The sequence below is a fragment of the Camelus bactrianus genome, chromosome 5 (genome assembly GCF_048773025.1).
Source record: "Camelus bactrianus isolate YW-2024 breed Bactrian camel chromosome 5, ASM4877302v1, whole genome shotgun sequence".
In the NCBI taxonomy this organism is placed as follows: Eukaryota; Metazoa; Chordata; class Mammalia; order Artiodactyla; family Camelidae; genus Camelus; species Camelus bactrianus.
Genome location: NC_133543.1, coordinates 66,636,495 through 66,914,955, shown reverse-complemented (window position 1 = coordinate 66,914,955; position 278,461 = coordinate 66,636,495). Strand labels below are relative to the sequence as shown.

Sequence of the window (278,461 nt, the reverse complement as noted above, 5' to 3'; positions counted from 1 at the left end):
AGTATCCACCAACTGTACATGCTAGAAAACTGAATTATCCTTGGTGGACATTCTCCTTCACGTCTTCAAATCTAGTCCATCACTAAATTTTGGTCATGTTTCTAAAATCCCAGAACCCATTTACTTTTTTTGATGTCCACTGCAATCTAGTTAGTCAAAGCCACCATCATATCTTGCCTAGACAACCACAGATAAGATTAACTGGTTTCTTTGCTTGTATTCTTCCCTGTCTCCAAATACCTATCCAGAAGGTACCAAAGTGCCTCTTCCAAGACTGATATTGGAATCCAAGTTCACAATCCAGGCATATTGTGGTGAGCCAGATGTTAAAGGTGAGCTAGTAAATCTAAACTCGGCACTCCAGCAGGAGGAATTTGATGGAAAGCTAGAATCTACATGAGAAGCTGAAAGTAGTTATGGGGAACTGGTTATTGTAAGGACGTGTGGGTTTGAATAAATTCCCAAGACAGAATTGGCCACTTGTCACTTACTTCCAAGAATGTCTGAATGAGTCCTCACGTGAAGGTGTATCTGAACCCACGAGAATGCTAAAGGAAACGATGTAGTGAGAGATGAGAACAAGGACAGAATCTGGAGGGACACCTATATTAAGGGGATAGGAAGAGAAACCAGAAAGCTTAGTTGGCAGTGAGGGAAATAGGAGAGCCAAGAAAGTAGTGTGTGTGTATTTTATTTATTTTTATTTAAAAACTAGATTATTTCTGATAGATTCTAAAAAAGCCCAGCTAATAGAATTCTAGATTTAAAAACTATACTTGGGTAAAGCTGATATTTGTGTACATAACAGGAAGAGGAAGGGCTATCAGAATCAGGGGCAAGGGTATTATTAAAGAACCAAGTAACAATAATGCAGTCATGAGGTGATTTTGCACCAAACAACATGGTGAACTATATGTAAATATTACTATATTTGGTATATACATATGTAACATTGAAGATCTTAGAAACAGAACTCTCAGGCATGTTACCCAATGAACTTGTTTTTCTGAAGGATAAACATATGTTCCTTTAATGAATCAATTTATTTTGATTACTTTCCTAACACCTATAAAATTAAACAATATAGAAAATAAAAAGTAGCAAGTAAAAATCATCTAGAATTCCTCCTACAGAGCCATACTGTTAACACTTGGGTGAACATTCTTCTAGAAACATATAGTCCTTCTCTCTCTCTCTCCACACACACACACACACACACACACACTCTTACATATATCTTAGGGGTCAGCAAGCTAAGGTGATTGTCTGTTTCCATAAATAAAGATTTATTGGGGGGAGGGTATAGCTCAAAGTGGTAGAGCACATGCTTAGCATGCATGAGGTCCTGGATTCAATCTCCAGTACCTCCTCCAAAAAAAAGTAAATAAATAAATAAACCTAATTACCCTCAAAAATCTAAAAAAAAAAAAGGTTTATTGGAACATAGCCTCGCTCACTTGTCTACACATTGTCCATGGCTACTTCTGTATTACAATAGGAGAGTTGAATAGTATGACAGGGACTCTACGACCCACAAAACTTGAAATATTTACTACCTCGCCTTTTACAGAAGTTTGCCAACCTTGATATGAAGAATCATATCATACATGTTCTATTATAATCTGCTTTTTCATTCAACAATATAACATATAATATTTTTACAGATCAATATAGGTCTCTATACTTCAGTAAAAAGAAGGAAAAAACTATATATAGTTTGTAAAAAAAAACAGATCATCACTTTAATGGCTGCATGGAATTCTGTTGTATAAAGGAGCCATTGTTTATTTAATAAACTTCTACTGATGGATAGAGTTCTAACTCCTATATTATAATCAATGCTGCCACAAACATCCTAACATAGACATCTTACTACACTCAATTACTTTCTTAAGATAAATTCTTAGAACATGGGGTCCAAAGTTACACATATTATACATTTGATATATATTTATAACCTGCTTTCCAGAATGAAATAATTTTCATTCTTATCAATAAATAATGAAAGTGTACATTTTTTCTATTCTATCAATCCTGAGGATAAACAAGCATTTTTAATCTTGGTAAAAAAAAAAGATCTATCAGTTGTTTCCATTTGTACTGTTTGATTCTTATGAGGTAAAGTATCTTTTATGATTATTGGTCACTTATGCTTCTTTCCTTGTGAATTAATGGACTGCATTACTTTATATTTACATAAAAATGTACTTCATGTACTTTTCCAATCTTTCTGTTGGAGCATTTCTTTCTTTTCTCTTTTATTTTTATTGAAGCATAGTTGACTTACAATATTATGTAAGTTACAGGTGTACAACATAGTGATTCACTATTTTTAAAGGTTATACTCCATTTATATTGGCTGTATTCCCTGTGTTGTACAATATATCCCTGTAGCTTATTTGTTTTATACATAGTAGTTTGTACCTCTTAATTCCCTATCCCTATCTTGCCTCTTGCTCCTTCCCTCTCCCCACTGGTAACCACTAGTTTGTTCTCTGTATCTGTGAGTCTGATTTTCTTTTATTATATATACTAGTTTGTTTTATTATTTTTAGATTTCACTTACAATTAATATTACACAGTATTTGTTTTTCTCTGTCTCACTTATTTCATTAAGCACAATACCATCTAAGTCCATCTATGTTGTTCCAAATGGCAAAATTTTTATTCTTTTTTATGGCTGAGTAGTATTACACACACACACACACACACACACACACATATATATATATATGTATGTGCATATATATATATATGTATCTATATTACATCTTTTTTATCCATTCGACTGTTGATGGAGACTTAAGCTGTTTCCACATCTTGACTATTGTAAATAATGTGCTGTGAACATTGGGGTGCATATATCTCTTGAATTAATGTTTCTTTTTTCTTCTTCAGATATATACCCAGGAGTGGAATGCTGGATCATATGGTAGTTCTATTTCTAGTTCTCTGAGACACCACCACACTGTTCTCCACTGTGGCTGCACCAATTTACATTCCTACTAACAGTGTATGAGGGTTCCCTTTTCTCTATATCTTCACCAACATTTGTTACCTGTGGTCTTTTTGATGACAGCCTCCTGAAAGGTATGAGGTGATATTGTGGCTTTGATTTGCATTTCTCTGATGATTAGCAGTGTTGAACATCTTTTCATGTGCCTAATGACCATCTGTATTTCTTCTTTGGAAGAATGTCTATGCAAGTCTTCAGCCCATTTTTAATTGAGTTTTTAATGTTAAGTTGTATGAGTTGTTTATATATTTTGGATATTAACTCCTTCTTAGTCATATCATTTGCAAATACTTTCTCCCATTCTGTAGGTTGTCTTTTCTTTTGTTGATGGTTTCCTTCGCTGTGCAAAAGCCTTTAAGTTTAATTAGGTCCCATTTGTTTATTTTTGCCTTTGTATCTTTTGCCTTAGAAGACAGATCCAGAAAAATATTGCTACAATTTATGTCAAAGAGTATTCTGCCTATGTTTTCCTCTAGGAGTTTTATGGTTACTAGTCTTACATTTAAGTCTTTAATCTATTTTGTTTTTATTTTGTATATGGTGTTAAGAAAATGTTCTAGTTTCATTCTTTTGCACATAGCTGTCCAATTTTCCCAGCACCACTTATTGAAAAGACTGTCTTTTCTCCATTGCACATTCTTGCCTCCTTTGTCATAGATTAACTGACCATAAGTGCATGGGTTTATTTCTCGGCTCTCTATCATATTCCATTGACTTATGTGTCTGTTTTTGTGCTAGTACCATACTGTTTTGCTTACTGTAGCTTTGTAGTAAAGTCTGAAGTCAGGGAGAAGGTTCTGTTCTTCTTTCTCAAGATTCCTTTAGCTACTCAGAATCTTTCATGTTTCCATACAAATTTTAAAATTATTTGTTCTAGATCTGTGAAAAATGCCACTGGTATTGTGATAGGGATTGCACTGAATCAGTAGATTGCCTTGAGTAATACGGTCATTTTAACAATATTAATTCTTCATGAACACAGTATATCTTTATAACTGTTTGTGCCATCTTCAATTTCTTTCATCAGTGTCTTACAGTTTTCTGAGTATAGGTCCTTTATCACCTTAGGTAGATTTATTCCTAGGTATTTTACTCTTTTTGGTGTGACTGTAAATGGGATTGTTTCCTTAATTTCTCTTTCTGATAATAGTTCAAAGTTAGTGTATAAAAATTCAACAGATTTCTGTATATTAACTTTGTATCCTGCAACTTAACCAAATTCATTAATGAGCTCGAGTAGTTTTCTGGCGGTGTCTATAGAATTTTCTACAGATACATATTCTCTTAATTTTTAGAACCACCTTTGCAACATCTAGCATGTATATTAATGGCAGATTTCTTCAAGAAAATTGAAAACATATTTATAAAAATATTATAATAATTTTAGTAAAATTTATTGCATAATGAGTTTAGCAAAATCATATATATATACACATATGTATTCATATTTAAATTGATGAGTATATATATGCTTAAAATATCAGAAAATAAATTGATGAGATGATTTTTTTTTACAAAATTGAAGTATAGTTGATTTACAATGTTGTGTTAGTTTCAGGTGTACAGCAAAGTGATTCAGTTTTATATATCAAGAAATATATATTCTTTTTCTGATTGTTTTCCATTATAGGTTAGTACAAGATATTGAATATACTTTCTTGTGCTATACAGTAGGTCCTTGTTGTTTATCTATTTTATACATAGTAGTGCGTATATATTAACCTCAAACTCTTAATTTATCCTTTGGAGCATTTTTTTGCCATTTTTTTCTTTGTCTTTTTTTTTTATGTGTAGGATTATATATTTATTTTTTTATTGAAGTATAGTCAGTTTACAATGTGTCAATTTCTGGTGTACAGTACAGTACTTCAGTCATATAGGAACATAACATATATTCGTTTTCATATTCTTTTTCACCATGAGTTACTACAAGATATTGAATATAGTTCTGTGTGCTATACAGTATAAACTTGTTGTTTATCTGTTTCACATATATCAGTTAGTATCTGCAAATCTCAGACTCCCAATTTATCCCTTCCCACGTCCTTTCCCTGAGTAACCGTAAGTTTGTTTTCTATGTCTGTGAGTCTGTTTCTGTTGTATAAATAAGTTTGTCTCTTTTTTTTAGATTCCACACATGAGTGATATCATATGGTATTTTTCTTTCTCTTTCTGTCTTACTTCACTAAGAATGACATTCTCCAGGTCCATTCATGTTGGTGCAAACGGCATTATTTTATTATTTTTTATGGCTGGGTAGTATTCCACTGTATAAATATACCACAGCTTCTTTATCCAGTCATCTGCCGATGGACATTTAGGTTGTTTCCATGTCTTGGCTATTGTAAATAGTGCTGCTATGAACATTGGAGTACATGTGTCTTTCTGAATTAAGGTTCCCTCTGGATATATGCCCCGGAGTGGGATTACTGGATCATAGTAAGTCTATATTTCGTTTTCTGAGGACTCTCCTTGGAGCATTTCTTAAACTGATTTATAAGTGTGTCATATGTTAAATAATTTAACACATATCTAGTGAAGATTAAAGACATAGGGGATATGGCTATATTTCATATAAAGAAGAAAATAGGAAATAGGTATGGTTCCTGACTTCACAGTCACAATCTAGTAAAGAAAGGAGTTATCACTTTGTCTGATATATAAAATACAAAGACCTTCCTAAAATTCAGTGAATTGTTTCATAAACTTCTAGAAAGAAAAACATCCTGAACAAGTCAAATCAATTCATTTGAAAATTGATCTAATCATGGGAAACAAGGCTTGTCTCTAAAACCTATACATTCATTAAGAATCCCACTGATCAAGTTCTTAAAGTTCCTAGAATGTTAATTCTTTTTAATTAATGTCAACTTTTTTTGTGACCAGAATAATCATTTTTTTCATTTTTCTAATTCTTATATACCCCAAACAATACAGAAAAATATAAAGGAGAAAGTAAAAAACAAAACAAAACAAAAAAACACTTAAAACCCTCCACACAAAAGTGCTTTTATGTTTCTTTTCGCTTCTCCTCACTAATTATTGTACATATTTGAAGCATATGACAGGGAATGAGGATAATCAAAAAACAAAGCCAAGAAAGGGAAATTAAAGGAAACCAGAAAATAAGGCAAATCTGTGCAGCAAGCAGTAGAATACAACACAACCACCACCCTCTGCTCTTGAGATTTCTTCTTGGGTTATAAAAAACAGGCAATTAAGAATTGAACTTCATACACAAAACTATATTTTGAAATTCTACAGTGCCTGGTCTGATTACTTTCTATAACTTGGCAAAATAAAACAAATAAAAAAGCATCCTTCACATTTAAATTCATGGATTCTGAACAAATATTGTTATACATGAAAGAATTTAAAGACACCCTAAATACTCTTTCATTACATGTTAAAAAACCTAACCACAGGCTATCATCTATGTGTAGTTCTTGCAAAATGTACAAGGGAAATTGATAATCAAACACCACTGATAACAGATATTTATATCAAATTCACATAACTATTCCTAATTATAAATACAGATATACATTCCAGGATTATCCACAAGCATGTACTCCTATTAATACTTATTGCACTTACATATGCACATTGAAAGGAGATCTGCCCTTTCACCTTTTATGTACTACTCAGAAATATTAGAGTATCACCAGCTGCCATAAAGGTCACACTGAATTTTGGGTGCTAATTGTGGTAGACTTATGTACATCACTTTATTTAAAAATAAGGGTGTCATTTTAAATCTTCATTCTAATTGAATTCCTACTTAAATGTAAACTAAAACAAAATTTAGGAAGAGGCCATGTTTATACATACTCTTCTCTCTGTGCAAAATGTGATTGGTATATACAGCATGTGAAACCTGATAGAGAAATTAGTTAGTTGAAACCTCAAGTCAAGTTAGATCTCCAGTAAATAGCACCACATGATTCCCACTGACTCTATTAAGAGTAGAGCATTGTGCATGCATGTCCCAGGCTTGGATTTGGAACATAATGTAGCATGTGGGGTGAGGGCAAGGGTTAGGGGGCAAGAAATATTACTCTTTTAACAAATGGTGTTGAGTATAAAGTTAATGCTAAGGTACATAATTTTTCCAAGGGCCAGTTTAAGTCCTTATATCTTAGTACATGCAATAAAGTTGTTTCCAAATTCTCATCATGGAATTTTGGACCTGGGTTACAGTGAAGTTCATAATTGAAGAATATATAAAGGACTTAAGGAAATGAATGTGTTTTACTGAAAAAAAGGAATTTATCATATTTTTAGAAATTAAGCACTTCAACATGAAAAAATTCATTTTTATAGCTACATTACTAACTGCCCCCAAATGCCATTTGCTTTCATATCTTGATGCCATGGCTCCCTTCAAGTGAACTTCCTCCAATCTTCTCTTAGTTTCAAAAGCCTTTTCAATGCCTAAAATATAAACCATTTCTGCCAAGAAGCCATCACCTTTCTGTCCCACAAGCTGAATTTATTGAATTTATTCCTTCCTCTGCCTTCTTTCAGTACTTTCCTTGTAATTTCTATTCACCAACTACTACACTATGTCTCAAGGCATAGTAAGTTGTTTACACTTCAGCCTCTCTTGTTAGCTTGACTTGCAAGTAGTAGATTGTAACCTAACCTACTTGAAAGCAAGAAATGGTTTTATTAATCGAGGACTTCTGTGAAGTGCTAGCACACTAGATGACCAAAATATTCATCCAATTTAATTCACTAAGCCTTTTCTAAGAACCTGCTGTGTGTGTGCAAGACAGCATGCCAGGGTGCCAGGAACTTTTCACTGACGCCCAGCTTCTACACATTCTTACTTCTACATTCTCCCTTGAACCACTGGGACCAGTAGTTTGAAAACAACATTTTCCAAAGTCCCTTGCCAAATAAGTTCTGGTTAAATTCTGCCATTTAAAGGCGTTCACATAAGAGCAAAAGGCAGGAATTAGACAGAAGCCATTCCTTTTGTTTGTTTATTTCTGGCAGCTGCAAAGCTCAAGTTTTAGAAGGTCATTAGGAGTGTGGGGTCCCAGGCTCTGCTTAATACAATCCTTCCTCTGTGCTCCTCTCACCCTTCTAACCACTCTCCTATATTAAACTCTTCTATGTTAAAATACCTAACTTGTTTTACTAACTGAACTTTAACTAATATAGCTGGATACTGGGGATACAAAGATTACACAGCTAAACAGAGTAGATGACAAACCTTTTCTATATGAGCAACTCAGTTAATATTTTAGGTCTTCTGAGCTACATACTGTTTCTGTCATATTCTCTCTCTCTTTCTACACAACTCTTTAAAAAAGTAAAGTCAATTAAAAAAATAAGTTTTTCTATAAAGAAAAGTTGTAAAGCCATTCTTAGTTCCAAGATGTAAAAAAACGAAGGTGGAGAAGGATTGTGGGATTTGGCCTGCTGAATATAACTCGTGACCAAAGTTTGCTAACTGCAATGCAATGTAGGAAGTAACAGAGAAAAGATAATGCTAACTCTGCCTAAAATAACATATTGTATTGGCAGAAGAGTTGAAGATGGGTGAATTTTCAAAAATGGGTAGTTTTCAATAGGCTAGTAAGGCATTCCAGAAAAAAAGGATGCTCAAAGTCATCAAGACACGAGAGATTAGAGACTGCCTTGCTTAGGACAAATATAAATGGCTCAGAACAAATGACATACACAATGGTATGAATGAATTTTAAATACATTATGCTAAGTGAAAGAAGCCAGACTCAAAAGGCTTTATATAATGTATAACTCCATTCATATGACACTCTGGAAAAGGCAAAGCTGTTTGGACAAAACTGGATCAGAGATCACCAAGGGTTAGAGATAGGGAAAGGGATGGGGCTAACTACAAACGGAGAGCATGAAGTAGTTTGTGATGGTGATGAAACTTTTCTGTGTCTTAAATACTGCTGTAGCTAAATAATTGCACACATCAAAAGTTATAGAAATCTACATCAAAAGAGTAAATATAATTTACTATTCAAATGTTTTAAAATTGTATTAAAATAATGTTTATTGTCGACACATGATACAAGGAGATGTAAAGTGGGAAGAGGAGATGAGGAACCTAAGGTAACTATGGGCCAGATTCTGAAGTACCTTGTGTGCCCTGCTAAAGATTTCAAACCTTATTTGGTACCTAATAGTGCATGACTGAAAATTCATATTTGCAAGTAGCCTAACTACTTCTAGAAAGAATCACTCTAGCATTAACTTAGAGTATTAATGAAAAAGAGATGAGACTGAAAGCAGGGAGATTAAATTTGAGGTTGACACCCTGAATGGATATTTAAGAGATAAAACTGATAGATCTTAGTGATCAGCTGGATGTGAGAGCTAAAATGGAAAGAGGTGTCTAAAAAGAATATACCTCCACCATGGGCACCTGAATAGAGAGTGATGCCAAAAGTGGAGATTAGAAATACAGAAACAGGAGCAGGTTTCATATCTATGGTAATAAATTCTATTTATGAGATGTAATATAAGCAGTGAGTACAGAACCAAGAGAATATACCTAATAGAAGATGAGAAATAGGAAGACTGAGCAAGAGACCTAAATTTGAGACACCAGTGTGCAGAGAGTAGCTGACATACTGGAGATGGATAAAAGAGAGTCCAGAATAAAATCTGAGGGAATTTCAACATTTCAAGAAAAGGCAGAAGATGGAGATTAGAAGAAGGCATAAAAGAGGTTATAAAGAGAACTAAGGGAGTAATATAAATAGAGGAGAGACATTTCAAGACAGAAGAAATGGTGGCTAGGGAAGATGGTAGTGGAAACCTGAATCACAAAACCTTCCTTTGTTAAAAACACAATAAAATGAACAACAGCAATAGTAAAACAAGCTAAAAATTAAATAACAAAAATAACAAGCAAGTCAGAAAAATACATACCATTTTGAATGTATTTAAGAATGACCCACAATCTCGTACTATAAAAATGAAAAATTATTATCTAGATAAGGAGAAAGAAGATTCTATTAATTAACAGTTGGTAACAAATCCCACTGCCATACTTGGTACAGGAGGAATAAGATGTATGGGTAAACTCTGAAAACCTTTACTAATACTTCCTAATTTGAAAGGAAGCAAACTGAGAGGATTGTCACCCAACCCAAGGTAATAGCAGAATACTTCTTTGGTGATACATGCCACTTCCCACTATCGTGGATAAATAACAGAGATAAGGGGAAATTTAGGATTTGCCATTTTGGTGGGGGGTTTTCCGTTTGTTTTTCTGCAGTTTTTGATCTTGTGTGTTGTGTGGGGGTGCACACATGCACGTGCATACGTGTACACCAGAAAGAGAAATATAATAATGACCTATGGTCATTCAGACCCAGTAAGAAACAGTGATTTACCAGATAAAGAAATAAAGACAAGTAGTAAGGGAGCAGACCTTTTAAAAGAATCTTCACCTAGTAGGATGAATGACTATGTATCAATAAGAACTTAATCAAAATCCTTAGGTTTTGCTCATTTCAAGAAATGACTATCCTTGTTAGAATCAAAAGTTTGACATTCAGTCTAAAATGGAGATTATAAAATCCAAAGGATTTCTGTCTAGGTAAAGTGAAATCTAGTACAGAATTATTATTTAACTACCAAAAAAGTAGATAGTAAATAGTGAAGAGTAAACCCAACTATCGTAATTGCCTATAGACACAGCTAAGTATTCCCTAACCATACATACCTCTATTTGAACAACACAAATGCAGAAGAACAAATGTATTTTTTTCCTAAATGAATGATGAACACATGGAAGTTCATTATATTATTTCCCAAACCCTTCATTTCACATAATTTAAAAAATGTAATGAGATGGAACATAAGCCACAAGTAGCCCGCCTTCAAACTAAAGCTCTAAGGGAAATAAATGAACATGACCTTTCAAAGTAGGAAGGAATCAAAGGGTGAAAAGAGATACTACAATTGCTAGAAATATACTACAGTATAAAGGAAAACTTATGGAGGGAGGGAAAGAGAGGAAAGATAGCATGCAATAAACAGATAAAGAATACATTCTGAAAGTAGACATCCCTCCAGGAAACAGAAGAACATTTTCTAAACAACTCTCATACAAAAGAGATCATGAAATCTGTAAAGCAAGAAAAAAATTTTTAAAGTGGAATTAGGTTAAAATGAAAACTGATGAGCTAAGAGGAGGAACTGAGAATGAAAACAATAGCATTATAGAATTAATAAATAGAAATACTAAGATTAAAATAGACAATACTGTAAACCTAATTGCTAAGGAGGAGGAAAGGCTTTTAAAATTGCCGAAGAATGAAGAAAAAGGCAGAATGATTAAATCAATTATAGAGGGGGGAAAAAACCCACACATAAGTACTCAATAAATATTTTAGTGAGTGAAGGAGAAAACAGGGTGAAGTTTTGTTGTACAGAACTTCAAAGACAAGGTAATAAGCCTGTCCTTCAGATTATATAAGAAAGGAGGATATACTGAGTCTTCTGAATGTGTGTGGGAAGGGTAGGGGTGATAGGGAGGGCACTTAAAATTAATGTGATAAGAGATGTATGTTAAGAACAGTAATTTGGCAGATGAATCAGAGGAAGCATGAACTGGGAGTTGGAAAACGAGTAAGCAGATGGTTGAATTTAATGAATTTGTGCGGTTTAAAATCATAAGTGTGTCTAATTTTTATTTTGCCTTGCCTGGTAGTTCCCTATTTACCCAGACATGGAACAATATGGGCTGGTTTCATGTTATCTATAAGCTACTGATAAATGACTGGACTTGTGGAAAAGCATTTTCCAATGGAGTTAGAATAATTACTTGAATCTTCAGATCTTACTTAGAAACTAAAAAAAGTCCCCAACCAATCTCAACCTTGTGTTCCATATTAGTAGTAAGTATAGACAGAAGAGACAGCAATGGTAATATAAAAAAGAGCTGGGAAGAGGTGATTATATTCAGTTCAGACTAATGTTCAATTCAAAAACAAGACATACAAAAATAAGGATTAATTATTAATTGCTAGTGCTGATTTTCTGGTTTGGAGACAAATGTAATTCCTCTCGACATTAATCATTTCAAAGTGATTATAAATATATTTAGAGATTTTCCTTTACAATGAGGTAAAAGATAAATAGGTATAGTACACCTGTAGTCTAGGTGAGAAATAATGAAGGACTAGATTACTACATGTACATGGGATTAGAATCAGATATTTTAGAATATACAGAACTCCTCAGGCTGCCTTGGAAGTTTAGAATCAATATGAGTCAATTCAAGTGCCCATTGGGAGTTTCTCAAGCCTAGAGTAGGTCCTAAACAAATGATGTGTACACTGGTCTTCAATGACATAATTTTGAATATGCCTCAACATGCTTTTTCTTAGGATATGTAGTCTGGATATACTTAGTACAGTTTAGTATTGCATAGGATTTATGCCCATTCTATAGTTACACAAGGTATATATAAATACGACTTTATTTGTGCCTTTGTGTATACTAAAAAGAATTAGGCATTTTGAAAAATGAATATAAACCAGTTTTGTGAATCTTATCTTGGTTTCATTCAAAAAGACTTAAGATTCTAAGTGCATATCAGTCGACTAATTGTTTGATCTAGGCTCATATCCCTAGGAAGCTTACAGTTACCAGGATGCTGTCCAGTGACAGCAGCTCAAGTAGGAACATGGTAGTCAGGATGCTTCTCTCCCATCTCATGTCTTCCACACACACGCCATTTACATTTGCATGACATCAAATACATTCACTATTGTACGTAGTGCCCCCCTGGAAGACATCTTGGATTTTATAAGGCAACAATAGTACAGATTTATAGGTATGGGTAAATTACAATAAGGAAAAACGGGCATTTTTCCTTTTACTTTGATGGAATTTTGAGTGTCTCTGAAAAAAAATCTAAAAATGTGATTATAATTAAGTTAGAAAATCTTATAAACTAACTGATACACCTTTAATTCGAACTTTTAAAATACAACCAGGAAATATATATATACATTACTTACAGGATAGTAATATGATATTTTGAGGCTCTGTTCATGCTCCAAAAAAATCTCAGTAGCTTTTCTTTTTCCTTAAATTTCTCATAAAATAATCCTGTTAAAACTAAAGAGATTGTTCTATGATAAGAAACATTTAAATTTTAAAAATTTGACTTTTTAAAGTAAAAAAAGAATATTGGAATAAAAAGAGAAGGATTTTTCTTGAAAATTATTAATACCTACAGTATTTCTCAAACTTTCTCCTCAAAGTATCTCTTTTTTACTTCCAGTTTCATTGAGATATAATTGACATTTAACATTGTATTAATTTTAGGTCCAACATGATAATTTCATACATTGGAAAATATTTATCACAATAAATTTTAAGTAAAATATTAGGAAATACAACACAGCAACATCTCAAAAGAATAGTATTCTATCATCAAGAAAGTTTTAATTCCAGGAATACAAGGATATGGTATCAACAAATCTACTAACATAACCTCTTACATCACCAATTAAAAGAGAAAAACTATATGATCATATCTAAAAGGCATTTGATAAAAACCCAGCAGCCACTGCTAAAAAAAAAAAAAAAAACTAAGATGGAAATAGAAGGAAAATACAGTAGGCTCTGAACGACATGGGTTTAAACTGCACGGGTACACTTATACACAAATTTTTTCAATAAATATGTGCTATAGTACCACACATTCAAGACTGGTTGAATCAGAGGATGAGGAACTGCAGACATGGAGGATATGGGGGACCAATTATAAGACGATATGTGGATTTTTGACTAGGAAGGAGGGGTTGGTCACCCTAATCTCTGCATTGTTCCAGGGTCAACTGTACTTAAATTTGATCAAGATTATATTCTAAAAACCAATAGCAAGTATCACTTTAAATAAAATAACAAAAATAATTTCAATCAATACCAGGTATCAGAAGGTGACACACAGTATCTAGTAATCCCAAGAGATGATAACAAAATTCTATTGAAAATAATACTGGAATCTAGTAAGGTGATTAGATATAATAAAATATATAAAATCAATAGCTTTTCTTTTCTGTAATAACAACAAACACCTAGAAATTTAAATTATAAGACTATTCTTTTTACATAAAGACAAAATCTATAAAACGTTTATAAATCAGTATGGTATTGGCATAGAAATAGATAAAACTATTCAGTTATTAGATACATATCCAAAAAAATTTAAAGCAGGGACTTGAACAGATATTTGTACACCCATGTTCATAGAAGTATTATTCAGAATAGCCCAAGGGTGGAAGCAACCCAAGTGCCCACTGATGGATGAATGGCTAAACAAAATGTGATATAAGTGAAATCAGCTAGTCACAAAAGGATAAATACTGTATGATTTCACTCATATGAAGTACCTAGAGTAGTCAAACTCAGAAAGACAGAAAACAGAATGGTGGTTGCCAGGGGCTGGGGTTGGGGAGGGGTATAGAGAGTTATTTAATGGGTACACAGTTTGATTTGGGGAAGATGAAAAGATTCTGGAGATGGATGGTTCTGATGACTGCACAACAGTGTGAATGTACTTAATGTTGCTGAATTGTATGCTAAAAAATGAGCATACAATGGTTAAAATGGTTAAAAAAAAAAAAAAAAAACACCCACTTAAACAGAATAGATAACCCAGAACTCGACCTGAGTATATATGTGACAAATGTAGTATCTTAATTCATCAGGAAAAGGATGTATTTAATACATGATACTGGCTCAATTGGCCACTCATATGTAAAAAATAAACCTGGATCCTGGTTTCACATCATGCACAAATTTAAATTCCAGATTGACTAAATACTTAAAAATAAAAATAAAAATATCAGTATGAAAGCTAAAAAACTATACATCTAACATGTTTGACCAAGTTAAAATAAACAATATGTATGGCATAAGAGATTATTCAAAAGACATGATACATTTGGGCAAAAAATATTTCCACTGCAACTGACAGATAATGGACTGATATCCGGAATATAGCAAGAAGTCTTAAAAATCACTAGAAGAAGACAACCCAGAATTTAAATGGAAAAACAGGTATGAATAGAAAATTGAAGAACAAATCTAAGTGTACACCTGTTCCAAATTCTATCTCTGCACACACATGTCCGCTCACATCAAGATGGGGTGAAGTCTATTTTTCCTTTCCTTGAATCTTCACTAGCCTTGTGACTTGCTTTGTAAAGTCACGTCGAATGTCAGAATCACAATGAAGCGTGACAGAAGTGATGTTTTAGGACTTCTAATCTCAGGTATTGAAGGGACTAGCATCTTCTCTTATAGCATTCTTAAAAGGTAACTTAAAAACAATGAGATGCCATTTACAAGCCTCACAGTGGGGAAAGATTTTTAATTGCTTGCAGGTGAAAATATCTAGAGACTACGACTTGAAGAGAGCTGAATGGAAGATGACAACAATTGGCCCATAACGTTTGAAGAAATGACTCTGCCATGACCTTGTATTCTTATGGATAGCCCTCAAATCAATCTGAAAACACTATCAGATTTAAAAATTGAATTTTCTTGAGCAAAGGCCATACCACCTCTGTCATCTTCACATTTATTTAGGTCCACAAGCAGAAATATGATTTAGAGCAAATCTTCAAACTTTTGTTCTCATATTCCCCAAAAGAATTTTGAAAATCTATATCTACATATCCCTTGGTACATTTTTAGTTGATGTCTAAAATTGTTCATCAGAAGTTTAAATAGTTATGAAGAATTTAGACATATTGTTAAATATTGACATTAAGAAATAAAATTATAACTTCACTCATTTAAACATATTCAAAGAAATCTTAATCGCATAATGATCTGACACATCATCTTCCATTTTAAAAATACATGAACAAGCTCATCCCTAAATCTTTCCTTTTTATCTTTGATCTAAAATTTTCATTATACTTCCTTCTCAGATATTTATCTAAATGTAGTATCTATTTGCAAAAGTATTGTATTGATTACCTGTGGTATATTGATTATATTAATGGTTTCAATTAATGTCTTCTCTGTGTCCATACCTTTTCCTTGTAATTTTGTAGTCTCCTCCCTCTCTGACTCTGGACTTGGCCATTTTGCATTGGCCAATGTTATGTCAGAAAATGTGATGTTTGTGCGTTTCTGCTCTCTTTTGGTTCCCTGCCTTCCCTACGAGAATATGTCCAGGCTATCCTGCTGGAAAAAGAAATATATGGAACAGAAACAAGTCAGCAAAATTGTCCGAGCCAAGGAGCCAGATGTGAGTCTAGAAAGATCAGTTAAGCACCTAGCAGACGCAGTGCTGACTTAGACATACAGGGAGACCCACTAAGCCCAAATCAGTTAAGCAAAACTACCAGACAAACCACAGAATCATCAGCCAAAGTAAATATACATTATTGTATGCTACTGAAATTTTGTGATTTTTTTTGTTACGCAGCCCTACTGTTTCAATAGATGACTGATATAACAACCACCATGTCTTCTATACAATGACATTGACTTCAAATTCATGACTAGTCTACAAATATTTGTTGAATGAATCTGCAACAAAAACATATATACAAATCGAAATTTTAAATTTTATTTTTCTTTCCTATGACCTTAAGGCTCTAAGTACTAAAAATAAGTTCAAATTCATGACAAATCTTACCATTAACATTGCACAATAATCTTACTATGGTTGCATGCAATCATGCAATACATCCTTAACCCATGCCCTCTTTTGCTCTCCTAGATGACAGTCACACCTCATCTCGTCTCAAATCATAGTACCTCCCTTACACCCTTATTCAAAGTAGATGACCTTACTTTCTACTTCCCTAAGAAAATGAAGGTAATCAGAAAGAAATTCCACAAACTATTGTCTGCGCCTACATATTCTCCATTCCTGCATGCTACAATAGATGAACTATTCATACACTGATCTAAAGCAAAACTCCCCACTTGTGTACTAGATCTTATCCCATATAACTTACCTAAGAATACAGAAATACCTCTTTGCATTTCCTAACTTAACAATTTGTTGCTGCTGCTGTTGTTGTTCCCTACTGGATCACTATTATCAGCATACATACATGGTGTCATTTCTCTCAACTTTAAAATAAAGGTTTCTTTGGCCTTATGTCCCCCACCAGCCACCACCTAAATTATTTACTCCTTTTTGCAGCAAAAACTCCTCAAATTACTTTCTCCTCCTGGAAATATTTTATTCATTGATTTCTTCTCTTGGTTACCCTAAGACCTTATTAGTCACTACTCAGGCCCCTTTGCTCAGTCTTTTTCTTCTTCTCAACCTCTTATTGGTGATATATTCCAGGACTCAGTCCTTGATCTATTGTCTTCTCTACTTACTCTTTTTGTCTATGGTCTCTTCTAGTCTCACAGCTTTAAATATCACCCCCTGGACAAAGGCTCCCAAATTAAAATTTCCAGCCTACCCTTCTCTCAATAAATTTCAGACTTGATTACCTATGAACTTGATAGCTCCCCTTGGCTATTTATAGACATCTCATACTCACCATATCCATAACTGAGTTCCTGATCATCCCCTCCAAAACTGCTCCACTGTAATCTTTCCCATCTTAGCTGATGGAAACTCCATTTTTTTTTTTTTTTTGGTACCCAGAACAACCTTGGGAGACATCCCTGACTCTTCTCTTTCTCTCAAATCTTTAAAAATACATCCTGAATCCAACTATTTCTCAACATTTCCTCTTATTTCACTCCATCTGTGCCACTGCCATATCCTAAGAGCTCCTAACATCTTGTCCTGTTATACTTCTTGCCTCCTACAGTCTATTCTCTACACAGAAGTCAAGAATGATAAGGCCATATCTCTGCTTATTATCCCCTATTGGCTTTTCATTTCACTCAAAGTAAAAGACACAGTGCTTAAAAGGCTCTACAAGGCTCTACATGGTCTGGCCTGTTCTTACCCCTATACTTCTCTTACTGCTCTTGTTGTGTTTCCTAAATTTGCTCCACCTTCAGTGGTCTCCTAGCTATCCCTCAAAAGACCAGACAACTCAGAGTCTTTGCACTACAGTTTTCTCTGCCTGGAACTCTAGGTACCCATGTTGCAAACTCCTACCTTCTTCCAATTTTGCTCAAATAGCACCTTTCAACACAGTCTATCTTCATCTTCCTAATTAAAATTATAGTTCCTTCACATTACTTCTCCTACAAACCTCTAATTCATAACCTCTAATTCTGCTTTACTTATTCATTTTTCCAAACACTTATCACCTTCTAACATAATGTATAATATGCTTACTCATCCCCCTAGAATATAAATTCCAGGAGGTCAAGTGTAGAGACGAGTGTGTGTGGTGGGGGGTAGGGGTTGAATGTGTGCATGATCTCTTTTATTCACTGATATAACCCAAGAAATAAATAAAGTGTCCTGGCACAAAGGAGGCATTCACTGAATACCTGTTGAATGAATCTACAACAAAAACCTGTTTATTAACTAAGACTTAAATTTTTATTTTTACTTCTGATTTTTACTTTTATTTTTACTTTATTTTATAAAAATTAAAAAAATTTTATTTTTACTTCTTTTTCTTTCTAAAAATTAGAAATATTCTTTTGGATTGTTTTATCATTATAATAATTTTTAGTATAAAATTGAGCAAATGAAAGAAATATATTTTAAATGTTGATAGTTATTAGACAAATAAGTGAAATTTTACAGGTTATATATCTTAATGAGATCAATCATGAACAACAATTTTCTTTTCGTTCAATAAAAAAATGTATAAGTAATAATATAAATAATTTTAGTTTTATATAGTTTATAAATACAAACTATATTAAAAACCACTATAAACTAATTGGTGTATGGATTGTCCTTTTATTTTTGGAAAGGAAGTAGAAAATAAAAAACATTTTATAAGGCAAAATTAGATGATGATTGGTTATAAATGGAATAGTTCACCAGATTTACCTAATAAAATAGATCTCAAATAATTTGTTTAATATTACCAAATCTGAAAAAAAGTAGATGAAAGTCTCATCAGTGAGTCATTTATCTAATGTGTCTTGAAAAATTTGGTAGCACCAAAAAGAAAAAAAAAACCTTCCAGTTACATCTTAAAAGTCAGCACCAGTAAACTTTACTGCTTTGCCTTTTCAAAGAGGCTTTTCTTTCCAGCTAGTGACATGTCCTAAGTAATGAAAATAGCTGGAAAGAATTTTTCTTCTTAAATGTATAAAAGTGCTGTTTTTATCATTTAATATTTCTAATTAATGCTTTCCTTGGTTTGCTCCTTATGTGCACATATTCGCTGATAACAGTGGGGGCCATGGAAAAGGCACAGTCCTTAAATGGAAATCATCACCCAGCCCCATCATCCTATTCTACCACGTATCTGAATTCAAAACATCCCAACATGGGCCAAAATACCACGTTCCTAACCCACTGTTTACCCGAAACACAAATAGAGAAGACAGAGAAGGTCCCTGTGGGTTGTAGTAACTTGATTACTCATTAACTAAGTTCTCCCCTTTGCTCAGAGTGTGAACCATTTATGCGTGTGCCTTTGTAAAGTGAGAGAAGAGCTGTTATGAACTCAAGCCAAGCTCACACTCAATTTTTGGAAAGAGGTGGAAGTGGAGAATCTGGAAATTGATTCCTTTTAAATGATCCATATTCCTAGAAAGTTTTCACATCTCTAAGGGGTAGTTTACCTCAGCCTGAAGATTATTGATAAAGTGCCTTTTTCTCCTGTGATAAAATGTACACTGCTGTGGTTGTCTGACATCCTATACTAAATCATTGAACATTTTGTAGTAAGATCTCTCTCAAAAGGTCTTCTTATCTAAATTCTTTCATTAGGATCTCTTCCTAATGCGTTACACTAATCCCATTCCCTAGAATTCTGCTTCCAACTAGCTTTTATGTATAATTGCTTACTGAGTCATCCACTTTGAGAAGGAAGTTGTAGCTTTCTGAGTCAGATATTTGACTGTGAGTCTGGGGGAGCCCTATCTCAGAAAAGGTTTATTACTCAGTTATGCTCCAGAAATGGTGTCAAGGAATGCTAACTTTATAACTGCAATTCTTGCCTATTCTTCAGTTCTCTGGTATGATCTTTTCATAGATCAATCACTCATTCATCTTATAAGTGATAAGAACATTGTGCTATATTTTTTACTTGCCAACAGACATACTGGAATGTTTAAATGGCTATCTTTAGGTATTTTTAGTGCTCATCTGCACCTACACTGTATGATAATAGAAACTCGTATGTATTGAGTACCACCATAGTATATCAGATATTATAAAGAAAGAAAGCTAAAAGGACAAAAAGTCAGATTTGGAACAGTGTCTGCCTCCCTTCTTCCCAATCCCAACTAAATTGACCAAGAAAAATGTAAAAATAAGGAAAAGTTGAGTTGGTGCTTAAAGCTAAGGGAAGAATACCAGACTACAAATATTGAAAATATTTAAATAGAGTTCTAAACTAAAGGAGGACACTCAAGAAAGCTTGCCATTCACTTCTGCAAGAAAACGGCATTGCCTTTTGAGAATAAAGGAAGGCAAACTCTAAACTCCATGGTCACCTCTCCTAATTTAGGGATAGAGGAAAGGAAAAACCATGAGACCAACAGGGAACACACAACTGAGAATCCTTCTGTCTGCCCTACAGTGACAAAATATAAAGATTGTGGCAGGACTTAGTAGACATCAGCATCTCAGGTAAGCAGAAGTCCCAGCCTAATGGGACATTACTGTGGCAGAGATGAAAGTGGAAGGAGGCTGAGGAGAATGTGGTGAAATTACTCCAGAGTGGTAAACCTAATACCTTAAGCAACTGAACCTAGAGCAATGTCCCTTGACTTGAGCCCACTGAAATAGCCAATAAAAATCTTGGTGTCTCTCCTCCCAGAAAGGGATACATATGCAAAATTTTGCACTAAAATGTCCCCCTCTTCCTCCTCCTCCTCTTGTATCTGCTGCTTCTGCTGTTGCTTTTTTGTTACTTCTGATTCCTTTGCAAAGGAGGGGAGCACAGATGCCCTGAAGCCCATAATAAAATAATTATAATCATATGATATAACCATGTAATCATATATGACGTTATAAACATATGCTATAAGTAAAAATCAGCTGATATTTGGGGCAGAGGTATGCAAAAAAAAAAGTGAGTGTAAGTGAGTGTAAAGCAAATAAACTAGCAATGAATTTTGTCAGCACATGTTTATCCTGGAATTATTTGGTTTGGTTTGATTTGATTTTGTCCTGCCTCTGATTAGTTTTTAGCCATTATTACTTCAAATATTTTTCTGCCCTTTTATTTTCTACTTATTGGGGTGACTTCCATTACATGTGTTAGTACTGTTGATATTGTCCCACAGGTCTCTGAGGTTCAATTTACTTTTCTTCAATCCTATTCTTTGTTGTTCAGATTGTTTAATTTCCATTGCTTATCACCAAGTTCTCAGATTCTTTTGCCATCTCAACTATGCTGCTGAGCCCCTACAGTGAATTTTATTTTACTTATTGTAACCTTCAACTCCAGATTTCTATTCCTTTTTTTAAAAAAAAAATTCTTCTTCCTCATTGAGGATATCTGCTGATTCTTTGTTGTCATACTTTAATTCATTTTCTTTGAACATATTTATAGTAGCTGCTTTAAAATATTTGCAAATATAACATCTGGAGTGTCTCAGGACACTTAGACACAGTTTCTACTGACTACTTCCTGAATGTGAAGAAAAACATAAATTGATAATCCAAGAAGCTCAACAACTCCAAGTAATACAAGTATAAAAAGATTCATAAATAGACGTATCATAATTAAAATACTGAAAGACAATGAAAAGCCTTGGAATCAACAAGAAGAAAACAACTCACCATATACAAAGGAGCATCAATATAATTAATAGTTGACTTCTCATCAAAACAATGGAGGTCAGAAGGCAGTGGAATGACATATTCAAAGTGCTGAAAAAAAGGCAGTCAACCAATAATTCTGTATCCAACAGAACTATTTTTCATAAATGAAGGTAATTCTCCAGAAGAAAAAGAACACCTTTACTCTAATAGTTGCAAGAAAAGTCACTGAATTAAAATTTCTCAGTTTGAACTGGCCTGGCTAGGGTCACATATGCATGCATGCCTGGACCTCCACTCACAAGAAATGGGCACAGAGAGGGTTCATCAAGGAATAATGGGATACTGTTACTAAAAGGGAAAAGAATTCTGGGCAGGCAAAAATAATAATCTTTTCATCACACCTGTTACCACAGGTATGAGGATGAGCTGACACGATGAGTTTACAAGTTTAAAGGATAGCTGGCTTGGTTGTCTGTCCAGTATCCTTTCTCTCCCTCTTTTGATAACAGCAAACTTTTTGTCTTTGAAACTTACTTACTTCATGTAGTTAGTGGAACTGCCAATCACAGTATTCTTACCACATAACTTGGTCATGTTACACAAGTTATTCAGTCTCTTCTGGGAAATGTAATCATTAGGTCTGAGATAGAAGGATAACAGGCGATTGTAACTAAGTCATCCAATGGTATTGCCACTGATATCCTAAGGATGTCAAAAGGGATGGCTCAAGATATCCCATTGCTAGTATCTCCAAAGGTATCTTGAATCCTGTACTTCTAGAAGTTTAGGTACTTAACTCTTTGATTCTGTGAGCAAATAAGAATATACTTGTAAATCTACTTTTGTGGCCTATGTTAGGGACAATTTCTGTGGCATGCAGTCCTGAACTGTGACTACAACTGGACTGGTTTCAAAGGCTTTCATGAATTCCACATTACCTAAGATGTCCAAGAATAAAGTTAGGCTTCTGTTAAAATCCATGCTTTATTGTGAATGTTAATAAACCGAGAATCCTTCTGTTATGCAAGGAGGACTGTGAGAGGCCATGGTCCCATAATGGACAGTTCACTGACTTCAAATCTGTACTTGTGTACCATATCTTTTCAGATACCTATTCTATACTGTGTAAAAAAAAAAAAAAAAAAAAAAAAAAAAAGCCAGTCCTTCTTTTATCTCTCACCCTCTTTCACATTTTAATGATGGCTACTTTGAAGCTATTTGAACAATAGGTTTAGGTTTGGAAGGCAACATCTTTAATCTGATCTTTGTCAAAGGACTGCCTTTCTTTCTTTGAGGAAACTTTAGGGGGATGTTTTGAGTTACAGTTTTATCTCATGCTATTTCCTGTAATGCATTACTAAAAGCAATTAAGTGTCTGATACTCTTGCTGCTTTTAGCAAGGTATTATAAGAAAAAGATGAGCTAAGGCAAGAATATGCCAATTTGCAAGCAGAGAAGGAAGGGGATAGAGAATCCAGAAATTTGAGCCTCACAAGCTGGAAAAGCCAACTGCTTTGGTACCCCAAACAACATAAGATCTACTGCCTTACTGCTAAGCCCTAGATTTTGCTAAGCCAAATGCCCTACATTTTAAGTTTCTGTGATTGTTGCACTTCAGCTACAAGGACTGATTTAATTAACATTAAGGTTAAGCTGCTCTAAGAAATAAATCTAAAAATACGAAGAGTTAAGTAACGTAAATTCCAGCTCATGTAATGGTCCCAAATTACAGTCAAGTTAGCTGTATGGCTCTGCTCTACTTAGTCATTCAGGGACCCAGATAATTACATTTTGTTGCTCCACCATCCCCTACAGTCTGTATTTGCATGTTCAAAGCTGGGTCTCTATATTGTCCATATTCCAAACATCAGAAGGGAGGAAAAGAAGTCTAGAGCAAGCAATTTCCTTTTAAGAAAATAAGATGAAAGGTGCACACATGACTCCAACTCACATTACACTGGTGAGAACTGAGAACTCAACATATGGCCACTTCGTATGGGAAGCAGGGAATGGTGGTCTCCGATTGAATAGCCATTTGCTCAAGAAGGAGGGGAGATCAGATTTAGCATCCTATTTCCTTTTAGGAGGGACATCAAACCTACAAATTTCTCCCCCTCAAGTATATAGATCTTAGAGTACTTCAGCTATGGTCAGCCCCCTTTCAGTTTTTATGTTTTGCTCAGAGTTTTACTTTTGTCATTTTTGAAGACCCCCCCCCAAAATAGATAATATTGTTATTTTTATACAGATGTTTTTGTAGACTTACTTATATGCTTACCAATTTATATGCACTTTTTTTTTTTTTTTTGGTATTGAATTAGTTTCCTATTGTTGCATAACAAATCACCAGAAGCTTAGCAGCTTAAAACAATATCCACTCGTTAGCTCACAGTTCTGGAGATCATAAGTCTGACAAGGCAAGGAGGGGTTTTCTGCTATGAGTATCACAAGGCTGATACCAGGTTGTCAGCTAGACTGAGTTCTCATTAGGAGACTCTGGGGCTCATTACTGGAGCTTGAGACTTCCAATCTCATTCTTTTTGTTGGCAGAATTAAGTTCCTTGGGGTTGTACAACTGAGGTTCCCCTTTTCTTGCTGGCTATCATCCATAGGCCAGTCTCAGCTCCTTTCTACATGGCCCCCATAGGCAGTTCACAGAATGGATGTATGTTTTTCCACCCAGAGAGTGTCACTCTGACTTTGTCTTTTGTAACAAGCTAAAGATGTGTGTGTGTGTGTGTGTACATTAGAATATAAATGTGCTAGCTTCTCAACTGTTCTTTGAATCAGTCATCACATCTGACTGAGTCAAATAAATTCTTTGGTACTTGTTCTTCTTTATTCACATGAATTGTGTTTTTTAACTTTTTTGAAACTTATACTTTAATACTTGCATCCAATAAAAAAGCAACTTGCTACAGACTGACCTAGGGTAAAACTGCTAGTCATTAAGTCCCATAATAAATAAGAGCCTGTAATCAGCTTTTTGGTGTCTCACTATTGAATATGAAAAATGAATTTACATTTAGCCTACAATTTGAAAATGTAACAAAAAGAAGAAATCAAATCAAGAGGAAACTAAGAGAATGTTAGGACCAGAAGAAAACTTCAAAGAATTAATACTTAAATTCTCAAGAGAAACTTACAGTTCTCTACCAGATGAAGTAAGTATTTTCAACCATATTCCTCTGGCTGACTGACTGCAATGAAAAAGCCATGGCAAAACACACAAGGCAATTAGAAGAAAACTCTGAAAAATAGAGAAAAGAAGGTAGGCTGACTAGGGACCATAGAACTTGAGAAATAATGACCTGTGTGAGTATTATGGTTTGGTTTTGTTTTGGGTTTTTTTGTTTCCTTGTTGCTTGTCTCCTATACATGCAATGGTCACAGACCAAAAAACCAAAAACCAAAAAACAGCAGTGAGGAAAACCCATTCTTGATAGCCAAAGAACTAAGAATATAACTTGTTTAACTATACCCTCCTACCTCCAAACAAACATCATGAAAGCCGTGTTCTCTCCCTCCATACCAGGCACTGTGGGGATGAAGCTCTGTTGACCATTCCTACCCTCTACTAAGCAAAAGAGCAAAAAGTAGCCTCTCAACCTCTCCAAACTAGAGAGGAGGAAGAGGATTAGAGAGAGGAGAGAGCTATAGAAAAGGATTCTTAAATCTGTCTATGAAGTCCTGAGCACACCCCCAAATGGTCCTGGCATAAAACTGACAAGAATCAACACAGTAAAAGTTGTGAGAACTGAATTATGGTATGGAATATTACCAGGTTTCAAACTGACCTTTGGGTAGCAGTGAGGCAGGCCAGATTTGTACTGCAATTGCTTTAGAAATTTAATTGACATTCAAACCATGCCCAACACAAATGGGTCAAGATATGTGTTCTGAACCTAAAAAGGATGACTGCCTGCTAGTAGAGAAGACTTAATTAGAAATTATATTCTCATAACATAATACTCAAAATATTCAGGTTACAATCCAAATTACACACCATATCAAGAACCAGGAAAATCTAAACTTGAATGAGAAAAGATGACTAAGATCATACAGCTATTGGAATTATCAAACACTGACTTTAAAGAACCATCATATAAATGCTCCAAGAAGCAATTACAAACACTCTTGAGAAAATGGGAAAACTGAAAATCTCAGAAAAGAAATGGAGTATATAAAAAAGAACCAAATGAAAACTTTAGAACTGAAAAAATATTAAAACCAAAATAAAATAATTCACTAGATAGGCTCAGTAGAAGAATGATGATGACAGAAGAAAGAATCAGTGAATATGAAAATAAATCAATAGGAACTATCAAATATAAACAAGTGAGAAAATAGTTTTTTTTTTTTTAAAAAGGAATTGCACCTCAGGGACATGTTGAGAAAATAACAAAAGATCTAACATCCATGTCATTGCAATTCCAAAAGGAGAAGAAAAAGAATGCTGGGGGGAAAATATTTGAAGAAGTAATGATTGAAGACTTCTTAAATTTAATGAAAGACCTAAACCTACAAGTTCAGGAAATTTAGTGCCCCCAAATAAACCCAAAGAAGTCAATCCTCAGATACTGTATATTCAGCAACTACCATAATGATTAACTTATAAAAGTAACTTAACAAATATTTAATAAATAAACTTGTACTAGCCTCTCAGTCTATTTTTGAGAACTAAGTATTAAAGTAGAACAAGAGGTAATTCATGAAGGAAGAAAACCAAATGGCCAATAAATATATGAAAGGATGATCAACCTCATGAGTAATCAAGAAAATGCAAGTTAGAGCCATAGAAATATAATTACATATTTGCTATAATTACAATTTTTTAAATGTCTGACAACACCGAGGATATGCAGAAATAAGCTTTTATATGCTAAAGAGTATAAATTGGTACAAATACTTTGGAGGGCAATTGGCAATATCCTATGAAAATATGTATATCCTATGACCAGTATTTCTACTCATAAGCACATAACTCAAAGAAACTCTAGCCTAAGGGCATAACTATTGCATTAGGGTACATGTGGAAAAATACTCATAGCACTATTGTTTAAAAGAGCAACATTTGGATAGCCTAAATGAACATCAACAAAAGAACAGATTAATAAATTGAAGTAGTGTATTAATGCAATGGAATATTACTTAGCAATGAAAATGAATGAAATCTTTATTTGTTTCAAAATAAATATCTTACAAACAATACTGAGCAAAAAAGAAGTTGCAGAAAATACATAGTGATATTATTTACACTTAGTTAAAAACATTAAAACAATACCATATTGCTAAGGATACATATTTAATAAAAGAATTCAGAGAAATATGGGGATGATAAATATCAAATTCAATATAGTGGTAACTTTTGGAGGAAAGTTAGCTTCTGTTAATAACTGCAGCTCCTTTAAAAGTAATTTGTCTTTTCTTTTTCGTTTTCTGCCATTTACACTCAAATAAGCTTAGCTGTATTACCAGTTTAGGGAAGCATTAGATGTGCAACAATGAAAACTAAAAATACAGTAGTTCAAAATGACAGGTAATAGGCTGCCTATTCCAGGTGGATATGTGGACTCTCATTCACATTGTTACTCAGGAACCCAGGTTCCTTCCATCTTGTTTCAGTTTCACCCCCACAAAACCAGGTCACAGGCACATTCTTGTTTTGGTTTACAGGAAGGAGAAAGAGAATGGAGGTAGCCTGTTTATTTCTTAAGGTCCCCAGCTAAAAACATTATACAGGCAAGAAATTAGGCAGTAAGTCACACTTACCTATACAGAAGGTTGGAAAATGTAGAGTAGTTGAAAAGTCATGTCTTTGGTACTTTACTGCTAAGCGAGAAAGGGAAACTGCAAACCTGTGAATTTGAAAATTGATAAAAGCTGTCCTTACTGCTCTATTTGCAGATTTCCTTTACTTATTTTGCTTGGGATTATCTGAGCTACTTGAATTGTGGTATTTTTCATAATTTCTGGGAAATTCTTATCTGTCCTTCATTTTATTTGAAATTTTCGAGATAATTGTAGATTCACATGAAATTGTAAGAAATAACACAGCCAGATCACATGTATCTTTACCTAGTTTCCACTAATGGTAACATCTTGCAAAACCACAGTTCAATATCAAAACCAGACATTGATACAATCATCATTCTTATTCAGATTTTCCCAGTCTTATTTGGACTTACACACTTATCTGTGCATTTATTCCTACACAAATTTATCACATGTGCAGGTTTATGTATCCAACACCACAGCTAAGATACAGAACAGTTCCTTTGCCACAAGGGTCCTTTGTGCTCTCCTTTTATAAACACTTCTACCTCCCTCTTACTTCCTATCCCCATACCTCACTCCTGGCAATCACTAATTTGTTCTCCATTTCTAAAATATTGTCACTTTAAGTGTTAAACCAAAAGAATCATATAGTAGATAACCTTTTGGAACTTTTTTTTTTCCACTGAGCGTAATTCCCTGTAGATTTATCCAAGTCATTGCATGTATCAGTAGCTCCTTTATATTGCTGAGTAGTATTCCACAGTATGGATCTACCAAGTTTGTTGAACCATTCACCCACTGAAGGACATCTGAGCTGTTTCCAAAACAATGTAAAATGTGGTTTCTACACTGTACTATAATGATTCAACCTATATAAAAATATCCAGTATACATGATGTTGTATTGGAATTTTTAAAATAGATTTTTATGTGAAAAGTTAATAGTTTAATTTTTAAAATTACAAATACATGCCCATTGTAAAAATTCAAATAGTATCAAAGTACATAACAAAGTATAGTATATTAATTCAAAAGTAAATGTCTACCTTTATCCCTCAATGCTAATACCTCTTCTCTCTTCCCAGAATTAATACGATTAATAGTTTAAGGTGTGTATTTATCTTGGATCTGGTCAGATCTAAAAGTTTTTCCATTTATTATTTATCTGCTGGTAGTAGTTTTTACTTTCCCAATATTAATCCTGCTTACATTTCTTCCTTTATAACAATGTTGAAAGTGAAAAAAATAGGTAGCATCTTTCGTGTTTCTAACTTTAACACATTCACATATTTTAATATCATTTTCAGCAGATTCCATTGTTTACATTAGATCAATAAAATTCTCTATGAAAAGATTAATGTTCATCCATTTATATGATAATTCATTGTATATCAGAAGTTTTAAATATGTCCGAGTTGAGTATGATACTTTAAGGTTACAAAGCACCTTAAAATGTCAAGAACCCTAAACGAGATGTAATGATTTCATCTACCTGCTAGTAGATGAAATCAGGATTTTGACCTATTGAATATATGAGTTTTACAGACCTTTATATGAAAGTAAATATGATTTTTTTCTGGAAAAGGAATGACATATCTTCTAGCATTTAAAAAACAAACTATTCTCTGATTTGTTATGCAATCCTACTTGAAGTAAATTTTGACACAATCAACAAACCAGTCTAAGTGCACTCCTAAGCTGTGAAGCCAGAATGCATATAAATGTCTGTACAGCAGACTTAGTCCTATGGGTAGAACACACACTCCAGCTCCCTCTCCTCCTTCTGGCCCGCCATACCTCTTGCCAGGAATAATTGTTAATCTGATTAGCCATATTCCAAAACAAATACTGGGCTATGTATATGTGTAAAGGTCACGGGTATGGGTCCCTCCCTCCCTTCTCTTCTATAAAACTGGAATTGGTATAAGGGCCTGATTAGGAGTAGAATGAATCCACTTTTATTCTCTCACTTCCCTTATGTGTTAAACTGCCTCTGAAACCCATGAAGCAGAATCTGGGCACTTCTAAGTATTGGCCAAAGACAATAATAGTCAAAGACTGGGGAAAATCCCAGTGTCAAACTTTTAAATCTAATGTAGGCTGGAGTACAAAGCTGGGCATTGTTTGGAATAGAAAATAGAACAGGCATACATTTTTGATGTAGTCTGGTGTTGTAGTTAATAACTTCTTATGACATTTCAAAAAAGGCATCTCTGTAGGCCTAGTATACTTTTATAAAAAGTAGTAATAAACATCAGCAACCACACAGAGCTGGATTCAGGGACCTTACTGTCCTGACCTTAACACCCTCTGGCTAGCCACAGGAGAGGTCTCAAGAAAATTTGAAAGCTGACTATGTCAGCATATTTCTTTTAAAAAAGTAGTGAGAGTCTGCCAGAAGTTAACAAGACTCAATTAGTGTGTCCAGGAAACTGAAAAATTATGCTAATTTATCGTCTTCTCCAAAAAAAAGCACAGGAGAATTCTCTTCCAAGGGGTACAGCCCTCCTTTTGCTTTACCTTGAGACTGGATACTAGTAATGACTAGGTTAACACAGTAGGGAAAAAAAAGTGTGTGTGATGGCAGGGAGGTGGGGAAGGGAGCTGAAAGAGTAGTGTAGTAGAGTAGTAGAGCTCCCTTCCCCTCTTTGCTCTTCCTGAGCTTATTTATTTCGGGGTGGAGGGGCCTGCCTAAGCCATATATTCCACTCCAGTTTATCTGAGCACCCTAGCTTCATATTTGGTGTTTCAGATACAAGATAATCTAATAATAAAATGGATTTGGATTATTCTGCTTACAGTTGACTCCTATATGTATATTCTCCCTCAGGAATCTTATGAGGATGGGTAGGTTGTTTAGTCAAGGCAAGATTTAGGCATCTGGATCTCTTGAACTAACACCTAACAGCGGGTATTCAATAAACAGTAATTATTAGCAGATAATGATAAAAAATATGATATGTACCAAAGATAGAGATTAATATAAAATCAATTTGAACTGCATTCTGCCAAGGCAAGCTGAACTTTGAATAAAAAACATATTTTCATTCTTTTTTTTTCATTCTTTATGATGCCTATATGCAGAAGTGGCTCAGTAATGTTTTCCTTTGAAAAGAATGTGAAAAAAAATCATAAATGTTACATTAAAATTCTTTTCCTTTTATGAAGAGACCATTGACTATAATAAGTAATGATACCACAAATATTTCTGAGTACGTATTTTTTCATTTCAAGTGAATATAACATTATCTACTCTCTCCAATAAAAATTTTAAATGGATTTTTAAGCTAATGAATCATGAAATATTTTTGTTGAGTTACAAGTGAACCAAATGGTCATATTTATTTTAACACCTGGAAAAAGTCAGGATATGCACAGCTGGCTGTGAGCTTGTCACACATTCCTAAGTTTACAATTACTACTAGTGTTCTCAAAGTCCACTGACAAACAGTTGCAGGTGGCCAAGATGTTTGTGTAGGAACAGCTTTACTCAGCAAAATCTAATAATGTATCAATAATAGTATTTACTTTTGAAACTATCAGTATTTAAGAAGGGCAACTGCTATTTTCTTTAAATTAGTTGAAGCATGCTTGGCTCTGCTAATGAAAAATTTATAAATGTACCTCTAATTTCAAAAAATTTAGTAAATAAGAGAACATATAAGAACTCTGTCAAAGAAAAAGTTGACCTGTTAAATAACATCTAATTACTTAGACTATTTCTTATAATGGAAATAGCCACATCCTTATAGTATAGTGAAGGTTACCTATATAACTCATTCTCTTACAGCATTATTTCTAGATGAAATGCAGCTAGTGTTCCAGGGGAGGGAAAAAGATAATACTTTTATAAAAGAGTTTTTTTCAGGTTTTTAGATAATATAAAAAAAAAAAGCCAAATGTCTATATTAATTTAAATTGTTTTACAGGATTTATTTCAAAAATTAATCAACCCTCTGACAATATTTTCATTTTGGCAATGCACGTGTGGGCTTCATGCATCCTTTCAGCATCACAAACAACACACAAACAAAAGGTGTGGCTTAGTCGTTAAGAGCTAGGCTCTGAATCCAGATGCCTTTTATATCTCTTGGTTCTGCCAGTTATTGATTAGTTATTGATTATTAGGCCTTGGGAAAGTCACTTAGCTTCGGGGCATTAATTTCCTCATCTGTAAAAATGAGGGAATTAACAATACCTATGTCGTAAGTTGTGAAGAATGAATGAATCAATATATTAAAAAACCTTATAAAGTGCCTAAAATGTATGAGAATCATAAAAGCCAGTTGCTTTTATTAGTAACATTATTGTTATTGTCAATCAGGTATCACTTCACACCTGTCAAAATGGCTATCATCAAAAAGACCACACACAAAAAATATTGGTGAAAGCATGGAGAAAAGGGAACCCCTGTACATTGTTGGTGGGAATGTAAATTGGTGCAGCCACTGTGAAAAACAGTATGGAGATTCCTCAAAACACTAAAAATAGAATTATCATATGATCCAGTAATTCCACTCCTGGGTATATATCCAAAGAAAATGGAAACATTAATTCAAACAGATACATGCACCCCAACGTTCATAGCAGCATTATTCACAAGATATGGAAGCAATGTAAGTGTTCATCAACAGAATGGATAAAGAAGATGTTACATACACATACAAACACAGTGGAATATTACTCAGCCATAAAAAGAAATTTTGCCATTTGCAATAACATAGATGGAACTGGAGGGTATTATGCTTAGTGAAATAAGTCAGAGAAAGAAAAATACTGTATGCTATCACTTATATATGGAATCTAAAAAATAAAACAAACTACAGAATATAACAAAAAAGAAACTGACTCACAGATATGGATAACAAACTAGTGGTTTCCAGTGGGGAAAGGGCAGAGGAGAGGGACAAGGTAGGGGTAGAGGATTAAGAGGCACAAACTACTATGTATAAAAGAAATAAGCCACAAGGATATATTGAACAGCCAAGAGAATATAGTCAATATAAATGGAGTATAATCTGTACAAATTTTGAATAACTCTGTTGTATATCTGAGACTCATATAACATTATAAACCAACTATACCCCAATTTAAAAAATGTCGCTGCTATCTGAGCACCTACGTGCTAAGCATTCTACTGCATATTTGGATTATACTGGTGAACTAGATGGACAAGGTCTTTGGGAAAATCCTTCTAGATGCAAACTTTCCCAAATTTCCCTATCTCAGACTCTTAAGTGGACCCTGGACAAAAAGTCTTTGGCTAGGGATGCTATCACACTTAACAACAAGCACCAAAAATGTTAAACTGTCAAGAAGAAAAGATGCAATCCCCTGAACTGGTACAGAGAATAAAGTCAGCTGACCACATATTTCTTATTTCTGTTGCTATTACCACACTCTTGTCCTGTGTTTTGACATTAATTCTAGCTCATATTCCCCCCTTTCCTACAATTACAGCCTACAGTTTTCAAGCCCTAAATTGGTGTAACTAAAAGTAACTTATTTATAATGAAGACTAATGATTATTACAGTTATATAAGAATCAGTTAAATAATCAAAAATAAAAAGCAAACACCCTCTAACTATATATTCAATAAATTATAGAAGATGTGACCGAAAAATGTGGGGGAAGACAAAAGTTCTTAAAAAGCCTGTAATTATCCTACAGTTCTACATCCTAAGTTGTACATCCTAAGTAGAAGTATCCTATTCAAAACGACCATAAACACAACTGCAATGAGACTTCTTTAGATACCGAAAGGTTGCTCTTTCCACTCCCCTAGTTATTGTTTTTCACCCATTTTTCTTGATTTATAAATGTCACCCTCAGGGAAGAGAGCAGATAAAACCTAAAATAAAAGAGCTAAATTCTTGACTTAGAATTTCAAGATAGCATCTTCACAGTATGGCTTTTATTTCTAAGATCTAGGTACACATTCAAGGAGAAAACTGGTTTTGTTTCAGTTCCCAAAGGACCTGATTTGGAAGATCAGAAGCTCAAGCTCTAAGGATGTATCTATCACTGACCATTTTAGAGCAGAGGAAGACTAGGGGGCTAACCTAAGCTCTTTCTTGCTTCGTGCAAATGTTATATACTAAAGACCAAGATAAGATGACTCTTTAACCTTAGACTTTAAGGCCTTAGAAGGATGTTTGGAGAAATATTTCAGACTACGAAATGTAGGTAACAGCTATCTGGTTTACCTACACATCTATTTCCCTACTCCTTAGATTTGGCTTTTAAAGTCCTTAAAGCACTTACCAAAGGATTAAAGAGGAGAAATAGGTGCATTGAGGATACTGAAAGAGGAAGATTCAGAGAATTAAAGTGTCCTCTAATGAAGCAGAAGGGGAAAAAACCTAATACTGAGGAAGCTTGATGAAACAGTCACAACAGAATGACAGAAGTGGTCTGAAATAACACCCCCAAACTCACTCCAGCTTCTCCTTATCTCCAGGAAAGAGCAGAAATGATCTAGAAAAGTTCCTCAGTATTCTGCCTCTCCCCTCCCTGGGGCATGAAAGTCAGTATACTTGTTACAGGTTATTACAGGAGTAATAGTACAGGAGTAGAGAACCAAATGGCACCGGGTGAGAGTGGGCAGTTTCAAACTGAGAAAAGGGGGCCTAATCAGCAGGGAATAGCTGAGCTCTCCAAACAATCAATATATTGTGCCCTTGATAAGATGATGATGATGATGACTATAATAAAGCAGACATTTATTATTTGCTAAATGTTGTTTAAGTAATAGATCAACTCATTTAATCCTCACAATCCTGTAAGATACATAGTATTGTCTTCTATTTTAAAGATGAGGAAACTGACACATAGAGAAGTTAAGTAACTTTCTTATAGCCAGTAAGTGGCAGACTTGAACTCTGACTAAGAGAACATACTAATTACACTGGCCATCAATGTTTTATAGTAGGCTAATATAGACAGAAGAGGCTTATGCCCAGAGATCAAGTGGGATAAGATACCTCAACCAGAGGCACTAAGGATCAGATACCCCTTCCCCAATGCCAGGACAATATGTAAACTCTTTGGGGAACTTAGATCATTAGTGGGGAGAAAGGCAGGGCAAAAAGGAGGGGGAGAACCTTGCATGCTTATATACATACATGATACATTTGTGTCTCATGTCTTTGAATATTTATTTATGTAATGTGATGTCTCTAGAAAACATATAAGCAAGGGCTGTCATGTTGGCTTTCAAAAGCAATACTGGAAAGTAAGTTGTCTCTCCTTGGTTGTGTTCCTTAATCTCTTTCATGTTCTGAGGCTTTCTACCCTAAACCTGTTTCTTACTTTCAGCAAATGCTATACTAAAGACCAAGATAAGATGAATCTCTAACCTTAGTCTTTCAGGACTTGGAAGGGCATGTATGGAAATGTTTCAGGACAGTGAAATGTAGGTAACAGCCATGTGGTTTACCTACTGATATACTTCCCTATTCTGCAGATTTGGCTTTCAAAATACCTAAAACATTTACTAAAGGATCAAAGAGTTAAGTGTAAAAATAAAACCATAAAGAACTAGCAAAAATATAAACAAATACTTACATAATCTTGGGGTGAAAAAAATCTTTCTAAGCCTAACATTGAAAGTATACTAAAAAGAAAAACAATAATACATTTCACTGAACAAAAATTTAAAATTCATACGACATGAAAAAATACCATAAATTATGGTTGTTGCCATATTTTGTTATGCATATGCTATATACATATTAACATGATCTTTTATATAGAAGAGCACTTAAAAATAAACTAAAAAATAGAAAACCTAATAGAACAAGTCAAAGGGCAATATAAGGTAATTGATAATTAAAGTTTAATATATTAACATGGAAAGATATGTTCCTAGCATGTTTATTGGGGTGGGTATATATGTGTTTGTATATACATATATAAGTATGTACGTCAATACCTTAAAAAAAATACATGGAGCCCAAAAGAGCATAGACAAATATTTACACTGAGTATTGCTGGGGAATAAAACTATGTGGACTTCTTATTTTTTCTCTGTATTACCTAAAGTTTCTTTTTTTGGGGGGGGGGGTGTATACGTTACTGCAGCAATAAGGAACAACTCATTTTAAGGAGTTAAATGTAAAAAATGAAACTGAAAAAGAAAACAGAAATGTAAAGAAAGCCCTATGTCCTTTGAGCTGAGGCAGACACAAAGTAATAATTCTTCTTCTGATATGAATACCATTTTCAGAATGTGTTGTCAGATAATTGAGACATAGTAAAAATGATTTTTAATAATGGTGAATTAATTTCTTTCTCTGTTAACTTTTAGTGTTTAATTTGCTAGTATATAAAGTTAAGAATTTTATATATTTTTAATTTTCCTGTTTTACAGCAATTAAGTTAATATTAACAAATTAATATTTTCATACTGCCTATAATTTACTTACTGCTGTGATAAGTCCCATAGGAGGTAAATTAATGTACTTATAATATGTTCAATATTTCATAATTCAAACTTTCCACCAAGTCAGTCTGTCATGGCCCAACAATAATGATTTGGTAAACTTCCTAGCAAGAACTTCAGCAAAATAAACATTGTTTCATATTTCCATGTACATGCCATCTTCAATAAAGATAATACCATTGGTCCACCATCAACAAAGTATGCACCTTTGAATAATGGTAATAGATTCATTATTCACACAAATTTGAAACTCTACTTAGAATCAGCAATCACCAATAGTTAGCTAACTTAACCCATATAGGGCTACATCTGTAACTGGCATTTAATTATGATGATGATGGTCCATAATTAACATTTTTTGAGTGCTTAAGATGTTCCAGGTACCAAGCTAAGCACGTAATCATTATCACCATTTAATTTCTTGGGAAATTTAGGCTCAGAGGTTACACAAGTGGCCCAAGTTCATGTATCTATTATAAGGATTCAAACCTACTACTGCCTACTACAAAGCACCACACTGCACCTTCATTAAGTATATCATATATTTAGCAACTAAGTAATGTTAAAGTAAATGGAAATGATTTAAGTACTAGTAAAATAGTTTAAAATTGTCCACTTATAAAAATATTTGAATACTTAACAATCCACATTTTAAAACTTCCGAGCCAATAAAGCACAAAAAAAATACAAAAATAGTCATGTATCAGGCCAAAACATATGCAGATGGATAGGATTTAAGGGATAAAATTAATCTTTTCTTCTCTTACTAGTTCATCATAGGTGGCAAAACAAAAATTCAACTATTAGGTCTAATAGTTGATGCACTGTTAAATCTGTTCACTTTGGGAAGTAAAATAATTTCTCACTCCTAGGTACTTTTGTTATACTTGCTAACTTACTCCTTAACTAAACAGCAATTTCACGAGATAGGTAGTATTATTACACTAAAAAAAGACAGAAAGAAAATAAACCATATTCAGAGAGTTTGAATAACTTGTACACAGCAGGGACAAAGTTGAGATTTGATTTTAGGTCTAAATGACACCAAATCTGCACTAGGAATGACTAACGTTAATATAGGAAAGCACAACTTGATAAGCTGTAACTTTGAAATAATGTTTATGTGTATTGATCATTGATTACTACACTTATATAACTAATATACAGAGCAAGCTAGCTTTCTGGTATGAAATGCAAGACCTAGGAATGAACACATCTGAAAAAGTTTAAAAACATTTGTTTTAAATTCTCTATTTGAAGACATGAGAAAGAAAGAATTCCTTGACCATGGTGTATGCATCCATTTTTCATGACTAAAAATCTAGCAATAAAAGAGATAAAATTCAGATTATTTCAAAATTTGGAACTGAAAAGATTTTAATGGCTAAAAAGAGAAACAGGATGTTTAAGACAAATGTCTAAAAATACACATTTTACTTTTTACTTTTTTGTACCACAATGCTCCAATGCTCCAACAAAGTCTACAATTTCAGGTTGTTAAATCAATGTGTCAGCTTTTGCACAGCAAAGGGAACCATAAACAAAACGAAAAGACAATGTATGTACTGGGAGAAAATATTTGCAAATGATGCAACTGACAATTGCTCAACTTCCAGACCATACAAACAGCTCATACAACTCAGTAACAAAAAAACAAACAACCCAATCTAAAAATGGGCAGATTTAAACAGACATTTCTCCAATGAAGACATAAACCAATAATCTGCTCAATACCGCGAATTATCAGAGAACTGCAAAACAAAACCACAATGAGATATCACCTCGCACCAGTCAGAATGGCCATCATTCAAAAGTCCACAAACAATAAATGCTGAAGGTGTAAAGAAAAGAGAATCCTCCTACACTGCGGATGGGAATGTAATTTGATGCAGCCATTATGGAAAACCATATGGAAAGCCTGTATGGAGATTCCTTAAAAAACTAAAAATAGAGTTACCATATGATCCAGCAATCCCATTCCTGGGCATACATCCAGAGAAAACTATAATTCAAAAAGACACATGCACCCCAATGTTCATACCAGCACTATTTATAATAGCCAAGACATGGAAGCAACCTAAATGTCCACTGACAGATGACTAGAAAGAAGTCATGGTATACATATATACAGTAGATATACTACTCAGTCATAAATAGAATGAAATAATGCCACTTGCATCAACATGGCTGGGCCTAGAGAAGATCATGTTAGGTGAAGTAATCAGACAGAGAAAGACAAATATCATATATTACTTTTATGTGGAATTGAAAAAAAGACAAAAATAAACTTACTTTCAAAACAGAGACAGACTCAACATAGAAAACAAACTTACGGTTATCAAAGGGGAAAATGGGGACAAGGAGAGATAAATTAGGAGCTTGGGATTAACACATACAAACTATATATAAAATAGATGTAAACACAAGGTCCTACTGTATAGCACAGGGAACTATATTCAATAGCTTGTAATAACCTATAATGACAAAGAATATGAAAAAGAATGTATATATGTATAACTGAATTACTATGCTATACACCAGAAACTAACACATTTTAAGTCAACTATATTCCAATTTAAAACAAATACAGAAAAATCTTCTCCTTTGAATACTTTTTAAAAACCAGGAATTTAGAAAAGCATCATCTTCAACTATCTTTGAAGGTTTACGGCACCTAAAATCATAATAAATCAGAAGTAGAAGCATCTTTTTAATGCTATATATTATATTCTCATTACCCTTTATCCTAGTTCATAAAATCAGATTTTAAAGATTTTAAGACCACCTAGTCCAGAGCAGGGCCCAGAGTGTGTGTGTTGCGGGGGAGGTTTCAGCATTGTTTCATGAAACCTGTTGCAGTCATATATACAGTTAAAAAAAAATCAGTGTACTGGGTTACCATGTAAACTTATTTCTTGCTGTGCAGTCCAGAGCAGGGAGTGGGATGGGTATAGCTCAAGTGGTAGAGCGTGCATGAGGTCCTGGGTTCAATCCCCAGTACCACCTCTAAACATAAATAAACAAACCTAATTACCTCCATCCCTCCACAAAATATTTTAAAAAAAGACCACCTAGTCCAATGACTTTATTTTTTTATAAGGAAGGGAATTGGGATCCAGAGAAGTTTGATTTAATTTCTCCATGATCATTTTGTGAATTAGTGCCTGAGTGGAGATTGAACTTAGTTTTCCTGATACTGAGTCCAAAATGTATTACATTGTACCACCATACTGCCTTAATTTCTATTTTGGAAGGTGTCAAATAGTAACTAGAGCATATTTAAATCCTGGACCCCAAGTAAAGGGTTCAGAAGTTCCCATTCTTCTACTCAGCAAGTTAGTTATTAGCCATATTCTTAGAGTGGATGCCTACTTAATATTTACCCTAAATGTAAACTGGTCAGGTATAACTTCAGAATAAACAGTCTCCTGACGAAAGGGGTGCAGATTACCGGTGGCCCTACCTACTATGCAAAGGATTCTAGGAAAGTACTTAAAACAGGGACAATAACATGTCTGGAGACTGATTTATAATTTACAATGTCATTTCACATTTTAGCTGAAAACTCTCAAACAAGTTTTTCTTTTTTAGATTTACTTTATTGAGGTATAACAAATACAATAAAATAAGGCATACTCATTTAAAGTATAAGGTTTGAATTTTTTTTTTTTTGGCTTAAGAGAACAAAGATTTATTATCAATGTCTGTGAATAGAAATTTGGGAGTGGCTTAGTTGGGTCTTCTGGCTCCAAGTATCTTACAGGTTGCATTAAGCTGTCAGCCAGTGTCTAGAGTAATCTGAAGGCTTGAGAGGGGCTGGAGGATTTGTTTCTAAAATGGCTCACTCACTTGGCTCTTGGCAGAGACCTCAGTTGACAACACGCCCTAGTTCCCAACCATATAGACCTCTCCATTGGACTGTTTGAGTATCTGCAAAAAATGTAGGCTGGATTCTCCAAGTTTGATGGGTTTTGAAAAACACACACAACTGCATAACCATGACCACAGTCAAGATACAGAGCATCCCTACCATCCAAAGTTTCCTCAGGTATTTCTCACTTCTGGCCCCAGAGTGTGTGTGTTGGGGCGGGGGGGGGGGGGAGTTTCAGCATTGTTTCATGAAACCTGTTGCAGTCATATATACAGTTAAAAAAAATCAGTGTACTGGGTTGCCATGTAAACTTATTTCTTGCTGTGCAGTCCATACTTGAACAACTATGCATCAGAGGGATGAAAGAATTTTAATATATATGGAGTAACAGGGGAGGTGGGATGGAAGATTAATCCTCCCAACAAACATGCTCTAATGTAAACTGCTTAGAAATGGTTTCATTCTCCACTTTTAAAGTTATCTTAATCAGTTTGTTTATCCTGGGATTCCTGCTCTTGTTCAAGATGCTGCTCTAGTTTGGTTTTCTCATGCTGTGAATACATCCGATTTTTTTGGAAAGCTCATTAGTGAGGAACTCTTCTTCCTTCTCATAAGTTATAACCAGAGTTTCTTTCTCCTTCTGTAAAGAAGAAACTTGGCCTTCTGTTACTGTTGATTAGTTTCCATTTTCTAGGACTTCATATAAATGAAATTGCATAGTATATAACTTCGGTGAAGGGCCTCTTTCACTAAGCGTAATGTCTTTAAGACTTACTCCTGTTGTGTATCAGTAGAGCATTCCTTTTTCCTGCTGAATAGTGTTCTATTATACAGATATACCACCAAAAATAATCAATTATTATTACACTTTAAATATCTATCAAAATTTGTGGACATTTTTTCTCTTGTTATGTAAATACCTATAAATATCCTCATTTTGATTCTTGCCCTGCAAAGTCTAAAATATTTACTAACTAGCCCTTTAAAGAAAAAGTTTGCTAACCTCAGACAGGCCAGACAGACTCACAGAACAGCCCTGAGCTGGAAGCTTGCTAGAAATGCAGAATCTTAAACACTGCCTCACAACCAGAATCTGGATTTTAACAAGATTCCAGGTAATTCATAGGCATGTCAAAATTTGAGAAGCGTTAGTGCTTTCTTTGCTTACGATTCTAACAAGAAACAACACATACTGTATATGTAAAAATGTGTAATCTGTGCATGTATGTATTGACAAGCCTTAAGAGAATTATTCATATCTATAACTTCCAGAATATTATTACTGGTATCAAAAATAAAACTCACACACACACACACACACAAAACTCCAAATACGGGGACATACACAGGTTGAAAATTCTAATTCTTTCATTTAAAATGCTTTTTTAGGTACAAATATTCATTATTTTACAATTTTGGATATAAAATGATTTTTAAAAATTCCTTGTTAAACCATTTTCCAAAAGAGCTAATGTAGCACAAATAAAAACTGCTCTCTCTCCTGCACCAGGATGTACCAGTGATTAGTAGAGATTAACAGATGATCATCTTCATGCATGTGATCAACAAGACCAAAAGGTCACCAGGGTTTTAGTTTACCATATGCTGCAAAACTCATGTAGCAAACCTACTTGGCATGTGCTTCCATTATACACATCTTTTAATCAACAAATTAGAAGAAAGAAAAAAATTATTTACTTGCATTTCTATTAACATTTGCTCAATAAGAATCTGGAATACAGAGTTTCTCTTCTTTATGTAAAATAGTATGATAAAAACATTTCAAAGCCAGAGAAAATAAATTTACATATATGATTATTTTAAATTTGCAGTAAGCAGTAACAAATAGCATTTTATTACTAAACTCAGACTGTTTGTAATCATCTCATTTAACTAACAGATGTAACCTTTTTTAGGTTTCCTATATAACATTTGAAATTAAATTATATTTATTTAACTACTATTTTAGATAAAGAGGTTCATACTTTCACTGATTTAATTCTAAAAATTCTAAGTTACTATTTGAGGCTCTTAATAAAATTCTTCAAAATAAAGAAAACATTTAAATCTCTTTATTTAAATATTTATTTCATCAATGCTAGCCAGAAAATAGCAATTTTTCCTTTTCAAACAATCTTTTCCAGAATTTCTTGATTCACTTTGTATCTTTTTGCACACATGTTAGTTCTAAATATATATCTGAACTCTAAATGACTTCTGTTCATATTAATAGTCCATAACAAGCTATTAAATCTTCCTTACAACAAGCAACAATATGCCAAAACACTTGCTCTGTATTTTGGTATTTTATGAAAAGAACCTACAAACACCGAAAAAATAATGACAAAACAATTATTCTTTCATTAATATTAATTGTTATTTTTCATTCATATTAACAAAATTCAGCAATAGTCAGAAACTGTCAAAGGAATTGCTTGCTCAAAGATCAGGATTTGGGAGGTTTCTGCCATTTTATTTGAAAATGCACATGTATTATGCTTAGAACAAGATTATTTGGTTCCTTTGAGTCCTTCAGATATTCACCTAAGTTAGTCTAACTTGGGCAAGTGAAAATTGTTTCCATGTTATTGTTGAAATCTTATGAGAAAAAAATTAACATGAGAGCACATTTTAAAATTTCTTTTTGGGGTTCTACTAATATTTATTATTCATTCTTCACACAGAGTTTAACTTATGAAAAGACATAAAAATATATGTTATATAAATCTAGTGTTAAAACAAGAAATTATTAATGGTAGGAAAAATGTAATAAAAAGAAGAGTTACATTTAAAACTTTCTTTTAAGAAGAACTGAAGTGCTTCTCTGGAAAATACAAAAGTGAAATGAAAAAGATTATATAAAGTCAAATACCAATGAAAATGTAAAAAAGGACATGTTAAAATAAAATTCTAGGTTTAAATATAGGTGATTGGAGAACCTGTAAGATCATATGTAGTAAGCCTTGATTTTAAAAAGTCAACAAAAGTTTTTAAATCTGAAAGATGATCTTTTCAAATTTGTAAGGTAATAATGGAGAAAAATAGAAATCATTAATGATGTATGAGTCAGAACATTAGTTTAGAGAAAAAGCCAATTACAATTATGGAATCTACATCTGTTCATTACAACTTTTGTCAGTTTTCCAGAATATGAGGCTAGGCAGTTTTTACAAATGACGTAAATGGAAATGTGTTTAGAAACGGCTAAACAATGTGTGCAACATGCAAAAAATGTGATGTTACAGCTAAAAAGGAATTCACTCTTCTTCACATTACTATTTATATAGACTCCTCTTGGTTCTATTTCTATGGACCTTCTTACTCTGTATAATTCTGCCATTAAGAGACTGACTCAACATTCCTTGAATGTTTAAAATTTCTACTATTTTTTATGTTAGAATACAAAACATCTCCTACCAAGGTGTATAGAATGGCTTACAAAGAATCTAGATGATTTTGAAAAATTGCATTAAATTTGCCTGATGAGTGTGTGATAAATTTTTAGATGGGTAATCTTCTTAAGGTCATTTCCAATTCATGGGTCAGCTTTTTGGGAAATCAGTGGACTTCCTAAGATACTGTCACATTTATCTGAGAAGAGACTGTCTGGTTTAGTAAGAAAGAAAATTCACTGGGGTAATATCAAGTAGATCAAAAACGAAAATGATACAAAATAGTAAAGTAATCAGCCTAAAGAAAGTTAAGTAGAATTTTAAAGATCAGATAAGTATTTTCCAAAGTGTGTTCCATGACACCATAGTCCCTTACAAACTGAAAAAAATGAGTTTTATCATTAAATAAGCTTCAAAAATGCTGAGCATTCTCCTTCCTCTAAGAGATTCACAATGTACATTAACATACAAAAGGCTCTGTGAGCTAAGGGCAGGAAAGAAAACAAGCCTGCTTTTTGTACATAAAATTCCCAATCTTTTTTGAAAATTTCAATACATACACTTTCCCACAGAAGACAATTTGGTAATGCTTTAATTGATAATTATAGATATTTAGGCAGCAAGATGTTAAAAAGTAAAAATGCACCTCCCTGCCATGAAAAACTATTCAGTTAAAAAAATGACCTAGAGGAATTTAAGATCAAGAAATAGTAGGGAGTTGAGACCTTTCTCCAGCTATTACTTATTAATTCAAGAAATATTTACCAAGCACTAACAGTGCCCTACATAATGCTAGGCACTGGGTAAAGCTTTGACCCTCTAGGAAATTGCTTCTACCCAACCCTTACATTTCCCCCAAAATGACTAGGAATCTTTTTGAGAGATACTTCTGTTACCTGAATACAATTTCAACTCATATATAGTGATCACCTTGTTTCACAAGCACTGACATTAATAAAGGCACTAAACAAGCAAAAAATAGCTAAATGCTAACAAGAGCAAAACTAAACAAGTCGGATTACATCAAATCAAAAATCTTCTGCACAGCAAAAGAAATCAACTAAATGAAAGGCAGCTTACTGAATGGGAGAAAATATTTGCAAATCATACATCTGGTAAGGGCTAATATTCAAAATACACAATGAACTCATACAACTCAATAGGCAAAAACAAAAACAAAAAAAGCCAAAACACAAAACAAAACAAAAAACCTAATTAAAAATGGGCAGAAAATCTGAACAGACATTTTCCCAAAGAGGACACAGATGAAACAGATTCATGAAAATATGCTCTATGTCATTAATCATCAGGGAAATGCAAATCAAAACCACAATGAGATATTACCTCACACTTGTTAGAATGGTTATTATCAAAAAGACAGACAGTGTTGGTGAGGATGTAGAGAAAAGCGAACCCTCGTGCAATGTTGGTAGGAATACAAACTGGTGTAGCCAGTATAGAACAGTACGGTGGTTCCTCAAAGAACTAAAAATAGAACAGCATATGATTCAGCAATTCCACTTCTGGGTATATATCCAAAGAAAATGAAAATGCTAACTTGAAGATATAAATAACCCCCATGGGCACTTTGGAAACAACCTAAGTGCCCATAGACAGATGGATAAAGAAAACTGTGGTGTGTGCATACACATATAAAATGGAATGTGTGTGTGTGTACACATATAAAATAGAATATTACTTGGCCATAAAGAAGAATGAAATCTTGCCATTTGTGACAACATGGATGGAGCCTGAGGACATTATGCTAAGTGAAATAAATCAGACAGAAAGACAAACACTGCATGATCTCTCTTAAAACATGGTACTTAGGTCACTTCCATATCTTGGCTATTATAAATAATGCTGCAATGAACATGGGGTTACTTATATCTTGGAAAGATGGAAACCTCATTGATAGAGAATAAACTGGTAGTTGTCAGAGGCAGGGGATAGGAGAAATGGGTAAACGGGTTTTGGTTTTGGTTTCAAGTTAAATAAATTAGGGGAGGAAAAAAAAAAAGAATCCCAGGGCCAAGGAACTTGTTTTAAGCAAGGGAAATTGAAGGTGCATTACTTTTGCTCACATTCCATTGGTGAAAACCTTTGTTATGTGACCATGGCTTTGCTTCAAGATGGACTGGGAAATGTAGTCCCTGGTCAGGAAGTCACATCAGAGTTATGACTCTATTGTTACAGAAGAGAAAATGGAATTTAGTGAGTGTGGCTCCTCATGGTCTGTGTATCTGTAAACAGAAGATAAGTTATCTTCTTCCCTACTGAATATCCAATGGTGATGTGGGAACAGAATAAGCATAATGAGACTTCTATTGGAAAAAGGAAGAATTAGAAACACTAATAGTCATTGAGCTATAGTGATTGTAAAACCCACTTAGCAGGTAATGCAAAGACTTCCATTACTGACAGTAGATTAAATTCCTTGACTAGACTGACTGCCCTGATTCTACTGACAGGGAGAATTCCCATGGGTGCCTGACTTTGTTCTTTGCAAATTTCATTTTTATCCATTATTTCCCATGATCATATATGGAAAGGATCACATACTCTTCTTGTGAGTTGTATCATTTTTATAACCTAGTTCTTGCTGTTGCAGGTTTTTCCAAACATTATCATCCTCTGTGTAGGGTTGGTAATGCTGAATTAGTTAACCCTCCACTGTTGTCTCTGGACAAGTCATTGTCATCCATTTTGCAAGTTTTGATGCTGACACTTCATGATCATAACAAAAGAACTTGAACCTTCACTAATGTAAAATTTATGCCTTGCTGCTCTGTGCCTTTTATAAATACAATTATTTTTCATTTCAAGGGCAAATATTTTTGAAAACTTTTAAAATGGCAACTGAACTTATCATATATAATATCAACAATGCATATAACCCAAATGAAGTGCTGGTAATATAAATTACTATGGCTAAATTTGTGCATGTTTCAACAATGACAAATACATCAAGACACACTTAACAAACAGGGACTGTAATTCACTATCAATTTTAAGATACTCCTGATTTCTAGAATATTAAAATGCTTAAAAAGTATGACTTAGAATTGATAAATTGAAGAGATATCTGCACCTCCATGTTCACTGTGGCATTATTTACAACAGCCAAACGTTAAATCAACCTAAGTGTCCATCAACACACACACACACACACACACACACACACACACACACACACACACAATTTCCCATAAAAAAGGAAATCCTGCCATTTTTGACTACACAGATGGATCTTGAGGGCATTATGCTAAGTGAAATAAGTCAGAAAGAGAAAAGCAAATATTACATGATTTCACTTATGTGTGGCATCTAAAAACAAAATAAAATAATCCCCCCTCACCTCAGAAAAAGAGGTCAGATTTGTGGCTATCAGAGGCAGGGAATAGGTGGGTTAGGGATAATTGTATGAAAGTAGTCAAAAGGTACAAACTTCCAACTGTGAGAAAAATAAGTAATGAAGATATAATGTACGATATTATGACTATATGGTGTATTTGAATGTTGCTAAGAAAGTAGATCCTAAAAGTTCTCATCACAAGGGAAAAATATATTTTTCTTTTTCTTCTATCTATATGAGATGGTGGGTGTTAACTAAACTTACTGTGGTAACCATTTCACAATATATATTAAGTTTAGTCATTATGCTGTACACCTTAAAATTATACAGCGCCATATGTCAGTTATGTCTCAATAAAACAGAAAGAAAAAACTGATAAAAAAATAACCAAATGTTGATTATATGAAAACATTTCTCAAAACTGAAAAGGAAATAATCAGTGAATGTCTGTCCAAGCTAAACAGTAATAAAGCAACGTTAGTGAAAACATCTTGTTCTCAATAATGGGCTTGAGATACAGGATAATCTAAAGATGAGATACAGAAATCATATAATGAATAACCTTTGATTTTTAGAAGTATAATGATGATTCAGATATTTTAAATAGCTCTAAGATACTCAGCAAAGAATCTCATAATCCATATGGCTTTTAAATAAATGTTACCAATACCACAAAACAATCTCAATCTCACTTTTATCAGGTAACATTTTTAGTCTGAATCTAAGCCAGCCTGAAGGGCTCTCACTAGTCAAATCTCAAATAATTTGAGTATCAAATAGTTAATAACAGTAATGGACTTTAACCACAGAATGAAAGAATCCATAAGTTTTTACCAATTAAAGTAAATAAAGAAAGAAGGGAAAGTTCTTTCTTAAAATATAATTCCAACTAATAAAGGTGGTAGAAATGATAGAGTTAGGGAAAAATAATCATTTGTCATGGAATAAAAAGAAAGACTGAGGGATCATCCCACAAGGGAGGAGACTAACAGAGACAGGACAACTAAATCTAATAAGAGAATCTTGTACCAAAGTAAAAACAGTAGGAGGCTGAGCAAAATTTGGAACAACTGTTTTTTCTTTTGCTATAAAGGCCATTAGTGAAATGGCTGGCACAATGTGAGTGTCTAGAGCATTACTGTCTAACAGAACTTTATGCAATGATGAACATGGTCTATACCTATGCTCTTCAATATAATAGCCACTGGACTGCTGAGTGCTTGAAATGTGACTAATGTCACTGAAGAACTGAATTTCTGATTGATTTAATTTAAATTTAAATGGCCACATGTGGCCAGTGGCTATCATATTGTAAAGCACAGGTTTATAGTTTAGACAATAGTACTGTATCAGTGTTAATTTCCTAATTGTGATAACTGGATTTTGATAATTGAATTGAGATTGTAAGACTATCCTTATGTTTTGGAAATTAACAACGAAGTTGAAATTTTTGGCAATGGTTACTATACATGAAACAAACTGGAATCAACTAAACTGGACGCCTAAAATTTGAGAGAATTTTTTAAAGAAGTCATACATATCATCTTTTAAAGCACCTATTTAACCCCTAAAATAAATAATGCACCAGCAGAAAGTGGCTCCCAAAGTTGCACATCCCATTTAATGTGCACCTCAAATGTGGCCGTAAACAAGAAACTTCTAGACAGAAAAGTCACGATCACAGAAGAAAATATAAAAGAGGATTGTCCCTAACAAACAACTGGGGAGAGAGGAGACAGGTGAAATTATTTTATAGGTGGGAAGTGGTTATGATATTTGAGTGGTCTATTAGTTATCTACTGTGATGTAATGGATGATCACAAACTTAGCTTAGAACAATACACACTTACTGTTTCACAGTGTCGGTGGACTAGGATTCTAGACATTGCTTAGGTGGGTCCACTACAAGGTTACAATCAATGTGTTAGCTAGGGCTGGGTTCTCTTCTGAAGGCAGCTTTCTGTTCCTTGAGAATGAAGAGCTGAACTTTATACAATATCTGACCTACTCCAACCAAACAACATAGGAAAAATAAAACAAAACTGGGGTCACACCTTCACCCCAAAACCTAAGTATGGAGCCTAGATTTCCACTCTGACCAGTCTGTAAGAAGGTAACCCTCAGTTCTGCAGAGGTGATATCAGAGAACACCAAAAGGGAGACAGAACTTTCATCCCCACTGGCTAATAATGAGCTCCACCCCTGGGATATAAGTGGAGGCCTTGTGGGGAGCTGGAACTTCCACCCCTACCCAGTAGTAATGAGAAACTCTTCCCACACCAAAACCACTGGGAATTAATGGAAGACAACTGGGAAACACAGAACTTCTATCTTCACCTGGCAGTGATGAGATAATGTATTCCTTCTCCTGTTAGGTATATGTCAGAGGAAACCAGCTGAAACAATAGTTTTCAATAATACTCAGACTCTTGTACTATAATTCTGGACAAAAAAAAAATGTCCAGGTTTCAGCTGAAAGTTACTCATCATACCACAAACCAGAAAGATATCAGACTGAATGAAAAAGATAATCAACAGACACTAAAGCCCAGATGACAGACATGTTAGAATTATCTGACAAAGACTTTAAAGTAGTCATCAATATTCCAAGGAACAATTAAGAACACACTCTAAACAAAGGAAAATTGGAAATATCTCAGCAAGTAAAAAAAGATACAAAGAAGAAGCAAATGGAAATTTTAAAAGTGTAAAAACATAGAACCTAAATAAAAAACTTAGTGAATGGGTTTAATAGCAGAATGAAAAAAAATCAGAAGAAATAATCAGTATGCTGAAAGAGAGAACAGCAGAAATTTCACAGCATGAACAACAGAAAAATAGGCTTAAAAAATGAACAGATCTTTAGAGACCTGTGGAACTATAACAAAAAAAATCTAACTTTCATGTCATCAGAGTCCTGAAACAAGAGGAGAAAGAGGGTAGGGCTGAGAAAGTATCCAAAGGAAAAAAAGGATAAAAATCCCACAAATTTGGCAAAGGACATAAATCTACAGATTCAAGAAGCTAAATAAACCCCAAAAGATAAACCCAAAGAAATTCATCCCAAGACACATGATAGTCAAACTTCTGAAAACTAATAACAAAGAAAAAAAATCTTGAAAGCTGCAAGAAAAAATCTGGATGACAGTGAATTTTTCATCAGAAATCACGGAGGCTACAAGAAAACAGAACAACATTTTTCAAGAGCTAAAAAAAGAAAAGAAAACCCTGTTACCCCAGAATCCTAGAATCCTACATCAAATGAAAATATCCTTCAGGAATGATAGATAAATCAAGACATTCCTAGATGAAGGAAAACTAAAAGAATCTGTTACCAGCAGAACCAATGTGTAAAAAGAGCTACAGGAAGTTCTCCACACTAAAAGGGAATGATAAAAGAAAAAAATCTTGGAATATCAGGAAGAAAGAATACAGTAAGTAAAAGGTATGGCTAAATACAATATTTTACTTCTCTTGAGTCATCTAAATTATATTTGATGGCTGAAGTAAAAATTGTAACACTGTATACTATATCTCTAAATGTATGTATACAAATATTTAAGACAATTATACTATAAATTAGAGGGTAAAGGAACATAAACGGAAGTAAGGTTTCTATACTTTACTTTAACTGATAAAATGACAATACCAATAGACAATGATGGGGCAGTGTGTGTGTATAAATACATACTTATTACTATATATATATTAATACCTACAGCAAGCTCTAAAAAGTCTATACAAAGATATACTCAAAAACACTAAAGATAAATCAAAATGGAATTCTAAAAATTGTTCAAGTGATCCAGAAATCAGAAAAAGTGTAACAGAGAAAGGAAAAACACATAAACAAAACAAACAAAAAGGCTCAAGCTTATTATTAAATGTAAGTGATCTAACTATATCAATTAAAATATAGAGATTGGAAGAGAGTATTTAAGAAACCAACTATATGCTATCTACAAGAAATTAAACTCCATATGTAATAATATAGACAGGTTGAAATAAAAGGACAGAAGATGTATCATGCAAATACAAATCAACAGAAAGTAGGTGTGGCTATACTAATATCAGATAAAGTAGTCTTCAGAAAATTACAGATACAGAGAGTGACCCTCTATGATGATAAAGAGGTCAATCCATTAAGGCAACAAGACAATCTGAAATATGTATGCATCAAACAACAAAGCCGCAATATGTATGAGGTAAAAACGGACAGAACTGAAAGGAACAGACAATCCACAATGACAACTGTGAGACTTCATTACTTCTCTCTCAATGATGACAGAACTAGACAGAAGATAAGAAGAATATAAGAACTGAACAACATAACAAACCAACAGGATCTAATAAACATTTACGGAATTCTCCACCCCTAATAGCAGAAAACACATTGTATTCAAATACCCATAGAACATATGCCACAGTAGGCCATATTCTGGACTGTAAAACAAGTATCAACAAATTTTTAAAAACTGAAATAGTATATGTGTTTTCTGACTACCATCAACTCTAACTAGAAACTGGTATCAGAAAGACAACAGGAAAATCTTCAAACACAATGGAAACTACAAATACACTTCTAAATAATAGATCAAAGTCTCAAAAGAAATAAAAAAAAATTGAACTGAGTAAAAATAAGGATAAAACATATCAAAATATACATGACACAGCTATGGCAGTGCTGAGATGGAAATTCATACTATTAAATGTATTCATGTGAAAAGAAGACAAGTCTCTTATCAATAATCTACGTTTTCACCTCAAGATCCTAGAAAAACATCAAAATAAATGCAAAGCAAGTAGAAGAATGTATATAATAAAGAATATAAATCAATAATATTGAAAGCAGAAAAAATACAGAAAAATCAAAGAAATTATGACTTGGCTCTTCAAAAAGAGTAATAAAATTGACAAATCTCTTACAAAACTGTCAAGGAAAAAATAGAGAATACACCAATTACCAATACTAGAATGACACAGTGATACAGGCTGCAGATATCAAAAGAATAGTAAGGGAATATTACAAAGAAACTTGTACACACATATTTGAACTCCTGGATAAAATAATACAATATTTCAAAAAAGACAACCTACCATAACTCACCAAATATGAAACAGGTAATTTTCATAGTCTAACATATTTGTAATTACACTGGATTGAATAACACAATGATTGTTAAGGAAAACTGAAGTTATCATCTGAAAAAATTCCCATTGAAAGAATTCTCTAGGCCAGAATTCTACCAAATGTTTAAAGAAAAATTGACACAAATTCCGTTCAGTCCCTTCCATAAAACAGATGAAAATGGAACATTTTGCAATTAATTTTATGAAGTCAGTAGTACTCTGACTCCAAAACCAAAGACAGCACACACCAAAAAAGATAACTACAAACCAATATCTCTCATAAATATGGATGGCAAAAATCCTTAACAAGATATTAGCAATTAAAATTCAGCAATATATGAAACTATTTTTTCACTATGACCAACTAGGGTTTATTCCAAGGATGCAAGGCTGGTTCAATATTTAAAAATAATTTCATTACTCCATATTAACAAGATAAAGAAAAATCACGATTACATGAATTGATACATAAAAAGCAACTGACAAAATTCAACACTCAGAAAATAGGAATAGAGAAAACTTCAACTTGATAGAGTATCTACAAAAATCTATAGCCAATATCATGGTTAATGGTAAAACCAAATGTTTTCTTCCTAAAGGGAATAAAGAAAAAATATCCTCTCTAAATCACTCCTATTTAAAGTACTGCTAGAAGTTACAGTCAAGGCAAAAAGTTAGGAAAAAGAAATGCACAGAAACTGAAAAGAAAATTGTACCTATTTGCAGATAACATAACTGTCTACATAGAAAATCCCAAGGAATTTACAAAAAAATCTAGAACAGTAAGTGAGTTCAGCAAGACTGAAGGATACAAGATAAACATACAAAAGCCAATTGCACTTCTATATACTGGCATGTAGGCACCAAAATGTAAAAATACAACACCCTTTATAATCGTTTAAGAAAAATGAATTACTTAGCTATAAATCTAATAAGACATACAGTGCTGGGATGTGAAAATTACAAAATGCTGATAAAAGAAACAAAAACCCTAAATAAATGGAGAAACATACTGTGTTCATGAAGTGGAAGACTCAATACAGTAAAGATTTCAATGCTTTCCACACTGATATACAAGCTTAATATACAGTTCCTATCACTGCAAGAATTTTTGTAGATATAGGTAAGATTCCTAAAATTTATGTGAAGGGTAAAGGAGCTAGAAAATTAAAACAATTTTGAAAAAATAAAGTGAAAGGAATAAAGCGTCTAATTTTAAGACATTATATAGCCACAGAAATCAAAATTTTATGGTATGGATTGGTGGAAGGATACACACACAGATCAATGGAACACAAAGAGAACCAAGAAACACACCTACACATGTGCTCACCTGATTTTTTTTTACTAAGGTGAAAAGAACACAATTCAATGGAGCAAAGACAGTTGTTTGAACAAATGTTACTGGACCAATTTAGCATCTATTAGCCTCTTGCCCCCTCAAATAAAAAAATTCCCCCAAACAGGACCTAAGTTTCACATCTTATACAAACACTAATGCAAAATTAGTCATGGGCTTTAGTGTAAAATGTAAAAGTATAAAACTTCAGTACTGTAGAAGAAATCAGGTTTACATTGCTTTGGAAACAACCCAGTTGTCTTTCAGTAGGTGAATGGTAACACAAACAGTGGTACATCCATATTATGAAGTATTAGTCAGCAGTAAAAAAGAACTACTGATACCTGCAACAATCTGGATGAGTCTCTATAGAAATATGCTGCATGAAAAAAAAAGCCAATCCCAAAAGGTTACACACTGTATAATTCCATTTATATAACATTCTTAAAATGACAATATTATAGAAAGAGAAAAGATTAGTTTTTGTCAGCATTAAAGGAAAACTGTGAAAAGGAAGTAGATGTGCTTAACATAGGAATTCATGTGATGATAGAAATGTTCTGTATGTATCTTGACTGTTTTAACATCAATATCCAGGCTAGGATATTGTACTGTACAGTTTCACAATATGTTACTATTGAGAACTGGGTTAAGGGTACATAGGGTCTCTCTGTATTATTATTATTATTTTTGAAATTGCATGTAAATCTATAATTACCTCAAAATATTTTTCATTTTAAAAAGTCTTAAAAATGTAAAGAAAAAATCAGTCAAATAATTCTGCCTGGGAAATCTCTGTACTGCATAAAATGATCATTTTATTGCTTATCTCTTACACTTTCTGTATTAGGCAATTTGTTTTGATGAAGACACTAACAAAAATAATCTGAATAAAATATTAATGCTGATTAACTATAGGATAGCTGATTAAATTCATCAAAATTATAAAATCTTATTCATTTAAGACATTGATAACATGAAAAATGACGTTTCACATTACTGCATGCAAAAAGATGTGTTTATTCTTCTGATATTTCAGACAGAATTGCATGCAAGAACATTCTGCCTCTTAAGAACCACTTCATAATGCACTTCTACTATATTAAATTTTTCCAGCAATACCTCATGACATTGCTGATCCTAGTTAATCTTATAAGCATTCTCATCAGTGTCAAGGGAAACTACGTTGAAGTAACCATCTGTTAGAGATGGAAATCTTAAAGCTCTCTACAAAAATAATCATCTGGACACTTTAAGATTTCCAGGTTTTTTTTTTTTAAGAAAAAATCAATTGCATACAAACATTTGTTAGCTGTGATCTTGACCAATTTATTTAGTATCTTTGAGTCTTAATTCTTTCATATATAAAATGGGATACTTTCTATGACAAATGACAAAATAAACTGAGTATTTTAAGTAGTCAGTAATAATACCTGACAGAGAACAGTCATTTAATAAGTTTCAACAATAACTGATGGTTCTAGGTTAAGGCATAAATAAAATAACATAGGTAGAAACTATATCATGTTGCTCTTTAAAACCTTTTGAACCAAAGACAGGTCTTTTGGGGAAGGAGACTAAATTGCTAGAGTTGTTTCCACAAAGCAGCACAATTAGAGAAAAACCATAAAGGGGTATTTGAAAATCGTTCTAGTGTAAACTACGTCACAATACTTGTGTTATGGGACACTCCTGATGATGCTGAAGAGCACTGATGCAGCCATCGTGTGGTGAAGATACCAAGAATTGGAGCTCTCCATCTTTCCATGCATGTTTTAACTGTGTTTTCTTTTTAGGCAAGAGGACTAAATGATGTAATTATCACTTTGGGGTGCATATAGTGGCTTCAAAAAAAGACACTGTCAAACTTTACTTTGCACATAATTTCCCTTCTCTATAATGTTGATATTATACACTAAAGGCTGGAAAAATGCAAAGTCGTTAAGAACAAGAGGCTTGAGAGTGAAAATGCCTGGATTTAAATCCAGTCGCCTCCGCTTCCCAGCTGGAAGACCTCACTCAATTTACTTCATGTCTCTTAGGCTAAATTTCCTTATCTACGAAAGGGGCAAGAATATTATAATATATATAAAGTTATTTGCACAATACATTTCAGCTATTAAGAGCACAAGCTTAAGTATAAAAGGGATAATTACTGAAGAGGCATCTAAAATATCTTTTCAGACAAAGTGAGATAACTGCAAAAGGGCTACTAGAATTGAAATAACTTGCAGGGTGTTTTGCCTGAATATACTCATTATTTTAAGAAAGTTTTATGCACTCTGCTCCATAAATATTTAAGAACCATTATTTCCTTTTTAGCTCACTGACGAAACTTTTCAAACATAAAATTAAACAAAACTGTCATATTTAATAATCACCTTCATAAACAGTTTATTTCTTAAAATACTTTAAAAATTGCTTACCCTACCTAGAATATTAGTCAATTCACAAAACAATTAGAACTTTATAAACATATGAATTTGTCTCCGTATCAGTCAAATAACATCTTTAGAAATCAAATTGTAATAAATAAACTACATTATGAAACACTTGAAGATTAGAAATCAGATCTCTAAACATTAAAACATTTGGGCATGGGAAGAGAAATTAACTAAGAAATTCTATAATTGTAAGTAACAGCTGCACAGTCAATATTTAATCACTATATTGTGAGACAGTTCAGTAGTGGAAGACAGGATTAACATATTGCTTTAAAACATTCCATTACTTTCTGCATCTGTTTACTGATAATAAAAGACACAGCTGTTCTAAACGAAACACACTAACAGGTGTAAAGTGCCAATTTGGCATTTTACATAAAAGTTACTCATTATTTCCTTTTGGAATACTCTAAAATTATACTCTAAGCATAGCTACCAATAACTAAAAGAATTTTTTATACGAACTTGGATTATTCTAGTCATTGAGGAAAAGATACGCTTCTTTCTCCATGAATTCAAGATTATTTTTAAACAGTACACATCCTGAACTAATTATAATTACCCCAGATGTTTTCCATAAAAGTGGTCACACATCTGAATTGGGTTTCTTAAGCAACTGTTCTATATCAAATTTACTGCAAAGAGCATCAAAATTATGAAGTAACACTGTATCAGATTCACTATGTTTAAGGTACAAATGATAATGAAGCTTGAGCTTATAATTTATTTTGACAAGTACTCCAGCTAATCTGTAGCCATATGTATTTAATCTAAGGCCATCATGAGGAAATTCAGTTTTTTAAATAATAAATTCTCCATAATCACTAACCTAAAACATGTCAAAGTAACCAAAATTTGTGAATACTATAAATGTAACTATATAGTTTTGAGAGGTTTTTTTTTGTTTGTTTTTAAAACATAATACACTACAATGAACTCAAAATGTCCTGAGTAAAAGAACTAACTCCACTCTAGCAATTTAAATATCCTTGATAACTAATTTTTTAATTTTACAACAGTGAAATTTTAAGACAATCACAAGATCAATGACAATGACAGTATTTAATGTATTGGTGATACGAAAGAATATTGTGAAATATTTTAGTTTGGCCAATATATTTATTTTAATATATAAACTTGGAGAGGCAAAGTTAAGGGAGAATGTCAAAGGAGTCCAAAGCATTCCAGTCGCTTTCTTTTCTTTTCCTTAAATTAAGACATTTGTCAAATTAGCTTTAGAAAAAAGTTCACTAACATGTACATTTAAAAAGTCCTTGAGACCATGTCTATATCCTGAGATATACACCTGAGGAAAAACATATAAAATATTTACATTTCGCTTATTTAGGATTTTACAAGTTACTCAGATCTTCCTCCAGTAGTTCCTCTTCTTTGTTGTCTAAGGTTTAGATGATTTTAAATTCAAATAAAATACCCTATATCTTTGCAGTAAAGTGAACTCAGCCAGGTTATTTAGTTACAAAAGTTTTCTGGTCCTTCTGGGAACAATTATGATCAGTGAAAATTCTATTAGTTTGCTGCTTAAATTTTGAAAAGAGACATAGAAAGCGATTTTTTACATCAAAAGAATAAAGTTTAATTAGGTCCCATTTGTTTATTCTTGCTTTTATTTTTATTGCTTGGAAAAACATTAATTTTATTGTGGGATCTAATAAAGCTTAACTCTACCTATAATGTGGTAAAATGATGACATGTTACCTTAGAAACATACCATGAAATTTTCTAATTTGCAAAATAAATCAAGTAAATAGTCAACAATCCAAATCATATGATACAGAAATTCATGAGCTGTTTATATAGACTTCATAAAGTCTTTAGTCTCCATAAATTTAATTACCATATTGTAACCATTTATCCAAGCTATCTTAATCTTTATCATATTTAATTATCAAGAAAAGGGTTTATTATCTGGAATTATGTACATGCTGTGGTGTACAAACTACAAAAAGTATAATGCATAGTTTAAAGGATTTTTAAATTCCTTTCTCGTACAAGATTACACTAAATTATTTAATTTTTACCATAACTAGATGTACATATACATTCAAGTAATTATATATTTATTTTGCATTCTTATCATGTTCTTAAGGAAAGCTGGTCCAACCAACCCATATTATTAAAAGAAAGTTGAGGTAAATATTAAAGAAAACAACAACTAGGAGTAGAAACAAACAAACAGAGGTTCCCTTAGAAAACAGGTTTTAAAATAACACTTGCTAAAGCAATTAACACAATTTGGGGAAAATAAGACAAAATGGCAACCAAGAGGGACAAAAATGACTTGTCAACTCATTAACAATAACAGAAATGACAGTTTAATGCCTTTAAAGAATGAACCTTTAAGTAAATTAGAGAATGAATGTTTCTAATAACTAAAAAATTGAATTTTAAAACTCCATACTGTATAAATATAGTGAAATTTCTAGATTAAATTAAATTTGGTTATATTTTTATATATTTCTACTCCTGACTCTTTCTAGTATGTATCAGTATGGTCAGAATCATGAGATATTGGCATAGGGTTTTACATTACATAGCACTTGAGTAATCACTGCAGTTCATCTAGTAATCAAGTAATGAGTTATAGCTGTGGCTTGAAAAATTTTAGGATGTTAAGAGGTCAATAAATTCTTTAAACCTCTTTCATAATTCAATAATCTTACTGCAGTATCTCTCACTTTAGTCTCAAAAATTGATATATTTCCTCCAAAACTAGTAACAATGCCTAATTATAATCATATGTTCAAATGGGTTTTCATAAAATGGTACATTAGGACTAGCAAAGTTCAGTTGTCTTGTAAAGTTTTTTCCAGTATTGACTGTAATTCCTACAACCACAAAGTGGTTATCCATCTAGTAAATTCTGAGGGCATTAATGAATAAGTCTAAATAGTGTGCTTTCCTTCTACCTCATTCAGTATTTCTTCAGATGGAGTAAAATTCTTCTTCCCATACATTCTCTGGTTTTCAAAGACTCAAAAGTCTGCATCAGTATGTAGATACACACAGGGTAATATACAGGGAATTTCATTTAAAAAGGGTATATTAGAAGTTTAACTTAAATCCACGGAATTAGTTTTGCCTCTCCTTTACTTGAGATGTGAACAGTGCTTAAAAAGGAAATAGATATGGAGGTATGACTTATGTCAGATAAAGTCCAATTTCTAGTGAAAGGAATAAATTATAAAATAATGCTTATAAATATCTTTCAAAAAGTTACATATGCATTGTATCACCTTGTCTTACATTGAAAGATAAAAATATTCTTGTTCTCACTGAGAACTTAAGTAAATAGCTTTTATTGCTCTCCTTCACAACTTAATTTCTAATTCCAATTTTAAGTACTGATTAACAGTACAGAAAATTCGGTTATGCTTCAATTTTTATGATTAAATAAAATAAGACAGCCATAAATACAAAAGATTACTAATGCATATTAATTCATCAATTCATTATAATTATTAATATTAAAACCCTCTATTTTATGTAGTAAATTAAGTGAATTTTAAAGAACCGAAATTTTATTGTTAGGTACATAGTATCAGAAAAGTCAAAATATTACCTATTAAAAATCAAAAAGGATTTTCAAATTGTCCTGTGGCTGTGTGGTTTGAATTTATTCAGGTTTTTAAAAACCAACTTAAAATTAAAAACTCAAATATCATATATGACTTGTTTACACAGAGTAAAAGATCATCAATGCATTATTTGGAGTGTCAAAGGAGGAAGAGAGAGAAAGATAAGCGATGGAGATCAAGACGTTGAAACAGAACTGACACAGACCTTGGGATAAACTTTTATGGGGTTTGGTGATCTCTGTGTACATTTCAAGTTCTGATGACAGTACAGTTGATTAGACAAGTATAGTTTGGAATGGAGTTGTTGGTTTAAATTCAGATTGGCTTGGCCTGCTGAGGTCCACTTTCAGGAGAATATTCTAGTGAGCACAACAATACTGTGAATCAAGACTTTTGTGATACTTACGCCAAAATTTTAAAAACATTAATAAAGAAATACAGTACACCCAATACTGATTAAGGCTGCAACTATTAACCTTAACCTTGTTAAATTAGTTCCTAAAAACATCCTCTTTTTTCAGAGATTTACTATACAAAAAGTAGATGTTATTAATTAACATGGCTTATGCAAACAGTGCTTTTAATATTTGTTCTAAAGTAACTGAAATATCTTTCATTTGCACGTTAATTTATCTAACAAAGTTTCATAATTCAAAAGTAAATGTCTGCCTTATCCATTTCAAATGATAAACTCTTGAATGAACAAAATTTGGATGATAAAGCTAAATTCAGAATATGTCCAGTTTCAGAATAATATATTTATAAGAAGCTAAAACAAAACATTTATTCTAGATATTTGACCTGTGTTATAGCAACCATATTTATAATTGAAAGGACCCCAACAAATTCTAAATGTAAAGTTATTATTATTATTCAGTACCCATTCATAAAGGGTTTGAAGTACATAGAAAACATAGTAATAACCATTAATAAAATATAAATTCAAAATTTTTGTATATAATATTATAGCTTACCACATCGATGTTGACTTCTTTGCCTGAGAATAAAAGATAATTCAGCAATCAAATAATATTAAAATATTGTCAGTTAATTGGTTAAATGTTAGAAAGGACTAGGAGAAAAAAAATCAATACTTACACAGGCAATCTAAGCTGTTTCTTATGATAGTTACCATTATTGAGCATGTACTATATGTCAAATACCATGTATAACTGTTTACATTGATGACTGGTAACTTTTAAATCATCTCTACAAGAGTGGCATTTTCCAAATTTTACAAATAATGTGACCATGTGATTTACTAACAAAATTGGTACATTTCTGAGAATAAAGGCAGGGGCCACTATTAACAATTATGCTAAGAGGACAGGTATAATGTCATTCTAAGTGAAGTAAGCCAGAAAGAGAAAGAAAAATACCATATGAGATCACTCATATGCGGAATCTAAAAAAAAACAAAAACAAAAAAACAAACATAAATACAAAACAGAAACAGACTCACAGACATAGAATACAAACTTGTGGTTGCCAAGGGGGGTTGATGGGAGGGGATAGACAGGGAGTTTAAAATTTGTAGATACTGACAGGCATATGTAGAATAGATAAACAAGACTATATGGTATAGCACAGGGAAATACATACAAGATCTTGTGGTTGCTCACAGCAAAAAAAAAAGTGTGACAAGGAACATGTATTTGTTCATGTATAACTGAAAAATTGTGCTCTACACTGGAATTTGACACAACATTGTAAAATGACTATAACTCAATAAAAAAGTTTAAAAAATAATCAATCCCACTTAATACTTGTAAGTTAAAAATTTTACATATAAAGAATAATTATAAAATGCTAAGTTTATCAAATATTTACTGACTTTAACAGTGATGATAATGTTAGCTATTGATTCTTAAAGAACTAAAATATCATAAATAAAATATACTTAACACAAACTACAATGAAACAAATTTAACCTTCTTTAAATGACTAAAAAATCTCTTCCAGATCTTGCCTTGCTCTAAGAATCATCACTATGAATATAAATTAGTGTGCAGTATTTTAGGAATAATTCAGCTATCAAACATAGTGGTAAGGAATTTATTTTAAAATACATTTAACATAAGTTAAATACATTCAATCATATTATTCTCCATAATGCTCATATTATTTTGGATTAATTTTATCAACCTATAATCTCCTACCATAATTAAAATTAAACCTAATTACATACTCAATATTTAAAGTTCTTACATCTTTCATGGAGAACAATTAATTAGAATATATAAGGTATATAGCATCTTGCTGAATTTTTACACCCTGATCTTCTACTTATGTTCCCTCTATATTTTTTGTTTCTAACTTCTCCTACACTAAGATCCTCAAGAAACCTATTTTGAAATATCGCCTAATATTCTATCCTGTTGATCCATACTACTTCCTTCCTTCCTCATCTCCCAATTGTTAGTTTCCTTCTCTTTAGTTAACCTTATCATCTCCTTAAGAGATCATTAGTAAAGAATCATTTGTATTTGATGCATTTGAACAAGGAAAGGGGAAGAAAATATATGCTGCCAAGTTGTGCGGCAAAAATTGGCCTTCCTATTACTAGTTTTTTCTACTGGCTAAATTCAAACAAAAATTTTGATTCATGGGGAAAAAAAAAAGATGGCAAAAATTGAACAATCAAGTATGGGTTTTTCATGGCCAACCCAAAAAGGATAATTTTGAGACCTATTACTTATATATAGCGTTTATGTCCTACACATCTTTATTTTAACAGCATATTTATAAGTACTCATGCAATAGTTTTAACAGTGATAGTACATACCAGTTGACATATTGAATCCAAAGCTTTAATGAAAAAATAAAGAAAAGCTCTATGAGAAATTTGTAATTATGCAACTAATATAGAAAATATTTCAGATTTTGCATTAAAAAATACTTTTTAAATTAGAAGCAGGAATTACCAAGAATTTCCTGATGATTTTCTGAATTCTTCATCTGTAAGTGTACCAAACTTCTTAATTCTCAGATTAAGCCTCTGAAAATATATGAATACATATTTTATAAATTTAAGAAACTGTAGCATTGAAAACAAAAGACAACTGAAGAAGACAACATAGCTAGTAATCTTTCCTGAGGAAAAACAATGTATCTAATAATTTTTTCTCAGGAAAGAACAAAAAAAATTAAGAACAACATTTAGAGTATCTGATATATATATAACTTGTAGAGGATAAATACTAAACAAAGATAGATGAAATTTTAACAGATGAAGATGAATACAATCTCCTAACCTTCGAAGAATCATAAAGACAGAAAATTTGCCTTACCAGATATTAAAATTTACTATATAGCAATAATTATAAAAAGTGTAGTTCTGATAACAAAATACCCTCACCAATGTTAAAAATAAATAACAATAATTCATTTGTTGGGCACATACTGTGGGTCAATCATTGTGTTAAATGATATATGTTTTACTTATATTTATATTTTATTTAATGACTCATTTAGTACTTGCAATAAATTTGTAAGTTTATTCTGTTTTACAGATGAGGAAAGAAAAGTGTAGAGGTTAACAGTCAAGGGAATAGAGCTAATATACTTGAGTGTATATAATAACTGTATGTAATACTTTATCATATGATAAAGGTAGCATTTCAGGTAAATATGATTTATTATTAAGTTAACTGGCTAACATTTTAGGTAAAAAGGTAGATACTCATGCCACTTCTTATATCAAATTAATTTCCATATGAATTAAAGACTTCTATTAAAAATTTTAAAGTACCAGGAGAAAAAATATATTTATTTAATTTTTAATTGTGATTATTTTCTTTAAGAATACCAAGAACAAAAACCGTAAGAGAAACTTCTAATATATTTAATTATGTACAAACCAAAACATCTATGTGGCAAAATATGCCACCACTAAGTTAAAAAAATTACTGGTTTATTATGTGTATGTAAATACGGAAGAAAGTTTTAATTTCTACAATAAAGGAGTTCTTACAAATAATAAAACTACTGACACTTTAAATAGAAAAAAATGGTAAAGAACAGAACAGGGGATTCACAAGAGAAGAAACAGAATGACTATTTAACACATGAAAATATTTTCATATTCAGTAGTAATCAATGAAATGCATATTATAATAATAGGGAGGTGTCTTACTTCCCTGATGATCAAAGATAGGTGGTGTTGGCAAAGCTATGGTAAACTCTCTACTGACAATTATTGCTGATATGAGAGTTAACTACTACCATCTTTCTGCAGGTAAATGGGGTGATGTGTAGAACACCTTTTATAAAAAGTCATATTCTTAGATCCAACAATTTCGCATCTTATAAATTTATCCTAAGCAAATAAACAAATTTGCATACATTTTTGAAAAAATACATCTGTGGGCTACATTGTTTATAATGGGGAGAAATAACTGGAAGCAAACTAAACTGCAACAATATAGTACTGTTTATAAGTTCTAGCAAATCTATAGTACAATATACTGTAATACTATTAAAATGGTGATTCAAATCTATTTACTGACATGAAAATGTGTTCATGATTACTGATAAGAAAAGCAAGATATAGACCAGCATGTTTAATACTATCCTAATTTCATAAACACTGTATATATGCACAGAAAAAAAAATCTAAAATGATAGAAATGGAGGGTAGGAATTTAGATAACTTTTTTCTTTTCATTTTTTTTTTTAAATTTCCTACCTTTTCTAAAATAAGTAGGAATACTTACACAATTCATAAAGTAATCTAAAAAGTAAAATAAGTAAAAAGAAGAGAAGAAAATATAATAATGTTTTTAAGATAACAGGTTACAAAGGAGAAGGTGAGAGACAAAGTGGTAATATATGAAGAAAAAAGAGACAGCAGACCCAAGAGATAACAGGGATGAGACAGGGCAAGAGCCAAACAAAGGAAAAGATACACAGTTTGACCATAGAAAAAAGATTTCAAAATTATTAAATAAACAGGTTTGAATCCATGGTCAAAGATCTTCAAAGAGACTATGGATCAAAAAAGAGTGGAGACTGAAAAACCATTTATCATCCCATTTCTGATAATACAGTCACCAATTACATCAATGAAAATAATGTGGTGGCTTAGGAAACTTATGAGTTAATATTTCCAAGAATCTACACAAAGGTCAGAACAGAATGATTAAGCCAATATACATGAACATAATTTGTAAACTGCTTATATTTATAGTAATGACATTACTGATCTATAAAAATTGAGTTCCTGAAGTTAGCCCAGAATGAGAACTGACTTACGAAAAATATTTGACGCAATGTAAGAAACTTTTTAGACATACTTGGAGTAAGATAAACAAAAAGGGCCCATTTGTTTCTAATGATATATAACTCTCAGGAAGTTGACAGAGACAAAATAATACAGATGAGCTTCTACTCTGCTTCCTTTTTCTAGCTATATAAAAAAAATCAAATGGATAAAGGCGGAACAAATATGCAAAGACGACACTGCAGACAGTATGTAGATTTATTGCAGAATCCTTTAAATTCTTCTCCAGGTAAAACCGAGATCACCGACATGAAATATGAGTGATAATAAAACACTGGCAGCTCAGCCTGATCCTTAAACCTCCAGAAGCAGAGTTTTATATATAAGCCCCAATTCTCTACAGAGAAACAATGAATAAATAGTATTATTTAGAACCACTGTAGGTTTTATGCTCATGAGTACTTGGGCACAATGAATCAGGGCCTAATTAAAAAGAATATCCAAATCTCCTGGAACCCTACATGATTGTGATCTAAAGGCATATCGCCATTCCTCACAGCTAGGGGTAGTTGAAAGTACTCTAAAGAAGCTGTATGGACACGGAGGAAACAGGAAAAAATAAAAAGCTAAAATCTGTTCTTTCTCTGCCAGCAGTTAAAATGTTTCCCAAAATAAAGATGCTATATAATATACATCATTATTATATTAAACATAGCTGGTGTATGTAACTGGTCTTGGATAGAAAGGGGTCCTCAAGTACTCCATTCCTGCCATCATTTTCTATTCTTCCCCTGTTGAGTCCCATCTTTATCTCAGTCTATTAATGATTTTCTCTCTTCTGCACCTTCACTCATTTTTCTCTATGCCTCTTTCCTATAAAGATGTTTAAAGTCTTTTTTATACGTTAAAAGCAAAAATTCTCACTTGGTTTCATACGCCACCTCAGCTAACACACTTTATTTTCATCATATTATGCCTCATGTGTACACTCTTTCTCTTTTCTTATAAACTTGCCAACTCTCTACAATAGATAATCTGTTTTTTTTACTCTACTGTAAGTGTTTCTGTTAAGTCCACTAATGATCTCTAAACTGCTAAAACTAAAGGATATTTTGCAATCCTTATATTATCTGAACTCTCTTAAGCATTTAATACTGACTTCTCCCTCCTTCCTGAAATTATCATTTCCCTTGGCTTCTGAGACCCCTTTTATTAATCTCCCCCAACTTTGTAACATATCTTTGGCTGCCTCTTCTCAATAATCTTTATGGGCTCATCCTACTCTTTAAAATATCAGTGTTGACTAAAGTTCCATTATTACTTTCTAAATAAATTTATAAATAAAATTTAATTCTATATGCTCTCAATATGCTCTTTGAATAAATTAGCTACACCCAAGTTTTCACTTATACAACTATTGTTTCAAGTCTGCATTTTCAGCTCTATCCTCTGTTCCAAGCTATAGATACGTATGGCTTTCTACATATCTGAATGTAGATGGTCTAGAGGCACTTTAGAGGGGAAAAACAAAAACAGAAACAGAATGTAACTTTCAAATCAATGTAGGACAAAAACAAAAACTTCTCACTGGAACAAGGAAAAGAAACAAAGAACTTCATTCAATCTATAGAAGTTAGAGAGTGAGAAAGAGACACAGCAAAAAGCAGGACAATTAGAAAGCACAAAAATAAGATGGGAAAATAACGAAATGCCATATAAAGTAAATATATCAATAATTACTACAACTATTAATGTACAAAGTTTTCTAATCAAAAGAAGATTATTAGACTAAACAAGAAAAATTCAGCTGTATATCTAAAATAAAAGGACACAGAAATGGGTGAAAGAAAGATGGAAAAACTCCCACAAATATTAACAAAACAAATTTGACACAGTTATACTAGTATCAAATGAAATAAATTTAAAGGCAAAATTTGTTTCTAGCTATAAAGTGGGTTATTATATAAGACACTGGTCAGCAAGATAAAATAATTCTAAACCTGTATGCATCTAAGAACACAGCCTCAAATACATACAGTAAAAATTGTCAGAACCAAATGGAAAATCATCCACAATCACAGTGGAAGATTTTAACATTCTCCTTCAATACTCAGTAACTAACAGAACAAAGAAGCAAAAAAAACTTCATGCATGTTTGTGTTAACAATACAATTAACAACAATGACCTAATAAAGGGTGTGTGTGTGTGTGTGTGTGTTTATAACTGTGCCCAACAACTGGATACTCTTCAAGAACATTTAGCACAGATTTATTTTATAAAGTTGTAATAATTAAAAACTATGTATTAACTCTGAGACAAACAGACAAATGAAATAGAATAGGAAATTCAGAAATCAGTGGAAAGATGGACCTCTGTAACAATAAATATTAGGATAAATGAAAATTGACAATCCATGTGATAAAAAGAGAAATATCTGAATATATACAAAATAAATCCTAGATGAATACAATTCTTAATTGTTACAATGTTGAACTTTATCTGAGCCTTTTGCTCCCTGAAAGAAGTGATAGTTGAGAAATCCCTTTACCTTGCTGTGTTTCCAGAACTAAACTACAAAGGCCACACTGCCCTCACATATTCTTGATATGACCCACCTCCACTCTTCCTCAGTGATTATCATTTCTTGGCTTACCTGCCTTTATAAAACCCTAAGACCCCTTCATTTATCTTGAGATATTCCTCACTAATGAAATTTATCCCTATTGCAATAACCTGAATATGATCATCTTCTTAATGTCTGGTTCCTCTGACAAATATGAAAAGCAAAGTAGTAAAGCTGTTAAAAGAAAATGTGAGTGAAAATCGTGGTAACAACAGGGCAAGTAAGAATTTCCTAAGATAGCAAACCTCAAAAATACTGTTCAGTGAAAAAAGTTGCAGAAAAAAATCTGTATTTATATATTTTTATGAAGTTTAAAAAGTGTGTGTGCACATGTATATAATTAGAGATATAAACCTATGTGTTGAAAATACAAATATAGACAGGAAGGATATAAATCAACTTTAGGATAGCTATTACCTTCTGTGAGAGAGGAGGTGAACAGAATGGGAGGGGGGAGTTTAATTGAATATATACCTTCCTCTTAAAAAAAGATTTACAGCAAGGTTTCAGATAACTTGGAATTTTGTTAAAATGCAGGTTCTAATTCAACAGGATTAAGGGGTGGCAGTGGTACTGAGATTCTGCATTTCTAATAAGTTCCCAGGTAATGCTAATACTGCTGGGCCCAGACCACACTTTAGATTCTTGGCTCTAAAGAAAATATGGCTAACTTTATTCAACCTAGATGGTGAGCACAAAAGAGTCTATTATATTTTACATCTTTGAAATAATTCATTAACAAATATAAAGTTCAGAAGAATTTCTAGCAGCTTCCATAAGGTGCCACCAAGCAGTAGTAAATGAACCCTCTCTTAACTGTACACACAGCTGGAGGCTTTTCTCATTTTATGACACATAATAATTAAATAATATTTAGAAATATACAAACACATCTGAAAATAAGGAAAGCATTTGGGATTCTAAGAAAACAGGACAGTAGCTTAAATTCTTACAAAACTATTTTATAGTGAATTAATAAAAATTTCACTTTTTTTTGTCATTTAGTCCCTGAAATTTGACAAAATTTTTAGTTAATTTAATCCTAACCTCTTCATCTGTCATTGATGAGATACTCCTGAAGGAAACTTTTTGAGGTGTTCTTATACTATAAAAAATGGAATATAATAGCATTAATTCAAATTAATATTTAGAATATAATAATTCAGATTAATACATAGAGTAACATAAATAAATGACCTCACAAAAGAGGGCAAACTCTGCTTTATGAATGGATATTTTCCATATTTGAAGAAGTAGGTTAAGGAAGTTAACATTAATTAATATAAACATTAAGTATAAAATATAATGTCTGTAAGGCCAGGACTTTGGTGTGCTTTATTCTCTATTTTGTCAGCATCTAGAATGATCTTGGTATATAAAAGCCCTCAACAAATATCTGTCAAATAATAAGTATAACCTTTTTTAGTGACTTCAATATACTAAGATGTTTTAAGAAATAGAAGAACAAAAGATGGCCTTGCCCTTCAGGGTGTCAAAATCTAGCAGGGAACAGACACATAGATTTAATTAAATTATTTATACATTATAACATATGTAATAATAATTTTTTTAGAAATCTAGTTTTTATACAGTAGAAAAAATATGGTCATGTAAAAAAGGAAAGATATGTATTTAGAGAGAAGACCCATATATATAAAAAAGTGTATAATGTGAAAATAAATGAGGTAGCATGGATGGATGTACAAGATGCTATGGAAACACATTACAGAGTGAGTGCTCGATATGCTCAGGGAACTCAAAAATTAATTCTCAAGAATTAGCATTAATTCTGAGTTTTATAGGATAAGTTAAAGTTTGAGGGTGGCCTTGGACTGACATGGGATAGAACAGCAAGGATTAGGTAGCAGGAAGTTGGCAAAAGATATTCTGAAGAGAGGAATATATAAAAAAGCAGGGAAAACAAGGGTTTATTTTAGAAAACTTCAAGAAATTTAGCACTTCAGATTTCAGGGTAGAAGAGAAAAAATGATTGGAAATGAGGCTGGAGAGATATATTAGAGGCTAGAATATGAAGTGCTTGATAAAAGAGAATGTGACAATGAATATATGTATGTTCATGTGTAACTGAAAAATTGTGCTCTACACTGGAATTTGACACAACATTGTAAAATAACTATAACTCAATAAACAAAGTTTAAAAAAATAAAATAAAATAAAATTGTGAAAAAAAAGAAATTTGACTTATAATGATTATAATCAAGAGTAATTTGATTAGATTTGTATTTAAGATTCTTTTTTATAGAAGTATAGTTAATTTACAATGTCGTTAGTTTCTGATGTATAGTAAGGTGATTCAGTTACACATATGCATATATATTCTTTTTCAGATTCTTTTCCATTATAGTTTATTACAAGATACTGAATTTAGTTCCCTGTGCTATACAGTAGGTCTTTGTTGTTTACCTATTTTATATATAATAGTTTGTCTCTGTTAATTCCAAATATCTAATTTATTCCTCCCCATCCCCCTTCCCCTTTGGTAACCAATAAATTTTCAGAGTTGCTTGAGTTGGACATTCAAAATGTTGTTTTATTATTTTCTTTGAAGAACTGTTAAGTAATCAGACGAAAAATATCCATACTCTAAAGCAAGCTTCAAAAAAATATAAATTCTTTTTAACCACACAGGGGCTCTCCTTCATTAGGTTAACAGAAAGTTAACTACAAATTCACAGTATTTTTGTCAATATTTAATAATTAAGATGGTATCTGAATAAGATACTGTCATGATGAGTAACCTACCAAAAATGATACACATTTTTTATACTTAGGTGCAGAGTGACAGCCTAAGCATTTTTAAAATGTTGCATTCTTTTAACGATAAAATTCCCTTAAAGAATAGGTGAAAAGAGATAAGGATGTGTAAGAATAGTTGCTGAGTATCTACTATGTGGTAGGCACTGTACTAGTTGCTTTACATTCCTTCTCACTTAATCTTCCCCAAAATCTACAAAGTAAATATTATCCCCATACAACACAGAGGAAGCACATGGAAGTTAGTCTATAATAACATAGCTAGTAAAGAACACAGCTGGATTCAGTCCTGAAGCTGTCCAGCCCCAAGGCCCATAGCCTTACACTGTACTACTGATTCTTAAATACATAATGTATATGCCTTATATTTGAATAAAAGTTATAAGTTTAAAAGAAATTTATATATTTCACTGACATATCATGTGTTTCTTTTGAACTACTATCTTCACTTACAGTTTCTATTTCTTCTTCCTTTGGAGAAAAGAAAAATGTAGTGTTAGGACCAGTCTCAACATGTCTATATGAGTAAGCAGTTTCCTCCCAAATTTAGAAATTTATATTTCTAATTATATTTCTATTAATTCTAATTTATATTTCTAAATTACCTGAAATTCAATCAATTAGAGATTAATTCAGGACAGCTAATTCCTTTAAAAATTCAAATATCCAAATCATTCACATTATAGTTTTCCCTCCTTATAACATAATGCATCTTTATATCATTCATATTGATATAAATCCCTGTCAATCTAATTCCTTTTCCTTTAACACTTAGCCAGGATCAATCGAATTAAGGGAAAAGGAAGTATAATTGGTAGTTGGGAAAGACAGAACAAACAAGAGGTTATCTGGAAATATTTAGGCCCACATGGAATGTAGGCCAAAGTACAGAGACAGCAATAAGTAGAAGGAATCTACAAAATCTACAAAGAAGGATAACAAAATATGTATTTTGCCCCAGGCGAAACATCAGAATATTCGTTATGAAAAATCAAGATAAAATTAAATAAATTTAAAGTATCTTTTTGTCCATGTACACCATAAACTCAACATTCTTGTTAAGTATAGTTTCGTCTTCCTCCAAAATCACTAACATATTTTAGGGGTAAATATTAGAACTAGTAAATGGAAAATAAAAACACATGCTTTAAAATTTTACTTTGATTAGGTATACATTTAGAAATAATATATTTTTATACCTCAAGAATGTCAAATTCTTCTTCAAGTTGTTCTAAAGAAACTTATTCTTCTATGTTGAACACAATGAACATGAGATGACTAAGACATTTAGAAATAACATAAGTGGAATTTTAGCAGTATGATTTTTTTTTCAACAAACCTCCCCATCATACTCATTCCAATTCATTTTCAACATGGTTTTAAACTAATATTCCTAATGCACAGTTCTGATTATTTTATTTTCCTGCTCAAAAGCTGTAATCTGCTCTTACTAAAGTTGAAAATCTTTAGCCTTATAATCAGAGCCTCTAAAAACTTGTTTCCGAATGAACTTTTATTTCCCATGACTCTACTTTGGATGAGGAGTAAGATCAGCATTGGTTTGTCAGTATCAGCAATTTGGAATTGAAAAGAGAGAGGGATAAATAAAATGCTATCATTTAAATATACAGATGATTGTAGACTGCCTTCTAGAATAGGCACAATGCTAGGTGATGAAGATAAACAGAGGTAAAATTGTATATTAGGAAAGTCACAAAACTTAGTGACTTTAATACTAAGTATGCGAAGCATTGAATGAATGCTATACACAGGCAGTAGGGTGTAGGAGCTATGTCATTGCTTTGGGAAAAAAAGATTTTGGCCAGCCAAAGGAAGACCAGGCAGTGGGAATAATTATTAGTGCAGAGTCCTATAAAGTATGAGTGAGGAAAAAATGAGGGAAGAACTTCTGTGGTGATCAAACAACACATTTTCCCCCAGCTCTAGGGCTTCTTCCTTTCTTCCTACTGACTCTGACTGTAGCTCTCCACTAAAATGATTTCTACTTTGTTCTTCCTGTATTCTTCCACTTTCTCTTTCCTTACTATTTACCGTGAATATTTTCTTCTGTGTTAATGGTTTTGATCTCATTTTATTTGTTCTTTAATTATAACGCATGCAAATTCTTTTTGGAAATAAACAGTGTTCAAGTCACCTTTTTTCCCCTTGTTCAGAGATATTCTTTCTTCACTAGTGTTGTTCTCTAAGTTAACTAAAATTCAGTTCTGAGATATTTTTAATATTTAATTTTAATGTTTAATACTCAGTATTTTACATTTGAGTCTAAATTTTCTAAATTTTAACTGGTTCTTTTGGTTAAGAAGGTTTTTAAATGTGGTTTTTAAGTTTAAAAATATAAATCACATTATAGGAAAGCATAAATCTTTTTCTGAAATTTGAAATAAAATGAGAGACAATTTAAGAACAGGTGCCAATATTTTTCACATTAGGAAAAGGAGACTATTTCAGGCATAAGACACAACTTAGGAGGAAAATTAAAATAGAAACAGGATTAGATAAATAAAATTTAACTGTCTGGTATGGTTGGGAGAGGGAAAACAGATAAGGTGATAAGAAACAGATCTGAAACCGATGATACAAAGAATGTTACACTCGGCTGGCATAGTTAATCCTTCTAAGTAATAATTCTAACATGTTTCATTTCTTCCATTCTTTTCGTCCATGTCTAGAAGGTCTTCTTTGACTCCTAATTAAATAACACACAATTTATTTGGAACTCCCTGGGCTTCCAAGATCTGGGTGTCTATTCTTTCCCCAAATTAGGGAAGTTTTCAGCCACTACTTCTTCAAATACAATTTCTGCCCCTTTCTCTCTCTTCCCCTGGGAGCTCTATAAAGAGAATTCTAGTCCTTTTCATGTTGTCCCCTAAGTCCCTTAAACTATCTTCACTTTTCATTCTTTTTTCTTTTTGCTGCTCTGATTGTGAAAGTTCTACGGTCTTGTCCTTGAGTTGGCAGATCCTTTCTTTCCTTCATCTAGTCTGCTGTTGAACCCCTCTAGTGTATTTTTCAGTTCAGTTATGGTATACTTCAGCTCTGTGACTTCTATTTGGTACTTTCTTACATCTTCCATCTCTTTGTTAAGATTCTCAGTGTTCATCCATTCTTTTCCTCAGTTCAGTGAGCATTTTTATAACCATTACTATGAATTCTTTATCAAGCAAATTACTTATCTCTATTTCACTGAAGATTTTTTCTGAGGCTCATCTTGTTCTTTCATTTGGAACATAATCCTCAGTTTCTTCATTTCACTTGACTCTCTGTGTTGGTTTCTATATATAGAGCAGATGAAACAACCACCTCTCTCAGTCTTAAAGAGTGGCCTCATGTAGATGAAACTTATCATTCAGTCCTGCCCCAGATCTTGGTTGTCTCTCAAACCTTTCTGGTTGTCCAAGTAGCCTATTATGCTTTTCCCCCCAGTAGCTAAGGATATGCAAAGATGTGTCAGTTCCAAAGGGGAGGATCTCAACACTGGATTCAGGCTGACTGGAAGCCAGACCCTCAGGCAGCAGCTTTTGAAAGTATGCAAATATATATTGTCTGAGGAGCCACAAGAGTAAGCCCTACTTGATACCAGAGCCAGGTGATCTGCAGATGTTCTCTGGGCAGCAATCACAAAAATTGGAGTTTGAGACAAATGTATAAACTCCTTTCTGGAAGATACTGGTGAGCTGGAGAAAGACAGTGGGAGAGTGCCAAAATGGTGTACACAGCCTACATTCCTTGAGAGCAGCTCTGTAGGCCACTAAATGGGTGCCAAACCTGAGGTCTGTCCCTCAGTATGAAACTCCAGGAAAAGCAAAATGGCCTCCTTCACAGCGGACATGTACTCAGTCTGCTTGCTGTCTGTGCCGCATCTTGGGTAATCATAGCCTGCCAAGAATCATCCCTCTGATTGCTGCTGTCATGTGGGACCCTAAAACACAAGCCTCTCTGGCCACCAGAGCCAGGTAATCAAGGGTGTCTCTCAAATATCAGCCATAAAAACTGGGTACCAGATGCATGTAAAGCTCCCCTCCAGGCAACACTGGTGTTCTGGAGGTTGTCAGAGGGTGAGTATGAATCCTCCAAGGTCTCTGAAAAGGATTATAGTCAGCCCCTAGATGTGTGTTAACCAGAAGTCTGCCCCCTCAACCAGCCATAGTCATGATCATTAGCTAACAGGCCTCCTTCACAGAGAAACCCGACTCCTGGCTCTGTCACCTGCTATAATGCCCTGAGATGGTAGCTGTTTAAGAACTCTTTCTCCACTGGTTATTGTCCTATGGGACCCACGAGCATAAGCCTCACTGGCCACCATAGCCAGGTAATGTAGAGATGTCCCCTTGCAGCAACCACAAAAAATCAGGGCACCAGATAGGGGTATGAGCTCCTTTCTAGGTGAACCAATTAATTACAGTCCGATGTGACCAAGAATGCAAGCTCCACTGGCCTCTAGAACCAGGCGATCAGGAGGCATCCCCTGGGCGGCAGCTGCAAAAATCAGGGTATGAGATGTGTATAAAGGCTCTTCTCTGGAAGATAACCAGTGCTGTGAAGCATGGCAAAGAGAGAATATGAAGACAGTGTCTGCAAATCCCTGTTCCCAGAGAGTATTCCAGCAGGCTCACAGAAGAGTGTGTTAAATTAGATGCCTGCCATTAGGCCAAAGTTTTATTAAAAGCAGGTGAGACTTCTTCACTTCTGGGCACAAGCAGCTGCCTGAGTTGGGCCCTGGGGTGGTAAATCTGAGTGCATGAGCCTTTTAAGAGATGTTTCTCAGATCACTACCATCATGTGAATCTTGGGATGTGAGCCCTATTGGTCTATAAAATTAGATGTTTTGGGGGCTTGCCTCTCAAGTGTATGTCTTAAAATTCGGGGTACCAAATTTGGGGTTTGAACTCTTTGCTCCTCAGGGAGAAGTTCTGGGTTTTGAGTTCCCTCCAGTTGTGGGTCACCACACTGAGGGTGGAGTTGATGGCAAGACTGTATCCCAGCCTCTCTAACACAACCCATTTTGATGTGTTTTTTTCTCATCTGTCTGATGCATAGCTGTCACTCAGTCAGTCTTTAGGGTTTTTTAAAGAGGAAATTGTTCCATAAGTAGCTGTAGACTCAGTGTGTCGTGAGAGAATTTAAGTTTGTTATCTTCCTATGTCACCAACATCTTGAACTGGCCTGTTAAGTGAACCCAAAGAGACCCACACAAAGACACATGAATTAAAGTATAAAAAGGAGAGAATATTAAAAGAAGCAAGAGAAAAATAACTTGTTATTTACAAGGGAATCCTCATAAGACTATCAGCAGATTTTTCAGCACAAACATTGCAGACTAGAAGGGAATGGCACAATATATTCAAAGTGCTGAAAGGAAAAAATAACCAAGAATACATCATTCAGATTGTAAGGAATAATATCATTCAGAATGTAAGGAAAGATAAAGAGTTTTCCAAACAAGCAAAGTAAAGGAGTTCATGACCACTAAATAGCCTTACAGGAAATGTTAGAGACTTCTTTAAGTTGGAAAGAAAGAGTGCTAATTAGTAACAAAAACACATATGAAAGAATAAATCCTACTGAAAAAGTATATATATAGTAAAGATAGTAGATTAAAAACTTATAAAGTTACTATGAAGTTTAAAAGACAAAATAGTAAAATTAACTATGATTACAATAATTAGTTAATGGATACATAAGATAAAAAGATGTAAAATGTAACTTCAAAAGCATAAAATGTGGAGGTGGGGGAGAGCAAAAACATTGAGCTGTAGAATGGGATCAAATTTAAGTTGTCATTAACTTATAATTGACTGTTATAGATATAAGTTGTTATATGTAAGCCTTATGATAACCACAAAGCAAAAACCTATGGTAAACACATACACACACAAGAGAAAGGAATATAAGCATACCACTAAGGAAAGTCTCAAACCACAAAGGAAGAGAGTAAGAGCAGAGGGGAACAGAGAGGAACTACAAAACAGCTAAAAAACAATGATCAGAATGGCAATAAGAGCATACCTATCAATAATTACTCTGACTGTAAATGGAGTAAGTTCTCCAATTAAAAGACACAGAATGGCTGAATGAATTAAAAAAAAAAGATCCATTTATATGTTGCCTACAAGAGACATACTTCAGATGCAAGGATACATACATACTAAAACTGAAGGGATGGAAAAAGATATTCCATGCAAATAGAAACCAGAAGAAAGCTGGAATAGCATTACTTAAATCTGACAAAACAGACTTTAAAACAAAGCCAGTAATAAGAGACAAAGAAGGGTATTACATAATGATAAAGGACATTATATAATGATACAGTGATCCAACAAGAGGATATTACATTTGCAAATATTTATACATCCAACATATTGGTGTCTAAATATATAAAGCATATATTAACAGACCTAAGGAGAGAAATAGATGGAAATACAATAGTAGAGACCTTTAATACCTCACTTACACTAATGGATAGATAATTTAGACAGAAAATCAATAAGAAAACATTGACCTGAAACAATATATTAGACCAGATGGACTTAACAGATATTTATAAAACATTCCAACCAAAATCAATAGAATACGCATGCTTCTCAAGTGCACATGGAACATTTTTCAAGACAGATCATATATATTAAATCAAAAAACATGTTTTAGTAAATTTAAGAAGACTGAAATCATATCAAGCATGTTTTCCAACCACAATGCTATAAAACTAAAAATTAATGACACAAAGAAAATTAGAAAATACAAATATGTGGAGATTAAACAACATGGAACTGAACAACCAATAGGTTAAAGGAAAAAATCAAGAGAGAAACTTAAAAATACTTTGATACAAATGAAAACAGTAATGTAACATACCAAATTCTATGGGATGCAACAAAAGTGGTTCAAAGAGGGAAATTCACAGTGATAAATGCCTACCTCAGAAATAGGAAAAGTTCCAAATAAATAACCTAACTAGAAAAAGAACAAATGAAGCCCAAAGTTAGTAGAACTAGAAAAAGAACAAATGAAGCCCAAAGTTAGTAGAAGGAAGGAAATAAAGACCAAAGCAGAAATACATAAAATAGAAACTAAAAAGACAATAGAAAAGATCAATGAAACTAAAAGCTGATTTTTGAAAAGATAAACAAAATTGATAAAACTTTAGCTAGACCCAGCAAGAAAAAGACAGAAAGCCCAGATAAATAAAATCAGAAATGAAAGAGAAATTATAAACAATTATTATCACAGAAATACAAAGAATCATAAACTACTATAAACAATTATATGTCAACAAATTGGACAACCTAGAAGAAATGGATAAATTCCTAAAATATACACTCTTCCAAGACTGAATCAGGAAAAAATAGAAAATCAAAACAAACTGATTACCAGTAATGAAACTGAACCAGTAATCAAAAACTACCAAAAAACGAAAGTCTGGGACCAGACGGCTTCACAGGTAAATCTGGCTAAACATTTAAAGAAGAGTTAATACCTATTCTCAAACTATTTGAAAAAATTGAAGAAGGAACACTTCCAAATTCATTCTACAAGGCCAACTTTACCCTGATACCAAGACCAGATACAGGCCCTACAAAAATAGAAAATTATAGGCCAATAACCCTAATGAACATATATGCAAAACTCCTCAACAAAATATTAGCAAACCAAATTCATCAATACATTAAAAGCATCATATACTATGATCAAGTGGGATGTATTTCAGGGATGGAAGGATGGTTCAACATCCACAAGTCAGTCAAGGTGCTATATCATATTAACAGAACAAAAGATATAAATCATATGATCATCTCAACCGATGCTGAAAATGCTTCAGACAATATTCAACATCCATTTAAGATAAAAACTTCAACAAAGTGGGCATAGAGGGAACGTATCTCAACACAACAAAGGCCATCTATGACAAGCCTCAGATAATAAGCTAATGGTTGAAAGCTGAAAGCTTTTCTCTAAGATCAGGAACAACACAAGGATGCCTACTCTCACCACTTTTATTTAACACTGTATTGAAAGTCCTAGCCCAGTAATGGTCACAGTCCTAGTAATCAGACAAGAAAAAGAAAAAAAAAAGGATTCAAATTGGAAATGAAGTAAAATCGTCATTGTTGCAGATGACAAGATACTACATATAGAAAACCCTAAAGATGCCATTAAAAAATGTTATAAATGAATTCAGTAGAGTTGCAATATGCAAAAATCTGTTTTGTTTCTTTATACTAATGAACTACCAGAAAGAGAAATTAAGAAAACAATCCCATTTATAATTGCAACAAAAAGAATAAAATACCTAGGAATAAAGTTAACCAAGGAGGTGAAAGACCTGCATATTAAAAACTACAAGACATTAATGAAAGAAATTGAAGGAGACACAATAAATGGAAGGATATTCCATGCTCATGGATTGGAAGAATTAATGTTAAATATCCAAACTACTGCTAATGGATTGAAAGAATTAATATTGTTAAAATGCCCATACTCCTCAAACAATTCTAAAATTTGTATGGAACCATAAAAGATCCTGGATAGACAAAGCAATCTTGAGAAAGAAGAACCAAGTTGGAGTCACCATGCTCCCTGACTTCAAACTATATTACAAAGAATACTAATTAAAACAGTATGGTACTGACATAAAAACAGACATATAGATCAACAAAACAGAACAGCCCATAAACAAACCTATGCATATATGGCCAATTATTTTATAAGAGAGCCAAAAATACACAATGGGGAAAGAACAGTCTCTTTAATAAATAGTGTTGGGAAAACTGGATACTCAGGTGCAAAAGAATGATACTGGATCATTATCTTATACCATACACAGCAATTAGCTCAAAATGAATTAAAGACATGAACATAAGAACTGGAACTCAAACTCCAAGAAGAAAACATAGGCAACAAGCTCCTTGACAAAGGTACCTTAGCAGTAATTTTTTTAATCTGACACCAAATGTAAAAGCAACAAAAGCAAATATAAACAAGTTGGACTATATCAAACTAAAAAGCTTCTGCAAAGCAAAGGAAACTATCAACAAAGTTAAAAGGCCTACTGAATCAGAGAAAATAACTGCAAATCATATGTGTGATAAGGGGCTAACACCCAAAATATACAAGTTAACTCACACAACTCCATAGCAAAAAAAAATCTGGTTAAAAAATGGGCAGAAGATCTGAATAGACACTTTTTCAAAGAAGACATACAGATGGCCAATAGGTATGTGAAAAGATGCTCTTATCAATAATCATGAGGTAAATGCAAGTCAAAACCACAATGAGATATCACCTCACACCTGTTAAAATGGCTACTACCAAAAATACAAGAAGAAATAAAAAGTGTTCGTGAGAATGTGAAGAAAAGGAATTCCTGTGCACTGTTGGTGGGAATGTAAATTGGTGCAATTGCTGTGAAAAACAGTATAAAGGTTTCTCAAAAAATTAAAACTAGAATAACTATATGATTCAGTAATTCTACTTCTGGGTATTTTTATGAAGAAAATGAAAACACTAACTCAAAAAGATATAAGCACCCCTATGTTGATGGCAACATTATTTACAACAACCAAGATATGGAAACAACCTAAGTGTCCATTGATGGATGAATGGATAAAGATGTGGTATATATAAATACTATTCAGCCATAAAGAAGAATGAAATATTGCTATGCATGGACCTTGATGGTATTAAGTGAAATAAGTCAGATAGAGAAAGACAAATACTGTACAATATCTCTTACATGTGGAATCATCAAACAAATGCAAAAACAAGCTCACAGATACAGAGAACTGACTGGTGGTTGCAAGAGGCAGGAGGTTGGGGGTTGAAGACATGGGTGAACTTTTTTTTTTTTTCAGTTTAAGTGAGTGAAATTTAAAAAAAAATTTTAAAGTACACTTAATATAACCTATGATGAAACAATGTGAAAATATTTTATTAAAAATAGGAAATGTGAAAAAAAAACAAGCAAACAAGAAAACTTCCCTGCTCCCACATCAGCTCAAATGCAATTTTTTTTTTCATGAAGCTCAGCACCCTTGCTGCTATGATTTTTCTTTACTCCAAACCTCCATTGCATTTTTATTCTTTTCACTAAGCATTGATTCTAACAGAGTTATTTGTAGACTATTCTCTTTTAATAGACTTCAATCTTCTTGAGGACAGAGACTGTTTAATTTTGAATCCCTCTGTATATTGAATTCCCCAGGGTGTTTTTGCTAGATGCCTGATTAAAACTGAGTGAACAAATAAGTTTTAAAATGTCACTAAAATCATTCTTTATGAAAGAAGTAAAGCCCAAAGGAAAGCCCCCTTAAGAAATTGCTGTGGGTAGCAATATCTAGACAAAAGATGGCATGAATCAAAAATAAAAGTTAATATTCAGTAAATAATACTAATCTCTTTCTGACTCATAGTTTGATCCCATAGATAGATGACAGCATGGACACGTGAGAATGGAAAATTCTAGAGATTATGTGGAAGAGCTGAAAAATCAGATCTATAAATTAAAAAATCTTCTAAAATTAATATTATCCCCAATTTCAAAGGCATGATCATAAAACATGACCTCAAATGTAAGTTATTTAATAACAGAACATTTTAATAAAAAGAGTAAGATGTTAGATATTATATAAGTTAATAATAAAAAAGACTACATTATTTATAAGAAAACTTCAGATGAATTTGCAACGCCTCTACTAATCATCTTCTGCAAGACCAACGTAACATTCCTATAATAAAACTCCTCAAGTTGGCATAATGTAAATGCTCTGTTTATCTATCTCTGCATAACAAACCTCCTCAAAACTCACTGTTTTAACAATTTATCTTTCATGTTTCTGGGGGTTGATGAGCTCAGCTGGGCAGTTCTCACTTGGGGTACCTCATTTAATCAGATGGCAGCTGAAGCAGTCATATAAAAGCAGTCAATGTCTGGCACCTGAGCTAGGATGGCTGAACAACTGGGAACCAACCAGTCAAGCATCTCTTCACATGGCCTCTTCACCTGGTTAGCTTTTACTTTTTTATATAATGGCAAACTCAGGGTACACTGACTTCTTATGAGGTGAGTGACTTCCTCAGGGAAAGTTTCAAGAGAGCCAGGAGGAGAGCTACAAGGTTTCTTGGAAGGCATATAGCCTCACTTCTGTTATAATCTAATTAATGATCAAAGTAATCATAAACTAGCCCAGATTCAAGGGTGAAGGAGTGGAAGCCACTCTTAATAGGAGGAGTGAAAGGGATGGCTTACATATATAAGAAGGGAAGAATTGATGGTGGTCATTTTGGAGCCAGCTACCTCAGTAACATTTTGAGAATATGGCTGACCCTTGAACAACACATGTTTAAACTGCTTGGGTCCACTTACTTGGGACTTTTCGCAAACATACAGATGGCACTGAGTAGTAGTGGGTTCCACATTTGTGGAAATGGAGGGCCCACTATGGGACTTGAGCATCCATGGATTTTGGTATTCTCCCCCACACCCCAGGGAAACCAAGGGACAACTGTGTATAAATCCAACTTTTTTATAAAGAATGATATCTCATTAGAAAACCTAAATCTGAATTCCCAACAAGAATGGAGAGCCATAAACACACTCATAATTCTGACTGATATTCAGCATGTTTGGATTAAAAATATATCTGTATTCTATCTTAGGAATCTAGTATTTGATCAAGGAATTATGTGCACCCTTGTTAACCCAAATGTGGTGTCTGAACCAGTAGCATCTGAGAACTTGTCAGAAATGCAGACTATTAGCCCCTACCCCAGACCTACTGAATCAGACATATATTTTAACAAGGTATCTAGAAGAGTCATATGCACATTAAAGTTTGAGGAGTGTTGACTTAGGCCATACTCATATACAGTTGTCCCTCGGTATCTGTGGAGGATGGGTCCCAGGACTCTCCACAGATCCCCATATCTGAAAATGCTCAAGTCCCTCATATAAAATGGCATAGTACTTGCATATATCCTATACAGATCTTCCTGTATACTTTAAATCATTTCTAGATGAGTTATAATACCTAATGTAAATACTCTGTAAATAGCTGTAAATGCTATGTAAATAGTTGCTTTTATATGGCAAATTCAAGTTTTGCTTTTTAGAGCTTTCCAGAATTTTTTTCCTAAATATTTTCGATCCTTGGTTGATTGAATCTATAGACGTGGAACTCGCGGATAGTGAGGGCTGACTGTACTAGTATATATAGAGAACCTCAAGCTTGTTATCTGAAGAAACCTAGGAAATGTGAAGAATTCTTCATCAACTTTGGGGGCAGAGAAGGATTGTATATTTCATTTCAGGTTTAAAAGGAAAAAACAGCTAAAACTTAATTGCTCCTATAAACTCTTTAACAAGTTAGAAATTGCATATGTGAAGATTCTTGTTTTAATCTTGTTTTTATCTGGGACATCAAGAATCATCACTATGTTTGGGGGAAGAGATCTACGAGTTTTTTTTAATATCACTAGGGAAGCTAAGACAAAAAAATTAAAAATGCAGAGAACTTAAAAACAGATAATAAGTACATTATACACATTTAGCTATTTATATGTAAAAACATATGAAAAAATACTTACCTATTATTATTAGTGAATTACTTAAAATACACTTAGGCAGAATAGCATCAGTCTTGCAAGTTAATTTACTGTAATTTGCCAATGCTTTCAGATAAAATTAAAGTAAATTTGGAAACAAAAATGTCCTTTTTAAAGAAAAAAAATTAACTTTTGAAAACATACCATTTTCTTCCAAAAATATGTTCAATCCATTCACAATTTCTTTCCTGTTTCTTCTTAATTCATTATTCATTTCTATGATCTAAATTACAAAACATAATTAAAATGCATATGAGAAAGTTCTTAATAATCAAGTAAGTTCAACATGAAAGATAATTTTAAATTTGTCAGCCATTACTTTGACTTGTTAAGCATTTGGACATACATGTTATCTAGAAAATTATATTTGAATATTTAAGCCCTTTATAGATAAAACTTTCACTGAAGGAAAAACTAGAAACTTTAGGTTGGTTTCCAAAAGGCACCTGATACAAGCCTAGATTAAAATTTAAGCACCTGATTTAATAATTTTTTTCAAGATACTGAATGATTTGAGTAGAGCTCAAAATGATTAGCTGAAATCATACAGACTCCTTAGTGAGGACAAGAAAGGCAAATGACCCTCCATTCTTCCAGTGATCTGTTATCACCTTAAATTAGCTAAATGGAGAAAGACCTCTTTCCCACTCTAATTCTATTATGAAATCATTCCAGAGAGTCTAAACGGAAAACCCCCACAAGGCTATGAGTGCCTCCGTAACTGTCAAATAGACTTTATCTGTTACCACAAAGTCGTTATCTCTTTTTGTTTGGATCACAAATATTGTCTGAATTCTCAATTAACCTGCTTTCTCTGCTTCTAACTTAAGTGTTCTGATCCTTAACGTGTACCTCCTGCTTATACCTTTTATTGGCTTCCCACAATCCTTGGGATAAAATCTCCCGAATCCTTACAGGCCTATGAGACCCTCTGTGATCAAGTTACCACCTATCACTCTAACCCAATCTCCATTTACTTCCCAAGATCCAATGATGTAGAATTCCTTGCACTCACCAATGCACTGGGCACAATGCTATTCCTCCTGCCTGAAATACCCATCTTTTCTTTCTTCTCCTGGATAATTCTTTAACCTTAAGACTCAGCTTTCCAGTTTCTTCCATAGGTTTCTCCAAGGTAGGAGTGTGTGCCCTTCTAGGCTTCCATAGTACATACTACATACCCTCATAACATTTATATTACATTGCAGTAGTTTTTCTCATCTAGAGGGCAAGGAATGTCTTTTCTCCATATTCTGTGTTCAGCACTGAGTGTGGCACTCAATAAATGTCATTGAATAAACAAAGAAATGAATATACAACTAAAGTAGAGATGGAGCAGCTGTAGTGATTTTGATTACAATTTGAGTACACTGGAAGAAGTCTATTCCCTCCCAGCAACTCCCACCCCAACTGATTAGTTTAAAACATTTTATGGAAAAAGCAGGCTTCTTCAGAAGTAGTTAAATATGTCCAATAGTAATGCAGTAAAAATTAACCAAAAACAGGTCATACCAGCTTCTGCTAATAAATACTCGAGATGAAATAAGAAAAAACAAAATTACAGAGTATTAGAAATAACTGTGCACCTGGGGGTCAAGTTCAGCATCTTCATTGCAGAGATGGAAAAACGTGGGCTAAAAGAAATGGGCTTGAGATTGCTAGAACTCTGATATAGGATAGGGCAGTAGTTCGCCAAGTGTGGCTCAGATCTGATATCCACTGGAACAGAATTTTAAAAACTTGAGAAACGATTTTTACATTAATTTGTAGTGGTTTAAGACTGAATAAAAAGTGATTAAAAAAACTCAAGACAGCAGCAGTGAGAGTTCAGTAGTGTGTTGCTGGAAACAGTAAAGGTTTTGAGAATTAAAATGTTTAAAGTTTAGGTGAGATCAACTGAAAGATCTAGAATGAAATAGCAGGTACCTGTTAATTATTCATGCTTATGGAGAGAAGTAGTTGACAATCTTGAGTCATTTTTTTATTTGGTCTTGCAGTAAAATTTATGATTTTTCTTTCAGTACTTACCTTTCTTCGTTTTGTTTATGGTAATATCAACATATGAAGTAGCACCTGTAGAGTACTAGATCAGCAGTAGGCACTGAGGCAAATCATAATTACTCTGGTTTCTATTTTCTTATCTTTAAAACTGGTTGGATTCCATCACCTCAAAGATTCTTTTTTAGCAACTATGAATCCATGAACACTGGTCTGCCGGATAAATCTAGAATGCTCCAACTGCAAGAAAAGTCTAGTTCATTTAAATACCTTAATATTACTGTATTTAAATTTCTTGGTAACTTTGGTTTTTAAGTTAGTGGGTCAACCTTGAGTCTCCAATAAATACTTCACAGTTACATTTTTAGTTAAGAAACGTAGGCTGCAAATTCTGCAATCTGAAGCCAAAAAAATCTGGATAGCATCATAGAGAATCAAACAGCCAACGAAAATAGCAACAGAAATCTGTCCATCTGAATTCAGGTCTAACACTTTCAGTGCGTTAAATAGTTGAAACCTCGTAGGCACTGAGGGACCACACATGACTACCTACAGGGCACCCAAAGGGGCCTTCAAGACTCATCCCCGCGTGGCTTCGGCGTCACCCCTGTACTATAGCCCAGGCCGGGATCCTACGCAAGGCCCTTGGGGGCACACCTTAAGAGTCCTCCCTCTTCCCAGCCAAGCCGAGACCTAGTGGGAAAAATGGCAATGTGGGATGAGGCTTTCCTTTCCCTCCAGACTTCCTTGCCTCGCCCTTAATCCCCAGAGCCAGTTTGTCAATTAGCAGCGGCCGTTACCTCTATCCTGGGAGCCAGGGCTTCGCCATCGCTGCCGCCCGCTCCAGCCATTTTGTCCCGCGGCGCCGCTACCGCCGGGGATTCTGGGGGACGAGAGGGCAGCTGAGGGCGGTGCGCGGGGGCGGAGCTTCCACCCCCTGCCCCCACCCCCCCCAACCTGAACACAACGACGACCTCGGAGGTGGGGCCTCTACAGAGCTGGCCCCAATCCGCTCACTAGACTCAGAAAAATTTTGCCGCTCAAAGTTGACCTACATTCCTTAGAGCAGCGTCAGGGATTGTTTTACATTTTTCCTTTCTCCCCACAAATACGTCGACCCTAACCACTAGGACCTTTTTCTCATGGCAGGCAGGATGAAAATGGTAAAGAACACGAGCTTTGGGATTAGAGTCTCGGTAGTACCTACAGTAACCCTGGATCTATTGGGAAGATTAATGAGATCATACAAGGTAAGAGCATACTGTTTCTAGCAAATAGATGGTAAATACCTGCTGTTATTACAACTAACCTGATTTGGCAGAATCCATGACTGGAAAGAGAAAGCAAAATGTTTATTCATCCAAGAAGTGTCGTAGCACCTTTTATAATAGACTGTATTAGCTAGAAAATGAGTCCAAAATTTTGCTTAGGACTGGCACAAATGACGCAGACTTCATTATTTTCTATATCTCTATTAACTCCTCTTTCCTCAATTTACCCAGTAAATTAAAAGGAATTACTCTCAGGAAGGTCTCCCAGAGGCAGGCTCCACATTTTTAAAGGGAATAATGGGGAAAAAGCCCCAGTATTTGGGTTACTGAAAACAGGATAGTGTCCTGGGCTACAGGTAGAATTCCAGGTATCACAATTTGTACCTCAACACAAGAGTCTTAAGAATTTAAACACTCCTTGAGAATTACAGGTGATAGGAATATGAAGACATTGTATCCAGTGTAACATTTTATAAAACAAATATACTAAAAGTCAAGTTTCAACTTTTTGTAAATAATTTTGGTGTGCTTGTGGGATCTGGTTTTTGAAAGGACACATGCACAATGAATAATTTTAATCTCAATTTTGTTTAAAAATCTGGATCGTCTCATGTTTTCTGATAAATTTTGATCCCAGAAACCAGTAATTTCCGTAAGAGACAGCAATTTCTCAACTGTTATCCCAAAATAGAGGGTAAATCGCAGGATTTTTGAAGTTAATGTTTTTTCTTCTTACTCTGAATTTCATTTTCTCACTTTTCCCCACTCCTTGTCTCTTTATCCTAGTTTACACAAAATTGATAATCTGTTATCAAGTGTATCAGTTGAGCCTATGTAATATGTCCTTGTACAGAACTGACCCAGTGTATTAAGCTCAAGCTACCATAACAAAATACTATAGACTGGTAACTTAAAAGCACAATAGGCATTTATTTTCTCCCAACTCTAGAGGCTAAAAAGTCCAAGGTCAAGGTGCCAACCTTGGTTTGGTTTCCAGTGAGAGCTCTATTCCTGGGTAACAAGGGCCACTTTTTCTATCCTCCCATGGCGGGGATGGGGTGGGAGGGAGAAGAGAATAAGCAAACTCCCTGGTACCTCTTCTTATAAGGGCACTAATCCCACCATGAAGGCCCCACCCTCATGACTTTATCTAAACCTAATTACCTCCCCAAAAAGCCCATTTCCAAATACCATCACACTGGGGGTAAGGGCTTCAACATATTATTTGGAGGGCACAATTCAATCCATAGGACCTTGTAAATCAACCACCCAAGAATATTAGGTATTTTTCAATTTGGAGTTTACAACCAGTAATTATTATGAAGGCTGTTTCTTGAGAATAAAATCAAGTAATAGTCTATATTACTTTATTTGATTTTTCCACAGTTTTGGAAATTTTTTTCAATATACAAATAAGCCAGTGAATCCTTACTTATAAAACAACCATTTAACACGTGATAGTACAGAGATGGTTTAAAAATTGACTCATATTACTTTGTGACCAAATCACTTTCAATAATAGTAACAAATTTTCTTAAACATATTTAATCATGTAGCTTCTGGAAGATGGGTTAAATGATGAAAAAATGGGCGACCATGAACACATCCTTTAATTTCATTTCTAAATTGATGCTTCATTCTGCAGATAATGTCTTGGACGTCTTCTTTTGGTAAGTACATGGGTAACTGTCTAGACAGACGCACTGCTTCTCCCTGTGGAGAGAAAGCCATATATTTTACTGTGAGATACCATGAAGCAGAAAACATGTTTTTACTGGCAAGGAAGACAGAAAATTGATTTTACTATTTTAGTATTCATTCACTCAAGAAGTATTAATTAAACACTAATTATGTGCTAGTCACTGTTGCAGGGTTCTGGGAACACAGAGAGAACAAGACAAATAAGATCCTGCTCTTGTGAAATTGACATTCTAGTGCAGGGAGAAGAGAGAAAGAAGACAAAGAAAATTTCAGTGAGTAATAACGCACAAAATTAAACTGGGCAACATGACAGAAAGTGATTGTGTGGTTAGGAAAAGCTTTCTCAAGGTGACATTTAAACTTTCAATTTAATAAGGAACTATGCACAACCTGGGTAGTGAATTTGATGTAAAAACTTCAAAGACAGGAAATGTGTGGCAGCTTCCTATTCTGAAGAGCTTTGAATATTTGGAACATCTGAACTGATCACAATTTAAATAGTTCTTATTTAATTATCATAATGTTTAGTTCCGAGAAGTTAGAATATCCTTATAAAGGAGACTACAGCTTAATTAAAAAGCTTACCTCTTAAATAATTTGGCAAAATAGTTAATTTTCTGTGAAGAATAAAGTCCATACCTGGCTCATTTTATGCAAAAATAAATAAATAAATAAGGAACTATGATGCAAAGTTCACAGGGAATGAAAAGCATTTCAGGCAGAGGGAGCAGAAAGAACTGAATGGTCAGTGTGGGTGCAGCATAGTTACTAAAGGAAAGAGAGGAACAAAAAAGGGAGTTAGTCAGGGGCCAGATAACCTTTTAGGACATGGTGAACAATTTGAGTTTTAATCTGAATGCAGAGGGAAGTAACCAGAGGGTTTTTAAGCAGGAGACTAACATTTGTCTCATATTTTAAAAGTATGGCTGCTTTGTGAAGTATGGTTTGAGGTAGGCCAAGAAGAGAAGTAGGAGTCTTGTAGGCAATCACTGCAGTCCTAGTGGGAGGATTTTTTAATAATTAGTTAATTTTTAAATTGAGGTATAGTTGATGTACAATATTATATAAGTTACAGGTGTACAATATAGTAATTCACAATTTTTAAAGGGTATGTTTCACTTATAGTTATTATAAAACATTGGCTATATTCCTTTGTTGTACAATATATCCTATAAGCTTATTTTATATCTAATAGTTTGTACCTCTTAATCCTCTACCCCTATATTGCTCCTCCTCCCTTCTCTCTCCCCACTGGTAACCACTAATTTGTTCTCTGTATTTGTGAGTCTGTTTTTTTTGTTGTTGTTACATTCACTAGTTTGTTATATTTTTTAGATTCCACAAATAAGTGATATCATACAGTATTTGTCTTTCTCTGACTGACTTTACTTAGCATAATTCCCTCCAAGTCCATCCATGTTGTTGCAAATAGTAAAATTTCATCTTTTTTATGGCTGAGTAGTATTCCATAGTATATGTACCATATAGTCATCTCAACACATGCAAAAAAAGCTTTTGACAAAATTCAATACCCATTTATGATAAAAATTCTTAACAAAGTTGGCATAGAGGGATTATATATACCTCAACATAATGAAGGTCATATATGACAAACCCACAGCCAACATCATACTCAATAGTGAAAAGCATAAAACATTTCCTCTAAGATCAGGAACAAGACAAGGATACCTATTCTTGCCACTTTTATTCAATATGGCATTGGAGGTCCTAGCCACAACAATCAGATAAGAAAAAGAAATAAAAGGAATCCAAATCAGAAAGGAAGAAGTAAAAGTGTCACTATCTGCAGATGACATGATACTATACATAGAAAATTCTAAAGATGCCACCAGGAAACTATTAAAACTAATAAATGAATTCAATAAAGTTCCAGTATAAAAAAATTAATATATGGAAATCTGTTGCATTTCTATACACTAATAATGAAGCTCAGAAAGAAACATTAAAGAAATAATCCCATCTACCATTGCAACAAAAAAGAGTAAAATAACTAGGAAAACCTAACTAGGGAGGTAAAAGACCTGTACTCAGAAAACAGTAAGACACTGATGAAGGAAACTGAAGACAACACAAACAGATGGAAAGATATACTGTGCTCTTGTATTGAAAGAATATTGCTAAAATGAACATACTACCCAAGGCAATCTAGATTCAATGCAATCCCTGGTAAAAGTTTTTGACTATGGTGGTAATAGTGGAGATGGAGGGAGTTATAAAGATTCCTGACATGAGTTGGAGGTCAAGTCAAAACTTGCTGATGGACTGGTTATGAGGGATGCAGAATCAAGGATAATGTCCACATTTCTGGTATGGTAATGCTGTTTTCTGAGACAGGGAAGACCAACAGATTGGGGGTAAATAGCATTACTGAAGCTAGCTTCTTTGAATATTTACTTTTTTTTAATTGTTTTTCAAAGATCTTCAATCCTAAATTATTCTCTCTAACCATATACTCTCTTCCCATAGTCTTTCCAACCATCTTACTTCCTTTATTCCAACTAAACTTTTTCTTTTTCTTCACTTTGACCTTTAATTTCCTCAATCCCGCCTACTTCTCCTGTCCCACCAGCACCCTTCTGTCATCTTTTCCTACTTCAGTTATGAAGTTAGTGAGATATTAAAGATACTATCTCCAGCTTCCTGCATTCCTTCTAGATTCCAACTGGAATCTAAGGGCAGATTCCTACTAGAATCTAATTCATCTTTATATCCCTCTAGGATCTAACCGTTTCTAATATATAATATGTGTTCAAATTTTCTTACTCACCCTTTTGTTCTTCCACCATACTCCTCTTGCTAATCCCTACCCTTGGATAAATTCTACTAAAGCATTGTTGGAGAATCACAAAACTGTCCTGGCTAGATCCAATACCAGCATTAGCATTTATTAACCCTTAACGAAAATTGGACATTGAATTTTTCTCTAATCAACCTTCTCTTACAGTACCTACTACTCTTATTTTCAGATCGTTTCCAATATACTCAAATCTTCAGTGCCTCCCCAGCCTCTTCACTCTCAGCAGATAACTTCTCCTATTCTATTACCACATATATCATACCTGACTTCTCTCAAGTTTCTCCCAAAGTATTTTTACTTTCACTTTAAAGACCTCCCCTCTTCTGTTCTTGATTCAGGGAATGGTTTCTCCTTTCTAAAGCTTATATTTTTATCTCATCTCCCTTCCTGGCTCCTTTGGAACTTCTGCACTTTAATTATTATCAATCTTTTCCACCAAATTCAGTACAAACGAGTTAATCTCTATTCCCTTCACCACCCTGTGAATTGCTGCCTACACTTCTCACCACTGCTCCCACTCTTTGACTATCCCTACCACTTTTCCATTATGGCACTCTTCAAGGTTATCACTGCCATCTAACAGCCACACCTGATGGTCTTCAGCAACTACTACCCTATAGAGAATGTGATACTACTTATTTATTTTTAAATTTCTTTCCTCCCTTGACTTTTTTTTTTTTTTTGAGGGGGAAGTAATTAGGTTTGTTTGTTTGTTTGTTTGTTTATATTTAGAGGAGGTACTGGGGATTGAACCCAGGACCTTGTGCATGCTCAGCATGTACTCTACCACTTGAGCTATACCACCCCCCCACCCTCCCTTGACTTTAATATCCACTCCTCTCTTGGTTCTTCTTTTACTCTCCTATCTTTATCTCTGATTCATCTTATTCAGTTTGACCTTATACAGAAGCATTCCTGTGGTTCTGGCAGAAGTTCTTCCTCTTTTTTAATCAGACTATTTTCCTTAACAATCATAGTCACTATTGCCTTAACGTAATATGAGGTACAATATTAGTAAAACTATCTGTATCCAATCCCAACTTTTTTCCTCTGTAATTTCTAAAATTTTACTTCTTCCCATATGGTTCTTCAATACACAAAATGCTACCCACAACTCCCTCAACATTTATTTAGTTTATATTAACTCTTTCACATGAAAAGATTCCTTTGGAGTCCCTAGAAATTGTCAGTGTTGAAATGCTTCCACAATAGGCTGGTAAGTTCCACAGGACAAACCTTTGGAGGGATTCATGGAATGCTACTGAATACAATCTTCAGCAAGGGTAAAAATGGACTTTCCTGTTGAGGAAGTCTGACCCTCAGAATGCAGGGCCCACCATGATCACAGTGTAAACACAAATGGCTCACTTTTTAAAGGAAGAAAATATACTTTATTTTAAAAGTTCAGGTTTGTTTTAAAAATAACATGAGTCAACCCTGAGGGATAGAACTTCAAATACAGAGACAATCACTACTATTTTAACACTACTCTCCAACATTTGGACATTAAAAAACTTACACTCGTCATCCATTCTCTGTTACTTTTGAATTTATTTTTTAACCCACTGTTACACTTCTCATTTGTGGTAGATATTTCTAGAAAATTAAAATTTCCATTTATTCAATAATCTACATCTTTCACTTACCCACCCCTCTTTTGCTCCTGAACAGATGAGGGCTTAAGATCATATTATAGCTCTTTTTCAGACAAGTATTTGGTATAAAGGTGGAGGAATTTTTGATACCTTCTAAAAACAAAACAAAAAGAACTTCACAACAAAGTCTCTCATGCATATGGCTCTTCCTCAATATGTACTCAAGAAATAATGTTATAGTAAGGATCCCTGATAGAGTCTACCACAACCAGTCTATGATGTTCAACTTTTAATGGAGTTTTCTTTTATTAATAGCATTTCCTCTTGCAAACAGATAATAAACCTTATAAAAACTTTACTATTTTGAAACCATTTACTCTTTTATTAAGGAACAGTTAAGTATCTTAAAATCTAACCAATTTACATAAGCTAATAATGCATACCTCTAAATAACTTATCACTTTGCGAGGTCTACATTCATAAACTTCCTTTGCATTTTTGTTTAATATAGCATTAAGAATTTCTTTTAAATCCATCACTCCATAGAATGGGAGACAATTAGCCATTCCTTCTATTTCCAAGTAGTTTTCAGCAATGGAAACTCCTTAAAGAAAAAAATAAATAAAATCACATATATAGTTAGTTTAGTTTTATTTAATCTATATTCCAGAAAATGCCTATTAAAAATAAAATCACTATTAAAATATTTAGTAAACCATCATTAGAATTTAATAGTCAGGAAAAAGTTTTGTTCCTTAGTTAAGGAACAAATAATAATATCCCATGGGATTTCACATTCACATTTAAGTCATAAGTGCTCAAAGAAGCCACATGTGCTTCATATCATTTAATTTAATCCCAGTTATTACTGTTCTGTTCCCTACATTCGTTTAGAACATTTCTTACTTTGGAGAGAAAATGGAGTCCCATGATACTTACTGAAATGAAACTGGTTTAAATGTTTTAACAACTGCTACTTTTCAAATTCTGTCCTACTGGTATAACATGTAAAGGTCTGAATTATTTTATGATTAGTTTAACTTACAAGTTATTATAAAAATACTCACAGAGTAACATTTTTTCCCAGCTTTATTGAGGTATATTTGACATATAACTCTGTGAAAGTTTAAGGTATACAAAGTATTGATTTGACACACATATATACTGCAAAATGATTACAACCATAGTAACTTTCTGTATTACCACTGAGTAACTTAATAATAAATTAGTAATTTAAGGAAATGAAATACTAATGTTCATTCAAAATATTTTACTAGGATAATGTTCAAAACTTATATATTATCTATTATTTAAAAGACTTTAAATAATTTAATGATTAAAATATAACTAAAACCTAGCAACATGATTGGATATATAATGGGGTAAAATATCTATAACAGCATACATTCCCAAGCATCAAATTTAGCTTCAGAATGCATTTTATAATTTGGGAAAATAGCAGAGATTCTTACTCTTTGGCTACATCTATGTAACAGTGTTCTTAATATTGAAGACCACAAAATGTTACCTATAAGAAAAAAAGTCCACTGTTGGGTAAGTAATAGCTATCAGTGGATAAACTGAAAAAGAGGAGTGATGTAGCTTGAAGAGTTTTAGATCCTGAGATGTCAATGATCTCATCCCTGACCTGTTCCTAGTTACAGACTGGCTGGCTCCTTGACCTGATTGGCAGATGCAATGGTGGGACATTAAAAAGAGTAGGCATCCTAATGTTCTTCCCAGGAAACAACTGGAGACTAATAAGATATACAATCAAGCATGAAGGGATAAAATACAGAGTTCAGTGCAGGGAGACAAAATGACAGTTTGAGCAACTGGGGGAACTTAAATGGGACTTGAAAAAGGGTTTAGACAGGAAAAGAGGAAGTAGCAGAATATTCTAGTTCACATCTTTATATATATATACAGACAGGCAAATTTATCAGTCAAGAGACTTCACTACTGCAGGTTCTATATCATTTATAGTATGATTAGATTGGAAAGCCTAATACTGACTACATTAACCCCAGAAAATTATACATATTTCACAGAATTACTTGTGGATATGGGTAGAAAGTATTTGCCAACAAATGAGGAAACTAAGCAATATTTTAATCTCTGCAAAATTAAGATATGGAAAACTTGAGACATTTGGAATCATGTTCAAGAAGTTTCCATACAGTTCTATGAAGTGCTTCCCAGTTTTCATGGAAAATACTTCAATAAGTGGTTTGATAAGTTTTTATTTCCTAAAATGTATAATTCTTATTGATACAAAATAAAAAGCTATTCTTATTTACAAGCAGAGTTCTTAGGGTTACATTCAGAATCTTTTTCTTTAAAGCCAGAGGTATTCTTCCTCGCTTTCAAGTGCCTTTATCTTTATCCAAAGATGTTTTATGACAATGGGCAAACTGCTGATCAAAAGTTAGTCCAATACAACAGAATGCTCACAAAAGAAAGAGAAATGGTCTTTAAGAAAACATGACATAAAAATCAACAACAGAAAAAGCAGCTAAAAAAAAAAAAAAAAGAAAACATGCATGTTTTTAATTTGATTTGTTACTGACAAGAGAAATAATGCTGATGATAACCTGAAGTTAATTCCAATCAAATCAAGTCAGTTTGCAGGTGACTGCCTCATTCATTTTCACATCTTTGTACCAGGCAAAGAACCTGGCATTCACAGGACTTGAAAAACACTATCTACAAGCTAAGAGCTGAAGCATCTAACAGACAGAAACTTACTGGGTAACTCAAAAACAAACATGCTCTTTGAACAGGTGGTATTATCCTAAATTAAAAAAATTTTTTCTGTGATAACATCCTTCATGAAAAAAATGACACTGTCACCAATGCCACAAAGTTAATTAGGAAAATAGATTAAGAAAAAAAAATTTGCTACACACATACACACACATACACTCTTTGCTTCACACTTCAAATAAATTTTTAAAATGCCAAAAACCCAGAGGAAAAAAGATTTCTAGGAGGACCAAAAATATGACTATAAGTCAGTTCAGGTCAGAAAGTGGGTGCTGGAGGATGGGAAGAAAAGTGAATATTTGAATGCATACCATTGCCAAGTACTATGCTAACTGATTCATTTAAGTACCTAGTTTAGTGCTAACAACTTCATGAAGTAAATATATCAATTTTAATAGGAAATCAACATAAACTAGATAAGAGCTAGGTTCTAAAGGAATATTTCTTGGGTTCATATCCTGGTCCTCCCACTAACTCTGTATCCTTAAGCAAACTATTTCTCCATGCCTCAATTTTTCCATCTATAAAATGGACACAGTAACAGCTCTACAGGGCCATTAGAAAGATCAAATGAATTAATACACTTAATACTTAGAATAGTGCCCTGCACATAATAATTATTCAATAATTATTAGTTGTTATTGATGAGGAAACAATGAGGAGGCCAACTGACTTTCCCTAGAGCACATGTTTTTAAATGGGAGAGTTGGGATTTGGACTAACTCTCCACTCCAAATTTAAATATCCAGGTTTGAGGTAGAAGGTAAGAAGTACTGGGTAGGTTTTCTTAAAACTGCAAAAGTCAATAAAATTAAAGTTTAGAACACCAAAGCATTATCTGAATATATCCCATTTCATGATTTTGTACATTGTTTTTACTTATTTTCTTTTCATGTCTCAGTAAAACACTCCTTTAAAAATCTTCAACATAGTTTTGTTTTTCTACACTTCAGTCATGGCAAGTTTAGGGTAGGGTGGGAAGGAAACAGTGGAATCATTCTTCCTGGTTCCTTTGTGCCCCTTGATACCAGATGAAGTGAAAAGTAATAGGACAAGATTGGCCTAGGTAGCTAGGGCCAAAGGCAGTTAAGTATGGAAATTATGAAAGAACAGAGAAGGGGCCAGCCAGGAATACTGAAGCCTCCTAGCCAGATGGATTTTCTCTTTTTCTCCCCACCTACAATTTCCACAGTAAGCAGAGAGTACTATCACAGTCTTTTGAGCAAAGCCACAGAATCAAATCATCCATTCTTCAAATAGCCAGACTGCTGATATTACATATCCAACTGGCAAAACAAGTAAATGCTTTTAAAAAAGGAAAGATGTCCATTTTTGTTAGTCCATTCTAGTATCCTACATATTTATTTGTTTTTATCATCTAAAGGAATATTTAATAATTTAGGTAAACAAAGCAGGCAGTTTGCATATTGTGACAAAGGATGGCAAAAATTAAAATGAAAGTACTAGATTAGTTATGAAGATGCAAAAATAAGGCAATGGACTGAAAGAGTTGCCAAACTTGCTTGTTTCAGGCAGAGGTAACCTTTTTTTCAATATGACTGTTTTTACACAGCTGACATTGTACTTTAGATGAAACAAAAATATACCATGATATCTGTAAATTATGAAACCCAAATGTACCTATGGAACAAAACTTATTTTTCTAAATCAGGAAACATTAAACCACATTATCATACCTGGTGTCAATTTTATCTTGAAACCATTAGCTGTAAGACGAGGATCTGACAGGTAAGTTGATCCACTGTATCTCTGGTCATCTGCTGTCATTTTATATAAAATCTCTAAATAATGAGATCCATTAAAAAGACTGAAAAAGAAAGTATGGCTCTTTAAATAACCTATTAAATATATAAAATTAAATAAGGATTAATGGGAAAAAGTTAATCCAAGGGCCCTTTAAAAAGTGTTATTACCAGCAACCAGAATACAAAGGTTATTAAGTAGCTGGTAAGAAACTACTTTTTTACATTTCTGTTAATATTTTATAGACCTACTACATAAAGTATACAGAAAGCAGGAAAAATAGACATAAAAGAGTTTCTATCATCTAGAATGTTACAAACTAATTGTGTTCTATGTAACAGTACAGGATAATGAGCTAGGATTTCTTCAGTAAAATCCTGTACCCCTTGAAAAAGTCAGTGAATAGATGATATCTTTGCCCTGGAAGGCTGAGAACCCCACTGGCTGTGAGAGCAGATACCACAGAGAAGAGACCTTTGGCTAAAATATCAGATGTGCTCTGTCTAGTCTAACAGAACATTCAGAAGATAATCTGAGAACTGAAAGTGGTAATGGTGGTGGTGGTGGTGATGGTATAGTATAAAATAGGTGGTACAGGATCTTAAGATACTGTCTAGAGTGGAATTTTGGATCCACCACTTATTTACTGACTATATGAACCTTGATGAATTACTTAACATCTCTGTGTTTCAGTTTTCTCATTAAAGTGTGGATATCTTTCCATCAAAGCAAAGGGATTAATGTTCCTGTCATGTAGTAAGTGCTCAATAAACATTAGACACTGTCGTTATTATTACTGAGCTCTACTTTGTATTTTATAGACATCTAAATTATTCTGTTGATAGATAAACTACCTAACTTACATTAAAACCCTGATGCAAAAACTGAGTCCAACCCATGATTAACCTGTTTATGATTCAGTTTATTTCTATTATTATAGCATATTACTAACTATGATGGGGTGTCATATTTCAGAAGAAAGGTGAAAACAATTTTGAATTAAGCCTCGTTGCTATCCATGTTCAAATAAGAAAGATTTATTCTCAGGCCAGTATGGGCCCAAAATAATAATTTTTTAACATTTTTTATTGATTTATAATAATTTTACAATGTTGTGTCAAATTCCAGTGTAGAGCCCAATTTTTCAATTATACATGAACATATATATATTCATTGTCACACTGTTTTCTCTGTGAGCTACCATAAGATAGTGTATATATTTCCCTGTGCTATACAGTATAATCTTGTTTATCTATTCTACATTTTGAAATCCCAATCTATCCCTTCCCACACCCTGCCCCCTTGGCAACCACAAGTTTGTATTCTATGTCTGAGTCTGTTTCTGTTTTGTATTTATGTTTTGTTTGTTTGTTTGTTTTTGTCTAATAATTTTTAATGTATTTGTTTTTGAATAAGAACATCAAAGAAAAATATTTTTAAGAATCTATAATTTGTACAAACACAAAAAGATTTTTGAAATCTAAATGAAAATTTACAAGTAGCATTTAGAAAAGTAATCAAGTATAAAATTTCAAATACACCCTCGCTCTTTTCAAGGGAAGAAAAAGAAAAGTGCTGTATTAATTCTTTTTAACTCTTCCTTTGACAGTTTCCTAAGCCAATCTTAAGAGAATACTGTGAAAGATGCTGGATTTTAGTTACTGTGATTACTGTTGCCTTAATTTAAAAGATAGCTTTAACAAATGTTATCCTCATTCTGGCCCTATTTCCTTCTTTCTGGAGGCAAGGTCTTTTTAACACTAGGGTTTTAATACATTTTGTAAATAATTTTTGATTTATTCTTGGAAGTTCTGAAACAAATTTCTGTCCTAAAAAAAATTTCTCATTATCTTTTTTATTTCAAGTTTTTATCTCCTTTGCCCTTTCTCCTACCTGTCAGATTAAAAATTATTAAGTATAAAAAAGTGAAATGTTAGTAGGTTAGTTAATAGTTACTTGTTTTTACAGAAAACAATTTGCTCATGTAGGATATAAAAAGGAAATACCCCATTTTACTATCTCTAGTAAAATTAGTTCAGGCAATAATCATTAATGGATAAAACCATTAAATGGAAAAGTTGACAGGGAACTTTAAGGTAGAAGATCAGGTTGTCAGCAGCTGAATCCAGTGATAAGTACCTTTTGATGTAATGAAAAATGAAGCACATAGCACCACCTACTGACCAGTCTTACCAGAAAGTAGAATCTAAAGCTATTCAATCCTCCTGAGCTAACTTCCATTTAAAAATGGGAGAGGAATAGATAAACAAGTTTCTACTGCATAGCACAGGGAACTATATTCAGTATCTTGTAGTAACCAATAGTGAAAAAGAATATGAAAAGAAATATATGTATGACCAAAACATTATGCTGTATACCAGAAATTGACACAACATTGTAAACTGACTATACTTCAATAAAAAAATAAAAATAAAAAATTTTTCTTAAATGGGAGAGGGAAAAACCAGTTAACACCACAAGGAAGCAAAAGAGACAAATAGAGACAATGGGCTATTCCAATGAACAAGTGACTCAATACCCACATTAAGTTAACACTGTAATACTAGAAGAGATTTAAAAAACATAAAATGTAATGGGTGGACTTTATTTATATACAAATTAAACTTAATAATTTTAAAACTATAAAAAGACATTTTGAGACAATGAGGAACAATTCCCAGGAATTATTGTGTAAGGTATGATAAAAGCATTGTGATTACAGAAGAAAATAGCCATTTTTTAGAGAGATACACTGAAAGCTGTAAGGGTGAGAACTGTTATAAAATTCTTTAGCAAAGGAAAGAAAATATGTGTATATATGTGTGTTTGTGTGTGTATACCTACATGAACAGATAGAGCAAGTGTGACAAAATCTTGATAACTGTTGATAAAGGCATTAATAGTATAATTCTATTTTGGTGTATGTTTGAAATGCTAAAACAGAGTTCACAATGAAGAAGAGTCATGGCAATCCAACATCAGAGTTACCCTGGGGAAATCACTACTGTACAGGGAGAAGTGAGCTTGATATTTATTAACTGCAGAAATAAATTATGTAGAATACTTTAAAATTATTTATTTAAAAGCAATTAATTCCATTAAAGATTAGAATTCAAGTTTAAAAAATTTCTTTAAATAAATATCATTTTTCCCTACTAGGAAACACTTTCAACTTTTACTTTCAATTTCAATAATAAATGGTTAGAGTAAAAAAAATTATTATTATTTCACCATACCTCTCTGTTAATATAATTGGCTTTTCCAGTGGCTCTGCAGGAAGTTTATGATTCTCAAGAAGCCTCTTAAATAGCAGAGCTTCTTCCACTCTGTATGGATTTAATAACATTATCTCTGTTTTGGATGTAATTAGCCATGCATCAGGAAACTTGAGATTGTGGATCAAGCAAAGTTCGTCCTTTTCTTCTAAGTCAAATTTCTCATGTTTATCAAAATTCTTTTTTAAGTTTTCCATAGAAAAGGGGATCTGAACCATTTTAATGTTCTGATTCTTTTTTTTTTCACATTGGGACTGAAAGAGCTCATCCAGTTTTGGCTGATTAGATAATGAAGTCTTTAACTTGTGCTTCTGTGCCAAATTCCATGCGCTGGTGGGTTTTATCCTTTTTTTGCCATCTTTTAATACTTGTGACTCCTGTTCAATGGCTCTCTTGACTTGCCTATTGTATCGTTCCAAGTCTTTAGCAGCCTTCTCTTCATATCTATGAATAGAGATAAAACAGAACTAATAAGGTCATAATCAGAAATTTAATAAAAATTTTAATATAAATTTTATAAAAAAAAAAAAAGAGCTGACATTCCAGGTCCAGTAATGACAGAAGACCTTGTATTGGACTAACCCTCCCCTATAACTATGATAAACTCTGAACAAAATATAGAAATCAACTATTTAAAATAGGCATTGATGAACCATGAAAAGCATAAAGAATCTGGAATGGATGCAACCCTTGAAAAAAAAGAGATCCACATTTATACCACTTTTACCCAGAGGGCAGTACCCAGCATTAAGGGAGAGTGGCAAGAACTCAGTCAGAAACCTGTACTCTTACTATACTGAGTCATCAGAAGACAACTCCTGGCTTCCATAACAACTGGAAATTGAGGGAGAAAAATCCCATATGTGAACGCCTACAGGAAAATAACCACTAGGAAGCTAAATGAGCTAAACAGAGATTTCAGTGGCTGCCCACTGCAGAAGAAATGGAGTTTGGAGTTTAAATTCCACACAATTAGATGGCTTGGTAAACACTTTGACCTTTCAATTAAAACTGGAGGAGGGCCACATTTTACAAGTAAGAAAAAAACCAAACAAACAAAAATTATGTCCTAGAACTAAGGAAGATGCCCTGGGACTACCTACAAAATTTAACTAGTCTTTGCCTAAGGAAGTGTAAAATAAAGCCTCCACAAGCTCAAGGTCATCTGTCAGCAATTTAAATGCGTGTAGAACAAAACCTAACACTTTTCAGAAGAAGATAATAGAATCCAGAGTCTCTACAACATATCACTCACAATGTCCATTATACAATCAAAGTTATCACTCAAGCAGTAAAACAGGAAAATGTGAGTTACACTAAAGAGAAAAAGTGGACAGTAGCAACCAACCTCAAGATGATGCAGATGCTGGAACTGCAAAAAGAATTTTTTAAAATATGTTTTTGTACATATTTAAGGACTTAAGGAAAAAATGATCATAACGAGAGACTAGAAGCGGAAATCTCAAAAAGGGAAATGATAAAAAAGAACCAAATGGAAATGAAAATTCTAAAACTAAAAAATACAGTATTTGAAACGAAAAATTCACTAGGTAGACTTAACAGGAGACTAGAGAGGGCAAAAAAAAAAAGGGGGGGGGTCAGTAAACTTAAAGACAGATCAATAGAAATAATCCAATCTGAACAACAGAGAGAAAAATGACTGAAGAATCACCTCAGTGACCTATGTATGGCACAATAAGCAATCTAACATACATGTAACTGGAGTCCCAGATTAAAAAAAAACCAAAAGTGATGGGGAAAAAAACAAAGAAATTATGGCTGAAAATTATCCAATTTGGATAAATACATTTTACAGGTCCATGAAAGTCAATGAAACCCAAGCAGGATACATGCAAAGAAATCCACAGCTAAATATATTAGAATCAAACTGCTGAAAACCAAAGATAAAGATAAAATCCTGGAAGCAGAGAGGAAAAGAAAAGATATTACAAAAAAGAAACACCACAACAAATGATAGATATAACCTCTCATCATAAGCAGTTTAGATCCAGACAACAGTAACATCTTTCAGGTGCTAAAAGAATCCAGAATTCAATTCTATCTATAAAAATGTCCTTCAAACATGAGGGTGAAACAGACATTTCAGATAAAAGAAAACTGTAAATCTGATATAGTATAATTACACTATTAAGAAGTGTCACCACATAGAAACTCAGATCTATAGGAGAAAAATGATGGGCACCAAAAATGGTAACTATGTAGGTAAACAGAAAAAAAAAAAAACTGTTTCAAAAAATTCTTATTTCTTTGAAGGCTAATTGTTTAAGTAAAAAAAAAAAAAAGCATTTTAAAGTGAGGTTTTCTTTATGTAGATGTGAAACATATGACATCAGTTGCATAAAGGACAGGGGTAATAAGTGGAATTATTAGAACATTTTAATAATTTTATGTGCAATGGTATCCAATTAACTCTAAGTAGATTATGATATATTAAAGATGTATAATGTATTCCCCAAAGCAAAAAATTAGGCAAAGTCAATAGAGGAATTAAAATTAAATATTAAGTTACATTCTTTTAACCCTAGAGAGGCTGCTCTCTTCCAAAACAAGGATGAACAGAAAAACAAAATGGAGAAGGAACAGGAAAATGGCAGACCAAAACAAAACCATATCAATTACTACATTACATGGACTAAATCTTCCATTTGAAAGGTAAAGACTGTCAGACTGAATTTCAAAAGCAAGATCCAGAGATGCAGTGGTGTAGTCAAGATGGTACAGTAGGAAGACTCTGAGCTCACCTTCTCACATGGGCACAACAAAATTACAACTATTTACAGAACAACTATCGATGAGAATGAACTAAAAGACTAGTAGAGAAGATCTTCTATAACTAAAGATATAAAGAAGGAACCACAATAAGATGGGTAGTAGGGGCAGAGTTGCAATATAATCAAGACCCATAACCCCAGGGTAGGAGATCCACAAAGAAAAGGACAATTACAGCTGAAGAGGTTCTTCCCAAGGAGCACGGAGCCCCACATTTGGATCCTACACTGGGAAGGGAAGCACTCAGAACATTTGGCTTTGAAGGGCTTACCTTCAGTGGAGCCAGAGGGCTTTGGGAAATAGAGACTCCACACACAAAATCTCATACACTCCAAGACTTAGGGCAAAAGCAGTAGTTTGAAAGGAGCTGGGGTCAGACCCACCTGCTGATCTTGGAGAGCCTTCCACAGAGGCAAGAGACAAATGGAACTCATCTTGGGGACACAGATGCTGGCAGCAACAATTTTGGGGAGCTCATTCTACTACATGGACATTGGTACTGGCAAGTACCATTGTGGAATCCTCCCTCTAGCTTATTAGCCTCAGGACCCAGTCTTGCCCCCACTCTCTACCCTGTCAGCACCAGTACTGAGACACCTCAGGCCAAGCAGCTAACCAGTCAGGGACACAGCCCCAGATACCAGCAGGCCAGCTGCCATAGGACCCCCTGAGCCCACAACCACCCTAGGAAGCTGCCCTCTACACCAGTAGGCGCAGGACCTGACCCCACATACCACAGCATGGTCCCTCTGAGACCCCCAGCCAGCCATTGGTACCAACCATGATAGAAAACCAACTCTGTGACCCCAGGACCCTGCAGCCAGTGACCCCAAGATCCAGCTCCACCCACCAGTGTGCCGGCACTAGCTCCAGGATCTGGCATCATGCACCAGTGGGTCAACACCAACTGTAGTACATCCCAGACTCCACAGCCAGCCATGTCAGGAACCAGCCCCATTCATCAGCAGGCTGATACCCCAACTCTGGGACACCCAGCTTTGGGACACCCCAACTACACAGAGCACTGTCAGGAACCACCCCAGCCTACCAGCAGGCAGACCTGGGACCTCCAGTCTGTAGCCAGCCACCTTGAGACCCAACTCCACCCACCAATGGGCCAGGACTATACTCAGAACCCACCAGGACTCTGTAGCCAGTCACCTCAAGACCTGGCCCCACCCACCAGAAGATGGCACACTTTGTACAAGGTAGGGCATGGCAAACAACCAGAGTGGGACCAGACACACCTACCAGTGCACCCACAGGAGTCAGGCCACTACAACAAAAGGACCCACATAGGCTGCATAGAGGGCACCCCTAAAGCATATAGCTCTGGTGATCACATGAGAGTGTGCTATTGAGCTGCACACGATGTCTTCTACATAAGGCCACTTCTCCAAGATGGGGAAAGGGAATCAGCCTACCAAATACATAGAAATAAAAACAGCAAATTAGGCAAAATGAAGCAACAGATAAGTATGTTCCAAAAAAGGAACAAGATAAAACACTAGAAGAACTAATTAAAGTGGAGATAAGCAATCTATCCAATAAAGAGTGTAAGGTAATTATCATAAAGATGCTCAAAGAAACTTGGATTTCTCAAAGAATGAATGAACACAGTGAGATGTTAGAAGTTTCAAACAAAGAGTGAGAAAATATAGATAACCAACAAAGATGAAGAATACAATAAGTGAAATGAAAAATATACTAGGAGGAATCAACAGTTTAGGTGATACAGAGGAATGGATCAGTGAACTGGAACACAGTGTACTGGAAATCACTGAAGCTGAACAGGAAAGAAAAAAGAATAAAAAGAAATGAGGACAGTTTAAGAGACCTCTGGGACAACATCAGATGTACTAATATTCTCATTATGGGGGTCCCAGAAGGAAAAGAGAGAGAGAAAGGGGCAGAGAACATGTCTGAAGACATAATAGATGAGAACTCCCTAAACCTGGGAAAGGAAACAGACATCCAGGTCCGGATGCAGAGAGTCCCAAACAGTAACAGCCCAAAGAGGACCACACCAAGACACACTGTAATTAAAACTGCAAAAAGGAAAGATAAAGAGAGAATGTTAAAAGCAGTAAGGGAAAAGCAACAAGTTATATACAAGGCAACTCCCATCAGGCTATTAGTTGACTTTTCAGCAGAAACTCTGCTGGCCAGAAGGGAGTGGCATATATTCAAAGTGATGAAAGAGAAAAACCTACAACCAAGAATACTCTACCTGGCAAGGCTTTTGTTCAGATCTGATAGATCAAAAGTTTTACAGACAAACAAAAGCTAAGAGTTCAAATCACAGCCACCCCAGCTTTGTAAGAAATGTTACAGACAACAAATAACAAATGTTGGTAAGGATGTGGAGAAAAGGGAACCCTCATGCACCGTTGATGGGAATGTAAATTGGTACAGCCAGTGTGGAAAACAGTATGGAAATTCCTCAAAAAATTAAAATATGACCTACAATATGACCCAGCAATTCCATTTCTGGGTATTTATCTGAAGAAAATGAAAAAAAAAACATTAATTCAAAAAGATACATGCACTCCTATGTCCATTGCAGCATTATTAACAACACCCAAAATATAGAAGCAACCAAGTGCTCATCAACAGATGAATTGATAAAGAAGATGTAGTATATATATACAACAGAATACTACTCAGCCATAAAAAGAATGAATCTTATCATCTGCAACTACACAGATGGACCTAGAGGGTATTATGCTAAGTGAAATAAGAAAGACAAATACTGTGTGATTTCACTTATGTGTGCAATCTAAAAAGCAAACGAACAAACTTAACAGTCACAGATATACAGAACAAACAGGTGGCTGCTGGGGATGGGTTGGGGAGGAGAAAAATAGGTGAGGGAGATTGAGAGGTACAAACCTTCAGTTAAAAAATAAGTAAGTCATGGGTATGAAATGTACAGTGTGGGGAAAATAGTCAATAATTTGGTTAATATCTTTGTATGATATTAACATAGCAAGATGATTCACATAGCAATCATTTTGAAATGTATGGAAATGTTGAATCAGTACATTTGTGTACCAGGAACTAACATAGTGTCATAGGTCAATGACATTTCAAAAACAAACAAACACACAAACAAACCTAAGAGTTCAGATATGTGATTACCAGAGGCAGAGGGTGCAGGAACGGGGAACTTGATGAAAGTACAAACTGGATGAAAGTACAAAAGGTACAAATTTCCAGTTTTAAGACAAGTAAGTACTAGGGAGGTAATGTATGACAAGATAAATAAAATTAACACTACTGTATGTTATGTATGAAAAATATTAAGAGAGTAATCCTAAGTTTTCATCACAAGGAAAAAATGTATTTTTTTTCCAGTTCTTTAATGTACCCATATGAGATGATGGCTGTTCACTAAACTTGTTGTGGTAATAATCATTTTATGATGTATGTAAGTCATATCATTATGCTGTATCCCTTAAACTTATGCTGTATGTCAAGTATATCTCAATAAAACTGGAAGACAAAAAATGTAAAAATTTAAAACATGAATATTTTACATGAAGTGACTCCTAATATTTTTTAAATTATCAACATTTGGAAAATGCACTTCATCAGAAACACCTTCACCTTCAGTATAGCTGTATATTTTTGTTTCATATTTACTCTTGCTTTTGCATACTGCATACATACAATGCTTTTTATTCTACTAATCTAGGTAAGCACATGTTGCCAAGCTGCTTTCAAGTATTTAATCAACTTCCTATGCAATATTCTGGTCTAATTTCTTAGGGAAAAGCACCAAGAGAATCACAATGAATCTTTTTCTATCAAGGCATCACCAAATCTCAGGGGAAAAAGTACTAAAATTCAATAAAGCCAATTTTTAAAAAATCTGTAACAATTAAAAATTTTAAATCAAGGAACATAAAGCACTATCAGGTATAGCAAAATAAAAATGTAGACCACTAAGAAAAAAAAAAAGCAAAATTCAGCTATACTTGTCCACAAGAGTTACACAGATAGTTTGAGGGGGAAAAGAAAAAGGCACAGATAGTTTGAAAGTAGAAGAATGGAAAAGATACACCATTCAAATAGTAAGCATAAGAAAGAGTAGCTATAGTAATATAAGATAAAATAAATTTCAAAAGAAGAAACAATACCACAGGTAAAGAGCAACATTTCATAATGGCAAAAGGGGCCATTAGGAAGATATACCAATCACAAATGTGCACGCACCTAATAACAGAGCTTCAAATTACATGAAGCAAAAATTCATATTTCTAAAGGTAGAAATATATCCAGAATCATACCTGGGAACTTTAATATCCCTCCCTAATAACTGACAGAACTAGACCAAAAAATAAAAATCACTAAAGCCATAGATGATTTCAGCAACACTATCAACTACCTTGACGTATCATTTTAGAACACTATATCTAATAGCTGCAAAATTCAGATTCTTTTTAGATGTCCATGAACATTCATCAAGATATGTTGCTAAGCTTGATTCTCAATAAATTTCAAAAGGTTTAAATATAACCGTATTTTCCCTATCTATGACAAAATTGATTAGTAATCAGTAGCAATAAGATGATTAGAAAATTTCCAAATATATGGAAACTAAACAACACAGCTTTATTCATAATTGCCCCAAACTGGAAAGATGTCCATCAACTGGAAACTGGAAAAACAAACTGTGGTATATTTATACAACTGAATAGTACTCATCAATTAAAAAGAATAAACTATATAGATATAGTGAACAAACATGGATAAAAATCAAAAAAATATTTTGTTGTGGGGAAGAAGCCAGACATAAAGGAGTACATACCATTATGATTTAAAATATATAAAGTTCAGGTACTGGCAAAACCAAGCTAGTGTGACAGAAATCAGAACAGTGGCTGTGTATGAAGACCGGCTTGTAAGGTGGCATGAGGGAACTTTCTGGGTTGATGGAAATGTTCTATGTTTTGTTTGTGGCTGTGGTTTCATGGGTGTACACATATAAAAACACATTAAACTATATACACCGTTAAGATCTATGTAATTCACAGCAGCTAAATTTTACCCAATTTTAAAAACCATTTAAGGTATAGGCACTAAAAAAAAAAATTAAGTAAAATAATAAAATAAGGAGTAAATTTCAAATCTGAAAAGCTCCTTAAACATTTGCTGTAACATTAACATAAAATAAACAATTCTTTAAGCACAACAAAATTTACACACATTTACTAATTAGTACTAGTAAAATTAAAGTCACTATGACACTCAAAGTTAAAATTATATGATTAAATTTATAATGGTTTCACAGCTAAATGTCAATTTTTTTCAGTTACTATTTATTTCTCATTTCAGAGTCAGCAATGAAAAAATAAATTCAAATACACTGAACACATCCAAACCATCTAATTCAATTTCAAAGGTACAAGATAATGGGCCTTTTAAAATTACGCTGCCTAAGAAGTTATAAGGTCCTTTCTTTTTGGTTAATACTAATAGGAGTAAAATGAAACTTCCAGGGCCAAAGACAGTCTGGCATAGCATTTATATAAACCCGTTTCTAAAAAACTGAGATGCCTGGGTCCTACCCTTAGTTTCTAAGACTCCACATTTAGGCTGCAGTTGGGCAGCACAGTTTTTAAAGAGCTCCATGGGTGATTCTGATGCATACAGAATTGAAAACTACTTTTTGCACAGACCTCAGGGGCAGGCAGGCAGCCTGGTTCTGACATTTCGTAGCTCTGCAAACCTACACGAATGATTTAACTTCCCTGTGCCTCAGTAGGCTTGTCTGTAATATCTAGACAATCTACACTTAGCTAATAGTTTTGATATGAGGAATAAAATGAGTTAAAATGTCTTAAGTACTTAGAATAGTGCTTGGCACACAGTAAATGATAATAAATGTTTGCTATCATTATTTTCTATCAAGAAACTTAATGAATGAATGGGGCACATGATTGACTAAAGGTTGGTGGTAATTATTTAAGTAAACTTGCTAAAATTTTTTAAAATGGAGTTTTAAATTTGAGACTAGAAAATGTTGTTTCTAATCTTAAACGCCTCTTTTGGTTACTGACCAGACCACAGTCATTATTTTTTATATTATTTTCTCCTATTTTCACTTAGATCTGAAGTTCTGGACTGGTAATATGAAAAACATAACTTTCAATACTTCTAATAGGTACTATAAATAAGTATTTTTAGCTCTTGCACATTCATTTTTAAGATTTTTCCCCTATGGTGGAAAATGAGTTTAAGATGAAAAGTCACCATTTGTAATTAATTATAATGTACAAATTTTTACATATGGTACTAATCTTTTGATTTAGTCAAGAAGTCAAATTAGTTTCTTGGGAAATATAAAAAGGTATCTCCAAAGGAATATTAAGTAAATGTAAGTAAAAACAGCTGCTATTTTTGACTTAATATCATTAAGGGATTTAGTAACTTGAATGAGAAATATTAATTCTGATCTGATCAGTAATCAATTCAAAATGTAAAATGTTTTTGTGACTTTACATAGAAAGTTAATTTACCATTTTCAATAGTGCCCCAATTACAACATTATTCATAGTTGTTTTAAGTAGAAGTATGTTCATTGCTACTGAAAATCAAAGTTCAAATTCACATCAATTGACTGAGACCCCAGTGGCAGGACACATGGCCTAAATCTTGTTTCCAACCCACTAGAGGAAAGGAGAAGAAAGCAAGGGGGAAAAACATCCAGAAAGGAAAAAAAGGAAGTATTCCTACTACAAAGTCTGTACTAAGCTCTCGGCAGAAAACTGTGATCCTAGGTCTTATTTAAACTCTCTGAACTTTCAATGATCTTCCCTGACTTCCCCTATTTTTCTTTATTGCACTCTGCCATAATCTATCCCTGCCATAGAAGGCATCTTTCAGTTCCTCAGTAACACCTTTTCCTTCTAGCTACTGGACCCTCTGACATGCTGTTCCTTCTACATAGACAATTCCCTACACCATTGTGATTAACTTCTATTCAAGGAAGCATTTCCAGTCCCACAGATATGATTATGCCCAATTGCTAAGCGTTTTCATAACTCCTTATATTTCTTTTATTTAAAACCTCTTCACATTCTATGATTACTATTTGTTTAATAGTGTCTTCCTTACCAGATCGCATGTATGTGAGTAGTGAAAGTATGTTTTATTTAGTATTTATCACTGTACCTGTAATGACTAGCTAGGGTCCTGTACCCAGAATGTCCTCAGTAAATATCTCCTAACTGAAGGGAACAAGGAAGGAGAAGGGAAGGGAAGGGGAAAAAGGAAGAGAGGGAAGGGAAAAGGGAGGAAAGAGGAAGGGAAAGAAATAAGCAAGAATACGAAAAAAGGGAAGAAAAGAAAGAATGGATGGGAAGGTTGATTATCTATAGAAGAGGAGTCTATTCTCATATCCCTTAGCACCTCTTGTAGTATTTAAGAGCATGGAAAGAATTCTAAGATAAAGACTAGAAGAGAAATGGTAGTTAGTATGATTCTTGAATGTAACATTTTTGTTCTACCTTCTCAATAATGTGATTTTAGACCTAGTCTATCATGGTCCCCAGGCCCTGGCTCTGGAAGATTCTAATAGAGCATTTTGTGACATAGAGTAAACTCTTTAATCCCAAGATAACTATATTTCCTTCACAGGTTTCTACTTCTGGCCTTCAAATTAAATTTAATCTTGAACATACAAATGAAAAATAATGTCAATCACAACAGAGAAATTTCCTTTCCACAGATTAAAAACTCTGATTAACACCATGAGCAATTATTTACTATGTACCAGTCACTTATCCTGTGTCACAACACACAGTATCTTATTTAATCCTCATTACAATCCAGGAGATACTGTCCACGCATTTTTACAAAAAGCTAGCAAAGAGAACTGGGGTCAGAACCCAGGTGTAGCTTCAGAGGTTTCCTCCTGACCAACAATGCCTTTTTTGTCTACCTTAGTCAATAAGACAGAGAAAATTTTCAATTCCAGAATCCTTCCTGATAATAAACAAATTTTTAGATGAGGTCTATTTTAACCATAATCCTTTTACCTTAACACCTTGGGGCCTGCAGGAAGAAACAACACTGATATTCCTCAAGGAAATGAATGATACTTGCTGTTGTGAGGCTGCAAGGGAATAGCTATCTTAAACTGTTACACCCCCTACTTTGATGAGAACTGGAAATACCTATGCTTTTTTTCTATTCTCAGACAACTCTCAATCATCAGTTCTCTGGTCAATATAATTCAACTTATATGGGCTTGCTGTATTAGAAGTTAAATGCACTCGTCTTTAAACTGCATCTGTCATTTAGGTAAAACTAAAGGTAATAACACGTGAATCTAATTTGCATCATGATTCAGATAAACTTAAAAAAATCAACGTTCATGATATAATTAGAAATTTGAACACTGAATATTTGATGATACTAAAATTCATGTTTTAGAAAATTATGACAATTGTATTATGGCTCTATTTAAAGCACGAGTATTTTTATCTTTTATAGATACTTACTAAAATATTTATGAAATAGAGGATATTATCCAAGGGTTTGCTTCAGAATAATGATGGTGACAGTGGGGAAGTGAAGTGAATGGAGGTAAGGATGAAGTGCAGCGGACCATGAGGAGGGTCAGTGAGACAGGGTTTCAGTAGTTAGCAAACAAGGGTTCATTGTACTGTTTTGTCTACTTTTGTATATGTTTGAAAAAAGAACAAAAAACACAACCACCATTCCCACCAAAAAAAAAAGGTGGGGAGAAGTTAACTTATAGAGGTTTTGCCCATTGGTATTAACAGTGGTCTTTATTACTTTTAATTGATAGTATCTTTGTAAGACTGATACATTTTACATTAGTAATGTAATGTAAAAATGTAAAAATGAAAAAAAATCGGTCAAGTATCCATATAGTTTACCATCAAATATAAATTCTGGATGACAGACTACATTTAAAAATTTTTCCAGATGTTTGACACAGTGTTGAGATGCCTTAGGTAGTAATACGTGACTGGAAGTATAACTGCACTCTCATTTTCTAGTGGGTTAGGTCACTCAAAACACAGTATTTTGTATTTACAGAAAGTGTCCTAAGTCAATTAGAAATACTCATCATATTTTTTGGAATATTTATTCTAATCTAAAAATGGCAAGTAAAATGTAGTTATTTTAATCAAAGATAAATCAAACCACCTTATTTACCTACCCCCAAACCCCACTATAGTTTACAAGTTGTCAGTAAATAAAAGATTGTAGAAAAAGGCCTTGAGTTATACTGAATAGAAACAGTATTAACATTACTAGATTGAATCTGCAACGTTACAATTTTTGTATTGTGTTACATATTTTGGAGACCAATTTAAAAAGGGAATAGTCAAGACCTTACTTAAAAACATCTAATGGTAATTGGTCTAATGTATAAGTTTAAAAAACAAAAAGTCCTGTCACAGGAAGACTCTTTAACATAAAATAAAAAATAGAAGAAAATGGTAATTTTAAATTAAGAATGGAAAACTTTTAACTACAAACTTAAATCAGAAAAGTAGTTAAGGCCTGTAACAAAATAAAAAACAAAACAAAACAAAAACGCAGAAAAACCTCTAAATTAACCCCAAAAAAGTGATGCCAAAAAAGGTACACTAGCCAAGCCAAAAGGTTCCATTCTGCTTTTCCATAAATAAGTTTAAAAAAAAATTTTTTTTTAACACAGTGAGTTATATAGAATGGAAATAGATATCTGAGCATTCAGGTCACATGAAAGCTCTGGAAACTTACTTCAGTTTTTCCTCCTCACTCAATGTCTTCCACAGTTCTTCAGTTTGTACTGTTGCATTCTCCAAACCGGCCTCGGACTTTTCTGTGAAAAACTGAGCACGATGATCTTGAACAAAAAGGGCACTTGCTGACATGGGTTTCTTGATTACTCGACTGCTAATTAAATCATAAGCTGTAAGCTGTCCAGATTTGTTATCTACCACGTTTGATTTTTTGCTACAGGAACCTTCATTGAGATTCTTTTGTTCAGGATCTGAGTGATGATGATTATTATTACCTACTTTACATGGTAAACTTTCTTGAGGCACTAGAATTTTCACAGGTTCAATGTTTTCTCCTTCTGAATTTTTAAGTACATTTCCCTTGCTCCAGTCATCTGCACAAATTTCCAAAGACTCCTCAGGAACTGCTTCTTCATTTTCCCCACTTTTATCTATATGGCCTTTATTGCTGTTTTCTGATTGGGTATGCTTAACAGAACCCAAAAAACAAGTTTCATTGTATTCCTTTTGGGTGTCCTCACATGATAAATTATTCATTGGGATCTCTTGAAATGTATTTCTTGCATTCTTATCAATGCTAGAATTTTCACTACTAAAATGATCATCATAATGGTCACCAAGAGGTATCTGCTGATTTAAACAATAATTAGTGTTTTTCTCAGATTTATCATTATGCACATCATTTTGGAAAAGAACGGCTGAAGTATCAACATTTGGATAATTATTTCCAGACGTTTCCATCCTAGTAAAAAGCACATCTGTTTCTGTTGTTTTACTAACAACCATGTCAACTAAGGAAACATCTGTTTTATTACTTTCATAAGAATTTGTACAAGGTGGTGATCCATAACAAGTCGTCATCAGATTTTCAAGAGCAATTAAAACAGATTCCTAAAAATACAAATTAACAAATGTTAGGGGAAATTATAAAAATAATATAAATATAAAAGATACATACAAATAAGCAAATCTCCTTTTTCATATAAAAATGATTAGGACTGTGTAAGTTTGTAAATAGTATACATACAAAAAAAATTATCTGGAAAAGGTTACCTTATTCTGTAATAAAACTTGACTTTTGTCTGGCGTTAAATTCACATCTACATCAGCTGTAGGAACATCAATTTTCAGAAAGAAAATGGGATACAAACGAGTAGATTCCTTTAGACATTTCAAATTGTAATAATGTCGGATTAGCTAGAAATATATGTAATGAATAAAAGACAAAAAATACCACATAAATAAAAGTAGTATTGCCATCCTTAAAATACTACAAAAAGAAGCATATTTAACTGAGAAACTGAGTGGATGTAACTGCTTATTAGGAAAAGCAGTATTTATAGAATAATACCATTTGGAGGTTTTGAACTTATATGAAGCACAAGCATTCACTAAGAAGTACAAATATCCAGTACAACTGGCTTTGTGGTTAAAAGATCAATGTCACAGATGTTTTGAAAGTCCAGGTTCAAATCCAAATTCTGTTACTTCCTGACTATGTAGTCTAAGATAGTCACTAACATTTCAGTTTCTTCACTACAAATAAGGATAATAATTCATCACAGAATTGTTGAGAAGAGTCACATGTAAGGTACCTAACACAAGGCTTAATCAATGAAACTGTATCTTTTTTTTCCTTTTCCTTATTTTAGAACAAATTCTTAGAAGTAGTCCTTAAACAAGCTGACAAATGAGTTTTTATTTCTGATCTAAGTAATAAATTTTTTCTAAAAAAGATTACCTTTAATATGTCTTTTTGGTGTACTGGTCGATTGTTTATAAAGATGAAACTCCTTTCTGGGGTTGAAAGACTTGTTAAAGAGTGGTCTGCATCATGCTTTGGAAAAAATCCACTTAGATAAATCTATAATTGCAATAAATAGTTACAGAATCAATATGCGATATCAACAATGTGATTCCATGGGTCTGGTTATATACAATACATCAAAAGGTATAAAAATTAACAAACAGATTTTCATCTTAAGTTCTAAAGAGCCATATACCTCCTGATAACCCTAAGTATTATACTTAAATAAATGACTGAAGCATGTTAAATTGGTGTTCTCAGACTCTGACTCCCTTTTAGCAACTCTATTTTATGGAAAAATTGACATTCAAGAAAACTTCATGAATGTGTATATGTCTTATTGTCACAGGACATACAGCATAAATTACTGCTCTCTGAATAACCCTATCTTCTTTCTGTCTTTTAAAAATTTCTTTCTGTATATTGTGACTTTCCTCTGACTGTTTATCCTTTTCTTTTTAGCCACATTTTTCTGTAAAGAAGTGACTGTTTCTATCCTTATTCTGAGTATGCTATGAAGTCAATCTGACCGGGTTTTCATTTCTGAGGGAAAAAGAAAAATCCCTTTTACTCTTTGACACACTGCAGTATTGTACCCGATCTTCATTTCTACTTAGAAAATGTTTCTACAAATAAACCGATTATTTTTATGCTATTTTTCTCTATTTTACAAATATATGAAAAGAGGAAGAAAATAAAGAAGGGTTCTGGGGGAAAAATACCAGAGAGAAGAGAGAGAGAGGGATTTAGGGAATAGAAGGCAAAGAAAATGCTTCAACTTTTACTTTTAAAGATAATATAGAGAACTGTTAGGGATACAAGATAGAGCCAGACGTGATTTAAATCCCAGCTCCACTACTAGTGTGATCTTGGTCCAATTATTTAAAATACAGGCCTATAATAATCTCTTATCTGAAACAACTATAATCAGATGTTTTACTAGGCTGTTAAGAAACACTAATAGTAAAATTTCAGCTTAGGTTTGGAAAAGTGAGAGTCAGTGAGGGGTGCTGCTTTTAGTGAAGCAGAAACCATGAGGCTCCTCACCAACATAGCCTGTAGGCTGCCACCTATGTCTATGGCTATCCCTGTCCCTGGAAATAAGGTCTTTAAGGAGTTGCATTACCAATTTTAGAACGCTAAGTGCATTATTGTCACGATGCCAAACTGTGCCAATTTAAAAAATAAATTAATAAATAAAGCTGGATAATCCATTACAAAATGATACTACTTAATTAACTGTAAAACTTCACAGCATTTACAAATGGTTATATAATTTACTGAGTAACATGAGACTCTTCTTAAAACACCTGCTGAGCATCAGGGAGAGCTTGTTTAGCCTCTGAAAGTCTTACTGGGCTTGTTGGTGGAAAAAAAAAATGACCAGAAGAGTCAAGAATGAAGATTAAAATGAAGAAAAAAATTGGTAATATTGCTATTATTTTCCTTCCACACCATCTTGGCTGGCCATTGAATAATTACTATTACTTCCAAATACTGAGCTTTAAAAATGGCTTAGATAATCTTTATACATATGTATAAATACACATAGGGGTGTGTGTATGTGTGTGTGAGCAAATATGGCCAAATGTTAAGAATTATTGTTTCTACATAGAGAGTATATGGATGTTCATTATACTATTCTTTAAATTTTTCTGAATGTCTAAAAATGTTCATAATAAAATTTTAGGAAAGAATTCCTGCCCCTTCTCCCCAAAAGATAACCTTAAGAACTAGCAAACTATAAGTTATATGGAAAAGCAAAATCAAATGGCAAAGTCTTATACAATGCTGTAAAAAGTGAAAATCAGGCTGTTTTATGGGGAAAAAAATGTCTGTAAGAGGCCAAATCAGTACAACAAAATTAAAATATGGATAGACTTTATTAAGATTCTATACCCAAGTATTCCTCAACTAAAATTTAAGCAAAACAAAAATCAAAGGCAAAATACAAATAATTCTCCCCTAATTGCTCTTCAACTATGGACCTCTCTCCCCTTCCCTTCATATCCAATCCCCTATAATCTGGCTTCTACCTCAATGACCAATTTCAATAGATGCTCAGTTCTACTCTTGCTTGACTCTCTGCGGACTCTGACATCAATGACAACCCTCTTCTTTGGGAAGCATGATACTATTTTAGCCTTCTCTTTTGGTCTTTCTGCTTCCTCTCTGACACTTCCTCCTTAGTCTGGTTTGCTTTTTCTCTCCCTTTGCTTACAGCATGTAATGATGATGGTCCCCCTGAGTTCCATCATTAGACCCTTTTTTCTTGCTCTCTTCTCTCCCTGAGTAATTTCACACAGTTCCATACATATGCACCAGTGACGCTAAGATATAGATGTAGAGCCTCTATTTCTTTCATCCTCAAATGCTTACTATTTTTAACTAGCTGTCACAAAAATCTTCTCTGTCTTACCACATTCAAAGCTTGATAAGATATTTCATCGCACTTCTACCCTGCTGTCCAATTAGCTTCCCCTTTATGCCTTTATCACATAAAGAGCCCCTACCCACCTGTCCTCTCCACTACCCCAATTCTGCTGAAACAACCCTGACTTTCACCTGTTTCAGTAAGCCTCTTTCTCCTTTTTCAGCTGACCAAGGTCTAAATCAGTGCTTTTCCGAGTTTAATATGCACCCAGAGACCTTGTTAAAATGCAGACTCTTGTTAAATATCTCTGAAATGGGGCTTGAGACTCTTCACCTAACAAGTTTCCAAGGAATGCCAATGCTGCTGGTCTTCAGACCAACCTATGACAGCTAGACTCTCTAGAGCACAATGCCACAGATATTAAGCCTGGATCTCCTGTTGCAAGCTTCCTGGGTTACCAGTATAGACAACAAAGTGCCGTGAAACCACAGGGAACCAAGAGGAATTTAGAAAGTACCCTTAATATCCCAAGTTGGCCACTATAACCAGTCCACCGTGGCACTAGTATCTAAACTATTAAACAGCTATTAAGGGAACTGTGAAAAACAGAACCAATGTCAGATCATGGCCACTAAGGCTGGCTTGAATTGTTCCTCAGGCAGAGAGAACACACTAATTGAGCACAAGCTCCCATTCAAAGCTCTAATAAAATGATAATAATTAAGAACTCAATACCACAAAGTAGAATAGGAAGGGAACTAGTAGCAGAAAACAGATTCCAACAAATTTGAAAGAAGAGAACAGAGAAGTCATAATAATATATACTCCATAAAAGTTTTCAACTGTTAAAATCAATCTGAAAATAAAAGATGGTTACTTAAGAAAATAGGTTTAATGATAGCTTGATAACATAAAAGTGGAGCTGAATGACTGAGGGGAAGAGGTGGTAAGAGTGGGAGTGTTAATAACCTCATCCAGTATTACAGGGACCCAAGAAGACTGAAGCTAAGAGATCAAGAAAAGAAAGCTGGAGTACATATTTATGATGGGAAGGGGAAAACAAAGGTAAGAAAACTCAACTCTTTTTCTTTCATTATATAAATAGATAACGACCCTAAATTGAAAATCACTAAAAAAAATTAATGCAAGTACAATACTTAAAATTAAAAACAATAAACAGAATAGATAAAAACAGGAAGTAGGGCTGGGGAGAGAGGTTTAATATGAGCTCTGTGTGTATTTTCTTTTTTTAACTTGTACACAGATTTTGTTAAAATTTTAAAAGAAAAACTTCTTGCCACCCCAAAGCCACAGAAAAGTAATAAGATTCATTGTAAATTAGAATTATTATTATACCTGAGATTTTTCAGAATGGTATTGAATGAGTTCCATATTGCCCATAAGAGCAGTCCCCAGAACAGACATGAGAGCCATTTTATGATCTGATACTCTAGTTTTCTGCCAAATAATTGCCTAGGGATAAAACAACACAAACAACTTTTAACACAATTTGAATTTAATAAACGCAAGTACTTACATAGTTTAACTCTATATATAGCATTCATCCTAACTTGTATTTTCAGCATCACTTATAAAAGACACATAAGCTATAAAGTCTGACACTCTGGTTCTGTCAGGGTAGTATCTATTTAACTTCCTTTAACTCAGTCTTCCTTTCTCTACAAGATGACTAAGAATATTTGTCTCCCAGAGTTGTTAGAGGATGAAAATATATAATGTAGGCAAACACAAGGCCAATGCCTGGTATACAAGTTTCATTAAGTATTAATTCTCTCCCCTCTTCTAATCCTAAATTTCAGAGTATCTACTCAGAGCATATTTAAATTAAATTGCTACTCCAAGTAAAGAAATACTATTTTACTGAGGAGGGACACCAATGCTATAAGACTTTTGTAAAAAGTTAAACTGGTATAAAAATTGGGAGTAATGCATGCTTTTTCAAATTACCTCTATAATTATCTTCTATATACAGAGAACTAAAAAAAAGCTAACTAAACCTCAGACATGAAAGCTGAATAAGCCTGGATTTTCTTTACTGAAAGTTCGTAGTTAGGGTAGTTTAAGAGAGCGTGGTCCAGAGAGTCTGGAACAAAGTTTGGCTGTAAAGTGTATGATCAGGTATGATATATTTAAATTTCTTAACTTAACAAGGTCAATTATAGTCAAATCTCTTGAGAAACCATCAATACAGACACAATTCATTCATTGAACAAACATTCACTTAGTTCTTCTTAAATCCTAAAGACAATGTGTAAAGAAAAGGCTTAGGAGAAAACATCAATATCAACACTCAAGAGGCAGGTAGAAACAAGTCCATGCTGTATAGCACAGGAAACTATATTCAATACCTTGTGATAACTTATGGTGAGAAAGAATATGAAAACAAATATATGTATGTTCATGTATGGCTGGGGCATTGTGCTGTACACTGGAAACTGACACAACATTGTAAACTAACTGTACTTCAATAAAAATGTATATATATTAAAAAAAATAGATTCAGGCTCACAAAACAAACAAAAAACAGGCAGGCAGAGGAGAAGAGGAGACTGAAAACGACTGGTCACAGTGGCAAGAAGAGCCACAGGACAGTGGTGCACAGAATAAGGAATTTTTTCCAAAAGAAAGAAGTAGTCATACATGACAAATGTTGGGAGACCAAGGTTAAGAACAGAAATGTAGCCGCAGGTTTTAGCAGTAAGGAGGGTGAGAACAGTTCTAGGGATATAGAGTAAAAAAAAGCCAAATTTTAGTGATTGGACAGGGACCAGAGGGAGAATATTAAGCTCTTTTAGGAAGTTTGGCTGTAGAGTGAAAGCAGACAGAGCAATAACTGAAGACAGTAGATCAAGGGAGGCTCTTGATGACACACTTGAACAAAAAGCAGTGAGAGAAGAATGGGTATCCAAACAAGTAGGTTTGTAGAACCGATGGAAAGAAGTTGGAAGTTCCCCCATGTGTCTTCTCTCTGGAAAGGTTATTTGTTCCAAGCAAAAAGACATTGATTTAAATACTTAACTGTTTGAAAGGTTTGAAAAAGAGACTGGCTAGACAAAAGGATCCTAGCCAAACAAACTCTTTAACAAGACCAGGAATCTATGCAGATAGGAAGAAGTACTAACAGTATTATGTACAATAAAATGAAAGGTGAAGTAGAAGAACTCATGTTGTCCTCTAGTTGGTACGTTAGAGGATAGTTGTGAAGGAGTATTCTCTTCCAGACAAGATGACAACTCTTGCTTGTTGATCTGTACCACCTGAGAACCACTTTGTTTTCAGAATCTAAGAGACCAACCTGCTTAGGAAAACACAGATAGTGTAACAAATACTCAAGAGGACACACTACCCAACATTTAGTGTAAAAGGAAAACCTTTTGCCTATTCCCAGGGTTTTATCAATATGAATCTAATAGGAGTTACGATTTATGACCCCTAGCATTCTAAAAACCACTGTTAATTTTCAGTCATTTCAGGTAGGTATTATCTCATTTTGCAGATGAGGAAACTGGGGCTCAAAGAGATTGATTTACCCAAAGAAACACAAATAGTAGGTCATGGAAGCATGATTTATACCCCAACCTTTCTGGCACCAAATTTTTACTTCACTAATCTCACTCTCCTCTAATCAAAGTTAGTAATAAGTTAGAACTAATTCCAGATCCCTAATTGTGAATTCTCAAATAGTGCAGACAAATGCATTTTCATGTATGATTAGGTGATGTTATGAAATTTCCAGTTGCTTAAGGGTATTACCACATTCTCAGAACAAAATTATTTCAAAAATTCACTTAAAGTTAAATAAACAATTTACCTTAAGAAGAAGGGCAAGGAGTAAAATCAGGGTCCCCAAATGAAAGAAACCACACCAGAGTAACAGAGGTCTGAAAAGACTGGGAGATACTCTCATGCATCCTTACATCATAGTACTTTCCAGAGTGCCATTGTCAGTACGAACCTTACCCTTATTATGCATGTCCTTATACCTAAGGGTTTCTAAATATTCAATAGTTCTTATTTATTAATATTCACATAAATACAGATGTGCCCCAAAGTACACAGTGAAATGATAGAACTAGAATTTAGGTATTGTTCCGTCCAAGATTTCAACTTTTCACTGTCTACTGCTTTGAAAGTGATCTTAATTAGGAAAAGAACAGAAAGTACATGAAATCAAATGATAAAAATAAATTGTAAACAATTAAAAAATTAAGGTATAGGTTCAACATGTATATTTCTAAATAAAAAATTATGATGTCTGTGTAACTCCATTTACACTTAAAAGACAATACACTAGACTATTTAAAATTGGAACTACTCCAGGAAACATGATGTCGCATAGTACTTTTAATCCTTAATTTCATCATATATTATAATACATAAATACTTCGGCTAAATTAAATTTTTTGGAAAATCTCATTCTGAATTTATTCTGCAAATATTTATTGAACCTTTACTTTGTAGATTCCATGCTAAAAGCTAGGAATACAAAAATAGAAGGATAAGGTCCCAGCTTTCAAGGAGCTAAAAATATTAAAGGAAAAAAGATATTAAAATAATTATGATGCATTATGAAAACTGCTAATACAAAACACATGGGAACACTGCACAAGAAACCTAAAAATACTTCACAGAGCAGTTGCATGTATGGTGAGACTTGGAAGGAGTTTGCCACTCACAAATTATGGAAAGGGCATTCCTGACAAGCAGAAGAATATGTGCAAAGGCACAGACACACAGAAAATACGCCTTGCTGGAGATGCAGCTGGACAGAAAGAGACAGGAGCAAGATTGTGAATGACCTAGCATATCATACAAAGAAGTCTACAGTTTCTCTTAAATGGAATGCACAGCCACTGAAGAAATCTAATTGGGAAAATGTCATGATCAGATATGGGTATTAGAAAGACCTTTGGATCTTGAAGACTTTATGCTAAGTGAGATAAGTCAGACAAAGACAAATACTGTATGATATCATTCATATGTAAAATCTAAAGACAAACTCATAGAAAAGAGTAAAATGGTGGTCGCTCAGGGCATCAGAGTTGGGGAGAAAGGACAGATGTTATTTAAAGGTAAAACTTGCAATGAGTAGCAAATAAGCCCTAGAGATCGAATGCACAGTATAATGAATATAGGCAACAATATTATATTATTATCATCAAATCTGCTGTAAGACTAGAACCTAAATATTCCAACCACTAAAAGGAAATGATAATTATGTAATAAGATATACAGGTGCAATTGCTACAATGGCAAACATATCATAATATAACTGTATCATGTTAACATGCTGTACACCTTAAATTTACATAATGTTACATGTCAAATATATTTCAATGAAAAAAAGAGATGTTTGGCCAGAAAGATTTAGTGAGAATTAAAACTAAAGCAATATGGATTTTTAAAATGTGACTGTAATAATCCAACCCAGAGATTCTCAGCTTTTACTGAGGACACACAAAATGAATGAGCTTCACATTTGCAAAATATTCCCAAAGGCACTGAGGGCTGTTTAATTCCCGGCACACTAGCTGTAACACTACAGCTCTCTCTTCTACTCACAAAAATATAATGGAATGCAAGTCAGTAAAAGTGACATTTATAGGATTGTGCCTCTAATATTTTTAAGGCAAAACATTTGCAAACTTTGGTATTTTACTAATATTAACACTGTGGCTGAAAATCATTGGACTGGGTACCAGAACAAAGCACATTGTTAAGAGGGAAAGAGAACACAGAGACAGACCAAAGGATATGAAATAGACTTGATGTGATTTGGTGACTGACTACATGTAGGGAGGAAGAAAAGGAAAAGAATCAGGAATGTGACTGAGTCCTTGGTACCCATAACAGTGTCAAGCACTTAGAAGGATCTGGTAAAAAATTTATTTTTAAAGAAGTGAGAAAATGAATACATTTTTCTAGAGAAAAGTAACCCCAGTGGAGCTGAAAACTAGCTCTTTGTTTTTAAAGATTAAGACTGTTGGTTGCCACACCACTACATGGGTTAGAACTTATAGTCTTTGTCAATTACCTTACTTTAGGAAATCCAAAACAACCTTTGCTCTTCTTTCTTTTAAAATAATAGTTTCATTGTGATATAATTGATACACCATACAATTCACCCATTTTAAGTATACAATTCAATGGGTTTTAGTATATTTACAGAATTGTGCAACTATAATCACCACAATCTAATTTTAGAACACCTTTATCACTCCAAAAAGAAACCTGGTATCTATTAGCAGTCACTCCCCATTTCCCTGTACCCTCACCTTAGACAATCACTAATTTACCTTCTATCTCTATAAATTTGTCTACTTTGGGTATTTCATATAAATGGAATCAAACAATACAGAGTCTTTTGTGAGTGGCTTCTTAGCATAACTTTTTCAAGGTTTATCCAGGTTGTATGAGTACTTCACTCCTTTTTTAAAATCCAGTTTTATTTAGCTACATGATGTTAAAGGTACAGACTGTCTCGGGTATATCCTATAGTAATGACAATTTAATTTACATGAATGAGTAAAACATGGAATATATGAATTAAGTTTTTGAGTTTACAGTAAGGGAAGAAAGGTATAATTAATACTTTATGATCTAAAGAAATAACAGGAGCTAACACATTCTGTAATTGAGTGTGAATTTGCATGAGATGATGGAGTCTCTAGATGAAGGACTTTAATACTACTCAATTTAAGGCCTCAGAAATTTAGAGTCTGTCACATAATGAATATTATTTACATGTTTTAAAATGTGATGGATGTAGACAGGCCCCAGCTATACACTCAACTAAATGATGATTCTACTCAACTGAGGCCATAGGGATTTCCTCTCTCCCTTAGTTATGCTTCTAAATGGAGGATAGAAATAGGTGACTGAGGTTCTTTCCAATTTCTATAAACAGATACTAATAAAATGACTCCTACCAAAAAGTTACCAATAACACCAACAGCAGCAAGGATCTCTGAAAGAAGATCATTTTGAATGACACTGGTTCCTACTTTTTTTTTTCTTTTAAAGTGAGTTTTGAGCAATAGCTTTTTTAACATTTCTGAACAAATTTCAGCTTAGATATAACTTTTATATAATGCCTTTGAATTATGACCATTAAACGTAATATACATCAAGGTAGTATCATATTAGGATATTAGTGTGCTTCTTTTCATCAGCATCTGGGCTAGTCAAGGTTGACTTGATTATGTAAAATTGTGCAGAGTTCTTTTCACTTTCTTCATTGTCCAGACTAGAAATTTTAAGGGCATAAAAGCTACGCTCAAGTGATTTCAGGTTAAAACAAGTGATTTCAGAGTTTGGGCACTCGATTCTAATCAAAGGCTCAATCTCCACAATGTGCAAAATTCCAAAGTGGTATTTATCTAATAAAGAAATCTTAATGCCCTTATTAACAGCTATATAACCTACACTTCTGTATGTCACATAGCATTTAATTCTTTTTGTACTGTTGTACTTCAAACATAAATAAGAGCCTTCCGGAAAGACTCCAAAAACACAGGTCCACTCAATATACCTATACAAACCAAAGTACTGACGTTCCACCAGAAAAGAGAGTAATGGGTTACACAGACATACAAGGGGAAAAAGGTTATAATCCTTGCCCTCAAGGAGATTAAGCGCTGGCTGAATTGGAATCAGTACTTAGTACCAATAGGATAAATAAGGACACGGAAATATTCGGTTGATAATGAGCAGTAATTCCATTTTTAAAAATCTTTTTTTCAGCTTTGAGGTATAACTGACAAAAATTGTATATATTTAGGCACACAATGTGACTGTTTCATATAACATTGCAGATTTTGCAGTGATCACCACAATCAAGCAAATTGGCATTCATTACGTCACCACAGTTACCATTTTTTGTTTTGTTTTGCTTTACTTTATTTTCATCTCACCATCACCTCTACTCTGGCAACTACTTGTTTGTTCTCTATGAGTCTGTTTCTATTTTGTTATGTTTGTTCATTTGTTCTGTTTTTTAGATTCCACATATAAGTGAAATCATGCAGTATTTCTTTCTCTGTCTGATACATTTTGTCATAACATCCTCTAGGTCAATCCATGTTGTCAAAATGGCAAGATTTCATTCTTTTTCATGATTAATAATATTCCATTGTACACACACACACAAACACAGAGACCACATCTTCCTATTCATTCATCTGTTGATGGACACTTAGGTTGCTTCTATATGCTGGCTCCTGTAAATAATGCTACTATGAACACTGGGGTGCATGTATCTTTTCAAATTAGTGTCTTCATTTTCTTCAGAAAAATATCCAAAAGTGGACCTGCTGGTTTCTATAGTAGTTCTATTTTTAATTTTTTTTAGGAACCTCCATACTGCTTTCCATAGTGGCTGCACCAATTTACATTCCCACCAACAGTACACTAGGGTTCCTTGTTCTTCATATCCTCTCCAACACTTGTTATTTGTTGTCTTTTGGTACCAGCCATTCTGACAGGTGTGATGTGATAGCTCATTGTGGTTTTGATTTGTATTTCCCTGCTGATTATCCCTCAGTGATACTGAGCATCTTTTCATGTGTCTGTCATCTGTATGTCTTCTTTGGAAAAAAGTCTATTCAGGTCCTCTGCCCGTTTTTTAATCAGGTTGTTTGTTTTCTGATGTTGAGTTCTTTGAGTTCTTTGCACATTCTGGATATTAACCTCTTTTCAGATATATTGTTGACAAATATCTTCTTCCATTCAGTATGCAGTCTTTTCATTTTGTTGAATTTTCTTTGCTGTGCAAAAGCTTTCTAGTTTGGTGCAGCCCCATTTGTTTATTTCTGCTTTTGTTTCTCTTGCCTGAGGAGAGAGATCCAAAAAAATATTGCTGAGACCAACAACAGTACTGCCTATGTTTTTTCCTAGGAGTTTTATGATTTTTAGTTCTTACATTTAAGTCTTTCATCCATTTTTGAGTTTATTTTTGTATATGGTGTGAGAAAATAGTCTAGTTTGATTCTTTTGCATGTACCTGTCCAGTTTTCCCAACACCATTTATTGAAGAGGTTTTTTTTCTCTACTGTGTATCCTTGCCTCCTTTGTTACAGATTAATTGACCATGTATGTGTGGGTTCATTTTTGTGCTTTCTATTCTCTTCCACTAATCTATCTGTTTTTGCATCAGTGTCACATTGTTTTGATTTATGTAGCTTTTTAGTATAGTTTAAAATCAGGGTGTGTGATACCTCCAGTTTTGTTCTTCTTCCTCAAGATAGTTTTGGTCATTTGTATTTCCATAAAAATTTTAAAATTATTTCTTCTAGTTCTGTGAAAAAATGCAATTGGTATTTTGATAGGGATTGCACTGAATCTGTACTGCCTTGGGAAATAGGGTCATTTTCACAGTATTGATTCTTCCAATCCATGAGCATGTTATATCTTTCCATTTGTTTGTGTCATCTTTAATTTCTTTCATCAATGTCTTACAGTTTTCTGAGTACAGTTCTTTTATCTCCCTAATTAGATTTATTTCTAGGTATTTTTTTGATGCAACTGTAAACAGGACTGTTTTCTTAATTTCTCTTTCTGACAGTTCATTGTGAATGTATAGAAATGCAACAGATTTCTGTATATTAATTTTGTACACTGCAATTTTACTGAATCTATTAGTTTTAGTAGTTTTCCGGTGGCATCCTTAGGATTTTCTATATATAGTATCATGTTATATGTAAACAGTGAAAGTTTTACTTATTCCTTTCCAATTAGAATTCTTTTTTATTTCTTTTTCTTTTCTGACTGTTGTGGCTAGGACTTCAAATACTATGTTGAATAAAAGTGGTAAGAGTGGGCAACTCTGTCTTCTTCCTGATCTCAGAGGAAATGTCTTCAGTTTTTCACCACTAAGTATGATGTTAGCTCTGGACTTGTCACATATGGTCTTCATTATGCTGAGATATGGTCACTCTGTACTTACTCTGTTGAGAGTTTTGGGATGTTGAATTTTGTCAAAAGCTTTTTCTTCATCTATTGAGATAATCATATAATTTTATTCTTCAATTTGTTAGTGTGGTGTATCACATTGACTGATGTGCAGATAACTGAACCATTCTTGCATCCCTGAGATAAATCACACCTGATCATGGTGTATGATCCTTTTATGCATTGCTAAACTTGGTTTGCTAATATTTTGTTGAGGATTTCTGCATCTATTATCTATTTTCATCAGTAATATTGGCCTGTAATTTTCTTTTTTTTTTCTAGTATCTTTGTCTGGCTTTGGTATCAGGGTGATACTGGCCTCAAAGAATGAGTTTGTAAGCATTCCTTCTCCAATTTTTTGGAAGTTTGAGAAAGACAGGTGTTAACTCTCCTATAAATGTTTGGTAAAAATTGATCTGTGAAGCTGGCTGGTCCTAGACTTTTGTTTGTTGGGAACTCATTCCTTTTTTAATGGCTAAACAATATTCCCCTACACGGATATAAATTTGCAATATCATTGCATTTTCTGATAAACATTTGGGTTATTTCTACTTTTTGGCTATTCTGAACAATGCTGCTATTAACATTAACATACATGTTTTTGTGTGAAATATGTTTTTTTTTTTCTCTTGTGTGTATATCTAGGACTGAAAATGCTGGGTAAAACAGTAACACTGTTTATTTTTTGAGGAACTCCCAGACTGTAATCTTTGCATTTCCTCTGCATGTGTTTGTGTTTGTATGTATGTGAGTGTAAGAAGACAAAGGTGTTGGTGCCTGCTATCATAGCTGTTATTTTAAGTCAGCCAATAGTTGCTGATTTAAGGGACAATACTCTAAAATAATAGAAAGTAGGTTAGGTTCTGAATAATCTGCAACTGTATAGGAATGAAATGTCATCTGCTGTATACTTTCTATATCACAAGTTATTTTTAACAAAGAGTAGTTAAACAATAAAAACTTAATTCACAAAAAATTTCTCTCTTTAAAAAGCTATGCAAGCTCTGATTCATACATATGTATAAAATATATTTAAAATAAGTAGTCATGAAAATGTTTTAAGAAAGTTAATGTTTTAAAATTCCTGTGCTTAATACAGCTATAAAACCTGTGGTATTTCTAATGGAAACATCATATTGTTCATTTTAGTTTGTATTACAGTGATGCCTCAGATATAAATCTTAGCTGCTGATTAATGCAAAGATGGTATTTCACTGCTTGCCCTGCTGAAAAGCTAGTGTACAGAATTATAAAAAGATCACTTGAGGAAATGGGTTATAAAAAAGCTGTGAAACATGAGAACCACTGAATGTGAATTTTTTTTTTTTAAGTAAATATTGCTAGTAGTTCTAGAGCACACTATTTCACACTAGGCAATTACTGCATCACATTAAGCGGATTGATTTAGGAGCATTTTCTATGTAGTTACAGTCAGGCTAGCAATTAGCAATAAAGAAGTCTGCCAATAAATTAAATATTCACTATTAGGCAATTAAGAGTCATTTTAAAAACAGGACACATTATTAAAGAACTAAACAATAAAATACAGTAATTAAAAATTAAGGATCTAGATGGTACTGAATTTTTAAATGCTACATTTTCTACAAATAGTTTTTAGTTTGCTTTCCCCACCATTTCATCAATCCTGTATTATTTTCTAAAAGAGATTTTCTTTTCACTTCCTGAAGTTTTTCATATATTTTGCCCTTAGGCTGAAAGCTTAACATGTGCTAAAAATACACACACACACACACCTCCATATGTTTTCTATCTAGGTCACACAAAGTTGGAGCATCTGGATGTGCCAAGTAAGAATCTGACTCTAGTCAGTATGATGACAGTGCAAAAACACTTCAATAAAAAATATATTATTACATGTACACCACGTAATTGATTGAAGTTAGCCAAATATATCTTGCTACTGTTCCTACTTCATTGATATACACTATTTGAAGAATATGAAGTTAGATGAGAATATTCAGTATGTAACTAGTAAACTTCAACTCTGAAGGCAATTAGTGACAATGGGAAAAAGGAGGTTGCACACAGGTATTTCACAACTAACTAAAAGCTGTAATGCAAAAAAGACTGCCTGAGCAAAGGTGATGCCTTCTGGAATACGGAAGAAAAAGTATACATATTGGCCAGAGTGCAACCAAACTTTTCATGCAAATTATATGCAGAGATGTACTAAAAGTACATGTTTGAATTTCTTAAAAGTCAGAGGTTTTAACTACTTCCAAGGTCTTACAAGTTAATATAACTGTATCTGTATCTATTACTATTTACTCCTGGATGTGTATTTGTACTGACTGGTCCAGACAAGGGCAAGGGCACAAACACAATATAAGAAAAGGCAATCTCTTTCCACACTGGCAGTATGATAACAGCATTGGCTATAGAAGCTTTATTGCTAGATGTTTTGAATTTAGCATAAAATCATGGATTATTCCACTACAATATCAATACTATTGGTAAAAGAATATCACATTCTACCAACGTAATAAGCATTAATATGATTTGAATCTTGCTAAGCAACCTTAGAGTTTAAAATTGGTAAAATTTATTTAGCACAGTTCTGAATTTAAAATCTCTTATTTTTATTTTACCCTGCTTAAATGTTCATTTTATATTCATGTTTTGAAATACAATATGCATAATTGTTTTTTCTCAAGGTCATTAAGAAATTAGTAACAGTAAATTTACCTATGGTAGCGGGGACCACAAAGGAGCTAGTCAGATAAGGGACAAAGATTAATTTTTTCACTCTACCTTTTCAAACATTTTGGTTTTTGAATCATGTACATGTATGGTTTAGTCAAAAAATTAAACAAAAATTTTAAAACATAATCTTTGCATAACTTTAAGAGGGAGATTATAGATACTCTTTGTTGTCTTTAAAGCAAGAAAGATTATTTCCAATTGCTAATCAAATCTTATCTACATCAGAAATGTCTTTCTTGTCTAGACCTTCTTCTACATGCTATGTGCAACTGCCTAGACTACTGAACCAACTTCTTCTGGTCCATTCTCCAACTGTCCTGAGAATTATTATATTGTTAATCTCCTACTAGAATTCTTTATTTTGTTCCTTTTCACAACGTGGTAAGCAGTCCACATTCCCATGTATACTACACAAGATCCTTTAGAATCTAGGCCCAAGCAACCTTTCCAGCCTCATCTCCTATTTTCTTATACCAGCTTTCTCTGATCTCTGATGACTCCTTGACCTTGCGTGTATTTTGAATGCTTCTGCCCCCTAAGCTTTCTCAAGAATCAGTTCCAAGGCTACCTTCCTCTGACAGTCCTTTCTGAATCCAACCAGAGTTTAATAACTACCTCCAGATTACTTGTATTCTTAATACTTGTTTACAGAAGACCCTTCAGATCAGTCTTTCTGATCAGCTGTTTAATCTTGGATCTCTGAAGCAATCACTATATTCTCCCATATTTAACTTCACAGAAAAGGGTATTTGCAAATCAAGTTGCTGTTGCTTTATACAATATTTGATTTCAGCTTTTCCTCTTTATTTGAACTGAAAAGAACACCTTATCTATTACACTTTGTTTTTCATGAGACTCTTCTTCTCCAAACTGACTCTTACTTCTCCCTAACTCACTTTAAAGGACGCTACCCTAACCATCTCATCTGCAGTGCAACTCTATCCTCCATATGATTCTCTAGTTGTTCTCTTTTCAGATCAAGATCAGTAATAAATAGAAAACCCAGACAGAAAGTCAGTAAGGAAACAAAGGACTTGAACAACACTACAGACCAAACAGACCTAACAGATTGAACATTCTACCCAACAGCAGCAGAATGAATACACATTCTTTCTCCAGAATAGATCATATGTTAGGTCATAAAACAAGTCTTAACAAATTTAAAGAGACTGAAACATACCAGCATTTTTTCTGACTACAATGGAATGAAACTAAAAATAAATAGCAGGAAAAAAAAAACAAAAGAAAACAAAAACTAGAAAGTTCACAATATGAGGAAATTAAACACACTTTTTGGATCAAAGAAGAAATCAAAAAGAAAATTAGAAAATAACTTGAGATAAAGGAAAATGAAAACACAACACACCAAAACTTATGGGTGTAGCAAAAGCAGTATTAAGAGGGACATTCATAGAGTTGGTTTTCTGAAGAGAAACAAAATTGACAAACCTTTAGCTAGACTGAGAAAAAAAGATTCAAGTAAATGAAATCAGAAATTAAGAGAAATTACAACCAATGACACAGGAATAAAAAAGAATCCTGAGAGACAACATGAACAATTATATGCCAACAAAGTGGATAAACTAGAAGACTCAATTCCTCAAAACATACAACCAACCAAGATTAAGAAATGAAAGAAGAGAAAAGTCTGAACAGACTTCTAAATAGTATTAAGTTTAAAACAGTAATCAAAATCTTCCAACAAAGAAAATCCCAGGACCAGATGGCTTCGCTGGTGAGTTCTACCAAACATTTGATGAAGAATTAACACTTATCCTTCTCAAACTCTTCCAAAAAATTGAATAGAAAGGAACACTTCTAAACTCATTTTATGAAGCCAGCATTACCCTGATGCCACAGCCAGACAAAAATACCATGGGGGGGGGGGGGACTGAAGGCCAGTATCCCTGATGACTGTAGGTACAAATATTCTCAACAAAACACTAGAAATCAAATCCAAAAGCATATTAAAAAGATCATACACCATGATCAACTGGGATTTATCTCTAGGATGCAAGAATGGATCAACATATGCATTTTAATTAAAGTGACACACCATATTAACAAAATAAAGGATAAAAATTACATTATCGTCTCAACAGATGCAGAAAAACATTTGACTGAACACCCTTCCATGGTTAAAACGTCAACAAACTAGGAACAGAAGGAAAGCAACTCCAACATAATAGAAGCCATCTATGAAAAGCCCATCATACTCAAGAAACAAAAATAAAAGGGATCCAAATGAAGAAGTCAAATTGTCCCAGTTTGCAGATGACAAGATCCTATATACATGGAAAACCCTAAAGACTCCATAAAAAATGGTTAGAACTAATAAATTCAATAAAGTTGCAGGGTTCAAAATTAATATAAAAATCAGTTTTGTTTCTATACACTAACAATAAACTATCTTAAAAGGAAATTAGAAAAACAATCTCATTTACAATAGCACCAAAAAGAACAAAATACTTAGGAATAAATTTAAGAATGTGAAAGATTTATATGATGAAACTACAAAATACTGATGAAAGAAACTAAAGATGACAAATGGAAAGGCTTCCTGCATTCATGGATGGAAGATTTAACATTGTTAAAATTTCCACCCTATTCAAAGTGATCTACAGATTCAATGCAATTCCTATTTTAAAAAACCCTATGGTATTCTTTACAGAAATAAAAAAACATAATTCTAAAACTCATATGGAATCACAAAAGAGCATGTATAGCCGAATGAATCCTGAGAAAGAAGGACAAAGCTAAAGGCATCACAAATGCTAATTTCAGAATATATTACAAAGCGACAACAATCAAAACAGCATGATACTTGCATAAAGACAGATATAAACACCAGCAGAACAGAACAGAGAGCCCAGAAAAAGATACATGCATGTATAGTCAACTGATGTCCAACAGGGTGCCAAGAATACAAAATGGGGAAAGGAGAATCTCTTCAGTAAATAGTACTGGGAAAACTGGATATCTACATGCAAAAGAATGAAATTGGACCCTTATCTTACACCATATACAAAAATCAATTCAAAACAGACTAAAGACTTAAATATAACATCTGAAACTAAAATCTCCTACAAGAGAACCTATGAGAAAAGCTTCATGACAGTGGTCTTGGCAATGATTTCTTGGATATTACACCAAAAGCACAAGCAAAATAAGTCAAGTGGGACTACCTCAAACTAGAAAGCTTCTGCACAGCAAAGGAAGCAGTTAACAAAATGAAAAGGCAACCTATAGAATTGGAGAAAACATTTTAAAACCATGTATCTGATGATTAATTTCCAAAGCATATAAGGCATTCCCATAACTCAATAAAAATGACTAATAACCCAACAAAAAAATGGGCCAAGGATTTGAATAGACATTTCTCCAAAGAAGAAATATAAATAGCCAACTATAAATGGTATATGAAAAAATGCTCAATATCACTGATCATCAGGGAAATGCAAATAAAAATCACAATGGATATCACCTCACACTGTCAGGATGGCTATTATCAAAAAAGAAAAGACAACAAGTATTGATGAGAATGTGGAGAAACTGGAATCCTTGTGCATTGTTTGTGGGAATGCAAAATTGTGTAGCTACTATGGAAAACAGTATGGAGGTACTGCAAAATACTAAAAATAGAACTACTATATGATTCATCAATCCCACATTTGGGTACTTATCCAAAAGAATTGAAAGCAGGCTCTCAAAGAGATATTAGCACTCCTATATTCATTGTAGCACTATTTACAATAGCCAAAGTGTAGAAACAACCTAAATGTCCACTGACAGATGAATAGATAAAGAAAATGCACTACATACATACAATGGAATATTATTCAGCCTTAAAAAGAAGGAAAATTCTACAATGTATGGCAACATGGATGAATCTTGAGGACCCTTATGCCAAGTGAAATAAGCTAGTCACAGTAAGACAAATACTGCATTATTCCACATATGTGAGGCATCTCAAATAGATAAATTCGTAGAATCAAAGAGTGGAATCATGGTCAACCAGGACTGGGAGGAGGGGGAAACAAGAAGTTACTAATGAACAGGCATAAAGTTTCAGTTAGGCAAGATGAGTAAGTTCAAGAGATCTGCTGTACACTGCCCCTCTAGTCAACAGTACTATGTTGTACACTTAAAATTTCGTTAAGACTGTAGATCTCATGTTAAGTGTTCTTAACACAATGATATTTTAAAAAGAAAAAAAAAACCAAACCCACAGATTATGAGCTGCCAACACTCCTACAATCAGCTGGCTCCCTGGCAATCATCTGATGGTATTTCTCTTCCCATACTCCCTATTTAAGCAAATGTCCAACAATCACCTTATGGTTTTTATTTTTCTAATTTTGTCGTTTTATTAAAAAACAAGCAACAAGTTTTAAGGCTAACAAATAATATCCAGCCCAGAGTTGATGAGCTTTTCTTTTTTGGCCAGTTAATTTCTGCCTCAAAATGTGCTCTGCAATTTCCTACCCACATCTCATACATTCATACTATTTCTCTTCCTAAAATGATCTTGCTTCATTAGCAAATTATACTGTAATAGTATCCACCTATGACCCACTCATCTACAGAGTCCTAGGTGAGATCACTTTTACAAGTTGTTCCTACTACACAGAATCAAGAACACCCACCTGCCAAGTGGCCAAAGTCAGTCCTCCCTCTTCTGAGACTTTGTAGTAGTCCCCCAGAAAGGAAGGAAAATGTCTCAAGTATAAAAGCTGATAGTAGCTGTTTTGCCACCTCTCTGTTTCAGTTGCTAATTTTAATCCTTAGTGACACCATCTGCCCCTGTATCTTAGGTGCTTTAATATCTATGTTCACAATCCAGTATGAGCTAGTGCTATCAATGTGATAAAAGTGTCCCTGTCCCCCATGCTCTCAATTCTTGATCACACTCATTAGTTTAACACATATTTGAGTATCTACATGAAGTACTACTTAGCCAGTAGGGATAAATCAGTGAAAAAAATAGTCAAAAATCCATCCCCCCCATGGAAATTATATTCTAGAGGAGAAGAGAAAGATAACAAATTAAGATAAGTACAATATACAGTATATTAAGTGGTAATAAGTTTTAAGAAGGAAAATACAGCAGGAAAACATGTGTGGGGCTGGGAAAATGGTTATAATTTTAGGGTGGCTAAAGAAAGCCTCTAGGAAAAGTTTTAAGTAAAGACCTAAAAGATGAGGATTGAGTCAGATACACAGAAGAGTGTTCAAGGTGAAGGACCTACAAATATAAAGTTCCTAAGTTAGAAGTATGACTGGCAGGTTCAAGGAACAACAAGGAGGCCAGTTAGCTGAAGCCAAGTGAACAAGAGGAAAAAAGTAAATGAGATCAGATATATTAGAAAACAAACTTATGGTTACCGGGGGTGAAAGAGGGTGGGAAGGGATAAATTGGGAGTTTGCAATTTGCAGATACTAACTAATGTATATAAAATAAACAAGCTTATACTGTATAGCACAGGGAACTAAATTCAGTATCTTATAGTAACTTCTGGTGAAAAAGAATAAAAAAAAGAATATATGCCTGTTCCTATGTGACTGAAGTATTGTGCTGTACACCAGAAATTGACACAACATTGTAAACTGACTACAAATTTAAAAAAAATAGTGAGTCAGATCATCCATAACAGGGGTCAGCAAACTATAACTGAAGGGCTGAATCCAACCCACCGCCTTCTTTTTTAAGTAAAGTTTTAATATCTATGGCTGCTTTTATGCTACAACAGCAGAGCTGAATAGTGTGAGAGACACTGTATGAGCCAGAAAACCAAAAATATTTACACTACGGCTCTTTACAAAAAAGGTTAACTAACCTTGAGGTAGAATTCATAGGCCATTTATAAAGCCTTTGACTTAACTCTGAGATGAAAATTCATTGAAGTTGCATGATCTGAATTACATTTTTATAGGCTCACTCTAACTATTGGACTGGGAACAGACTGAAGAGAGGAAGGTAGAAAGTGAGGGGATCGGATTAAGATACTTTTACAACAATCCAGGTGAGAGATGATGGTGGCTTGGACCACAGTGGCAGTCATAGACATGGTGAAAAGCAGTTAGATTTTAGATATATTTTGAACACAGACCTACAGAATTTACTCTTGTATCAGATTAAAGTGTGAGAGAATCAGTAGTCAAGGATAACCCTAAGGCTTTTAGTTTGCCAAGTAGAAAAACAAGAGTTCTCATATACTAATGGAGAAGGACGTGGAAAGAGCAGTTCTGATACACAGCTTAGTTTTTGTCATGTTAATTGTGAAGAGCCTATTACTAAATACCCAAAGAGCGATTTGGAGTGGTAGTTGGATCTGAGTTTGGAGTTCAGGGGAGAGTCGTAGAATGGAGATAAAAATTTAGGAGTCATTAGGGTATAAATGATATCTAAAGGCATGAGACTGCATAAGCACATCAATAAAATAAACACACATATAAAAGAATTGAGCCATGGAACATCAAATGTTTACAAGCTAGAATATGAGGTAAAACTAGAAAACTGGTAACAAATAGTAGAAAGGTAGGGAAAAAAACCAAGGAAGTGTGTTGCCCTAGAAGACAAGTGAAAAAGTGTTTCAAGGATGGGAAGATCAACTGTGGCAAATGCTAAGTTAGATAAGGACTGAGACGTGACTACAAGATATAGAAATCTGAACGTCAATGGTGATCTTGATAAAAGTAGTTTTGGTAGAGTGGTAGAGAGAGAAAGTCTAACTGGAACGAGTTCAAGAGAGAGTGCAAGGAAAGTAACTGAAGACAATGAAAACTTATAAGAAGTTCTGCCCAAGTGAAAGAATCGGCCTTGGCTAGAAACATGAGGAGTACATATACAGTAACAGAGGGGAAGGTTGAAAATATGGGTACAACAGCAGACATGTGGATAATTTGTGAAAGTTTTCTCTTGATTGCCTCAATTTTGTCACTAAAATTGGATGCATGATCAGGTAAAAGTGTATACAGGAAAGAAGGACTTAAATTAGAAGGGAACAGATGAAACAGCCCTTTGGGACATTGCAGCTGAATATGTGGATCATGGTCCAGCAGCAACCACACCATTTGGAGACTTGTTGGAAATACAGACTCTCAGGCCCTCCCTGACCTACTGAATCAGAATCTGCACATTTAACAAGATTCCCCAGGTGATTTACATGCACATTAAAGTTTGTTTAAAGCACTGATATAACAGACCAGGAGAGAATATAGCCTAGAGATACACTGTATGACTGACTACCAGGCAGCACTAAGATTAGTGATCATGAATTTCAAGTGATACTGTTTGGAATGGGAATGTGTTTTCTTCCAGCTATGTTCAGCTGTACTAGTACAGGTACCAGGAAGACAAAGAGCTCAATTTAACCAGGGTTTAGTTAGTCAAACAAGTACAGTTAAGTGAGAGAGAAGCAAGAAAGCTGAGGGAGTGCCCAAGGAAACAATGATAATTACGGACCCTGTAATTTTAGCAGTGTAAGGAGAGATCTCAGGAAATTAGGAATAACAAACAGTTAAAAAGCAGTAGAATCAACAGATCACAGGTTGAGGAAAGTCTAAGGATTGCTGAAAGATAGGAAGTGATGGTCAGAGAGTAAATTATGGAGGAGGCACAATTTCTGGCAATGGCAAGGCCTATGGTATAGTCACAGGAATTAATGACTGATGTAGGATGGAGAATAAAATCACTAGAGGAAAGGAAGTAAAAGATCTGAGAAGCTGGAAAGGACTATCTCTGTGGATTCAGAAATTACCAAAGTGAAAGTGACTAAGAGTCTAAAGACACTAAATTCAAAGCTGACTATGATTTTTAGATGGAAAGGAGAATGGTCTGGAAATTGCAATGAGGCACAATGAAGTGAAGAACAGGTGAGAGAAATCAGTTACCACGTGAAGGGGCTGCAACAGATACAGAGTCTTTAGGCAGAGCCAGATTTCAGCTAGAGCAAGAAGGTGATCAAAGAAAAGGCTGACACAGGAGATTTTACTTATGACTGACCATGAAATGGAGCATTTCAGGAGATGAGGATGTGTGAGAGACAAAGAAAGCAATGATTCATATGTGAAAAAGAGTGCAGGGTGGTAAGAGACGGTTTGAGAGACACAGGCTTCTTGTAATGACTGACATTAACAGTAATAAAAACATGATGAGATTGGGACTAATGGTCCCAAAGCAATGAGCAGATGCAAAACTCTGACTTTTAAGGGGAAGGCTAGAGGATTTTTGCCAAGATTATGAGTTCTGGGAATCCTATCTTACACCTGAGATAGAGGCATGAAGGAGAGAGTGGTGGTCCTGTTCTGAGAGCAAAGGCTCCCTACTGATACCTACCAATGGACATCTACCGAGGGTTGGTCTTACACCCCATTGTTCTGGGCTCTCATCTGTTTCCTATCAGTGAAAACCTCGGGAGAAGTCTTACTTTCTGTCCATATCTGATACCTTCCCTCACTCATGAGGATTTTTTTCCCAAAGATTCTGTTCAGCTTCTCCTGCCTCTGATATTTAGTACAGGTTTGAATCCCAACTGTTAAGAGGATTTAAGTTTACTTCCATGAAGCTCTTAGGCCTTAGGCAAATCAGAGTTGTAAATAAGTTCTCTGAACATTACACAGTGATGTTTTATTTGTTCAGAGTAAGTAAGAACTTTTGTTTATGGATGTTAGAACTAGTTCCACACACTGATATAGCTCAGCATCCACTACAGCCCAGCGTAGGCACTTGTTAAACATCCATACAATGACCCAGATCAAAACATAGCCACCATGAAGTCTTCCTTGACTATTCTACACTGAAGTAATCTTTCCCTCAATTTCCATAAATTTATCAATATTATTCAACAATCAACAAGATTATATTATTCTTTTCATCTGTTTAAATGTTCATACACTTTCACATCTTACCTCCTTACTCACACTGTAAGCTCTTTCAGTGTCTAAGGCAATCACATAACTGCTCTAGGGCACCCACTCAAAGCTCTGTATAGTCGGCCTTCCCTATCAGTGGATGCAGAACCCATTCCCTATGGATACCGAGGGGTGACTGATCCTAGTAGCTGTGAAGAAATTATAGCAAAGAACCACATTTGAAATTAACATCTGAACTTTAGTTCATCCACTGCTATAGTCAACATTTAAGTTATTGGGCAACCCATTCAAACTCTCGGGGTCACATGAAGATAAAATGGGAAGGAACAGGAATAAAAGTACTAAAAGATTTGTGGCAGGACAAAAGAGATTTTCAATGTCCTTCTAAGATGCAAAGATCCAGAAATCCTTATAATTCCTATTATTTTATGATTTGATATATGAAACATCTCGTTAAACTTCTAAGTGATGGAAATGTGAAGTTCCACATTGGTAAGAAGAAACAAAATTGTTCAAGATATATGGAGACATTCTTTAAAATTAAAGTGCTTCAGAGTTGAAAAGGGCCTTAGAGATCATTTGGTCAATTTTTATTGGCCTGAGCTCAAAAAGCTAGATTTGTGCAGAATTTTCTGGGTATTAGTAATCAGAAGAGGAATCCACTGTGTTCGAGTAGAGAAATGTATTAGGATAAATAGTAAGTATTTAAATGTATTTGGTTAGAGGCTCTGTAAAGGAATAATTACATGATTCTATTTAACTAAGTTAGTAGAAACAAAATATATTAAATTGATGGCTCTTAGAGACTATGTCCCTGTCAAGTTTTTCCTTCCACTGCCCCATCCATGCAGTCTTTATTTCCTAACTAGTTCTAATGACGACACATCAGGAACTTAGCTGCCAGGAAAGAAAATAGACTAGAATAGCATATATAAATACTAGTGAGAAAATACTCCATAAAAATCTAAGAAGTCACTGGGAAATCTAAAAGGATGAATCCTCAAAAAAAAGATTCATTTTATAAAATAATATTAAGAGGAAGTTTTGAAAGAAGCCAGTGTTCAAACTGGTGCTTTGTAAGTTTACATACTTTGATTTTAGCACTACTTAATTTAGTATTCTACTCTGTGCTATGCAGTAAGTGAGCATTAAGGGAATGCAGATAAGTCAGAAGCTGCCCTCCCTCCCACAAGAGGCTGTTGAGAAGGGGAGAGAGAATGCAAGCATTTCCAACAAAGCAAAAATGACAAATATGCAGAAAATGATATGGGAAAAGCTGAGGAATAACTAAATCTTGCTGGGGACTAGGGGAAGACTTCAAAGACTTTTAATAGTGTGGACAAATATCAAAATCAGAAATCTACTAAACTAAAATATGCCTTATATATGTCTCTCATCTTTTCTATATAATATTCATAGAAATCAGGTAAAAAGTAAAAGAAACTAATATAACAATAACAAAAACATGAGAACCATTTTAAAAATTATCATTAATTTGCAAGTAGGAAAAAAAAAACTAACCAATCATGATTGATAATCAGCCCCAAGATAACCTCAAAATATACCTGAAGGAATGTCCACCTTCATTAATTAAAATGAAATAAAAACAAACCCACCCAAACTTTCAAGGTTAAAACTAGAATTTCTTCATAAGGAAGGGGCATTTGAACCACAGTCCTGAATTGGAATTTTTCCTTAACAATACTACCTCCACAACCCTGACTGGAATGGGATAGGGGGTGACCCTTAACACTGGTCCAATTGTGGGCAAAAGACTTTTCCTTGATTCCTCACAGCACAGGTGAAAAAAACTGGGGCATTCAAAACTACATGAGTAAAAGGCTAAAAGACGTAAAGTAGAATAAAATGAACAAAGAGAATGCCATGAACGTAGGGCATACAGATTATAAACTACCACTTATTTATCTTCAGTTTATAATCCCACAAATGTGTCCCTTCTCTCTCATCCTTGGTTATCCTGCACCTCAAATCCTCAGCCACCACCACCACAAAAGAGTACTTTCTTAGAGACCCAGAAAACTAGGTCAAGAGAGGGAGCCACCACACTCACTACCAAATCTCCATGGCCAGTTTTCTGGGTTTCTGTTTCTGGCTAAGGCCCTAACTCTTCCTGATTGATTGAAACCAGAGATAGTCAACTCTTCACTGCTGTGTCATCATTCTTCCAGATCTCAAAAATAAATAAACTGATTCCAATAAGCCTTGACGTTTATGTCACATGGAGGTGAGGTAGGTGGAAAATCATTCCTTAAATTACTTCTCTCTTTTTTAACAGGTAAGACCTTCTTAGCTTCTTATATCAGTAATATTCAATCCATCTTTTGAAATACCAGTGGGCATCTAATTATTAGGACAGAATTACATCCAAAACAATCTTTAAAATGACAAATAATATTTTAGGCAAAAGAAAATATTCACAAAAATCAGCAAGTATGAAGTATGAAAATATCCTTTATTTGAAATCATATATTTAACATTATGTACTGAACTAGCAGTCTACAAAATTACTCAAGTACATATGAGAGAGCTAATACTATTAAATTGGTTTCAGATATTATCACATTGAGAAAAACTTCTAATTCTGGGAAACAGCTACTTTATAAATGAAAAATATATATAGCAGGACCTTACAGGGATTCGGTTATTAAAACTAAAGCTGAAGACTGTAGTGCTCATCTAAGGAATGGCCCTAGCATTTCTCCAAATAAAATCTACTTTAAATAAAGTCACTGAATCCACTTGTAAATTATTTCCCTTTGGCTGTCTCATTATTCAATATGCTTTCAAGGAACATGGTGATGAAAGAAGAAAAATACCTCTTTCTAACATAACCATACTGGCAAGAACATCAACATTATCAGTATTCAAAGAATGTCTTGGCAGGTTAAACCTTCATAAAAAGAGGGAACACTATCTAATCCAAGATGTCAAAATAGCAATAGTAGTTCTCATATAATGTGCAATATGATTGTTTGTTTCTAATGCAGAAAAAAATTTCACAATATTGCTATGTTTAAATTTTAAGCAAAGGCAAAAATATTCTTCAGAAAAGCACATAAAGAGTGACAAACATAAGCATGTTTATAAGAGCACAGCAGGACTCAATGTTCAAAGAGATTTATGACAATGTGTCAATGCTATTTTAGGAAGTTTGACAATACATTTTAACATATGAGGTACAACAGCCCTATTAAGAAATGAAAGAGTGAAAAAATAATTTACACTAAGAGAAAAAAGCTTGAAACTATTATTTAGTCCATGATTCCCGTGTGTAATAACAGCTAATACTTAATTTTACCCTAAGACTTTCGATAATCTTACATTACTTTCACAGTACAACACTCTCCAGTACACTCTCCAGGATATGAATGCATCTGAAATTACTGAAGGCCACTGAGAGAACCGTGTTTGCTCAATGTAAGTTCAGAGATGGTATCCTCCAAAAGTAATAAAATACAGTGTATTACAAAATACTACTTTGAATTTTCAAAAGAAAATGCCTACAATGAAGAAGATGCATATTTGACTTTAAATACTCATTTCTATTAAACGAAGCAATAATTTTGTTTTATTCTTCTATTATGTTTTCTCTTACTCAAAACTTTTCTCTTTAGTTTTAGTCATTTTTCTTTTATAAAAATGTAGTTCCCATCGTCATGTTTTACCTTTTCCCATCTGTTTTCCCTTCCAGATCATTGTTTCTTCTGTCCTTGATCTTTTCTTAACTCTGGTACATTCAACTTTTAATTACTAAATGTCCTTTGGATCAAGAGGTCATAGGGTTATTTATATTAGCAGGATGAGCCTCCATCCATCAACATCCTGAGGAATCCTAGCATGATAGAGTTGGAAGGGATCTCAAGGTATCATTTGGTTGAGCTCTGTGCCAGCAGGAACAGGTGGCTGACTATTCTTAATGTTTTCCTTTCTTTTTTATTTTTTTAAGATGCCCAAAGATTTTGATTGTAAATATTCCACCATAAATGGGTTTAATAGGTAATCTTCTTAATAACAAGTAAAAAAGACAAGAAATAGAAAGAAAACTGGATGAAAAAGAGTTCTGACCTTAGTAGTATTACTTACAGTAAAAGAGAAAATAATTCCTTTGATCATTCTGAGCTTCAATTTCCCCATAAAAATAGATAATACTGTCTAACTTACAAAGTTATTGTAAGTGCTCTGAAACCTGGAAAAGAACTATATGAATGTAATGTAGTATTAAAATTGGAAGATAAGACAAAAGAGTGTCGAGAAACTACACTCTGTAAGCATGTAAAGTTTCAAATCCCATCTCAACAATTTACCAGCTGTGCAACACTGAGCAAAGTATTTAACCTCTCTGAGCTCAGTTCAGAGGACAAGTGAAAATGGATATAATGTCTATCTCACTTGGTTGCTGCTGTGGATTATAGGAGTTCAATGCACCTAGCGTATGTCCTGGCATTGTGTATGCCCTCAATAATTGTTAACTCCCTATCCCCTATCAGGTTTCCATACTTTTATTGTGTGGTTCTCCTCTCCTTACATTACGTATTTTAGTGTACATGTGATTTTTATGAAAAACAAAATAATCAAAACACATAAATATTTCTATCCCCTAAGATTCATCAGGCAACAAGAGGAATTCCTTATCTACCCTGCTTTGAAAAATGGAAAGAAATGAGGTTGGTGTTTCTCTGAAAAACAAACAAAAAACTCTTCCAAAGAAGAACAGTTTGGAATAGAAGGTGAAAAATGCTACTAAATTGTGAACTCCCTTAAGGAAAAGAACAAGACTTATTTATCTTCATATTTAGGAAGCATTCAAATGTTTCTTGGATGGAAAAGTCTCTTGGTGGAATCACCTATCTCAGAAATTAAGAAATAAAAGGTTCGGATTTCATATAGATACGAGGTAACAAACTAAAGATACTCTTTATATAATAAAAATAAAACTAAACAAATGTGGACAAACTTTTGAAAGAAGACTTTATATATCTAACTGATTTAGATAAAATACAATATCCCTTTATTATACAATATACCAAAAATCTTATAGAAACTACGATAATGCTTACCTTGTTATGTACAAAAACAATCCTTACATCAGGTTTAATTATACCATAGCTTATAAGGAGATCTTGGACCTTTTTTATTTCATCTTTACATTTTTTAGCAGTTGAGTAAAACTGCTTTCTTACAGGTAGATTCTTAAACAATCGCAAAACCGTTACAGTTGTACCTGTTGGCAGATAAGAGGACGGTATTTAGATGTGGAAGAACTTCACAGATCTTCAAATCCACATACAATCAGTAATTAACCCCTTTTATCACTGAAGGCTAGTCCTCCTCAAACTCTGGGAACCCAAAGAAGGCTTAACTTTGCAAGGAATTCTGATCTCTTGCTTGGCTCTTCTATTTCTAACAGGAATGACCTGCTAAGTATGATCTCTATGTGATCTAAACAAGAATAATCTTATTCCTATCACTGCAGAGAAACATGGGCTTATTAGAATGCAGTATCTTAAGAAATATGATGATACTCAAACTACCTGGGGATGATGCTTATTCTGTACTTTAAAATATATAGATGGTATAAGGCTACATAGAATATTCAATTAAAATTCTTATCTGAAATAATACCTAATTACCTGGTTTAATTTCATCTTCTGAACAACAACAAATATGCAAAACAGGATAATCTAACAAACAGGTTATTTTTAACTTGTGAAGTTATTTAACCAAAAAGTTAAGGGGTGGGATCTAGATGGTAGAGTAGGAGAATGTGCAACTTATTTCTCCCCACTAACACATCAAAAATACATCTACACGTGGAGCAATTCTTACTGAAAATAAACTGCAGATGGGCAATAAGACTCTTATACAGTCAAAGCTGTAAGAAAGATGCCCGTGAAATCGGGCAGAAGAGGAAGAGAAGCAAGCCTGTGTAATCCTCCTCCTCAGAGATCCTCCCTGGGGAGTGAGTGATTTGAACCATTTATTGGGGTCCAACACCAGGAAGACGAGTGGGTCCCTTTAGCTCGTTTGAAAACCAGTGGGACTGACAGTGGGGCTGCAAGAAATCTAGACTCCACTCATGAAGAATGCGTACATGCTTCCTTCCTCCTGAAATAAGGCAGAGGAAGCAGACTGAAACTACCCGGGCTGTTTCCACACACCCTGGCTGAGCTGAGGACCCACTCTGGCCTGGGTTGTTCTGTGGCACAGCTCCACCCTGGGACGAGGGCTGCCACAGCCGAAGGAAGCACAGAGTTACAGGGGATGCAGCTGGCTTGCGCCTGGTGTGGCATCCAAATGGGGTAGGGGCAATCATTCCTGACACCTGCAAAGGCAATGGACTGGGGCAATCTGGATCGCTGGTGCCAGAACAGCCGTGGCACATGCACCAGCTCAGGCACACCAAGCATCTAGGCCCTAGCCCCTCTTGCTCTGCAGCATATCTACACATTAGGTCAAGGACTGCCCTGGTCAAGGAGAGTGCACAGTTATAGGAGGTGAAGCCAGCTCAGGACTGATGCGGCATCTGAGCAGGGTTGAAGGCAGCCATTGCTAATGCTCCTGGAGATAGCGGATAAGGAGCAGTCCGGAATTGTTGACTGGTGCTGGGACTACCCCAGCCCATGCCCCAACCCATGCCAAGTGCCTATTCCAGCCCCACTTCCTCCAGCTTCCCTCTGGGGTGAGCATGCCAATGCTGGGAGCACAGAGAGGGAACAAAGCCAGCTTGTACCTGACCTAAAGGCCTTCTAGTCCAGCAACTTGGGACCTGATCCCATCCCCAATACAGTGGTGTTGGCCACTGAGCAAAGGAGAGACTCCAACTCACACCTAGTTCTGGCTCTGGCCTCTCCATCTCTAGCTCCACCTCCAACTAAGGCGAAAGCTGCCAGCATACCCTGGAGGAAGATGTGACTCCTGATCACGTAAAATCCAGCTCTCGCATCAAAGGCACCTGGTACACACAGACTGTACAGGGATACTCCCACATGAGGACACCCCCACAAGACTGAGATAAGTAACTGTTTCATCTAATTACATAAAACCAAAGAAAGCTAAGCAAAATGAGAAGACAGAGGAATTTTATCAAATGAAAGAACAAGAGAAAACCTCTGGAAAAAAATAAGTAATGACACAGGTAAATAATTTACCAAATAAAGAGTTCAAAACATTAGTAAGAAGAATGCTAACTGAACTAGGGGCAAGAATAGATGAACAAAGTGAGAAGACCATATGATACAGCAGAACACATAAGTGATCTGGAAGACAGAATAATGAAAATAACCCAATCAGAACAGCAAAAAGAAAAATTTTAAAAAACACGAAGAGTTTAAGGGACCTCTGGGATAACATTAAGCATACCGACATTTGTATTATAGGGGTCCCAGAAGGAGGAGAGAAAAAGGAGTCAAAAACATATTTGATGAAATTATGACTGAAACCTTCCAGAACCTGAAGAAGGAAAGAGATATCTAGGTACAGAAAACACACAGAGTCCCAAACAAAATGAACCCAAAGAGACTCATATGAAAACCTATCATAATCAAAATGGCAAAGGTTAAAGATAAAGAGAGAATTCTACAGGCAGCAAGAAAAAAACAATCATATACAAGGGAGCCCCCATAAGGCTATCAGTTGATTTTTCTGCAGTAACTTTGCAAGCAAGAAGGGTATGATATACTTTAAAGTGATGAAGGGGAAAAACTTCCATCCTAGGATACACTACCCAGCAAGTTTATCACTTAGAATTGAAGGAAAGATAAAAAACTTCTCAGACAAATAAAAACTAACTTTACTAAACTGACCCTAAAAGATATGTTAAAGGGTCTAAGAAAAGACTAAAACAAGAAAGAATCCATAGGAAAGGTAAAATCTCACTATTAACGGCAAATATATAGTAAAGATTGTGATCAACTACTTAAATACACTAGTACAAAGATTAAAAACAAGAAAACTGTAAAATCAACTAAACCTAAAATAAAGTTAAGGGATTAAAATGAAGACGTAAAATATGACATCAAAAACACAAAATGTGGGATAAGGGAGTAAAAAAAAAAATGTAGATCTTTCAGAATGTGTCTCAAATTACTACCAGTTTAGAAAAAGTAGGTATAATTACAGGTCAACATACATGAACTGCATGGTAACCATAAAACCAAAAACCTAAAACATACACAAAAACTGGAGAGAAAGGAACACAAGCATACCACTAAAGAAAAGCATCAAACCACAAGGGAAGAAACTAAAAGAAAAAGGAAAGAACAGAGAAGAACAATAAAAACCAGAACACAAGTAACAAAATGACAATAAGTACAAAGTTATAAATAATTACTTTAAATGTTAATGGACTAAACACTTCAATTAAAAGACACAGGGTGGCTGACTGGATAAAAAGCAAGACCCATGTATGTTGCTTACAAGAGACTCACTTCAGAGCTAAAGACATACATAAACTGAAAGCAAAGAGATGGAAAAAGATATTTCATGCAAATAACAAGAAAGCTGGGGTAACAATATTCATATCAAACAAAATAAGTTAAAACAAAATCTATAACAAAAACAAGGAAGAAAATCATATAATAATAAAAGTATCATACAAAAAGAGGGTGTAACACTCATTAATATATATGCACCTAACACAGGAGCACCTAAATATACAAAGCAAGTTTTAACAGATATAAAGGGAGAAATTAACAATAATACGATTAATACAATACATCATTGTAAAACAACTATACTTCAATTAAAAAGAAAAAGGACCAATAATACAATAATGGTATGGGACTTTAAAATCTCACTTACACCAATGGAAAGGTCATTCAAAAAAATCAATAAAGAAATAGTAGTCTTAAATAACACATTACACCAGCTGCACTTAATAAATACACCTACAGGACATTTCATCCAAAAACAGCAAAATACACATTCTTTATACAGAACATTCTCCAGATAGATCACATGCTACACTGTAAAACAAGTCTCAAAAATTTAAGAGAAGAGAAATTATATAAAGTATACTTCCTGACCACAACAGTATGAAACTAGATATCAATTACAGGAAGAAAAATCGGAAAAACACGAATATATAGAGACTAAACAACATGAAGAAATCAAAGAGAAAATTAGAAAATATCTTGAGACAAATGAAAATAAAAATACAACTTTCCAAAATCTATGGGATATAGCAAAAACAGTTCTACGAGAGAAATTTGTAGCGATACAGACCTATCTGAAACAGTAAGAAAAATCTCAAAAACACAACCTAATCCACCAACTGAAGGAATCAGAAAAAGGAGAACAAAGCCCAAATAAGCAAAATTTTTTAAAAAAGGAAATAATAAAGATCAGAGAAGAAATACAGAGTCAAAATCCAATAAAATGAAATAAAAGCAAAAAATAAACAAATGGGACCTAATTAAACATAAGCTTTTGCACAGCAAAGGAAACCATAAACAGAACGAACAGACAAACTACAAACTGGGAGAAAATATTCACAAACAATACAATTGATAAGGGCTTAACTTTCAGAATATACAAACAGTTCATACAACTCAGTAACAGAAAAACAAACAACCCCACCAAAATATGGGCAGAACACCTAAACAGACACTTCTCCAATGACATACAGATGGCCAATAGGCAAATGAAAACATGCACAATATCACTAATTATTAGAGAAAAGCAAATCAAAACTACAATAAGGTATCATCTCACATCAGTCAGAATGGCCATCACTAAAAAGTGCACAAATGTTAAGTGCTGGAGAGGGTGTGGAGAGAAGGGAACCCTCCTACACTGTTCTTGGGAATGTTGTTCAGTGCAGCCACAGTGGGAAACAGTATGGAAATTCCTCAAAAAAAAACTAAAAATAGACTTATCAAATGATCCAGCAATCCCACTTCTGGGCATATACCCAGAGGAAACTCTAATTCAAAAAGATACATGGACCCCAATGTTCAAGCAGTGTTATTTACAATAGCCAAGATAATGAAGCAACCTTAAGTGTCCATGAACAGATGAATGGATAAAGAAAACGTGGTGTGTGTGTGTGTGTGTGTGTATACAGATATATTTTATGGATGTTTTTATATATTTATATACACACATACATACAAAGGATATTACCTTGCCATAAAAAAGAAAGCTTGCCATTTGCAACAACATGGATGGACCTAGAGGGTACTATGCTTAGTGAAATCAATCAGACTGAGAAAGACAAATACTGTATGATTTCATTTATATGTGGAATCTAAAAAACAAAACAAATGAATGAATATAGCAAAACAGATTCACAGATGTAGAGAACAAACTACTTGTTACCAGTGGGGAGAGGGAAGAGAGAAAGGGAAAATAAGGGTAGCAGATTAAGAGGTACAAACTACTATGTATAAAAGAAATAAACTACAAAGATACAGCAGAGGATACAGAACAGGGAATACAGCCAATATTTTAAAATAACTTTAAATGACCACATGATCATCTCAACAGATGCAGAAAAAGCATTTGATAAAATTCACCCATTTATGATAAAAACTCTCACCAAAATGGGTACTGAGGGAACATATCTCAACATCATAAAAGCTATATATGACAAACCTACAGCCAGCATAGTACTCAACGGTGAAAAATTCAAAAGCTTCCCACTAAAATCTGGGACAAGACAAGGATGCCCACTATCACCACTCCTATTCAACATAGTCTTGGAAGCCCTAGCCACAGCAATCAGGCAAGAATGAGAAATAAAAGGGATCCAAATTGGAAAAGAAGAGGTAAAAGTGTCACTATATGCCAACAACATGTTACTACATATAGAAGACCCTAAAAGGTCTACACAAAAACTACTAGAGCTGATCAAAGGACTCAGCAAGGTAGCAGGTTACAAGATAAACGTTCAAAAATCAGTTGCATTTCTTTACACTAATGATGAATCAACAGAAAAAGAAAGTAAAGAAATAATCCTTTAAAATAGCACCCAAAGTAATAAAATACCTAGGAATAAGTCTAACCAAGGAGGTGAAAGAATTATACACAGAAAACTATAAACCATTGAAGAAGGAAATTAAAGACGACTTTAAAAAATGGAAAGATATCCCATGTTCTTGGATTGGAAGAATCAATATTGTTAAAATGGTCACACTGCCCAAGGCAATCTACAGATTTAATGCAATCCCTATCAAATTACCCAGGACATATTTCACAGAACTAGAACAAATCATAATAAAATTTATATGGAACCATCAAAGACCTAGAATTGCCAAAGCATTACTGAAGAGAAAGAAAGAGGCTGGAGGAATAACTCTCCCAGACTTCAGTCAATACTATAGAGCTACAGTAATCAAGACAGCATAGTATTGGTACAAAAACAGACATATATAGACCAATGGAACAGAATAGAGAGCCCAGAAATGAACCCACAAATTTTTGGTCATCTTCGACAAAGGAGGCAAGAATATACAATGGAATAAAGACAGTCTCTTCAGCAAATGGTGTTGGGAAAACTGGACAGCAGCATGTAAAGCAATGAAGCTAGAACACTCCCTTACACCATACACAAAAATAAACTCAAAATGGATCAAAGACTTAAACAGAAGACAAGATACAATAAACCTCCTAGAAGAAAATATACGCAAAACATTATCTGACATACATCTCAAAAACGTTCTCCTAGAACAGTCTACCCAAGCAATAGAAATAAAAGCAAGAATAAACAAATGGGACCTAATGAAACTTACAAGCTTCTGCACAGTAAAGGAAACCATAAGTAAAACAAAAAGACAACCTACGGAATGGGAGAAAATTTTTGTAAATGAAACCAACAAAGGCTTATCTCCAGAATATATAAGCAGCTCACACAACTTAATAAGAAAAAAACAAACAACCCAATCCAGAAATGGGCAGAAGACCTAAACAAGCAATTCTCCAAGAAATACAAACGATCAATAGGCACAGGAAAAAATGCTCAATATCACTAATTATCAGAGAAATGCAAATCAAAACTACAATGAGGTATCACCTCACACCAGTCAGAATGGCCATCATTCAAAAATCCACAAAGGACAAATGCTGGAGAGGCTGTGGAGAAAAGGGAACCCTCCTACACTGTTGGTGGGAATGCAGTTTGGTACAGCCACTGTGGAAAACAGTATGGAGGTTCCTCAAAAGACTAGGAATAGACTTACCATATGACCCAGGAATCCCGCTCCTGGGCATATACCCAAAAGGAACCCTACTTCAAAATGAGACCTGCACCCCAATGTTCATAGCAGCACTATTTACAATAGCTAAGACATGGAAACAGCCTAAATGTCCATCAACAGACGACTGGATGTGTTATATTTATACAATGGAATACTATTCAGCCATAAACACTGACAACATAATGCCATTTGCAGCAACATGGATGCTCCTGGAGAATGTCATTCTAAGTGAAGTAAGCCAGAAAGAGAAAGAAAAATACCATATGAGATCGCTCATACGCGGAATCTAAAAAAACAAAAAACCCCACAAAGCATAAATACAAAACAGAAACAGACTCATAGACATAGAATACAAACTTGTGGTTGCCAAGGGGGCGGGGGGTGGGAAGGGATAGACTGGGATTTCAAAATGTAGACAAGATTATACTGTATAGCACAGGGAAATATATACAAGATCTTATGGTAGCTCACAGAGAAAAAAAGTGACAATGAATATATATATGTTCATGTGTAACTGAAAAATTGTGCTCTAACTGGAATTTGACACAACAATGTAAAATGATTATAAATCAATAAAAAATGAAAAAAAGCTTTAAATGGAATATAATGTATAAAAATACTGCATCACTGTTATACACCTGAAACTAATACATTATAAATCAATTATATTTCAAAAAAAAAGAAAACAGAAAAAAGCTGAATAAAGGTATAAAAATTATATTGCTTAAGTGGTTAATAATTACCTTTTGTTGGGAAAAAAAAAACAACACACAAAATTAATGACCATATAGTATAAGCCTGTGTTTTTCAAATACTGAGGAACTTTTAAAACTACCAGTCACCAGCTAATCCAGACTTATTAAATCAACCTCCTTTAATTAATGATTCCAATTAATGTAAAGCAGTGTTGAAAAACAAAGCACTGAAAAGTCAGAAAATCAATTTACTGTAGTTTCTCAAACTTGGCACTATTGACTTTTGTCGTGGGGGCTATTCTCTGCACTGCAAGATGTGCAGCTGCATTTCTGGGCTCTACCGACTAGATGCTATCTGCACCCAATTCAGTTGTGACAATCAAAAATGTCTCCAGATACCATCAAAAGTCCCCTGGGGGAAAAACTCCCCTTGGTTGAGAATCAGTGATTCAGCATACCGCAACTAGCTTTAAAAATAATAAAATACAAATAGATTAAAGGAAAACAGAAACAGAGGTACTACATACAGTAAGGATATATATTGTATCAAGAATTTTTGCTTTGATTAGATTTGTGTAAACTGGGTTGTTATATAAAATACATTTCTTACTATGAATCAGAATTTTAAAAAACCCTGAAAGTTTGTATAATAGGTCAATCTTTGACCTATTGCTCGTAACAAAGAGTAAAAACACAAAGAAATGGCAATCATGAGGCAAATATAAAACTTTGAAAGCTTAGCATAAAGCCAGAAGTTTCAGGAAGAGAAAAAGAAACAAATGGAGATGTAATTAAAGAATAGAAGAAAATTTCCTTGAGTTAAAGGTTTGAGTGCAGATTTCAAAAGCTTATTGCATTATATGTAGGAATAAGAAAAAAAAAGATACCACATTCCACTGGAAATTCTAAATTGTAAGGACAAGGAAAATATTTTCCAAAGTTTCAAACAAAACAAGTTCCTTATGAGGAAAGACTAGCATCAAAATTGTTATCTATAACATTACAAGATAGACAATCTACAAACTAATGAGGAGTAATTAAGAAAACTACACCTAGTCAAGATATGTATATGGGCAAAATGAAGACAGATTTGGACTTGCAAGGATTTGGAAGCATACTACCTAACTACATTTGATGAAAATAGTGGCAGATGAACACTAACCAAATGACAATTACATCAAAAGAGAGTTCATTATACAACAAGATAAGAAAAAAAAATTTGGTGAACAAACAATCTTAAGACCTAAATGTAAACAGAAGATGGCAATGTGGCAGGCATTTGCAATGTAACTGTTAAAGATCCTTGAAATGAAAGAGATATAATGTAGGGGAAAGCCTAACAATGGCTTGGAACTCAATGTTTTAAACGATTATTAGTAACACTGAATAATAACTGGAGTAAAAAAGGTTAAGAATCGTGAATGAAAAATATCATCTGCTGTATCAGTAAACAAAGGATGCTGCAGCCATCAAGTCATCAGCCACTATTGCCGCCCCTGACAGTGAAGGGAGGGAACTCAGGATGGAAAAGAACAGGATAGTGGTCCTAGATAACTAGATGCATATCAAAGGCATGATTTCAATGAGCCCAGACTTTTGCATCTTTCCATATGTAGAAAAGCACTGAATTCTTTAACTTGAGATACTTGGTTTTCTTTAATTAATAGTAATCCTTCAATGTTCTGACTCCCTGGTCTCTGCTGCAAAACTCCTGTATGTCCTGGCTCCTCCCCTGCCTCTTGGGAGCAGTCTCAGAGAGATCAGAGAGGCAGCATCCCAGGCTTAAGTCCTCAGAAATGTCCGCTGAATAAAATGTAACTCTCAACTTTTAGGCTGTGCTTTTTAAAATTTTCTCAGCTGACAGAATAAAAAGGAATAAAGCTTACAGGGCCCTATAGAAAGCAGGTAGAAATCAGTAGGGAAAAATATGTGTTTATGAAGGAAAAGATATGTTGGCTTTTAAATATATGTTATACATCAAAGACCTTTTAAATATATGTTATACATCAAAGACACTGTACATAATCCATATGTCAACTGATAAATTACTGCTTTAGTAGCTAAAAATATGCTCTCTGAACAAATTGACAATTACCAATAAGCCAAAAATTACATATGCTTGAATAAAGCCTAATGATGGAAAATTCTGCTATTTGCAAATGAAACGTATATCCTTAAAAAAAGTTACCAAGAAATATTGGTCAATAGGGAGGAGGCCCTAGTACACTATCATATTTTACAAGAGAACTGCTCAGGTCTCTAACTTTAGCACATTCTATAAACACCAGAATTAAACTGTAGTCCTGTAATATGCTCCCTGTTATATTTTTACATGTCCCTATCTTATGCCATTTATAAAAACAGCTATTTATATTCCTAATGTAAAGAGAGGTGTAGTTACTTGAATATATCAGAGTTTTCTTACACTATTTAATGAATAAAGTTCTATTCTCTGGAGAAAAAAATCTTTCAATACATGGACAATAACACACAGCAAGGATTTACAAAAAACATGATGCTCTACTCTAATAGAAGGGTTGGGAAAGGATATACCATGATCAGAGTACTTTTAACATACTACTTTTGATATCTGAGAAATTCATAAGGCAGAAGTACTAGGTGTTAAAAGAATTTGTCCAGGAGGGTAAATCAATTTAGAAAGCTTAATACTGATTACCCAGGGTAAAGGGAATAGAATGATGACAGAAAAAAGATGACCAAAACAAGTAATTTAGTCAGAGTTCTTGGTAAAAGAATTTAAAAGCTGGAAACTTATTTTTTGCATTTCTTGTTAATTTTAAAAATGTCTTAAAATAGAAGTGAATAGAAGGTAAGGGTAATTTAAAATGACATACTATTAAACACATAAATCATTTTAAATAGTTAAGTTAATCCATAAAACCAATACCTACATCTGGGAAAAGCAGAACTGGAATCTCTAATAAACTATTTTAAACACTTAAAAATATGTTTTAAAGGGGTAATGAATTTTCCAATACCTAGGAAAGATTTTGCTGTAAGTTTTCCCTGCACCTACAGTTAGACTATCTACAGGTGTCATTATCCTAACAGATAGTATGAGGAGTAACTGCTAAGCAAGGATGTTCACACCACAGCAGAAATTAATCTATGAGAACCCTTAATGCACAGGTATTAATTAGGATGGTTGTACTGTAGTTTTATCTTACATAGAAAATATTTAAATGGAAGCTGAATGACAGCTGGTGGTGAAATGTGAGTCTGTGATTCAATCACTCAAAAACTATCAGCACTAAAGCAATAAAAATGTAAAAAGGGTTTTGAAAAGTGCTTCTGGATTTCTATAATATGTCCATCTAGAGCAGTAAGAAACTAAGAGCTTGATTTTTCTGTTGTTTTCCTAGACAATCAACTATAATTAGAGGGGAAAAAAGTGAGTTATGAAAGGTAGTTACTAGTTTCATAGCTACTAACCTTCTAAGTAGGTTGGTTCTTAAGAGAAAAGGAATATGCTAAAGAAAATAATGTTCATTTACTGACTGTAGAAATTTCTTAATGTGCATACCTGATCTCACTTACTAAAAGTAGAAGACTTAGGTCAGCAAGAAAAAATCAATCAGCAAACGGGCAAAGACTGGAAGGATTCCATACTTAAGGATTGTTATTTCATAGTTCCCATGGAGATGAATACAGAAAAGCATGAGAAGTATGAGTGATGCAGAGTCACTGGCCATCCAGATGAGACTAGCAACTACTAAGATAAAAATACATTTAAGTTTTATAAGGTGACTAGATTACTTCAAAGTACTTTACTGGATAGCCACTCAAATGTCTCCTAATGGTTTCCTAATTTGAACTCTTAAGAACTGGGGTCAGAGGATTTTTGGATAAAGATATTAAAGAATGCATATTAAAAAATGCCTTCTCTTTGTCTTTATCTTTAGTACATAAAAAATAAAAAGAATCACAACCTGTTATTTTTAATAAAAATGTGTAAGAGAGTTAATATATCAAATTAAATCACTATTAGACCTGAGCTCATTTTTATTAACTGAATAAATGTGAAAAAAAAAGTTAGTTTGTTTTCTTGAAAGTTCTTATTAACTCTTTCCTTTATGTGGATACAAAAATATTAATTCTTAATGGGCAACAATAATCAGTAACTAATTTGAGGATTTATAAAAAGAGAAAGAATGAGAGAACTTAGTACCAGCATTAAGATACAAGAAAATAAAGTTCAATGAAGAAAGATAGAAGTCATTTGAAAAAAATAAATCCAATAATTAAACATTAAAAACGGAGGAGAGAAACCAGAGAAAAAATATAGTGCTTTGATAAATTACAATGAGGGACCAAAAAATTAAAAATGAATTCACAACACAAATTGGAAGGACAAATAGCAACAACAAAAATCCAACAACACAAATGTCCCTTTTCAGATCTAAAAACTCTTTTGAGCATGACTTTAAGGAGATCATACCTTTAATATTCTCTCAACTCTATACATCTCATTACCAGAAATGAGCAGGATGAAAAAGATTAAAGGAGATATGTGAAACTCAAGCCTGAAGAGATTTTTCTTTTCTTATAAGTAAACACATAGTAAACAAATAATAGAGGAGCTTAAAAACACAAGACGTCAATTAAGATGTACTAAAATTACATAAGTGCATAAAACACTAAAGAATTAAGTTACAAATAGCAAGAATTAATATATTTGCTTCAAATAATACAAAAAGGAAATGGCTGAGCGTATTGGCTGAAACATTAGCAATGAGTTGATAACTGCCAAAACTGTGTGATGGGTGAACTATTCTATCTACATGTACATATGTCTGAAGTTTTCCATAGACAAACATACGAAAATAATATCTTGATAGTATGGTTTATCACCATGATTACTAAATCAATAATGTTTTAGGCATTTCAACAAAATGTTATCCTTCATATATAAAGAAGACACTAGTGATTCAGTAATAGTAAAATAACTGCTCTTATAGTTTTTACAGAATAACTAATACATGTTGTTGTCCAAAGTCTTTCACACAGTTCCTCTTAAAAACAGCTCTAAGTATTTAAAACATTTGTTACTGAAGTAAAGGCTGAATGTTCACTTGGAAGTTAACTAGTCTTTCTCAGAATCAAACCCAAAGCAATACATTTGAATTTAAGGAGTAACAATTTTTAAAAAATAAATAATTGGACAGAAAAGGCAAAGAATGCTGCAAAGCTACTCTCTTACCTTGACCGAGATGTGAAGGTTTTTGAGAAATTATGTAGCCACTGCCATCTAAAACATACTGGGTGCTAAAATTATCAGCAGCTGTCCTTGTTGTAATTAAAACCTGGGGGGAGAAAAACTAATAAAATTATGATTTTAGATATTATAGTAGGCTCTCTGTTAGATTTTAAATAATAATTACATATTTACTTAAGACAGAAAAAAAGTTTTACTTAGTAAGTTCTTATGATCACTTTTCTTGAAATACTCCTTAGTTACAGTAATAAGCAATAGGCTACCTTACATTTTTTTAATGTTGCAAAGTATTGATTTTTTACTTCAAATATTTTACTTTAATTAAAACACTCATACACTAACCAGTATACTTGAAATGGCTATTTGCATTACATGTATTATATATGCCTTACATCTGTAAAATCAAATACTTCATTAGGGAAGCATGAGGGAAGCTTGCTTTTTTACCAATTTCCATAAATTTGTTTCTAAAGTGAAAAATCCTTTTGTAAAGTGATCATTCCCTCCTCCTTTTACATTTTGTATAAAACTGTACTTCTGTATTTCAAGTTAATGGTTCAAAAGAATAAAAATATATAAATCACACATATACATATTTATGGGCAATTTTTCTTAAATCTCAGCTTTGAACTCATTGTTTAAATACACATTTTTATTAATTTTAAAAATTAGCATGTCAATAAAAAATTTTTTTAAAAAAGAGGAAACTGCAAACCAATATTCCTGATAAATACAGATGCAAAAATCCTCAACAAAATACTAGCAAACTGAGTTCAGCAGCATGTTAAAAAGATCATATCCCATAATCAAGCAGAAATTTTTCCTGGGATAAAAGGATGTTTCAACATATCAAAGTCAATTAATGTGATACACTGCCTTAAAAGATTGAAGGAGTAAAAAAATCACAGAACCATTTCAATGAATATTTAAAAAATTGAGGAAATTCAACAATTTTTCATGATAACAACTCTCAATGAATAAGGTATGAAAAGAATTTACCTCAACATAATAATGGCCATACATGAGAAAAACCAGTTAACATCATACCCAATGGTGAAAAACAAAGTGTTTCCTCTAAGATCACAAATAAGATAAGGATTTCCACTCTCACCACTTCTATTTAACATATTCTAGAAGTCCTAGCTAGAGCAACTAGAGAAGAAAAAAATAAATAAAAGGCACCTAAATTGGAAAGGAAGGAGTAAAATTATGTCTCATTGCAGATGGCATGATGTTACATGTAGATAACCCTAAAGACTCCACACACATAAACACACAAAATTGTTAAAATAAATGAATTCACTAAAGCTGCAGGACACAAAATCAACAAACAAAAATCTCTCGTGTTTGTAGACACTAACTCTGAACTATCCATAAAGGAAATTAAGAAAATTATCCTATTTACAATAGCATCAAGAATAATAAAATATTTAGGAATAAAGTTAACCAAGGAAGTGAAAGACCTTGTACACTGAAAACTACAAAACTTCGATCAAAGAAATTAAAGACAAATAAACTGAAAGACATCCTAAAAAAAAAAAAACTGCATGTAAGTATAAGAACGGATTTCATTCAGCATAAAAATACTTCCTAAGATGTTACAACGATAGAAATATAAATTTAAGAGTGTCTGTAGTCTGTTGAGCCACTCTCACTCTCAGTTTTCTATCTACCTACTTTGTGAGATTTTAAGAGTATGTAACAATAGTAAAACAATGTTTACAGAAAGTGCCATCAGTGGGGAGTGGGAATGCTGTCAAGAAAAGCAGGGTGGATTCAGAAAAGGGTAACCTCCTCACACTTCTGGTGAGCAATGATGACCCAAAATTGGGAGCAATCTTTCTCATCCATCCTTGGACTCAGCAGAGCTGCTTATCTTAAAATAAATCTATATAATTTAGGAAGAAGCCACAAGGGTACAGCTCCTCTGCTGGAACTTATCTATGTCCAGTTGGGTCTACATTTGATGGTTCTGTCACTATATATTAACTGTGCCCTGATTTACTGTAGGCCAGATGGTTCTGTGGAACATGTGGGTACCATGAAGGGAGTACCAGAGTCACCACAATAAAAATATGGCCTCTCTAGGGTACAGTACTAGTAGAGTCTATTAGATTCTCTCTGAGCGTGATGTCCATGAAATACTTATTAGACAGGCACTGCCTAAAGCTGCTATTTCTGTGATAACTGTTACCCCCAAAAGTTGTACCCGAAACAAAGTTGTAAGCCACCATATACTCTTAAAATAATTGTTTTATTTCTTCCAAAAATATATTCCGTAGTTCAAAAGTTGTATTTTAAAAGTTGAAAACTAATGTCAATCTTCCCTGCTATATCCCAACTCAACTGTGTCCAATAGTGATTTCCTTTAGTAAAGTTCATTCAAAATTGCTAGACTTGGGGGAGGATACAGCTCAGTAGTAGAGTGCATACTTAGCATGCATGAGGTCCTGGGTTCAATCCCCAGTATCTCCATTAAAAATAAATAAATACATATATAAATAATTAAACCTAATTACCTCCCCTCCAAAAAAAGAAAAAAAATTTAATTGCTAGAGATTTTCTTTCCTGTCTCAAATTTAATTACTCTATGGTTGTCCCTTTAAAATAATTCCACATTTAACCAACCACTTCTCCAAAATGCCAAGGTCAACTGAATTCTATTTCTCTTCTCCAAAGAGCTAGCCACCTGACCTAAAGTTGGTGTCACTGAGCAAAGGCAGCCCTGGAACTCTGAGTTCTAGTACTAACTCTGCCAGTGGCTTGCTAGATTGTCCTGAATAAATGGTTACACTATGATCTTTAAGGGGAGAGTGATCATAAGATGAAGATGCTAATACTTTATAAGGTTACATGGGTTTTTTGCTTTAACTACTTCAAAGTATTTTACAGATATTAACTTGTTCATCCTATAAACACATTAGTGAACAATAAATACACTCTAGCCTAGATGAATAAACTGAGGTGCTAAAAAGCGAAAAAGGACCTTAGTGGTCATAATGTAACATCCATGTTAAAGTAAAAGAACAGAACACTATTATTTTCCACTGTCAAAATTTTTTAAACTAGAATGTTTAGGGTACTATGAAAGTTTATTTAGACAGAAAATCCTTTGCAATTCACTGCAGAAGACAGTGAAGGATAACACACATAAGCATGTTTCACAAATTCATGAAATACAGTGTGTTCCTCAGAGGAAGGAATTGTATTTCAATAGTTCATTTCATCATATGACCCTGTGTCCTGGGCAGGAAACTATTTTTTGGACCAGGCACAGGTTCAGGAACATGTTAGCTACGTAGCAGCTAACATACTCGAATCTACAGTAACTCCACCACCAGAAGTTTCTCTAATATTTACAAATTATTGCTGGTGCTTCATACTAGAGACACTGAGGAACTGTGGCAGTGAATGAATCCTAGTGGTGTCAAGAAATAAATTTATTTAAAGAATTTGAAAAGGAGAAGTTTACTTTAGAAGGAGAGGTTTCTAGAATTCCTTAGAGGTTATATTAGTTATCAGTTATAGAAAACTGACTCTGTGGTCCAGTTTCTGAGTTTCAAGAAATTATAGTACTATTACAAAGTTAAAATTACATAAAAGCATTTAAACATTTGATAAGCACCATTTTTCTCAATGTTTTTAGATTGAAAGCAAATTAAACATTTAGGATATATCCTCGTAATTCATGCAAAAGAATGCTCTCTTGGCAAAAACTCATTTAAGATAATTCAAGTTTTGTAGGTTTTTTTTTTTAACTGACTTTTGGATGAATACTTTGGCAAGAAATGAGTCTAAAAACTAAGGTAATGTTCCTCATGATTCAGCTGAAATACAGATTTTGCCTGGATCATTGAAATGTCTTTCTTTCCCTGCATGAGTATGCCTGCCTGCCTGCACATACCTGTACACTAATATAAGCCCTCTGATTTCAGAGCCTTCTCCCAGATACTCCACTGTGGGAGACTAACAACAGGGAGATCTTGGCCCTGGCTTTTCTCCTTGCAACAGAGTTCTATTATCTGTGAGAAGGCTGCATCTAGGAAGCAGGATATACCAACTGTTCCAAAAATTCTGTGCCTATTCTAACTAGAGCCCTCCACCATGGTTCTAAAGGACACAAGAGGTACCCTAACACTGTGGGACAGGAAGCAGGAACCATCAGAATGAAGATTGGGGTTTCCCTCTCCTCTTTTACAGCTATGTGGGACCATAAATAAGGGAGTCTCAATTTTCATCTTCAAAGTCAAAGACTTAGCTTCCCATTTTGCCTCCTTTAAGCTGTGGAGGTTTCATGTAATGTAAAATAAAAACAAACCTATAGGTCCCTTATCACCTCTTCACAAAATTATGCCTAATACATACAGTTCACAAATTCAGTAACAAAAAAACCAAACAACCTAATCAAAAAATGGGCAGAACACCTAAACAGACATTTCTCCGGTGAAGACGTACAAATGGCCAATAGGCACATGAAAAGATGCACAATGTCGCTAATTATCAGAGAAATGCAAATCAAAACTATAGTGAGCTATCACTTCATATCAGTCAGAATGGCCATCACTAAAAAGTCCACAAAAGATAAATGCTGGAGAGGGTGTGGAGAAAAGGGAACCCTCTTACACTGTTGGTGGGAATGTAGTTTGGTGCAGTCATTATGGAAAGCTGTGGATATTCCTAAAAAAAAAAAAAACAAAACCTAAAAATAGACTTCCCCTATGATCTAGCAATTACCCAGAGGAAACTCTAATTCAAAAAGATAAATGCACCCCAATGTTCATAGCAACACTATTTATAATAGCCAAGAAATGGAAGCAAACTAAATGTCCACTGACAGAGGACTGGATAAAGAAATTGTGGTATACACATACACACACACACACACACACACACACACACACACACACACACTGAAATACTACTCAGTCATAAAAAAGAATGAAATAATGCCATTTGCAGCAACATGGATGGACATGGAGATCATCATACTAATTGAAGTATGCCAAAAAGAGAAAGAAAATTACCGTATGATATCACTTACAAGTGGAATTTTTGAAAAATGAACTTTTTTACAAAATGACTCATAGACATAGAAAACAAAGTTAGGTTTCCATGGGAAAGTGGGTAGGGAGGATAAACTGGGAGTTCGGGATTTGTAGATACAAACTACTATATATACAATAGATAAACAACAAGGTCCTACTGTATAGCACAGGAATACAGTATCTTGTAATAGCCTATAATGAAAAAGAATATGAAAAGGAATATATTTATGTATAAATGAATCACTGTGCTATACACCAGAAATTGATACAACATTGTAAACTGACTATACTTCAATTTTAAAGAATTATGCATAATGACCTTGATAGATCAGAATAATACTCAGCACACTATAACCACTTTAAAAATGTTGGATGAATGAATCAAAATAAACATGAGTGTTATACATAGGATGGCTGGTATCTCTTCTCATTCACCTGAGGGAAAAACAAGAGGGAAAAATGAACTTGAACTAGAGAATCAAGACCACTGATGAGAATTAGAAGGAAAATACCTAAGAAATGGCCGTCAAATTTTAGAAAGGGTTTCCCCAAAATGCTGAGGAGTCTGCATAGACTTTGGAAGTTAAGGTGAACTACTGCTTACCAACAAGAGAATGAGCAAGCCTGGTGATACTATCATGTATGATACAGATGCATACTACTTTTCACATTCAAGTCCAGAGTAAAAATAAGTTTCATCTGTATGGCACATGACCATATTTGAGATACTTTAATATGTATTATTTCATTTGACCCTCAAATCATTATCTTCACTTTACAGATTAAAAAAAATACAGAATTAGATGTATTTTATATTTCTCCACCCAATTTTGCTGCAAGTCTAGTTATTTTTGTCTTTTTATAACTAAAATTATTAACATCTTTAAAATAATCTAATAAAAAATGTCAACAATCAAAGTTTTGGGTTTACTAGTGTGACAAAATGACATCTCAATTACACATTATCAATCTACTGAGCCTGAGATGATTTACATCTGTAAGACTTTAAAATTATCTGCATTAGTTTGGCAGATAAAATAACGAAATCACTCATTTTTATTATGTAATTGCAATCTGTATCCAAGTATTTTCAAAATAAATTGGAACCTTTAAAATAAACATGAAACTTCTATACCTGAAACTTCAATTGCTTCTGAGTGAAGAATATTAAGTTTAAAAAGTGAATTTTTCCCCAAAAAGCACCCATTAATTTGTCTTCCTGAATAGCAACTTTTACTTTTAAATGTAATTTATCTTTACAAGCATATATTACTTTCTGTGTTTCTGAAATACTATTCAAAATTTTCCTACATAAGTTGCAACTTGACTACTCCTTGATAACCTATCTTTGAGCTTACCATTGCAGGTCTAAATACATTTATCAGTTTAATGTGAGGTATTTTTAAACTTATACTTCTTTCAATTTTTTAAATTGAAGTATAGTCAATTACAATGTGTCAATTTCTGGTGTACAGCATAATGTCCCTGTCATGCATACATATACATATATGTTTTCATATTCTTTTTCATTAAAGGCTATTATAAGATATTGAATATGGTTCCCTGTGCTATTCAGAAGAAATGTTTTTAATCTATATTTATATATAGTGGTTAACATTTGGAAATCTCAAACTTCTAAATTAACCCTTCCCACCACCTTTTCCCAGTAACCATAAGATTGTTTACTATGTCTGTGAGTCTGTTTCTTTTGTAAATGAGTTCTTAGTGTCCTCTTTTCTCTTTTTTAGAGTCCACATATGAGTGATATCATATGGTATTTTTCTTTCTCTTTCCAATTTACTTCACTTAGAATGACAATCTCCAGGTTCATCCATGTTGCTGCAAATGGCATTATTCTATTTTATCACTGAGTAGTATTCCACTGTATAAATTAACCACAACTTCTTTATCCAGTCACCTGTCGATGGACATTTAGGTTGCTTCCATGTCTCGGCTACTGTAAAACTTATAAATTATAAATACCTTTCTAAGCATGCTAGTAAGAAGACAGCATGACCTAGTCTGGAAAACTCAGTACTGACAGGCATAAAATCAGAACTGAATTTTTGGGTTTGCTATGGACACATTATATGTTCCTAAATAACAGGTCACAATTTTCATATTCCATTTACTTTAATGTGCACAGCTCCTCCGTGTAAACTACTTAACAGAGCACCCTGCATGCAGTAGACAATGTAATATTAACTGACTGATTATTAGGCTGTGTTTTGAAGTTGGGGTGAGAAAACCTGGCTTTTCGTTTCACAAGACCTCATTTTTCTTATCCGTAATATGAGAAGACTAAACCATAAAAGACCTACACTGTAGGGAGGCTTACCTTCGAAGCCGACTGAGATGTTGACTAGTGAGCAGGAAGTTTACTGGGATGTGCTCTGGAGAGGATCACTCACAGGGGCAGGGCAGAAAGAGAACAAGTCCTTGACCGACCCCAAGGGGGCACTCTGAAGCAGAGATAGCACGGTAGAGTTGTTCTGAATTGAATAGGGCCTTTACAACCCCTCATCAACCAGTTATTGGATGCAGGTTGCCCTGTATGAGGTGGGTAAAGTAACTCTCTCCAGCTGAGGTAAGGGTAATCTCTAGAGGGAGACAGCTTTGAGGGTTCAGTCACCAATATTTGGCAGAGCTGAGGGAATGAGTGGTCAGTCCTGAAGAGGAGGATCTACGCAGTGCACCAGTGTCCACTATTAATGAGTCCCTTCCAATTCTGTATTTCCTTTGGCTTTCATAAACAGTCAAAGCTAAGTCAACAAAAAAATCTGTCTGTGATAAAATAATACATACTGTAAGATTCCATTTAGATCACGTTCAAGTACAGGTAGAACTAATCTCTGCTGACAGAGGTCAGACTAGCCATTACCTTTGAGGCGTACCAAATGGGAAGGGGCATGAGAGAACCTTCAGGGGTGCTGCTAATGGTCTGTATGTTGATCTAAAGTATACAAACATAAAAATTCACACACACAAATATCTATATGTGGTTTTTCCAAAGGCTCACAAGAGAAGAGAGTCCATAAAATGCTGTTAACATTTTCTAAGATAAACACTTGGCATTGCAATGTGTAAACTGAACATAATTTTTAAAGCTTATAGTTTTCTATTATTGTGATACTTTGACAATTTTTTTACTTCTTTTGTAATTCTGATGAACAAAACTATTTTAAGTATTCATACTCAAGGCCAAATACTTCAAAAATGAAACAAGACAAATGATAAACTTGGGTAACAAGTGGGCTTAAGTAAGCAAATTAAAATAACAAGATAGTACCACTGAATAAGGACTTGCAAAACTACCATCTGAAATCAGAACTACAGTGAAGATTTGGATAAATTACGGCTTATGTCAATTATTTTAAAAGACTAAGTATAGTACTGCCACCTAGCAGACAAAATTGATAATGACCAATTTCAGTTCCGAAAGGTTATGTATATGTATCTTACAGAAAATACAGAAACGCTGCATTATATATTATTCAACAATACTTGCCAAAATAAAACCTAACTACTATCCACCAAATTTAGACAACAGCTAAAAAATCAAGTACTTTGGTTCTCAAACAAATCATATAATTTCTAAAATAGCCGCTTAGGACTCAAACAGTAACACTAGTATTGGGAGCTTCAGAGCTTCCCTGGTACAAATCCCATTCCATTTTAAAAACAGATTCTCTCTACAAGATTCCACGGCTGTAAGTCCCCAGATACAATCTCTGAGGAGAAAAATGGGCAATGCCCAGATGTACTCCCTAGTTGCTCTTCCCTAAAATCTATTTGGAGACTCAGTGAACTCTAAATAAAGCAAATGCTGAGAAAGATAGAAGCACAAGGTATGCTAGATTTTGTATAGAAGTTTTAAGCAAAATGCACTTAAGGAATGACAAAGTCTTTTCTCCTTTAGTGATGTCTGAACATCTGGATTCTAACAAGCAAGGGGCCCCAGTCCTCTGTGCTAGAACAGCAAAATCTCCCACTTTATACTCCACCTCCTCCTCAACCCACATTTTTTTTTCTTTTTTACTGAGGCATCAGCTTACAGAGCTCGAAGTCAAAGAGTAAATGAATAACTAGCTGGGACCCTTTCCACAAAAAATGGAGAAAACCTACACTATGCCCATACTCTAAGGGCACAAGGGCCAAGGAAAGATCAAATAAGCCTGGAGAATACATGGCTGCTGGGGAGACTAGGCTACATAATAGATGAGTGTCATGTCCTTGACACTTTTCTGGGAAAATAAGTGTAAAGTCCTATCATTTTATGGCATCTGAACATTCTCACCCAAACAGGGTCTGCCAGCCTAAGCACAAATGAAAGGATACACAGCCACCAGGTAAACTTAGATAGCCAAAGAGACCCTAATAATTACCACATCACTTACTGGCAGACACTATCATGCTATGAAACAGCCTAACATACACAGAGTAACAGTACAGCACAAAGAAACTAGTACAGGATCACATGATCAAACATAACTGAGATACATCGACATGAAAGGATCATGGCTCTAGATGGGCTTTGTCACAAACTAGCTATGTAATCTAGAGCAGAGTCAGCGAAGTATAATTGGAACTATGGAGTGGGTCAGGCACTGAACTAAGGGGTTTACATCAATGAAAACACCTAACTAGTAATCAGGAGAGCAAAGTTCTAGCTAAGGTTTAGGCCAAGCCAATTCACATCTCTAGAGCACAGTCTAAATATGTGTATTGACTAGAGTGGTGTATCCAGAGTGCGTTCTACAGCACAACAACAGAATAACTGATACACGACTCAATAAAAGGGTTTCACAGTTTCAAGTAAGTGCAGTAAATATCCCTACTATAAACCACCAACCTTAGAGATTCACAATTCACTTCCATTAAGGTTCTGAGAAGTGCTTATAGTTACATTTAATTTTAATAAACCAAGCCAATGAATCACTAAACCGCTTTTTCTTCCTATAAATATTAACACTGAAAAACATTCTTTGCCATTCCTAAAAAAGTTAGAGAATTACAATAGTCTCCCCTAATCTACAGAGGATATGTTCCAAGACCTCCAGTGGATGTCTGAAACTGTAGATAGTACCAAAAGCTAAATATACTGTTTTCTCCCTATGTTTATACCTATGATAAAGTTTAATTTAAAATCATGCACAGTAAGAGAATACCTGAATTGCCAGCATCATTGTTCTTGCACTTTGGGGCCATTATTAAGTAGAACAAGGGTTCTTTTGAACATAAGCACTTCGATACCCCAACAGTAGATTTGATAACCTAGACGGCTGCTAAGTGACTGATAGGCAGACTGATAGTTGGACTGATATCCAACGTACATACGGAAGACAAAAGGATGACCCACGTCCTAGGCAGGACAGACTGGGATTTTGCAAGATTTCATCATGTTGCTAAGAATGGCACACAATTTAAAATGTATCAACTGTTTATTTCTGGAAATTTCCATTTCATATTTTCTGGCAGCAGTTGACTGTGGGTAACTGAAACCACAGAAAGCAAAACTGGATAAGGGGGGACTACTGCACTGTTTGACCCAGCGATTCTACTCTGGGTATATACCCAAAAAAGTGAGAGCAGGGACTCAAATAGACATTTGTACATCAATACTCATAGCAGCCTTATTCACAATAGCCAAGTGGTGGTATCAACCCAAATGTCCACTGACAGACGAATGGATAAACAAAAGGTGGTTTATACATATAATGGAATATCACTCAACCTGAAGAAGGAATGAAATTCTGATAGATGTTACAACATGTACGAACCTTGAAGATATTATGAGGAGTGAAATAAGCCAGACACAAAAGGACAAATATTGTATGATTCCAATTATACGAGGTACCTAGAATAGTCAAATTCATAGACACAGAAAGTAGAATAGTGGTTACCAGCAGATGGGGGAGAATGGGAATTTATTGTTTAATGCGTATAAAGTTTTAGTTTGAGATGATAAAAACGTTCAGGAGATGGATGGTGGGGATGGCTACACAATGTCAATATACTTAATGCTACTGAATTGTACACTTTAAAATTATTAAAATGGCAAATTTTACATTATGTATATTTTTCATAATAAAAAATACCCTCTTTGCCAAATTCTGGGTGAGTTTTCTCTTATTCTAATATTGTGTGATTATGAAACCACTAAATAGTCAATATAAATTACCTTACCTCAGCTATACAACATATTGACCCCAAGGCTTCTCCTCGAAAACCGTAAGTTGTCAAAGTTTCAAGATCCTCATGACTGTTTAACTTTGAGGTGTAGTACTTAATTGCCATTACGGGTGCATCAACAGCCTTGATACCCTCACCATTGTCTCGCACCTCAATTTTATCAAATCCATAGTTCTCCTATGAAAAGTTAAACAATAACATTTAGTATACAAAGACATTAAACTATTATCACATTTAAAAACAGTAACACAAGTGAAATGTTGTCATTTCTCTTTTATGGAAGCTTAACATTAAGGAAGTAAGAGTTTGAATTCTTAACTCTATCAATTCCTAGTTACAGTATAACGGGAAAGTTCCTTGTTTTCCCCGGGCTCAGATTCAACTGTAAAATAAGGAAATCAATCTGATCTTCAAGATTCCCTTGAATTGTTTCAGTATAATAGGTATTTATGTTTAAATTTATGTTTAAACTTGCCTAAAAATATTCTTCTCAATTATATGTATCTTTGTGTATATAATCTCTCAAATTAAACAAAATACCTTCACCATCAAAAACAACATCTGGTTCTACCCACTAGGAGTCTAGCAATTATCATTATTCAACCAAATTTTTAATACTTTCCCCCTTAAACTATTTATTGCTTTCATAAGTAAATAAATATTTGCTACACTATAACTTTCTCAATGTCTTTCTGCAAATAGTCACCTAACAGTAAACTGCTGAGAAAAGACACCTAATTTGGCAATCTCTGTGATTTTTTAATGAAAATGGAGAAGGAAAAACAACTCAAATAACAGCTTAGTACTTGTAGTCTAACACTAAAAATATGCATACATAACATATACAAAATCTAAATTACTACAGTGATCACACTTTCTATGAATATCATATTCTAAATCTGGTAGCAAGCTTCTATCATAAGCTTTACTTCAAAAAGTTTTATGTCTCTGGACATAAATGTAAATTATAAAGGGAAAAAAATTTTTCCTACAGTGACTCTGATATTTAAAAATACCATAACATCTTTTAAATAACATAATCATATAATACTGTATGTGTCATTACTTTTTAGATAAATTAGAAATACCAGGTGTTGAGGGGAGAAACCTAAGATTTAGTTCCTTATCTCTCTCTTAGGCTAAAATTATCCTGGGGGGTGGGGAGGATTTGACTCAAATGGTAGAGCACATGCTTAGCATGCACAATGTCCTGGGTTCAATCCCCAGTACCCCCTCTAAAGTTAAATAAATAAATAAACCTAATTACCCCCCCTAAAAAATTAATTAAAATTAACATCCTGGGACTAGCCTGTCTGCTTCATTTTACAGAGAAATAATTAACTACATAAATGCAAATTTTTCAATATAAGTAAGAACTCAAGTCATGCAAGTAAAATAACACAAAGATCTGTTTAAATGTTTAAAATAATACCAATTTGTTTAACTTATTAATTATGAAAACATTCCTAGTCAGAACAGTTACTGTATGAAACTAATAAAACAGGTCTTATGTATTGCAACACAGTTATTTATTTTAAAATTCTACAAAGCAGAAACCAGTAAATGTCAAGAGACAAATATATAGCAAGATAAAAATGTGTACTTTACTTTTATGAGAGGACTTCTGTTAGCACTGTAAAAAAAATTTTTTTAACTATTTTTTCCCTAAGGAACTTTAAAAACAAAGACATATGTTTGTTTGACTAAGATTCTTAAGTGAAATTTGTCAGATATAATCCACTAATTCTATTTAATTATTATCAAGTGTATTCTAATCCGACTGAACTGACTACATAAAATGTCTAAAAAAAGAAATTATCTTTCTTTGGGCTTTATTTAATAATATTTTTCATGTTTATAAAGCTTTCACTATATTATTTAAAGACAAAGTACAGATTTGATATGGTATAGAAAGTGGTTCTCAGCAGCAACTACAAACTTGTCAGAAATGCAAATATTGGGCCCCACCTAGAATCTGAAATTCTGTGGCCCAGTAACAGTTTTAACAAACTCCCTAAAATTATTCTGATACACCCAAATGTAGTGAGAACTCCCACATAAAGGGAAGATCTAGAATGTGTTTTAGGATCAGAAAGACCTGGACTGTAATCTCAGTTCTGTTACTTACTACCTACATTACTTTGAGAAAGTTCTTAGAACCTCAATTATTTGTAAAACGGGTACAGGAGTAGCTAATTCATAGAATTTTTATAAGGAGCAACTGGGATTACACATATATAAAATATATGCATGTGTATATGAAAAGGGAAGGTCTCTTTCCTACAAAGGTATTCATATCAGTATTATTTCTAATACCATACCAGAAATAACATGAATATCTGACAATTAGGAAATTACAAAAAAGGTATTCTTACATTCAGTCAACCAAATCTATTTATCATTTATACACTAGACATTGGGCAGCTATAGAGGGTACGAAAAAGGAAAAAAGTATAGGCCTTATGTCCATGAGCTAGTAATTTATAATAGGGGAGGCAGACATGCAAACTAGTTTTAATAAATCATAATAAATAAGACAAATCATATGAATGCAAATGATTTAATATGTAGCACCTCAATTAAAAAAATGTGAAAACTATGAAGCAACAAGGGACACAGTTCTGAAATAAGATTAGGTGGAAAAATAAAACACAAATGAGAACATGAGAATATATATAACAAGTAAAAATGAGTAATCAAGGATAAGTATTAGTAGAAAACATGGACAAATCAAATTCATGCTTTAAGTGATAGAATTCTAAAGTATAAGTTTTCGTTTATAATTTCCTTTAGCGTTACTATAATACTGATTTAAATTAAAATTTATTTTTAAGAATTTATTCTTAAACAAGACAAAGGGTCCAGTATCCTAAGAATGATTTACGGGTACGTAAAGAAAAGAAAGGTAATAGTTTTAAGGAGAAAGCATCGCTCCAATCCTTTTTTGCTTTAATGATACTTGGCAATGTCTCAGGAACACTCACCAGTTTAACGTCTATGCTTGTGGCGCCGGCATCCAAGGAGTTTTCAATGAGTTCTTTTACAACGCTGACCACTGAGGTGATTACTTGAGAACTTGAAAGGAGTCGAACTGTTGCTGCAGGCAACTGTTTCATTCTAGCTGTTAACAGACTACCTAGAAAATAAAATGTAAGTTGTAAAAATAAAAATTGTTAAACATTCCTAACAGAACTGATAGCAAAAACAACAATAATAATAATAGCAGCCCACATTTATAGAGCTTTACTGTATGCCAGGCTCTACGGTTAAGCAATGCAGATTTAAATCATTTATTTCTTACAAATACCCTTTAAAAAAGATTCCATTAACACCTCCATATTATGAGACTAAGGCACAAAGAAGTTAGTTGGTAAATCACACTATATTACTAATAGAGGAATGATAAGAGCAATTGTGAGTGTAACATATGATCTGCCTGGCTGGGAATGACCAGGTGGTGCTGTCAACTGATATGCAGATAATGTTAGTCAGTAACATGCCTTTATTGTAGTCTCATTAAACATCATCAGTTATCTATGTTTTGATGAATGTCTCTTTTAATTATTGAGCTCTTTTGGAGTTAGGATATCTAGACCCTAGAATTACTGTTAATCTAAACTAGTCATATCATATCAGATAACTATCCTCTACACTACTGTGTGTCTAAAACATCACTAATCATGTGGCTCCTCAAAGCCAAAATAAGAAAAGGTTCAAATCTCTGTGCTGGCGTTCAAGGTCCTCTGCATGTTGATTCAACTTGTACATCCAAAATATCTCTGCCAGTAATTGTTCTAGCCATGAAATCTTTTGTCTGAAACCTTCTCAAACAAAGAAAATAAAAAATCTCATATGGAAATTTGTAAAGTTTGCAAAGAATGGGGTTTGCATCCACCTTAATGCCTAATTTCAGAAAAGATTTCAGGAAAATAAAAAATACTAGCTTGGCAACATGTAGTTCCTCTAGAGACAAGATTTCCTTTGACAATCCCTAGGTACTCCCTTAATTTACCATGACTAGTTACATGCTCAGATGATTTGATCCTATGGAATCTAGGTCCAAAAGAAACAACGATGCCAAAAACAAACAAAAGAAAGTTTCTGTTTGGGATTCTTTCTCAGGCAACTAAAAGACGTAGGACAAGAAGGGTTACACAAAGCCAGAATAAGTAACTGAGCAAGAAATGGAGTATAGTCATTACAACAATACATAGGATTTTAAGGAATGCATTTCTGCAAAGAAGTCAACATATTGAGTTTGGAATGGTGTTAACTGATCACAACTCATAACTACAATTATATTTTGCTTTGTACAAGGCAAAGATGATATTAGCACGATGGAAATATATACCAGACCAGAGTCTAAAAAAACAGGTTTAGGGGTTCATCTTTATAACCCATAAACTGAAGTTTACTTAAATCCCTCTGTAAAATCAATTAATCACCTATATAAATGGAGATAATGGCACATTGATTTGCTGTGAAGATCAAATAAGAAAATACACATAAAATGTTCTGTAAATGGTAAGGCCATATAAACTATGCAGTATTATGACAAGGATGATCATTATGTAACGAAACCCTGGGAATTCTTTTCTAACAATTAACTTCTAAGTAAGCTATATATTCAATTTAGTTTTGGGGTACCCAGTTTTAAGGAGAGTAGCTGTGAACAACTACCTCTCAATGGTTTTTTTATTGCTCTCAAAGGTTGGGAGGTCTTTCCAGTCAGTTAGGAAAACAGTGGACAGTCAGGCTGCTCCACTATCTTAGAAGTCACACAAATTAGTGCTGTCACAGCAAAAGGCACCCTCTGTACTCTCCCCAAGCTTCAGACTGGCCCCAGGTCTAAAGATACAGAACTGCTACCCAATATGGTAGCCACAAGACACTTGTGGCTACTGAGCACTTGAAATGTGGCTACTCCAAATGGAGATGTGCTAATACACTCTGGATTTCAAACTTAGTATAAAAAATACATAAAATTTAATTAATTTTTTACATTGATTACAGGATGATACTCTGGATATAATGGATTACATAAATAAAGTACATTCTTAAAATTAATTTCATTTTTTTAACCTTTAATGTGAGACTACTGTAAAATTTGACATTATATATGTGGCTTATATTATTGTCCTATTGGATAGCACTGAATAGAGCACTGGTTAAAACAGCAAGCTTTGAAACCACACTGCTTTAGTTCTAGCCTAGCCCTTACACTAAAAGCTATATAATGCTGAGAAACTTAAAATTAAACCCTAAACTCAATCACCTAATCTACAAAATTAACATAATAATGATATCATATGGCAGTGGTGAGGAGTAAGTAAGATAATGTATATTAGGGTGTTTGGCATATACATGATAAAAGATCCCAGGATATTTGGACTATATTGAGTTCCTCCAAACTCCTAAATGAATATCCCACACTTAAAACCCCTATCACCACAGGGTCTAACCCATGGCTTGCTATACGGTTAGACTGGGGTTTAGGAAGTCTTTTTCCTTAGTTTGAGAGTCCCAGGGATCTAAGAAAAACACCAGTCAATCAACTTTTGGGGTATAAACCTAGCCTCACCTCCACCTTCACTCCTTCTGCACAATCTCCTTATTAATCTCATGATCTTTGTCTCATTCTTTATAATCTCTCTTTCGAAATCTTCTATTCCACTGGCCCCTCCCCAAATCCTTATTTTCATCCCAATCTTCCTTATTCTTCTAGTTTACTGAGCAGACCATACCATGAACTCTCATCTCCACACACACCTTACCTCCTCCACGACACTGTGTCCTTTGGTTTCTTAAAACATCTACACTGCTACCCATATTCTTCTTCCTTAGTCTCAGACCAATGTCTCTTTGTCATAAGCTAACACTTTCACCTAGTTTATTTAGTTCCCACTCAGAAATCTTAACCTTGAAAGCAAAAACAAACAAAAAGTTCTTCCTGCTACCCTACTATACTCCTATGATCACTTTTTTTCCTTTATGAAGTCAAACTTGAATAAGTATAGTCACTGTCACCAATTCCCTATCACTAACTCATGTCTAAAATCCTTGCAAAATGGCTTATACAACCATTATTAGGATTCTTTTGTCTTCAAGTTCACCAAAGAGCTCTTAAATCATCAAATCCTTTTCTCAGGACTCATGTTCCTTGGCATCCCTGAAGCAGGTGACACTGATGACACTACCTGATTCTCAAGGATTTTCCATCTATACCTCTTTGATCTCTTCGTGTTTTCTTCACTCTCTTCCCAGAAAAATGGATATTCCCTAAGCCCTCTTCTCATATATCCTAAAATTCAAAGCTTTGGTTCTAGCATAACATCTAAATCTAAATCCCAAAAGTTATCTCTCTTTCTCCAAAACAGTCATTTCTTACAAACGGTGTCATTGCTACCACAAATTAAATACTTGTAAAACAGAACTTATTTTCCTGCTCCCCTCCCCAAGGCTCCCACTTAACTTCGCTATTTCTCTTAATAACACACTATCCTTAGTGACTAAGGTCAAAGACTTCAACCTTCCTTTATCAGCAGTCTCACCTTATTTGCACCTCCACTTTATCGTAATGCAGTATTATTTATCATTCTAGACCCAGTTTTCAGTACCATTTGTAACATGGTCTTGTCTGATCACCCAGCCAGGAATGATCCTTTCCTTCCCCTACATTCCTAAGGAATTTGGCTGGCATCACTCATGGAATGCTTATCACACCCCTGCCCTGACCTGTATGATTTCTGAATGCAGGGACTTATACATTACACATTTCTGGATGCAACACAGAATAATCAGACCACTTCACTCATGGTGAATACTTCATGAAAATTAAAGAGGGGACCACAAAAAATAATTTTATCAGTACTTCCCTCAAGCCACTATAAACATTAGGATGAGTGTCATCCTTCCCAGCAAGTCATCATTGCCTTAACTCCTCTTTATATATTCTTCTTTAACTGGCTTCCATATCATCCCCTACATCACTTTTATCTCCTAACCAGGCTTTTTTCTGGACTCCAAGGCCTCATTTCCAACTATTTTCTAAATATTATCATTTAAATGACAGGGACGCATCCTAAACTAACATGTTCCAAACTGATCTCAGATTTTGCTCTAATTAACTGTCTTTCTTCCGATATTTATTTGATAATAAAAAAATAACAGCTAATGTAAGTAATTTTATATACATATATATTTAATCATTGCAACAAGCCTATGTATACTGTTATTCCTCTATCACAAACAGGATTTAAAAGCTTGATATCTTGTTCAAGATCACACAACTATTAAGTGACAGATGCACACCTGCATATCCTGGCATGTCTGACTCCAAAGCCTAGGCTTATCCAGTCTCACAAGGCAAAATTAGAAACCTTGAGTCATCCCAGAAATTCTCCTCACTCTCTATATCCTGCCACGGAGTACTGTCTATCCTACTACTTAACTATTTCTCAAACCAGTCCTCTCCTCTCAATACCTGTGGCTAATGCCTCTGTTCAGCCCCTCAATGTTTTCCCCGTGAACTACTGCAATAACCAACTGATATTTTGCCTGGAACCTCAACCATCTATAGGGTTCTTTCTATAATTTAAATTTCATCATTGCAATTCTACTTAAAATTTTAGAAAGATTTCCAACTGCTAGCCAGGTTAAATCCAAACACTTTAACAACTGGACCCCTATCTTTCTAATGTCATCCCATTATTCTCCAAATGCACACTAAATCGGTCATACTACACAACTTGCCTCTCTCACTCACTCCTTCCTTGGCTCACAAGGGTCCCTTTCTCTACTGATGACTTTTAGCCACCCTTCCAAATTTAGTTCAAGTATCACCTCCTCAAGAAAGCCTTTATCTGCTCTAACCCCTGCCCTCAACAAACTAGGCACTCCTTCCTCTGCATGCTCATAGCACCTTTTCCTTACTTCTAATCCCAAACTCATCACAGGTGATTCTAATTATTGTATTTCTTTCCCCATCTTCCAAGCTGAAAGTTCTTGGAGAACAGAGATTTTATTTGAATTTCACATGCCCAGCATAACCTCTGAGTATAACAAGCACTCTACTGTATGTGTACCAAATGGCATCTTTTGGAAAGTAAAAGGATTAACATCAGGCTTACAAGTCACAGCACAGAATGTTTAAGAAAGTCAGGAGTCAGTCTTCCATATTTGCTGAGAGGTAAATCAAACACTCCTGAAAGAGTGCTGGTGATCAGGAAAATCAGTTAAGGACAACAATGTACCTAAAAAAGAAGCAAAGATCAGAAAACTCACAGACTTTAGGGAGAACACAATGAATTAATTCACTTAAAAAGCAATAAATCTAACCTAACTGGTTTCATAGGCCAACAGAAATGTAATCCACCAACGTTCTCTTATACCAATTTTGAAATGTTGTCGAAAGTTATTTAAGCAATACGAATCAAAAACTCAGTGTACTGCCAAGGTAATGAAATTCGATTTCAAAGATAATTCCAAATAATAGATTTTTCCTCCTTGTTCTTGAATAAGAACAATTTTTGGTATCCACATTTCCTCAGCTTGTAACACAGGTGCCTGTCGTCGGTGTGTAGATGAACTCAGAATAAAGGAAAGTTTTGTTCCCTACTTGCATGATGCCACAACATACAATATTATATACATTACTCACAAGACAGGCTGAGTTACGGTTGTCAGGGGTTAAAGTCTCTGCCTGGCAAAGAACAATTTTAAGATCAGCACCCAGAAGGACCTGGGTAATGGGCTACAACAAAGACCAAACCAGACACTAAGGAGTCCACACTTCCTCGGAGACCGCTCTCCACGCACCCGCTTCCCGCCCCTGGAGGTGGGGGAGGGGCGCGCACGGCCGCCGCCGACGCTCGTGCCACGCCCGGGACGAGTTGAGGGGAGAAGGCGCTCAAGCCTAGGAGGATATAAGAATGAACGCCCGTTAGCCACACGACACTACCTTCTTGCTCGCGCGAGGTGGGCAATTACAATCCACTAGCAGACATGCCAGCGTCCCGCCAGGAGCCCAGGCCCGGCCCTGCGGATCTCCAACTCACCCACAGCGCGCGCGCGGCCCTTAGTCCCGCCCTGCCCGGCGAACGTGGGATTGGCGCTGCCCGCAGCCAATCCCCTGGCAGCGCGTTCGGCCCTGAAAGCTTCCGCAAGCAGCGCTGCGCCGCGCCGTGCTAGAGCTGACCACTGGCATTCGGCCTGAGGAGACGCCGCCGCCGCGGAGCAGGTCCTACTCCGAGCTGGCCGCCGGGAGTTGGGCGGCGGGTGAGTGGGCAAGAACGGCCGTGGCGGTGGGAAGCTGCTGGCGGACCCGGGTCGGTTTGAGGGGAAAGAGTGGACTCCGGCCCTGTCCGCGGCGCCGTGTCTGGCTATGCGGGCCGAGTGGTCCCCAAGGCATGCCCCCCAAATCCTCGTCATCTTGCCCCGGCCTTGACAGGATTGCAACTCCGAGAAGAAAGGGGCAGGTGGGGGCGGGGGGCTTTGTGGCGGTAGCAGCAGTGGCTTTTGCTGAGCTTCCACTCAGGGGGACCGTGACCGTCTGGCGAGCAGGGGACTCCTCAAGGGGGTCCCTGCGGGTCGCTGTTTTCCAGGTACCCGCGAGGGCCGAGCCGAGAGGCTCTTCACTCTCTTTAGTCATTGTTTGCCAGTCCTAAAGTGGCACGGCGGACCCCCTGGAAAGGTTTTCTGAACTCGGGGCGGGTCGGTCTTTGCCTTCCAGCTCAGCTGTAAATTTTCAGCCTCCTTAGAGCATTTTTTTTTCACATGCTGTAGAAAGTGGGGAAAGCATCTTGAATAGTGGCATGTTCTGAGGAACTTATAGCACATAAAAATAATGTTTGCTAGAAATTAACATTGTAAATCGACTGTACTTCAGTTTAAAAAAGTGTTTGATACACGGTGGTTATTTATATTAGAAGACATAGTTACACACTTAAATTTGAGATTTTTGCTTCGTTTTGGTGTAACCAACTTAAAGCATCATAAGCCTATAGATTTTTAGAGGGAGAAGGGAAGGAAAGAAGGAAGAGAGAGAAAGAAAAGAAAGAAAGGTTTGTTTTAGGGAAGTTAACTAGAGTTTAAAATATGCCGAAGGCTCCTTGTTTTAACCTAATTGACCTACTTATATCATAAGATTGAGAAACAAACCTTGTCTCTTGACCGTGTAAAATTTCCACCTCAGCTTCAGTATTCATAAAGGAGTGATTTGAACTCTGACCACTCTTTATGGATGCATTACTTAGATGTCTGGCTACTCAGAACAGACTGGTTGGGTCAGCTTTGATTTTTTTATGTTAGTTTATTCTATTGGTAAATTGAGCTCCTGAGTTTTCACTTTGCTTTCATAATATAATAAAATGTAGGTTTTCTCTTTCCGTTTGAGTTTTCCTGCCCATTATTTCACTTAGTAAAACCACCATGCTGAAGATAAGGTTTGGGAAAGGGACTTTTAACTGTTTATTTTTCAATAAAAACCATAAAAATAAGTATCGTTTGTCTTACCATAAAGTCAGATGTTAAGAATTATTTACTGCCCTCGTCAGCATCTGCATATAGCATATTTTGGAGGGTCTGTTTGTTCTATTTCAGAACGAGAGAAAAAATAATCCCAGTAACACTAATTTTGTCATGTCAAATTAGGAGTATTTAGGTTTCCAGTTTTATCACTGTTGGTTCATCTCGTTGCCTTCTTACAGAGCAAACATGAATGTTGGAGTTGCTCACAGTGAAGTGAATCCAAATACCCGTGTAATGAACAGCCGGGGTATGTGGCTGACATATGCATTGGGAGTTGGCTTGCTTCATATCGTCTTACTCAGTATTCCCTTCTTCAGTGTTCCTGTTGCTTGGACCTTAACAAATGTTATACATAATCTGGTAAGAATTTCACCTTATACTAAACACTTAAAACCTTAAGGTTTAGTGGTTTTCAGGGACTAGGCACGGAAGGAGTGGGGAGTTATTGTTTAAGGGTACAGTTTTAAAAGATGAAAAGAGTTCTGGAGATGGATAGTTATGATGGTTGCATAACAGTGTGAATGTATTTAATACCACTGAACTGTACACTTAAAAATGGTGAAGATGGTATAGCTTATGTTGTTTGTATTTAAACAATTTTTTTAAAAGCCTTAAGTTTTATGTCATAAAGAACACATGACTCAGTTTTTTAAAACAGTTTGAGATCTAATTCATATAATACAGAATTCACCCATTTAAAGTGTACAGTTAGGTGATTTTTTTTAGTATATATGACAATTTTGAAGAATTCTTATCTGCAATAGGATTGTATTTTTTTCTATCATTTTATGTTTAAACATTGGACCCTTTTTCTAAGTAAGACATTTTTTTCTCCTATTGGTTTTATAGAATTTGAAAAACAGTAGGTCATTTTAGCTTAATTTAGAGGACACTAATTCAGGCTACTATAATATATGGATTAACCACAATGCTTCAGAAGTAATTATGTTTCATGAGTCTAATGAACATCTTTGTTTCAATCCTGTTAAATCTTTCTAAGTTGTGTAAATATACTTTCCTATTTCAGTATAGAAATTTTGAGCTTAATCATATCTTATATGATCCAGAAACTTACGGTGTCTTAGCACCATTGACTATTGCTCTTCTGTATTACATGATAGCTCTACAGAGTACCAGAGGTTAGACTGACTCTCCTGACCACATTATGCAGCCCTGGAAATTGCCTGTTTAAAAAAAAAAAACAAAAACAAGAAACCTGATAGTGACTTTTCTTGTCTTTAACAGCCTATTAAAATAGAATAAAAGGGGAGAAATCTAGTTAATTAAGACTTTAATTAAATCCAGATTAACTGTAGATTTGTTTAAAGATATTCCCAAAATGAAGAACTTAGAACTTTAAGACAGAAAAATGCAGGAGAAATAGATTTTTTAAAATTAATAGTTATTTTATATCCTTTGGAAAGAATCTGAAGTTGACTGGGGGAGGACAAGGATGATGTGGTAGAAATAAGTGAATGTCCATTTAGTCCATTTCAAATGATAGACTTTGGAAGGAAGTATTTAAAAACACTTTTTAAATTGTGCCTTCTCTGAAATATTTGACACTAATATCTCTTCTAGTGGAATTCTGATTTCCTTTGACTTCGATGGGATTGTTTTTTCCTAGATATATTTCTGTTCTTTCCACTTCTGTTTCCTCTTGCACAGACTTCTCTTTTTTCCTCTTAAAATATTGCTGTTTCCAAGGTTCTTTTTTTCATCTCTTCTTATGCTATATATTCTATCTGGGTTACTTCATCTATCCATGATTTCAATTTCTACCTTAAATGATGATGACCATATTAATGGCCAGATCACCTTGCACCTTAAACCAAACAAGTATAAATTGAACTGATTCCTGATATATCCTTCACCACCTACAATCTGTTCCTGGACTTTGTTCCTAATCTAATGTAAAGGCACCATTGTCTGCCCAGTAGGCCAAGCCACATAGCTGAATGTCAAAGGTGAAGTGATTATGTAATCTGTTGTCCAAACTGAGACTCTTTCGAGAATAAAAGAGAGCTCTAGTAATAACTATTCCAAGAGGTTAGGTGTAAATTGGGACCATCCATGCAAACTAGGATATATGGCACCTCTAGTCTTAGGGTAACTCCTTTTCCTTTATATTCCACATCCATTTAATCAAAGCCCTATTTGTTCTACTGCTGTACCATCTTCAACTCGATCCCCGTGGGCATTGCTGTAACTCATGCCCGTTTTCCCCCCTCAGGAGGATTACTCCAGTACATCAAATGGTCTCCTTGATGCTCCCCTACTCTATTCTCCTTCATTCCAGCTTGGCAGAGTAGCATTTTTAAAATGTATGTCTGCTCAAGTCACATTCTTAAGTCTTTCGGTGATTCCCCATTACATTCATAGTAAAATGCCAAGTTCTTTGTGTGGCATACAAGACCAATTGATAATAGTGCAGAGGTAAGAAAGGAATCAAATCTTATCTCAACACATCTCCAAACATAAGCTATGCTCTAACAATAATGAAGATGGTCTTCTCTCACCTTTTTACTTTGACTTAGGCTCTTCTTCCACTATTTTAACACCTCTCTCTTCTTGCTCTGCCTAATTCCTGCTTGTTGGGAAAATTACTCAAGTATCACCTCCTCCAGGAAGCTACAAAATTCCTGTGCTGCATTCTTTTTTCATGTATTTATCATAGTTTTATAATTAGCAGTTTATCTCTTTTATTTTTTAATTTCTGTATCTCTGAAGACCTGTTTAACTGTTTGCTGAATAAATTAGTCTATTCTCACATAATTTTCCCTTCTCCAATGGCACATGTATTAAATGTACTTTGGAAGTCTTCTCTCCCCTTCACATTTTCAAGTTGGTTGACTGAGACTGAGATACAGTATACAGCCATGGACGAGGGATAGGTAATTGAGAACATGTAGGGAAGCAAACTTCTGACATTAGTCCTCTTGACTAAAAACCTAACTAACCAGCCATAAAGGTAGCAATTATAAGATTCTTTTGAAGTTGTCCTACATTAAACCAATAAAAAATGTGAAATACATATGCATGCTTTTAAATTTGGGAAAATAGACCTAATTGTCATCCTGGTTAGAAAAAAAACTGTATTTACCTTTCTGAACTATACAGTAGAAACTGACAGCAATTGTTTTTATTCAGTGCTACAGTTCACTCTTAAGAGATGTTAATAGTTCACAAAATTCTTAGCCTAGCTTTCAAATTATGAAAAAGAATTCTCTTCGTTTGAATCAGTAGTATATATCTGTTAAGGGCTAACTATGAGCTACTTACTTTTTTCCTCCTAATTCTTTGGCTATGGGGGGTAAATCATCCATCACAAAGATTTTATAGAAAAACTATTAAAAATAAAAATAATGGAATAGAAGATAAATGGTTATTCATTGAAAAGAATATATAAAACAAACTATTTGAATATTCTTTTTTAATAAATTTTCTTCCAAGACAGACCTATCACATTTATTTATTTATTTATTTATTTATTTATTTATTTATTTATTTATTTATTTATTTAAATGGAGGTACTGGGGGTTGAATCTAGTACCTCATGCATGCTAAGCATGTGCTCTACCACCCACCCACCCTCACCTTAAATATTATATTCTAAACACTGGTGACTGCATGTGGTTTGAAGGAAATGAGAGGATTCTTCTTTCTCTTTGATAATTCAAATACATGTATGGTCTAGAGTAGAGATTCTTAACTTTTTTGGGGTCCCATACTCCTGAGAATTTGAAAGCATACAATTTCTGTTTCATAGTCCCTTTTTAAAGCTCATGTGAAAATCGTTTCTTTATGCTTACAGAATAAACATTCCTTGGCTTAATGTCATCTTGGCTTAACATCTAATACTTGCTTTGTACCAGCCTTTGTTCCTGAGGTATTTAAGCTAATGGGAAAACAAACATTATGTAGACAACTTAAACACGGTATATTATGCTATAATCAAAGTATTTCAATAAAATTCTATATAAGCACATAGGCAGGAGGTTAATTATTGCTAATGAGGAGGACTTTACTAAGGAGTTATCATTTGAGTTGAACCTTCAAGAATGAAATAGTTGACACCATCAAGGCTTTTGCTTCAGTAACAAGGAACCTTTCCCTCCTCTGCATTTCCTGAGTGCTGTAACTGTATCTTTGATATGAATTTCTGCCCTACATTGTAGCTGTTTATGCATATCTTTTTTTTCCCCTTGCAATCTCTTAGAAGATTGAAGCAAGGTGTTGGGCATATCTTGTTCAGTTTCATATACGCATACAGGTCTTATGTCCTGCATATGTTAGCCACTTATTAAATGTTTGTGGCATTAAATCCAATGGAACATGAATCCATTCCTCTGTTGCTCAGGTGTTATTGCAGCTAAAAAACTTTTAAATTGCCTAGTGGAATAACTGGCAAGTAGGCTAAGCTTTGAAAAGAGGGCTCTATTAATCTAGTAGAATAGTATAAAATTTTAAAACCAAAATTTGTTTTTTTCCATATATTTATTAAAAGTTGAAGTTAAAAAAAATGATATCACGTCATGACTTTAGTGGGTAACATAACACTGTTTCATGGTAATATATAGGCTTTATTCTGTTACCAGTACCTTAGACAGTGATCTTGCAATGAAGCATTACCTATCAATCTAAATGGGTATCTCAAGGAAACCAAAGCTAGTATACATTGTTTTTTTCCTAATTACCCACAAAATTAGATGTTAAAACGTATCACTAGACAGAATGTCTTTTAGTAATTTTTTTTACTTTGATTATTAAAAACTAACTTTAAAAGAAACACTATTGAGGCACAGTGATGATTTTAAAAGCAAATTGTTTTGACATTATACCTGTTATATCAAGCTATCTCTGTTGCTTTGGAAAAGAACTATTGAGACAAATACAGTTCTAATATTAAATATTTTCAAAACCATTTTCTCTGATACAGAGATTTTGTTTATTATTTGCCAATTTGTGTGTTTTTTTTAATAAGATTTACCAGCATGACACTGTAAACTTTCCTACACATTGGGGAATAGGTAATCCTGTTTTCTAATAGGAAATGTGTTAGAAAATCTACATGCAATGATATAAAGCTACTCTGATGGTACTTTTCATTTATTTTCAATTTAAAAGAGACTTTATAATGGTTTGACTTTATAATGGTTTTCCAAATATTATTTCCATATAAGACCCTAGAAGTTTTAATTTACTATCAAGAAACTGGCCCCAGTCTTTCACAATAATGTGAAAGCTTAAAACTTGAGCTGTTAATCAGACACTCTCATAAACAGTCTGAAACTGTCTTAAAACTTACTGACAAATAAAATTTTGTGTTTGATATTGATTATGTATCCCCTTGCTTGCTTTCCAGGGGATGTATGTATTTTTGCATGCAGTAAAAGGAACACCTTTTGAAACTCCTGACCAGGGTAAAGCAAGGCTCCTAACTCATTGGGAACAACTGGACTATGGAGTACAGTTTACATCTTCACGGAAGTTTTTCACAATTTCTCCAATAATTCTGTAAGTGGTGGATATTTTTAGGTATAAGGAGGATTCGATGAGAGGAAGCCATCCTTTTATTGGATTAAATTTGAATTAGAAACTATTTTATTGAAAACCTTTATCAATAAATAGCTACCTCATAAAGAGTATAAAATACAGGCAAAATTTTTAACAAGTTGGTAATAAACCAGTTTTCACTTCAGTCTGATACATTCAGAGACAACATTATATGCTCATTGGTATGCCTAGCCATTCTAGAATGTACAGGTCAGATACATTCTAGTTCATGTTCTTAAGTTTCTTGCAAGAAAACTAAGTATATTATCTTATTCTATATTCCAAATTAATCTTCCCTAAACAAGGGTGATTTCAGATGAATTTCATTGACTTTCTGCCACATTTGGATGTTCAAACTCCTTGGGAGGGACAGTATGGTTTAGAGAAAAGAAAGGTTAGGCTTCTGTTTTAGGACAGACCTGGGTTGTATCCTGTACCTGTCACTCAGCCAGTTTGGTTTGCTCATAAATAAAATTCTAGCCAATGGTGCTTAACTCATTGCTGATGCTGTAAGAAATAAGAGATAATATCTATCTGTAAAGCATCTAACCTTGTATCTGGTATCTAATTTCCTCCTATTGCCTAATATTCAGGGTCCTCCACAAAATGGTTCCTCATTTTTCCTTTTTTTTTGCAATACTTTTTTTTTTTTCCAATACTTATTCATTTTACATTGTCTTTTGGGGGGAGTAATTAGGTTTACTGCCTTCTCCTTTCTTAATTTATCTGTCATATTCTTTGAAGATTTAAATTGTACCTCCTCAGTGAGGTCTTTTCCTTAGCACCCAATGTTCAGTGATAATGCTCTGCTTTGAACTTCCATAGTAGTTATATATCCCTTATTTAGGCCTCTTTGTATTATTTCTTTATTATTATAAATGTTTATTTCTGCAAAGAATTTACAAGTGCATGGATTGTTTTGAATTCCACACTAAGTTGCTTGCATATAATAGATGTTTCACATATATCCTAATCACTCTGTACCACAAAGATTATACATAATAAAATATCCATTATAGAATCAGTGCAGTCTGCAGTAGCTAGAAAGACTTTTTGGACTCATTAGAGTCCCTTAAACTGGGACTTAAGGTAGAGTGCGTTTTAGATACATGTTTAAGTAAGGGAAGGCATTTTCAAATGAAAAGAATAAAGTAATCATAGAATGGTAGGTTTCTTTTTCCTTATATTTATAGCACTTGGAGGAAATTTAAAAATTTTTTAAATTGTTTTAGCCCCACATAAAAATTTTTTTTTAATAGACTTTATTCTTTTAGAGTAGTTTCAGGTTCACAGCAGAATTGAGCAGAAAATACGGAGTTCGCACACAGCCCTCCCCACCCACACATACATACTCCCCTACCCTCACCTTCCCTCATGAGTGTGGCATATTTGGTACAAATGATGAACCAACATGTAGCCCCACATAAAATTAATGTCAAAAGAAAAATTATTTGTATGGCCTAACAAAGATTAATGCAGTAACAAGAATAATGTTTATTCAGATAGCCCTAGTTGGTATTTTAGCTCCACTTCTCTCTAGCTATATGACTTTTGGCCATTTTCTTGAAAGCCTCAGTTTCCCCATCTATAAAATGTTGAGGGTTGCATTATATTACAGTTGACTCTTGAAAAGTACTGGGGTATGGGCACTGGCCCTTTGTGCAGTCAAAAATTCAAGTATAACTTATAGTCAGTCTACTGTATCCCCAGTTCCACATCTTCAGATTCAACCAATTGCAGATTGTTTAGTACGTGGTCTTTACTATTGAAAAATATCCACCTGTAAGTGGACCCTTGCAGTTCAAACCCACATTGTTCAAGGGTCAACTGTACATGTAAAAAGCCTTACATGTGCTGAATTTTCAATAAAAGCTATCACAAAAAGTCAACTATGATGTACCTGTGTACAACACTCATATTTCTAAAAGTATATTTTTGATCCACAGGTATGATTTCAAATATTCTGTAATTAAATTCCTTACATAACCGAAGAAGCAGCATTAATAAACCCATTCATATAGCATTGATATTCCCAGAGTGCATTTACATTTTCTTATTTGGTCATCATTTGTCAGGTATGTAAGATAAGTAATATCCCTGATTTTTAGTTGAAGAAGCATTAAAATGCGTTATCTTGCTCCAGATCTTGTAGCTAGTTGGAGTGAAGAGCCCAGATTAAAACCTTAATTTCTAGCTTCAGGTCTCTTTCCAGTATACCCTTTGACAAAATATGCTATCACACTGATTCCCATTTGGGTTTTATATCCCCTTGGAGGGTTGTATAGGTTTTTGTAAGAGTCAAGTAGTTTTATGTAATCTACGCACACAATTAGTTTTCATTAAGAGACATAAAGGAGACATATGCTATGATATGGTAAGGAGAAGCCATTCCAAGATTATTTCTGACATACCAGATTACAGATTAAACCCATAATGATGATGGGAAATCAAACGAGCTTAGTAAATGCAAATGGTTTACTATTTTGTTCGGTGAAGGAAATATGAAAACAGTCTTCAAGTATACAAAAGCAGGAAGAAAGGGTTTAAAGATTGAGGAACCTGGTTTATTCTCAAGGAAGAATTTTCTGACTATAGTTTGTGAAGTAGGTGGAAGATTATAGAATTTCTCAATTCAGATGGTTCTGAAAATGATGTGTACAGCTCTCTGTGTTATTTTTAGTTGTACTTGGAAAATAGCTGTTCTCTAACCATCTTAACACAAGATATCACCACTTTAGAGGAAAGTCTATTAAAATACTTTACTGTTTACTCTAAAAGTGCTAATTAGACAAACACCCATATGCAAACTAACTTCTTAGTTATCATGAAGTAAGGTATGATGTTTTATTCTTTACATCTTATCTGTATAAGGATACTCTTTTAATGTATCCTACACTAGTGTATTTTACACACTGATGATGTGTCCACATTCTGATATATGCTTGGGTCAAACTAGACATTCTGACTCGATGATTTATGGTCGTAAAGGTGGCTTAGGCCTCCTAAAACAAATTTTCATATTTTGGATGTCTTTGAATATACGTACATATGTTCAGTCGTGGTAAAACAGCTGGAATTTTACAAGAGTGTCTTTCAAGTTTCCAGTTATACTTGTTATAGACCTGTTCAACTACAGTATGGAAATGAGAACATCAAAAGAGCAGTCAAGTATTTGTTTACCTATACCTGAAATTTCAGTTCAGCATATGAACCCTAGCTTGAAAGCGTTCTGCTTTAAAGGATGCTAAATAGCAACTGTAATCCATTAAATGCATTTTAATATGATTGCAGAAATGCAAAATGTAGTTATGCCTCTATTAAATAGATTTTCAAATCCCAAATAAAATTAATGTAGGCCCCCAAACTAAAATGTTTCCTCTTGTTTTAATGCTCAAAAATGATTCTGCTTTTAGGTATTTATGTTTCAATGACCTTTTTTCTGCCTTTAAATATTTAAAAAGCTCTAAGTAATTTCATTTTTAGATGTTATATATATTCTGAACTTTTATTTCTACAGGTATTTTCTGGCAAGTTTCTATACAAAGTATGATCCAACTCACTTCATCCTAAACACAGCTTCTCTCCTGAGTGTGCTAATTCCCAAAATGCCACAGCTACATGGTGTTCGGATCTTTGGAATTAATAAGTATTGAAATGTTTTGAAACTGAACAAGAATTTTTACATGTACTGAGTTTTCTGTAAGGAAGGAGTGGTTAGTAAGCTGCACTGTTTCTGTGATAGCGTAAAATGAAGGGTATTTACATTGGAGGACCAACTGCTGGTTCTTCGTATGCAGTTCTGAAGTGCAGATTTTTACTAGAAGATGCCTCTGTTGAATGCATCTGGTATCTTTCTAAAGGGAGGTTTTATAGGCAGGCTGGGCAGGCCCAGCTTACAAGTTAAATGGCTATAGAGTGAAGGTGTAGTAGAAAAATCCAAGGAAATAAGAGATTTATAAGAAACTAAGTCCAGCTTAGCTTACAGTGAATGGGCATTATGTTAGGAGAAGAAAATTTCCAATCATTCAGTTACGGTCAGTTTAAGCAGACTTACATGTAAACTGGAATCATCTCTTTAAAGTTTATTATAGATTGTTTTTATTATCATACATATTCTTTTGTATTATATAAGAGGATATATACACTCTTGTTTTATACAAACCAATTCCTACCTTATAAGTGTACTTTTTTGGTTTGTGAGCTCAACATTGTTGATGAGTTCATTTTTACATTTATTAAGTTACTGTGTTCATGAAGGTCCACCTTCATGACTGATGATAGAAGGTAGTCAGGCATCTTAGAAGCAGCCTTTCAGTAAGCCTTCTAATTTTGGAACAAAGTGGGTTTTGCTACCTTTCAAGGCCCAAAGCTGCTAAACCAATTAAGAAAATAATTTATTTCTCATAGTTAAAATATATGGTCATTTAAGGGTCTCTACTTATTTGGTTGAGCAATCCAATTGTTGAAGTCTGCCATTCTTCAGAAAAGGAAATATAAAATGGACAACTCCATAGCCAACCTGTGGTCTGGCAGAAACTGCTTCTCTAGTAATAACATCAAAGTAAATAATGAGTCTTTTTCAGCGGATCTACAGTAAAAGATAACATCATCTTTCTTGGTCCTCCTGCTCTCAGTCCCCATATTTTGCCCATTAATATTTTTCCTGTCAGTATATGAGTCTTAATGTAGATAACCCAAAACAGTAACTCTTTCCAAAGCAGCACCTATATTGAATTGTGACTTAGAGAAGCCTCCTATAGTTGCTGACGTTAATTGCAAGAAGTAATTATATACTACTTTGAGAAGTAAACATGTCAAAAAAAAAGTTCTGATAAGGGATGAAACTGAAAAACTCCAGTAACATTTGTAAGCAAAATTGAGTGAAAAAAAATTGTAAAACCAATTTAAAAAATCGGTTTGTTTCAAGCTGACTTTTCAAGGTAATGATCATTGTTTTGTATTTCAAAAGTACTGAGTTTAGAAATCAGTTGTATGATAATGCCTTTGTATGTTTGTCTTTTCTCATGTATTTTTAAATAACCAGTAATCTATGCTTTAATAAAATTTTTCTTTGGTGTAAGATTATTGCAGAAGCTGTCCAAATTCAGTCATTAAAGTTACTCTTAAATTTCTCAAGTTTTTTTTTTTAAGCAACTGAATTTATAAAATTAAGATGGCTAAAAAATCCTTTGTTTTTCTTCATTTTAAAGTTTGTCTCAAAAGGCTTAACATTTTTGGTACAAACTTCAGAGATAGAAATCTGCCTCTAATACAGGCCTTCATCTGTTTTTGCCCTTCAATGTTTTAAAAATATTTATTTAATAGATATTTGAGGGCCCACTCTGTTGTAGGAATTGTTTTAGGTATTGTGGATATAGTTTGTAAGCAAGACAAAGTCCTTTGCCTTATGTGTGTACATTCAAGTTGAATAACAGATAATAAATGAGTAAATAAGTGCGTATTATTTCATGTAGTGATAAATGCCATGGGGGGAAAAATTAAGCAGGTGAAAGCAGGGCAGCCTGCCTCAGAAAGGTCTTCCCCAAAGATCCTAACTAAGGTGACTTTTGGACACAGACCTTCCTGATGTAAAGGAGCAAGCAGTACAAAGATCTGAGGAAAAAGACTTTCCAATACAGGTGATGACAAATATTAAGGCTCTGGGACAGGGATGAGGTTGGTGTGTTTAAAGAAAAGCAAAACTACTGAGCCTGGAAAGCTGTAATAAGCAATGAGGATGAGAATGGTAGCAAAGGTCAGAGAAGTTGTTAAGGGGTCAGATCATATAGGACTTTATAGACCAGAGTAATGAGCAAATTTTATTCTAAGCTTGGCAAAGCCATTGGAGACTTTTGCACAGGAGATTAAAGGGATCTGAGTTATTTCTTGTTTTGTGAAGGTTACTAGCTAATGTTGAAAATAAACTATAAGGGAATAGGAGGCAGGAAGAACAGTTGGGAAGCTACTACAGGCAAGAGGTAGCTCAGATTAGGGAATTAGTTGATGAAGTGGTGAGAAGTGGTCAGATACGGGATATACTTAGCAAGTACAGCTCACAAGACACTGATACAATTGAAAGTGGGTTGGGGGAAGGGAACAAAAATGACTCATAGTTTTTTGGCCTTAACACCTAGGTGAATGGTTGACCAGTCAATATGGAAACTATTCCCAATTTCACAAATTTGTACCGTTTAATATAAAATAAATAAAAACATTTAAAAAAACAAAATTTATAATGACTGTTATTTGGAACAAAATCAATTGCTATGCTATAATTAACTCTGAATTTCATGTCAGGACACAATTTCTAAATAGGCGTGAGCTCAGAAATGACACTAATTTTAACATTCATTGGTGAATCTTTCCTACAGGAATTATTATCGTGGAGGTCCAATGGTTGTTTTCTATTTCCTTCATTTGTTCTACATTTATTTATTGGAATTCTTCCATAAGGAAGATTTTTCCTTTCTCTCATTTATCTACTCAATCATTTATATTATGGACTCATGGATATTTTATTCTTTGGTTTATATTCCATTACTGTCGTTATTACTTTGTTGCTAAATTTGTCCTCCCAATGGAACTTCCCAGATTGGCCCCTGTATACTTTTGACCTGCCCCATCCTTTTCTTTTTCAAAGCATAGAACTGTATTTTTTAGGTTTATGGCACTATATTATTGTCTATTAAACTAAAAAGATCCTGAGGGGCATAACTATCTCCTTAACTAATATCTGTGTGAATTAGCATTATGGAACTATATGATGCTAAGAGTTGGAAAAGACCTCAGAGGCTATGTAATTCAGTTCCATCCTTTATGTTGAATTTTCATTGACCACCATACCTCTATTCAGTTTTGTGTTAGCGCTAATAAAGGAAGACTTAAAAGGCTGCATTTTTGGGTTTTTTTATTTTTTTATTTGTATTTTTTTGTTTTGGGGGCTTTTTGTTTTTATTTTGGGGCTGAATTTTTGTATTGCAATTTATAACTTATTTTACATTGGGCCAAGTCTAATCTTTATTCTATATAACTTCAAGTATTTAAATTTTAAGTTATTATCAGCAGCACTGAATAAACATTGCCAAAGCCTCCACCATTTTCCATATGATATGGTTTCAAGTTTTTCCCACTATCCTGGTAATTCTGCTCTAAGTGCAGTTTATTATTGTATAGCACTAAAAGTTAACAAGAGGTTATGGATGTGATGTCACTACAGTATCATTTCCCTTGTTCTGGATACTTTTTATTCTTAATGCAGCATAATATTTTAGCTATTTTCAGAGCCACATATCACTGATTCACTTTATGGTCACTAAAACCTCAAGTCCCAACATTTAATGTTGGCTTTCCCTTCATATATTTATTTAATGGATTTATTAAACAAAAGTCTAAGATTTCTCTATTTTTATAGAACCCCATGTTTTTAGATTTTAGCCTACTGATTCATCTTATCTAGCTGAAGTTGACTTGATTATTATGCAATATATTTCTCCTATATTAATATATATCACTAATAAATATGCCTGCAAAATACCCTCATGCTAATAATCCTGAAGAAGACAAACACAGCAACCCAGTATAGACTAATGCAGTTTAATAATCTTTCTAACAGGACAGATAGAAAAGTGTAACTCCCAAAACAGTTACATGGATATTACATATTGATGTTGGAAATGTAAACAGGTTTAGTACCTGGAAGACAGGTACAGGTAAAATAAAAAACTTCGAAGTAGTACTGGGCAGGGAAGGAAGATAAAAGAATAGCAAAGATGAACTTTCCTTCATTTTGCTTGATGTCAAAAAGTAGTGAGATATCTCAGGTTATTTTACTCCCTAATTTCAGTTCCAGTTAAAAACTATTCAGCAGGTAGTTTGTTATATGGGGTTTAAAAGTTTTTGTTTAGCTACAAATGAATGCATGAGAATTATAAACATCAAATTTAGAATACTGAATATCTTGGGTATATAATACACAGACGGTTTCAACTGTATTAGGTGACATTTTCACTCTTAAATTAGGTATTGGGTTCACAAAAGTTGATTTTATTATTTTTCCTACTTCTTCATATCTGATATATTTCATAATTTAAAAATAGTAAAAATATATTTGGATTTTATGTTCAGCATGATAGTATAATTTATTCTCTTTCTTGACTCATTCAAGTCCTTAATAAACAACAAACGGTACGAAAGTAACCTGTAGCTCTAAAATACTATATAGTTTTGTTTAGCAATAAGCCAATTTTATCACCGTGTTCTTTCACTCTTAACTGCATAATTACACTGATAAAAATACATTCTTCTCAAATTCAAGAACTAAAACTACATCATTAACACGAGAGAATGAACTCTTTTTAAAATATAAAATATGAGGAATTTTACAGTATATAAATTTTCTGACTTTCCAATTACAGTTACAAATTTACTGCCAACACTTTTTTGTAAAACTTGGCGGATTTTGCAAAAACTCCCTATTTTGACCATATTAAGAAGGTAAGCGTGCATTATTTTCTTCATTTCATAATTTTTAAAAAAGAACCAAAGAGCCAGATGATCTATTGGCTAACGCCCAGGAAAACACCAATATACCAGCTACTACATGAAAACCTGTTACAATGATTTTGCTTTGAAACATTTGTCCCTGTTTTGAATTATCAAACGACATGCTTCTATCATGGCACTCAGCCATCATAGGGAGTATATGGGAGCAACCAAGAGATTCACCCTCTCCCTGTCCTGTCAGAAAACACACATAGACCACATACTGGAAAAATAAGGTCATCTGAGTATGGCAATTCCTCAAAAAAATTAAACTGAATTACCACATGATCCAGCAATTCCACTTCTGCGTATATACCCCAAAGAACTGAAAGCAGGAACTTGAAAAGATACTTGTACAACCCATGTTTATAACAATACTATTGACAATAGTCAGAAGGTAGGAGTAACTGAAGTGTCCATTGACAGATGAATGCATAAACAAAACATGGTATACATACACAATGGAATATTTAGCTTTAAAAGGAAGGAAATTCTGACACATGCTACAACATTGAATGAAACTTGACATTAATGCTAAGTGAAATAAGCCAGTCACAAAAGGACAAATATTATATGATACCACTTACACGAGGTACCTAGAGTAGTCAAAGGCATAAAAGAATGGTGGCTGCCATGGGCTTGGGAGAAGGGAAAATGGGGAATTAATGTTTAACGGATACAGAGTTTAGCTGGGGAAGATGAAAAATTTTGGAGATGGATGGTAGTGATGGTTGCACAACAGTGTGAATGTACTTAATGCCACTGAACTATACACCTAAAAATGGTTAAAATGGTATATTTTGTTAACATATTTTACCACAATAAAAGAAAAAAAAAGTAAATTTGTAAAATAAGCATAATGGCTCAGTATATGAAATAAAAAGCAAAATACCTTCCAAAGATAAGACCTGATTTATGGTATTACCATTGATGAAAGAATGTTCCACATCAAAAACGGTATTTGTCAGCTAAAAAACTTTAAAAGATAAAGGCAAATGACAGTGTATTTTTAGTATGATCCAACCTACAAAGAATATAGCTTTGTGACTCAAGTGGAAAAGGGTGCATCAGGCCTGATATATTAGTCATTAAAAGCACCAAACACATTTCTGTTGCTTCCATTCCATTGTGCCAGTCTGGTTATAATTTGGATGTGGCTTTCACTGTAATTTAATCAACACAAAGAAGGCAAGGATCTGCAAGCTCAGCTATCCTAGATCATTTCTCATAAATTAGTACATTGGTATTATAGTTTTTACAGAGCAGTTTCTTAGCAAATTTTGTGACTCAATCACTTCCAGATGTGATAAACCAATTTCAAGCCCGGAAAAGAACCAGATGTTGAAACCCAGTAATCACACAAAGGTCCTGCTAGACTGTGGATACATCTATGGCAAGCTATGACCTCCCCCAAGCAACTTTCCTCTCTCAATGTACATTTTCCATAATGCTGTATTGTAATTGCCTACTGTTAGACAATGAAAATAGAGAATGGATCTTATCTTTTATCCCCAAAAATTAATAAACTGCCTATGACAAAGGAAAGAACCCAATAAATATGTGACACATGAAAATGAAATCCAACTTAGTAAGACGTAACTAGGGAATGAGTATTGTAAAGCTTCTTTTACATAAAATTTTCCTCTTAAGTTTACAAGTGGAAATTTAGACACTAGCAGAGACAAAATGAACATATTTAGATTTCACTTGGAGCTCTCACTTAAAGTTGAAGTTACAGTGGTTAGGCCATATTTCCCTGAGAATGCTCATGAATGTGTCATTCAAACAATATGATGTGATCTGCATGAAAGTCCAGAGAAGCCCCAGAAAGCATATGCCTCTCTGCAATAACTTCTCCAATACAAGAACATGGAAGATTTACCCCCTCAGTTGCCAAATATGTGGGACTGATGTAAATGCCATTTCTTTCTACTACCCACATGCACACAAAGGAATAATAAAATTTCTTCCTAATGTGTCCTAAAGTTCTTCTCCCTCACATAATACAGCACTCAGACTCATCACCCAAGAGTGTCCAGATAAGGAATCTACCATTGATACTACCAAACACAACAGGGATAACTCTTGACAGCACAGGAGAGCACTGAGACAATGTAATTCAAGTTGCAAGAAAAACAATGCCAGAAATGAAAGATTTTATTATGTTCAGACTAGATTCCAGTGTATAAGTGAAAATAACTTCTGACCTATCATTTGCCATCAGATAGGATAATTGATTTTTCTTAACCTTTAGGTCTTAATTTTTTCTTTTTTCCTCTTTTGGGTCAACAGCACATCCTAGGAAAAATATGAGCTATTTTACCTTCTGGCAGTTAAGAAAACAGACTCCAGAGCAGATGGTCTGACTTCTAATCCTAGCTCTGCACTTACTAGCTGTGCGGCCTGTAAATCACCCAAACTCTGTGATCCAATTGTCTCATCTGTAAAATGAGGACAGTACCTCATGGGACTGTTGTGAGGATTAAATAAATTAATCTACAACAGTGCCTGGCACATAGTAAGTGCCACTTTTCTGTTAATTGTGGTTATTACTGGCACACATAAATGAAATTTCTAATAAACATTAGTTCTACCTTAAAAATTCTTACTAACATTATGGTAATTACAAATTTACACATCTGGTAAATATGAATTACATACCTGCCACTAGACTACAACTGTGACTACTTCATATCAAGAACTTCACACCATGCAAAGTACAAAATATGTGCCAGCCCTGTCCAACCTTGCATTTATAAGGTCCTTGCGCAGTCAAACCTTAAAGCCTAGCAGGGAGAAGAGAAAGCTTCCTGGGATAAATCTATTCAAATGGTAACAAGTTCACATGCCAATAAAAACAAAAAAAGACTGAAGGAGATACAAGAATAGGAGTACTGCTGTGCAGAAGGTTGCCTATATAGTAAACAAAGACCATGCATGCATTATGAAAATAGGATATTATAATTTTAAGGTTAAGTAAATATTTACCACCGTCCCCTCCCCCGCCCGTCCCCACCCCCCAGCACTTTTTTTTAATCACAAGAAACGAGCCAGCCCCACAGCTTTCATTTCAAGTGAAGAAGTGGGAGTAAGGGTTTAGACTGTCGGACCAGAAGGGTTTCCGTTCTCTGGGAACTCTGAACAAGTCTTTGGGGGCGTCCCTAGTTTCCCTCCACGTCTCTTAAAGTATTGGATTATCTCAGGCCACAAACTTTATATTTGGTGATAGTTCCTCTAGAATGGGATGACGAATAATCTATCCCACCCTTTTTTCACAGTGGTGTACAAATTACAATCAAAGGCAAAAAAAAAATTTTTTTTCTTTTAATGCAGCGTAGTGTTTAGAATCAAAGACTAAGCAGTCAAATCTCTGTTCGGTCTCCGCTATACCAGTCACTAACCGTGTGACCTCGTAGAAGTACTTCTTACCTACAAATCTGGTAGAATTGCATGGGCGCACGCAGAGCGGCTTGGGTAAAGACAGCCTTTATATTTATAGTTACTCTCAGAGTGACGCCCTCTACGGAAACTAATGCTGGCCTAAGCGACGGGGCGCTGGCTCCGTTTTGATGACATCACTTCCGGGGCGACAGGTTCAGGCTTTCTTGGCGCCTGGGAAAGGGCAGTTGACTGTCTTTGCTTCGGAAGGGAGACGAATAATAGGTACTGTCGTTCAGGAGAAAGGTGGGTGAAATTGCTCCCGTCTCTCCCCACTGATACTTTCGCGCACAAGGGAAAGCAGTTCCAGTCAGAGTCTTCGCCTTCCTAGACGGAGAGAGAGAGACTAACGCTGGCCAAGTCCCCAGGGTTCACTTGGGATCTTTCTTGGCCCGGAAGAGAAGGGCTTCGCACAAGCTGCCTTACCTAGATTTAGTGACTATAAATCTAGTTTTTTGTGGCTTGTCTTTCTGGGCTGCACTCTCCGCAGCTGTCCTCTTTGAATAGATCGCTCGCGTCTAATCCCAGGATGCCCTCTGCCCCCATGGAACAATAGAAGTTCCAATATTCGCTCTTTTTTTTTTTTTTTCCGTTTTGTCTATTAGTGTGGTAGGGAAGGGGCCTACTTAAACATCGAGAAAGCTCTGGAACAGGTGATTTGGAGGCATGAAACAAGATATTTGGCAGTGTGAAAACACCAGGGTACTTTAATGATGGATTGCTATTATTTTGGGGAAAAATGAATTTGGGGAGATCCCTGTTATGGTAAAGATTCCTGTGGCAAAACGGAGATTTACATCGAATAATTGTGATTAATGGATAAAATAGGTATTAGGTTGTGGTCGTCTTAGTTGAGATGTTCTTGTAAGATGAGCTTTATGAGAACACTTGTTTCTAAACTTAGACGACTTGTTCTGTGTGTTTTTTGTGAACTCTTGTTTTCCAATCAAATGATTAAATTTTATTTTGAAAAATGTTTCCAGGAAATTTAATGCATTAATTTTTATCAGTTCTGTTTTGCCTTTATTGTTTGATTTTTTTTTTTTAGAAACACGTTTTGCCTTAATTTTTAGCTATAAAAAAGTAGCACTTTCCAGAGGACTATCCATGCAACTATTATACTGTAATACTAGCTGTTTTATAAAGAATAATCAATAGTTGGATAAGAACAACACACAAGTAATAGTAATATTAAACATTTTATAGCTAACTTTCCCTGTTTTCCTCCTTAAAGAGCATTATATTCATTCATACTGTTCTTTATATTAACAGGTTGTTACAGCCTTTAAATTTTTTGCTAACTTTTACAAAACTTTGCTAAAGTTTCATAAAACTATATGTTGAAAAATAAACCAAGCTTTCAGAATTTTGCTTAACTGAATGGGTTAGTGGCTAATGTCAGTTCCAAAAAATAATGTTTGTTTAATTTTTTTCCAGGAATTATCTATACAGTAAATATGCTAATACTGACTAAGACAGCAGAAGTTTTTTCTAAACCATCAAAAAGGAAACTTTATGAAGTTTTAAGACATTTTAATTTTCATCCTAGAATATTATTTCTTCATAAACTAGTATTGGGAATTGAAACCAGTTGTGATGATACAGCAGCTGCTGTAGTGGATGAAACTGGAAATGTTTTGGGAGAAGCAATACATTCCCAAACTGAAGTTCATTTAAAGTAAGTAGATGCTATCTTGGTAGTTTCCACTTCTTTTGGAAAAATAAAATGAAATAACTTTTTTGTATTTATTATATATAAAAGTTAATATTAGGAGCCAATTTCTTCTTTTATGCAAAAGCTTCTAATAACTACTGTAGAAAACCATAAACCCCTCAACCTGGCTTTTAAGGTTCTCCACAACTTTAAGGTCCCAACTTTAGCTAATCTTGTTGCCTAAAAGAAACTGAGCACCAATATTTATTCATGATTTCCCCTTGGTAATGCCTTTTTCTCTTTTGTTGACCTGTGTGTTTCATGGTCTCAACTGAAGTCCTAGGAAAGTATGACCTGACCTTTAGCCTGTTAATCATTGAAAAAGAAAATCCTATTCACATTTATACACATAATTCACGTTGGTTAAATAAGTAATTATATACTGTTATATTAAGCACAGAATGGTGGTGATTATAAATTCAGATGTTTCCAGAGGGCTACCAGGCAGGTTACATAAATAAATGGGCTGAATATAATGTAGGAAATATCTGAGAGGTCACTGCTCAGCTCCAGCCAATTGTTGCCATGCAGGAATGAAGGCTTTATGTTATTTGATCATCAGAATTTTCAAGAGAAAATGGAAATCCAGAATGTTATGATAATATCTCCCAGATTTTAAAAATTAGTTGGTAATTCAAATATATTAAAATACTGTACAAATCAAATACATTTCAGGTCATCAATTTACAACTTAATAGTGAAAAAGGTTGGTGTTCTGCGATCACAAACCTGTATTTGAATCATGAATTAGGCACTTGATATTGACTCTGACTTTAGGGAAATTCCTTATTCTCTCTGATTCTGTTTTCATATCTGTAAAACGAGGAAGATATTACCTGCTTTTCAGGACTGTGGGGTGCATAATAGAAATAATATAGAGTATTATAATTAGAAATAGTATATGTGAAGGAGGAAGAGTAGGCTTCTAATGGCTACATATTATATGAAAGGCACAGTAAGTCCTTGCCTTCAAGAAGCTTAACTAGTATTTGAGACATGATATATAGCCCTACCAGGAAAGTTAACAGTGCAAGGCAGCGTAAAGTGGGTACCAAATAAGTGGCACAGACAATAATATTATTACCATGTCTCAGTTCCACAGTCCTTTCACTATTTTGGGGTGTACTGCACATCCGAACATGTAAATGTTAACTGCACAGAAGGGCCTACCCTGATCACTATCTAAATTAGGTATCCCCACCTTGTTTATTCTGTATCACCATATCTTACGTATTTTCTTCGTAATTTTTATATTTGTTTGCTTACGTACAGTCTTTCGCCCAATAGATTCTAAGCTCCATGGTGACAGGGGCTGTGTCTGTATTAATCATTGCACTATGTCTAGTGCCCAGCACAGCACGTGACATGTTGCAGGTGTCAGTGGCCTTGAAAGGTAGTTAGGCCTTCAATGAATGGAGATGGAAAGAACACTGTAGCCTGAGAGAGCATCATCAGCAAAGGCAAAGAGGTGAGGAAGTACTGTACATTTAGTTTAGCTAGCACATAAGTCACAAGAGAGATGTGCAGGCAAATAGGCTGTGTGGTACCATCTTCACAGATCCTCTCAGCGGTTATTGAGTACCTACAATTGCCAGGCAGCATCCAAGGCACTGTGGGTACAAATATGACAAAGATATATGATCCTTGACTCTGAGGAGCTTGTCATATAAAGTGATTTGGAGTGCAGGTTTATATTCTGGTTCAGTCACTTAGTAACTTTGAAACCTTGCACCATTTTCTGTGCCTCAGTTTTCCTTATCTGTGAAATGGAGATAATAGTGGCAACTAGCTCAAAACATTGTGAAGATTAAATGTGAATTCTTTTAAAGCATTTAGTTCTTGACAAATAGCAAGGGCTCAATAAAAGCTACCTATAATTGATAGCAATAGTACTTCTGTTACTACTATAAATAAGTGAAGAGGACAGAGAGGTAAACTGGTCACTGTAAAACAGCACGGAAGGTGCAATAATAGAGGATTGCTTGGGAGAGGAGTCCTTTATTCCGACCCGGAGACTTGAAGGACAGTCCTGTCTCCCTCACCATTCTATATCCAAATCAGTCATTCAGTTATAGTGAATCAACCTCCCAAGTATTTCTTGAAACTTTCCTCTCCCTTTCCACTGACTTAGTTCTAGCCCTTACTGTCTCTCGCCGGGACTCTTGGCTCCAGCCTTGAGGCTAAATGGTTTTCCTGCCTCATTATTAGCTTTGTTCCTTAATCATCCACTCTCCATACTGTCTACAAATTATTATTTGGTTATTAATTAGTTGATTTTATTAATCATTATTAATTCTTTGAGAATAAAGCCATGGTCTTATTCATCTCTTTTGTTTCTGGTGTTTAATATAATCCTAAGAAGATAAAATACGTAGAAGAGGCACAGAAAGGAAGGAAGTAGGGAAGTAGGAAAAGGAAGAAATAAGTGGGAGGGAGAGGATTCGGATTTAAAGTCTCCCATATTCCAAGAAAGTAAAAGCTGGGGCTCAGCATGGTGCTTTACTTTCTGGCAACACAGTATAGAATGACTCCAAGGATCAGAGAATGTATCTGGGGAAGTACAGGTAAAAGGCTTTGAATAGATTGAGATAACGAGAGCTTTTTTAACGTGGTGGTGGCAGTGGGAATGGTGCTAAACTTAATTAAATGTGGAAAATGAAGGAAAGGAGATAAGGATGAACCTTGAAACATGAATGATAAAGAGGTTATTGATGCCATTAACAGAGTTGAATATAAGAAAAAGTGACTTTGAAGAATTAAGGAAAATGGTATTACAATATGGATAGGTTGAATTAAGATAATTTCTTTTAACATCTCCCTCATTGGCTGACACAATACATAGTTTAACTATTAAATAAATATTCATTGAATACTGTGTATATATAGAACTAGCAGATCTTGCAACATCAAATATTTGAAGGGTTTTTTGTTTGTTTGTTTGTTTGTTTAGATTAGAGTTGCATCTTACAGAACCTTCATTTTTAGGCTCTGCTTCTCTGGTTGTCTATCAGTCACATGCTGGCAAATTTTTTGCTAACTTTGCCTTCTAATTCTTTACTCTTGACATTTGAAGTGGTCATCTACTACTTGGCCTACATGGACCAAAAATCAAAATTACCAACTCTGGCATTGGATTCCCAAACTATTTCAGGATTGCAAGCTGTCCACTGTCCTGCCATGACTTCAAGTGCAATGTGTTTAAAAATAAACTCATCTTCTTCACAAAACTGTCTTCATGTTTCTCTGTTAGTGTTTCTTTTCTCCCACTCATTCCAGCTCAATATTTGATTCATCCTTAATGCCTTGGTTCCCCCCCTTCTCCTTATATCCAGTTATAGTTTTTAAGGCTCTCGGTCCTTTTCATTCCTACAACCACCCAGTTAAGATGTAATCACCTTAAACAAATACTTTTGCAATAACCTCTTAAAAAATCTCCCTGTGTGCAGATAGATTAATTTTCCTAAAATCCAATTTTATCCTCTCCTTTCCTTATTCAAGACTTCCTACTTGGAATGTTTCTCAAGATTATTTTGGTGGTTTCATTTATCAACAAACAATCCATAGTAGTTTGTTGTGCACAATTTTGAAAATTACATTAAGTTACATCCTTAATCACTGCATATTGAGTTCTTATAATGTGCTTCATTATAAGGCACACATTATTTGAAAATACTTGACTTACTAACGATTTTTAACTGTGTAATGTTTAACTTGAAACATGCCTTCAGCCATAATATATAATTTTTCTTCCTCTATTTTTACAACCTTAAAATTATAAAAAGCTGTTTCTTTATATCTTTCAGAACAGGTGGGATTATTCTTCCAGTAGCTCAACAGCTTCACAGAGAAAATATTCAACGAATAGTGCAAGAAGCTCTCTCTGCCAGTAACATCTCTCCAAGTGATCTCTCAGCAATTGCAACTACTGTAAAACCAGGACTTGCATTAAGCTTGGGAGTAGGATTATCATTTAGCTTAAAACTAGTAGATCAGTTTAGAAAGCCCTTCATTCCCATTCATCATATGGAGGCTCACGCACTTACTATTAGGTTAACAAATAAAGTAGAATTTCCTTTTTTAGTTCTTTTGATTTCTGGAGGTCATTGCTTATTGGCATTAGTTAGAGGAGTTTCAGATTTTCTGCTTCTTGGGAAGTCTTTGGACATAGCACCAGGTGACATGCTTGACAAGGTAATTATTTAAGAATTAATTTCTCTTTTTTGTTAAGGTGTCTGTTTCAACTAAATAGTAGTAGATGCACTACTAATATTCATCTCAGTATTTCTGAATAATATATTAGACTGAAAAGAAACTGTGTGTAGTAAGAAAAAAAAGAAAAAGTAGTACATAGTTTTATAAAAGATTCTTACCTGTTCTGAATAAAATAGGGTTACATCAGTATATAAAGGCTCAGATTGTTTGCAGATACATTTATGTTTTTAATCAAATAACATGTGAAAGGAAGTGCTTTGTAAAGTGTAATGTACTTTTAAAAAGTGAAATAGGAGGATAAAGAAAACATAAGGACATTAAAGATGCACAAAGTCCTATTACGTGTCACAGTTGCTGACACCACTGACAAGCAGATTCCTTTTCCTTTTTTTTAGAATCCTACAGAGACTAATGCCATATACAAAAAACCTGCTGCCAACAGCTGAAATGATTGGAAGAACTTATTTTGAAGTTCGTCATTAAGCAGTCACTGTGAACTTCAAATCTATTTTCCGTCCCCAGTAGAAGAGCAGAAGTAGATAGGAAAGCAATGATTGGCCACTACAGATCAGGTTGTCACAAAGGGCAAGACTGTCAGTCTTTACTGACCACCAGCTATAGTCTATATTTGTAAAAGCATAAGATGTCTTATTCATCTGGGGTAAAATTAATTTTTTTGCACCTTGGTTTCAAACTGTGCAGTTTCATGACATTACAAAAAATTTTGTTTGTTTTTGATAGGTAGCAAGAAGGCTTTCTTTAATAAAACATCCAGAGTGCTCCGCCATGAGTGGTGGGAAGGCTATAGAACATTTGGCCAAACAGGGAAATAAATTGCATTTTGATTTCAAACCTCCTATGCAACGTGCTAAAAATTGTGATTTTTCTTTTTCTGGACTTCAACACATTGTTGATAAGACGATAATGCAAAAGGAAAAAGAGGAAGGTATATTTCTAATTAGTAAAGTTGGACAAATAAGTAATACTGGATTGTGTCTAAAAACACCTGCTCATTTCTACAGGTATTGAGAAGGGGCAGATCCTGTCCTCAGCTGCAGACATTGCTGCTGCAGTGCAGCACACAATAGCTTGCCACATTGCAAAAAGAACACATCGTGCTATTCTGTTTTGCAAGCAGAGAGACTTGTTATGTCAAAGTAATGCAGTACTGGTAAGTTTTGTCATCTTAGAATAGTAGTAATACTTTACAGTATGTTACTTTTCTTCCAAGGCTTAATTGACCCTGTGCATAGGATGAAAAGTTGGTTATGCCATATGCTAGCCCAACAGTATGAAATTATGTAGAATAAAATCTAACAGCCATTTCTTGTACAGGTGTGGCACCTTTATAGGACATCTGTACAGCCTGTGTGGCAAAAAAGTTCAAGACTGCATCTTTTCATTGAGGATAAAAAAAGATTTATAATATGAAATGAAATGCAATATGAGTGCTGTCATTACTTTTAGAAAAATAGTCTGTTTCCTTCAAATTTATGTTCCTTTGATGAAATCCCTTTAAATGTGCTTTAAAAGCTTTAATGAATTTCCTGTGTAACTATACCTTAAACTTCATTATTTTGAAAATTAGAAAATAAGAAAACATTTAAATGGTAGGTTCACAAAATAGAATAGTACATGAATATCAAAGATAATAATTTAAGAATTATGTAGTAAAATGAAAAAAATGCTTATAAGCAAAGCCTACAGGGTCTAAAATACTGTATTAAAGATTGTAATGAGAAAAGGGTTAGAAGAAAATGTATAAAAAAATAGTGATCATATGCTGATATTGAAATTGTTGGGTTTTTTTTCTTCTTCAGATATTTATTATACAGATCTATCACTTGCTCATTACCCACCACAAAATGTGATATTTTATTAATTTTGGTTTTCTCAACCTTTTCAGGTTGTATCTGGAGGTGTTGCAAGTAACTTATATATCCGAAAAGCTTTAGAAATTGTAACAGATGCAACTCAGTGCACTTTGTTGTGCCCTCCTCCTAGACTGTGCACTGACAATGGCATTATGATTGCATGGTAAGCCACGGGTTAGTTGTGCTTCTTCACTCATAATTATGTAAATATGAATTACTATTTCATCATGCTAAATTTTCTTCTTTTAAATCTTGGGCTACTTATTTTATTTTAATGATTCTTGTTTAGGAATGGTGTTGAAAGATTGCGTGCTGGCTTGGGCATTTTACACAATACAGAAGGCATCCGCTATGAACCAAAGTACGTGGTACCATTCATAATCTTTATGCAATTTGCATTTGAAAGTCAGAGCCTGGATTTTGCTTTTATATGTGAGGTTTTCATTGACATTCTGGTGATACTTGAAGAAGGATTGCATTAATTGTTTTTTCATGAACCTGGGAGGTAGATACCTTATGAGAAATATTTGTTACAGCATCAAATTATAAAAATTTTGACAAATCATAAGTTAGAAACAGATGATGGCTAAGGTGGATAAGGGTGATGAATTCCCTCATTTGGGACGAGAATGGAAACTATGTCCATGGCCTGGACTTTGGTAGGGTCAAAACGTCTCAGGTCCACCTGCTATGCTGGAAACTTAAGGAAAATGTGCAAAAAGAATTCAGGTGTGAGAGTGGGTTGTGAGTATCCTTCTCCACAGGCAACTGAGAAATGGCCAAAAGAAAGCTGTTTTCTGCAAGTCTTATTTCCTCTCTCAAATCAAAATTCCAAGGAGTAGCACAGTTTTCCAATTTGTTATCAACTTCTGGTCTAAGTTAATTCTAGAATAGTAAAAATAGTAAAGCATGATTATGTTTCATAATCTAACATAATTCTATTTTCAGCATTGTTTCATCTGTTTTAAAACTTTTCAGCATTTTAATGCATAATTATAGCTACATGTACCACAGTCTATTAAGGCTGATCATCAGTGAGTTTAGTTAGTAGTGGCAGAAAGAATCCCTTAAGGTGATGGCCTAGTCTTAGGTACAGTCTGCCATCTGATCCCACATTGCCTTCTTGGGCAGTGTTGAGGCTGGAGATGATGGTTTTTTCTAGGTGGGGACCAGCTGAAGACTTGTATAGGGCAACACTGAAAAAAGTCAGAAATCTGAGGCCAAATTATTTACTGAGGAAGAGCAGAGAAAGGGTATGATCTAAGATCTCTCCTGCCACCAGTTACAAAGGAAGGTAGAAAAGGATGTAAGCCTGCTTTTGAAACTTCAGAGAAGAACTGAAACCTGGGGGATTTCTGAAGTAGGAAGGGTTGCAGGTAAGATTAGCAATATGGTAAACTGTTTTTACCCTTTTAGCTTTGTAGAGCATTAAAAGGCATTTTTTATTCTTTTTTTTTCTGTTTCAAGTTTTAATTTATTTACAGTATTTGAGAGAAATAGAACTATTTCTTTCAAAAAGTCTCAATCCCCGAACTCATTGAATTGTATACATTAAATGTGTATAGCTTTTAACACGTCAGTTATACCTCAAAGTGGTTTTTTAAAATTGCAAATTTAGATTTCTTATTAATAGAACTAGCCTTCCTTCACCTGTTATTCTGGTTTGAGGTCCTACTGTATTTGTATGTATTCAAGAACCATCACCACATATAATCAATTATACATTAGATACATGTACCATTTGTCAGAATTTTAAGTAAATAGTTTGCAGAACTAGTGACAGATCAGGAAGTGGATATTTGAAATAATAAGATTTGTTTCATTATTATACAGATGTCCTCTTGGAGTAGATATATCAAAAGAAGTTGGAGAGGCTGCCATAAAAGTACCACGATTAAAAATGAAGATCTGATTTTTGCTTTTCAAAAAATCTCTATAAGTAGTAATAAAGTTTTTTTATATATATCAAATTGTAGAAATTGTATATCATTTTGTATATAACACTGTTCATCAAGGCTAATTTTTGTTATTCTTTTTCTTATGTTTGATGTTTAACTTGCTCTTCTGAGAGACTATAATAATATGCTATGACCTTATGAGGAGACATAGTTTGTTTTTTGTTTTTTTTTTGATTATCAAAACCAAAGTAAAACATCTTGTGGGGAAAAGAGTACTGATATTGTAGAAAGAAAAACCTTGGAAGAAGTATAGTGATACAAGCATTGATCTTTTTCCCCCTTTCTTGTATCAGGATAGTAGAAGCTATTTTTTGGCTTCCACTGAAACATTAGAAAATGTTATATTTTCTAATGAGAGAGCAACTTTAGAAGGGTAGCCAGGTCAAAGTCATGTCAGCTCAGAGAATTCTAAATCAAAGCAAAAGGTGACTTTCTCCAACAGAATGTATGTTTGTAATTATAAAAAAATTATTAGGTATCTTCTTTGGAGCAAATAGGAATTCTATATATTTCTGAAAATCTGAGGTTTTAAGAAATACGGCATGCAAGTAATCTCTCAAGTATGTATTGTACTTTTTAGTTGGTCACTTAACATTCGCACTCATTGTTTTAGATTTTATATTTGATAAGTGAAAATATATGAGGTGAAAAGGGTGAAAATATATGAGGTGAAAAAGGGTGAAATTATCAGTTTTGGATAATTTCCTTTGAATCTGAACTTTTACTGCAGATATCATAACAGTGTATTACTTTTTTTCTGCGCAGATTAAAGTAACTGAATGTACTGTCCTTTGAATATAAAGATGGTGGTACTGTTTAATGTCCTTTGAGAAATTTTACTAGTAGAGATTTATATTACACCATCCATACTGGATCAAGTTGTTAACTTTCTAGTCAGTGACTTGCTTTATTGAGAAACTAGTGGATAAGGATTAAACACTAGAATAAAAAGAATTCTTATTTTAATTCTGCCTTAAGGTGACCTCCCTTTTGAGAAATTCCTTAAGTAATTCTTTTCTCTAGAATTGTGATCATAGAATATTGCTTTATAATCCTCCATTTTATCCTGGAAATAAAAAATATAATTGATATGAGGGAACATGTAGAAACAGCCAGTATTTATAAAGCTTGTTCTTTGATGTTGAGGTATAGGTGTGATAGAATTGGTTTGTAAATATCATTTAGAAGAAACTATTAGTTTGTGAATTCAATCTTTACATTTGTATTTGTATTCTGTATCATCTGAATCTGAATTCACAGAGAAGAAATGTGTTTCCTATGGCTATTGCAATCAGAGTGCATATAAACAGTGGAAGAAAATTGACCAAGATTTTTTTCCACTATCGTAAATTTTATGAAATTGGAATATCTATAATCTGAGTTCTTAACATTTCAAAGTATCAAAATTGTTCCAGGAGCTACAAATACATATTTGAGTTCATGATATAAATAAGGGAAACTACAGATTTAAAAAAAAAAAAAAGAGCAAATTCTGGAAGCTTTTCATATCCTTAGGTCTTTCAGAATTTAGTCAGAAGGAAGGGAAAGAAGAAAGAGATGGGAGGGAAAGGAAGGGAGAAACATTGAGCTTTATACTGTCACATATACGTACCGAAGTTACAGTGCAGGCAGGAGGCAGGCAATTGGCTGAAACCCTCTATATCTTGAGACCTTTTTCATCTTATACATAATTTTTTAAAAAAAAAAAAAGAAAATACAGGGTGATAAAAGTAATTTTTGCTTGGGGGCTGTGCTTGAAACACTGTTAAGTTTTAGGTATGGCAGGATGATCTGGCTAGGCCAAGGTACTCAGGAAATATCTATGTTATTGAATGCAAAAAAGAAAACCCTGAGCCTCAACTCAAAGTATTGCTTAGCCCACCTGAAGCCAATTTCAAAGTTTGTTGTCTGAAGGCTTTTTTTTTTTCAATGTCTACAGAGGCTTAATATTTCCATTGATATGGATTCTTAAAGGTGCTGAATAAATGACAGTTTTTTACCATTTGAATTATTTATCCCTTTCTAGTATAAAATATGCAATTTCCCCCACAATTCCTCTATTTTAGTGTATCCACCAGAAAATTGTGAGTGAGAGCTATTAAGATAATTTAGAATTGAATTTGAAAATTAAAGAGGTCTCTTTATACAGTGGTTAGGAGCACAGGCTTTGAACTGTGGTGCACAGAAAGCCCTAAATATGTGTAGCTGCTATCGCCATGGTTACTATTAGGTTAAAGCATGTTGGAGAAAATAACTGCTAACTAATGTATATGTTCAGTGCAGCCCAGGTAGACTATGGATTCAGTTGAGCAAAGTGGACAGAGAAAAGGGGGGGCTCTTTAAAGGACCCAATGAAACCCAGTTAACTTTTGTGTCACATCTGTCTGCTGCTATAAAATATGAGAAGCAGACATACATTAAAATTTGCACCTACTGGCAACAGTACTCTTTGGACAAAGACATTAAGTGATTCTAAGCCACAAAGAATATCACCCATTCCAGCTGCAAACCAAAGATAACTCTATAAGTATGGAGAATGGTCAATACTGGTGGCCACACTTTTTAGCCATATTTTTGTGCTTGATGGACAGTGATTTCAGATTTTTTTTAATAAAATGTTTTAAAAGTATTCATTTCAGATTTCAGATGCCTCGTGCATTTGTAGTATTTATCATTAAATATCTTAAGGTATTACGGTGAGTGTTAACATGTGGTGTACTTTGAATCAGGCCTTTTTAGCCCAGCATACCAATTTAAACATGTTTCTAACACTTGATATATACACTAATTATGCCACTTGCGTCAGTTGCTGTATTTTAATAGTTTTAAGTGCAAGCATTCTGTTACAGAAAATTCTAGTTATTTTTTGAAACCATAACTCCGACCTGATGGTAAGTTCCAGTAGACATTCCAAGAAAAATCTGTTAAGTATCTATATCAAGAACTTACATTAAAAAAGATTACCCAGTTACGTATATTTTACAATTAAAAATGAAAAATTTTTAACAATTGCTCAGGAATCCTTTCGTGCTAAAATGCTTTTATTAGCCTTCTGCAAGCTCCGGATTAGCTTTTTGTACGCGTTTCCCAAGTTGGCTCAAAAGCACTATTCTTGGTCTTGATACTTTTATGATATCTGATGAAATTGCAGATGAAAAAGAAAAAACATTATGAGAAACAGCGGTCTTTTCTGTTGTTTTGAAGAGTCCCATGTAGCTAGTTACAGGAGGTCTGAAAGTCAGAGAATCTTTTGGTTGAATTCTGGGTTTTAATTTTCTTCGGTGCTCTTTCCCTAAAAATGAGAGAGCCACAATTAAGTGTCTCTTTCTTAAGCCTCAGAGCCCTAGGTATATTCTCATTGCATTTATTTCTGTATAGTTCTATTTTCTTCACATCACTGAAATATTCTAAGAGTACAGATCAGTAGCTTCCAAACTTTGAAATGTCAGAGTGCAAAAATTTGTGGGGACCAATATATGGTTGCCAACTTTTTATTATGCCAAGTTGGCACTAATGAAAGAACAAATGCCAACTACTCTAAACATCATTTTGTAGAGGAAGGGGTATTTTAACATCAAAAGAAAGTGTAGAAGGCATTATGTCAAAATAGAAGACTTCACTTGAATGAAATTAACTTTATCAGAAACTTGATTGTCCATATTTTTTCTTTTGTTACCACAAACCTGTGAAAACTTCATCAGACCATCACTGGTACACAGTACCACACTGGTACACAGTTGCTCAGAAACCAATATTAAAGTGAAGAAAGAATGGGACTGGCTTTATTCTTTTATGTAAATTACTATTAAACTAAAAATGCTATTCAAAAACCAGCCATTCTTCTACCCACTGGTATTCAGAAATACAGCCTCCCATGCCTACCTAGCATCTCTCAGATATTCACTGAATAAATGAAGTTCTTTCCTCTCCTTTTCTTTTCCTATTCTCTCTTTCCATTTGTGACTCTAGCAAACTGATCTTGATTTTGGAAGGTTCTACCTTTGCTTTTGACAGTAAGATAAGATACCAAGTAAGATCGATTTTGGTCCTACACTAAGCATACATGAACAAACACTAAGCATATACATAAAATCAGTAATTAATAGGAATTGATGAGTTAACATTATAAGATCTGGATTCTGATCTTGCAGGCCTTGGCCATTCAGCCATCATCTACCAATTCTGTATAAGATTGTACATAGTATCAATGGAAAGAATGGTCTCTGCCCTAAGAACTTTAAGATGGACAAGTTGTAAATGAAACAGAACAACAGCAAGATCATAATTATAATTAAAGTCATACTCACATGTTGTTCCAATAATGACTTATTTCTGTGCATGCCTTGTGAGGAAAAGCAAAGTAAGAGGGATTTCTGTTAAGTGACGTTAGTAAGGACAGCCTTAAAAGAAATGATTAACATGAGCTTGTAAATAGGAAGATATTTTAGTATATAGAATTAGAAAAGCAAAAGCTTACAGGTAAACTTTTTTTGGTAGCCTCTACATTTTAAATTGTTAGACGTGAAATAGAAGTGGGGGAGGGTATAGCTCAATCAGTGGTAGAGTGTGTGTTTAGCATGTACGATGTCCTGGGTTCAATCCCCAGTACCTCCATTTTAAATAATTAATTAATTAACCTAATTAACCCCCCCCAAAAAAAACCAGAAATGAAAATAGAAGTTACCTAAGAGATAAAAATCAATTACCTTTTTTAAAGACAGGAATTATGGATGGTCCTCCATTTTTCTCCAAACTAAAAGGAAAACATTTTTATCACAAAAACTGGAACTGTATACTTAGTATGCCCAGGTTCCATGTTCAGGGCCTCATGGTTTAATTTTATACATGTTACCTGTACCAACTATGCATGTAACATGTAGGTATTTTATATTCAGTCACTCATTTACTCATCTCCCAAAACATCTGGAAGATTAAATCTGCTTGACGTGATCAGGGAAAGATTCATGGAAGAAGACACACGTCAGTTAGGTTTTAAAGAAAACAGGTCTTCAAGTGGATGAGGTGGGGGGAGGGTATTTCAGACAGGGAATAGGAATATGAAAAATTACAGTACTATAAAACAGCATGGCATACGCAAAGGGCACCAAGTAGTTTGGTGTGACTGGAATGAAAGGTATCTGGAGACATGGTGGGAGATAAGAGAATAAAGATCAAGTCATTGTATGTATTAAGAATAAAATAAAACTTAAATTTTATTTTCAAAGCAATGAGATACCAATGAAGTGTTTCAAGCCAAAGAATAACAAATTGTACTGAAGTTAATATGATGTATGTGGCTTTAGAAGAAATATTATTTTAAGCATCATCCTGTACATATAACATATAAATACAGTATTACAAAATTTTCCTGGTGATAGTAGGTCTTGACTAAAGTTAAATATTAAAGCTGGTTATCACAAATGTGTTTCTGGTTATCTTGATGAGGAACATTTGCTGTTGTCACCTTTAATGAGGCACAGGCATGTGAACATCATATGGCTGTAGGGCAACACGAAACTAACCAGTGTTAGGCTCAGATTACTTTTCATGCAAGGTCAATTAACAGTAAAATTATGTCTCTCTACATACTTCAAAATTTACACATCCAAGGACTCTTCTAAACTGCCATTCTTGGGGCTGAATGAGGGTGTGGGAACAGAGAAATGGTACATACTCCAAAAAAATACTGCCATGATCCCAACCACAATCAGTCAACTTTCTGTTTCCAGTAGCGGTATCAAGGAATATTTGGTGGAGGATGTGATTATCCATTCCCAAGGTTCCAAACAATAATCTTAGTGCATTTCCTATAGTTTCATATAAACCAAATTTCTTCACAGGATTGTTATGAAAATTAAAGGGAATAGTCTACATAAATGCTCTAAGAAGAGTACAGAGCATTATTAGTTATGGGATTAACCGTTATTTGCTTACCAGTTCCAGCTCATTTGGTAGCCATTCTTACAAGTTTACTGACCACTTGTCACTGCTTATAATCCTGAAAGGTGAGTGTTCACAACTCCAGGGAGTGCCATTCACCTCACAGTCATTGTAGAGTTGTATGGTTACTATAAGCAGATGGCAGTAAAGTGTCCTGAGGAAAGGGTACCTTTTTCTAATTCCCGAAAAGTTGCCATATGGGCTAGCTGTGTAAGTGACTGTAAAATGATACTTCCATTATTTATCCTAAATTAATTTTTTGAATCAGTAGATACTATTTTTAACACTGTCAATTACAGCAATTATAATTTCGTTTTCCCTGGCTTACTGTATAAAATTAGGTAATCAGTTTTGAGTTTCCAGTTTTTCAAAGAATTAAAATGACTCTGAAGATAACACTAATTTTTCTCTGTACTTAAACTTGATTTATAAAACCATAATACACTATTGGATCCTGTTCTCTTTTATTATTGTAGAGTTAATAGTGTATCTTGAGTAGTTCTCTTTCCTATATATAAACAGCACTATTTGCAGAGACTTGTAGTTCAACTACATTTATGAAAACAGAGAAAATACATCCATTGTAAGGAGATTCTCCTCTTTTTTCAGAAACTTAAGTTCATGATAATTACAACACTGAGGCAAAATCCTCTGAATAAATGCCTGGCAAACTTAGCCATATCTCCAACCACTGGGTCTGATTTAGCCTTGTTTCTGCCCTTGGAATTTGTAGCTTTGGATCAAGTCCAAAAGTCCCGTTTGATGCCAAGGTCATAGTGGCATCTTGGTTGTCTCAGAGCTCTCAGATGTACCCCCGTCTACCAAAAAATGGCTTCCTGGATCAGACTTGGAGGCAACCAATCTCCCCAAAACTTTTCTGAAATGTGAATAATCCTGGCCAGATAGGATCCCCAAGACCTGGTTGTATTCTTGTCTGCACTCACAATTCTGTTGCTAAGTTGGAATTAAAACAGGCTTTGGCAGTGGACATTTAGTGGGTTTATCCTTTGTTGTATATACTGTGTATATATTCACATCAAGGATAGTTCCCTTTGATATTCCTTAAACTTCCTTAAAAATTCCTGTATCAATAATTTCATTACTGCAACTTCAAATATAGGCACAATACCTTGAGGAAGGAAGTCCCACTCTTTGTTGCATTTGAAATTCCTTTAAAAATGCTGGGTTTATACTTGCATCTCTGCTGATATTATTTGTTATACGAAGGAACTGATTAGGTTTATTCCTGCATTCCTTTAATAGGATGCGGAAAGCGTTTGCATTGTAAGTTAAGTAGCCAAGAGCACTGGAGCAAGCCATCCGAACCTAAATGAAGAAGAAACAGTTTCTCCTTAAACTATCTAACCCAAGGCTCTCATTAGTTCATAGGAAAGTCTCTATAGCTCCGTATAGCAGATATTTGTCAACCGACGGCAGTCTACAGATGGAAGCGTAATGGCCATATTTTTAGAGGGAGCCATCAATTGCCATTCATTCCTAGTAGATGTTCTAAGTTCTGACTGCATTTTAGAATCTCCAGGGTTTTGTTTGTTTGTTTTTTAAGTCCACCAACTAAATCAGACTCTCTTGGTAACATCTGGGCATGTGTGTTGGTTTTTAAGTGCCACAGATGATTCTAATGAACAACCCTGGTTAAAAAACCATTGAGTTTGAACTAAGACAGTGGGTCTCAGTCTTCATTGTGCATTGGAATCACCTGGATAGCTATAAAAACTATGTCTGGATTCTACCCCCTAGAAACAATGATTTAATTATCTTGGGATGCAGCCTAAACATTGGAAGCTTTCAAAACTACTCAGGTGATTGTACTAGGAAACCAGGAAAGAGACTATAGCATAAAAGTAAGTTGAAAATAAGCCACTCAGGAAAGCAACTCAATTTTCCTCTGGCAAAAACAAAGAAACAAGCACAACTCAGGCCATAGGACTCTAGAAAAAGCAATTCTTTCTTTGAAGGAAACACCCTCTGCCTTTGACCATGAAGTAATCGAGTTGTTTATATGATTAATAAAAGTATACTCCTGAGCAGTTCTTAGAAAATCTGTTAGGTGGCATAAGAAATTCATAAAATGAACATAAACCAGGCCCATGCAGGGTACCAGAGGGTTGACATACTGGTCTTTACATTGGCATTTGACTGCTATATATGCCTGTGTATCTTCCATGCCTTGAACAGTGGTTCTGGACCAGCAGCCACACCTTCTGGGAACTTGTTAGAAATGCAAATTCTAGGGCCTGCAGTGGATGTGTTAGATCAGAAACTCTGGAAAGGAGCCCAGGAATCTATGATGTAACAGGTCCTCCAGGTGATTCCCAGGTACCCTAAAGTTGGAGAAACACTGTCTTAGGTCCTGGGGGGAAAGCAAAAGGAATACTCAGGGGCAAAACACTACTATGCCAACCTGGTCTTCACACACCCTCGCTCTAACCCTGTTTGGCGGGTAAGGAAAACTTCCCAAAAGGTTTCACTTTTTGGGGGAGGGATTTCACTTTCATTCATCACAAATAATCATAGAAATGACTTAGTGATTTTAATTATAAAATACAAAATATTTTATATTTTAATTATAAATCTCTGTATTGTCAGTGTCCTTATTTGTAGATTGAATCTTAAATATTGAGGTTAAAACAAATGTGCACATTTTGTGGGAAGCAGAATTGTGGATGGCAGATTAGTACTAGAAAAATCATCACATTTTGAGTTAGTAACACGAACTATTATAGGACACTCAACCTGTGGAGAAATTAGCCCACAGAAGTGAGAGAGGCAAATTATATCTTGCAAATACTCTATTTTGGAATTACTCTGTTTTGGTTTTTTTTTTTTACCTCTTCTTGTCCTGAGTACAAATGATAGCAGAGCCGTTGGATTGTCCCTAATGTGGTAAATGCTTCTGGAATACCAGCTCTAGAATGAGCCAGGCTAGCTATTAAATTCCCTATAAATTGAACAAGAAAAAAAAAATGCTTGTGTTATTTAATTGCTATAAGCTGATGTACTGTGCTTTTATTCACTTGCATATATTAAAGTATTAAAAATGTCTGAGTCACATCTCTGTTAATGAAGAACAGCTGAGAAAAAGCATGTGTGGGTTTAGCCAAAATTATGGTTTGGTTTTCTGTTACAAACAATAGAAGTTAAACAGGTTTATTTAAGAGTGGGGAATTTTGAAAAATCAGAGGTTTTCTTCCTTTTGGCTTCAGAATAGATTTTGACATTTTAGGGTTTTTTTTTTTTTTTAATGAGTAGGAACATAATATTTGAAATGTAAGAAAATTTAATGTCATTTTTGCAATTCATATAGCTTTGAGTTCAGAAGAGCTGAATGATGTTTTTAAATCAAACAATATATCGCTTATTGAAGTTTAAAATCATTGAAGTTCTTGCCATAAAAAGAAATGTTTTGGGATTGAAGTAGTAAGCAATCTAGTAATTAAGTAAACTACCAAATTAAAATCGTTTCATTCAAATTTGTGTTTTATTTTTAGAGCTGTCATGTGATATTCTTTCACAATATTGTTGCTGTGTTGGAATAAGTATAACACAAATTAAGATATAAATGTATTTTTACATTTGTGAGTGGATACTTTAAGGTATTAACTGAGTTTTTGTTCTCCTTGTATTCCCCGCCCACCACCTCCATTATAAGCCTGTAATTCCTTTGTGTCTATTGCCTCAGGGTGAGGAGGGCTGGATTGTATGGCCTAGAGAAAAACTGCTTAAAGATAACTTTTCTTTCAGGCTTATATTTTCAAAAGCCTGAGTTTATAGATGGCATTATGCTAGGGGGAAGGGAGAGAGGTACCTTTAAAAGTGGGGAGTAAGAAACGGGGAACAAATAGGAAAGGGCAAAGAATCTAAGACAAAAAAGGAGATAGGAACAGGGGCTTTGAGGGAAGAATGGCTAGCTAAGTGGTACCCAGAGGAAAACTGGACACTTGGGGACAGAAATCCTAGTCTCTGCAAAACTTTTGTGCTTTTGGAGCCTCTTCTGGAAACCATATCAACTTGAACATTGAGCATATCATTTATTTTACATTACACCTAAGGCCTAAATATCCTGCTTTGCTTGAGATAGCCCAGACATGCATAGGACTCTGGAGATGCATATGACTCTCCGGAGTGCAGAGAAAGCCCCGTACTTTTTGAGATTCAATTTCTGCCAGCCTGGGGAAATTAGTTATTTGAAAGTTAGTATAAGATGGAATTTCTTGCACACAAGAGTGTGGAATAAAATTTAAACCCCACTACAACTGTTTTTCAGAGTCATAGGATTACTATGACATTGAATTAAGCATATTATTTAGATAAAAATATATTTAATAACTTCTTTTAAACATGTTTTTTTCCTAGCTAATTTTCACTAAGTTTTTGTTTGCTTGAATTTACCTTCCATGCCAAGTAAATATACTCCATAAAAATGTAATTCTATAGCAGCAGATGGAGTTTCCTTTGCTGCCTTCAGTAATCTGTTTCAGTTAAAAAACAAATACCTTACAATATTGATCATCTGGAGAGTTAGGTATGAGTAGATACAGTTATGCAATTAGCACTAAATATGTCCAGAACTCTCCTGGGCCATTTTGCTTTGCTATATTGCACAGCAACATAGAGAACTCTTAAATGTTAACTGAAATGTGCACAATTAGTCAAAGGAAACCAGACAGACGTTATCAGTATAAATCTGCCACTATTATTATAAATCAGTTTGTAGATTTTTGTTGTTGGGAGCTCATAGTTGAATTCTCATTTTACATTCTGGAAAAAATAGGGGTTCAAGAAAGTAATTAGGAAATCAGAAAGGCCTATTTGGGGTACAGAATAGACTTTCATTGTTCTATGTAGACTTACTCTGGAGTTTCATGTAGACTTACATGAGTTCCTTCTTCGAACTGTGTGACAGAGTATCAGGCTTATTTTATAATTGCTCAGATTACAAAAAACAATTTTTGAAGATAGTTTTATGTGGATACAATTAGCTTCTAGTTATTTCTTACCTGTCAAGACAATAGTAGTGGAATGAACTGAATATAGACTATCAACTAAAATAGTAACGCCTCTTGCAGACAAAGTAATGTAGTCCACATCTATAATGACTTTAGCTAATATAATAATCTGAAAACAAAAAGCATAGAATCACTGAATATTTTCTACTCAGCTTCTGTAATTAAGCTTATATTTTGAGAGGTTACTTCTCAGGAAGGTAAGAGGGATAATTTGGTATGATTCAATAGCTGAGAAGCAAGTGGTGCGGGGAGGACCTAGAGTACGTATCTCTGTCTGATCATTGCAGTGACCATGGTAGGTCATGTTATTCTTTCTATAGTGTTTGCAGCTTTTGCATCCTTGAAGTATGGGTTCATAGAAAATACTTCTAAAGGTCATAGGATAGGAAAAGAGGAGAGAATAAGACTAAGAGTAATCCAGATATATATGGCTGTCAATATGGCTGAAGAATTAGGTGATCAGCTAAAGATCTGCAGTTAGAAAACTTACATGGACACTACCTACCATTTTCTGTACCTATTTCTTTGTATACTGGGGGTGATGAAAATAATACTGTATGTCTATCAACTTGATAGGGTTGTTACAAGCATCAGATGAGGTATAAATGCAAAAGTGCCTTGTAAATTGTAAAACTATATATATGAAGAAATCCTCACAGATAATGGAGTTTTTATGAAGTGGAAGGGGCTGGTGTGAAAAATACTACGAATTTTACAAAGGAGCAAACATTTTTCCAGATCCAACATTTATTCTAATTTTCCAGTTTTCACTAAAAAGACATATTTATTGGTTGGAAGTTTTAACTTTCAATTTTATACCTGAAATGCTGCCATTGCCTTCTCAGTTTCAATTGTTGATGCAAGAAAAGGTTCAAAAATCGATATGGTCATTATTCCACTTTCCAATATTAAGTATTGTTGAAAGCGGTTATTGAAGGCAAAAAGAGTTAATGCATAGCCCGCTCTTAAACAAATATCCTAGAAATAGGAGAAACAAGCATTATCTTTAACTTACTTCATTTATCATGGTACTCTAGGAAACAGATTTTGAATTCTTACCCATTAAAATATATTGCAGTCTTCTCTCTGGGAGTAAAATATGACATTATTGGGGAAAACAGATAATAGAGTTACCCCAGAATGTTACTGAACAGATAAAATAGAGAATTGGATTGTGGTATCAGGGAGAAGAAAAGAGAAAAAAATTATTTTTAAAGGGAATGTTAGATTACTGATTATGCAAATAAAATGAAATATGTTACCTAAATGGTAACAGAAAACTCCATAATTTCATTAACCTTCAGCTTTTTTTGTTTCAACAAATTTTTATTCTTATTTCAACATTTCAAAGTAAAGTTGATAAATGAAAACTTCCCTTGTATAGCATGAAATATACTGAATTTTATGCATTGTGGGATGATCTCTATCATCTCTTAAGTTTATTTGTAAAATTCTATTGTACTATATTCTAAGGGAGAATAAAAGAAAAATGATTTCTTTTAAAAATCTCATTTTAACATTCTGAGACTGGGCAAACAGAGCAAAAGCCAGTTCTTCCTTAGAGGCAGTCTGCTTGCCAAAGATTAACGAGTATAGTTGATTTTCTAGAAAAACCCAAAAGATAGAATCTTATCACTAATATTCTTTTTAATATTTCATTTGAACATTATAGTACAGGGAAAGAGAGAATCATTAATCTTAGTGAGTTTTCTTCTGCCACTATTCATCATATAAAAATGCTAAATTTTAAAAATCATATAAAAATACTGAAATATTTACATATAAAATTATATGATGCCTGAGATTTGCTTCAAAAGTAATATAGGGAGACTGAAAGGGCATATAAATGAAATAAGATTGGCATGAGTTGGTAACTGCCAAAGATAGGTCATAGGACAATTTGAGTTCATTATGCTACTTTCTAACTCTATTTATGCTTGAAATTTTCCATAATAAAAATTAGGTACATACAAAGCAGTCACCTGGTCGCAGACAAGAAAGAGGTGTAAGGTATTAGGTACAGTCAAAGGAAGAGGGTCCAGAGAGTAGAGCAGGTGGTCAGTCTGGGAAGAAAAAGAGAATGATTGAGAGTGGAAGGGGCAGTAGAAGGAAAGGGAGGAGATGGGTTCTTTTGAGGAATAGGGTAATGAGAGTAAAGTGTGGAAGGAGCAGGGCAGAGAGGGAAGAAAAAGGTGCCTTAGAGTCAGTCCAACGTGAATTCCTCATGCTATTATCGCCCATATTACAGCAGCACTTCTCCATCTTTTTCTGTATCACGGTAAAGTAAAATTATATATTCAAAACATAATAATGCAATGACTTCATTTCCCCCACTTAGAACCCTCCTTTATTCCTCAGAATCTCCCAGAATTGAGAGAGGAATAGTTGGCAGTTTTCTTCCCTTATTGCTAATTGCACTATAGATAGTTTGCAAGTCTTCTCTGTTTCTGTAGGGTTAGTCCTATTCAGTGTGGCCCATGGACCAGTGATAGTCCACAGAATGGTTGACAACATGATTATAGAAACTGAGAATAAACATTTAAAACAGCTCTTTCTTACAGTTAAATACTAATTAATAAAGGTCAACGGAAGAAGAGAATTTTTTAAATTGCCATTACATAAATGCCACAGTAATTATTGTTGCATCAGTGGATGCTAAAATTGGTGAGCAAAAGTTTGATGCAAAACAGAACATTTCAGTAGTCTCAAAAGTGTCTCACCTCAAGATACTTGTTTATTACAAAGGGAAGAAAGTAACTTTACAGTGAAGAAATATAGCAGACATCACTTTATAAAATCAAGCACCCAGAGTTAACATTGCCAGTTATAAGACATATCAACATCATGTACCTCCTGAAATGATGGACTGGGAAGGTGAGTGAAGAAGACCATGTCACTTCTGTGCTATTCTTGCCAAAATACATAACTTCAATTTAACCATGAGAAAACATCAGTTAACTCAAATTAAGGGACATTCTACAAAATAACTGGCCTGGACTCACCAAAATCATAATCATGAAAGACAAAAGACTGAGTGTCACAGAGTAAAGGAGACTAAAGAGACATGATAACTAGACGGAATATGGGATCCTGGATTTGATTCTGGAATCGGAAAAGGGCATTGGTGAGAAAACTGTCAAAATTTAAATGCGGTCTGCAGATTAGCTAATACTATTATATCAATGTTAATTTCTTGGTTGATATCCAGGAAAGCTGTATGAAGGATATGCCAGAACACTCTGTACTAGTTTTGCAAATTTATGGAAAGTCTAAATATTTCAAAATTTAAAGTTTGGTTGTTGTAAAATTAGCTCCCCATAACAGATTGCTGGGGAAAAGCTATTCCTTCAATACAAATAGTTTGAGAAGCACCACTCTAGAATACTGGGTAAGAAGTGTATGACTAAGGGCTGAAAGGTCATAAAATTAGGTTCAAGGCTTGATGTATGCAGGACAGGAGAGATTTGTTTTTTGAATCTTCACCAAGTATTAAAATTGCTACATTTCAAAGATGAAATGCAACTATAAGAAATATGAAACAATATTATTCCATCATTACAAACTAACAACCATTTCTTAATATATTTAAATATTGCCATGAAAAAGATGATGAAAATTTGAGCATGCAGTTTAAAAACCCTTTTATTCTAAATGAGCTCTAACATTTTGTACAGTTATTACCTTATCTTGTGAGTGAAGAAGATAAAGGACATCACCATAATTAAATCCTTCCTTTTCTTGTAATTCATACTGTAACAGATCATTCCTTAGGACAATGCATGCCAAGGAAAATGCCACTTCAACCTAAATATGTGATTTTCAGAAATTAATTTATTTTTCACTAATGGTTTATCAAGTGACATATTTCATTGTACAAATATTTATATGGGATACCATAAAATCCATTAATTCCAATTCTCTGACTAGTATTTAGAGAGCAGCATTTACCACTTCTGGAGGTATGTCCCTTAAAATTTGTAACAGCTGGGAAAATATCCTGTGTGCTGCACAACCACAAAGCTCCATTTGAGGGCATGAGAGGAGGCAACTGGAGCTTGCAGGACATGTGAAGAAGTATTATCTTAAGTGCATAGTTGTATCCCTTCTACACTTAAGAAAGGGTTTTTTTTTTTTTTTAGTTTTCTGGCATGGATTAAAAGGCTGTTTTGAACTGTTAGCTACTGACCATTAAGTTGTAAGGCTTTAATGGAATGCCTTCAATTGAAGCAAAGCATTGGGGAATACTTTTTCCTCCTCTAGTTCTGGAGTCATTTAATGCACATTCTGAAGCCCTTTAACAAGATTAATGAAACTTGTTTTACTATTGGGCTCAACAGACAAGTTTTTTAAGTATTACACTGTGCGTTTCTATGAGAAGTGTTACAAATTTAAAAAGCATGATTATTATTGCAAAAATATTTTATTTACCAGAGAACCTTATTTGAGGAAAAGTATTAAAATGTATTTATGTTCTGTTTTAACAAGTTTAAGGACTCAATGAACATATATACAGAAATATAGATGGATGCGATTGAAGCAAACTGTTTTGCCATGAAAATGCAAATTTTAAAATAAAAATATGTTTTTGTGTGTCATTTTTCCTTAGACTTATGAAATTTGTACTTTTGAAAGGCAGTGAAGTTTTTACATATAATTCAAGGCAAAAAATTGCTAGCATATGCCTCTTCCTTTTGTTCCCTGAATCAACTCCTACAATGAAATAATCTCTTTCATAGCAAGAAAAGCCAAATAACTGATAACAAAGATGTTCCTTAAAAGAAATTTGCTTACGTATTTTTCTCCTGTTATTTTTATTTTCTCATTTCCAACAGAGCCCATACCAAATTTTGAAGAGAAAATGTATTTTTTGTTATTACTAGAAGTAAACGGAAGAAGGAACAACTCTTCAGCAGCTCATAGTAACACTTAGCTGTGTCCACCCTTGAGAAAGCTGTTGCCACCAGCCAACACAGGCTGCTTGGTAAAAGACAGGGCTGTTTTGATGGTGTGGCACTGACAGGATTCACTTACATTTGAGAAATTTTGCTACATAAATCACACATTCTCATTATCCCCACCCAGTTTTAGCAACCAGTATCTGAAGAAGTAGGGAAGAAATTCTATGAATAATCAAATATCTAAGGAATAAGACTTTTGTGATGAGTAAGGACATAAGACTTTCTTACTGTATTTGAAGACATCATATTTTAATAAAATTTAATACTATCCTTACTACTATTTTTGTATCAACTTTTTTGTTTAAAACTTCTAGGATTTTGTTGAAAAGGTTAAATATTTTTATTATACTTGTGAGCTTGCATAAAGATAAATATTATTCTTTAAAAAGTCTTGTTTCTATTAATTTTTACTATATCAGAAAAAAAAACCTTAAAACTGTATATATACCTTAATGTTAGGAGAAGGGTGATTTCTCAGTAGTTGAATAAGTACTGGAAGGGCATTTTCATCTACAACAAATTGTTGACTAATGGGATTGCTTGTATGGGCAACACCTGTAAGAATCCACATCTCAATGAGATTATTTTCCTCTTGGAAATGGTAAAGTCAAACATAGCTTGATATGTTTGGTTGATAAAGTGTCCTACTAGTGTAATATGGTTAGTAAATTACAAAAGGAAATGCTACATTGACACTATTTTACCTTAATTTTTTTAAAGGCAAAGTGAATAAACATAGAAATTTTACTGTTAGAAGTGTGAATGGTTTTCTAATAGTCACACACACACACACAAATTAGAAGTGCTAACCTATCAGGCAATAATATAATAGCTGTCATTTATTGAAGAATTATTATGTGCAAGAAGCTTCAGCTTATAGTTACTATTGTTTTCCATACAAAGTTTATTTTTACAAAAATACCTAGAGTACATCACCAGGTTAAAATTTCTGGATACCTTAAATACACATACTAAAAAAAGATAATCTTACTGTCTCCTTTTAAACACTACTTTAAATTTTAGGCCTAATCTCAATGAAGAAACTCTTATATATTTAAATATAAATATAAGATCGGGCCTGTCTGTGAACAATGAAGAGAAACCACCTACTTACTATGACCTGGGGAAGTCTGAAGGGACCAAGGGAAATAGAAGGAGCAAAGAACATTTTTGTTTTCTTGTCCCCTACTCCCCTGACTGGCCACCGGGGGATGTATACAGACACTAATTACATGAGTAGTCTCCATTCAGCTGGCAGGTACTGAATGCCCAATGCACCTGGCACTGAGGTCGGAGGTAGGGCTAAAAGAAGGAATTAGAATCTTTGCCCACAAGAAGTTTTTATTTTATAGGGTAGGCAACTATTTAATAAATGATTTCAATACCACGTAATAAGTGCTTTAACAAAGGTTAGAAAAGTACACTTGAAGTACAGAAGAGAGATTTGTGTTCCAGTTCCTACTGGCCCGAGTGTAGATACCTCATTATACAAGGGGCTGTACAAAGAGATCGTGTCCTCTGAAAGGAATCATCTCAAAATGGGGTTAAGTTAGTTCCAAAGTAAAGGCTGCTCTCGACTTGTCTTACTTAACAAAGCTTAAAAGCTATCTGCAAAAGGATAAAATTGATCCCAGGTGAAATAACTGCATGCAAGAATAGAGCCTAACTCTCTAAAAGAAAACAGTAAGATCCAGCATCTACCAATGTAAAACTCACAGTGTCCATGGAGACACACAATCAGGAAGACTGGAATTATGCTACTACAAGCCAAGGAATTACGAGAAGCTAAGAGAGAGGCCTGGAACAGATCCTTTCATAGAACCCCTGGGGCAGCATGGCCTTTCTGTTGCCTTGATCTTGGATTTCTAGCCTCCAGAACAACACCACAATAAACTTGTTGTTTAAGACACGCACTGTGTGGTACTTTGTTACAGCAGCCTCAGCAAACTAATACACCCTTTCTTAAAATGAGGTCATAAAAAATAATGGAAGTATTTCAACATATAGGCTACAAAGGTATCAAAATGATACTTCTAACACAATAAAAGTATCTAATCCCTAAGGAAAAGGCAAGCCTATTTAACATATATTAGTACTTCAAACTCAGGTGTCAATAGAAACTAAAATAAAAAGGATGTGTTCAAAAAAATTATAAAACAATGTCTAGCATTCAATCAAAATTTCTTATGCATGATGTTAAAATATGAAATAGCTAAGATAAAATTGACAATATGTGTAAGAATTGTATATTGGAAACCATAAAACATTGTTGAGAGACATTAAAGGAGACCTAATTAATGGAGAAATAAACCATGTTTATGGATTGGAAAACTTGACATTCAGATGTACCTTCTCCCCAAATTAACTTATAGAGTCCATGCAATTCCAATCAAAATAACAGAAGATCTTTTTTGACAGGTTAATTTTAAAAATTATATGGCACACAAAGGACTTGGAATAGCCAAAACAACTTTGAAAAAGAATAGCAAGGTTGAAAAGACTTATGCTACCTGCTTTCAAGATTTACTGTAAATCTACAGTAATTAAGACAGTGAGTATAACATAAAATAGACAAATAGTTAAATACAACAAAATAAAAAGTCAAGAAGTAAACCCACAAATATCTAATCAATTTATTTTTGATAAAGGTAACTTGCTAATTCAATGGAGGTAAAGATAATCTTTTCAATAAATGATACTGAAGCAATTGGACAGCCATATGTGAAAAGAATTAATATCAGCCATATGCAAAAACTAACTCAGAATGGATCATACATCAAAATGTGGAGGAAAACAGAAAACCTTTATGATCTTGGATTTAGCAGAGAATTCTTAAAGAGGCCACAAAACCTACAAACTAAAAAAATTTTTAATCAATAAATTGGACTTCATCAAAATTAAAAAGTTTGGCTCTTCAAAAGATGCTGTTACAAAAATGGGTGACTGGGAGAAACGGACTGGGAGAAAATTTATGCAAAACATGCATCTAACAAGAAGTATCTAGAATTTATAAAGAATGCTTACTACTCAAGACAATACAATGTAAAAATGGGCAAAGTATCTGAACAGATACTTCACCAAAGAAGACACACAAATGACAAACAAATGAAAAGATGCTCTACATAATTCGTCATTAGGAAAATGCTAACTAAAACCACAATAAAATTTACTACACGCCCACTAGAATAGTAAAATTACCATACTAAGTGTTGACGAGGATGTGAAGCTACTGAAACTCATATACTGCTGGTAAGAATGCAGAGTGGTAACAATACTTTAAAAAACAGTCTGGCAGTTTCTCTAAAAGTTAAACATATGCCTATCATATAACCCAGCAATCCTATTTCTAGATATTTACCCAAGAGAAATGAAAATGTATCTATTCCAAAATTTGTACACAAATATTCATAACAGTTTTGTTTATTATAGCAAGAAACAGGAAGCAATCTAAATGTCCATCAATGGGTACTTGGATAAACAAATCAGACTATATCTGTAAGTATTAAGGTTTTCCAGAGAACAACAGGACATGTGTGTATGTATATCATAAAGCATAAAATTAACCACCACACCATACAATGAGATACTACTCAGCACTGAAAGAGAAGTATCTTATTGATATTTGGTACAATAATATGGATGAATATCAAAATAATTATGTTGAGTGGAATAAGCAAGAAACAAATACATCTGTAAAATTCTATTTACATAAAATTCTAGAAAATGCAAACTAATCTATAGTGATAGAAAACAGAGCAGCAGTTATCTAAGGATAGGGTGCAAAGAGGCAGGAGTTACAAAGGGGCACAATGAAACATTTGTGGGTGATTATTATATTCACTTGTGTGATTGTGGTAATGGTGTCAGAGCTGAATACGTATGTCAAAACTCATCAAACTACACTTTAAATAATGTATTTAATATTTTACTCTATTATATACTTTATTTAAATATTTTCTTATATGTAAGTTGTATTTCAATACAGCTTTTAAAAACCCCACATTTAAAAAGTTCTAGGTGTGCAAAGTAGCAGGAAAATATGATTCATAATCAAGAAGAAAATCAACCAATAAAAAGAGACCCAGATATGACAGATACTGAAACTAGTTACAGGGATGTTAAAACAGCTATTTTAAATAAGCTCCATATGTCCAAGAATAGAAAAAAACATTAACATGGTGAGGAAGAAAAAGGAAGAGGTGTGTATGTCTGTGTAAACAGTCTAAGCTGGTAAGTTTGAAAGCAAGAGTTTTTTCCCTGTAGTTCTACCGGAGAACCCCTGTTCACGGTAAATGTGGAAGCTCTGAAGTGAACTTACGAAAAGAAATTGCACATGTGTATCAGTTATCTTTGTATTTGTGTTATCATTTACTAGAATTTTAGAAATATAATTTATAGCATAGATTCTGGCTAAAAACAAAACAAATATTATTTTGTCTGACTTGATTGCCTTGAAGCAGTTAGTGAATTTCAGGAAAGTAGCTTTTTTAAGAAAGGAGGAAAATAATTTTTTTGAAACCAATTCCTACATTCTTCATCCAGTGAGATTTTTTTCTTTTTAGGAAATACAATGGACTAGAAATTAAGGGTTTTTTTCTCCCTGTTGTCTGCAAGAAGCAATCTACAGCAGTCCCATACATTCATGCAGGTCAGCAAAGATGTTGATTTTGTATTTTTGGTAGGTCAATCACTGACAATTCCACAACGCTTTTCAGATATCCCAAAATATTAATTCTTTTGCAATGAAAGGAACAACTAGACTGAGTGGCCACAACAGAAACAAAGTATCATTATGGAAAGAGACTGTGATTGAAAATGTACTCCAGCATTAAAAACTCTTCTATACCTTCAAAAACATACAGTCCTTGAGATTCAAAGTAAGAAATATTTTTCTCTTAAACTTAAAAAAGGAGAGTTAAGTAAAAATAGCCAAGGCTCATGGTCCTCATTTCTCATTCTAACCAGAGTTCAAGACCAAGACTGATACAATATTCTTAATTACACCACTTTTACTCATTAAGGTCTCAGAGAAATAAAAACATTATAATAATAGATTAGATATGGTTAAGGGCTCTAACAGTTGGGATAGGGAGGAAGAGAAGTATCTTACTGATATTTTTAAAACTGAGAATAAATTTACAAACCAATACAAATGGATCCCACCGCTTTGATAACACTCAAAAGTGTGCCTTCAGCTATTTTACTAATCCTTAGTAAGCGAACCAGTGGTGCAATTCCATTTCCTTCACATATTTGGTTTTGGTGCATCCTGCTATCCTTGCTTAGAGCTATGACTGCTTCACCTCCTGGCAAAGAAAAGCAAGAAACATGTCTTAATACGCCAGTGTCCTCTTCTATATTGTGCAGATGTAAGCACAGAAAATAACTTACCAACATACTGCATTTTAGCTGATGGTGACAAAAGCATATTTATTATAAAGTTGTAACCAATCTGTTCTGCCATATACTTTTGTTGTTTTAGTGTTTGTCCTGCCAAGGCCCAAAGTGCTGCAGCTCCTTGTTCCTTAACATCTGTTTGAAATGCCTATTTAAAAAAATATTCCATTCACCAATGAGGATTTGTTGACTACCGTAGGAAATCATGTTTAATAAAATGTTTATTCCAGAATTGGTCTGAGTTTTCCTTTCATGTAACTAAATTCAATACTGCATAATTTGTCTAAGAACAATGACAGGTAATCATAAAATTCCTACCTTGAGGAGTTTTAAAAGGTATTTACTTAATGATTTTTCCAGAAATGCTCTCTGTATAGCTGGGTTGTAACTTGCCAGTGCCTCCACAGCCACTGCACCCTTCACTTGGACACTAAGGTGTTTTCCTTTAAAAAGAGCCACCAGAGGAGGAATGGCTCCTTCCATAGCCATTGCATCCTGAACTTCCTTATTGCCACGTGCAACTTCAGCAATTGTAACAGAGGATACAGCCTTCAACACATCTTCAAATGAATTCAAGAACTAGTTAAATAAATCTTGTAAAAAGAAAGAGTATAAAAATGCAGCATATCACTAGTTTCCCATATTTTAAAATCAAATATAGAATTTATAAAAAATGTAGACAATAGAATAGAAAAAAGAAAGAAAACTCTCCAGATTTTCACCACCCAAGAGCAAACATTTCACTTAGACTCATCCACCATTTTTATAAGTATTATATATGATAGCTTTAGTGTTACAGACATATATAATATAGTTGTACTATAAGCACGATATCCTGTGTTTTAATTACCAGTAAAATTTTCCCCATTTTTTGAGGGAAAAGGTAGAGTATGTGCTTAGTATGCTTAGCATGCATGAGGTCCTGGGTTCAGTCCCCAGTACCTCTGTTAAAAAATAATAATAAATAAACAACCCCCAAATTTTTTCCCATTTTTTATGAACATCAGTGTCTCCTAAATATTCCATAAATGGGTGTTCCATTAAGGAAATCACATTTTCTTAAACATTCACATTTTTAAAAATATGTGTCATTTCCAACTTTCCACTCTTTTAAACAATGCTTAGGAGAAATCTTAGCTCATAGGCATTTCCTTCCTGTATATATTTTTTTCCCTTAGTATAGAGTCCTAGTGATCATTGGAATAATATAATACATTCCCAGTAAACTGATTTTCAAATGAGTTTTTTCTTTTTTTTTAATTGAAGTGTAGTTGATGTACACTATCATGTTAGTTTCAGGTGTACAATGTATTGATTTGATATTTAAATACATTATGAAGTGATCACCACAAAATGTATAGTAATCACCTGTCCCCATATGAAGTTATTTTGGTATTACTGACCATATTCCTTGTGCCATATATTACACCCTCATTACTTATTTTATAACTAGAAGTTTTTACTCTTAATCCTCTTGACCTATTTTGCACAATCCTCAACCCCTCTTGCCTCTGGCAACTACCAGTTTGTTCTCTATATCTAAGTCCGTTTTTGTTTTGTTACTTCATTTATTTGGGTTTTTAGATTCCACAGTTTGTTGAGGATTTTTGCATCCATGTTTGTCAGGGATATTGACCTGTAATTTTCTTTTTTTGTAGTTCCTTTGGTTTTGGTGTCTGGGTAATGGTGGCCTTATAGAATGAGTCTGGAAGTGTATCTTCCTCTTTAATTTTCTGGAATACTTTGAAAAGAATAGGTGTTAACTCTTCTATAAATGTTTACAACTCACCTGTGAAGCTGTCCAGCCCTGGACTTTAGTTTATTGGGGTTTTTTTGATTATACTGATTCAGTTGCACTGCCAATGTCAACCTGTTTCTATTTCTTCCTGATTAAGTCTTGGAAGATTGTGTAATTCCATAAATTTATCCATTTGTTCTAGGTTGTCCAATTTGTTGGCTTATAATTGTTTGTAGTAACCTCTTATGAACCTTCATATTTCTGTAGAGTCTGTTTTAAATTCTTTTCATTTCTAATTTTATTTATTTCGGCCCTTGCTGTTTTTTTTCTTGCCGAGTCTAGCTAAAGATTTATCAATTTTGTTTATTTTTCCAAAGAACCAGCTCTTAGTTTCACTGATCTTTTCATGTATTTATTTTAGTCTCTATTTCATTTATTTCCACTCTTGATATTTATTATATCCTTCCTTCTACTAATTTAGTTTGTTCTTCTTTTTCTAATTCCTTTACACGTAAGGTTAGATTGTAATTATTTGGGTTTTTTTTCTCATTTCCTGGTGTAGGTCTGTATCACTAAACTTCTTTCTTAAAATTGCTTTTGCTGCTTTGCATAGATTTTGGAAAGTTTTATTTTTGTTTTGTCTTGAAGTATTTTTCTAATTTCCTCTTTGATTTCTTCATTGACCCATTGTTTTTTTAGTAATTGTTTTTTTAGTAACATGTTTACTCTCCATGTGCTTGTGTTTTTCCCATTTTAGTTCCTGTAATTGATTTTTAGTTTCATACCATTGTGGTCAGACAAAATGCTTGATATAATTTCTATCCTCTTAAATTTGTTGAGATTAGTTTTGTGGCCTCACGTGTAATGTATCTAGAGAATGTTCCATGTATACTTGAAAAGAATATGTATTCTGCTGGGTTTTGACAGACTGTTCTTTATATATCTATTAAGTGTCACTGGTCTAATGTGTCACTTAAGGCCAATGTCTCCTTATTGATTTTGTTTTGATGATCTAACCATTGACGTAAGTGGGTGTTAAAGTCCCCTACTACTATTGTGTTAGTGTCAATTTCTCCCTTTATGTTTGTTAATGTTGCTTTATGTATTTAGTTGCTCCTATCTTGGTGGCATATGTATTTACAAATGTTATATCTTCTCATTGAATTGAAACTTTTCATCATTATGTAATGCCCTTATGTCTTGTAACAATCTTTGTTTTAAAGTCTGTTTTGTCTGATATAAGTAATGCTATGCCAGCTATCTTTTTATTTTCACTAGCAAGGAATATCTTTTTCCATCTCCTCACTTTCAGTCTGTGTCTTTATATCTAAAACGAATCTCTTAAAAAATTAAAAATAAAATAAAATGAGTATCTTGGTAGACAACATATTTATGGGTCTTGTTTTTTTATCCATTCAGCCACCTTATGTGTTTTAGTTGAAGCATTTAGTCATTTACGTTTAAAGTAATTATTGAGGATGGGAAGGGCTAAGTTGGAAGTTCATGGTTTGCAGATTCTAACTACTATATAGAAAACAGATAAACAAGTTTAGACTGTATAGCACAGGGAACTATATTCACTATCTTGTAGAAACCTATAATGAAAAAGAACATGAAAAGGAATATATGAATGTATATGTATGACTAAAACATTATGCTGTACACCAGAAATTGACACAACATTGTAAACTGACTATACTTCAACTAAAAATTAAAAAAAAATAAATTATTGATAGGCATGTACTTACTGTCATTTTGTTAATTCTTCTCTGGCTGTTTTTGTAGTTCTTTGTTCCCTTCTTTTCTTGCTTGCTTCCCTTGTGATTTGATGACTATCTTTAGTGTTATGTTTAGATTCCTTTCTCTTTATTTTTTGTGTTATCTATTATAGGTTTTTTGGCTTGTGGTTACCATTAGGTTTATATATAATACCTAGGTATATAGATGTCTATTCTAAGTTCATGATCTCTTAAATTTGAACACATTTAAAAAGCCTTACGTTTTAACCCCCCCATTATCATTCTGACATCATATTTTATATCTTTTTATTTTATGTATCCCTTAACCACTTACTGTAAATAGAGATAATTTTATTACATTTGTCTTTTAAGGTATCTACTAGCTTTATAAGTGATTGATCTGCTATCTTTATTATATTTGCCTTTATCAGTGACATTTTTTCTTTCATAATTTTTTCATTTCTAGTTGTAGCCTTTCCTTTTCTGCTTAGAGAACTCCCTTTAATATTTCCTGTAAAGTCCATTTAATAGTAATGAACTCTTTTAGCTTTTGTCTGTCTGTAGAACTCTATCTCCAATTCTGAATGATAATTTTGCCAGGTAGAGTATTCTTAGTTGTAGGTTTTTTCCTTTCAGCACTTTGAATATATTTTGCCACTCCTGAACTGCAAAGTTTCTGCTAAGATATAAGCTGATATGGGAGTTCCCTTGTATATAATGAGTTGCTTTTCTCTTGCTGATTTTAAGTATCTCCCTTTATCTTTAATTTTTGACATTTGAATTACGATGGATCTTGATGTGGACCTCTTTGGGTTCATCTTGTTTGGGACTCTCTGCTTCCTGGACCTGGATATCTGTTTCCTTCCCCAGGTTAGGGACGTTTTCAGCTATTAGTTCTTCAAATAAGTTCTCTGCCCTTTCTGTCTCTCTCTTATCCTTCTTGGACTCATATAATGTGAATGTTGGTACACTTGATGTTGTCCCAGAGGGCCCTTAAACTATCTTCATTTTTAAAAATTCTTTTTCCTGTTCAGCTTGTGTGACTTCACTCTGTATTCGAGATCGCTTATCCATTCTTCTATATTATCTACTCTACCACTGATTCCCTCTAGTATATTTTCCGTTTCTGTTATTGTATTCTTTAGCTCTAACTGATTCTTTTTTATATTTTGAAGTTCTGTGTTTACCTATTCTTCTCCTGAGTTTGGGGAGCATCTTTATGATAATTACCTTGAACTTTATCAGGTAGATTGCTTATCTCTCTTTCACTTAGTTCTGAGGTTTTGTCTTATTCCTTCATTTTGAACATATTCATCTGTCTCTTCATTTTGTCTAATTCTCCAAGTTTATTTCTATGTATCATGTAAGTTTATTATGTCTCCTGATCTAGGAGAAGTGGCCTTATGTAAGAGATGTCCTGTGGGGTCCAGCAGCAAGCTCCCCTCTGGCCACCAAAGCTAGATGCTCCAAGGGTGTCTCCTGTGTGGGCTATATGCCCCCTTCTGCTATAGTGGGGCAATGACTGTGGGCACACTGGTGGGCATTACTGAACCCCGACCTGGCTGGTTGAGAGGTCCTGCCGTGTGTGGTTGCTGCGGGCACACTGGTGGGCAGGGCAAACTCTGAGGGAGTGGCTGGTTGTGAGGCCAGTGGTGCAGTGGTGCCACAAGTGTGCTAGTGGGTGAGGCAAGCCTCTGGCACTAATAGGCTAGAGGGAGGACTTGAAAATGGTGCCTGCCAGAACCAGCATCAGCACAGTAGGAAGAGATGACAAAAATAGCTGCCTCAGCATCTCAGTCCTCATGGGTAGTCCCAGCTGCCTCCTGCCTCTCCAGGAGCTACTCCATGATCAGTATCATTGCTACTAGACTCTCATCAGACAAGACTAGGAAAAATATACATATTTCAAATTTTCTAATTCCAGTTCAACCCCACAGGATTACTTATTGCCTTTCCACATTCTGTATATTTCCTTTCAAAGTGAGAACCAATAGTATTAACAGTTTATCCTTTTGGTCAGTCCTACAATACTTACAACACAGGTTCAGAGCTGTTTCACCCATATCACTGTGAAATACAAACCCACTAAGGAGGAGTTTGAAGCAAGTAGCTAAACATGGGTAAAGCAAAGGCATCAAACCAAACAAACTCAGCAAAGACTGAGGAACCCCTGGAGATAGGGTTAAGACTAAGGAGATGTTAACAAATCCACAGTCTCAAGAAACTGCATGTCAGTGTACTTTGGGGCCACTTAATGCACGAAATCATAGAGTGGCTCAGAATAGTTAAGATGATATTGGAATTAATAAAATTCTTTTGTGATCCCCTGCAACTTAAGAGTACAACTAACATCCAGGAGAATTACTTCTTAAAGCACTAAAATTATAAATGTAGCATTTATAAATTATAAATTGGGAGAAAAAACAATTAAAATTTGTTTTAATTATTTATCTTCCTTCAGGTGAAAAAATGTTATAGATTACAATACAGGATAAATTACTTTGATTCAGGTTTCAGATGAGGCAAGAGCCCCAAAAAGAAATGATTATGATCATTTACTCCTATAGCTTTCTCTTATGAATTCATTTATTGTTTATTTATCCAAATGGCCCCTACAAGTTGTGCTTTGTTCAAGCATTTGGGGTTGGGAGGATGAAAAAGGATGAGGAATACCTATTCTCTGACTTTAGGAATTTGTATAAAGGAAAAGATTTTCAAGTGATTTCACTACGTGATAGAGAGCCTTAGAAGGTGATAATTGCTTAAGTTCGAAGTTCTAAAGTAAAGAAAGCCCTCTGCAACAATCCCCTTATCCATACCCTTGTCTTACATTTTAACCAGTGTATTTAATTCTGTACTCATTCTCAGAGAACTAGAATGAAAGGCAAATGATAAGCTGAGCAGGAAGAAAAATATACAAGCTTTTCTCAAAATTTTTATGCCCCCCAAATATGAAGAAAAGCATAGATTTGAAGCTCATACTGTTATGCGTATGCTCACTGGAATAAGAAAATTCTTACAGAACCTAAGAGATCATTTGAAGTGGCTGTAGAAACTACCTTATAGCTTCTGGTGTTCTTCGTACTTCAGAGTCTAATAATTAGCCTAATGATCTGATGACCTTGAATTCTGATATCAAATATCCAACGACAAATCTGAGGTTCATATTGTAACTTGAAAAATAGCTTCCAATGATCAATATATGTGTTATTCACACAAGGAGGCATGTACTTGAGTCCCTGAGCATATTAACTATATTATTTTCATTACAATATTTCCAATTTTTAAAGTGTCTAAAATGTTTTAAAATGTCATAATTTAAAGAATTATGGTGTTGAGAGTCAATTCCTTTTATAAACCTAGCAGTTTAAATTTAAGTCTTGAAGAATTTAGGTTATATTACATATGCCTAGATCCATCCTAAGATAAATCCAGGACATCTGTTCATATAGGACAAGTCCAAACCTAAGTTTGCTTCACTTAATGTATCTAGTCACTTTAAAATTATATAGAAATAGAGGCTCACCTGAATCAGAACTCAGAAATGTGATAAGATACGTGATGCCTTTATGGTCTCTCACTGCTCTTTGATTATTTTCATTTCCTGTACATAATACCCGTATACAGTTCATTACATTCACTAGCACACTTTCTATGTCTAAGTTTAAGAGATTTATCAGAGCTGGGATTCCATTCTAAAATAAATAAAAGGTTCAATTATAATTGAACTTATTTAAGATATGTGCAATCATTTTTTCGAAACACAAATCTATGATCTTTCTTGCTATGAATATCTGCTTGTTTAGGAGAGAACAATTGCCCATAAACAAGTATGTCTACTGATATGGCACATTCAATGACAGTTATTACAACTTGGAGCAAATCCTATGCTTTAATATTAAGGTAAGTATTCAATAAAGATATTTTAAATAGCTTCCTGTGTACCAAAGTAATTTGAGGCTGTAAGTTCACTGTAATATTTAAGTATCTAAAAGTGAAACAGCTGAGTAAGATCAACTGAATACAGTGCCCATTTGGAACATTTGCCATTGTAGACACTGCAGTGGTAATTGGTAATTATATTTGTGCAACACAAAATGTTATTTTTAAGTGTGAATATAATTTCCGAACTTTAAATGGAGTAAAGATGACATTTCTCCCTACTAACAAATAATGCGAGAATATTAAGATAAGAAACAGAAATGTAATATCATTTTCAATAAAGCTAGGAGACATTTGTAATGTTGAACCATAATAAATGTTTATGAGTAGCCAACAGGGATGGGCAAGATCTCCCATGGCCACTGGCTACAGGAAATGCTGACGAAGCACAGTTTTCCAAAATAAGTGGCTCTACCTTGAGGGACAGGAAAACACACACACACAATTCCCTGTCTGGAACAACAGAAATGGGTATGCAAGATGTCAGCAGGATCTTTCCTGGACCAATTTGGTATAAAGTTTCAAAAATTAAGGAAGGCAATGATGAACAAAGAATCATACCAACAAGATGTTTGACAGAAGTGGCCTATTGGTGAGGTAAAAAGGAAGAAATAGACTTTGCTTTGTGGAGAAGATAGAATCTACATTACGAGTATTACATTCCAGTCTCTGTTGACTACAGGGAAGTAAAGCTGAAAGGACCCATGTGTACAACTCTGTAGCGTATGTCTTATTCTTGCTAGCCCAGAACATGGATCTGGACCCTTTCCCACATATATTTTCTGAAAATAGCCAGACCTGAAAGAACTCATCTAATTCAAAGTAAGTAATGATCAAAAAGGAACTAGAACAGGATCTGTCCAAATATAAGAGAAAAAGCAGGGAAAACTTATGACAGATAAAGAATGCTTGTCAGAAAAATATGTCACAAAGTAGATGAAAAATTTTAACCCCAAATGGTATATTATTATCAATGAAAAAAAAATAAATGAGGCAATCACCTCTATAAAACAAGGGTGCAGAGGAGAGACACTAGTGCTCAGGGAAGATTTTTTGAGACAAGGAGAGGTGAAATATGAGCTGGAAAAGCTCAGGAAAGATGTGGAAAGAGATAAAAGCTGAACTGTAATCCACACAAAAATAAATAATGCCAAACAACATAGCAAGAGACAAAGAGGAGTTGATTGAGGGGAAGAAATGAAGTAAAACAAAACAATGAGTGGAAATGGACTAGAGAGAAAATGATAACTATTGGGAAAAAGTGACATAATGCACAGGTAACTGGCGCTCCCAAAGAGAAGAGGCTAGTCAACTCGGTGATGACTAAGTTCACTATTCAGTTTTGACTTTCAACTTACAGCAGCACTTCAACACTATTGAAGGAATCTTCCCTCTTTGGAACACTTGCTTCATTTGGCAGATAGGACAACAGATTGCTCAGGTTTCCTCCTGCCTCACTGCCCATTCCTTCTTAGTCTCCTTTGGAGTCCCTCCAGGTATTTCAGCTTCCCACAGATCCTGGTGACTCAACTTTCAAAAAAATAATGCAGAATATGACCACTTCTCACCACTGCCACTATCACCACCGGTTCAAGACACTGTTATCTGTCACCTGGATGACTGAAATGGCTTTGTCTTGCTGCATCCACTCTTACCCCCCTATTTAAACACAGAGAGTAGAGTGATATAAATCTCTTCACAGAACTTCCCAGAACAAAATCACTCAATGGCTTAACATATACAGAGTAAAAGCCAAGGTATCTAACAATTATCCACATGGCCCTACATGATATGTAGTCCACCGTTGCCCAGCTAAGAGCGTCTCCTATTTCTCTTCCCTCAGCTACTTTTGCTTCACTTGCTATTCCTTGAACACGTCAGACATACTCACTTCATTTACTTTGCACTTGTTTCTTGTGCTCTTCCCAACAGAAAAACATGGCACACTTCCCCGTCTATTTTAGGTTGGTACTCAGATGCCAACTTCTTAGTGAAGTATTTTTCACCAAGCTCCCCCTCTTCCCTATTCTCGTTTAACATACTATATATTTGGTTTGTTTCTTTGCTTACTGTCTTGTTACCCTCGACTAGAATAAAAACTCCAGGAAGGCTGGGATTTTTGTCTGTTTTGTTCACTGCCGTAACCCTAGCACCTGGAAGTGGTTTTCCATATAATAAACCCTCCAAAAGCACTTGTTAATGAATGAACTGAAAGAATACTACAGAAAAAGTATTTTAAAATATGAATTCAAGAAAACATTCTGAAAATAAAAGAAGATGGATTTACATGTTGGAAAGTCACACCAAGCACCAGGGAAAATAGGTAACTAACATTGAGGTTTAAGTCCTGGACTTTAAAGATAAAACAAAAAAGAGGAAGAAAACACTGCTCATACAGTAGGAGGTTTTTAAAAAATCAAAAATGATAACAAAATATGACAGAACTAAGATGAAACATGTCACATTAAGTGTAAATGAGCTATATATACTCAATGAAAAATGAATAATAAAGCAAATCGAAATAAACTGCTTACAAGGGACACATTCATCCTAACTCTGGGTGATTAGAATCACTGGAGATTATAAATTCTAAATGAAACTATAAAACTAACTGACTAACTCTGGATGTGGGCCTGGGGGAGGGGCAAATTTCTAATATATTTTCCAAATACTGATAACAAACCAACCAGCAAGAAATAAAATTGCTGGGAAACAAGATGCTGGAAAAGAAGCCGCTGGAAAACAAACAGCTGGAAAACAAGCCGCACCTAAATTTCCATGGGCTTAAAATATTATATTCACACTTGTTTGCTTAAAATGCACATGCTTGCTTTATTTTAATGTTTTACATAGTAGATGACCTATATATAGCACGTATTATGCTAAAGAAAATTTGTGGTGAGCAATCCTGAGATTGACTATAAGGGCACGAAGGAGGGCAGATATTTCCTTAGGGTGAAACAGTGGACGGTCCTGGAAAGTCAGATCGTCCACTAACAGAACTTTGTTCTGGAATGAAAGCATGCGGTTAAGCCCAGGGGAAATATTTGCTATCTAGAGATGTCCTGGAGGCAATAACAGGATAGATTTAGAAATTTTGCATACCCCGAGGAGGGTGATTGTGCCTGGAAGGGATAGGCCTGAAATTAATCAATTGGTCAGCAAGCAGAACTTGGTGCTTATCACATAGAATTTCTAAAGCCTCTCCTCTTTGATCACATATTTTTTCTGAGCTGTATACTCCCAATAAATATGATGTCGACCAGGCTTTCAGGACTATCGATCCACAAGATCTTGAGTCCCCTGGTCCCATCTTTGCTCTTTACTTTGTCTCTTTGTTTCTTAAGTCTTATGTCACCCGTCCTCAGACACAGTCCTGAACTGCACTGGACGCAGTATAAAATGACTTGGAAAAATTAAAAAGGATGGGCAAAGCCAAAGTAAATATAAGAGCACACACAAAAAAACAAAGATCACAAACCCAGTTTTGAACAAGACAGAATTCAGGGCAAAAGTATTACACCTGACAAAAAGGGTATATTTTACAATGCTAAATGACTCAATCCGTAATGAAGAAGCATCACCTGGAGAAAACTATAAAAATAACCCTATTTATAAATATCTCAAAAATATCTTAGCCAAAACACTAACAGACACAGTAAGGTGGGTTTTATTTGAAAAAATAACAGCATGGCAAAGATTGGTGTTCACAAAAAATACAATTTTCTTCTAATTCTTTCTGGCACACAATTAGGCATTTCCGAGCCAGAATGGAAATAGTCAAGACGGTAGTGTTTCTTATAATATCTTATAAACAACAAGAAGCAGTCACATCCCCTAGAGCTAAATAGGTAGGTGGCCTGTCTTCCGTGTTGTCCCAGGTGATGGTCCTACCAGGTACTCTTGCTGAGAAACATTCTGCCCTGGGCCTCTTGCACGCCTACCAGTGTTGTGAGGGTATCAAGACTGTGACAGTTCTTTCACCTGGGCCATTTCTCAGGCTTTTTATGTAGCTATCACTCCTGAAAGGCGTGGTAACATCTACCTCCAGACAAAGAATAGGCCTGCTTACTGGCTGCTACCAAAGTGATGGGTTTCTTAAGCTCAATGTTCCTCAGATGTGGCACAAACCCAGCGTGCAGGAATGATCTACCCAGGCCCACTGTGTCACCCTGTGAGACCTCAGGGCGGGAAACACAAAACCCTTTGCCCTGCTTGCTCTGGTACCGTCTTGCTCTTGTTTACTTCTAGCCTTCATGGGATTGTGGCAGGTTTGCGCTTTGCCATTCTCATTGAGATTGGAGTTCTTCCCTGAGAGTTTATGAGAGCCACTGCATAATGAAATGGGTATGTATCTTTCTAGCTTCTATATGAGAGAATTATTGTCAGTCAGAATGATGTTTTATGAAAAGAACTTACATGCTTGGCAATGACGTCCTTGTTTTCAAGCTGAGCAATATCGTACAGAATGACGGCACACCGAGAGTGTAGTTCAGGTTCCTCAGAAACCAGCAGGCTGATCAAAGCTGGAATGGCTCCTGCCTCCACCAGAGCGTGCACTACACTTGGGTGGGTTGAGATATTACTCAATAACCCAACTGTTTTGCACTGTAATTTTATTTTGGAGCTTTTTAATAGATTGATTAAAGCAGGAATGGTGCCTGCAATGAAGAGATCAAGAAAAACATGAGCTGCTTGCAATCATATATTGTCAATTTATCATGATAAGATTTAAATAATGTGTATGGGCTTTGTCATATAAACAATTGTCAAATAATTCTATAAAATATTTATTAAAGTTATCTGAAACTACTCAAATGCATTTTTCTGTCTCATCTACATTATAGGTAGCTCTCATTGTTTACATATTTGATTTTCACATGCACACAATCACATACTTCATATTGGCTACACTAAGCCACCTTTGAAACACTGAATTTTGGCTTAAGATTATTGATAAATAAATTCTTTGAGCTACCATTTAGTAGAGTTCAGTTTTGGTTATTGTATCAACTTTGTGTGGCAGTGGCTTGCGCAATTATTTGAGCATTTTATATTTTAGCCACATTGTATACAAGCAACTGAAAAATGAAAATTGCTGAATCCAATAAAAAGCACCCTTAGCCTCATTAATAACAACTGGTTGAAAGATGGAATCACTGAGCATGGTGAAAATAGAAAATCTGGCTTCAATTAGATGCTTGTTACTTCAGTTCAAAGTGAAAGAAAAGAGTACATTATAGAGCACACGTGACATGCTGGAAATACAATGGGTGTAATTAAGGACGTATGTATGTACTTAGCTACCTGAAATGAAAACTCCATATGACTTGTTTCTCTGCCATTCATTTTTCAGATAAAGAGCTTTTGTTTATGTTTTTAGGAACATATTAGTGGACAACCTATAATAATTTTTTCATTCATTCATTCATTCAAGAAATATTTATGAAAACATCTCATTTGTGCCCAATATTCACATCAGAATAATGGCTATCATAATGGACAATGTAGATAGGACATTCCTGTCATTTCAGAAAGTTTTAATGAGAAGTGCTGTTCTCAAAACAATCCTATGAGGTAGGAACAATTTCATTAATAAGGAAATTAGGTGTGGAGAGGGTAAGCAGTTAGCCTAAGTTCTAAGTGCGGAGCTAGTTACAAACCCAGACCTGACTGCTATTTTTAATAAATAAACTGTACAAATACAGAATAGGGATCATTTCTCAGTGAAGGTAAATTTAAGAAGTAGTATGGTGAAGTAATTTAATGTAATTTTTAAATTTCCAAACTGTTAGAGAAATAAGATTTATATAGTTTTGGATCCTGTGTACCTTCTACTTGGAATATAAAATATAAAGTTGACAGGTAAAGGAAATGATCTTAGAAAAAAGGAGAACAGAAACTTAAAATCAACTAAAAAGTCTTCTTCACAATTAAAAATACATTTTAAAGTGACTGAATATATTTCTACATAAAAAAGCATAAGCTAAAAGTTAGTTAATAGATTTTATATCACCTGCATCCAAAATAGATTCCCAGTATCCATCATTTGCTAAGCAGATTACTTCTAAAGACATGATGGCCATCATCCTTCGTTTATAGCTCTCACACTGCAGCATTTCTGGTAAATATTCAACAGAAAAATATATGTTGTTCAACAGAAAAATTCAGGTTGTAATTTCCCAAGAGGTAATGGAATATAGTGGTTCTCTGCCCCACCCTTTCCACTTTTCTGAGTTTCTTTCTTCAGATATTACCACTTTGGACTTTTTCCCTATACCGTCTGTGATTTAAATATCTCCACATTTCTAAATATTTATACACAGTTACCTTTTGCTGTATCAATTTTAGACATCATTGACTGACTTCACGTTATGGTAAATGAGAAACTAGCTCTTCCAACACTGCCCTACCATTTCCCCATATTTGTAGTTTCTAGTTAAATGTTTGATACTTACATTATAATACCTATACAGATATTATTCACAGCTAAGCACTGCAATGCACTACCTTGAATCTCCTTGCTTTTGCTTTTCCCTGAGGTAATCATTTCCTCATGTTATTTCATCTGCTTAGTTTTCTTTGTACCTATTGGTAATTCCTCCCACATTTTCCCTTTGGTCGGGGTATACAGTTTCCATTCTGGGACTTCCCTTTGCTGTTATCTTTGAAATTCTTTTTGCTTTTCTCTTAGGTCAGATTCCTGGTTTCCTTCCTGGATAGCCTTTGTGGAGATCACTCCTGACTGGCACTGCCAGCTCAAACAGAATTTATCAAAATATGAGGAAAGGAGGGGAGGGTATAGCTCAATGGTAGAGTGCCTGCTTAGCATGCATGAGGACCTGGGTTCAATCCCCAGTACCTCCATTAAATAAACAAACCTAATTATCTCCCTTCAAAAAAGTTAAAAATAAAAATAAATAAAATTTTAAAAATATGACGAAAGATGTTGCTGAATCTGTCTCTAAAATTACAAGGTGGGGAATGAATTTGAAGGAATCTTATCTTTTCCACTCAACTTTTTTTTTTAATGGAGGTACTGGGGACTCAGGACCTCATGCATGCTAAGCATGTGCTCTACCACTGAGCTATTTCCCTCTCCCTCCACTCAATCTTTCATTTCCTCTTTCCTTTTTTTTTCTTTTTTTTTTTTTTGGAATTTCCTTTCTCAATAGAGAAGAGGATGGTTGGGCTTTTGGAGAAAGCTGGAAAATAAAATATAATTGTGTAAAATATAGTCTGAGTTATTCTTTTATTTTTAATTTAGAAATAAAACTACTTTTACACACAAAATAGTTCAGTATTATATGTATTTCTGGTTTTAATTCAAAATATGATACATGTTTTATTTGTTTTATTTCAGAGAATGTATCAATAGTCAAACTGGATAATTGGAACATTTATTTAATAAAGAGATTTTGTATTCTATACTCACCTACCAAAGTTTTCCAAACTGGGAGTTCAGGAATATTTAACTCTATTATATACTTGAGAACCTCTGTGTGAAAGGTTAGCACCGATAAATGAATTATATTGTTTCCTTTAATATCTGTTTTTCTCCAGTTAGCACCAAGAGAAAGTAGGTACTGAATAGTGTCCAGTGCTCCTGAAGTGGCAGCAAGTAACAGTGGAGTACACTGATTCCTAAAAATCAAGGAACACATCGTAACAATTAAGCACACACAGGGTCCAGCTGTAAAACTATCCAAACTGCTGTTGGGGGAAGTCTGATTTATATCATCACCTTCTTTTCCTTACGTACTATTGTTCCGTGTATTCCACATGTGAACAGATTTGCCTCCCTTGCCTTGGCAGTCCTTAGTATTTGCCCCTATCCTCTCTCCAATTTAATTATCATGCCTTATATTTTGTTCAGAAGTTGATGATGCACAAAGTTCTTAGAATACACTATCAATGAATTCTTACAACAGCTTTATGAGTGAAGGAAAAAGCAAGGTAAGTATTATCAGCCCATTTCACAAACGATGAAACTGAGGCTCAGATAGTGTTCCAACCCATTTTTTTAGACTTCTTATCAGTTCTCAAGTCGCAGTGTGGCAGAAACTAACAGTTTTTCTCAAAAACCCACTATTTGCTTTTTCGATAGTGAAGATCTATCTTCTGGTTGGGCACATGGCTCTCCTGCCAAATACATTTCCCAGCTTCCCTTACAGGGAGGTTTGGCCACACAACTGAGTTTGGTCAGTGGATGTTAGAAGAAGTTACCTGAACAAGTCCCTAAAGAGAAATGGAGTGTGCCATTGTGTTTCCTCTCTCTTTCTTCTCATGGCTAGCATGCAGGCATAATAATGAAAGCAGGAGTTGCCGTTTTGTGCCAAGATATGGAAACCACATGTGAAGAGGCATACAAGAGGAAGTCTGGGTTCCTCACGTTGTCAAGCCACTATGCCAGCCCTGGACCACCAATCCTGACTGCATGAGAAAGAACCATGTTTATCTTGTTTAAACTACAGATAAGTGGGAGTATCCTTGTCACAGTAACTTCAACTATATCTTAACTATCAGATCTACTGACTAGCAATGTGACCTTAAGTAAACTGGGTTACTTTCTTCATCTGTAAAACAATGAGGGTAAGAACGATCAGCTGACAGTGTTGGTATAAGGAATGAACAGGTGCTTAGCGTGGTCTCGATACATGGTTCCCCCTTCCCTTCTTTTTCACTGTTATCTCCTTGCCTCAGACATTACCTTATCTTTAGACCTGGGCCTTCTTCTCTTCAGGAAACCCCTTTATCTTGCTGCCTGTCCTTGTATGCTCATCAATATCCAGCTGGCTCCCAGCCTCTGCTCTAATTTCTTTTTCTGGGCCCTCGGGAAACTTTTGTCCTTTATGAGTAAACATCTCATTTTCTCTCTTTTCTATTTGAACAAGACTGTTCTTCTGCTCCTTTCTTTTCCCTTCTCAATGGTAGGAATAAAGATTACTGCTAACACCATCATTCTGATTTTCCTCACTTGAAAAATATGCTATCAAATTATATTACCCTGTTTCCATATTGCCATGGCCCCCTGCCAGCTGGGTCCTCTTCCACATCTTTGCTCATGTATTGATTGCCTCAGCAACAGACCTCCTCCTATTGTCAGTGACTCCAACACCCATACTAACTACCATCTGTGTTCTGATCTCTTGGTTCCTTGTCCTACCTTCATTTGTGCTCCATATTCAAACACACCAGCATGGTCACATTCCTCATTAGCTCCACAGAGATCTCAACTTTTGTAACTGTCCTCTCTATGAATCCCTTGTGTCTTCCTTGCATTCACAGATAACTTCTTACTTCTACCTCTGATAGTCCATTGTTTAACTTCTTACAGTCCCCACAGTCTTTTAGCCCCCTTCTGCTCAAAGACATATTGTCAAAATACGACAGAACCAGGAACTGAACTCAGATCCCCACATTCCATAGCTCTTTCCGGAATCTATTAGTCAGAGAATCCATTAGCCAGAGACCCTGGTTTCCCAAAAGCTTTCTCCACACACATCTCTGCCCCAACCAAGGCAAGATTTATTTCTTCACTGAACAATAATGGACAAGCTACCTGAAGACCCAGATATATTTGAAACCACACCTAAATCAAAATAATAGCCTGGTATTTAGACTGCGAGCCAAGAGTGTGTATACCTTTCAGGAGAAAGTATACCTCTACCCTAAAGGCTGGTACTCAGCTAAACCGTGAAATAGAACACTGTTTGGGATGTTTCCCTTCTGCAAAGTTTAACTTTCTTCTTTTTAATATATTTCTCTTCTGGAACCATTAGATAGTTTCCCGTTGTCCAAGGTCTAACTAGCTTGGTCTGGAGCCCTTAGGTGGCTTTCTGGTTGTATAGGGTCCAGTTTAGAAAACAACTTTCTCCTCCCTTGTCTCATGCTTCTTCCAGGACACCAAGTAGTTAACCTGATAAACTAATCTGTAGAACCAAAGCACTGGGAGAAAGTTAGGAAAAACTTCCTAGGGTTTACTCCTTATTCTTCCAGAAAATGTGCGTAGGTTAACAGAAGTTCCCATCTTTATAAATTCTAAAGGTTAAGTAGCAGGAGAAGACAGTGACCAGAAAGGACGAGCAGGGTAAGCCTGACACAGCCTTTCAGATCAATCATAACATCCATTCCTCTTAGTGTCAGTGTTTGGGGCAGGCCATGAAAGCAGAAATTCGTATTTTCATAAACGCTTAATAACTTACTCAGCTGTTGCCTCAGCTTCTAGTAAAGTGGGATCCTTTCTACAGAGAACAATTATGATGCAGATATTGTCATAGAAAGCGGCAAAGTGAATTGGCATCCAGCCTCTTTTTTCTGAAAGCGTGTAATCAGCTTTGAAACACAGTAGACAGATGGTTGTTTCTAATGAGCAAGCCTGTGCTGCCAGGTGTAGAGGTGTTGGACCTAGAACGATGGGCAACTACTTCAATGGTCAAAGCTTTAACATTCCTAAAAAACATGCCTTTTTGAAATACAACCACCACCGAGCTTAGCATTGTGTGATATAAAAGCTCCAAGAAGAGCACTAAAAGGATTAATTTAGGCAATTCTGTATTTCTTTACTTTACTCACGATGTTTGACCATTAAAATGAATACTACTTTATAATAAGAATAAATAACACTGAAAATATTAAATATTTGAAAAGTTAAGATAATGTCTTGCTAAAAACTATTTCTTATTTAAATTATTTTCCATTTTACTCAAATGTTTTGTAGGAGGAGATAGGATTCTTTAAAATTGAAAAAAAATATATGCTCATAAAAGGCTTCTGTGTCACGAAATCCAGTGAGTGTTTTTCAATTCTCCTCTTACTTCTCAACAGTAAGTTGAACACTTCTTCCACTTTAAAATGGTTTCTTCCCTTGGCTTTTGTGATATGAGACTCTCTTACTTTTCCCCAACCTCTCTGGCTGCTTATTTGCTGACTCCTTTGGGACTTTTTCATTGTCCTGATGTCTAAGTGAGCCTTAAGATTTTTATCTTCTCAATGGCTTCATTTACCGTTATCTCTATACACCACTTCAAACTTCAAATATTCAAAACTGAACTCCTATATTTCCCTCCAGACCTGATCCTCTTTCACTGCTCCCTAAATCAGCGGTTATCATCATCCAGCCAGTTCTGCAAACCAGAAACCTGAAAGACCCCTCTCATTTCATTTCCATAACCAGTCCATCACCAAGTCTAAATGTCTCTAGAGCCTAGTCTTTACTGCCATCACCACCCTACTCCAAGCCATACTCACCTCTCAACTGATATCCGCTTTGTTCTTGCCCATCCCAATCCATTTTTTCAAAATATAAATCTGATCTTTTCCCCTCCTTGCTTAAAACTCTTCTGTGTCTTCCTAAGGCCATCTGATCATGAGTACAGGAGAAGGATGCACTGGCTCCAACTTAACCTGAATCACTCTCACTCCAAAAAAAGAAAAAACAAAGCATACACACTTTGTTCCCTTCATTCAGGCCTTCTTGTAGCTCAAGTGTAGGGTGACCGACCACATGTTCCAGGTTGCCCAGGAAAGCACTGGTCTACGCTTGTTGCTCCAGCACAATTATTATTAGTGCCCTTCCATTTTCAAACTCCCTGATTTGGATGATGAATTATCCGGTCACCCTGGGCTATTCCTGCGTCTGAAAGCTTCCTTCTCCCAAACAAAACTTCCCTGACCAGGGTCTACTTAAGTCTTATTTATTTCTCAGCCAAAATGATATTTCCTCAGTGAAGCACTGTTTCTCTTCCAACTCAGAAACTACCAATGGCCTCCTGCCTGCCTTTGTAGTCTAAGCTTTATATCATAGCCCTTAATAATCTGTAACATTTGGCCCAAATCTATTTATTAAAAATTACTGCTTAGTCTTCCAGTTTCTGGTCTGGCATGAAAGAAGCTTAAAAGTCCCCAATCCATTCTAACTTAGCAAGTAAAAAGCTGAACCACCTGAAAAAACATCTCTTCTCAGATCCATCAAAGAGGTGAGGTCACGGTGCAAAACTGCTGCTCCCAAAATTGGAGAGATAGACAGACAGATACAGAGAATGACAACTTGGTGGAGCAGACCCAAGAGCAGAAACCTCCACAGGAACAAGTGGCAGGGTAGGAAAATCTGAACTGCAATTGACAAATTGCTGGTGGCTCAGTGTGGACAAGTCAGAGAGTTAAAAACTCCAGGGGGACCCCATGCTTTAGTGAGTTTTATGTCCAGAAGCTCAATCAGGTCCTCACAGTGAATATCAGAGAAAAATCCCTCGTGCCTTCAGCAGTGGAAGGGGGAAAGGAACCATTTTGAAATACACCAGAGCATTCTATTTTTCCTAACAAGGCCAGTCCTCAGGAGAAACTATTTCACCAGAGCCTAACCTACTGAGGTTTTATCAGAGCCCAACCTAGCTGGGGGAAGGGAAATACCTAACTACAGCCCCCTCTAGCCATCCTGATCCACCTAAGGGGCAGGCAGGGATGGAGAAGCAAGCTGAAGTTCACGATTCAGGAGCACAGGCTCCCCAAAAGACAGAGATCTGATCACAGGACTATAGAACATGTTGGTTCATTTCAATCAATGAAAGGTAATTAGCTGCTCTCAGCAGGAGAACCACATCAAAATTAACTGAAGTTTTTCCCTAAACAACACTAACCACCCTACTGACCCTCTTCTTTCCACCTTCCTCCAAAAAATATTTCAGCACAACCCAGGGACAGGAATACTATTTTTATACCCCTCTTACCACTTTAAGTGTGCTTAATAGAAATGCAGGATCTTGGCTCCCAACCAGGCCCTCTGAATCAGAGCCTGCATTTAACAAGATCCCTGGGTGATTCCTATATACTTGAAAGTTCATCCCAGAATAGCGGGATAAAGTGCCTCTCCTCAACATGCAATGTCTAATGACATTTTTGGTTGTCACAACTGGGGTGGGGGTTGCTCCTGGCATTTAGTGGGTAGAAGCCAGGGATACTACTAAACATTTTACAGTGCATAGGACAGCCCACAATGAAGAATTACTAAGCCCATAATGTCAGTAGTACTGAGGCCAAGAAGCACTATCCTAAGACATACTCAAATCAGGGAAGTTCTGGAGGGGTTTATATAATCTGGAGAAATTATTCTCGGGTAGGGGAATCCTGGTCTAAAGAACAGGTGATCAACTGAAACCCGAAAGCCATTTTTATCTCTCTTTTCTTTGAATTTCTATAAGATATCACTATATATTAATTATGCCAGTGACTGTGATAATAGGTAATAATAGGTTACCCATTGCATTTAAATTTGAATTTGTGCTACCCTGTATTTGTCCATCATGCATTCATTCAACAACTATTCCCGAACAACTACTAATGCCAGACTTCCTGGCACTAGGATACTACGGCAAAGTAAACCAAATCCCTGCCCTTACGGACTTTATGTTCAATTGAGGGAGTCACAATAAACAAATTACTATTGTACAAGGTAGCCATAAGTGAGATTTGGGAAAGAAAAAGAAAAAAATAGAGCAATAATGCAGGAAGCGTACTATTATTACTCAACTGCAAATTCCTACAGGGTAGGTGGGCCAGATAAGCTTCCTTTTTCCCCTTCAGGCCCACTCACCTCCCTTTACCACCCTCCCTGCTCTCTGCCTCTGTAGATTTAGCAACCCATCCTTTGGCTTCTTGTCAGTAACTGCCAATGGGGAGACCTGGCAGGAGACTGAAGGAGGAGGAGAATGAGGTCAGGAAACTTATCCTCTCTGAGGTCATCTCAGGTTAGCTGTTTCTCCACCAATGGAAGGTGGTTGATTTGAATAACTATTGCCCTCCCCTTACAAAATTTAGGTCTTTGTTAATGGTTTCTTTAAAATTAAGCCCTCCTCAAATTATCTCATATGGAGTATGAAGGTATAGCCTTTAGGTATAGATACAGGAGGTGTATAATTTAAAGTTTTTTTGTCTTCTTCATGCACAGTACTTAGGTTAAGTCTCTCACCTCAGTCAAGAATGAGTCATTCCTCAGACCTCACAGACTGTTACTGTCACTAGATGGCAGCATATTTAAATAGTACTGTCTGCTTTTTTTTTTTTTTCAGGCATAAAACCCACTTTGGGGTCTGAGTTTACAAAGATAAGTAGAGGTAATTTGCAAATTCCACAGTTAAAAAAAAGAGCAAGAACCCTCCTCCCAAAAAACTTAAGAGGAATATGAGTAAATAATCATGGGTGGAAAAAAATTATACTTCAAAATGTATATAAAACATCATGTGTTATTCTCATGTGACAAAGCATTTGTGAGATTATATACTATAAGAAAAGTTTTAATATATGTAATGGACTTTTTAAAATGCATCAAATATGTTACTTATGTCTTACCATTTCTTTCTTTTTTCATGTCCATTTTTGGTGACTCTGTTTTCAAAGGGAATACACATAAAAGTTTGATTATTAATATGCAGAAGTCTCCTAAACTAGTCAAAATTGACTCATATGAAGGAGAACAAAATGACTATGCTTAGATGCAGCTGACAGGATTACATCAAACAGGACTGAGTGTAACTTCTGGCCAAGCCATGTGGGCACATGCATGCGCCTGACATCGCATCAGAGCAGACCTGGAAACGTTGCCTTGCAAGCAACTGGCGGAAACTCACAGGGGGTAGTTTTGTGTAACATGCGGACATTGCGAGTAGTTAAGCATTTTCTATACATCAAATTCTACCCAGTTCTCAGACAATGGAAATCCAAGTAGTCACAGGATGAATGAGAGATGTTAATTTACAAAAAAAAAAAAAAAAAAAAAAAAAAAACCTAAAACAAAACCCTACAAATGCTTAAAACATAATGTTTTTAAATAATAGGTCACCCATTGCATTTAAATTTGAATTTGTGCTCTATTTTAACTAAGTTCATTATATATTGAATGGCTTAATTAAGTTATAGAAGCATCTTAGTATCAAAACATTTAAATTATACCGATACAGTATGAAATTTATCAGTAGTCAATAGGACTAATGCCGAACATTTTGTTTTGGTGTGTGAAGATTTACCACAGCTTCTTAAGATAGCAAGTTAAAATATAAAATCTCCATTCTTATTGCCAATACTGTTGCATCAGCCACTCCTGACATTTTATTTCCCTCTCAGTTCTGGAGGGCTTCTGCTTTCATTTTGAACTTTATTACTTTTATACTGGTTGCATTTGTTCCAATATACAGATAAATATGTATGTATATCTACTAATCAGGAAAAATTTGCTTTTTAAAGTTTAAACTAGGTTAGCCTTGAAGGGGTCATTAATCCTAAAAATGATGATTATAGAGGTATTTTTGTTATTAAATACAATTTAAGTTTCTGTAGGATGAAGAAACTATTGTCTGGTTAAGAACCTGGGATAAGAAATGGATGTTCTGCTGGGATCTCTATCTCCTGTTCTCAGAATTTCTACATTACATCATTGTATATTAATTATGTCAGTGATTATCAAACATTATCCTGAATTCATCCATTATGCATTCATTCAACAACTATTTCTCAAGCATCTACCAATACCAGGATTTCTTCTGGACACTAGGATACCATGGCAAACAAAATAAACCAATCCTTGCCCTTTGTGGAACTTATATTCAGGTGGGGGAAACACAATAAACAAATAAATAATACCATACAAGGGAGCAATAAGTGACACTTAGAAAACTAAAAAGAGCCCCTTGGAGATAAATGAAACAAAAACCTCAGCTTTGCTCTAGGCACCAATACCAAATTTTAATCTTGCTCTAAAGTCAACATGCAGTGAATAGGGGTAAGTAAAAGAAAACTTTTTTAATTTAAAAACTGTATGGTACCTTGGCTAACCATAGTAAAGCGTCTCTGGTTGACATTGAAGTTGGCATTGCACAGCTGACATACAATCGGAACTCTGTTGTGTAGAGCAGCATGATGGAAAATAGCATAACCTGCCTCGTCCGAAATATTGATTGTTGAGCTTGAGGTTTTACGGCTAAATGTATGGAAAACAGCAGATAATCCTCTTTCAACAGCAGATTTCATACCAAATGGGATACTCTAAAATTATTCGGAAGACCAGAATTAATTTTTTCAAAATACACCTAAAGTTTAGTTTAAGGAAAAAAAGGGAAAATGAAATATAATAATATAATCAAATGATTAGGGCTCAATTACAGTAGAATTTTCACAAGATCCATGTGGAAACTGTCCCACTGGGCAATGAATTTATTAGAGCTATAAGGAAACATCAAGAACTTTAAAAAATATTTTGGGGAATTTTTTTCCTTCCTTTTTTTAAGGGAGAAGTTATAGATCTTTCTTCTCTGGAGACAATTAAAACAGGGTAGACAAACACCTTTCTGGAATACTTAAAAAGCAAGTAAACATCACTGAGTTCCTTCTCTGATTTAAGAACAATCTAATTTAGAAGTCTAGAGTCTTGAAATACTTAGCTATAGAAATACAGTTTGTGTTCTTTGCTCTACAACTCAAAGTAGAGAGATAAAAATGTCACACTCAGACATTCTGATTACTCAGTATTTAAAAATTAAGCTCACAGTTTATCAAAGCTTAAAATTTATGGACATTACAACAAATAAATGGTAAGTGCCAACATATCCTTTGAAATTGGTGAGCTTACCACTTAATTTCTCAGTTCAAGGTATACTGAAGCAGATAGAGATCTGATTCAGGATGCCAGGTTTGCTCCTTAAGTTTAGTCCCCAGGACTGACTTTGCAATTTACTAGCTGTGTGATTTGGGAAAGATCCTTAATTTGCTGCACCTCAAATTTCTCATTTGTAAGCTAGGAATAATAATAGTACTAGTACCTTCAAATAATTTGTTGAAAGGATATATGCCTGGCATACAAAATAAGCACTCAATAAATACTAGCCGTTACTAGGATTAATCACAATTCCATTCCTAAACATGTTGTTTTGTAACCCAGCCAGAAATTTGAAATCCAAAATTGTATAGCTTTTTAACTGCAAAAATGTAGATTCTTAATTACATATTGAAGACTATTTAACCTGTTATTTATCCCTATGATAAAAGTTTGAGACATATAATTTCTTACAGCAAAGTATATGGTAGTCACTAAAATACCTTGCATTTCATAGCTTTTTTGAAACCAAATTTTTTCTTAAATTGTTCATGTAATTGAGCGTCTGTCAGTGGAAGTCTTTTCAGTCTCAGAGTGTTCACTATTTCATTTATGGCTCCCCACCACTGTGTCTTATATAGTTGCTGATAGAAAGTTTCAAGTTCAAAACTGATCACATAGTAGCTATCAAAAAAAAAAAAAAAAAAAAGAAAGAAAGAAAGAAAAGAAAAAAACAAGTTTTTCCGACTTGGAAGTGATTTGCTAACTTTTTCCTATGCTGGCAAAACTTTTGCTATAACAATTATAATTTAAATACAAAACATAGTTTAAATTGTACTTCATTATAAATATTTTAATAACATAGTTATCAACTGTTATTAATCAAGTCTTTCATAACAAGTATCTTCTCTATATTGGCCTTTGTAATTGACTCTGTCCTTCCCATGCCACTGAGCAGGGCACTGCCTAGAAGTCACTGAAAGCACTAACTCTGGATGAAGGAGTTCTAGGTTTACCTTCTAACCATCTGCTACCCTCCTCTTACAAAGTTATATATTAACTCTTTTAATCTAATTATGTCTGCATTTACTTTCTCAAGAGTTTACCGTGAGTCTGATTTGGAATGATGCTTTGCATAATGGTTCCTTGACTTTTACTCACTGCAGCAGCGGACTAGAGAAACCCCCCCACCAGGTCCTTGAGACATAAGGAGGCAACAGCCCCAGTCCCCTCTCATTTTGGAATGGAAAAGGACAAAATTTGAATGGTTCTGCTCCCTGTGTTTGCTAATCATCACAGGTAAAAGAAAATGGTAGCTTTCATCCACTTCTGCCCACGCGGTATCTTTCCCCATCCCCGGATTTCAGTGGTGAGTGCCTCAGCTGCTGTCCCTACCTCTGCTTAGTGGGAAGCCTCTAAATGTTACCTGGGTTTCTGCTCTAAATGCAGCTATTTAATGCTGTAATACAGTATTCTTGACCATGGTAGCCTCCTCCCATGGCTCTTCACTTTGCTGCTCAGGGACTATCAGTTCTCCTAAGGGTGCTAAGAAGTTTGTTCCATTGTGCTAATTTCCAGGGAAGTGAGGCTCCTTACCTTTCAACTTATTACATAGAGCCTTCTATACCCACATCTAAAATTCTCTTCCCGTCACTGCTAAGTTTAGAGGGCTCTCTTCAATCTTACATTGACTTGGCCTTTTTCTCTGTTGAATTTCATGCTTTTAAACTATTTCCATATTTTAAAAATTCTCCCCATGTGGTTTCCATGCTCTTTCCTGGTTCTCCTCTACCTCTATCATCCCTTCTCAGTCTCTTCACTCTCTCCTCTGCTGCTCCCCGCCCCCTTCAAAAGCTGCTGTTCTCAAGAGTTCCTGATGTGGCCCTACACTCTCAACTACTTCCATGACTTTAAGAAAAACAAACTCCTATATGATTCAAAATCTCAAGTCTCTTCCTCCAACCCAAATGTTTCCTCTGTGCTTTATTTCCCTTATTTACAAATTTCGGTGTCCAAGATGTGAAAATTCAAGAACATACATAAAAGATCTAGTAATACTGAAATACAGTGCTCTAAGAGATGACCGGCATAAAGAGACCCAGCAGAGGAAGAGGATTTAAAATCATATTCCTTATGGCAATGAGGGGTTGTGTGCTGAGTCTACTGCTTTTCACTGGGCCCATAGGATATGAGCCCCACCACCATCGCCAGGTAACCACTGGATTCATTGTAAGAACCAATTACAATGTCTAAGGATTATTACACAGAATGTATCAAAGTATATGAAGTAATAAATATAACATTTAATACTTTATTAAGCCCAAAGTCATTCGTGGGGGTTATTATTGTTATAGGATCTCCCTCTGGAGGTTTTTAAGTTAGCCCTTGCATTTTGACACTTTCCTTGTTTTCTGCTTTGAACAAGTTCAAAGTTGTGATACCTGAGTAATTACTAAAAGTTCCTTACCTTTTTCCATTGAATTTCATGACTGGTATTGAGTAATATTCTCTGTATCCTGATTCTTCTGCAAATGTATTAGCAGCACAATCCCGTATTTTTTCTAAATTGTTCTAAAATATAAGTTATGTTACAAAAAAAATCTTTAAACAAATATAAACAACTATAAGACTTCTTTCAGATGAAATTTTATACATGTAAAGGACAAATTTTAAATGAAATATCCTAATATCCACAAGATCCTAATAATAACTGCATGTATCCAATCCCTAATTTGGGACTGAGGGGAAAATACAAAAAAAAGAAAAGATATATAATATAGAGAAGGTAGAAAAGCAATGACAATTGAAGTGTGTTATGTTTATACTAAATTCCGGATAAAGAATTAATGTTCTCAAACTCTAGAGAATCTCTGTTCCAATACTAATCTTTGAGAAAAATGGAAGAATATGTAGTGAATGTTCAGGGATTTCTACTGTATGCTTCAGTTAACTATTCCAGAGCAAATATGGTCCATTAGAAGTCTATAAATACTGCAAGGATGATAGTTGCACCTAGCTTATTTATCATTTTACCTCTGACATTTAACACAGGACCTTAGATATAGCTGCACTTAATTCATGTATGTTACATAATGCACGAAGAAATTAGTGGGTTGTGAAGATAATCATTTAGAGAGCTGCCTCATGCCTGTACCAAGTGACTCCTTCTGGTTGGAGAATAGGATAAAATTTTAGAGTTGTGAAATGACAAACCATTTCAGGAACAATAATAATTTAAACCTTAAAATCTTCCAAAGCATTCTCAATTGAAGGGGTGCTGATATCAAATTCAATTCCTCCATGAACATGAAAATACTGATCCGCTTTGTAGTGAAAATTCTGGCATTTAAAATCTCGTCCATAAATAAATGGAGGCAATTCTCGCTCTGTCTTGACATTGTCATCTCCAAAAATGAAAACAAACTTTTGTTTAAAAACTGAACAACAGCATATAAGTGATCATATTTTAGAGGTCTAAATTCTCTTTCACACATAGTAAAAAAAATCCATGTGAAATGGAAATCTTGGCAATTACATCCTATAAATTTATGTTCTTAATGTATATTTTAAATATTAAAATATATTTATATTATATTTGGGGCTCTTCTGTAGTTTCACTGTACAGTAATTTCAAAAGAATGGTCAAAACATTATTCTACTTACTGATTTATATGTGTGAGCTTAAGATTAATACCTTACCCTGAATTACCAGAACAGATTTGAAACTCCGTGCCTTAGAGAATCTTTAGTTAAATAAACAAAAATTATCTGAGGTAGTTTAGGAAAAAAGAGACATTATAAAGAAAAAGGTGAGTATCACTCACACGAAAAAATAACCACCGATTTTTCTGGAAAGTAATGAAGCCACACATATAACATTTATTTTAAAAAATAATCTTCTAAAATTCTGGCAAGGACTAGGCTTATTCAATATTTTGATTTGTTAGCAGACTATGGTTTCATAAATATAAGGTACATAATGTATTTTGAGAAATGCAAAAGGTCCTAATCTTGCCACCTGGAAATTATTAACTTTTAATCGTATTTGCTTCCAGTAATTCAAGTAATAGAACACTACAGATACAGCTAACATCCACTTACAGCATATTAGTTTCATGCATATAACATTCCCCCCACTGCCATCCCTGGACAAGCACTGTCATGAGTCCATTTTTAATAGTTCACAGATATGGATTATAATCTTCACCATCATAATTCTAATAATACAAAATTTCATTAAATGATTTGCAAAAGTTCTACTGAAAATTTGCCCCTCTAGAAAGCCCACTCTAATAAGCCTACATGTTTGAGCACCAGTGAAAATATACAAATTGTGTGCTAATCTGGGTGGGAGAAATAGTTTGCACGGCATTCCTGTCAAATTCCGTATAAACATGGTCCTATTTTAGCTCTCCATTCTCTTACGTTGGTCTACTTGTTTATTACAGTGCCAGTATATTACTAAGGTTTTTAATATGTTTTCATCTTTTTTCCAGAAATGTAAGACCATTCCTGATTTTTTACTGCTCCAAATGAATCTGGAATCAATTTCTAAACTTTCATGAAAAACACAATTGGGATATTGAGTAGAAGTGCATTTAATTTATAATTTGGATGAGATATCATATAGTGCCACTGTTGTCCCATCATGAACACGGCTTATTTCTCTATTTTCTCAGAACTCATTTTCAGTCTTTCAATAGCCTTTATGATTGGTATCAATATATACCATGTACTATGTGAATGTGCCAAGTATTTTTAATTACTTTGGAGACATTACTTTTTTTATTATTATTATTTCTAACAGGCTACAGCTTGGTTACTTGCTTGGATCTGCATATTAGCAACAAAATTGAATTTAAATATAAATTTAATATATATTTACATTTCATATTAATTTCTGGTGATATTCTTACCTGAAAAAGGCTGAAGCAGACTACTTAAACATGGAACTTTCATCTTCTTTTTTAAACTCAATAGAAATGGAGTCAGAAAACATATTAACTTTAGGTATTCTATCCCTTTTCTGATTTCTTTTTTCTTCTCAAAATGTTTTTGAATAATCTTTTTTTGAAGATATAATCTTTGCTGTAATCTCTGGTAGGTACAAATATCAAGATAATCCTGATTATATTTTATAGCATTAGTAAGCCAATAGGCTGTTTCAAATATAAAAACATTTTCATACTGTTGAACTTGTGTAGTACTGAATGTCAACTTTAGCATAATATTTTCAGCATATTTCATAAATGTAGCTATTTCTTCAGGGCTATTGGGATTATATGTTGGATCTTCATTCATATCTTCATCATAGATTCCATTAAAGTCTGGATCCTTTGTAATATCAATCAAACCTTTAGGGTAAAAAAGAAAACTTTTAGACAGTGAAAACTTCATAGTATACTTGACTTCTGGATAAATCGAGCAGATTAAACACAGGGTTTCATTGAAATCCAACCAAAATGACGGTAAAGGGACAATGAAATGCCAATTCAACTGTCCAAGAAGGAAAGCAGACAGGTAAGTGGTAACTAAGCAGACCAAAGGAATTATAAAGAATAGACTTTCATTCTCTTTGGAGAAATACAACACCATGGAAATATAGTAACATATGTCCCATCTTTAACCAAATAAAATATAGAAGAACAACAAGAAATGTGATCTTTCTTTAAGCAGAGAAACAGCTTCCTTCTTGGACATAAAGCTTTTTCAGGTCCTATATTACACATTCCTTCTTTTTGCTGATAACAGAAGCTAAACATACACAAGAAACAACTTGCCTATAACTAATTATGATGAAACAAGAATATTAAACTTGATTTTACTATATATTATAAATGACAAATTTCCTATATTTTCTCCGTTTATATTGAAATTAGAGACTTTCATGCTGTCCATTGTCTTCTAGCACAGTTACATCTATAATGTTACCCCTTAATCTCGGTTTGAGAAAATGGCTTAGAATCATAAAACACAACTGTAGAAAATGTGGAGTTTGTTTGTAACATATGTGCCTTAAATGTGCTGTAAATAATACATCAATGTGTTCCCCTTTCTTTTTCCCTTTTTTCCTTCCTCAAATCTATATGTTAAAAAAGCCAGAATACTCTTGGATTTTTAAGATGGCCACTATGATTCGTCTCCCTTTCGCAAAGGAGTTCATAAGATAAATAAAGAGATTATAAAGAAATTAAAGCATTTCTGACAGTTAAAATAGGTCTAAATACAAGCCAGAGCATTGCTGATACCTTTAAAGCTTTGTGGCGTGGGTGGTTGAGAGCCAACATGCAGCAAGTCAATTCTCACCCCGGAAGGGCATGGGCAGGAAGGATTAGAAACTGGAAGCACATGGAACCTCTAAACGACAGGTCATGGCATAATTTAAAAAAAAAAAAAAAAAGATTGGTGCAAAGTCTGACGAAGGTGCAGTGGTGAGACCCCCCCCCCCCCGCCCCCGATCGCTTCCCCACAGGGCATCGCCTTTACCCCCGAGGCACAGTGGAGGGCCAGGAGGAGCGCCAAGTGCTGAAAACCGCCGAAAGCCTGGTTAAGAAGAATCTGCAGGCTGAACTGGGGAGATCACAGTCCCTTCCCCTCCTCTGGCCCAGACTCCTAGCCCCCTCCCAGCAGGAGACTGGAGGAAAAGGACCTATATTTACAGCATCTGGGGAGAAGTCTTTCCCGATCACTCCACAGTGCGGTGCACCCGTCGGCAAGCCGGCTCCCGCCTCCCGCCCGCCGCCCCAACCAGAACAAACAGCAAGGGTCACCAGGATGCGGAGAGCCTCTCAGTGAAAGGCCGGGACTGGAATGAGGAGGCCTGGGGGAGCGAAGGAAGGAAGGAAGGATGGAGGATGGGAGAATGGACTTTGGAGAGTAGTAAAGGAAAGTGCCTAGAGACGAATCAATCCGCTCAGACGGAAGGAGGAGGGTGGATGTGTGCAGAGCGACGTCTCCGAGGAGAAAACGGAACTGCTGCGCTACCGGATCTATCGCTGCGCTGCCAGGAGCTCAGTATTTCTGACCAAAAGTTTGAGGCTGAGATGATAAGTACAATAGAAAACTAAGCTAACCTTTTAAAATGACTCAATTGTTTATGTCACAGTTATTAATTAAAGGTAATGTGATTGTAGCATGTTATGCAAATCAGCTGGGAAGATATATACAACGTCATAGTAAAGTGAAAAAAAATGAGCCAGGACTTAACCTAAAATTGGATATAACTGAATTTGGAAGATGGGGGGAGGAACACAAGAGTCTATTGTTAAAACCTCTACGCTAGTTTCTTTTAATCTTACCTCCTACCCTGGTTTTGCTCCTGCACTCCAGATTCTTTCTCCGTGCCTAACAGAAATCTTTACTTGAATGTCACAGCACTCCCAAACAAAATCCATCCCTCCTCTCCCCAAATATGCTTTTCTTTCATTCCCTATCACCGTTAAAAAAAAAAACAACCCACTATCAGTTCCTCAAACTAAAAACCTGAGAGTTTCCTTCAATTCCCTTTGTCTTACATTGTTATAAACCATTTAATTTCTACATGTATTAAAAACTTGCTATGTACTGTAGATGTGACAAGAATGTAAAGCCCAAAAAGACACACTTTTCTGTCCTCTTAAGCTCTCAAACACAGGAAATCTCTTAAGGAAAACAGATGAAGCCAATAATTTCAATACAAAATGGTACAGTGTGCACAGAGTAGAGGAGACCGTGTCTGAATCAAGTCTCAAAATGAATAGCAATAACATGGGGAAGATTGCGGAAGAGTGGGGTGAGGGAAAAGGGCACTCCAGATAAAGGACAGCGAATGAGCAGAGCCATAAGAAAAACCACTTTACTTGACCAGCTTTGGGAATTAAATAAGGTCAGATCAAGGGACCTGCCCTAATTAAAATCCCCTCTCAGCAAACAGGATAATATGGTCAGATTTTGGGGGGCTGTATTGTCTGTTGCTGTTTTGTTTTTTTTTAAGTTGAAGTATAGGTGATTTACAATGTGTTAATTTCTGGTGTACAGCATAGTGATTCGGCTATATAAATGTGTATATGTATATATATATATATACACGTGTGTGTGTATATATATATACATACACATATATACATACACACACACACACTTTTCAAATTCTTATAGGCTAATACAAGGTATTGAATATAGTTCCCTGTGCTATACAGTAGGTCTTTGCTATTTATCTGTTTTATATATAGTAGTTAGTATCTGCAAGTCCCAAACTCCCAACTACTGTTTTTTTAAAGGTAGTGTTTGCTGGTGGTTTTGTACAGTGCAAAGCTATCAGAGAGGTGAAGTTTAACCTGGCCTCACTGATTCCCAGCAGTCTGCCTTTCCAGAAAAAGAGTTGGCCTCCTGCAGAGTTCCTTAGAAATCCACTGGAGCACAGTGTTTAAGGCAGTGATGTGGTCAGTTGTAAGGTTTGAACCCAATCTCTCAGTAAGCCAAAAGAGGAGGTGCTGTTTCCCCAAATGTGAAGGATGATATAGCAATTCTTGCCACTAGCTTGCCACCATACAGCTGTAACTATGAGGAATAAGCTGAGAGCACAGGGCTGGAGCCAAATTTCCATGAGTCACACTCGGTATCAGACCCCTTTTACCTTTTGTTTCCTACCTCACTTCCTCCTACACCATACATTTCACTCTAGCCATTGGTGCATGGGCCAGCTCTGCACAGATATAACCTGACTGCACCTTGCCGTAGACACAGCACTACCCTGGGGCTTCTCTACCACTGTGTGTTGGACTCCTGATGGAACCCATCCAGCCATTCATTCTGATGCATGAACAAATCTGAAACTGTGAGGGAGTTAACCCCCAGGCAACCTTTGACCAGTGCAGAGAAAGGCCAGGGAATATACGCTCCACTCTTCCATCCCTTGGGCTGACAATCCTAAAGCATATTCCAGGTGACTCCTCAGAGAGTCCCAGCAAAGCTGTCCCCAATTATCCAGATGGTGAAAGCTCAATGACACATGCTTGGATTGATGTTTCCTCCTTTCTTATTCACTTTTTCTGTTCTTCACTCCTATTCCTTGGAGTAATTTCTCATAAACTACCCTGCCTTAAGCCCCCATTTCAGGCTTTAATTTCGGGGGGGTTACCTAGGCTCATATACGTTGCTCTTGTATGCTGGTCTCTGACCTTGTGTTTCCTTAAGCATGCAGCATGAAAGCCCCCTTTTCTAAGAGTCCAGGTCCCTTTCCTGGAGTCTGATGCATGGCCCTGCAGGATTTCACAGTGATGCTCCAGATGTGGTACATGAGAGGAACCTGGATCCATTTCTGTTGCTGCCTCTGTGAGTCTCCTCTGCTCCAGCCTGACTCATGTGCCTCTGCTTGGCCACTTACCATTGTTTGCACCACACCACTGTTACAGTGCCTGAAGCACTTGCTGGTTCTTCAGCAGACCCCCACAGTGAAGTGGAGGGAGAAGAAAACCCCATCTGGCACTCTTCTTTGCTCAGCAGTCAATACTACAAAGTAGTTTACTGTAACAGACACAACTTTTCCCAGGCACATGTTGGTAGAGTCATTGGATTTGTAAAGATTTCTAGCCTTATTTATATACAGTGAAAAGGGGATTAGAGGCAGAGAGAGCAGTCAGAAGGCAGTTGCAGTATGTAAGCCTGGAGAAAGGGTGTATCAGGGTGTTGTAGTAGAGGTAAACCAAAGTGGATGATTTTGAGATATTTTAGAGGTAGAATCACAATGGTCAAGACATGAATTCCCATCCAGGAAAGGAGAATTAAGTAGAACTGTCAAGGACTGACATTTAGCTATGTATCAATATGGCCACATTGTTAAAATATTGAAATCTTCCACATTGCTTGATAAATTGGATTGCCCTGAGCTCTTTGAATGCCTCCCTCCCCTGGGATAGCCTGGGAAGCTCCACGATCCAGCAAAGGGTACACACAACAAGCAGGAGGTCTCATTATTGCTGATGTCTGTTCTGACTGGTCAGTGCTCATGCTGTGCCGGTGGTTTATTTTGAATATCACCCCTGAATATGTAGGCAATGGAAGACAGGCAACTTTAGTCTCTGGGTCTCCGCACCTCCACTTGCAACTTTATTAAAATGTTCCTATGTGTGTCTGCTCCCCTCAAAGGAGCACAACTGTGAGAAAATCCTCATAGAGGGTGGCCTCAATAAGACAGATAGCTGGATTCAATAGACCAGATGCTGGGGCATGAAGTTGCCTGATACATCTGACTTTACCATCAGCTAAGCCGGAGCCCTCTGTCCTTAGTTACAAAGCAGGACATATGCTCCCTCCTGCCCGGCCATGTCTCTTCTTACTACTGATGCTCTCACTGGATGATCCAAAGGCTCCTGTGACTTTAACATATGAATGACTGAATCCTCAATGTACACCTCTACCCTGATCACGGTCCAGAATTTGACTTTTCTAATGGAAGTTTTCAGATATCTAGAGATATCTGAATCTAAAAAGGCTCATTGTTTCTTTACCAGTCTGTCAGCTCTGGGCTCTGCCTTGCCTGACACATGCCAGACTGGAATGATGATTCCTTAGTCCCACCTCCTCTCTGAGGAGAGTCTCAGAGTAATCTTTGTAAAAAGAGAAGAAAAGCAAACCCAGTTTTTGTCAAAATCGTCAAAGCTCTAACATTAAAAACTACTATCCATTCCTGCTGATCCTGCTGATCCTTAACCTCCACAGAGCTCAGGTCTTCACAAAGCTCCTGGCATCATCTCCATCAAGAAGGGCAAACCATGTAACTTAGTTTTCCAGACACATCTCAGCCAATTCAACTATGCAAAGATGTCATCTGGCTTGTGCCAAGTTCTCTACTGTTGTCCAGTAACTTAGTGAACAGATTACTAGATAACTTCCGAAGGGTCATCAACTATGAAAATGACATCTTAATTTAGTTACACAACCTGAACTAGCCTTGGAGGTCCTAGAGTGCCAGAGTTCACTTCTGGGTAAATGCTACAAAATGTTTTGAAGACTTTGACCATGCCATATTCTCTTCAACAATGCCTCTGCATGACGTGACAGTATCAGTAGCCTTTCAGAGGGAACTACGAGACCACTCAAGACAATACAGAAATTAATGGAATTTATTAGACATTACTGGCAGTATTTTGCATTTCTTCACCCCAGTTACCCCAAAGCCCTGAATAACAAGAAGAGATTTATTATGTTCCAGTTAGAGCTATAATCTTTTAGAAGCCAGCAATCCTTTGATCCTCTGGTACTCTGCACCTACCTAGTGGCATTTGTGCTGATTGCAACATTCCCAGAGGAGGAGAATTTCTGTCTATACTTACTACTCTTGGAGCCTGCTCTCAACAGAAGTTGATTACCCTGCCTGGAAATGAGAGCTATTAGCTATCTAAACCGTCTTTGAGACACAGAGACACCATCTCCAAGAGATGGTACTGCTTGCTGGTAAAGAAAAGCTACAGAGCCTGAAACATATCTGGAAACCCAACCTGCAGCAGGTGAGTCAGGCTGCCTTCTTGTCATCAAGCAAACCTTATTCCCCAGGCATCTGAACATCACAGCAATCTAGCCACAAATACAGCAAATAGCATAGATGGCAAACAAACACTTCTGTGGCTCAGGTCCCAACCAGAATTCAGGAGGTAACATTGAAAAAAAATTAAAGTTTTACTGAAACCATAGATTCTTTGGAATTTGAAAAATATGGCTAAATACATAAAACTGAGTCACTGATAAATTACTTCTAAATTTTAAAAAATGACTTCTAATAAAAATAAAACATATTAAATTCTCTTACCTGCTGAACTAAACTCTGCAAAAATATCTCTCTTTGTTTGAGGATTCCCATCTGGATCGATGTCCATGATGGTTCGCCACAATTCAGAGAATCTGGCTCGCTTTTCTTTGGGCATGTATATTCCGTGCCATAGTGCTTTCAACATGTAGTCAACACTGATCAGAATCTGCCCAATTCTGGTGTCACAATAAGCTGGAGGTAATTGACAAGAAGAACTCTGATCATAGTTAGCTTCTAAACTGATCGACGGGATTTGATTTAAGCAATAAATTCCAATAGCCAATTCCCTTATGATCTGATGGACTTCTCTATAGTCCAAGAGGGCAGTAGTGTCCATAGGAGTGAGTAGGATTGCAGTGGAGAAAGCTACATTATTTATTTGACTCATAATTCCAGATGGGGTGTCTAGTTGAGAGCGGCCATCTTCTTTGGCAGACAACCAGCTAACTAGGGCAGTCGTTAGCAACTCCTGTACTTCATTCCGATCATACTTTTCAAAAAAAGCAGAAGCATTTCTCTGTACTGCTAAATTTTCCAGGTAAGTTTCTTTGTCTTGACTTTGATCAAATCTAGGTAATCCTTTTTTGGACAATCTTAACATTTCTAATTAATCCTAGTGTGTCCTTTTTGAAGTTTCTGCAATAAATAAAAAGGAAAAGACAAGCCATAAAATTTGCCATGTAATGAAGCTGTATTTCTCAAGAAATAATTTCATCGTTACAAGCTTAATTGTTTCATGGTCAATCATTTTCAATTATTTTTAAACTTTTTTTTTTTTATAATTGAGGTATAATTGACATTCTTTATCTTAGTTTCAGGTGTACAAGGTAAAATAATTTTATATTTGTATATATTTTGAAACTATCACCACAATAAGTCTAATTAACATCTATCACCATACACAGTTACAGGATTTTTTTTCTTGTGATGGAACTTTTCAGATTTACTCTTAGCAACATTCAAATGTGCAATAAGGTATTAACTACAGTCATCATGCTATACATGACATCCCTATGACTTATTTATTTTATAATTGAATTTGACTCCCTTCACCCATTTTGCCCACCCCACCTCTGGCAATCACCAATCTTCTCTGTATCTGTGTGTGGGTTTGCTTTTTTTTTTCTTTCTTTTCAGACTCCATAGATAGGTGAAATCATACAGTATTTGTCTTTCTCTGTTTGACTTATTTCACTTAGTAAAATGCCCTGAAGGTCCATTTATGTTGTCACAAATGGCAAAATTTTCATTCTTTTTTATAACTAAATAATATTCCATTGTATATGTATACATACTACATTTTCTTAATCCATTCACCAGTCAATAGACACTTAGGTTGTTTCCATATTTTGGCTGTTGTAAATAGTGCTTCAATAAACATGGCAGTCTATGTACATATATTTTAGAGTTAGTGTTTTCATTTTCCTCAAATAAATACCCATAAGTGGAACTGTTGGATCATACAATAATTCTAATATTTTTTCAGGCTTAAACTAATTGTAGAATAAGCAATTTGAAATTTGAATTATAATAAAATTGTAAAACCTTTGACATTAATCATATTCTTTTCAAAAGAAGTCAAAAGATACTAAAAAGTATGTCAAAAAGAAATGTCAGTTTATACATAAGAAGCCACGGTTGCATACCTATTCTTTTTTGTTGTGGAGACTTTTTCCCGAGGTCTATTTTGTTTTCAGTTTTGTTTTTATTTTTAAGCAAGAAAATAAAGACTTGGCTTTAAAAGAAAAAAAAGCAAAGACAAGAAATACCTGCTTAACTTTATCTCTGTGCAATAGAAATAGAATTTCTGTGCAATGCCTCTCTGTTCCTGGGATAATAATAACTATAATCACTATTTATTGAGCACCTACTATTTGCCCAGCTCTTTATACATATTATTTATTTAATATAACTGGACCCTTTGTACATTGTTCTCAAATCTAGCCTGTACCGAAATTACCTTTGTTAAGACAGATTGCTGGACCCTATCCCAGTTTTTGATTCTGTTGGTTGGAGTGAGGCCAGAGAATTTCCGTTTTTGGACAAGTTAGAGGTGATGTCGAAGCTGTTAGTTTGGGCAGGACACTTGAAGAACCCAGATCAGAGAGACAGGCGTTGGCATCCCCACGTTGGAGACTAGGAAGGTTACAGAACGTGCCTGACTGAGGTTTCACACCTTCAGAATCAGAACCTACCCAGGTTCGCCCAACCTCAAGACCAAGACCTGTGCCCACACGGCCACGGGAAATGGGAAAGGAGAGAAGAGGAGGGGGGAGGGAGGGAAGAGGGGAGGGGAGGGGCGGAAAAGAGGGGTAGGGGAGAACAGGAGAGGAAAGGGAAGAAACCTACTTTGAAATGTCAGTGTTCTTGTACAGGAGAAGGAAGGGGTGTCCACGCTGGTCTCGGAGAGTTCCTGCGGGCGGGGGTTAGCGGTCGCCTCGAACGGCCTCTCGCTGGGCCCGAGTCCGCCGTCACGAGCCCCGCGTGGGCGAGGGCGAGGGGACCCGCTGCGGGGAGGGCTGGGAGCGACCCTCCTGAGCCGAGGGCCTGGGGAAGCCTCGCCTCGCGCAGCCGCCCCGCCCTCCTGGGAGCCCTGGGCCTCGCCCGCCGTCCAGCGCTCGGCCGGACCCTGCCGCCGCCCGGGCGCGAGCCGAAACCGTTGGTCCTCCGGGCCTGAGGCGGCCGGGCGTCGCCGCAAGGGGGCGCCCCTGTGCTCCCGCAGGCGGGCCTCCACGGCGTCGCGCTCCCTTGCGGCGGCGCAGGTTCTTCCCGGGCAGAAGTGCCCCCTCACCCCGCCCTCCCGGTTAGAACTCAGTCCTGCCTCGGGCTCTGCGCGCCGTGCATCTGCACCATTTTCTGCTTTCAGTGTTTGTTTCCGCGAAAGCCAAAAACAGAGTGGCAGAGGCGAGGGCGCCAGGCTCTGAGCTGGCCCTGAGTTGGAATCCCACCTCCATCATCATTCTTTCGTTCAACGACCATTGACGGAACGCTTATTGTGAGCCAGGCACTGTGCTCGGAGTTGGAGACCAAGGAAAACGGCAGACACAACACCCCAAGGAGCTTACAGTTACACAGATCATTATACAGCTGTATTTAAACAGTGCCATACATGGGAACAAAACTTTACATAGAGAATAAGAGGGATTTGGGCACAAAATTAGCGGAGGAGGTAGGTAAGGGCCAGACTCTGCAGGTTGCCGAGTTAAAGCTTTTGGACTTCATTCTAAAAGTTTAGGCTAGATTGGTGGCAGTAGATGGTAGTGGCAGGCTTGCATTGTGACAGTGGAATGGAGGGCTGTGGATGGGTTTGAGAAATAATGAGATGGCCTGGTGGTAACAGACTCAATAGTGATAGAGTTGAAAAAGAAGGTGGTTGTCTAGGTGACACCCAAATTTCTGTCAGGAACAACAGGGTACTGGGGCAAGACTAAGAGTTCAGTTGTACCCGTGAGAGAACGAAGTAGAAACGTCGGATGTGCCTGAGATACACAGGTCTGAGCTGAGAACGGGCTGCTGTGGTTAGACGTTGTACATTTGGGCAGGCTTCAGGTAACTGAAGCCAGGGCAGTGGCTGAAATCAAGGGCGAGACCAGAGGAGGAGAGTTGAGAACCCAGAATGGAAACCTGAGGAATTTAATATTTAAAGTGTGAAGTGGAGAGGGTGGAGTCAGCAAAGAAGACAAAGAGCAAGTAGTCAGGGGAGCAGGAGGAAAACCAAAATTGGTCACAGAAGCCAAGGTAAGTGTTTCATGAATAATGAATGGCCAGCTTTATTGGATGCGGCTGCTAGGTCAAGGGAGATCAGAGCTTTTCCACTGAATTTTGCAACATGGAGTTTTTGGTGACTGGGGGCAGAATTTCTCTTACTCCAACCATGTCATTATTTTAGCTGCTGTGGTCGTAGTGAATAATAGTAAATTTGTGATTGCTCTTCCTGGGCAAGAGATGTCAGAAAGTCGCTGCCTTCTTTAAGAGATTTGCACATTTGTACTTATGAAGTAGTAACAATTTATGTAAATTCCTGTATCTAAAGGTTTTTTGTTCAGGTACCAGACGGTTTGTTCTGTGTCTCAAATCTTGGGAAAGATTGTTCCTTTGTTTAAGGATTAACATAGACCTTCATTCCAGAGTTTATGGGATTAAGTTGCAAGAAAGTTGTAAACAACCAGGCCCTCTGGGGACTGAAGAAAACCCTACCAAAACCAAAAAAAACGAACAAAAAACACGAACACTTGCTGGAGAAGGTAAGCTGGAGTTTCCCTTCAGAGATTCAATTGATTAAATTATGCATGTGAAGCTCATAGAATAGTGCCTGGTATATTTTTACCATTGAACTGTATTGTTACTCAAAAATTATTATTAAATTCAACTCTAGGCTATGGGGCAAATCTTAGTTTATCTACTCCCAATATGAGCAACATCTGTTTAGTGCTCAGGACCATGTACACTGTTGCATTTGTCTGCCTTCAGACAGAAGAATGAAAGTTATTTATGTAATATCTAAATCTGGTTTGAACATTGCATTTACCAGGGAATAAATTCAGGGCATGTGAAAGTCTCCGATATGTATCGGCCAGAATTCTGAAATTTCTTTCCCACTATGATTAAAAGAATCAAAGTATGTCCAGATCCAGAAAGGGTGTCAGCCCTGACTGGGGACAGATCCCAAACATGACCTTGGTATATGGTGGTCACAACTGAATAATGTGGGTGGATGTCAGGTTGGAGTGCAGTGAATAGGTGAAAAGGTGGAGAGGATGAGTGTGGATGAGAGGCAAAAGAATGTAAGCAGAAGATAGAGGACCTGGGGTGTTCATTTTAAATTGGTATAGACTACAGAACATTTTAAGTAATGCTATAGAGAAGAGGCTGGAGATACTAAAGAGATGGGCATAAGGTTTCTGAAAGGCAGGAAGGGCTGGGGTACAGAGAACAGGTGGATCCACACATTTTTCTTTTGAATGGGAAGCAGGGAGAGAAGGATGGGGGCACAAACAGGTGCGTTAGAATTTCTGGTGTTGGAAAGGGTTGTAGTTCTTGGCTTGATGACTTGGAGTTCTCTGTGAAAAGCGTAGGTCATGAGCTGAGAATGGGGAAAAGAGGGAGATTAGAGATCTGTGGGACAGGAGAATGTTTAAAATAGTTTTTAAAAGTTCTCAGAGTGGGACAGTGAGCTGCCTCAGGAGATGAGCCACGTATTGCTCAGGAGTGTGAACCTCAAACTTAGCTTCTCTACACCTTAGTTCTCTCATCTGTCAAATAACAACAGTAACAAATTGAGTTATTTCTGGATGTAGATACCATGAAAAGTAAAAGCTGCTTTTCTTCTAGTGTTGCTGGTGGGACATTACTCCATGTAAGAGTTCAAAACAATGTTAATATCACAGTTTAAAATATCCATGTTGTAGAGATCATCATTGTAAGTGAAGCAAGCCAGAAAGAGAAAAGAAAAATGCCATGATATCACTTATATGTGGAATCTCAAAAAAAGAAAAAGAAAAAGGACACAAAGGAATTACTTATTTATAACTCAGATGATTGATGTCTTGAATATGTGTAAGCACATTTGACTGTCCTTTATGATTGGATTACTGCATTCTGTTGATTCTTATTTTGTGGTTGGCTTTATTCCTTTGATAAGTATGTAAGTTTAAAAAGCTAAGGCTCTAATCTGTTCTTAGAAACAATGAACAGTACATATACGTGAATTTTTAAAACAGTTTTATCTCTCAATGAGTTGCTCTTCCTAGAATAAACAGGTTTACGTGAGAAAAAAAATACTAGACTTTTCTATTAGGAAAGTTCTATTAGGTTGTTCTTTCAAGTAGTCTCTCTTTCTCTGGAGTGTCAATTTGAATAAGTTGGTTGTGTTAAGCTACAAAGTTAAGTAAAAATTCACATAATCAACTTTAAAGCCACATTATACAACAGAGAGTCTTTTTTTTAAAATCATCATTCAGTAAACGTTACACTGTGAGATATTACATTTTAATCTTTTTCAATAGAAAGGTTTTCTAAGGAACTGACTTGGAGCCTTCCACATTTATCAGATGCCTTTTCATTATTCTTTTCCATTTTTGCAATTCTGGATCCAAATTGCATGGCCCGTTTCGGCAGAACAGCAGAGGTTGTCAGACCAAGTTCCACTGCTGCAAGACGCAAAATTAGTTTTTCACCAATTCCACGGGGTAAAGTCAAATCTGCCTTTTCCCAAATTGGTAGGGAATTTAGGAAGGAAACAACATTTTCATCCAGGAAAGGAAATCTAAAATAAAAAGTATAACCACTATTAAAAAAAAATCAATCTGTTGTGATTATTTCTTTTGTATTTTATTTAATATGTTAAAATTCACAGTATAAATTAATTCTTGATGGCACTATTTTTCTAAATTAAAAAATTCTAGCTATTTACCCAATTTTACAGCTAAAATTTAATCACACTAAAAAGTATTTCACAACACCTGACTAGTTTTAATACATATGCTAAAAGATAAATTCTCAAATTTTTTCACAAGATATCTTTGGGGATGCCCTGAAGACAGCATGGTCTTCAGTCAATTATTCAATCTGTGTGTGCTCTTTACATGTCAAAAGATACTGAATTTAGGGATACAAAACCAATATAGAAGAGCTGTATTATCCTGAACTTGTGAAACATTCACTTACGGTAAAACTTTATGGCATCAAAATTGTTTAGTCACATTTAAATTGATTAAATGGTGACAAATAGGCATAACAGAACAAAATATTAGATCAAAAAAGATAACTTTCTGCCTTTTTGGCTCCCCTAATTTCCTACCAAATTCTGTTCTTTTTTCATTTAAAATACTCTAATCCCTTCCCCTGCCCCACAATTCCTTAAAATGCAGTACAGTTACACTAGTGTTTCTATTTCCCTACATTTTATTCTAGCTTAACTAGAGAGAGCAAAAATGGCAAAGGCATTTTTTTATAAAAATGAATTAACTGTAAAAGCAAATTTAAAGAGAAGCTAATCAATAGATTACTGTTAATATGTATGCCCAAATCCATAAGTTGGTTTAGATCTAGCCCCTATAATGGTTTTTGTTAAATCACAATTCTGTATTAGCTGTATGTTTTAAACATTCTTCTGATCCATTTTTACCCAAGGGTATCATATGGAGGTCTTTAGAAATGTTATTGCTTTTACTGAATAAAATAAATTCCCTTTTCTCTGATCTAGCTGAAATAGTGGACTGAATTTCTCTTTCTCTCCCATACACATACACTCTTCAAAAGGAAAACATTTTACACACTCTGTATTGTGGCATTGTGTATTTCCTTATAATGAAATTTTGAAAATTATGACAGAATAATGACCTCGTAGTCAAAGTTTTACACATGGCAGAACTGGCAACACAGGAATGACAACCATGTAAAGGCAATCATGGTTCAGTGGGAGGCAGGAAAGACTGGAGTAGAGACAGGAACAGTGAAGTCTGCGAGCTGGTGCATGATGCTGTTCCCACTCCCACAAAGCTTATCTGGACTCCTTGTTCTTGCATGCTTGCACCCTTGTAGTAAAACTACCACTTAATAAATTAACTGACTTGAACAAATTTCTGCTTTTTATAATTAAGTGACACATCTTTTATCCTTAATGCTTTAAAAAACTATATTCAAACACTTGTTTACTATCATCAGAAATAGGTTGTAGGTAAACATAAACCCCTAAGGTTACAAAAGAATATATACATGAAAGTGCCTGATTTCTGAAAGTTTTAGGTAATCTGCAACATGTGACAAAATTGTGTTCAAAAAACATATTACAGAGGGGAATCTAGGATTGAAACTACCGTTTAAATCAACGTGAATCTATACAGGCATACCTTGTTGTATTGTGCTTCACAGATACTGCCGTTTGTGTGTGTGTGTGCGTGCGTGTGTGTGGCAGGCTGCGTTGAGCAAGTCTATCAGTGGTGCCATTTTTCCAATATCATTTGCTCACTTTGTGTCTCTGTGTCACATTTTGGAAATTCTTGCAATATTTCAAACTTTTTCAGTATTATCATATTTGTTATGGTGATATGTGATCAGTGATCTTAATGTTACCTCTGTGATTGCTTTTTTTTAATTAAGGTATATATACATTTTGGGGGTACATAATGCTATTGCATACTTAATAGACTACAGTTTGTGTAATATGACTTTTGTATGCACAGGGAAACCAAAAACTTCATGTGAGTTGCTTTACTGCAGTGGTCTGGGACTGAGCCTGCAGCATCGTACCCAGGAACGCCTGTACATGCAGAAATGACTCTAGAGGCGAGGCCAGGGTCTCTCACACTGGAGGAGAAAGCTTGGGAGGAGGACTACGCCCTTACTGGGAGGGAAGCAAACATTTAAAACCAAACAAAGCCCTTTAAATACTTTCTCTCAGTATTTCACTATCTCAGTTTTACAGTCTTTCTCATTGTAGTCTTAAAAGCAATCACGTCATTATATCATCTATGAAAATTACTGAAAAGTCATTTATTTCTTGGAGGATGAGTTCTGGCCCTTCTTCAGCTTTGCTTCTCACTGACTGACTGACTGACTGAAATATAAAGCCAAGATATTGCTGCTACTGTTATTCATTTGAACGGTCTCCAGAAAAAAAGGAATCTAAAATCTCCTTTTACAGCTTTTACAAAATTACCCACTCGCCCTCAGATAGATAACAGTTACCTTGCTTCTTTTCCATGATCGCCAATAACTCTGTCATCACGACCAAGATTTCTGGAAGAAATTCGACCGAGTTCCATCGCAATTTCCTTATTCAGTCCTTCCAACCCGTGTGTCTGAACGCGGGCACGATGGCGAGAATAACCTGCGAGTTGCTCATCTGCACCAATTCCAGTAAGAACTACCTACAAAGGTTTAAAGAAATTCATATAATAGTGTTACCTACTGTACAGTCAGGAAAGCAACTAAGATAAAGGCAAAGCTTAAAAAAATCATAATCCCAAAGATAACATTTTCAGAGAAAAACCACAAGGCAAAGCCATAAAATAAAAAAATGCCCAGTTTTTAAAAAGTCATATATATTGCGCTATAGTTTAAGTGCAACTGAAACATGCTATAGTCTTGCGACTTAAATGCTGAAAGATTTAAGCGTCAAAATTCAGTCTCAGAAGTGGTGAGCCCAGTGCTGTGTCCTACCTTGGCAGCGCTCTGGTATGGTTTTGCTTCATCCTGGGTCACTAACCAACCGGCTCCTCTAGAAGCAAACCAGACTGCACAGCCAATGCTATCATCCAGCACCGTATCCAGGGGATGAACTAGGTGGGATATTCGAGTTCTCCTCAATTTTTGAAGTTCTTCCAGAGAAACATTAATTTCGACAAAATTCCAAATCCGGGAAGGACTGGCAGCTTGTAGTTCCTTTAGCCCTGCTCTTCCTGTGATTCGATCTGGTACATTGAATTGTTCACCGGGACTAGCAGCAGAAGCAGCAGTGACATTTTCAGAGCATTCTTCAGAAGGTATTTCACAATGATCTTTCTGTCTTCTCCCTTTTTTGTTAAAACTAGTTGGTGTGGTCTTTTCTTTAGTCATGAAGGCCACATTAAGAAGATCAATTGGCTCATTGAAAGGAATATGACGGTCAGCGAGGGCTGCAATAACCATGGAGTCTATACCCCCAGAAAACAGGATCGCAACATTTGCTTTCCTCTCACTAGTTTTCAAAACTTCACTTGATGTCAGGTTTTCGTCTCTGGGTAAACACAAGACACGTCTACTGACTGCAACAGTCAGGACATCAATGAACTGCTGAACTACTTTCTTCATGCATCCATTGGTAAGAAAGACCTGAAGGGTCTCTCTTGTTGGTGGGATGCTAGAAATGCTACTGCAATGGACCCCAAGTGGGGCATGTGGCAACATTGTATTTAAAGGAATGACAGGTTCTTTAAGATAAAGTTTGGCTTCATTTGCTACCACCGATACAAATGTTGGCAAGTCTGCTGAAATATGAGTCAGACTATTGACACATTCTTTGATAACATTCTCCTTAGAGTTATGTTTCCAAGGATACAATTTTAAGACAACAGATTTGGAAATGGAAGTAGACTTGAGATCAATTCTGAAAATTCCAGATGCTGGAACTTCTTGCCACTGATTGGCCACTCCAGATGTTTGGGAACCAACTGAAGAGAGGCAGAAACTCTTGCCCAAATTACCAAAATGCCAAAGCAAGCTACGACGACCAAAAAAATCCCTACCAAACCATAAAGAATGACTAGATGCTTGATAATATATAAAAGACCAAGGACCTTGGACTTCTGACAAGAGTGACAAAATATCAGATTCATTCTCACAAGAGGAAAGATAATTAAACATTATTTGAGTATCATTTTCTTCAGCTTCAACTTTTATTCCACTAAAGACTTCTCCATTCCAGAGGAATACATTGCCTCTTTCATCTTCCACAGGCTGGGCAGTCAATACACCTCTTAAGTGAAGGACATGACCAGAAAATAAACACTCGTAGTTAACATTAGACTTTAACAGCTGTTTACTGCTATTGGGGCCTCGACGTTTAAGATTACACAGTAAATCCTCTTTCAAATCTTCACCAAAATGCTCAACAGAAAAGCTTACAGCACAACAAATGCCACACATTGTGATGTGAAATCAAGTTGACTATTTCTTGACTTTGGTTTTTTCTGAGTTTTCTATTTCTTGGTATTCTTTTCTCAGCTCATCCAGTATACCTGTGGGGGAGGGGAGAAGAAATATTGAGTGAAATAAAAATTCTTGGACCTTTACCTAGTAATTCATAGGGCAAAACAAGCTATTTACCAAGATCACACCATTTGAGTACATGCACTGTGTTAGTTCAAATAATAATTTACAACAGGCTTCTAATGAAGAATGTTTATCTTTTAGAAACCAGCTTCTGTTCGTTAAATGCTTAGTTTAACTCAGGCACCGAACTACGCACTTTATAAATATGTACCATTTTATTTAAACCCCACAAGACTTGGTGGCTCAATGTGATTCACTCAACATCACAAAGGTAGAAAGTGGTAGAACAGTATTTCATACCTAGATCTGTCTAAAACTCGAAAGCTTATGTTAATAATTATTGCTTTCTAACGTATCTCATTAAAAATTTTTTTCCCTATATACTCATCTTTGGAAGGCTAACTTGAGGAAAACCAAACCACTGCATTAATTTTATTAATAGGTATAACACCATCCAATCTTCAGATATATATATATATATGAACATTCAGATATAGACAGTATAATTTAGACTCTACCATGAATTTCTACAGAAAGACCACAAAAGAATTTCTGTGCATTACCATATAATATACCAAAAAAACTTACTTTTGCTTTCAGAAAGCATTTCTGTTCGGTCTGCAAGAAAGAATATGTTGCTGTTCTGTTGCTGCCTATATACTTTCTGCAAAACATAATTTAGGCTAATATCATGATTTGATCTAAAAAGCAGATGTCAAAACTGAACCCTATTCTTGAAGTTCGGTAACATACATTTAGAATAATACCTTAGCAAATACAGATAAACAAACAAAAGTCACCCATTATCCTACTGTCTAGAAGCTGCTACTGCTAACACTGAAGTAAAACTCTTTTTTTCTCTGCATATACTATAATACCACTTTCCTTTAATAATATTACAGTTTATTTGGTCAGTACTCAAGTTTAGACACTTAGGGTGTTGCCAACTTTTCACTATTATAAATCAATGTGATGAAGGCTTTGTAGCTAAATTTTTGTGCACTCTCATGATTCTCTCCTAAGTATCAATTCCTATAAATAGAACTGTTGGGTCAAAGAGTAATAGTTTTAAAGCTTTGATGCTTTCTGCCAATTTTCCCTCTAGAAAGTCTGTATCAGTCGTATCTTCAATATTCCACAAAAGACAGTATCAGAAATGTCTAACCTGTCAGTTATCAAAATACTCTTTAAAAAGCTTTAAAGGGCTCAAATCATTTCTTCCTTAACTTTAAAATGTCATTTTTGGCAGTATAATTACACACGAAGCAGTAGCTTACTTGTTTATGAATACATTAATGGAAATGGCATTAAATGACCAGGTTAATGATTTGGATGCTTGATGTAAAAAAATGTGGAGGGGGAGAAGCATTTGTCTTTTTTGTTTTTTCAACTATTATACACATTCACTTTGTCTTTTTTGTTTTTTCAACTATTATACACATTCACTTAAAGGAATAGCTTCCTGCCTTCTCAATACATTTAAAGTTAATTTACTTCAAAAGAAAACACCAAATTCAGGTATAAAATAAATACCATTAGTAGTCATTTGGTACAAAGGTAATGTCAATTGCATATGATGGGGAAAAGGTATTAACTATGATTATTATATAGATATTTGTATATAATAAATATATAAAATCTTGGACACTTTTTGCTTTTTGCAACTTAACTAAGAAGGTGTTGTAATCTTGTAAATTTTGACATAAATGTAATATAAATCTTATATGTAGTTCTTGTAACTTTTTTGTATAGTTAATAAGATATAATCAAACCCTTTGGCATACTATTCAGAATAACTCTAATAACTCACCCTGTTCTTCTTCAGGTTAGAAAGTTCATCCACGACAACTTTTTGTTCTTTAATCTGTTGAAATAAAGAAAACTTTCTTAAATCAAAGGTTATCAAAGTATGCTCAATGAGGGACCTTTAAAATTAAAGAGCTGGGATAAGGGGTGATAATGTACTGACTGTCCGAATGGGCAGTCTGTGAATACATAGATTCTTTTCAACAGCAGTCTGTGGTGAGTGCAGGTGGAGGAAATTTGGAGGAAGAAACAGTGATTGCACTTGTTAAGTGTCAGTTGGCCCACTGAGCCCAGACAGGGAGTTGGTGTTGGTAACCAGTATACATATTCATGCAAGAGCCATAGTTACTAAATAACATTTTTACCTTTTACTTAAAATAGACAATATCAAAAAAAAAGACAATATGCACCAAACATAATACCAATTTTTCAATGATTTAAGTTATATTTTAGCTTTTTCAAAATAGTAAATGGAATGAGGAGCGGGCTAGTCTCCCCACTTCTCATCCCCACCAGGTACTTTTCATGATTTAACTAAATGGTGCAGCCAGACATTCAGACAAGCAAGTAGTACTAAATGCTCTATCTGGAGCAGTGTGACCTATCACTTTCCATCTTTGCTTTATTCCTCTTTGTATCTCAAAGGCTAGCACACAGCTGACACTGTGGAATTAGGTCTTACTTTTTATTAATAGGAGCTGTCGCAATTAAGTGGAAATTACGTTTCTTTGAAACTCTTTTCAGTAAAGGTAGTTATCTTGTGAACATGATTGATTACAGTATTACTAGTGGCTCTAAAAGCAGATTAAAATCTTTGTTCTACCTCTCACAGGGATCTGTCATATATCAGCATAAGTCACCTGCTATGGTAGTAACTAGAGTGGGCTGTATGGTTTGAAAATTCACCTCCTACAGGTATGTACCCTTCCATCTCTCCAACTGACAGTGTAGTATCTGACTAGACTGAGTTGAATTCCAAGACTGAATTTGTACAACTTTCTTGAGACTTGTTATTCATCAGAGCTTTCCCATTCATTTTATGAATGGTAGACACACAGGTCAGTTTAGTTCTTCAGACAAGGACACTGTGACAGAGGGACCACAGACATACCAAACATGCCACCGTTAATTTGGGACAGAACCAAAGTAGCACTTAGGGCACCTACTACTTGAAAAGGTTATAGCCATCTTCATCTTCAAGATATTTTAAAGGTTTTGTCTATTTATGTCGATTAAGATTTATATTGATTTTCTTCTCTTGGGGGTGGACGTGGTGGGGAGTAGAAAAGTGATAGATACGTGTTTTAGGATCATTGCGCTGGCTATAGCGAAGAATAGACAGGAAGAAGGTAACAATGGATGAGGAGAGACCAGTTGGGAAATGTTTGAAGCGTTCCTGATGGTAGATAAACAAAAGTGGCTGGCTGTGGAAGTTAAGAGTGTATATGGAGATAAAAGGACATATTTGAAATAGGGTTCAAAAGTAAAACTGGTAAGACTTCGTGATGGACATAAAGGTTGGCTCCCAGTTTACTGGCATGGACAACTGGATGGATGATGGTGACATTTTCTGAGATGGAGAATACTTGCAGCAGATCTAGGGTAAGTGATATTTCTAAAAGTAAAAAACAAAAACAAAAACCCAACCAAACCTCCGCCCCACTGCCACCTGGGTCTAATCTCGGGGCAAATTTCACGGTCTCTCTTTAACTGGAGCTGTCAAAGCAGCCGGGCAAAGCGGAGACCGGACCGCGCGCCCGCTTGGATCTTCGCGGACGAGCAGCGCCCTGTTCCGAGCCTGGAGCCTTGTCACCTCGTCCCACACTCACCTTGCTGCTAAGATCTTCCTTGTGCGGGGTCGAGATGTCGGCAGGGACCAGCCCAGCACCGTCCTCGGGTCGCGCACCCCGGCTGGGCATCTCCACGGAGCACCAGAAACCCAGGACGTGAAAAGCGCCCCAACAGCTCTTGCCCCCAGCCTCAGCGCGGGCGCGCTCCCAGGGTCTCCACCCCTTCCGTGAGCCCCGCCAATGGCGTCTGCGCGCTCCCTGGAACGCCTGCGCAGTCCAGGTCGGGCCAGGGAGCAGTTGCGTGCGTGCGCACTGATGCTTAGGGAATCACGTGAGCAGAGCCTGGCTGTGGAGTCTGAGAGGTTCCCGAACCGTCCCCTAGCGGAGGCGATGTTGAAACGCTCTTGTGGTTTCTTCAACCCGCTGGCATCCCATAGTCTGTGAGTTATATGCGCCTCCCAGTGGTAAATATAAAGAATAGAAGCACAGTTGAACTACCGCTTAATATTTATTATCTACGCAAGAATATGAAGCTTGGCACAGATTTAAGATACATTGTTGGCAATGGAACTGTACAGACTAGGTAAGGTTTTTGTTAACTGGTTATTAGAGTTAAAAAATAAATTCAGGATTCCCAGTTAAATATGAATTTCAGATAAATGAATAATTTTTTAGTATAAATGTGTCCCGTGTAATATTTGCAATACCACACTCCTCTGAGAAAAATTATCCAAAACTTGAAAGTAGACAAGAGAGTAACAGATGTTCTTTCATAGCTTTTCAGGGCTTGATTTTTTTATTGACTGAACTGTTTTAGAATTCTGTAGGGGCAGAGGTTAACTTGTGAATTTTGGCAGAGATGCAAATAATTTCTATCTGGTGGGCCAGATAACCCTATAGGTTGTGACATTAATCAGTTTTGCATCTAACTCTGCAATCCTAACGTTTCTTTATTAATATATGTCTAGTTCCTCATAAACTCTTTGAATTAGTTTTAATATCTTACTTGTTCCCTCATTAGTTAATGAGTTGAATAAAACTTTGAATATGTTCATTTTATATTTGCACAAGAGACATGATTTTCTGTTTTTGAAATCCAAAGTGGTTATAGAACTAAGGTTACTGTCTATTTTTCCTTTTTACTGATTAAAATAGTTTTTGTTTCTGTTTTATGCATGGCTAAGTTATTCCACATTGATAGCAATGATTGGGAATTTGGTTTTATGGTCTAGCCGTTCGGTGATGGTTGGATACTGGAGATCGAGTCTGTTGGATAATGGAGACCTAGTCTCTATTAGAAGTGAGATGACAAACAATCCAGTTTTTTGGTCTTTCCTTTGTCCTTTATGAGCTCAAATTGATTAAGAATTTTGTGCTCACTGGAATGGAGAGCAGCTTTTTGACGTCTGGACTGGTAAGTTTTTGTGTTTCTGATTTTACATTCAACCTGGGATTGAGGTTGTATAACTGAAGTTATAAGCTCTCTGTGTGTCTTCATCCATAATTTGTAACAGCCTTTATATCTTGCTAAGTAAATGTAAAATGTTTTCATACTCTGGAGGGTTTTAATAAATTCCATTGTAATGTCTCAAAGGAGCTCTGTTTTGATTGTTCTATGAACATACGCATGCACTTGCATAAATACCCAAATTTACAAAAAAGCCCAGAATTTCTAATATATTAAATGTGCTAACCTTAAAAAGTAAAGTTCTTCTTACAAAAACTTCTAGATTAGAAGTATTTGAAGAATCCAAATTATAGTTAAGAGTCTTTGAAGAAATCAAGCTGGATTAATCATTTTGGTTTGAGAAAAAAAGGCAATGATATGCCTTTTCTTTGAGTTTTCAA

At 34.8% G+C, this 278,461-nt stretch overlaps 6 protein-coding genes across 15 annotated transcripts; 2 read left to right on the top strand and 4 right to left on the bottom strand.

Annotated features, from left to right (window-relative positions):
• Positions 1-87,072: 87,072 nt before the first annotated feature.
• PMS1 (PMS1 homolog 1, mismatch repair system component) lies at positions 87,073-195,500 on the bottom strand. Of its 8 annotated transcripts, none has more exons than XM_045520439.2 (14): positions 176,297-176,432; positions 175,467-175,589; positions 170,322-170,473; positions 167,332-167,514; positions 156,086-156,203; positions 143,033-143,196; positions 117,744-117,860; positions 113,948-114,070; positions 113,260-113,403; positions 112,205-113,097; positions 99,608-100,090; positions 96,305-96,435; positions 92,285-92,445; positions 87,073-87,440 (listed from the first exon to the last, which is right to left on the bottom strand). In XM_045520439.2, exons 3-14 carry the CDS (start codon positions 170,451-170,453, stop codon positions 87,276-87,278), a joined length of 2,814 nt encoding a protein of 937 aa, XP_045376395.1. In that variant the 5' UTR covers positions 170,454-170,473; positions 175,467-175,589; positions 176,297-176,432; the 3' UTR covers positions 87,073-87,275. The 8 variants fall into 8 exon arrangements, 7 of the variants coding, with proteins under 7 accessions (XP_045376395.1, XP_010958335.1, XP_045376399.1 ...); XM_010960033.3 differs by having other exon boundaries at positions 156,086-156,188; positions 176,297-176,431; XM_045520443.2 differs by lacking the exon at positions 176,297-176,432 and adding an exon at positions 176,155-176,173.
• On the top strand, positions 176,464-188,552 carry ORMDL1 (ORMDL sphingolipid biosynthesis regulator 1). Its single transcript, XM_010960032.3, has 4 exons — positions 176,464-176,613; positions 178,044-178,224; positions 183,230-183,381; positions 186,938-188,552. The coding sequence occupies exons 2-4, from the start codon at positions 178,051-178,053 to the stop codon at positions 187,071-187,073; spliced, it is 462 nt and encodes a 153-aa protein (XP_010958334.1). The 5' UTR covers positions 176,464-176,613; positions 178,044-178,050; the 3' UTR covers positions 187,074-188,552.
• Positions 195,501-195,515: 15 nt separating the features above from the next.
• OSGEPL1 (O-sialoglycoprotein endopeptidase like 1) lies at positions 195,516-205,169 on the top strand. 3 transcript variants are annotated; one of them, XM_010960031.3, is made up of 8 exons: positions 195,516-195,645; positions 196,837-197,077; positions 200,917-201,304; positions 202,067-202,271; positions 202,348-202,496; positions 203,232-203,362; positions 203,489-203,560; positions 205,033-205,169. In XM_010960031.3, exons 1-8 carry the CDS (start codon positions 195,531-195,533, stop codon positions 205,109-205,111), a joined length of 1,380 nt encoding a protein of 459 aa, XP_010958333.2. In that variant the 5' UTR covers positions 195,516-195,530; the 3' UTR covers positions 205,112-205,169. The 3 variants fall into 3 exon arrangements, with proteins under 3 accessions (XP_010958333.2, XP_074220126.1, XP_045376402.1); XM_074364025.1 differs by having other exon boundaries at positions 202,244-202,271; positions 203,489-205,169; XM_045520446.2 differs by having other exon boundaries at positions 203,489-205,169.
• A 2,785-nt stretch (positions 205,170-207,954) lies between these two features.
• On the bottom strand, positions 207,955-268,033 carry ANKAR (ankyrin and armadillo repeat containing). The gene is made up of 24 exons (XM_074364026.1): positions 264,615-268,033; positions 262,266-262,901; positions 255,397-255,834; positions 253,721-253,884; positions 252,948-253,051; positions 250,984-251,164; positions 249,714-249,933; positions 248,245-248,280; positions 244,104-244,305; positions 241,334-241,542; positions 239,915-240,019; positions 238,318-238,559; positions 233,483-233,651; positions 226,798-227,039; positions 226,474-226,627; positions 226,227-226,388; positions 221,531-221,637; positions 219,806-219,928; positions 216,944-217,102; positions 216,116-216,233; positions 213,947-214,056; positions 212,227-212,423; positions 209,864-209,910; positions 207,955-208,449 (listed from the first exon to the last, which is right to left on the bottom strand). Exons 2-24 carry the CDS (start codon positions 262,864-262,866, stop codon positions 208,202-208,204), a joined length of 4,338 nt encoding a protein of 1,445 aa, XP_074220127.1. The 5' UTR covers positions 262,867-262,901; positions 264,615-268,033; the 3' UTR covers positions 207,955-208,201.
• Positions 268,034-268,231: 198 nt separating this feature from the next.
• Positions 268,232-272,891, bottom strand: ASNSD1 (asparagine synthetase domain containing 1). Its single transcript, XM_010960030.3, has 3 exons — positions 271,428-272,891; positions 270,954-271,135; positions 268,232-268,530 (listed from the first exon to the last, which is right to left on the bottom strand). The coding sequence occupies exons 1-3, from the start codon at positions 272,889-272,891 to the stop codon at positions 268,254-268,256; spliced, it is 1,923 nt and encodes a 640-aa protein (XP_010958332.1). The 3' UTR covers positions 268,232-268,253.
• ASDURF (ASNSD1 upstream open reading frame) lies at positions 272,767-276,871 on the bottom strand. The gene is made up of 4 exons (XM_010960029.3): positions 276,653-276,871; positions 274,828-274,881; positions 273,606-273,681; positions 272,767-272,983 (listed from the first exon to the last, which is right to left on the bottom strand). The coding sequence occupies exons 1-4, from the start codon at positions 276,740-276,742 to the stop codon at positions 272,913-272,915; spliced, it is 291 nt and encodes a 96-aa protein (XP_010958331.2). The 5' UTR covers positions 276,743-276,871; the 3' UTR covers positions 272,767-272,912.
• Between the last annotated feature and the right edge of the window lie 1,590 nt (positions 276,872-278,461).

What these genes read in the sequence shown, in the direction of transcription:
- ASDURF (XM_010960029.3), bottom strand. Translation starts at nt 276,742, where the DNA reads ATGCCCAGCCGGGGTGCGCGACCCGAGGACGGTGCTGGGCTGGTCCCT. An exon ending in AGGAAGATCTTAGCAGCAAG is followed by an intron (nt 274,882 to 276,652) that starts GTGAGTGTGGGA and finishes TTATTTCAACAG; the next exon opens with ATTAAAGAACAAAAAGTTGT. An exon ending in AATGCTTTCTGAAAGCAAAA is followed by an intron (nt 272,984 to 273,605) that starts GTAAGTTTTTTT and finishes CCTCCCCCACAG; the next exon opens with GTATACTGGATGAGCTGAGA.
- ANKAR (XM_074364026.1), bottom strand. Translation starts at nt 262,866, where the DNA reads ATGTTAAGATTGTCCAAAAAAGGATTACCTAGATTTGATCAAAGTCAA. An exon ending in GGTGGGATCCATTTGTATTG is followed by an intron (nt 221,638 to 226,226) that starts GTTTGTAAATTT and finishes GGATTCTTACAG; the next exon opens with GTGTTGCCCATACAAGCAAT. An exon ending in AATTCCTGTCTTTAAAAAAG is followed by an intron (nt 208,450 to 209,863) that starts GTAATTGATTTT and finishes TCTCATTTTTAG; the next exon opens with GGAAAGAGCACCGAAGAAAA.
- ORMDL1 (XM_010960032.3), top strand. Translation starts at nt 178,051, where the DNA reads ATGAATGTTGGAGTTGCTCACAGTGAAGTGAATCCAAATACCCGTGTA. An exon ending in CAAATGTTATACATAATCTG is followed by an intron (nt 178,225 to 183,229) that starts GTAAGAATTTCA and finishes CTTGCTTTCCAG; the next exon opens with GGGATGTATGTATTTTTGCA. An exon ending in ACAATTTCTCCAATAATTCT is followed by an intron (nt 183,382 to 186,937) that starts GTAAGTGGTGGA and finishes TTATTTCTACAG; the next exon opens with GTATTTTCTGGCAAGTTTCT.
- PMS1 (XM_045520444.2), bottom strand. Translation starts at nt 170,453, where the DNA reads ATGAAACAGTTGCCTGCAGCAACAGTTCGACTCCTTTCAAGTTCTCAA. An exon ending in CAAGCATAGACGTTAAACTG is followed by an intron (nt 167,515 to 170,321) that starts GTGAGTGTTCCT and finishes AACTTTTCATAG; the next exon opens with GAGAACTATGGATTTGATAA. An exon ending in CAATATGTTGTATAGCTGAG is followed by an intron (nt 156,204 to 167,331) that starts GTAAGGTAATTT and finishes TAATTTTATTAG; the next exon opens with TTTTTCTCCCCCCAGGTTTT.
- ASNSD1 (XM_010960030.3), bottom strand. Translation starts at nt 272,891, where the DNA reads ATGTGTGGCATTTGTTGTGCTGTAAGCTTTTCTGTTGAGCATTTTGGT. An exon ending in CATACCAGAGCGCTGCCAAG is followed by an intron (nt 271,136 to 271,427) that starts GTAGGACACAGC and finishes AAACCTTTGTAG; the next exon opens with GTAGTTCTTACTGGAATTGG. An exon ending in GATCATGGAAAAGAAGCAAG is followed by an intron (nt 268,531 to 270,953) that starts GTAACTGTTATC and finishes TTTTTATTTTAG; the next exon opens with ATTTCCTTTCCTGGATGAAA.
- OSGEPL1 (XM_045520446.2), top strand. Translation starts at nt 195,531, where the DNA reads ATGACATCACTTCCGGGGCGACAGGTTCAGGCTTTCTTGGCGCCTGGG. An exon ending in TACTGTCGTTCAGGAGAAAG is followed by an intron (nt 195,646 to 196,836) that starts GTGGGTGAAATT and finishes ATTTTTTTCCAG; the next exon opens with GAATTATCTATACAGTAAAT. An exon ending in GTCAAAGTAATGCAGTACTG is followed by an intron (nt 202,497 to 203,231) that starts GTAAGTTTTGTC and finishes CAACCTTTTCAG; the next exon opens with GTTGTATCTGGAGGTGTTGC.